The 288,358-nt window shown below is 47.7% G+C and overlaps 1 protein-coding gene across 2 annotated transcripts; it reads right to left on the minus strand.

The window, feature by feature from the left end:
- Positions 1-9,384: 9,384 nt before the first annotated feature.
- LOC144114923 (uncharacterized) lies at positions 9,385-143,496 on the minus strand. 2 transcript variants are annotated; one of them, XM_077648953.1, is made up of 4 exons: positions 100,084-100,278; positions 92,365-92,561; positions 23,188-23,466; positions 9,385-11,314 (listed from the first exon to the last, which is right to left on the minus strand). In XM_077648953.1, the coding sequence occupies exons 1-4, from the start codon at positions 100,204-100,206 to the stop codon at positions 11,113-11,115; spliced, it is 801 nt and encodes a 266-aa protein (XP_077505079.1). In that variant the 5' UTR covers positions 100,207-100,278; the 3' UTR covers positions 9,385-11,112. The 2 variants fall into 2 exon arrangements, with proteins under 2 accessions (XP_077505079.1, XP_077505080.1); XM_077648954.1 differs by lacking the exon at positions 100,084-100,278 and adding an exon at positions 143,343-143,496 and having other exon boundaries at positions 9,390-11,314.
- Between the last annotated feature and the right edge of the window lie 144,862 nt (positions 143,497-288,358).

The following is a 288,358-nucleotide window of genomic DNA, read 5'->3' on the forward strand; positions in this document are numbered from 1 at the left end:
GCTATCCCCAAAGAGGTTTACTCTAAGAGATATGTGCTCCACAAAAATTCTGTGACACTGCAATATAAATGACTGCCCTGTAAATGACATGCGAGGAATTGTCTAAAACTGTAAAATGTAATGACCTCCTGAATGACATAGTGTAAAATTATTCGGCTACCTTTCACGGATAGAAGCCCTTTACTCTCTGTTGTAAGTTTTATACTGTGTGTTATCCCTTTCTCCTACTATTTTCCTTCGCCAGAAGACGGGGGGCGGGGGGGAGTGCTCTGAACTACGAAGCGCACTGTGACCAGACGCACAGACAAGCACAGAAGTACGCGTCTCCCGCGATGTGCACAGGTATTGAAGGATTTTCATCCAGTTTTAATATTTACGCAATCACGCAGAACCAGATAAATTTTCAGCCTATTCATTAGGGCACGTTATACCTATTGATAAAAAAGATCGTTGGTGTTTTTGGATCCTGTTGCTGAGAAACAAGGGCAGTGATGTAATTTTAGGGCTAAAATGTGACGGAAGTAAGTTTCGGCGATCGCCAGCTCAACTATGGAGCGCAGGTTTGCACGGATGGCCAAAGAAGCCGCATTTTCAAGACGGCGAAAATGCCCCATTATAAGCTAATGTATTTCTGTGAAGCCTAGCAATCGGAATTGATCGAGGCAAGCCCTCCATTAAGGTATCCCTTGAAGCTGTGTTGCTGCTTTAAAATGTAAAGCGCGTCTAATTCGATTGCTGAGCATAGACCGCCGAGCAAGATTTATAGCGCCAGGATTTGCTACAATATACCTATTGCCAAACATTGCGCAAGTCAGTCATGATGTGGACGCCTATTAGAAGAGGTCTGGTGTTGTTAAGCGCGGAAATGAAACTAGTTGCAAAATTTTCATTCTTTGGACCAAAGATTAAAAAGTTCAGCATGAAGACGCTCTTAATCGTTGGTTAGGATGCTTCGATAAACGGGAAGCGTCACCAAAAGAAACGTCTTCGAATTAGACGAAAACAAACTCGAATAAATCTGAACTTGAAAAAAAAGCACTGGAATAAAAAAAAGTTACGAATTTCAAAGAGGACGATTTAAAATTCAGGATAATGCATGCCATGTACCGATACACTCAGCGCTGTACGTGATAACGCTGCAATCTCGGCTGATGCTACAATTCACGCGGAAATCGAAGGTTGTACTCGGGATGCTTCTTTTAAAAACCATAGCATGGGCTTCAATTTGTGCCTAGATTCGATTGAAATCAGAGCTTTTGGCAAACAGCCTATCTCTTCATAAAGTTAAAGCTTCCAATATCTAAAGTTTCTTCCGAAAATATGCAGAGTTTCCAAGGAAACCTCACAAATGTTTGCGGACTCTAAAGATCTGGCAGTATCTCCTCGTACAGCCGTGCAGGTGCGAGACGCTTTACAAAATCCTAGCATGTGTTTGGATAGCCAAATATTGCTGGCGAACACTTTTTCTGTGTTCAGGATTCTCACCATAGCTGTGTTTTTCAAGCCCACAGTGCGTAACCCGAGGCATTTATACAGACTCGACCTTTTCGGAAGGTGAACTGTGCCACTTTGTTTTCATTGGACTGCAGAGCTCCTAAATATGAGCGTGTTTTCCTGCTTTTCCGCCTCACTAATTCCCCGCCGCATGTGTCAAGGAACGTCGTTTGCGTTCGCGACCGTATTTTCCTACGTTTGCTCGCGCTGCGCATTTCGGACGGTCTGACGTGAACGCGAAAATCTTGTTGCATCCTTGCAAGGTTGGCGGAAGCCCAGAAGAACAACACACTGACCAGACAGTGCGTAGGAGTTTCAAGTTTACGCAGAGAAACTTTGTGACCATGTCCTGCTCCAGTGTCGCGAATGGCTTTCTTTGTTTTTTTCAAGGAACGAAGCGGAGGAGGACGCGGGTGACAGGTCGGGCTGGTTGTTTTTCTTCCATCTCCCAGAACAAATAGGTGAGCTTTCGCCATATGCCAAGGGCGAAGATGTCGCTTCCCGTTCTAAGTGTCAACGATTTTTTTTGCATAGTGAACTTAGGTGGCGAAAGCGTAAGATAAATGTTGCAAGTTTGTCACCCAAGTTTGTTTATTTGTTTTGCGTGCGCTGGATTTGCATGCTTAACAAATTGTTTAATATCCTGAATACAGGGTTAGTCGTGACAGTGTTGTTACGACATATAGAAAAACAAGGCGAGAACGTCGACTATCGTGTGCTCAGACTAACAGACCGAATGTAGGGTGACACTACCAGATAGGTAACCTCTTACTGCGACACTGTCGTTGTCTATTCATTGACTGTCGCGTGCGCATACACACGCAGGAGACCCGTCTATAGGATACCCTGCTGCTCGTGTGCGGACCGGCCGACCTTTCAGGGGCGGATGCTTCGCTGGATGGCTTCGTGAAGAAACCAGCTCGAGCAAGGCGACTGCCGCAGTACTTTCAGAGCCCGCAGGAATATAAAAAAAGAAGATAATAAAAGTGAATAGAAATAAAAAAAAATAAACGAGTGTCCCTTCCTTTGTTGTCGTTTAATTGTTGGCTTTCACATTATTTTCTATGCGCCAACAAGCTCGGCAACAGATCCCACTAAAGAAGATAATAAAAACTGACATTTATCTGGACAGGAATGCGCCGTACGCATTGGGTCGGCAAGGCAGCAAGATTTCACAACAGCTGAACAATGTTATCTGACACCCCCTGAATGGTGCTGTATTGAGTGTGTTAGGCAGCAATTCCATTGAGAACTTTCATGTGTTGCGACTCATATCGTGCCAAAGTCACTGGCAGCTAGAAGAAACAACGTTGCACTTTCGATACACTTATGACAGAGTTCATGTTTACGTCTAGCAACCGGAGCATATTTCGATAAAGAGCCAACCAACCGAAGCACCCGATCACTCCATGTCCATAATTCAGTCGTGAGGGGCACATGCGTCAAGGGGGCTTTGCACGCGACATCACACTGGCATGCTTCCACAGTCCGAGTGACTGGAGTCGCCACTTACACATCCGGAGCTCTTCCTTGCAGTTAGGGCTTCCAAAAATCCTCTCCAACCACGATGCTGCCCTACTAGCTGAGCACGGAGCAGCCTTCACAAATGAACGACTTTTTCGGTTGCAAATGGTTCTGCGTGCCACAATTGCTAATACGAAGAGACCACCGAACGCCGCCTCTGCCACCATCCCCATTAAGACATTGTACGTTTTCCTCTTCGTGGCAAGCTGGCCATCTTGGACACAACAAGACAGGAGTCGTTCACGGGAGCGAAGGTCCACGGACCACGGTCCTTACCTTTAGTTGGCCCAGAAAAAACACTGAAGAGCTATATCAGCGGCTGCAAACGGACATGCTGTTCATTGTTCCATCTTGCCGATTGCCACGAATTGTCTATACTCAAATCTACCGCATTCCCCCCCCCCCCCCCCATTCTACCTTCTTCTTATGCAGGCAGAGAAGACGTTCCCAACCAAATAGTCGTCTACCCTTCCCCTCTTTTTTTTCTCGTTCCTCCTCTGCATGCGGCAATTCTATAAAAAAATTACGTTCCTCAGCGTGCTTCTACGACGTCCATGCTGTGAAGACTCCGATTCGCCTCCTTTCTTCATTCAGTCGTCCTCTTTTCTCCCCCCGTTTTCTCTCCCACTTTAAAGCGTATGAACACCTTTATGCAGAAAAGCCGTTAATAGACTGTATTCGAAAAAAAAAGATTACCAGAATTCTTGCTCAAACACCCATTCACTCCAGAAGTGAGAGCAACAGCTTTAGCGTCCTCTCTACCACTGCACCCCTCCACCTTCACGGCAAGCGTATTCTCTCAAGCCACAGAATGGATTGCATGCACCCCGCCCCCAAATTTTCAATTTCTTTTGCGATCAGCTGAATGCTCCGTTTTCTCTGGTCGAAACATAATCACGTAGACTCAGAGCGGTGGCGTCATTCAGTTTTTATGTTGCGCTTGACACCGACAACGTCATCAACCAAGCAACGTTCACTGCACGACCGAGCGCCCCCCCCCCCCCCCCCGACTCCAATTAGCCCCCCACTACGGCAGCTAGGGCCACCCTATTCCCGCAAACTTCCTAATCTCATCTGCTCTCCCGGCTATCTGCCACGCCTAGCTACGTTTACCTTCGCTTGGAATCCACTCTGTTACTCTCGGAGACTTTAGATTACGCGTTGTCCACATTTAAAAGCAACTGCAGAGGTATTAGAATTCGGCGAGCTTATAGGGGGTCGAGTGCGTGAAACTTGTAGGTAAAGTATGCCAAGTCCTTTCGGGCTATCATTTGAAACGGTGACATAATCGCCGATTAAAATCGCCACAGCCTTCAAGCTTCTCCGCAGCCCACAGCGCCAACTGGGGAAAGGCGCATGATGATGTCATCTACGGTACCGGCACGTTTCCAACGCATAAGCGCTTGCTTTGAAAGAAGAAAACCAACGCCACTGAAGGAAAAGCCTGCCTATCGCTGTTTGGAACCATCCAACAACGCACGGTAGGATATATGTTGTTGACGGCAGCGGAAATTTGACATTTTACCGTCCGTGACGTCAAAACGAGCTTCCCCGCACTCCTTTGGTGCTGTGAGAAGAAGGCTGAAATTTAATAGTCGATTACGTCACCATTTTAAATGTTAGCGCAAAAAAAACTTCGCAAGCTTTACCGACAGCCTATATAGATTTGAATCCTTTAATATCACGGAATTCTCCAAAAGTGGTGCAGTTGCCCTTTAAGCGCCCTACCCATGCCCATTTCCTCTACTTGATTTAGCTACTATCGACATCACGTCTGTCAACGTTACCTCTATCATTGTCCGACCTTCTGCTGTACACAGCTTCAATGATAATGATGATGGTGAATTCTTATATATATATATATATATATATATATATATATATATATATATATATATATATTCTTTAAGCGGTTTATAAATCTGAGTAATATTATCCCACTGATAAGCACAACACATTAAAAAAATAATAACGTTCCCCTATGCACCTTGGTTTCGGTGACTGTTGGCTCCCTTCATAAGTTTGTCAAACGGGCCCCTCATTTACATTACCTTGTCTGCTAATAGCTTAACGAGGGTCTCGGTTCTAGCAGTCTTGATGCCACAGGTTGCTTAAGAGGGCTCTCGCACAGTTTCCGCTCGCGCCGTTAGATGACTTTCCACGTCACGCTCGCGGTATTACAGGACGTGCTACGTTCGCCGCTATGGTCGTGGGTGGCGCTGGTGAACATTCTCAAGGTTCGCGTACACCAAATAAACATAAATACTCACGAGAGCAGCAGATTCGACAGCCGTCGCCGTAGCTCAGTTGGTAAGAGCACCGGACGCGATATTCGGAAGTCGTGGGTTCGGATCCCACCGGTGGCATGGTTGTTTTTTCGTCTGCTTTATAAGTAATTTTCTTTAAGCGATTTATTAATCTAAGTAATATTATCCCACTGATAAGCACAACACATTTCTGACCATGAACTGGTGGTGTGCACCTTGCCCTTACCGAATGTCATCCGCTCTCATCGTCTATTTAAAAGTGTACACGTATTTAATAGAGCAGATGACGCAGCCATACTTACATACCTTGCTCACGAATTTCCAGACTTCTATGATCTCTGCACCAACGAACAAACCAGCATAGACGAGGCTTGGCTTCAATTCAAAGCTCATATTGGGCATTGCATTGACCGTTTTGTACCCTCAACAAAAAAGGTCATCCGTAAGCAAAATCCTTGGATCACGCGTGAAATAATACATACGAAGCGCAAAATAAAAAGGCTACGCAAATCTAACAAGTTACGAGCTGTCCCAGCCTACCAATTGCGGATCCAGGAATTAACAAAGTCACTTAAGAGTAAAATTAAATGCTCGAAAGAACGTTTCTGCAGTAGTACTTTAAACAATTTTATCAAAACAGCCCCGTGTAAGTTTTGGCATTATATAAATCAACGTCCAAACCATCATCCGCCGGTATCCCCCCAGGAAGGCAGAAAAGGCAAATTCATTCAACCGGTACTTTCAGTCAATTTTTACGCCAGACGACAACCAGCTTCCTGAATGCAGGCCCAGCACTACCGCCCACGTCAAACTGCCAGGCGTTCCTATTATATCTGAGAACGGACTGTTATCGCTTCTGCTGTGTCTAGACGAGAAGAAAAGCAACGGACCGGACGGAATCCCAAATGCTTTTCTAAGACGGTATGCGGAACCAGTCAGTAAGTTTCTTTCTCTTGTTTACTCAAAATCACTCCGGGAAGGCCGTTTACCATCAGAATGGAAAATAGCTAGAGTAGTCCCCGTGCACAAGTCAGGCAACTCATCTTCACCGACTAATTATCGCCCCATTTCACTGACCTGCACGTGCTGTAAATTACTGGAGCATATAATACTTAGATACATGACCCAGTTTGTAGAAGAACACAATCTACTTAATTCAAACCAACATGGGTTTAGATCCGGCCTATCTAGCGTTACCCAGCTAATTGAAACCCTCCATGACTTCGCATTAGGCATAAACGACCAGTCACAAATTGATGCTATTTTTTTTTAGATTTATCAAAAGCCTTTGATCGGGTGTCCCACATGAAATTGTTATTTAAACTAGAGAACTTATTCGGAGACGGCCCGGTTCTTCGCTGGATTAGTGACTATCTTGCAGATCGCTACCAGTTTGTGCAGCTTGGTGAATGCGTTTCAGACACGGTTCCTGTTCTATCCGGCGTCCCACAGGGCTCAGTACTTGCTCCGCTTTTGTTCCTACTCTACATTAACGACGTAACCAGGGATATAAATGTCAAAGTTCGCCTATTCGCAGATGATTTCGTGATCTATCAAGAGATAAAAAATTCCAATGACCAAGTAAACCTTAACAACGCCCTGAATCGTGTCGCGCAATGGTGAAATAAATGGCAGATGATTATGAATCCAGACAAAACAGTTTCCATGACAATTAGCAAGAAAAAGACACCATTAAAATTTGAATACCGCCTCAACAACGTCCCATTACGTAAAGTGCAGGAGTATCGGTACTTGGGCGTATCGATAACATCAGATCTTAACTGGTAAACGCACGTTCGAAACGTCACAAAAAAAGCTACGAACAAACTATTTTTTCTCAAACGTATGCTGCGTCATTCTGCTCCTTGCACTAAGCAACTCGCATATGTCACCCTCATTCGTCCAGTTCTTGAATACGCCAACATAGCTTGGTTTCCGTACATGAAAAACGATGTGACCATGTTAGAAAGCGTGCAGCGCAAGGCTGTTCGTTTCATATTCAACAGATACCGCCGCACCGATTCCCCAACTGAACTACTGCATCTCGCAGGCCTTCCGACGCTGACTAACCGAGCCAAGGTACACCGCTTGAAGTTCCTATTTGAACTGCTTAACAATTCCTTTAAGATTGATCCCTTAGCCTTTGTAAGTATCAACCGTTCTAGAAACACACGCCACAAACACGCTCTCACAATTAAGGAATTTTCGTGTAAAAACAACGCCTTTCTCTACTCCTTTCTTCCTCTCGCAGTGCGCGAGTGGAACAAACTGGATCCAGTAATCGCACAACAAAGCTCGCCTGAAAATTTTACCCAGCTTGTAGAAGAAGCACTATTGTGGCCAAACGCAGAGTAAAACTATTGTATGGTATCTGTGTTGATCATTGATCATTCTGCTTTCATTGTTTTGTGCTGCATTACTTTCATGAATTTTATGATCCTAATTTTACAAATTGTGTACTTACCATTGTTATTTATGTATTTTGAAACACAGTAAGTTTTCTGTGTTGCCTCTTGACTTCCTTGTACATATCCCTTGAAACGTCCTGTATTAATGTAACCAGTCGATTGTGCCGCTCTCTCTGGTATAATTCTTTGTTAATAATACTTTACAATTGTTTTTCTATACCCACCCCTGTTACAATCCCTCTGGGGATTGACAGTATATTTAAATAAAAAAATAAGCACAACATAAAAAAAAACGTTCCCCTATGCACCTTGGTTTCGGTGACTGTTGGCTCCCTTCATAAGTGTATATATATATATATATATATATATATATATATATATATATATATATATATATATATATATATATATATATATATATATATATATATATATATATATATATATATATATATATATATATATAAATATATTCGGAGGGCTCTCATTCTAGGAGCGCGCGTTTAGTTCTCACGCATGCGGTGCAACGCCTTCCTGGAGTTGCGTAGCCAGGCCAATGCCCTCAGCAGCTCTGAGGTCACTAAGGTGTTGCCGTGAATGTACCGTACTTACTCGCATAATGAATGTACTTCGTTCTGAAAAAAAATTAAGAAAATTGGAGGGGTGTGTTTATTACGCAGCCTGAAATGTACGGAAAAAAAATTGTGCTTTTCGACAGCCAAGGTAGGGGTTACGTTCATTATGCGAATAAATGGACCCCTCTTTGCTATGTATCAGGACGAACACCAGGTCAGCAATCTGAGAAGTGACACACATTGGAAGGGGGAACGAACGCGGAATGCACTCCGCGCTAAAACAGCTTTTAGTGAGGAAGCACTACTTCACAAGGTCTAACCGGCTCACCGAGTCTGTGTCAAGATTGACCCTGAAGGTGGCCGTGGCAAAGCCTAGCATAGCAACAGCCCATGCAGAAATAAAATAAATACTGCCGCGACTGGGTTTCGAACCCACGGCGTCGCGAACAGATCCGCTTAACTGGCCACTGCACGAGGGCACTACGTTATCACCGCAGCCTACCCTGCCTCGTGTTTAACTGCAGCACACACTTGCGCTGTGCACTGCACATCGTCGTCTTCATCAGCTTCCATCTGCGGCGTGAACAGATCAGATTAGTGAAACCTCGATCATAGCTGAACCAGAGTCTAATATCGTCGCCAGACGTGCCGCCGACCCAACAAAGGAAAACCATGAGCCAACCAGGCTTAACACATGCTTTCGCACCTCTACTCGGCTAAACTACGTTGAAACTTCACCGTTTAAGAATTCTACAGAATTAAATAATTCGAATCTATTAAAACTGTAGATAAAGCAAACCAAGGTTTTTTTTTTTTTTTGCGTTAGCATGCAAAATGATGGCGTAATTGCCAGTTAATGTGCACGCTTCTCCTCAGAGCGCCGAATAAGTGCGGAGAAGCTTGGTGCAGACGTCATGGGCGGTGACAGTTCAAATTTCAGCAGCCTTTGCCCGCGCCCTGCTGTATGTCATCTGATGCCGTCAAAGAACACTATACGGGAATTTCCTTCGGAGATTCTTTTGTTCATTCAAGCCAAGTGTTTCTGCGTTTAAAATGGACCACCACCGTAGATAACATCATTGTGCCGGATCCCTTTACTACGGCACGTCTTACATGTCATAGTGTTGCTTTGGCAAGCGCAAATCTATCAGCCAATCAATGGTCACTGTTCTGACATGCGCAGATTTATTTATCTGCCAATCAATGGGCGAGCGGTGACAGGATGTTATAGTTAGTCGTTCGCACTAATTACCAACTGCTGTCCTTGGGTTTCCACGAAAATGTGGCACGGTTATGGTGCCCTTGGAGCTTCATTCTCGGCAACAGTCACACAGCACGATGCATCTAATATAAACTGGAACTATAGGCTGGGCAGGCACATTCAAGTGAGGTTCGCCACTAGCTGAAGCAGAAAGGCAGAAAAGAGAACCGCGACGCAATCAGTAAGCTACCAGTTATTTTTTAAGCCTCAAGGCAGCTTGCTTCGAACCTGATTGCATCGAGCGAAGGAGTGGAAGCTTACTTCACAGCCCATTTGGGCCCAAGTTTGGGCAGTGTCGGCTAATTGTCAGAGAGAGCAATCATGTCAAGCACAGTCACATGTCCGAACAGGAGCTTGCTACTCACGTGTAAACATTTGGGATCGAAGTTTTCGTGTTCCTCCTGTAAAATAATTTTTTTTAAGAGGGCTTCCATCGCTGAACCTGGATGCAGTCGCGTATTTTTTTTTTCACACTTCCAGCACTTCAGTGAGCGGTTGCGTTTTGCTTACGTACCTTTTTGACGAACAGGGCTAAGTGTAGACGACGAACAAATATGTCCCATATGCACGCTGAATACATGCAATATATGAATATGTATGAGTACCTGTATGCACGCTGACCTATACACAAGCTCACACAGACAAAAAAATGCAATGTAAGCACATCTCTTACACACAGATCGCCATCGCTGTTGCCAGGATCCTGGTAACAGCGACATCGATCGTGGAGCTCGGCTGCTGGCTCGTCTGTTACAATGTTTATTCCGGTACAGGGATGAGAATTGAGGCACCAAACTTCCAAACAATAGCACAAAAAGGGAAGCATCAGCGGGACCCTTGACACAGCTTTTTAAATACGTAGCTCGAATCTGCCGGACGCACACAACACAAGCGCGCATCTCTTAAAACTGCTCCTTTCAACCGTTATCGATCGGTGAGCGCTATGCAGAATCCCGGCTCAGTTAGGCGGAGAAAAAAAAAAAGGTGTGGATGGAAACGCAGAAAAGTAGAACAACCGTCGGTGCAATTTTTTTACTGCGTGCCTGGTTTTCACGCACCTCTCCTGTATTTGTTGAGCGACTTGTTTCGCTACCTTTAAGAGACCGCGGGCGTGAGAAAATTACGCGCTTCAACGAAATGGTTGCTCCACTGCCACGTAGACGTCACTCAGCGTCTCCTCGTATTTTCGACAACCTCGCACGCGCCAACCTCAAACATCGAAGAGGCGTCCTGCCTCTCACCCAGGAACGCTGCGATTGGGATCCACAGCTCGCTCCTTTCACTCATCTACGCACAGCGTGCATACGCTTCGCGACAAGAAAGGTGCACGAAAGGCGAAAAAAACAAAAAAAAACATGGAAAGTTATCCGCGAGCTTGTCGCTTGGAGGCTCGTAAATTTGGCGAGACGCAGGCAGGGAACAATGCACCCGGTGGGTACGCGATGCGGCCGAGACCAGCGTCGTAGCCGCAGGGGGCTACACTGCCATGGCTGCCTCGTGGGCCGGCAGCCGTCGTGGGTGTCCTTCGCGCGCCGCGAACGCGCTGCCACTGCAGTCCATCGTGGGCGGCGAGGCGCGGCCCCTCACACCTTGCTGGGGTAGTAGTAGGTGCGCACGTAGCACACGCAGGCCGCGGGGAAGGCGAACTTGGTGGGCTTGGGCTCGACGCGGTTGTCCTCAGTGAAGAGCGCCACCAGCACCCGGTTCACGTACTTGGTGGCGCAGCGGGTCGAGTGGCCGGCCGGCAGCATGTCGTGGATCCGGTCGCAGGTGCCGCCTTCATTCCTGCGAGGCGCCAAGACCCGGTCGAACTCCAAGCAGAGGAAAGAGGCACAAACAGGTGCGGACAGAGGTGAACGGAACACGCTGCTCCGCTTTAAGCTCGTCCTGACAAGAATATCCTAAAGCTAGCAGGATTAGAAAGCTATAGCGTGGCCCGCTACATTTTGTTCGCACCTGCTGGCCATGCTGTGAAAGACGTACAAGGCAATCGCACGCGGACGGAAAATTAGAGGAGAGGGATTTCATGAAACTTGGAAGCGAGAGCACAGCGTCGCTGGCGGGAATCCTCTCACGTTCGCTGCCTTGTCTGGGCACGCCATCTAGTCCGTCATCGTGAGTGGCCAGCCCTCGTTTGGCGGCCAGTTACGCAGCGCCTTACCTTTGGAAATCTGGAGCCAGACTCAGAATTTTCAAGTGTGAGAGCACTAGTTCACTAGCAAGGCTGAAAAACCCGAGGTATGTGTGAAGCCTCAACCTTTCAACTTTGATGGAGCGCCAGCAGCGGAGGCCTTGTGCAGCTGCTCCGTCAACGCATGGAACCAGCACATCCCCCCTCGCTCAATTCCCCGCGCACGGCTGCCGATAGCGGCTGACGATAAGATCTTGCATGCGGTTGCCTGTGAGGCGGTGTTGCCTCAAGTGCTTTCGCACGTCCTACTCGGTTTAACTATACGTTAAAACCCTACCATTTTTTTTCCGTAAGAGCGCTTTGTGATTGGCTCGTAGCAAGCGACAGAGCGAGAGACACGGCAGTCCAGTCATGACAGCGAACGAGACGGTGTCAGCCAGTATGTGTCGCATTTACAAGAAATTATGCAAACCAGCCTTCAGATTCACACAATTCTCTAAAATGTGCTACATGATTGGCGGGCTCTGGCCAACAGCAGTAACGAACGTCAAAGCAGCCGGTCAAGAAAAACAACACTTTGGTTAGGGGCGTTTTGTGAACATCACCCCTCGCCCCATATTTCCATAGCAGTTCGTAAGCCTGTGAAAATAAAATCGCTCCGAAACTGACTTAGCGCGAAATCTATCCCCTCGCTCAGTTGGCCAGGCCGAAGTCCAACAACGATGATCACCTCTGTTATCGTCCAATTACCTGCAGTGGCTACCCAAAGCACGGGCGTCGAACATCTAAGCGAACTCTGATCCAGGCTCGAAGAAACGAACTCTCTGTCTCTGCAGAACGTGGTGGTGACGTGGAAGCCACAGCGCAATTTTGCGAATCAGAGCTCGGATTCTCTAAACTGCGCCCTCGAAAGCGGATTGTGAGGAAACCCTGTTATCACGCGCTGGGCCTGCTGTTCTTGCGGGCGAACAAACAGATTTGAGCATTCTGCCCCTCGTTTGACACCAGCTATGGCCTCTACAATGCTGCCAGCGTCTAAAGCTAGGATGCCAAAGTATACAGCCTGTGCCAGCATGTTAGTTTTTAATGCGATACCGTTTAGGTTGCCGTTTTGCAAAAACCACCCGGTTTATCCCTAAAGAAATTGCCAATTGGTCGAGATGGTCGCGATGTAATCAGCACCGCCAAATTTAAAAATCTGAGGACTAGAATGTTCGGGTACCTTGCATTGGATTATCATATGGGATCATACTAAACCCACAAACTCTTCCACCTTAATCCAACTATTAATACCCAATAATCCACCCTAACCCAGACGCTAATCCCCAATAATGCACCTTATACACCCACTAATTCCCACTAAATCACCTTAATTCATTTTCTGGGGCGGGCTTCCAAAATTTAAGGGGGGGGGAACCATGAAATTCTATCACATTTTCTTCTTTAAGGCTGTAGTTAAGTACGCCTGAAGTTCTTTATTCATTCTTTTTTTACACGATGAAATAACGGCTTTTAGCGCTGACAATGTTTCCTTCAGAAAAGCAAGGTTCCGGGCTAGTTGGTAATGCATTTAAAAGGAAGAAATGGCGCTGTGAAACACGAACACATGAAGATACGACACACGTCCGTCTTTCATCACGCTGTTTCTTCCTTTTAAAGTTTCCTTTTCGGCTGCAACTGTGGGTGGACCTCGAAAACAAGGCCTTTTCCGCTCGTATCGGCAAACGAATACTGGAAACGAAAAGAAAGGCTGTTTTACCCTGCCTACAGTTATAATCGCAGTCGGCACTGAAACGGCTCACCCGCTTTCAGGTACTGGAATGCTAAACTAAATAATCTAAATCGTTAAGATGGGGTTTGAAGTTCCGTATATGTGTTCAAACGCCAAATTAGCAGAAAGACAGTGGTTAAGAAACGTTCCGACATCATACAGCAGCCCGTTCAGCCGTGAAATGCGACAGCCCATTAGAAAACAGATTATTTTTCGTTTTTCACTCGAGATCGCCAGAAAAAAAAAATGAATGGAGACATATTCGCACGCCTCATTAACGCTTACAGCGTTGCTGTTTCACTTCGGGTTGTTTTTTTATCCGTGAGCAACGACGTGTGCATTGCTCAGACTCACGCGCACGTGCGAAGGGGAAAAAATGTCGCACCTGGACATTTCCGCGCTAAAAATAAAACACGACGAAGCGACCTCAAGTAAGGCCTCATTACCCGCATCGTAAAAGCCTTCTGACTCATGCGCTGCAAGCGGTGCGGAACCAGTACATATTTTCGTTATTCCGAGATGCGCACTAGAGCTACAGCAAAAGAAACCGCGACTATTAAAAGCACTCACACACCACAATATGGCTGTTGGCCTTTCAGATATTGCCTCTGGCTGCGAGCAACCCCATTACTGTTGGCTCACGCATGTCGGAAACTTGGCTCATCTGAACAAACTCGTCAGCTTAATGACGCCGCTAATGCTGCGAAAGTTACAAAGTGTGAACAGTGTGTGTATTACGCGGGCTCTGCATGACAAATGGGCTCTTCACCGCATGGAGCAGACTGCGTTCTACATGGGGTTGGGGCAAATGTGCTGTTCATCGAATGATGAAGAGCGCCTGTGATCTCAGTTGTTCGTCAGTCGAGCCTATATGTGGGTCGATGAATCGCTCCAACATGGATCGGAATCGTTCGAGTAAAAGTGATGCGTGAAAAATAATTCAAAACAAGAGGACAGACGTTCATCAGAAGCAGATACTACCCGCATGAAGGTTACTTCACAAAGAAAGAAGACACTGTCAGAGACTCGCCCACCGACCACAGGAAAACGTAGTAAGTTATTGCGTACAGACGCAAACTATGATCACAACGTTCGACAAAGTACCTCACCGGTAATTGCCTCTAGGTCAAGACCACACTCATATATGGGTACGTACTCAGGCGCTGTGACCTGGAGTTATGGATGTCCAAGCCGTCGCTATAAACGCGTCGTCGAACACGGCAACATCCGAGACATCGTCGTTATATGCAAGAGCTCTCAAAGGACCGTGCAAAGTTTCTTGATCCACGCATTCATTTCTCATTTGAATTGCACTAAAGTATTGTCAGGTAATCTGGAGGGTACCGCGGAACTGAAAATCAGACCGGTCAGCAAGCTCGACGGGATCATGGGCTCTCGTACCCTTTGGCATAAAACATGCGGCTGATTGATACGAGCACCGAGGATAAATACACGTTGAACATACTGTCAGCGTTAAATGAAACGGCAACATTAAAGGAACTGTACTTTAGTTGAAGGAGTCTGAATACTGGCGCACTTGAATTCTTTCCATGGCGTGAAAGCGTTAACAGAACTTTCCTCTTCTTTCCCCAGCAGCTTATAATTTTTGTATTCAAGTTAAAGTTACTTTGTTTGCGTTCCACCTCACGCAGATAGGACGTTAGAGGCAGAACTACGCTGAAAAAAGAAAAAAAAATTCTCTACAATCATTTACACCAACGCAAGAAAGAGGATCATTTGCGCGCGTCGGCACCGATTCATGGGCGTGGATCCTAGAGGCCAGGCTACACCGCAATTCACTTAAAGTGGCTCTGGAACTCCTCCTGAGGGGAGCAGATGAACTCGATTAGTCACTACATTCTCTGGTAATGAGCAACCGAGACAAATAATGCACTTCTACACGCAACAGAGAACCGACTATCGCGCGGGAAAGTTGGCGAGTCCTTTCCGGCGACTTTTTCAGGCTCGCGCCCTCCTCCGTCGCACGGTCCTTCGCAATTCTGTTCAGAGATGGTTGCCGGTCAGAGTCTTTCAGGCGTCAGGCAGCTACCATGGCCGCGGCCAGTCAGCAACGAGACTCCGGCGGATCAGGAAGCTCCGCCCCTCGAGGAATTCTCGCGCGCGTCGGCGGTAGGGTCGGAGGATAACAGCGATCCTTTGAAGGTGCAAAAAGCGGCGAGAGGAGAGGGAAAAGCGCAAAGACGCTGAAATTCAAATTCTTACCACAGGCAACTCAGCTTCTACAAAACGCATAAAAAAAATTCTCGCTGGAGGGTACTTGTGAAGCCGGCGTCCGTTAATATGCCAGGAATACCGCACCTTTACTGAGTGACTCTTTCAGTGCCTCTTTAGAAACGATAATCACGGAGTCTTTCTGGTGCATATAGACGTCACGAATTAGGATCTAGTGGAGGGAAAATTTTCAAACGCAATCCTCTCAGCAATAAATGCGTCATCTGCTGCTGAAAAAAACAGCAACATACTCAGAAGGAACCACTGATTTTTTTTTTACTAAGCCACAAAACTCTATCCTTGAAACCGGGTGGAGTGGGACTTTCATTATTGGCACTTGGAGCCAACCTTACGAGCACTAGTAGTCCAGCACGCCCACCAAGAACGCGGTGACGGGGCGTTTTTAACCCGTTCATTAGTGCACTCTTGGTCTTAAAATTTTTCAGCACTTGGAGGAAACCACACTCGGCGCCAGTAAATCACATTCCGATTACTCGGCGCTTTCGAACGGCGCGTGGTTGGCAGGAACTTCCGCTACCGTTCCGGCCGGACCATCAGCCGGTCCATGACGACTGCCGATGGGGCAGGCAACTGCCAGCCAACAAGCGTTCATATGAGCGAAGCGTTTCGATATTTAGGCTCCTGGTTCGTGGGCACCAGCTGTACGTGGCAGTGTAGAGTTGTACGTTACGAAGCTTTTCTCCTTCTCTAAAACGAGGATGCATCATTTTTCACTTAAACAGAAGCCACCCCGTCATATCGACCTCTGTCATTCACGCCAGTTTCAACCCCTGCCCTCAAGCCTCGCGAGCCGCGGCAGTGGGGAGAGCGCGGGAACAGTCCTTGTCTGGCGTGTCGCAGGCAAGAGACAGACACATCGGACAGCAGGCAGACAGGAGCACACAACGGACACAAAACCGAGAGAATCAAGCACAGCGCGCAATTCAGACGAAATATCAATGTTTCTGAGTCAAGTTCACGGATACTGGGACCGTATTATATAAGCTGTCCAGCCAATGGCAGCCAGTGATCAGGTCCGGTTGCCTGCTGTTGACAGAGCGCTGCGATGAACCTCACCGTCGGCTGCACATTGGATCCACTTTCAGCCAATGGTAAGGTCCGGTCGCCAACCACTCAATGGCCGGGTCGCTTGCCACAGGCGCTTGAAAGCCGCGGGTATATCTGACTGATCATTGACAGAGGACCTAACGGACGCGAAATGGACAGCGGAAAATGGGCGCAACTTATAGGATACGGCCCCTGCTCAGGGGTAAATGCTTCTACCTGAACTTCCTTCCTTGCAAAAAGAAAAAGAAAAACGCAAATGTATTTTTCAAACGTAAAAATTGAAAGGCACCCGCACCGTGCAATTGCGGTTGATTCTGCAAGACAAGAGGACTGCTGTGATCCAAGGGAGGGTTGCAGAGACGGCGTGTAAGCAGGATCCTTCATTTGCGGATTTTACTTTTTTCCGTAATTCGGGCAGTGAAAATACGGCGTCAATTTTTGAACTCAAACTCGGATACAATTCCGGTTATTCAGCTAAAAGCTAAAAAAATCCGGGTTTTCCTTTCGTGTCATTTGTTACAGCAAAATGGAGTTTACAATTGGCGCTAGTTTTTGTGCGGGACATAAAATGGTGTACTTTTTGCTCATTGTTTTTACAAGAGATGTGGAAATAGAAGGTATAGTAAATAACTGTTCATGAAGTCCGTTATTTCATCTTTATTTTTTTACCATCCCCATGTACAGTGCTTCCGTTTCCACGAATTCCTGCCAGCCTTCGTTCGTAGACAGCGAAAAAAAAAATCAACATGCCACAGAGCATTCTAAACGCACAAGGGCCTTGGAGCAGGGTGTCGTTCGTGAGGGTAGCGCATGATGGAATGATGCCAATAAGACGTCTGGTCCGTAACCGTTGTTTTGGAGTCTCACTTGTAGAAAATAATTTTCGAACTCATCTTCCGATTAAGCCACATGATGAATAACAAGCGTCAAAAGAGGCTTACAGTCATCAGTTAACGGAAAACACTCCTCCATAATGAACATAAGACATCCGCTAATTTCCGTGCAGCGCGCTCAGATTTCTGCACTGGAAAACTACTTTTCCTAGGAGGCGCATTTTCGCGTACAAGTCAGATATAGCCCGCTATTTAAGAAATCGTTTTGGGGCACATGAAAAGGAAGGGCCCTCTGTAAGCTGAGTTCTCGCCGTAGTCACCGTGTGGTTCCCTTTCATTTGGACAGAGACTGTTCAGCGCCCTGAGATTTTTCTGATAAGGATTCGACGCAAATTTGCGCTCACCTTCTGATTCTGCGCCCAGCTATGGAGGTGACCGAGTTAAGCCGAACACGAGGCTTCAGTGTGTGGACACAGCCAGTGAGGATGAGGCGGTACAAAATGAGGCGTTGGCAGGTGCGAGTGTTCCGACCGAATTCTTCGCTCAGCGAGCAGCAGAAAGCGCTGTAACGTGGTCGCTATACTAGGCCGATTGCGAAGCCATGTGGGCGCCTTGCGCGTGACGTACCAACAATCGAGGCGCCGTGGAAAAGAACGCCCGGCTTGTTTTGCAGTTCACGTTCTTCCGCGCAGCTATTGCAATGCCTGGGGCTATGAAAACAGCTACGACCAGGCGTGCAGTCAGCAGCGTCCTTGTACGCTCTGTAGTGAGAGTTTGTCTTCAGGGGCAATGAAAAGTGTCAGAGGCACTTGCACAATACGTGTTCGCGAAGGCCTTTCGCCCGTGCCAGCCGGAGCTATTAACTTCCTCAAGGGCTGTAGGCAAATACTGATCTTGCGCAAGCGGGGACAGGCTGCATCCAGGCGTGGACGGTCGCCTGGGACCTCGGTTGTGGGGCCAGCCGGCGCTATGCACGGGGAGTTCGTCGCATGTGACTTTGCAGTGCCGAATGTTTACAAACGAAAGGGGGGTAGGGTCAAGGATCGCACTGCACCGTTGGGCAGGTGTCGGTTCCGCCACGTTGCGTCACGGCATAGCGCTGAGGCTTGTAAGTACGCCATATCGACGTTGGGGTTTGAGCGCACCTGGGTGCGTATTGACGCAGATCGCGGGCCAGTTTTGAATAGCTGGAAGCTCTCGCTGGTTGCGAGATTTTCAATACAATTGTTTGCGGTAGTCATAGTCGATAAAAGACCGAATAGCAGTTAATTATGCTGGCAGTAATCAGTAAAATTTTCCTGGTCACTATCGATGCGCGTAATGTCTGCTTCATAAAAATAATCGCTGCGGCGACGGAACTCACGTTTTGGCCATAGTTCTCAAACACTAACCCACATGTACTAAAGAAATATTGCTGGGCACGGTGTATTTTAGTAATAGTGGGAATAAGTTTTCCGAAAAAAAGCGAGGGATAAGGAAATCGAAGAGTCATCAGGGCGCGCTGGAACATCAAACAACCGTTTGCCCTTCGGAAGCCGACGTTCACCTCAATCTAATTTGAGCTAGGTGACAGTTAACACAGCCTGGCGGGAACACGCCTACGGGAACAATACATTCTCCCGCTTTCGTTGTCTTGAACGTACTGAGCATCCAACTTTCTCAAAAACGTGGGCCGATAATAGATCGATCGCGCCATGTCAAACGGTACGGCTTAATTCCTACATCACAGCGCTCCAAATAGATCCATCGCTCAGTTTTATTCTGACGGCTGTCCGGCCGCAGAAACCACGGAATTCCAGTTGCAGGCGGCCCATCGATCACGCTCACTCGGCGAAGCGAACGCACCTCTGCTGCTCCTTCATCCACGCGGCCACGATGAGCGAGTTGAGCTCGAACGCAAACTGGCCCCGCGAAACTCGCCGTTCCTTCGCCACCCCGAGCTCAGCCCAGACGACAACAAATCGAAATCGACGCGGTAGCCATCGTGGACTAGGTGCGAATGACGGGCCTCGCATCCATTCTTCCACCGGGATGATGAAATATCCCGTATTTCTGTCTCCCACTGCAGCGCAGTGATAACTATAGCGGAGCCTGGGCGTGAATACCAATATCGGCTGAGCGGCGCGCCTCGTATCAACGATTGTCTCAGGGGCCTAGCAGGCTACGCGCCTGGTCTCACTCTGCTCGATCCTAAATGCTCGGTGCAATGAAGCATGAGAGATTTAGGTTATGAATGCAGAAATAAAAGGTGAGGAGACCGAACTGTATATTTAAATATCACGGTGACGCTGTTCAAGAACGTGAAAAAAAAGACGAATAAGTAAGTGCCTGAGGTCATTAGCCACTGACTGCAACTCCTTTTGCGGAATGCCCAGCGCTCACCGCATTCGGTTAATGCTTACGGAAGCGTATTCAGTTGTGTCACTGCACGAGCAAAGAGAGAATTCCTCAATTCTGACGACGCACAGCCGGCTGTTCACGCGACTAACTCGGGATGATGTTCATCCTGGTGGCGTTAGCGATGCGGGGTCGGAGGAATGGGGCGCCTCGATTTAGAGCGGCACAGCAGAGGAGATAGGCATATACGGGCCGCGACGTGACGGCGCGAAATAGTAGAAATATAGATGTTCAGTTTGAGCAGACGCGACGCCGATATGTTTTGAACAGTGGCATCCAACGAAGTGCTCTGGGCTGTTCACTTCTCAGCTGGCGGTAGCAGATACGCTTGATAGGTGTCCCAGATTGCACAAGCGGGCTCATATTTTGTTAAAAATGAAAACATAAAGGCACGTTAGCTTATATACAAGCACCATACAGGCACCAGGTTGTTAGCCGAACCATCATGTAAAGCCCTTACTCAAAGGCCATTGAGGTATCTGTAATAAATAAATAAATAAATAAATAAATAAATAAATAAATAAATAAATAAATAAATAAATAAATAAATAAATAAATAAATAAATAAATAAATAAATAAATAAATAAATAAAATGTGGCCTCTTCTGCATCCTATAACACCTGCACCTGGTAGTTGTCTCTAAAGATTCTTGACACTAAAGCTCACTCCCCAGTTGGAGCATAGCTATATCGCACGTGAACGAGTTAAGAAAGCCCACGAGTGAGCTTCCCTGTACGGCAAAGTTTTTGTACGACGGTGGTGTGGCCTTTGTATCGCCTAGGCCGAGCATATGTGTTTGCGCTGTCTCCGGGCACGCCAGCCAGGCCACAGGCTGTCAACGCTGCGCTTAGTCCGCTTAATCTCCACCGCAAGGAGGCTGGAAAACTATAGTGTCCGCCTTCTCACGCAAAGCAGATTCTTTCGGTGACGAAGCGTGAAGCTGCATGGGCCTAGAAGGCCCTAGCACTGCATTTAATCACTTCCCCGGAATCAGGCCTCACCGCTATTCTACAGAAATTTCTGCCACGCGGGGAAGCTGACTTGAAGGTTTCGCAACTGGCAACAGTGCGGCTTCGAAACTAAGACTGCACGGGGAAGAACGCGACACATGCGCGACTCGCCTACAGGTTGCCAAATAGCGGCGCGCATTCAGGAAGAATGGTCAGCGATGTCCCATTCGGAGAATTTTCTATTTTTCAGGGAATTCGAGCGCTGGAATATGGCGAAAAGGGAATTTTTTTGGAGCTTCAGGGAGTTTTAAGAACCGGGACTGTTTCACTTTTTTTTAATTGCCAGAGTTTTCAAGCTGCTGACGGGAAAAAAAAGCCGAAAAAAGAATTTTTGAGTAACTGAGAGAATTTTCGGTTACGGCATAGAAAACCAGTGAGAATAGACAGTTTTAGCGTAGCTGGACAGTCGTACGGTAAATACGGCAACGTGTTGCCGTTGCTACCGTTACCGGGCTTGCCTACAGCCACATTCGCCGCACGGTAGCAGTTTCCGTAGTTGCCGCGTTCACCGTACGGTAGGGCTAAAACTCTCTAATGATTCGCTGGCTAGAGCACCACTCGATGTCAGTGTCGCGAGTGCCCGTTTTAATGAGGAACCTATTTGAGCCAACGACTTCGTTCAATAAGTCCTTGAGTCAATAGGTACAGCACAGGTTGGCCTGCCGTACGTCGCTCTTGAAATGTATCCTCAGAAATTGCAAAACCGATTCGCGTGCAGATCAGGGACCATTTCCGATCATAGTCGGCTAGATGTCAAGAATGAAGCAGTAAATGCCCATCAAAGGTGGTCCAACGGCGTTTACCGCTTATCATGAAATCGAGGCATTTGCCGCTTCGTTCACGAGTTATCCGGCTATAGTGCTGGTCCACCAGCAAACTAGAGAATCGAACAACCGGTTATTGTGTCCATCGTGCTCGCGAGAGCCGGCTGTGCAATTTCCTACTTCTCTAGTGAACAAGCAGGGGTCGGCAATATCGTCGCACTCAGCAAGGAAGCATGGGAGTGGTGCATATGCAGAACGCTGTCACGCAGCACTTGTGAAGCTGAGTGCGCGGATGACGCCAGCATTCACGGCAGGTGTTCGCACCGAAGCCGTAAGTTTTGGAACGTTGCTTTATGCGTCGATACAGCTGTCGACGACTGCCGTACACCTCTTGCGCTCACTTGCCAGTTACGTATTCGCAACGAACATTCCTTGAAGTCGGGTTACACGCCACAATAACCTTTGTCGCCTACGCACAGAGACAGCAGACAGTTAAAGAGGAGAGTAAGGGCGAAAATTCTAGCAAGACCTGAAGAAAACTGCTGGTTTTAATTAAGGAGGAAAAATATCAGCAACACATTGTAATTTTTTAGAAAACTTCTTCCCATAAAGCAGCCTTCGTACGTAACCCGTGTATTGTCAGTAAATTTTTGACTCTCTCGCTATGAAGGCAAAGGAATTGAAGGTGACTGCCTGCCTTAAGGTGGCGAGTCGCAGAGGTCGCGCAACAGGTTTAAATCGATTTGTTACGCTCCCTCCCAGCTTTCCTAGTGCTTCGGAAACCGTAACTAAATGGCAGAAATCGGTCGCGTGCCATTTGCGACTCGCCAGGGTGCATCCGCCTTTACAGCCACTAGTATACCAGCACAAAAATGGCAGCAGAGATGTCCAGGGAACAGCTTCATGAGAGCTTCGGACTCTCCAAACCGCGTATCAACAGCCGCCCGGGAACATGCCCGTAAATGAGCGCCTGCACTGACTGCCACTCTGTCCTGTGTCGGCTCCGCCCCATTCGCTTCTACATTCGGCTTACCACTCCCGGAAGAACGGTCGTAGATCCAGCGCAAGCGCTTTGTTCACAGCTAAGCACCACGGCCACTCAGCGGTGGCTACATCTGGCTTGTTCCCACTCATGGATTGTTTACGTAAACAGGGTCACTCTGGTGTCGGCATTTTGTGGCGAGAGGCTGCAATACAGTATATTCGGCATTCTGGCAAAGGCCGTGCTTCGCAGCGACATTTAGGACAAGCGGAAAGAGGATCCTCTTTTCGTTTTTGATACGTGGGGAGGGGAAGGGAACAGCGGCGCACATTTGGTAAGGCGTAAGCAGGGACACGGTGCTCCCAGGATGCCACGCATAAGGCACCAGTGAATACGGCCCACGTTACAAAGGGGTGGCTGTGGAAGCTGTCTTCCGAGTCCTCGCCCTCGGCAGACCAGCGCAATATACCTGCATACTTCGACGCGCACGGGCTGCTTGAAGTCGCCGCCGTCGTTGACGATGAGGCGCATGTCGCCGTCCTTGTCGACGCCGAAGCGCGGGTAGCGCACCTCGACGCGCACGTCGCACACCTGCGCCTCGTCCACGTCGCTGCCGAAGGGCACGCGCACGCGCTGCTCGGACGACGGCGGCGCCAGATCGTCCAGCAGAGCTTCGTCGCGGTCCACTTCCGCGAAGTAGCTCCGGAACGGCGAGCCGCGCAGCTGCATCACACTCGTCACCAGCTCCCTGCACAGCAGCATAGCCAGCACACGCGCCGCTGTAGATAGACTCCGCTTCCCGAGGAACAGTCTTTCTCCCGATCTCTTTCTACTGCTGGAAAAGCTCCGCGTTACAATGTTTCTCACAGCCTTCCTTTTTCACGGCGCGATTTGCACAGCTGCGAAATGAAAGCAGAGAAGCCGAGACCCATATGGCCATCAGCAGCAAGAAAGACACACTACCTATACCGAAAGAGCAATCAACGTGTGGCTGTACGCAACGAAACAAGTTATTTTACTCGCTTCACCACCGCAACAGCTCTCACATTATCGTCTAATACTATACGCTTTGACGCTTGTGTGCCCCTGTTTTATAATGCCTTCCGCCCGGTACACGGCTGCATAAATGTCAAGTCTTCTTTCCGCTGTAACCGCGCCACTCGGACAGCGAACGATGAAAGTGCGGTCCTTACTGGCTGAAAATTTTCGTGCTTAGTGCAGCGCGTTATTTCACGCTACCCGAAGAAAGTTGGCAACCTCGTCTCGGCAGTATACGTATAAGTCCCAGAGGTGCGCAAATGCTCTCATTTGCTCTCACATCGTCGGCCCTCCCTCACCCTCAATAACAGTACTAGTTAAAACTCGGGTTATTTTTTGTAGTAGACAACTTCTGGCGATATTACTGGGTAATAAACATATAAGGCAAGCTATTAAGGTGCTATTGGACGAGAGGCTAGATGCTTATATTGTGTGTGTGCGTGTACGTGCGTGTGTGTTGTTTGAGCTAATTCGTGAGACAAAGCCTAAACAGTTACAAGTTTAGCCCCAAAATATCACTCTGCCCTTACCTCTTTATACGCCGCGGTGGCTGAGCGATTAGGTCACTCGGCTACTGATCCGGAGAACCTGGGTTCAAACCCGACCGCGGCGGCCGCGTTTCGATGGAGGCGAAACGCTAAGGTGCCCGTGTGCTGTGCGATGTCAGTGCAGGTTAAAGATCCGCAGGTGATCGAAATTATTCCGGAGCCCTCCACTACGGCATCTCTTTATTTCTCTTTTTTCAGCGCCCCTCCTTTAACCCTTCCCTTACGGCGCGGTTCAGGTGTCCGCCGATATATGAGACAGATACTGCGCCGTTTCCTTTCCCTAAAAACCAATTTCATTTTTTTTCCTTACTTCTGGCACGCACTTCATGCATACATGTGCCCTGCACTAACAACATTTCATTGTTATCTATATGAACTGCTAAAATGAGTTAGCGAGTTGTGTCTGTGTACAGAAACTAATGTACGCCAAGAGTATTGACAAAAGAATGCAGTAGCGTTTACCGTGACAATTACAATAAGTGATAAGCACAGAATAGACTCAGAACAAGGAAATTTTGTAGGTCGATTAATTACCATTACCCGATTACATTGCGATAGCGCTGGTTGATTGACTGCAAAACATTTTTTTCGTCAGAAAATGCAAATCGAGATGATCCATGCTAAGTGGCTATCAGTCGACGGTTGACAGCGACCAGAGCAACCCATTCAATGGCCCGGGTTTGAACGCCCAGCTCTTAGCAGACCAACACGGCCTCCCATTGCTCGATAGTAGGAACCTGTATTAGAGATTCCGGTGGTGGCTTCTCTTTACAGTACCACAATATATGTGATCGTAAGTGCCTATTTCGCCATATAGTGTACCTTCCAGGTCGCAATCACTTGGGCAGAATTTATTAAGTAAGGAATCATGAAGTATTGCGTCTAAAGTAGCCTCCAGGTGGTCTCCTGCTCGTTATCTAAGGTTTTGTCTGGAGGGGGCAAGATCCTCCTTTCTAGTTTAAAAAGATTAATAATGCACCGGGTCTTCTGAATTCCACTGCTGCTAATCTCCCGCCGTTTCGTGCGGTTTGTTGCATGCTTGTCTGATGAAGCTTCCACGCGCACGGATGGAAGATGATGAACACCCCGTTTTCAAACTAGAGCGTGATAGACTGGCAGTTTAACACGCGCGAACGCGGGTATTACGTGGCGAAGACGACGACAATAAAATCATAGCTCGAAAGCTTGGCAGTTCGTACAGGCAGGATTACAGTGAACTACAGTTCACTGTAATCCCCTACAGTTCACTGTAGGCAGGATGTTGAAATTTCGCCCAACTGATTGTTCATCTGAGGGAAGTGTATGAACCGACCGACTTTAAACCGGAGTGGCACTGCCTCTTGGTGATGTGCTCAGCCTTACCTCACGTCTATTGCTCTGATGTTCCGTTTTTCTTGCCATATCTTTCGTTGCGTTCCATAAAATCTTTGTAAATAATTTAAATAATGTAAATAGAATATATTTTCAGTGTAATAAATGCCATGCTTAAAGAACAGCTCTGGCGATGGCATAGTGGTCTGATGCAGTAGCCAGCGGAACTGATTTTTTAGCGCCGCTGCGGGTTCGGATCCCGCTACCCCAGCAATGAAGCTTTTTTATTTCTTCAGTGTCAGCTCCAGTGCGATGCCGGCTTTCCGCTACAGTAAGGCTCTCATGCTGTCGCTTAAAATAAAACATTATTCAAGCCAATTGAAAATCAAACGGATCGCTAAAATGCAGCATTTGGGCTGAATAATCGTAATCACTAACTCCCCCAGCCCGAAGTGAACGATTCCTGTTGTTGCCATTTTAGTGCCCTAGCGCTTCCACTCCGCCGAGAACCGTCCGTCCGTCCGTCCGTCCGTCCGTCCGTCCGTCTGTCTGTCTGTCTGTCTGTCTGTCTGTCTGTCTGTCTGTCTGTCTGTCTGTCTGTCTGTCTGTCTGTCTGTCTGTCTGTCTGTCTGTCTGTCTGTCTGTCTGTCTGTCTGTCTGTCTGTCTGTCTGTCTGTCTGTCTGTCTGTCTGTCTGTCTGTCCGAAGTCTGCTTCTACCACGTGGGCCACCTTGGTCACGTGATGTTGCGACGTCATCGCAAGTTGCCCACCGGATTGTGAGCAAGCTGCCCACCGTGGCAGTTCAATTAATGATAGTCGCGAGAGGTTCCTCAGGAACAACATGGGTCTCACAAGCCCCACCGATGGCAGCACCTGCCATCTCAGGGCAGTAGCGCTTAACCGCTGCACCTCTGCGCCAGGAGCAGAATCAGGACACCGAGGGATCAGTGAATGTAGAGAATGACCAATTCTACCGCAGTACAAGTCTAAAATGACGCAGTATCACGCAAACTTACATCATATGATATACAAACCATAGTAAGCCAGTTCAGGTTCGCAAAAGCATAGAAATTCAAATAATTAAACCATGCAATACCAGGGCTAATTACGATAGCGCACGATAATTTCTGGTTAATCCTAAGCTGAACCGTCCGTGACTTTTTTTTTTCTTGCGTGTCTACGCGTTACCGAAACGCTGAGTGTCAACTCCCTACCATGCCTGCAAGAAATGTGGTTCACAAAATCAGGCGCGCAATTACGTGGCCACACGTCTCACTAGGGACAGAAATAAACAAGAGATGTGTTCCTGTTACTTGGAGAGCAGAACGAATTTTTTTTAGCACATCGTACAATGCAAGGTGGATCGAGGGATGGTTCAGATCAAGGCAACTAAGCTGCTGCTTTATTTCCATGGTAAGACCTGCAGTTGTTGGCTTTGCCCACCACATTGCGGCACCGCTTTCCTGTGCCACATTTCTAGCAAAATAGAAAGAAGATACGACTGCACTGAACTATTCTCATTGTGAATGAAAAAATTCCACATCAACGCCACCAACAGGCTTTGATTTGACAGTGGAATTTCGTAGAAGCATTTTTTTTTTTGCACTGCAGCCAGTTCTTTGAAACCTCACTAAGCTGAAATCGGACTTCGTTCCGGGAAACAAGGCTTAGAACTTGGGAATTCAACAGCCTTACTAGGTATAATTTCTACATGTTATACTCTGCACTCTAATCATCTGATAGACTCGGGGCTGATAGGTACCACGGTTCCCGTCGGACCAGCGGCCACCCGCACGGCCCGGTCATTGCCCCCATGTAAGCGCACTGTACAAAGTATTTCACCTTAGACTTTACACATTTTTTAAAAACAAGCTTTTTGAGTCAGACGAGCGCTTTTTTTTTCGGCAAAGCATTGTCAGCGGTGTAGTAAATCGCTCCCCGTCTTTCGTGTTCGCCTCTTGTACCTCCAGACTGCAGAGTCGTTATTAGGCTACAGGGAATTACTTATACATTTGAGATAAAGAAGGAAAGTATACGCCGAACCAGACGAAAATCTAAACAGGGAGCAAGGGGACATACTAAAGAAATTGCAATCAAATACGTATATCAATACCCAGTCGAATTCAGCTATATGTTCCCCGATTCGTCCGATCCGCATTACGCCTTCAGCTGCAAAGTGGCTAACTTTTGTCAATGGCATGGACATGCCAGAAAAATCCAGGTATTGAGAGAGTCAGTGACCCAGCAACTGAGAACTGGGAAGCGGCGCTGTCCAGCTCACAGCCGGAAGGCCAGCTTTGGATGGCGAACCGGACAAGAACGGTGGCAGGTGGCAAAAGCCAATGGGCTGCTGAAATGAGGGCACAATCAACTAACCTCGATTTATTATGTTCATTGAATGCCTCACCCTATCTCTCTCTTGACCTTCTCGCAGCAAGGAGCGAAATTAAAAGCACACTAAAATACCCTACAAATTCCTATACCTACTGTAGTGGATGGCTTCACAAACAGCTTCCGGGCGTTGAACCTCCCATGATATGCCATGCCATATAAAAATTTTTAGAAACTAGAAACCAGCAGACGGTCTGATGCGATGAACTGCGCAAGCAGAATGCGCGTTTAGGGTAATACTTTGCCATCTGACGCCTTTACCTTTTGCCGCATCCCATTGTCTGATAGCTGCGCGAATTTCGCTTCAATTCAGCTGGCTTTTATGGCTCACTAATGATTGCATGCTTTGCCCTCGCTGCATTTACACTTCGCTTTACTTTGGCTGCCCTTCGGCTCGGCAGTGATTTCTTATGCTTTTAAAACGGTTGTATTGTACACATATCGGCTTACTTGGCGCGCCGCGTTGGATCAGCCGATGACGCGAGCTCGGCGAAGTGACCCGCTGACGCGAGCTGCCCTTCGGCGCCGCTTTCCCTCTCTCCGCACTAGCCGCTCGCTTGGGGGCGTCGCTGAGCCCGCCTCTCCGCCTCCATTGATGCAGATCTTCCCTCTCGCCTCTCGTCAGGGGGCGGTTCTCGCACTCGGCTCACTGCAGGCGCCGAAGGCTTCACTATGCGGCCACGCAGAGACACACGCCGGAAGTTTCGCCTAATGACACTCGTACTGCTTACGCAGTAAAAACAAACAAACTAAACGGTAATTACACCTCTGGTAATTCGGATGATCAGCGCTACTTGCTTTTCTGCAATTATTGCACTTCCTTTCAATGTATGTCGTGGAGTGAGTTTGCGGCAGCGTCCCGAGAGCATTCGTGCTCTCTCCGATAATTTAAGATTTAATTTCTTCTTGGCGCTCTTTCGGTTTCATCAACCTAACGATGGCTGTGACACGTTGGGAGTGTATATCACGTGGGGCACGAAACAAACTAGAAAATGACCGCTGATACGTCGTTTGTTGTCATTCCAGCTCTTGAGGCAGGCTGGCCGAAGCGTTGTAGCGAAGTAAAACGACGTTTCAGCGATTATCATTGCAGTTTTTTCGGTCGTCGGGCGACCTAACACACCCAACGCGTCACAGCAACAGTGGTCACAGCCATTGTTAAGTTGATGAAACCAAAACCGAAACAGTATCAAGAAGAAACGTGGCGAACCATGTATTCTACCGTTTAGCGCATCATTTGAAAGGATAAGACATGTAACTAAAATTAGGTATTGTTCGTACTTTAACGCTCACTTCGCTGATATTTGTGTCCATGCCCCATGACAGCCATGATAAAAAATTTTCATCATTTCGATGCAGGCGGGATGCACTCTGGAATGCCAACTTCATAGCACAGAAGTGGGCGCCTTGCTATGACATGAAATTCTGTTAAAAATGACTAGAAAGTAGAGGGCAGGCGCTTAGTTATAAGCACGGGTTTTTGATCAGTACAAAACGATAACCCAGCCACGCGAATTCCAAAAACTGACAGAAAAAAAAAATGAAAACGCTGGGATACATAGTCTGCTGATTGATTCTTGCTGTATGTGACATTGTGCTTTCGTCGCACCAAAGCGCCAAGAACCAAAGCCCTACCAAAGTGTAAACGAAAAGTGAATGGTGACGACAAAAAAAAAAGTTGGGGAAAAAGTCATCCCTGTAAGGCTGCGCCGATGCCACTGTCACTGTAGCTGAAGCTGGTCGATCGTTTATCGGCAAACAGAAAGGAGAACCGGCACAGCTAGGCCCGATGCAAACGTGTAACGGACATGAAGTGGACGAAAGCCAGAGCAAACCCAAAGGACAGTGTCGGGCTGAAGCGCGCGACTGTGTGCCTGAAACTGGCTGTTTCCTCTGCCTGTCGTGGTTTTATAATTGCAAACATTTCTGTATGAACATAGCTCCGCGTAAAGCTTCCCACTACGTACGAAACGCGCCTAACTTGAGACTGGCAGCGCGCTATAGACATAGCCTCCGGTCACATTAATTTCCTTCTTAAATTCGCTGCAGACCGTAGACGGTAGCACAACTGAAAGCTATGGGCCCGTACCGACCATTCGCAAGCAGCCACAGGGGCTTTGGTACCAGGGTGGTAATGCTGGGCCCGAGAAGTGGTCCAGGCCAGAGCGCTATTTTCTCACAATTCTTTGCAGCCAGGAGACCTTTCTTTTTTTCTAGAACGGCCACAATTTACACGCTGGCTACCGAAATTATCGCGAATAAAATGAGTATCTGTAACTGTTACACGGGATAAAGAACAATTTTTAAGGAAATTTATATGCCTAAAACAGTTAGAAATTGGACTTCTAACTGTATAAAATTCACAACCACAGCGACATCTAAGCGGACAATCTTGTAGTTTCGGTTTTTTTTTTTGTTCTCGGTGTACCGTTTATTATGGGTTACGTTCCCAGTCACTTTTGAGCGCGAACGTGCTCATTGCTGCACCTTCATTCCTAACACATCGCAACAGACGGCTCCTTCCCTTTCGTAACTATAAAACTAACCAAAGCGCATGTTCTGAGAAACAATGTCAACGCAAAAGGCACTTTAGATTAGTTATCAGGAAATGAAAGGCGCATTAATTGTCTCAGTTCTTGGCGGACACTTCAAACGCGCCCTGAGGGAAGTGAGGAAGGTTGGAGTGAAAAAAGAAAGAGTAAAAGGTGCCTTAGTGCAGGGCTCAGGAATAATTTCGAACAACCTGGGGATCCTCAACGTGCGCTGAAATCGCACTGCACACGAGCGCCACAAGAAACGGGGCCGCAGCGGGAGGGTTCGAAGCCGGGTACTAAGGTTCGCTAGCCTACAGCCCTAACTACTAAGCCACCGCGGCGGGTACTCTCTTTCCGAGACTGCCGTGACCGGCATGCCCCAAGAGAGAGAGAGATGGAGAGATAAAACATACACTGAGCAGCGTTTTTATTTGAGCATTTTTGTACATGAATTTGCTGAACAAGTAAGTGGCTGAGCGCAAAGCGGAAGTCAGTGTACAAACTCGTTCGTTGTGCGTGTCAAGTCGATTATTCCGTTCCGAGACCTCGCATCACGCAGGGTTCAAAACTAATGCCACGCTGACAACTTTTGCACGGGGAAAAAGCCAGCACGTAGCGGTTCTGATTTCTCTCGAGCGCCGACGCTCCGAAGCCTTCTACGTAATTTCTCCACAAGCGCGTGATGCACACGACTGCAGTGCGCATTTTCTTTTCAAGTGTTTATAATAAAGCGTAGATGTGCGAACGCGCCGCCAATCAGCAATAAGTCCAATGGGTGCTATACACCGCCTGAAATGTCCAATCTCAACGCTGCAGTTGTTTACACGCTGCTTACAGCTGCACAGCCAGCGCGAGAGTAGTTTTTAAAGACGGCAACGCGCAGTCACGTGACAAAACAGCTGGAAAATGGCCGCGCTCATTCGTTGCCCGCTGAATTGCATGCGCTGAATCCGCAGCTATGAGTCTATGCTTCTACTGCCCATCAGAAGCATGGAGGACGCTTTTTGGCACCATTCTGCGGCTCTTCCCGGGCAGCGCAGGGTGCCCACCGGTATTCTTCCACCAGGAGGACCATTAGCCAGCTGGTAATTGGCAAGGGCCGCCCACGAGCGAAAAGGATCGAACGAGTGCGAAACGAACGAAGGAAAGAACGGCCTTCGAAGCGTTTTAACGCTCTATAGGATAGGCGCTAACGCTCATCGTAAATATTGTGACAGTGGTTGTGGGAACTGTCACTACCAAGCTACATTACTGCTCTAATATCGTTGACATCCTATTTCTTTGTTCTTTACCAAGTTTGCAGCACATCATTGAAATAGGCTTCGTGAGCGGAGTCTATATATCAGTGGCGTTGCCAGAAGTCTTGCTCGAGCGGGGCTCATGTTGCAGGGCGGCCTCCTCCTTATGGAATTTGTTGAGGTATCAAATAAATTAATCATAATTGCATTGCCATTGCCAATGCTACTGCGTATTAGATGCTGCAAACGAAGCAAAGTTCACTGCATGTATACACAAAACATGGGAAGAATATATTTAAATATACGTATATTCTCTAATAAATTTACATACCTAAGTTAAAGATGCTGCATATAATATGCCAAACAACCCAAACAAACATGTTGTGCACTCACGTATAGTAACCTTCACGCAAAGAAAGTCAGACGATCCTTCAAGAACAAAACTATGATCGCAGAAATCATGACATATATTTGGGCCATGTGTGCGGTCGCAACAGCACCATATGGATAGAATAATACAGGAAAAATGCTGAAATCAATACAAAAATGTGTATTTTAGCTGCCTGCAAAGCGTCAACAAACATTCAGCATAGAAAATTAAAGAAGGGTATTGGCCTGGTTCGAAAAGGAAGTAAAAGCAGGTAGCTAAACAAGGAAAGAAAAGCACAAACGAAAGCCAGAGATGATGCGACAAGTTGAACCACCCAATCTCCGAAAGTGTTTGTTGGGAAACGCCGTGTAGGCCGGGCTTTCAATGAGCAAGGTCGATCAAATTGGTTATTTATGTCCTCGTAACTTTCGTATTCGCATTATAAATTTGATCATGATGCTAACTGTTACAATTAACGGCAAAAATATCTGCGGTGTTAAGGGCTAATGAAAAGTCATACGTTTTCTTAATTACGCGTTTATGGACCTGAAGGAACACAGCTTTTTTTAGCCGCCGCGGTGGCCGAGTGGCTATGGCGCTCGGCTGCTGGCCCGAAAGACGCGGGTTCGATTCCGGCCGCGGCGGTCGAATTTCGATGAAGGCGAAATTCTAGAGGCCCGTGTACTGTGCGATGTCAGTGCACGTTAAAGAACCCCAGGTGGTCGAAATTTCCGGAGCCCTTCACTACGGCGTCTCTCATAGCCTGAGTCGCTTTGGGATGTTAAACCCCCCTAAACCAAACCGGAACAGAGCTTTTACTTGCATTGGTTTTGCTGCTTCGCTATGTAAAGGACAAAGTTTATGAGAAATTTATATCCATAAAGTTTCGGAATTGAAATTCATGCGTTCCGCAGATTCCGCGGCCGCCGCGAGATGCCGCGACGAGCCTGCTCGTCATCGAAACGCCCTTGCAACTTTGTGCTCGGAAGGGGCTCCTTGCATTATGTGAATCCAGGTGCATGGGCGTTAAATGCCACGCAATCCAGCCCGAGTTCGCAACGTTCGCGCCGAAATGTCTTTTTGAGCGTGCAAAAGACATTTTAGACAAAATCCAGCATGATTTCCAGCGCCGGTGGTTGTTTTGGTCAGCGGTGCATAACAGCACGACACAATTTCGAGGGGGGCTGCAGCCCCACCCTGAAATGTGTGTGTGTGTGTGTGTGTGTGTGTGTGTGTGTGTGTGTGTGTGTGTGTGTGTGTGTGTGTGTGTGTGTGTGTGTGTGTGTGTGTGTGTGTGTGTGTGTGTGTGTGTGTGTGTGTGTGTGTGTGTGTGTGTGTGTGTGTGTGTGTGTGTGTGTGTGTGTGTGTGTGTGTGTGTGTGTGTGTGTGTGTGTGTGTGTGTGTGTGTGTGTGTGTGTGTGTGTGTGTGTGTGTGTGTGTGTGTGTGTGTGTGTGTGTGTGTGTGTGTGTGTGTGTGTGTGTGTGTGTGTGTGTGTGTGTGTGTGTGTGTGTGTGTGTGTGTGTGTGTGTGTGTGTGTGTGTGTGTGTGTGTGTGTGTGTGTGTGTGTGTGTGTGTGTGTGTGTGTGTGTGTGTGTGTGTGTGTGTGTGTGTGTGTGTGTGTGTGTGTGTGTGTGTGTGTGTGTGTGTGTGTGTGTGTGTGTGTGTGTGTGTGTGTGTGTGTGTGTGTGTGTGTGTGTGTGTGTGTGTGTGTGTGTGTGTGTGTGTGTGTGTGTGTGTGTGTGTGTGTGTGTGTGTGTGTGTGTGTGTGTGTGTGTGTGTGTGTGTGTGTGTGTGTGTGTGTGTGTGTGTGTGTGTGTGTGTGTGTGTGTGTGTGTGTGTGTGTGTGTGTGTGTGTGTGTGTGTGTGTGTGTGTGTGTGTGTGTGTGTGTGTGTGTGTGTGTGTGTGTGTGTGTGTGTGTGTGTGTGTGTGTGTGTGTGTGTGTGTGTGTGTGTGTGTGTGTGTGTGTGTGTGTGTGTGTGTGTGTGTGTGTGTGTGTGTGTGTGTGTGTGTGTGTGTGTGTGTGTGTGTGTGTGTGTGTGTGTGTGTGTGTGTGTGTGTGTGTGTGTGTGTGTGTGTGTGTGTGTGTGTGTGTGTGTGTGTGTGTGTGTGTGTGTGTGTGTGTGTGTGTGTGTGTGTGTGTGTGTGTGTGTGTGTGTGTGTGTGTGTGTGTGTGTGTGTGTGTGTGTGTGTGTAAAGGAAGGCAGTCGCCAGTACTGCCTGCAACAACAGCTGCTTACACTAAATAAAGAGCGACTTTTCTTCCGAACAACGAATACAAATTGCAACAATCCTTTTATTCGTCTCCACCATTCGTCGTCGCCACCTATGCCCACTGTGGAAGCGGCAGTCTTGCGACATCCGTCAGGACTTGGGGACTGCGAGGGAATTCATGGATGGCCGATTGAAGGTCCTCCGCCTGGCATAGAGGGGGTCGCAGGAGCGCCGAGCTTCGGGACTAGCGGCGCGGGCTGCGCACGAGCTGCGTTCCTCGTCGTGCTGGCGAGAGGCCTCGGATCGCCTCGGCGACACCGGCTCATGTCTTCTATCTGGCGCCGCGACAGCGCCTCGTAGCACGACTCTGGACCGCACACGTGCTGGCTTTCTGGCGGGGAATTAGTGCCATGCCCATCCATGCCGCAATACGCAATCAGCTTCCCGTAAATACTCGTGTTGCAGAGGTCTCAGCGCGACTGGAGAGCGGCACTCATATCGCGCCCGTCGCGTGAACTGCCCTCGTAGAGGCGCGCAATCATCCTCTGAAGCGCCGGCGCACAACTGCCCCGAGGCTGGGGCCGCAGGGTCATATCGTACACGTCCATGCTCTGCAGGCGACGACGGAAAGAGAGCAGCGCTGCTCACCATTCGGCGCAGGCAGGTCGTCGTCGTGGCCTTCAAACGATGCATCGTATTCGTCGTCGTAGGTTCTGTGCGAGATGCCTACCGCGTTGTTTTGCTCGTTCAGAACGTTGTCCGTGCACCCCTCCTTGCGCGTTACATGAATCTACACTGTCGCGGCATTCGACGGGTTCTGAACCCGTCTCGTTGTCTAAGCCAGTATACTATCAGGCCGTAATGAAACGCGTACACGGGAACGCGCGGCCTGGCGTGACGTTAATTTTGGTACAGCGCGCGCCGTTTAGAATCATCCGAAATAAGCTGCTGACGTGTGCACTGGGTTTGTGGCTCTGTCCCTTGCCGCGCTGTGAGGAGCCATCGCTCGATTTCCGCCTGGTATCTGTGATGCACAAAATTAGTCTCAGACATCACGCCCATGCCGCCGTCTCTCGCACGCCGATAGCCGAGTGCATTCCGCACTCGAAGCTTCGTCATCGCACAGCGAGATAATTCTGTCATCGAAAGGACAGAAAGGCTAGGGACAGAGCCACAAACCCAATGCCTCCCAACAAGCCGAAAAAGCAGCAGTAGGTGTTTATTCACAAACACTAGATTGGCGTTACTCTCGCCGGATACCTGATTATACTCCAATTTACACTGCTGAATTCCTCGCTATCGGTTTGGTCCTTCAAAACGTTCCCAGCAATATTGATCAAGTCATCATTCTCTCGGACTGCCGCTAAGTCTTGGCTGCACTATAAAGCTCGCAATGTACTCTCCTTTACGGATCCCTATTATACTTCGTTCCACGTCATGTCATAGAGGTGCGTTTTCAGTGGATACCAGGACACTGGCATTTCTTCAAATTCTATGGCCGATTTCCTAGCGCAATCTGCCATCAATGGCCCTGTTGCCCAGGGCGTTCCAAACCTCATACTTCTGACCAGGTCCCGGTATGAACGCTTCCAAATTCACCATTACCTGAGCCATGAGCCCATCCTTGGTACAGCGGGTTTCGGACATTTGAAATTCCCATGGAATATACGTTACTGTACATCAAGACAATGTGATGTTTCTATGACACTGCTGCGTTTTAGGATACCTCGCCTTAATCTATACTTATGCCGTTCGGGGTTCACGCCATCGAATCTATGTGCGTCATGCGGGGACGTTGAATCCATAGATCATTTCATTCTCTACTGCCGGTGGTTAGCACGGCAGAGAATTCAGTTTTTAGTAAATCCGCTCGCTCAATTAGGACTGGCGTTTACTCTTCCCGTCCTCCTCTCATTCGGTGCAACCGTCAAAGGGCATGCCATTTGGCAAGTCTGCCAACTACTCCACAAGTATATCGGTGCAACCGGAAGATTTTTGGGTTAATTTCTAGATTTTATTTTATTTTATTTATTAAATATCCTTCTCTCAAAATTATTTGCTTTCTCATCAATCGTCACATTAGTAATTCTACTCGCACAGCTTTGTTTCCTTGATTTACAACTCGATTTCCTCATGATCAATCAAATTAAGCATTTCCTTTTCACTCCCAATCATCTTAATTGATAAGCCGGCTGAGATTCACTTGGATTAGACATTTCCTGTTTGGACCTGGACCAAACCCTGGCCAATCCCCCCCCGTGGGTATGTGCCATCATCTTTTCAGGCAACAACAACAACAACAGTGCACACGACAGCAGCTTATCGCTGACGCTGCTAGACGGCACGCACTGTATTGAAATTAACCAAAGGCCACGCATTCCTGTGTTCGCGTTTCATTCCGCCCGATAGTACATCTCTAACAGCGATTTCAAAGCTGAATACTCTGACAACAGGCCAGTGTTCAAACTGAAGCAGGCAGCAGCGTTGATTTCCAGGTAAAACTCACGAGCGAAATGTGATCCCTGTAACGTCAAGATACTCCCAAGATAACACTACCTCGACCGGCTATGAACACATTTTATGCGCATGTACACCGCCAGACAAACGACGCTTTTTGGTTTTGCTGTGGATCGGCTTGGCCAGTGTCTTTGATCGCATGCCAGGAACGCGGTAGGGACCACAAACGCGGACCCGCCGCGGTGGCTCAATGGTTAAGGTGCGCGTCTACTGAGCCGGAGTAGCTGGGTTCGAACCCGACCGCAGCGGCCGCGTATATATGGAGACGAAACGCAATAGGCGCCCGTGTGCTGTGCATTGTCAGGGCGTGTTAAAGATCCCCAGGTGGTCGAAATTGTTCCGGAGACCTCCACTACGGAATCTGTTGCATCCTTTCTTCTTTCACTCCCTCCTTTATCCCTTCCCTTACGGCGCAGCTCGGGTGTCCACCGAGACAAGCGAGACAGTTACTGCGTCATTTTCTTTCCTCAAAAAACAGTTTTCATATGCATTTTTTTCCGTAAACGCGGCTTGCTCTTCAACTGCCGCGTTTGAACTCGAGCGCGGCGACTGCGTTCTTATGGAGGCAAAACGCTAAGGTACCCGTGTGCTGTGCGATGTCAGGACGCGTTATAGGTCCCCAGGTGGTTGAAATTATTCCGGAGACCTCCACTACGGCATCTGCTGCTTCCTTTCTTCTTTCACTCCCTCCTGTATTCCTTCCCTTACGGCGAAGCTCGGGTGTCCACCGACACAAGTGAGACAGTTACTTCGTCAATATCTTTCCTAAAAAAATAATTTACATTTTCATTTTTTTCCGAAACGCGGCTTGCTCTTCAACTGCCGCCTTTGAACTCGAGCGCAGCGGCTGCGTTCTTATGGAGGCAAAACGCTAAGGTACCCGTCTGCTGTGCGATGTCAGGACACGTTATAGGTCCCCAGGTGGTCGAAATTATTCCGGAGACCTCCACTACGGCATCTGTTGCTTCTTTAGTCTTTCACTCTTTCCTTTATTCCTACCCTTACGGCGCGGTTCATGTGTCCGACGATATATGAGGCATACTGCGCCATTTCCTTTCCCCCAAAACAAACTATTATAATTAATATTATTATTATAATTATCCAAAACAAATTATTTTTATTATTATTAATAAATAACAAATTAATTAGATAATTTTTCTCCGACAGGCGGCGTCAGCAATCCTATGGAACGCAGAGTTCTTAGATTATACCAGTTGCGAGACTCCGCTTCAACACCTGACCAGTCCTTGCGGCCACTTCGCCGGAGGTTGGCAGATTGAGACGCCAGCTAGGAGGGTGAAATAAAATTTTCCATCCGTCATCGTTGATTTCGTAAACGCAGAAAGGGTCGTAATTTATCTCTATGACTATTCTAATGACGTTAATTTTCTTACCGCCTCTGTTTCGCCAATTTTATTGCCCGGCGCAAGTGTGTTTTCTTAAGTATCTCAGTGCTGCTAGCTCGAAAACTCTTTTAGATGATTGCCGCTAGGCATCGCGACAATCTGCTGGAGCGCTGGTCTGGAGAGACCACCGGATCTCAACACATGAGCCCTATGGGAAGTTTCCCAACTGGAGTGATCAGTGGTCTGCTACGAAACACTTTCCTTTGTTCAACACGGGTGAACGCTGTTTCGGCAGTGGTGTCAGCACCGGTCCAAGCAAGTTGCACGGTCATACTTCAGTCATTAGGCTTGACGGTGCATCACGGAACGCAAGACGCCTGGTTCCAGAGCCTGGTCGCCTCACCGGCACACGCAGAACGCGGATGAAAAAGGCGAGTACTGACAAGTTGCTACTGTCCAGCTGGAAGCTTGAAGCCAGCTAGGCTCCACGCAGCGCTGGCCGTTGGTCACTCGGTGTCTTCAGCAAGGACTAGAAGCTGCGACCTACACTCGGCGGCCTCCACAGTTGCATCGTTGGAAAGTGACCGCGTGAGAAAACCACCCAGCCATAGCCTAGTGGTCGTAGTCATCACAGTCGAATGCTGGCGCGTGCCTAAGCTGCTCACGCATATAAGGTTGTGTTCGATTACCTTTATTATCTCGACGTTCCAGAAGTTGCACACTCAACTTGAGTATCTTTCAGCTAAGTACCACTTGCTTCGAGTTCAGAATGAACGGTGACCCCCCGATAAAATCCACGTGGTCGACATCAACGGAAGAGAATCACGACGGCTCAGAGGGAGGCTTAGGCGTAAAGCCCGCGAGCGCCGAAACAGTTCCTTGGCCTGACGAAAGTCAGAAGGCAACCACGACCACCCTGGACGGGACACGCCGAACAGACACCGCCTCGGGCAGCCTTGAAGAGGACGCAGAATCCCCGTCTGAGCTGGAGAATGCTGAGACAGCGTCTCCTAGTGAAGGGCATAAGGAGAACGCCAGCACAACTCTGAACGGGACGCACCAAACACCCGTCGCATCATCCGGCTATGAGGAGAATGAGGAAGCATGGGATGAGTCCGAGTGTGTCGAGACAGCGCATTGGTCCGATGAACCTGAGGTGGGCAACCCCACCGCTCTGGACAGGACTAGCCAAACAGACCTTGCCTCATCCGGCTATGGGGAGGAAGTGGAAGTCTCGTCTGAGCTCGACAATTTCGAGACGGCGGCTGCGTTCCAAGGGCGTAATGAGGACATCGCCACCACTCCGAATGAGATGCGCCAAGCATCCATCGCTTCATGCAGATATGAGGAAGATGACGAGTGGTATGACTCTGACGGTGTGAAGACAGCGTCTTGGTACAGAGAACTTAAGGAGAGCATTCGTAAAGCAGTGTACGGGACAGAAGACGACGCCGTGTCGTGCTTCTCTCAGAAGCATAATTTCTGGTATGAGCTCGAGAATTTCGATGAAGCACCTTTTTCTGAAGAGCCGAAGGAGAGCGTCATCACCAATCGGAATGAGGCACGCCAGGCACCCGTCGCCTCGTGCAGCTATGAGGAAGATAAGGAAACCTTGCTTCAACCCAAGAGCAACGGCGGGGACGCCGGGTACCAGGTAGACGACGCAGAGGACGAGGAGGAGGGCGACCTGGCTACGACGCAAGTGGTCGGTGAGGGGTGCGGGGCGTCGCGAGTGCGGCCTGCATCTCCCATATCGTTCCATCGTCGTTTGAAGAACACGGATCTGAACGAGATCACCCTACCACCCATGCCCGAAGCCAAATGCTCGCCTAAGCTTGAACAGAAGTTCGCCCGCTTCCACGAGCGAAAACTGCGCAAAGGGTGGGACATTAACACGTTCTTACAGTCGCACAAAGACTACCGCAACCCAAGCACTTACGCGGAGCTGGTAAAGTACTGCGGAATCGACGAGGGGGGCACTAACTACCCGCCGGAGATGGGCTCAGAGCCCGTCTGGGGGCCGGAATCGTACTACGACGCGCTCGCGCTGCGCCAGGAAGAAGAGATGGCGTGCAGGTGTCCCTGTAGTTCGAACCCAGACGTCAAATGCCGTTGTGGCGCACCCCGGAAGCACAGATCCCGAAAGCGCCGCAAGCGCAAGTCCAGCCTCCCTCCGACCCCAAGCACGCCGCCGCAAGCGCCAGCGTGGAGTACGTCCAGCTCCGAGAACTCGCTGGCCGCGGAAATGACCGACGACGCTGTGCAATGAAGGACATAGAAGGCCGCCGCTGTGCCTTGTGGTGGCTTCATGAATAGTACCGTGAAAACAAGTGCAACGCGTTATGGGGAACCCGTATAAATATCTGCCGGAATTGGCAAGTAGTATTGTTGATCAAAGTACGATGTATACCCTAGTGTCCCAGGCTTTAAACGCTGTTGACTAGGTATAGATATCTCAAATCATCGCAGTGGCTGAGATCAGGAAGTTGCGATTGTCTCTGGAAAATATTAGCTCCATAAGCGGAACTAAAGACGGACCCCAAATAAAAGCCCAATTGCGCTCCCTATGGTGCATTCCCCTTTCGCCGGTGACTTATTTAATAGTTCTGATTGAAGGGTGATGTGCTTGGCTGCCCAGTCGCCGGCTTCGCTTTCTCGCCCTTTCGCGTATAACTGAGGCCTGTGAATTATGTCGTCCTGCCGCGCAATTCAGTTTCTTCGTTTCTGTGTGCGGATTTATTGCACGCTCACTGGAAGAGTCTCTGCAGAAAAGTAAGTACAAACGGTAGCATTCGACTTAGGCGAGATTCTTGATGTACAAAATACTCAAAAGCCCTGGCCCGTTCTTTTTGTGCGCCGCTTTGCTTGAGGAGAGGCGGCTGAAATATGTCGCTTCTTGGTTTAACGCACGACCGCGTTGTATGCACGGGGCTGTTATTTAGCATTACGGCTGCAAATTTAACGTTGCTATTTAATGTTGCTGCACTCTGTGGGAAGTGAGGCGCTGCAATTTCGTCGGAGGAGGACGCCTTTTTCGGAGCTCCAGCGACTACGTCCGAAGCTAAGTGCCTTTTGGTATTTGCGGCGCTTGTACACTCTGTAGGGGCGGTACTATTCCTGTGTTCGCTTTTCATTCCGCCCGATAGTACATCTCCAACAGCGATTTCAAAGCTGAATACTCTGGCAACAGGCCAGTGTTCATACTGAAGCAGGCAGCACCGTTGATTTCCAGGTAAACCTCACGAGCGAAACGTGATCCCTGTAACGTCAAGGTACTCCCAAGATAACACTACCTCGACCGGCTATGAACACATTTTATGCGCACGTACACCGCCAGACAAACGGCGCTTTTTGATTTTGCTGTGGATCTGCTTGGCCAGTGGCTTTGAGTGCATACCAGGAACGCAGTAGGGACCACAAACGCGGACCCGCCGCGGTGGCTCAGTGGTTAAGGTGCGCGTCTACTGAGCCGGAGTACCCGGGTTCGAACCCGGCCGCGGCGGCCGCGTATATATGGAGACGAAACGGAAAAGGCGCCCGTGTACTGTGCAATGTCAGGGCACGGTAAAGATCCCCAGGTGATCGAAATTGTTCCGGAGACCTCCACTACGGAATCTGTTGCATCCTTTCTTCTTTCACTCCCTCCTTTATCCCTTCCCTTACGGCGCAGCTCGGGTGTCCACCGAGACAAGCGAGACAGTTACTGCGTCATTTTCTTTCCTCAAAAAACAGTTTTCATATGCATTTTTTTCCGTAAACGCGGCTTGCTCTTCAACTGCCGCGTTTGAACTCGAGCGCGGCGACTGCGTTCTTATGGAGGCAAAACGCTAAGGTACCCGTGTGCTGTGCGATGTCAGGACGCGTTATAGGTCCCCAGGTGGTTGAAATTATTCCGGAGACCTCCACTACGGCATCTGCTGCTTCCTTTCTTCTTTCACTCCCTCCTGTATTCCTTCCCTTACGGCGAAGCTCGGGTGTCCACCGACACAAGTGAGACAGTTACTTCGTCAATATCTTTCCTAAAAAAATAATTTACATTTTCATTTTTTTCCGAAACGCGGCTTGCTCTTCAACTGCCGCGTTTGAACTCGAGCGCAGCGGCTGCGTTCTTATGGAGGCAAAACGCTAAGGTACCCGTCTGCTGTGCGATGTCAGGACACGTTATAGGTCCCCAGGTGGTCGAAATTATTCCGGAGACCTCCACTACGGCATCTGTTGCTTCTTTAGTCTTTCACTCTTTCCTTTATTCCTACCCTTACGGCGCGGTTCATGTGTCCGACGATATATGAGACATACTGCGCCATTTCCTTTCCCCCAAAACAAACTATTATAATTAATATTATTATTATAATTATCCAAAACAAATTATTTTTATTATTATTAATAAATAACAAATTAATTAGATAATTTTTCTCCGACAGGCGGCGTCAGCAATCCTATGGAACGCAGAGTTCTTAGATTATACCAGTTGCGAGACTCCGCTTCAACACCTGACCAGTCCTTGCGGCCACTTCGCCGGAGGTTGGCAGATTGAGACGCCAGCTAGGAGGGTGAAATAAAATTTTCCATCCGTCATCGTTGATTTCGTAAACGCAGAAAGGGTCGTAATTTATCTCTATGACTATTCTAATGACGTTAATTTTCTTACCGCCTCTGTTTCGCCAATTTTATTGCCCGGCGCAAGTGTGTTTTCTTAAGTATCTCAGTGCTGCTAGCTCGAAAACTCTTTTAGATGATTGCCGCTAGGCATCGCGACAATCTGCTGGAGCGCTGGTCTGGAGAGACCACCGGATCTCAACACATGAGCCCTATGGGAAGTTTCCCAACTGGAGTGATCAGTGGTCTGCTACGAAACACTTTCCTTTGTTCAACACGGGTGAACGCTGTTTCGGCAGTGGTGTCAGCACCGGTCCAAGCAAGTTGCACGGTCATACTTCAGTCATTAGGCTTGACGGTGCATCACGGAACGCAAGACGCCTGGTTCCAGAGCCTGGTCGCCTCACCGGCACACGCAGAACGCGGATGAAAAAGGCGAGTACTGACAAGTTGCTACTGTCCAGCTGGAAGCTTGAAGCCAGCTAGGCTCCACGCAGCGCTGGCCGTTGGTCACTCGGTGTCTTGAGCAAGGACTAGAAGCTGCGACCTACACTCGGCGGCCTCCACAGTTGCATCGTTGGAAAGTGACCGCGTGAGAAAACCACCCAGCCATAGCCTAGTGGTCGTAGTCATCACAGTCGAATGCTGGCGCGTGCCTAAGCTGCTCATGCATATAAGGTTGTGTTCGATTACCTTTATTATCTCGACGTTCCAGAAGTTGCACACTCAACTTGAGTATCTTTCAGCTAAGTACCACTTGCTTCGAGTTCAGAATGAACGGTGACCCCCCGATAAAATCCACGTGGTCGACATCAACGGAAGAGAATCACGACGGCTCAGAGGGAGGCTTAGGCGTAAAGCCCGCGAGCGCCGAAACAGTTCCTTGGCCTGACGAAAGTCAGAAGGCAACCACGACCACCCTGGACGGGACACGCCGAACAGACACCGCCTCGGGCAGCCTTGAAGAGGACGCAGAATCCCCGTCTGAGCTGGAGAATGCTGAGACAGCGTCTCCTAGTGAAGGGCATAAGGAGAACGCCAGCACAACTCTGAACGGGACGCACCAAACACCCGTCGCATCATCCGGCTATGAGGAGAATGAGGAAGCATGGGATGAGTCCGAGTGTGTCGAGACAGCGCATTGGTCCGATGAACCTGAGGTGGGCAACCCCACCGCTCTGGACAGGACTAGCCAAACAGACCTTGCCTCGTCCGGCTATGGGGAGGAAGTGGAAGTCTCGTCTGAGCTCGACAATTTCGAGACGGCGGCTGCGTTCCAAGGGCGTAATGAGGACATCGCCACCACTCCGAATGAGATGCGCCAAGCATCCATCGCTTCATGCAGATATGAGGAAGATGACGAGTGGTATGACTCTGACGGTGTGAAGACAGCGTCTTGGTACAGAGAACTTAAGGAGAGCATTCGTAAAGCAGTGTACGGGACAGAAGACGACGCCGTGTCGTGCTTCTCTCAGAAGCATAATTTCTGGTATGAGCTCGAGAATTTCGATGAAGCACCTTTTTCTGAAGAGCCGAAGGAGAGCGTCATCACCAATCGGAATGAGGCACGCCAGGCACCCGTCGCCTCGTGCAGCTATGAGGAAGATAAGGAAACCTTGCTTCAACCCAAGAGCAACGGCGGGGACGCCGGGTACCAGGTAGACGACGCAGAGGACGAGGAGGAGGGCGACCTGGCTACGACGCAAGTGGTCGGTGAGGGGTGCGGGGCGTCGCGAGTGCGGCCTGCATCTCCCATATCGTTCCATCGTCGTTTGAAGAACACGGATCTGAACGAGATCACCCTACCACCCATGCCCGAAGCCAAATGCTCGCCTAAGCTTGAACAGAAGTTCGCCCGCTTCCACGAGCGAAAACTGCGCAAAGGGTGGGACATTAACACGTTCTTACAGTCGCACAAAGACTACCGCAACCCAAGCACTTACGCGGAGCTGGTAAAGTACTGCGGAATCGACGAGGGGGGCACTAACTACCCGCCGGAGATGGGCTCAGAGCCCGTCTGGGGGCCGGAATCGTACTACGACGCGCTCGCGCTGCGCCAGGAAGAAGAGATGGCGTGCAGGTGTCCCTGTAGTTCGAACCCAGACGTCAAATGCCGTTGTGGCGCACCCCGGAAGCACAGATCCCGAAAGCGCCGCAAGCGCAAGTCCAGCCTCCCTCCGACCCCAAGCACGCCGCCGCAAGCGCCAGCGTGGAGTACGTCCAGCTCCGAGAACTCGCTGGCCGCGGAAATGACCGACGACGCTGTGCAATGAAGGACATAGAAGGCCGCCGCTGTGCCTTGTGGTGGCTTCATGAATAGTACCGTGAAAACAAGTGCAACGCGTTATGGGGAACCCGTATAAATATCTGCCGGAATTGGCAAGTAGTATTGTTGATCAAAGTACGATGTATACCCTAGTGTCCCAGGCTTTAAACGCTGTTGACTAGGTATAGATATCTCAAATCATCGCAGTGGCTGAGATCAGGAAGTTGCGATTGTCTCTGGAAAATATTAGCTCCATAAGCGGAACTAAAGACGGACCCCAAATAAAAGCCCAATTGCGCTCCCTATGGTGCATTCCCCTTTCGCCGGTGACTTATTTAATAGTTCTGATTGAAGGGTGATGTGCTTGGCTGCCCAGTCACCGGCTTCGCTTTCTCGCCCTTTCGGGTATAACTGCGACCTGTGCATTATGTCGTCCTACCGCTTAATTCAGTTTCTTCGTTTCTGTGTGCGGATTTATTGCAGGCTCACTGGCAAAATCCCTGCAGAAAAGTAAGTACAAACGGTAGCATCCGACTTAGGCGAGATTCTTGATGTACAAAATACTCAAAAGCCCTGGCCCGTTCTTTTTGTGCGCCGCTTTGCTTGAGGAGAGGCGGCTGAAATATGTCGCTTCTTGGTTTAACGCACGACCGCGTTGTATGCACGGGGCTGTTATTTAGCATTACGGCTGCAAATTTAACGTTGCTATTTAATGTTGCTGCACTCTGTGGGAAGTGAGGCGCTGCAATTTCGTCGGAGGAGGACGCCTTTTTCGGAGCTCCAGCGACTACGTCCGAAGCTAAGTGCCTTTTGGTATTTGCGGCGCTTGTACACTCTGTAGGGGCGGTACTATTCCTGTGTTCGCTTTTCATTCCGCCCGATAGTAAATCTCCAACAGCGATTTCAAAGCTGAATACTCTGGCAACAGGCCAGTGTTCATACTGAAGCAGGCAGCACCGTTGATTTCCAGGTAAACCTCACGAGCGAAACGTGATCCCTGTAACGTCAAGGTACTCCCAAGATAACACTACCTCGACCGGCTATGAACACATTTTATGCGCACGTACACCGCCAGACAAACGGCGCTTTTTGATTTTGCTGTGGATCTGCTTGGCCAGTGGCTTTGAGTGCATACCAGGAACGCAGTAGGGACCACAAACGCGGACCCGCCGCGGTGGCTCAGTGGTTAAGGTGCGCGTCTACTGAGCCGGAGTACCCGGGTTCGAACCCGGCCGCGGCGGCCGCGTATATATGGAGACGAAACGGAAAAGGCGCCCGTGTACTGTGCAATGTCAGGGCACGGTAAAGATCCCCAGGTGATCGAAATTGTTCCGGAGACCTCCACTACGGCATCTCTTGTTTCCTTTCTTCTTTCACTCGCTCCTTTATCCCTTCCCTTACGGCGAAGCTCGGGTGTCCACCGAGAAATGTGAGACAGTTACTGCGTCATTTTCTTTCCTCAAAAAACAGTTTTAATATTCATTTTTTTTTTTCGTAAACGCGGCTTGCTATTCAACTGCCGCGTTCGAACCCGAGCGCGGCGGCTGTGTTCTTATGGAGGCAAAACGCTAAGGCGCCCGTGTACTGTGCGATGTTTTTTTCAATTGGTTTTTTGGGGAAAGGAAATGGCGCAGTATCTGTCTCATATATCATTAGACACCTGAACCGCACCATAAGGGAAGGGGAAATGAGGGAGTGAAAGAAAGAGGTGCCGTAGTGGAGGGCTCCGGGATAATTTCGACCACCTGGGGATCTTTAACGTGCCTGACATCGCACAGCACACAGGCGCCTTAGCGTTTTTCCTCCATAAAAACGCAGCCGCCGCGGTCGGGTTCGAACCCGGGAACTCCGGATCAGTAGTCGAGCGCCCTAACCACTGAGCCACCGCGGCGGGACCTGTGCGATGTCAGAGCACGTTAAAGATCCCCAGGTGGTCGAAATTATTACGGAGCCCTCCACTACGACACCACTTTCTTCCTTTCTTCTTTCACTCCCTCCTTTATTCCTACCATTACGGCGCGGTTCATGTGTCCGACGATATATGAGACGTACTACACAATTTCCTTTCCCCAAAAACAAATTATTATAATTAATATTATTATTGTAATTACCCCCAAACAAATTATTATTATTATTATTATTATTATTATTATTATTATTATTATTATTATTATTATTATTAAGTAACTAATTAATTAGATAACTTTTCTCTGCCAGGCGGCGTCAGTCATGCTATGGAACGCAGAGTTCTTAGATTATACCAGTTGCGAGACTTCGCTTCAACACCTGACCAGTCCTTGTGGCCACTTCGCCGGAGGTTGGCAGATTGAGACGCCAGCTAGGAGGGTGAAATAAAATTTTCCATCCATCATCGTTGATTTCGTAAACGCAGAAATGGTCATAATTTATCTCTATGACTAATATAATGACGTTAATTTTCTTACCGCATCTGTTTCGCCAATTTTATTGTCCGGTGCAAGTGTGTTTTCTTAAGTATCTCAGTGCTGCTAGCTCGAAAACTCTTTAAGATGATTGCCGCTAGGCATCGCGACAGTCTGCTGGAGGGCTGGTCCGAAGAGACCACCGGATTTCAACACATGAGCCCTATGGGAAGTTTCCCAACTGGAGTGATCAGTGGTCTGCTACGAAGCACTTTCCTTTGTTCAACACGGGTGAACGCTGTTTCGGCAGTGGTGTCGGCACCGGTCCAAGCAAGTTGCACGGTCATACTTCAGTCATTAGGCTTGCCGGTGCATCACGGAGCGCAAGACGCCTGGTTCCAGAGCCTGGTCGCCTCACCGGCACACGCAGAACGCGGATGAAAAAGGCGAGTACTGACAAGTTGCTACTGTCCAGCTGGAAGCTTGAAGCCAGCTAGGCTCCACGCAGCGCTGGCCGTTGGTCACTCGGTGTCTTCAGCAAGGACTAGAAGCTGCGACCTACACTCGGCGGCCTCCACAGTTGCATCGTTGGAAAGTGACCGCGTGAGAAAACCACCCAGCCATAGCCTAGTGGTCGTAGTCATCACAGTCGAATGCTGGCGCGTGCCTAAGCTGCTCACGCATATAAGGTTGTGTTCGATTACCTTTATTATCTCGACGTTCCAGAAGTTGCACACTCAACTTGAGTATCTTTCAGCTAAGTACCACTTGCTTCGAGTTCAGAATGAACGGTGACCCCCCGATAAAATCCACGTGGTCGACATCAACGGAAGAGAATCACGACGGCTCAGAGGGAGGCTTAGGCGTAAAGCCCGCGAGCGCCGAAACAGTTCCTTGGCCTGACGAAAGTCAGAAGGCAACCACGACCACCCTGGACGGGACACGCCGAACAGACACCGCCTCGGGCAGCCTTGAAGAGGACGCAGAATCCCCGTCTGAGCTGGAGAATGCTGAGACAGCGTCTCCTAGTGAAGGGCATAAGGAGAACGCCAGCACTACTCTGAACGGGACGCACCAAACACCCGTCGCATCATCCGGCTATGAGGAGAATGAGGAAGCATGGGATGAGTCCGAGTGTGTCGAGACAGCGCCTTTGTCCGATGAACCTGAGGTGGGCAACCCCACCGCCCTGGACAGGACTAGCCAAACAGGCCTTGTCTCGTCCGGCTATGGGGAGGAAGTGGAAGTCTCGTCTGAGCTCGACAATTTCGAGACGGCGGCTGCGTTCCAAGGGCGTAATGAGGACATCGCCACTACTCTGAATGAGATGCGCCAAGCATCTATCGCTTCGTGCAGATTTGAGCAAGATGACGAGTGGTATGACTCTGACGGTGAGAAGACAGGGTCTTGGTACAGAGAACTTAAGGAGAGCATTCGTAAAGCAGTGAATGGGACAGAAGACGACGTTGTGTCGTGCTTCTGTGAGAAGGATGAATTCTGGTATGAGCTCGAGAATTTCGAGGAAGCACCTTTTTCTGAAGAGCCTAAGGAGAGCGCCATCACCAATCGGAATGAGGCACGCCAGGCACCCGTCGCCTCGTGCAGCTATGAGGAAGATAAGGAAACCTTGCTTCAACCCAAGAGCAACGGCGGGGACGCCGGGTACCAGGTAGACGACGCAGAGGACGAGGAGGAGGGCGACCTGGCTACGACGCAAGTGGTCGGTGAGGGGTGCGGGGCGTCGCGAGTGCGGCCTGCATCTCCCATATCGTTCCATCGTCGTTTGAAGAACACGGATCTGAACGAGATCACCCTACCACCCATGCCCGAAGCCAAATGCTCGCCTAAGCTTGAACAGAAGTTCGCCCGCTTCCACGAGCGAAAACTGCGCAAAGGGTGGGACATTAACACGTTCTTACAGTCGCACAAAGACTACCGCAACCCAAGCACTTACGCGGAGCTGGTAAAGTACTGCGGAATCGACGAGGGGGGCACTAACTACCCGCCGGAGATGGGCTCAGAGCCCGTCTGGGGGCCGGAATCGTACTACGACGCGCTCGCGCTGCGCCAGGAAGAAGATATGGCGTGCAGGTGTCCCTGTAGTTCGAACCCAGACGTTAAATGCCGTTGTGGCGCACCCCGGAAGCACAGATCCCGGAAGCGCCGCAAGCGCAAGTCCAGCCTCCCTCCGACCCCAAGCACGCCGCCGCAAGCGCCAGCGTGGAGTACGTCCAGCTCCGAGAACTCGCTGACCGCGGAAATGACCGACGGCGCTGTACAATGAAGGACATAGAAGGCCGCCGCTGTGCCTTGTGGCGGCTTCATGAATTGTACCGTGAAAACAAGTGCAACGCGTTATGGGGAACACGTATAAATATCTGCCGGAATTGGCAAGTAGTATTGTTGATCAAAGTACGATGTATACCCTAGTGTCCCAGGCTTTAAACGCTGTTGACTAGGTATAGATATCTCAAATCATCGCAGTGGCTGAGATCAGGAAGTTGCGATTGTCTCTGGAAAATATTAGCTCCATAAGCGGAACTAAAGACGGACCCCAAATAAAAGCCCGATTGCGCTCCCTATGGTGCATTCCCCCTTTCGCCGGTGACTTATTTAATAGTTCTGATTGAAGGGTGATGTGCTTGGCTGCCCAGTCGCCGGCTTCGCTTTCTCGCCCTTTCGCGTATAACTGAGGCCTGTGAATTATGTCGTCCTGCCGCGCAATTCAGTTTCTTCGTTTCTGTGTGCGGATTTATTGCACGCTCACTGGAAGAGTCTCTGCAGAAAAGTAAGTACAAACGGTAGCATTCGACTTAGGCGAGATTCTTGATGTACAAACTACTCAAAAGCCTTGGCCCGTTATTTTTGTGCGCCGCTTTCCTTGAGGAGAGGCGGCTGAAATATGTCGCTTCTTGGTTTAACGCACGACCGCGTTGTATGCACGGGGCTGTTATTTATCATTACGGCTGCAAATTTAATGTTGCTGTTTAATGTTCCTGGACTTTGTGACAAGTGAGGCGCTGCAATTTCGTCGGAGGAGGACGCCTTTTTCGGAGCTCCAGCGACTACGTCCGAAGCTAAGTGCCTTTTGGTATTTGCGGCGCTTGTACACTCTGTAGGGCGGTACTATTCCTGTGTTCGCTTTTCATTCCGCCCGATAGTACATCTCCAACAGCGATTTCAAAGCTGAATACTCTGGCAACAGGCCAGTGTTCATACTGAAGCAGGCAGCAGCGTTGATTTCCAGGTAAACCTCACGAGTGAAACGTGATCCCTGTAACGTCAAGATACTCCCAAGATAACACTACCTCGACCGGCTATGAACACATTTTATGCGAACGTACACCGCCAGACAAACGAAGCTTTTTGGTTTTGCTGTGAATCGGTTTGGCCAGTGCCTGATTGCATGCCAGGAACGCGGTAGGGACCACAAACGCGGACCCGCTGCGGTGGCTCAGTGGTTAATGTGCGCGTCTACTGAGCCGGAGGACCCGGGTTCGAATCCGGCCGCGGCGGGTGCGCATATATGGAGACGAAACGCAAAAGGCTCCCGTGTACTGTGCAATGTCAGGGCGCGTTAAAGATCACCAGGTGGTGGAAATTGTTCCGGAGTAATAATAATAATAATTGGTTTTTGGGGAAAGGAAATGGCGCAGTATCTGTCTCAAATATCGTTGGACACCTGAACCACGCCGTAAGGGAAGGGATAAAGGAGGGAGTGAAAGAAAGGAAGAATAGGTGCAGTAGTGGAGGGCTCCGGAATAATTTCGACCACCTGGGTATCTTTAACGTGCACTGACATCGCACAGCACACGGGCGCCCTAGCGTTTTTCCTCCATAAAAACGCAGCCGCCGCGGTCGGGTTCGAACCCGGGAACTCCGGATCAGTAGTCGAGCGCCCTAACCACTGAGCCACCGCGGCGGGGCTTCCGGAGACGGCCACTACGGCATCTGTTGCTTCCTTCTTTCACTCCCTCCTTTATCCCTTCCCTTACGGCGAAGCGCGGGTGTTCACCGAGACAAGTGAGACAGTTACTGCGTCAGTTTCTTTCCTCAAAAAACAGTTTTCATATTCATTTTTCCATAAACGCGGCTTGCTATTCAACTGCCGCGTTCGAACCCGAGCGCGGCGGCTGTGTTCTTATGGAGACAAAACGCTAAGGCGCACGTGTGCTGTGCGACGTCAGCGCACGTTAAAGATCCCCAGGTGGTCGAAATTATTACGGAGCCCTCCACTACGACACCACTTTCTTCCTTTCTCCTTTAACTTCCTCCTCTATTTCTTCCCTTACGGCGCAGTTCAGGTGTCCAACGATATATGAGACAGATACTGCGCCATTTCCTTTCCCCCAAACCGAATTATTATTATTATTATTATTATTATTATTATTATTATTATTATTATTATTATTATTATTATTATTATTATTATTATTATTATTATTATTATTATTATTATTATTATTATTAATTTCAGTTGACTTCGTGTTTCGATAATGTTGAGTCAACTGAAATTCGAGGAAACTACAATCCCCGTGCAGCGCAATGCAAATTTGTGTTGCTAATTAACCAACGTGGTTCTGTTGAGGAATATTTTCAGAGTTTTGCATGTGCTTGATCTGCGCGAAAGTTAAAACCAAAGCTTCGCAGAGTTCACAAGGCGTCAAAGGTTTGGATAATAATAATAATAATTGGTTTTTGGTGGAAAGGAAATGGCGCAGTATCTGTCTCATATATCGTTGGACACCTGAACCGCACCGTAAGGGAAGGGATAAAGGAGGGAGTGAAAGAAGAGAGGAACAAATAGGTCCGTAGTGGAGGGTTCCGGAATAACCCTCCACTACGGACCTATTTGTTCCTCTCTTCTTTCACTCCCTCCTTTTGGATGGCGAATATGTAATTTGTGAATAGAAGCTTTAGCCGACAGCGTTCATGGATCGCTAGTGGCGAAACTGCACCATCAGCGGATGCTGCGCTCGACTGTGTCGTACTTGACAGCAAACGTCGCATCTCACAGCTTCCTGGGACAGCACCAAGGGCAACGAAACACAGTTTGGATGGATGCTCCACACGTTACTAAGCCGCTCATCACTGGTGTTATGCATTGCGGTGAATGCCATATAAAAAGCCACAAGTAATATATGAGGATATCAGCATTTTCGTGCAAATCTATGACAAAAATGCACGCAAGAGCGACTTAATCGTAGAGCGCTGCTTACTTCTACGCGGCGCGATAATTAGTGATATATGAATTTGCCACACTCCATAAAAGAAGTCGAAAAAGCAAGTTCAGCGATTTGAAAGTTCAGCGCAAAACTGCGTGAACAAACAAGAAGCAACAAGAGCGAATCAAACGTAGTCATGCCGCTAAGTTCAGGCGTCCCAATTCGTCATATTCTACGCATGTAAGCGAGCAGCTTGTTCTGTGCTCTCGAGCGGCGCCGTCCCTTTTTTACCGCGACCAACGCGCGCAAGTTATTCGAATCACGGTGCCGCTGACTCAGAAATATTTTTATTTCAGACAGCAAATTAAGCGCCCAGAACATTTAAAGTCTGACGGACAAGGGCCCGCTGCTCGTCCGAGCGTTCCGACCTGAGCCAAACTGCCCAAGTGGGTAGTGAGGGGTATATGGGACTGACAGGACTGAGTGGCCGCCGTACACTGAAAAAGGCAGTGCTCGAGATAGGTGCAAGGACAGGGCCCGTTGCAGCAAGAGGCATCGGAGCGGAGGCGATAGTAGAAGGGACGGACAGGGTTAATCGGGGGTGCGCGGTTGTTAGGTGAAGGATTGAATAGCAGGCAGGGTAGGTATAAGGTTTCGAAGAATGGGGGCAGAGGCCAGTCGTGTGTAGGAGTAGGTGACGTCCGCAGCGCCTAGGTCTCCAAATGCCGAAAGAGGGGCATCCATGTGTGCGCTACAGTGATAATCTAGGGGTGAGGAGGGGTCATGTGCTCGAGTTTGCCTGCATACTTAGCATGTGACTGTGAAGGGGGGTGAAGCAAAGATTGGAAGGAAGGGGACGTTTGGGTACATGGAGAGAGAGGCCAGTAGGGGGACATCCGCATGATTAAGGATCCAGCGGCCCCGCAGGAGGCAAGCAACCTGCCTGTCTTTGTTTAACTGAATTTAAGTGGATAGCCGAAGAAACAGATATGTCGGGCAGAAATGCTGCTGTGATTTATATAGGGGAGTTGAAGTGAGGCTCTATAAAGAGCGTTGCGAGAGAAAGAAGGTCTTTGAAGCTGTTTTGGAGTGGGAGAGAAGTACGGAATGGAGCACAGAATTTTGCTTAGAGGGAAGCCATTGAAGTTGACTCGCCAGCTGCTTCTCTGCGAGGCCGGCGCGCCGCTGTCGGACGCAGCGCACGAGGTTGGCAACCGATCGGCAGGCATGAATAGCGGTATTCGCTGCGTTTTGACGGGAGCCTTCCTGAAGTTTCTCAGAACCTACCAGGACCCAGCCCGAGGGATGGGGGTGTGGTTGATTTGGAGAGTGATGATAGGAAGCGTAAAAAAAAAGGATAAGCTCCGACTTCTCTGGGGCTTCTTGGAAGCTAGCTTGAGAAAGATAGGAGGAGATGACATCCAGACCCGCCTGGATCGTGGCCTATATTTCTCCAGGAGAGCCACGAGTCCACCAGAGGAGATATTATCAGCGTAGAAAACATGGAAAATGTGAGGGATGGCCTGAAGCTGGCATGCCAGTCTCGCCATGCATATCCAGGTTAAGGGGGGTAGGATACAGGACGGACCCTTGTGGGGTATGTGGGGACTCGCCTCACTCCATCTCCTTTGGTTTGCTTCCCGGCGATGCGTCCTCCCTAGTTATCTTACGGAAGGGCGCCTTCGTCGCAGCTCCACGAGCGCCGCGTAGAGGCGCCACGGACGTAGAGGACGTACGTAGAGGCGCCACGGACGTAGAGGCGCCACTCTAGCGCCACGGACGGCGTGATTGCTGCGCGCGCGGGGGAGACAGCTTTCTCTCTTCAGCTCAGGAATGCGTCGCGTGCAGACGTCTCGGCGCGGCGCACCGCTCTCCGCCAGTGGGGCGAGGCCTCGTGGAAACACTTTCCCGCGAGACAGACGGACGGACGGACGGACAGACAAACAGACGGACAGAAATAAATAGCTACGGTAAATAGGCAAAGTTACCGAAACAGCACTACTAACGATGAAAGAGCTGATCATCAAAAAATATCTGCGGTTTAAATACTGCTGAGTCTGGTTAGAGAGCGAAAGCTGCGGTGTATCGGGCAAGTAGACGCGGCTTGGCGTCTGTAACGTCGAGTACGTTCCGCACACTGGATAGGCAGTGCGCCCACCCTGTCACCCTGGCAGGCGGCAGTTAAATTAATGGTTGATCGCGAGAGGTCGGTCACCCAATGAACTCTGCGGCCTATTGCTGCAGTGCCGCGTGTCTGCCACAACGTTGCCAGCGCTAACGCATGCAGCCCACATCTCCCCCCCCCCCCCCCGCCACGTACCTCAAAACACGATTGAGGCGTCCACTGTCCCAGCTAGGGAGCCAGTTATGCGCCTTCCTTTCTTCAAAATCATCAGAGCTTAGAACGTTGCCAACGCAAATGAACACAATGAACGCCGACGGCCTATAGAAACAGAGGAGAGCGCTCGGTTTCGGCGGCTGCTGAGTGACGTCATAGCTCTCACATGGTTCAAGGTCGGTTCAAAGTCAAACGCGCGCCCACGGCGCACACGGCGAAGAAGCTGCGGAGGGGACGACTCCCCCCCCCCCCCCCCCATTGATGGCATAACTTGGGCTCGGAGCGCGAAACGGGACGACTCAGAGCTGAGCAGACAAGGCTCCGTACGTGCTGTGTGCAGCGACGTCCTTTTTGTCTGCTAGTGTCGTCCAATTGCAATGCAAAGGACGCCTCCTTTTGAAACGTCTTTCCCGAAAACATCGCTGGTCTCCTCATGCAGTAGACGGTGCTTCAGGTAGGCACTGTCGTGGCCGGAGAAGGAGGAGAACGCCGAGTCATGCGGGATAGAATGTCGTCCGATGTGGTGACCTCGGCTCTGTGTGCAGTTTTGTTCGACCATTGTGGCACGGCGGCGAGGAGAGCAAACGTGATTCGATGCAAGCCTCGCATGCAGCTGCATCTGGAAACGGCGGCTATAACGATCACAAAATATTAAGTGTTCATTACGGCAGCGGAAGTGCTGCTTGCTTTAGACTGGCTGTAGAATTTCATTCAGCGTAAAGAGTGAAAGGAAAAATTGATGTTAGATTTATTGTTGGCCTTTTTTTGCGAGCGCGGTAATTTTTCATTTCTTTACATGTGTGATTTTTTTGTTTTTAACCGTGCATCTAAACCCTCAACTTCAGACTAGACAGAAATACATTAGAGAGTTTTAGCATAGGTAGCAACCAACACACAGATGGAGCAGATGGAGCCGGCAGACGAAGTGCAGGCTGCGGAGGCACCACGGAGCAATCTGCATATACTCACTTACAGCCCCGGAAAGCGGTGACGGTAGACGTATATGCTATTCTAAAGGTCTGTATTGTTGGGAAGAATTTATGAATAACTGGTTGTAAATCTTAACAAATCACGCCCCATTGTTTGTGTTCCCTTAAGGGCCTTTCAAACTATAGCCCGACACGATGCCGACGCATACCCGACAACGACACCGATGATCGGCCGACCAGGTCGGCAGATCGTGTCTGTGGCAGACCAAGCTGTCACACTAGGCCGACAACGACACCAACGCGTCTGACGACCAGATGTCTTTGTAGTGACATGCTTTGACGCCCGCGACGCCGACAAAACCACTCTGCCGACCGTCTTCGCGAGATCGGTCGCCGAGCTAAAACATTCACGAGACACGAACACGATTCCGCTATAGTATTGTTTTTTTTTACGTTCACAACAAGCTCTGGGATAGATGGATGTCCAAAAAGGTATAATTTCTGAGGATCGTTGACCAATACCAAGGCGCTGGTTGAGGTGATAACTACGATACAAGCATACTGCTTGGCGCGGCTCGCCTGGCGTCTGCTAGATCCGCTGCTGAAGGCGTCGCGGAAATCGAGCATAACCTTATTTCATTATGGGACGGGTTGGAAGTAAAGGGGTGACTAGAGTAGTTCATTTATTATGACGCTGGCTAATTCCGAAGCGCCATCAGCTGCGGGATCGATGCGAAACCACCTAGGCTTAGCGACGACCAGGGCAGCCGGGAAGCAGCGCAGTTCGTCGCCCGGCGCTCCCTCAGGCGGCGTCGTTGCCGAAAGCGCGGCTCTTGCGCAGGCATGCTGTCGTTACTCGAATATAGCAGGCAGCCTTTCTGATAGCATGGCTGCTTTGTTTTTCTTGGTGCGGACGTCAAGTAAACCGAGCCTGCTCGCCGGTCGGCCAGCATGGATCCCGTCCGCCGGCGTAATAAAAGTCAGGTTAAGCTTGCTTTTGACGCATATCATAAACGCTGGGATATAGAAATGAGACACATATCATTTTTGAGGATCGTTGATACACCGAGTTGCTGGTAGGAGTAACAACGTTGATACGAGCAAAATTTATCTCCAGAATCGCCTCGCAGCTGCCGCTGGCCCGCCGTTGCGGTCCGGCTCGCCTGGTGCCCGCAGCGGTCCGGTAGCTCCGCAGCCGAAGGCGTCGCTGCAATTTACCATAATTTTAGTTTGCTGTGAGATTATGTTGCTAACAACAAAACGATATTAGGAGGGGACCTGTTTTTATAGCCTAGACTACTTGGGAAGCGGCGTCCGCTGTGCCTTCGATGCGAAACAAGCTATAGGCCTTGCGACGACCAGAGCAGCCAGGCATCAGCGCAGTTCGTCGCCTGGCGTGACCGCGGGCGGCGCCGTTGCCGGAAGCTCACTACTAGGGCAAGCATGCTTTGTCGCTGCTCGAGTATAGCAGGCGGTCTTTCTGATTATTATATGATATGGCTATTTTGTCTTTTCTGCTGCGAACTTCCAACACCACGCCAAGCATGCAGTGGTCAGTCACTGCTGCGCGATGGCAAAGCGTACACTTTGAGCTCGAGGGCTTGAGTCGAGCGGCACAGCGATGCTTGCTGCTTCGAGTGTCCCTGCTTGCAGTGGGGGCTGCAGCTCGCAAGCGGCGACGAGTTTTCGCACATGTGTCGCCTGCTTGACTTCTGTCGTGTGTGTCGCACTTCAGCAAAACCCTCTCAAGTATTGAGAGGTTTTTGACTTCAGACGCTTCAGACTACTTCAGCACTTCTGAAGCCGGCGAATTGCTCTGTTCTCCATGGCGTAATTTCGATCCGGAGGTCCCCAGTTCGAATCCGAGTGGTTGAGAATTTTTTAATTATTATTTTAGCCTTAAATAATCTCTCCAGACTTGTTTACCCGTCAGCGACTGGATTTATTTTCGAACCGTGCCTTCCTGACCCAGCAATCAGTGCCGCTGAGTACTGGCTGCACTCAATCTAGGTTCATAATCACAATTGTTAAGGAGTTTGTTTTACTATGGTGGGATTTATTTAAAGGAGTTAAAAATGAAGCATTCCGGCCCATGAACTTCGCATAGCAGGAAATGACAAAAGAAGAGTGAGAACGAGAAAGGGCCAAGTCGGTGGGAGGTCTCGCACGTTGTCTCTGTAGTGTGACATGGGAGTTGGCGGACCATCGGCCAACTGCCGTCTTGTGGGAGGCCTGCCGCCGACGCCGACACTCGGCCGACTGTTTTCGTCGGCGTAGTGTGAATAGAGCCAGACATCACGACGACATGATTTTTGGAAGACCGAATCGGCCGACTGTTGGCCTAGTGTGACAGGCCCTTTACACTGCAGTATGTCATTAGCAATTCTGAGAATTAGAGGTAAACAAGATTAGCTTTCCTTCAGTCCGTTTTTGGTGTTTTGACAAGCGTGGTTGTATCTGTCACGAGAAAGTTAGTCACGCGACTAATGCATCACCACTGTAATGCAAGTGTGATATTACCTGTGACGTTCCTTGTGTGTGCTACGAGGTTCCGCGTTCGACGGCGCGGCGTAGACGGAGACCCAGATGACAGCGGCATCATCAATTACCCAGCCATGCTCTTTGAGAGTGACGACCAGAACGAAGGGGTTTAAGCCCAACCGGACCCAACCGGACCCGCCGCCGCCGCCGCGGGGAAACGGGCTTTATCCTCCCCAATTGCCGTGGCGGTTCCAGAGGAGGCCTCCCGAGCACATCCCAGGACAAGGGACCACTTTCCCGGCCGGTGACCCGCGGGAACTGTCAGCGGGCCAGAGCGCGCCTTACCTTGAGGAGCGAGTGTCGGTTGATGGATGGAGAACGGAGGCCGGTGACCCGCGGGAACTGTCAGCGGGCCAGAGCACGCCTTACCACAGCCGACGCTATGCGCTACCTCGAAGACAACCTTCTTACCCTCGGACTCAACACGTGAGGGGGGCGAGACCATAAGTGCGGTGGTATGTTTGTGCGCCCAAGTGAAAGCCCTAGCCCCCCTCCTTCCCCTCCGGCGTGGGCGTCCTCACCCTAGGGAGTGTGGGGAGAAGAGGATATAAAAATCGACAAGCAGTACGGAAGAAAAAACGCTCAGGACGACATCGTTCGCCAAGAGGGCCTTCAGCGCCGAAGCCCGACGGCGTGCAGCTTCTGCCAGCAACCGTTCGAGATCAACTCCGGAGCCCCTCCATCGCCCCCATGAAGTCGTCGGCACGTAAGCTCGGACGCCCCAGCCTCTGATGTATAATCTTAATCATGTGTAATTATTGAATATATCTGGTTGTTTAACCTGAGCCATACGGTGTCTCTTTGCCTCTCCGTCCCGTGTGGACCTGCGCATTATGGGGGTCATCACACTGGTGTCAGAAGTGGGGTCTCAAAAGCAAATGTCCTCTGAATGCTGCGACATTCATGACTTCAAAATTGTAATCAAAAGGGAATCACGGGACTGATTGTGGGACTTTTACCCCCATTTGAGAGGCTTGAGGCACCAGAGGGCTTGAAAAAAAAAATGTCTTTATCTGAGGGAGCTCCCACTCCACAGCCGTCGCTCGGAGCAAGCATGCTGGCATTAGGAAGCGTCATTCCGACGTTTACAGGAGATAAGACGGGGGTTCCAATCTGCGATTTCTTTTCCATGCTAGAAGAGATTGGGAAAATGGGGGGATGGTCCGGTGCTCAAATGCTGGGAATGGCGAGGTGTAAGATGGCAGGAGCTGCTCATGATTTTGCATGGCGAGACGAAAAAGTAAAATCCACAAAATCATTTGCGGAATTTAAGAAGCTCGCGTTTGAGCATTTCGACACTGAACCACGTCACGTGCGGGTACAGAGGTTCCGTGACGCCGGACAGATGGTAGCGGAGGACGTGCGAACGTTTGCGTCGCGGCTTCAGCGCTTAGCGCGCGATACGTTAAGCAGAGAGGAGGAAGGAGACCAGCTAAAGAAGAAATACGCGGAGGATATACTTAAAGAGGAAATGACCGCTTTGTTCGTGGCTGGTCTGCAAGACCCTGTGCGCCGGTTCGTGCTCTCGCGCAAGCCGAGCAATTTCGACAAAGCCGTGGCGGCCGCATTGGATGAGGAACTAAATGAGGCGTTAGCGGTGCTCAACCCTGAGGTTGCTCTCTTGACAGAGCGGTTAGATCCCTTAGAACAGCTGCTATCTCAGCAGGTGGAACGCCAGGTTGAAGCGCGCGCTCAACAGCGCCCATTCGCTGGAAACCGGAGACCGCCACAAAGCTACAGGCGCGGTATGCGAGATTTTGAAGAAATCGTATGCTTCGCTTGCCAGGGTCGCGGACACATCGCCAGGTTCTGCCAAAACGTGCGCCGTGGGGAGCCACAAAGAGAAGCAGGCGAGACACGCCCTAAGCAAGCCTACAGCGGGGCTCCAGATACCGAGACAAAATCTAGTTAGTCCTCCCCAGCCTGAGGAGCGTGGGGAGGGAGCAGTGGGTGATGAGGTGGTGGTAGTTTGTGTGGCCGACGAGGCATGCCCTGTTGTGCGTTGCAAGTTAAATGGTTGTTGCATGGAATTGTTGATAGATACGGGGTCAAAGGTGACATTGCTTAAGGAGAGCAGTTTTAACACGCTTCGAAGGAAGGGGGACCGCGAGGTGTTGGAAGCGTCTGGTGGTATGGCAACCAAATTTGTAGGCATAACGGGGGATCCTCTTGGCATAAGTGGACTCTACCGGTTACACTTCTCTCTCGGCGGAATTGCATTGGAGCACCCCTGCTACGTATGCCCCGACACGGTGTCTCTGCCAAACGGAGTGTCAGGTATATTAGGGCAGGATTTTTTGAGAAAAGGGAAGGTAGTAGTCTCATTCTCTGAGGAAGAGGTTAATGCGGGCGGCTCAAAAGTTCCGTTTTTGAACAGGAGAGGGGCTGAGATTCGCATTACCGATATTGACACCCGTCAAACAATGGGATCATTGGAGAAGGTATATTCGCGGGTTGCCGTCAGGCTGGTCGATGAGGCGGTCGTCCTTCCTTGGTCGGAGCACATTTTGTACGCGTTTGTGCCTTCAGATGTAGAGAGCGGCGCCGTGGGAGTGCTTGAGCCGGTCGACTCTCTCAGCAATGGCCTGAAGGCAGCCGCGTGCCTCGTGACAGTTAATGACGCCCACAGAGTGCCCCTACGGGTGGTTAACTGTAGCCAGCAGCCACTGAGCCTTCCCAAGAACAAAACATTGGCTTTCTTCACCTCTGCGATAGAGAAACGTGAGCCCACCGATACGGTACTCGCAACTGTAGAGCATGCTAGTCCTTCGGCTGCTCCAAAGGTGTCGTTCGATCTTTCCCACGTAAAATCCAGGGAGAGGGAGGCTCTGGCTGGTTTGCTGAACGACTACTCGGAGGCATTCGCCGCGTCCAACCTGGATTTGGGCGGCTGTGGCGTTATAAAGCACAGGATAGAAACCGGCACTTCATCGCCCGTTTACCAGCGTGCGTACAGGATTCCTTACTCCCAACGTGAGGAGATGGAGCGGCAGGTGCAGGACCTGATTGATCGCGGCATTGTCGAACACTCAAAGTCACCCTGGGGAGCACCAGCACTATTGGTGGAAAAGCCAGATGGCTCGTATCGATTGGTAGTGGACTACCGCAAACTAAATGCCGTAACTCGCATCGATCCATACCCCATCCCCAATATACAGGAGACGCTTTCTCAGCTGGGCTCTGCCAGGTACTTCACGGTAGTGGACATGGCGGCGGGATTCTGGCAGATAGCAATGGATCCGGCAGATGCCGAGAAAACGGCATTCAACACGCCCTCAGGGCACTATGAATGGAAAAGAATGCCGATGGGTCTGGCCAACAGCCCTGCTGTCTGGCAGAGAACCGCTGATGTTATCCTGGCAGGTCTTCTGGGGAGGCTGTGCTTCGTGTATATGAATGACATAATCATATACAGTGACAGTTTTGAGAACCATTTGCGCGATATTGAGCAGGTTTTGGTGCGACTAAGAGGAGCGGGTCTCAAGCTGAAGCCCTCTAAGTGCCAATTCCTCAAAAACGAGGTGAAATATCTCGGGCACGTTGTTTCAGCTGACGGCGTGCGACCGGACCCTGAGAAACTAAGGTGTGTCTCGGATTTTCCATCCCCGACTAGCGTCCGCCAGGTCCGGCGTTTTCTCGGCCTGATCGGTTACTACCGAAGGCACATAGAGGAGTTCGCCAAGCTCGCTAAGCCGCTCACCGCCTTAACAGCCAAAAATGTCGCCTTTCGCTGGGACGAAAACGCGGAGGATGCTTTTGGGGCCCTGAAAAGAAAGCTAATGAGTGCACCGCTGTTGCGTCACCCGGATTTTAATTTGCCCTTCGTTATGGCCACAGATGCGTCAAAGTTCGCAGTTGGTGCCGTGCTATCTCAGGTTATCGAGGGCAAAGAGCATCCCGTTGCTTTTGCTAGCCGACAGCTGAGCCCCACAGAGCAAAAGTACGGAGCTACGAAAAGGGAGTGCCTCGCCGTTGTCTGGGCAGTAAAGCACTTCAGATGCTACCTTTACGGCCGCAAATTCAAGCTAGTCACAGACTGCCATCCTCTGAAATGGGTGATGAGTGTCAGGGACCCTAGCTCGCGACTCGCTAGATGGAATCTACACCTGCAGGAATACTGCTTTGAAGTTGAGCACAAGTCAGGAAAGACACATCTGAATGCTGATGCACTCAGCCGCACAGCTGCCGTGGCAGCTATAGATGAGTTTGTCCCCGTAGTCGACCCCGCCGAATTACGCACAAAGCAGTGCAAAGATCCTGACCTGAAGCGAATAATCGAAAGCTTAGAGGGCGCACCGTCTCGCCCCGAACAGCTAGGTTATTTCATTGCCAAAGACGGCACCCTGTGTCGGCGCACGAGGCCAACCAGGAAAGGGAGACCAGAGAAAACCGCTTGGGAGAGAGTCGTCATACCTCGGTCGTGGACAGAAAGGGTTCTTCGCGCGTTTCACGATGCGCCATGCGCCGGTCATTTTGGCGTAGCGAAGACACGCAGGCGTGTGGAGCGCTTGTACTTTTGGAGTGGCATGTGACAGGATGTTAGAGACTACTGTGCGAAGTGTCATTCCTGTCTCGAAAGAAAAACACCCAAGGGACGAAGACCAGCTCCAATTCAGCCGTTCCCTGAGGTTTCGGCTCCCTTCGAGCGGACAGGTATGGACATAATAGGCCCATTGCCCACGACCACTTCCGGAAACAAGTACATTTTAGTATTTGTCGATCACCTTTCCAAATACGCGGAAGCGGTAGCACTCCCAGATCAGAAGGCAGACACGGTTGCAAGAGCATTTGTCGAACAGATCGTGCTCCGACATGGACCCCCGAGGCAACTCTTGACAGATCGGGGAGCGAACTTCGTGTCGCAGCTAATGAGGAGAGTTTGCGAGCTGCTTAAGATCGCTAAGAAGCAGACAACACCGTACCATCCGGCTTGCAACGGCGCGGTGGAGCGACTGAACCAAACCGTGGCCGGGTTCCTGTCGCATTTTGTTTCGCGCGAAAAGCGGGACTGGGACTTGTGGCTCCCGTATGCAATGTTTGCCTACAATTCCGCAGCACACGAGAGCACGGGCGAATCGCCATTCTTTCTTCTCTATGGCCGAGACCCGGACCAGCCTAGTGAAGTGCCAGAGGGCCCCCGTCGTGTCCCATACGCTTCACTGGACGACTATAAGGTTGAGCTAGAATCGCGCTTGCAAGTGGCGAGGGACGTCGCAAAGGAGGCCTTAAAGAAAGCGGCGAAGCGCAGGAAGGAGGTGCACGATCGCAGTGCTAGAGACGCGCCGTTTGATGTGGGGGACAGCGTGTACATTGAAAACTGCCAAAGGCAGATTGGGCTAGCTCGTAAGTTCCAGACGAAGTGGAGAGGACCGTGCGAGGTTGTCGAGAAGCTTTCTCCGGTAAACTTCAGAGTCGGAGACGTGAACCGCCGCTTGATAAGGATACACGCAAATCGCCTCAAGTCGGCACCGGTTCAGTATTCACGAAATGAGGAAAGGGAAAGCGCGGATTTTGATGGGGACAGAAGTGAAGCGGAGCGCGCAGATAGTTCGCAAGAAACGCCCTCTCCTGCATTTGTTCGGCAGGCGCCAGAGGTGACGGCCGGAATGCCACCGGATTTACTTCATGCATTGCTAGAAGAAGAAGCGCGCGAAGTTGCCGCGCAGATAACGCCAGGAGAGGCTCCTGCCACGAGCCCTCGCGAGTCCCAAAGGAGACAAAGGGTCACAGACTTACTTAGTATGACTCATGAAGGCCGATATCCGCTGCGAAGTCGGAAAGCTAAGTCGGACTAATTTCGTAAACAGAGCGGAGTTGTGAACTGGTTAGAATTGTGTAATGCCGCAGCTCATAACATTGCTATGTGCTTATGTGTTAAGTTATCGGAGTTGGTAGTTAAACCTTTCTGTCATTAAGTAACACCTTCACAGGAGAGCATGCGGAGCGCATGTAGAACCTGCCCTACTTCCTTTCGTTATCTATATTTTTGTCTGTGCCGTGATCGTGCTAGAAGTGGGAGCTGCTTTGTAACTGTGGTAAATTTATTTCGTCCAGTTTGGACTAGAAAGGAGAGGCTTGGGTGCTGAGTTTCATGTTTATCTGTAAAAGAAGATCAGTGCTGCCCCTGGAGACGCCAGTTATGACAGCGGAGGCATATGGTGTTGTGCAGTGGTGTTGAGTGCAGCGAAAAGTGTTTTGTCGGACGCACTGTGCGAGGCGATTCAGAAAGACAAGGGGAGCTGCATGGACTCAAATGTTCGGAGAACATTCTTCTGGAGGGTGAGCGAGTGTGACGTTCCTTGTGTGTGCTACGAGGTTCCGCGTTCGACGGCGCGGCGTAGACGGAGACCCAGATGACAGCGGCATCATCAATTACCCAGCCATGCTCTTTGAGAGTGACGACCAGAACGAAGGGGTTTAAGCCCAACCGGACCCAACCGGACCCGCCGCCGCCGCCGCGGGGAAACGGGCTTTATCCTCCCCAATTGCCGTGGCGGTTCCAGAGGAGGCCTCCCGAGCACATCCCAGGACAAGGGACCACTTTCCCGGCCGGTGACCCGCGGGAACTGTCAGCGGGCCAGAGCGCGCCTTACCACAGCCGACGCTATGCGCTACCTCGAAGACAACCTTCTTTCCCTCGGACTCAACACGTGAGGGGGGCGAGACCATAAGTGCGGTGGTATGTTTGTGCGCCCGAGTGAAAGCCCTAGCCCCCCTCCTTCCCCTCCGGCGTGGGCGTCCTCACCCTAGGGAGTGTGGGGAGAAGAGGATATAAAAATCGACAAGCAGTACGGAAGAAAAAACGCTCAGGACGACATCGTTCGCCAAGAGGGACTTCAGCGCCGAAGCCCGACGGCGTGCAGCTTCTGCCAGCAACCGTTCGAGATCAACTCCGGAGCCCCTCCATCGCCCCCATGAAGTCGTCGGCACGTAAGCTCGGACGCCCCAGCCTCTGATGTATAATCTTAATCATGTGTAATTATTGAATATATCTGTTTGTTTAAACTGAGCCATACGGTGTCTCTTTGCCTCTCCGTCCCGTGTGGACCTGCGCATTATGGGGGTCATCACATACCTACAATTCTATTCTTATCAGCTTAAATCCGCCTGCCCTCGTACTGGAGTTGCCATATAATGCTAGTTATATCATTACAAAACAAAATCTCAGTGGTGACTAAGAATTATGAACGAAATTAACAGATTATGTTAGCTGCTGCTATATTATGTTTACTTAGACTAGCTGAGTTTCTGCCATATTGATGAAGCTGCCTTATTATATGATGTTTCGTCATTGAAGATATTTCAAGATAGGGCGTGAAGTTTTAGAAGTATGCTGGGTATAAAAACAGCATTGCAGTTCAGAAGAGGCAGTTGTTTTGCTCCTTACAAAAGTGATAAAATGCTAACTATAGCTGCATTGTTAAGTTCTTGTGCAATGTTGTGTGGTCCCTATGTTTTTTTAATGCCGAAAGAAGCTTATTTTTCATTTCAAATTATTCATTTTTTGTGCAGGTTGACATAGGTGGAGACGTACAACCTGCTAGACAAAAATGTGCTTGATGAACAGAGCATGGTGTCCAAGAGCTGGCCAGGAAAGCCTGCAAGGACCCTTTTGTATCATGAGGTTGAAGACAGCAAGCACTTCTATGCATGATGCAAAAATCAGCAAGCAGCAGATCGAGGGCCTTGTTCCTGCTTGTCTGAATGTCATAAAAAATATGTGCCATCATCATCAGCCTGACTATGCCCTCTGCAGGACAAAGGTCTCTTCCATATCTCTCCAATTAACACTATTCTGTGCCAGCTGTACCTACCCTATCCCCACAAACTTCTTAATCTCATATCCACCCACCCAACTTTCTGCCGCCCTCTGCTAAGCTTCCCTTCTCTTGCAGTCCAGTCTGTTAGCCTTAACGAACATCAGTTATCTTGCCTTCGCATTACATGCCCTGCCCAAGCCAGTTTCTTCCTTGTGATTTCGACTAGGATGCCATTAACCCGTTTGACCCTTGACCCACCTTGCCCTCTTCCTGTCTATTAATATTCTCGAACAAAGGATAGAAAACATGTCCATGGAAAGCAGAACATGGGCAGCAACGGTCAACAAACGCCTATCAGCGCTCGAACAAAAGGTGAGTGCACAAAATGCAATCATCGCTCACCATCAGAGCAGACTAGACAAACGCTCCTCCACCCAAATCAAATTCAACCCACTCGCCCCTGCTAAGCTAATACATGATGGAAACAACCCACAAGGAACTTAAAGTATGGCAGTGGAACTGTAGAGGTTACCGCTCTAAATGCAGTAGCCTGCAGCTCCACATACAATACCTCCCCGATGCGGAGATCACAGCAGTCGTCGCGATGCAGGAAATGCAAACCCCTGCCAAGCTCCTCAACTACACCCCTCACAAACCAAACACGTCCACCACCCAGCGCAATTGCCCACAGTGCCTACACTGCTACGGATCACCCAATCGAACAACAAAATACAGACTGCCACTTGATGGAGCTCCTTCCCAAAACTAAAAGAAGCCCTAGCTTATTCATCTTCAACACGTACAGCGCCACAAAAAGCAGCGGTGCCCCACTCCTCGCGATCATTAGAAAAGCGCTAAAGATAAGCGCGAAAAACCTGCTACTAATAATCCTAGGAGATTTTAACGCGAGACACATAAGCTGGGTCTTCAAGCACAACTGCAGAAAGGAATCACAACTCTGGACATTAATGCAAAACGAGGACCTATCCCTCGTTAACGATACGCTACAGCACATGCACATAGGAAACAGCGTGCAGCTAAACACTACCCCAGATCTCAAGATCACAAAAACATCGCACAACATCAGTGGACCAACACGCATACCTCCCTAGGCAGTGACCACTACATCATTCAAACAACCTTCGCACTGACGTCAATCACCCCTTCTGTAAAAATAAAACTACAAATCACAGACTGGGATAAATTCCAGAATCTCCAGAAGGAATCCCCTACTCAGATAGAGCACCTTGCAAACTGGGTGAATACGCTCACGAAGCATGTCGGAAGTGCCACATCCCAAGTTCCGAGCAATCAGGAAACGGAAATCGTGGACAGCAGACTTCCACATGTGGGAAGCACATGCCAGTATGGAAAAAAGATGGCTCAAAAAGAAACAAAACAGACCTCTGAAACTAAGGATAGCGGCCTTAGTAGGAAGATCGAAGCACATGCAGCACACCTAACCAATCAACAGTGGGGCCAGATTTGAGACCACATGTAAAGAAATCTGGGGCTGAAAGACATGTGGAAACTTCTATGTTGCATCTTGGAACCAGGAAACGCTAAAGACTCCCAACAACGTAACGTAACCTGCATTGTCCACAAATTAGATGTGGACAACAGCACCCTGATCCAAAACTTAAAGGACAGGTATCTCACAACCACAGATAGAACCTCACCCCACCCCAGTACTCAGGCCCTCTGAATCCCGAGTTCGACGAAGACATATTGATGTGGGAAGTGAAAGCAGCCATGCACAAACTGCGCACCACGTCGGCGCCGGGCGCAGATAAAATCACAAACAAAACATTACAGAACCTGGACGAAAATTCGGTACAAGCCGTAACCTAACTGTTCAACACTGGAAGGAGGGTACCCTCTCCCCGGAATGGACCCACTCTAAGGTCTCCTTTATTCCAAAACCAGGTAAACCACTTCAATTGGTGAACCTCCGTCCCACCTCGCTCACCTCATGTCTAGGAAAACTTCGAACACGTTATCCTCGGCCGTCTTCAAACCCACATGCACGAACACGACCTCTTTCCCCATACGATGCTGTGATTTAGAGCCAACCTGTCCACACAGGACGTGATGCTTCAAATCTCGGAAGAACTTCTACACCCGAGGCACAGCAAGTTCACGACAGCAGTACTACTCCTAGACCTCATGAAAGCATTTGACAACGTCCAGCACGAAGCCATACTAAACGCCCTATCTGACTTAGGCGTAGGAACTAGAACACATGCATATATAACCGCTTTTCTGAAGAACAGGACGGCAGAAATAAGGTTTGGGTTGGCAGAATCCCCCCCTCCCCCTAACAAGCAGGTGTACACCCCATGGCTGAGTTTTATTTCCACAACTCTTCAACATCACCTTCATACCCATAGCCCAAAAATTAGAGCGGATCCCACATCTATCCCACTCCTACACCGACGAAATCACCCTGTGGACGACCATGGGAAATGTCGCCGAAATGGAGGAAACCCTCAAAGCAGGAGAGGATGCGGTAGTGGAGTGCGCGGCCTGTATAGGCCTCCCATGCTCGCCGACGAAATCCGAAATCCTGCTGCTCCACTCGACCGCGGACTGTCACAAAAAGAACCCCTCTTTACAAGTTATGGTCGACGGCCTCCCAATACCGGAAGTACAGAAACTCCGCACCCTGGGAATGTTTGTCCAAAGTAACGGCCTCAATACAGACACCATCTCCAAACTCATGGTCATGACACATCAAACCATCAGGCTAATCTAAAGAATAGCAAACAAGCACTGAGGTATGCGAGGACACGACCTCAGGAGGTGAGTGCAAGCATTCGTGATTAGCAGAATGGTATACTCACTCCCCTACCTTCACCTCACAAAAAATAGAAGAGGAAAGAGTAAATATGCTTATAAGACAGGCCTACAAATCGGTCCTAATCTCCCACATGGGACCTCCACCAACAGACTCTTCTGCATGGGGGTCCATACTCTAAAAGAACTGACTGAAGCCCACCACACAGCACAGTTGGACAGACTGTCTTCCACAAACACGGGCAGACACATCCTAGCCACATTAAAGATTCAACCAACGGGTCCCCCTTGAGACAACGCCCACAGCATTCCTAAACAAATCAAGGAAAAACTAATCATCCAACCACTACCCAAGAACGTACACCCAACCGACAACCAGGAAAATGCAAAGCACGCGCCATAGGCCTGTATAAAAAATACGCGGACAATGAAAACGCAGTCTACGTAGACGCGGCAAAATATACATGCAACCAAGCCTACGCCCTAAGCGTGGTGTCTCACGACCTTAAACACAAGGCCTCAAGCTTGATAAGGGCAGCCACCTCCCTGGAAGACGAAGAGGTGACCATAGCACTGGCTATAGCATATCTTCCACTGCCACACTCATAATGAGCGACTCCAAAACCACAATCAGAAATTTTGCAAAGGGACAGATCCATTCTGCATCTTACAAAGTTCTCCAATCAAGCCCCCACGACCCCAGACCAATTCAACAAGTCTGGGGTGCCAGCCCATGCAGGCAACCTGGGAAACGAGGAGGCACACTCTATTGCTCGAGCGTACATCAACCAAGCAGGCCAAACTGTCAAGAGGGATTGCACGAGTGACAGACTAGTCACCTACAATGAAATCACGCTACCCTATAAAGAGAAAAGGCTCACATATCCGCCACCACACCACACCTTCACAAAGGAACAACAGACTATAGAGGCAACTCCAGTGTAGAATGTTTCCTTCTCCGGCCTATCTGGCACTAACACACCCGGGTCAATTCAAACCCGAATGCTCTGTTTGTGGGGCTCCGAGAGCAAACTTCGAACACATACTATTCAGATGCCCAGAACTCCAACCACCATCTCGCTGGAACCTCACAGACCTAGAAGGTTGGGAGATCGCGGTCTCTAGCTCAGAACTGGCCTCACAGAAGAAGAAGCTGGTGGAATGGGCAGAAAAGGTCTCCAGAAGTCATGGACTAATGGCCCCTACGCGGGATTAAGAATCAAGCCAACCAAACCTCCCCTAACGCCTTCCCTTTCTTGGTTTATCAATAAAATTTTTACCTGCCTACGTACCCGTCTCTTAACATTATGCTTATAACCTTTCTTTCCATAGCTTACTCCCCTGTCCTTAACTTGAACCCTTTTCGTTAGCCTGCATGTTTCTGCACCATAGGTGAGTACTGGCAAGATACAGCAGTTATATACTTTTCTCTTCAGGGATATTGGTAAACTGCTTTATGATCTGAGAGAACCTCGCAAGTGTGCTCCACCCCATTCTTATACTTCTACGTATTTCGCTGTCATGATTCGGATCTGCAGTCACCACCTGACCTAAGTAGGCGTGTACCCTTACCCCTTCCAGCAGCCCGCTACCAATTGTAAACGGTTGTTCTCTTTCGAGACTGTTGAACATTACTTTGGCTTTCTGCATATTAATCTTTAGACCTACAGTACTGCTGTGCCCGCCTAACTCAATGATCATGTTTTGCAGTTCATCTCCTGAGTGACTTAGCAAGGCAATGTTATCAGCGAATCGCGGATTACTATGGTATTCTTCATTACTCTTATCCCCATTTGTTCCCAGTCCAGGCCTCTGTATACCTCGTGTAAACAGGCAGTAAATAGCACTGACAAGATTGTGCCTTCCTGCCTGACACCCTTTCTAATTGGAATTTTATTGCTGACTTTATGGAGGACTATGGTAGCTAAGCACCCGCCATGATATCTTCCAGTATTATTACATAAGGCTCTCCTACACCTTGATTTCGCAATGCCTGCATGACTGCTGAGGCTTCCGCTGAGTCAAATGCTTTCTTGTAATCAATCAAGGCTATATATAGGGGTTGCTTATATTTCACGCACTTCTCTATAGCGTGAATAGGATCTATTGTCGAGTACCCTTTACGAAAGCCTCCATGATCATTTGGTTGATTGAAATATAAGCTTGTCCTGACTCTGTTAGCAATTACCTTAGTAAATATTATATAGGTCTGTCTGTAATTTTTCAAGTCCTTAATGTCTCCTTTCTTTTGGAATTAAGGTGATGTTATCGTTCTTCCAAGCTTCTTCGGGTACACTCGTGGTCATAAGGCATTGCGTATGCAGGGTGGCTAGTTTTAATAGCACAATACTCCTTCAACAGATCTGCTGTTACCCGATCCTCACCAGCTGCTTTGCCCCTTTTCATTGCTCCTAAAGCAGCTTTTTTTACTTCCTATTTCATTAGTGGTGGGATGTCCCAGTGTTGTGAGCTACTGCCCCTCTCTATCGTTAAAGTCCTGGTTAAATTGGCTGCTGTATAGATTTGTGTAGAACTCTACAGCTACTTTAACTATCTTATCCACATTGCTAACGACATTGCCCCTTTGGCTCTTAACAAATACATGTGGTTTTTGCCTAAGTCTAGTCTCCTCTTCACCACTTTTAGGCTACCTCTGTTCCTTAGAGCATGCTCGATTCTCTCCATATTAAACTTCCTTATGTCGGCTACCTTGCAGTTATTAACTTTGACAGCTCTGCCACTTCTAGTCTGCCTGTGGGGGTTAGACAGCTTCATACTTTGGCATTTCTTAATCAGATCTTTCGTCTCCTGAGATAGCGTGTCAGTATTCTGTCGAACCAACCTACTGCCTACTTCTACTGCGCATTCCGTAATGATAGCTGTGAGGTTATTGTTCATGGATTGTACATTAATGTTGTCGTCCTCAGTTAAAGCCGAATATCTGGTCTGAAACAATATCCTGAAAGCCTCTACTTTCCCTCTTACTGCTAATTTGTTAATGGGCTTCCGCTTCACTAGTTTCTTCTGTCCCCTCTTCAAGTGGAGGCTAATTCGAGACCTTACATCCTGTGGTCACTACAACACACCTTTCTGAGGACCTCCACATCCTTCATGATGCCTTTATCTTTTAAAAAATAAAAACACCTATGGGATGTGGCTCGCCACGGAATAAAACCTTAATCGTATTTCTGACAACTCATAGTTGCTGCCGTGCAACCATATGTTTACTAACTGTACAAGGAAAAGTAAAATTATACTTAAGATTGACTTCCGGTGACTTTCCTTGAAACTAATGTGATGTTGCTTCAAGTTATGTCTTTTTCCTTCACAACTGAGCTTCTCTCAAACAGATATTTCCTCTTAGCATAACACTTCTTTTTTTTCACTATTTCGCATGGGACAGCATCATTCTGAATGTACACTGTTGTCCGCAACTTACGACTGAAAGGCGCACACCTTTCCACCTTTCTTGTGATTGTCTCTTATTTTTGCGCTAACATTTGTACATAGAACTCTGCACCAACTAGCCCCGCAACAAGTGTTACTTTAAGACAGCTGTACCTATCGCCCCTATCACCTGTACTAATGGTGATAGAGGCGTCACTACTGGCGTCACCAACAAAAAACTAGAAAAGAAGGCTGCCCATCCTGCATCTGGCACTCGGCAGCAGCGACAGCAAGCCGACTGCCCACTGATTCTTCCATCTTTACTCTGAAGATTGGTGTAACAATCTGACTTTGTCTAACGGGGAACTATGTAACTCTTGCTGTTGCTGCTGCCGAAGTTTTTGTTCTTTGTGTGTACCAAGTGAACCCTGTAGCGATGACTAAAGGCTCGGCGACTGCTGACAGAGATGCCAGAAGCGAACTACGCGAGGTTCGTCGTCCAGAATTGAAAATTTTGAAAGATTCCATCACATTTATCAACGCAGAATTTCAGGAAATGAAAAAGAAACTAGCTGAAGAGCAAGATGAAAACAAAAATCCTCAAAAGAGAATAAAAGTTTGCGGAAAAGGGTCAAGGCTAATGAACATGCCATTGAACAGTTTCAGCAAAGAATGGTTCAAACAGAGCAGTACTCTCGCAGACCTAATGTCGAAATAAGAGGCCTGGTGCAGAAAGAAAATGAAAATGCTACTGAACTGGTAACAAAGGTAGGCAGTGCTATAGGCCAGCCTATCACTGCTGATGACATAGCAGTTTGTCATTGCATGCAAACTCATGAGGAAGGCAAAAGCAACATTGTTGTGCAATTCAAAAGCCTCAAAAAAAAAAGAGATGCCCTTCTCAAAAAGGCTCGAAGCAACTAGATAACTAATGAACAAGTTGGCTTCCTAGATAAAGAAAGTGTGTTCGTTAATGAACATCTCTTCCCTACGCTTAAATGGCTTCTTTTCTTGGCAACAAAAAGGAAACGTGAGTTCGACGGGAAGTTTGTATGGGTTAGGAATGGAAAGGTTCTTGCACGGAAAGGCGAGGGCAGCGACATGGTGTGAATACGATAAAGACGACACGATACGATAAAGACTTGATACAATAAAGACGAATACGATAAAGACTTGTCAAAGATTGACTGAGATGATGCATTGTTATTTCTTTGCTCTAATCCTCATCAAGTTATAGCGAGAGTTCTGCTCACCTTTTATATAACACTGCAGGCACCAACCCAAGCATTTACATCGGCGGTACATATCAATGCGCGTTCACTGGGATCAAAGCAAGAACAATTCAGGATGTTTCTCGATGAATTTCGGTTTAGAATGCATGTCACCATGATCATAGAAACTTGGTTTTGTGATGAGAGCCAGGTGTTAACATTAGAAGGCTATAAACACTACTACCAAAACCAAACTGAGGCTCATGGCAGTGGTGTCGCTATGCATATCAGAGGTGATGTGTACTGCAAAGTGGAGCACCATTTCAAGCATAATATTGCCAATCTAGAGGCGTTATGTTATTACAGTGGGAAGATATGTATGTTTGCAGTGGTATATTGCCTAGCTTTCTTCTGAAAACAAGAAATATTTTTTGGCTTTCATCGAAGAAATGAAGTATACGTCCTTTCATCAATACCGTTTGCTTTTATGAGGTGACTTCAATATTAACTTAGCTGGAAATGACTGACATTCTATTGAGTTCAGTAGCAAACTTCTGGCTTCAGGCTTTTATTCTGTTACCAGTACACCAACATGGGTAACTGAGATGAGCGAATCTGTCCTTGATCTTTTCATTGTCAACTCCGACACTGCCGTACATACAGCTGGCACCATATGCTATGACATAAGTGTCCACTGTCCAATCTTTATTGTGTACTCCTGATTTAGGCCACAAGGAAAAACAAGCAAGGACAAACCTCTGTTTAGATGCATGTCGAATGGTAATATAGAATCATTTTGGGCACGTCTATTAAACAATGACTGGTCTCCTATTTATAACACGAATAATGCCTCTGAAGCTTACAACAAATTCCTGGTCATGTTCTGCCGCCATTACGATTGCTTTCCAAACAAGAAAGTAAAACTATAGAAAAAGATAAGAAAGCCGTGGATAACACCCGACCATTTTAAAATAATTAAGAAGAAAAAAAGCTATTCCAAGATTTCTTGCATACGAGAGTAATGACAGCACTAACAAACTTCAAGAAGTACCGAAATAAATTGACTGCAGAGTTAAGAAAAGCAAAGATTGCTTACTATAATAACCTCCTATCTGATGATTCAAGAAATGGCCCTCAGAGAGTGGAAGGTCATCAATGAAATTCTTCAAGATCAACGCCGAGAGTGCAGCCCCCCTGAAATTTCTTTGGATAGAAAACGTATTTTAGATGTTGTTTTAGCTGAGCATTTCAATGCACATTTTGTAAACATGTAAGACTGACCTGTGACGAAACAGGCTCAGCACCGATCTACAAACAAAATGCCACAGTATCCCTGGAACCAACTGATGAAATGAAAATTTGTAGCGCATTTCTAAAACAGAAAAACACCTACTCAATTGATGTGCACGACTTTCAGATAAAGCCTGTCAAGTTCGTAACTAACATTATTGTGCCTCACTTAGTATGTATTTTAACCTCTTCCTTACAACTGGCTGTTTCCCAAGTCGCATGAAAAAAGCAAAAGTATCAGTCATCTTTAAAGGCAGGAAAGAAAATGACGCTGCTAACTACAGGCCGGTATCTATATTACCCGTGTTTTCGAAGGGCTTAGAAAAAATATTATTGGTGTGCATAGAAAAATACTTCTCCAAGCATATATATTACGTGACTATCGGCATTGCTTCTATCAAGGAAAATCTACCGAAACAGCACTATTAACGATGAAAGAGCTCATCATCAAATATTAGCTGCGGTTTAACTATTGCTGAGTCCAGTTAAAGAGCAAAAGCTGTGGCGTTTCGGGCAAGTAGACGCAGCTTGGAGTCTTTAATGCTGAGTGCGTTCTGCACACTGGATAGGCAGCGCGCCCACCCTGCCACCCTGGCAAGTGGGAGTTAAATTAATGGTTCATTAATGGTTCAAAAGTTGATCACCCAACTAACGCTGCAGCCTATTCTACCTCCCTTTAGCAGTGAATGGAAAGTCAAAGGTCATGGTGCAACACCATGGTGGACCACATATGGTAAGACCTATAGCCACACTTGACCTCTGGTTCACTTGAAGGTCAACCGGCAACGCACAGCGAAATGGGCTTTACCTAGATAGTGAAGCTTTCGCTTCAAAAATATTGAGTGCAAGACACTTACGCTCGGTATTTTTATAGATTATAGCAACGCCTTTTCTTTCTGAACCACAAAATTCACTTGAAAAAGCTTGGTGCTTATGGTGTCCGCGGCGTATCTCTGGCGTTGTTTGAATCTTACTTGAGTGATCGGAAGCAGTGTGTCAAAATTGGGAACCACACCTCATCCTTTAAGAGTATTTTATCTGGTCTGCCACAAGACAGTTTTTTGGGGCCATTTCTTTTCAGTGTATATATGTAAACGATATTTTTCAACCTAATTCTCTGATGCTTGATATTTTCTTTATGCCGGTGATACCAGTGTGTTTGTGGTTGCGATACACATGAGGTGGTTGCAAAAGTGGATACCGAGGTGACAAAGATAATCGATTGGTCCAATGCCAATGGACTCAAGATTAGCACAAATAAATCTAAAGACGTAATTTTTAAACCAAGGAATAAACAGGCTGCAATATATCATCATTTATCACTCGCTACTGCTGCTATAAAAATTGTTAACGAACATAGGATCCTAGGAGTGACATTTTCAGCTGATATGACATGGACATACTACATCGATTCACTGTGCAAATCACTATCATCAGCTGTGGGAGCACTTGCCAGGTGTCAGTATTATTTCCCTGAAAAAATACAAGTTAACATTTACCACGCATTATTCACATCACATTTAAACTACTGCTTGCTTGTTTGGGAAACAACAACGATCAGTAATATACACGCAATTTCTCTTCTACAAAAAAAAGCCCTTTGTAATATTGCTAATGTATCATACTAGTATCATACTACCATCCGACACAAGAACTGTTTTTTCAGTACAAAATAATAAAAGCAAAACATTATCTAGAATTTTGCCTAATGCATACTTTCTTTTTTTTTTTCAAATGATGCCCATCAAATGCTTTTAAATTAAGAGTTCCACAAGTTTAAGCAAAAAAATAAAGCGACGGTCGTACTCGCAGCTGTGACAAGTGGTTTGTACCACACCGGCGTACTGATTATCTTTGTCAGTCCCTATAATACCTGCTTCCATTTCATCTGAATGATTATGAAAAGAGGGAAATATATTTTGAGGCCTTCAATAAAAAGCAATTGTGACAGTATTCTGTAACCTATTAAACTACCTATGTACAATAACCATGCTCACATTGGGATTGCAGGCAGGCTGACATGTATGAATTCCGGAATGTTTTCCAGTCTTCATTGTGAATTGAAGCAAAATGCTTACTTGAAATTTTCATGTATAACTAGTTTTGTTAATTATTGTATTCTGGATTTGTTTCAAATTTTGTTTGATGAAGTGAACTTGCACTGTAATTTATTCTGTGACCACTGCTGCCCTTAATTGGCCCCCAGGCACTTTTCAAGCTGTCATAAAACAGCTTTTTCACCTAAGGGTCTTCAACCTCAACTTTAAAATAAACAAATTAAATTGAGTTGAATACCTTAGCACAATGTCACTGCATTAACTGCATAATCAAGGAGGATGAAAATGTTAGGGACAAGATTCACAAAATCCCTGTTTACAAGAAAAGAAATTGGTTTGGAACGACATGTCATATGCCATCTCATTGAATAAACCAATTTAATTCACTCTCGGGCATCCTGCATATACTGGAATTTGGTAGCTTCCACAGGAAACCTGCATTATAAAAGCAGCCCCAGCAGTAAGAATTGGAATAAAAATTGCACAAAAAGAAAAATGTTTTGCAAATGTGACCTCAAATGCATTGGGGTTCTTTTAGGTGTACTGACAGATTGAACATGCATCATAAACAGTGCAGCTTGCATCAAGGCCATGCATTTCTTTCAGTTGAACAGATTTGTTGGAATTACCTTGAGAAGCCTAAAACTTGTTAATTGCAAGCCACTATGGGTGATGATGATCGTGACTTTAAGTTATTCATTCCTCAGCTCTAATGCATGCATCTTTTTTAGCTGGCATGCCTCCCATACATTTGTTGGATTAACATGCAGAACAGAGGAGCAGGTTGCAAAATGTTTTGCCATAAATGTGCACTAGAAAGAAACTTATGCATAAGTTTGCCTTGCTCTATTTATGTCCACCTTTCCTAACAGCCTGTGATATACGTTTCAGTATGGTCACTTATAGTTGGAACTTTATTCACAGTTGGCAGAGATGCTTGCGGCCATTTCTTTGCCCTAGTCAGGCATTCATGCTATGCATGCTGCTTTGATCCAGCAAAGCTGCCTGCTTCGTGCTAGCTTTATGCCTCGAAATTTTATTGTTCATGGGTTTGAAACTCCTGTTTTTGTATAAAAATGTGTTCATAAAAATGTGGTCATGTGTTAGTACACCTAACACAGGAGCTGTGTTAGATAGAGGAACTGTGTTTAGGCAAAGGCACTTCATTAGAGCCAGTGTTCTTCTAAATGCTTTTCCAGCTCTTGTAATGTTTAGTCACTTGAATTTTGTACCAAACGGGCAATTTTCAGTATTTGCAGCACTCACATCAGCTAATTTGTGAATTGCTCTGCTTGCAGATCAACATTGCAGGTGGTGTTAACTTTGGCAAAGCGCTGCTGGAATGACTACAGTGAACATGCCACACTGGTCCTGGAAAGGTTGCAAGGGCTCTTCAAGTATATAGTGATGGTGAATTTAGGGGAAGTTTCTCTGCAAGTTAAATAGCAATGTGCAGAAAGGTCAGCCAGCCAAAAAATGCTCTTGACCCACTACGCCTCAGTGCTGTAATTGGTGTTTTTTTTCCTTCTGAAAATATATTCATCATGTAACAATATGCTTACACATCATAAAAGACGGTGTACTAGTGGCATAGGCAAAAATGAAATAAGGCAACATAGGCATTGGCTGTTTACAATATGTTTATCCATGAAACCTGCATAGGTACCTACTTTGATGTGCCAGCAATAATCTGCAGTGTGTGTTTCACCGCACTCATATCAAATGAAGCAGGTCATTGTCTTCCCATGGCACACAGAATGACAAACTGCCAATGCACTTATGTTGGCCATGTGGAAAGCCAGTGCCATCTAGTGCAGAATCTACACCAGGTGGTGAAATGCTTATTCACTTTGCCCAAAATGTCCACTACACCTATTGCCCTGGCAGCATTTTGAAAGAGGTCAGCTATGATCAGAACTATAACTATGAGGCGAGCTGGAGCAACATCATAGTTTTGCCCAGACAGACCGATTTACAGTGTTTTTTTTTATTTCATACATGCATCACCATTTCTTTCAGCTGTTATAAAACCTCGCCTGGCTTCATGTGTCGTTAAAATTAGAAGTTGTGCCCCTGTCCTGTTGTTTATCTCCTTGGTGTCTATGTCAGTTAGGGCAGACACTTAATTCAAAGATCATGAACTAAATAGCTTGTCAAAAAGTCTTATTTAATTATGTACTGGTTTTAGCGTACATTCAAAACATCACCAACACACAGTCAGCACAACACGTACACAGCTAAATGCCAACACTAACATGGTGACCAGTTTTCCACAGAATCTTAAGATATCTCAGCAGTTCTCCAACAGATAATGTATGTCACTACTTCACAGAAATTCCACAGGCATTTTTGTGAGGGAACAGTCAAGACCATTTCACTGCAGGCTCAAGAAGGGAAATCAGGCTTTTCTGTGATTCACTATAATTTATTTGTTGATTGCCAGCGTCTCTGTGCAAAAGTACATTTTCTTTATTATAAATACTTTTAAGTAATCTGTTTCATAAATTTTAATGCCCAAGAACAGCACGAAAAAAAGCACATGCATCGCGCTTTTGCACTGCTCGGCTGTGTATGATTTCAATTGCACCCAGAATGAATTGAGAACTGTGAACGTCAGCATATTGTGCGCGGGTTGAACTAAATCGATCTAAGAGATATATTGAAAGAAGCCCTTTGTCGTTGTGAGGTTAGTTTTACTAGGGTCCCTCTGTATATTTATGACAGAAGCTTGTGAATTTCATGCAATTCAACATGAAGTGTGCTGTACTGGCATTGGATGTAGTCTTGGGAAAGGTGACGCACAGTTTGCATGAGTCAGAGAAATCCGACTGTTGGTACTGAGGCTGGCTCAGGAGCAACAGTCAGATTTCTCTGACTCATGCAAACTGCTGCCATGCCCTTCATGGAAGGAAACGAAACAGTGCTCATCCCTTTCGCCAGTCGCACATTTCAACTTGAGCAAGATGCCCACACGCCTAATGCACTTGGGCACCGCTCTGCACCGTGTCGAACATGGCCGGCAGTATACTGACAGGATCTGTCACATTTATGTATTAGCACACACGGTGCTATTCATGATATCAGCGGTGTCTAAACTAGTGAGCACATGCAGCCACACTAACTTTGCTGACCATTTGGCCTTGCCCAAATCAGAACATGGTCTACTAGTTAAGTTTCCTCGGCAGTACATTTTACCATGCTGTAAAAGACAAACCATGCAGCAAATGGAAAATTCGATGTGGAGTTGCATGGCATGCACATATGCAAGGAAGTTTCAGTCGTGCAATGTAGAACTAGTAAATAGCGCGTGGCAACCAATCCCATTCATAGCCGTTAAAAGCATGACAGCAGCCTGGAGTGAAGATTATACACCTGGCGCTAATCAGTCGCAACTCCAAGTAGCTGTCGTAAACTGAAAAACTTTGAAGGGGTTATAACTCCAGCGCATAATGAGTCTAGATCAATAGATTACCCATCAAGGATGTCAAATATGTAAATTTAACCAAAAAAGACCTTTACCAGAAGGTTATTGCAAACACTGAGTACTCCTGGATACTAACCACACGCTTTTACACACTGCGAAGAATTACGATTTCGAGACCGGCAAAAAGTTCATTCCCTGCACCTCGTGAAATTCTGAGAAAAACCAACACTCAGACCTTGAAAAAAACGGATACTTTGTTGCTTAAAATATCTTGAAGTATCTTTCGATAGTAATTGCCCAGCCAAACAACTTAATCGTACGTTCAAAACTACGGTCAGTGGCGCAGTTATTGTTCAACGTGGGGATTGAGCTTCTTGAGCGACTCGAGCGCGCAGCCGCTTCTGCTGTTTTGCTCATTAGGGATGGGGTGTTTTCGAGCGGAATGCCGGCGATCGCGCTGCTTGTCTTCCCTCGAAAAGAATTAAGCTCTTCAGAGAATAGCTCTCAGTCCCCCTCCTTCCCATATTTGCAGTTTCGGCCTCGCGGCGTTTGAGGCGTTGTTACGGCGAGAGGTCGTGAGCCGGAAATGGACAGGTAGACAGCCACCGTCTCGGGTAGTAAAAGGGTGCATAGTGTGTGACTCCCGGTGCTCCGGCATTTGCCGGGGGTCCAAGAACGGCTTGATTTGGCCGATTCTCTGGCACTGCCGGACATTATCGGTGGAGACGAGCGATGAGCCATCGCATCTCCTATCCTCTGTTGTGTTGTGCGCGAGGTAACTCTTTGGGTGACCGTGGTTGACCTCAGCTCCTCCGCGAACGCGCGTGCAGTACCTGCTTTGCGCGCGCGTCTCCTCGGGCCCACTTCCAGATACTGCGGCAGGGCTATGGGTTGTACTGAGGTCTGGGGGTTAGTGCAGTGTTTTGTAATGCAGCTTACCCTGTAGGAAACACTTGTGCTCTTTAATAACTGCGCTTTCCTTCCTTCAGAGCTTGCTCTGGCCCTAACCCACGTTATATGGGTACCACTTAACACCAGTCCCTGATAACCGTTACAAACATCAAAAGTTTTGCGCCCCTGTCTGTAAAGAAAATGGTAGTACGTGCTTTTGCTCACAATGTGTTGAGATATGGCATTACTGTCTTTGGCTTATGTTCGGATCGTTGGAAATGCCTGGTCGACTGCATTATAAAAAATATTCTTAAAAATGTTGCCTATAATTCCTCAATATTAAAGGGACTATGCAATGAATTAAAAGTAGCTTGTAAACGTTTTCAATGCTTAGACATGGTGCTAAGGACCATTCATACTAAGTATGAGTCTTCAGAGCGAAAGTGCAGGCGCTGGCAGAGCTTGCTCTGGCCCTAACCCACGTTATATGGGTACCACTTAACACCAGTCACTGATAACCGTTACAAACATCGCGCTTGACATGGTGGTGAGCTGGCAATTTGTTATGAATTTTTAAAAACCGTGCTTTTCAAAATTCGCGGGCCGATTGGTGTTCTCGTAGTGACGGATTTTGCAACTAAAATCATGAAAATAGACGTCACTATCATAAAGTGTCTTGCCACTTTTGATTCAATGAAGTATCTTAAGACTGAAAGAAAACGACATGAAAATAAAAAAGGCCAGTTTATGAACTTAAGCTAGGACACCACACGCTGTCATTTGCTGGAGCGACGGCAGCCACGACGTCACGGGCACACTTCCGGTAACCGTGAAAGTTGTCTGCTCGTGCCGCCGCGCGAGCCCCTCGGCCAAGCGCAAGCCAGGTCATTGCCTTCGAGCATATGGTTTCAATTTACCTCTGCCGCCTCTTTCTGTAGGGAGTTCCGGACCCACCCGCAGTGTCTTTTTCGTCCGCAACAACAGACGACAAGCAAAAGAATCCGACGCGCGCCGCAATCCAGAAAGGCGAAGAGAGACCGCGGATACGCTGCAGATGCTCCTGCTGGGAGCGACAACCGGAAGTTGCAAACCGAACGTCAGCGGATGACGTTTTCATAGGCGGGGCCCAGTCCCGGAGGTGTTTTCTTTATTTCTTTCCTAGTGGCCCGCGTGTACGAGTTGAGGGGGAGAGGAGGAGCGTAATTTTTAATAATCTATACCTTAGTTGTTATTGATACTAGCTCAAAAATTTCTGCTGTAGTGATGAGTGACCGAATGCCTACCTCTTGTCTGCTCTATGTAACCTCAATTAATTTAATTTATTGCATAGCCCCTTTAACAGCTGCAAATATCTTACGCAAACTTCGTCTACTGAACTTTCAATCCTTGCTGACCAAAACTGTCGTTATTTTTAGAATTCCGCATTTAAACGCAAAATTACTGCCACACGGGAACTTCGGAAACATTTTCGCTACATTGTTCCCCGTTCAGCTACAAGGTATGGGGCGGACATATGCTGTGCTTATGTCCCAGCTGTTTTCAACAAGTTACCAGATAAAATGTTTTCCGCAACATCTAAAACCTTCCTGAAAGAGTTAGTAAAGAATGAATGGTGAAATTGCTGTTAACGCATAAAGAAAATTTTCACCTGGTTATATTTAGCGATTGCCAATTCTTTTTTTTAGTTTATTGGGTAGGCCTACCCATTTGCACCATGTTATCTATTTCTCGTAATTATTATTATTTTTTGCTTTGTTGATATTCTCATAAATCGAGATTAATTTCAGTAACCATGTGTTTTGTGTATCTTAATACATAGTCACACAAGCGAACTGGCCTGTTATTGCTGCATTGCGCTTGTTGGAGAAGATAAAAGTTATTATTAGTAATAATAATAATGTATTTATTTTCCTTGGGTACAACGAAAAGAGCAGCGACGAAAAAGCTGCCTTGAAGACCAGCTCGACATGGTGGCTGCCCCTGTATTTACGGCATATACCAGCACAAGACATCACCCAACTGAAGCGCTTGCACATGTGGATAAATAATGAAAGAACTGTAGTACATAAGGCAAAACAAATAACGTTAATACAAAGACATACGCAGATAGAGGAAACACTTCGCTTAAAGAGTCTCATGTAATAACTAGGAGGAATAGAAACTTTAATTGCCAATGCAGTATAGCTAAAGGACATCGTCAGTTTGTGTGAGAAAGTTGTGGTTTTTTTTTGTGGACTAGCGTTTCGTAGTGCTAGGATAATTTAAGCCTGATGCAAGAGCGCTGGTGAGAAATATGCACAAGTTTTATAGAAACAATTTACGGATCAATTTGAACAGAACAAGTGTGAAATCTTCGCCACTGTTGGAGGAGAGTTAGTTCATTAATAAAGTTAGGAAGTCTGTAGTGGAGCATCTGTTTACCATAGTTTGTACGGCCGCCAATAACATGCCACTGTTTGGTATTATGGGTACTCTATGCAGTCATGTGGTCTCAAAGCGCTGCTAATAGTATTAGTGCACTGCCCTTTTGGTTGCACCTTGCTTATGTAGTCAGAAGAGCCTGCAGTTTTACGATGTCATTTGAACAATTATTGGCTGCTTAAATAATGGTCCTGTGTACGCGAGGGAAGGAGCTTTGGAAATTAGTCTAATGGCTATCTTTTTGGAGCAGTAACAATTCGTTATGGCGTTTTCTCCTGTTGCTGTTGCCCATGCTAATCAGCAATAATGGTCCATGACAGAGTAGAAAGCGCACAAAACATCATAACAGCGAAAATAATCATTTAGCCCAATCCCAGAGCGAGCGTTAGAGTGAAGTCACACGAGAGGCAACGTGTCCCGACTGCTACGGCGCGAAATACAAATTCTTTCGTTCAACTGCCAGTTTTTCTTCCGAGGATAGCTTCCCAATTCGAGCAAACGGAGAAACAATTGCGAAAGATCTGTTCATTCGATTGCACTATAGCATGGAGTTGAGTTCGTCGTCCATTTAAGCAAGTGCAATTTCCCGCTGAAAGGTGAAATTGAGGTGCGCCCGAAACCACTGAATTTCCCTCGCGAAATGAACTTAGTTCCCTCTTGCTGTTGCTAAATCTCCAGTGGCCGCAGTCTCTCAATACGAATAGTGTTACAGAAATTACAAAATGGTAGTCAGTATAGCAAAATTAAAAAAAGAAAGCCGCGCCTTCCACGCGCCCTGGAAAGAAATGAGTCTCTGCTCCGGAAACCATGGTCACAAATTATCACCGACGCCTGGGAAAAGTGGCAGCCGGAGTGCGAAAACAACACGCGCCGACCTTAAAGGGACACTGAGGAGAACTCTATCATTTTTTTTGTTAGCAAAATGTGATAGTTCGGCATTTCATGGCTTTGTTGCCGCTTGTCCGGGCGCGAAAGATGCATTTATTTCAAAGAAATTTGGATTCGAAGATGAAAAAGTTTTTCCCGCCGCTCTGATTCAAACTCAGGGAACTCTTATGACGCCACGGCAACTCTTATGACGTCTCAGAACGGAGTGACGTAATACGTGACGTAAACGCAGATTCCGTCATTTCTGACGGCTAGCGGTGCGGTGCGCAACTTTCCTTTGCCAGCCTCAGAGATTCGTGGCTTCCATGAAGTAAGGAAAATTCCTCCCAGGTGGCGCCTCTTGTCCTAGGAAGTCATCACGCTTGTACTTGCGAGATTGGCCTGTGGCGGCGACACCTGTATTTTGGTTCTTGCTATTTTCAACATTACAAGAGCTTTGTTTTCAGTAAGGGTGGCGTTTTTGTGATCAGGAGCTGCTATTCTATCAATACAATCCAAAGGCCAAAACAGCTCCTCCTCTATTTTTACAATGCCAGCCGTATCGCCTGCTTCGCAATGGGAGCTGGCGGTACGCCTCACTTCAGTTAGTTGCCGCGCTGTGGCGCTACCAAGATGGTTGGACTGCTTGCTTCATGCTTGCCAACGGTCGCGCGGTGCTGGCGTTATCTCTCCTACTCCTATACTACAGACCTACACCCCGCGTCTGTCAGGTTCCTGCTTCGTACCCCTTCTTGCGTAGCTCTCGATTTATCCGCGGCGCAGCGCTTTTTCCAACGACAATCGGCTGGAGCAGCAGCTTTGCTCGCCGTTTGCAGAGGTGAGCTCAGGCGTTCGCTCCAAGGCGGATTTATAGTGGTGGCGAAGGCTGGGCCGAAAAGTGGTTTAGCGCGACTGCAGCACAACCAGAGGATGGGGGGGCAAAACACTCATATAAATAAATGATAAAACTACAAAATTGGAATGTAATCTGCCAATAGAAAAGAAAAAATATATTAGCACCTTGTTTTATGAAAGAGGTAAGTCATTTTATTAAAACCTGGCAAATATTGTATTTTTGCAACACTCTTGACCTGCCCCCTATTCATGAGTGTGCGGTGCATTACAGCGCGTCTTTGCAGGCCTTGTTTCGATACCCGGCTAACCCGGCCACAGTGGCGATTTCTTATCGCCAGCTGTCTGCGATGGCGTGCCTGGTAAAGCGTATAAATTTAGCTCGCCGGTCTCAAAATGCTCCTTTTGCGAAGTTTTCGTCGTCCTTGCACGTCGCTTCTTTGTCACCGTTCGGTAAGATTTGCACCCCGCTGCACCGCTGCGGCAGTTTTCTCGGTTTTGTCGTTTCCTTCGGCGTGCGGCCAGTGCGCAGTCTTTTTCCGTCTTTGCGCGCTTCGCGCTCTTCTTTTGAAGCGCTTAGCGCTTCATTTCAAGATGAGCTTGCGGCATGTGAAGAAACGATGCTCCGTGGTACACCAAGGCGGTACACTGCGACAGCGTGGATAGTACCATTGGTGTCACGCTACACCGATTCCCGCTGGACTTTCACAGGTGTGTCGTCTGCTCTAGGTATGCGCGATAGCTTCGATATGGTTTCGCCGGGCTGTTCGCTCGTGTTTCATAGCTGTAACCCGTTCGTGCGTACTTGGCTTCATGTCTTTTTCAATGTATGGTATTTGCTCCTACATTGAGCACGTTTGAGGGTGCTAAAGCTGGCTTTAACATTGCCTTGCAGATGTAAACGCACCTGCTATATTCTTTCAGCTGAAGAAATTAAATGTGAAGAAAAATCCCAGTGTGCTCTATGGTCTGTGTTGATGCGCCTACTTATGTGATGTTATGTTTGCTTCAATTGAAGCTGTCGTAGCATTGTTTTCTATACTTTTCAATTTCCTGACAACGTTCGTGGCACTTCAGGGCTTTTTCCTATCTGCACTGTGACTATTGAGATGATTAGCCAACTTAAAGAATACTGCTTGTGCTGCCTGTGACATGTATTTTTTGTTTGTGTGCCAAGGGTGTGCTTTGTGACTGTATTTGTTTGGTTGCTGCAATAAACAATGAATATGAAACTATGAAAACCATACTTGCCGTACACTCTATTGCGAACTGTGCACTTGAGCCAGTGTTTTGTGCATCATACCTTGCTGTACTCAAAAGCTCTCAAAAGTACTAGCACCAGTATTTGCACTACGAATCATGCATGCTTCGCCAGTGTCTGGAAGTGTTGCTGCCTTTCTATGCTGCCCCTCCTTTACCAGTCACTTTCATTGCGTTCCCAATTGCACATTAACAAGGCCATAACTAGCAGGAACTCGAGCACATTTGACTGGCAAAGGTTGGGGCGCGCTGAAAGGCAGCAACCTTCGAGAGATACGGGCTCGAAAACGCGGTTTCTACAGAAAGACCGCTTTATAATTCGCGCCAAAAGCATACGTATGCGTGACGTCATTCTACGTCACGTTTGCGTAGTTTGCCCCCCAAAATCCAGGGGGCGCTGGAGTGCCCATGAGCCGCCATTTTTTGGACCAATGGGCGTCTATGGAGCCTTCGCTACCAGTATACATCTACCTTGTTCGCTCCGCCTATCACTTTAGGATGCTGTTCCTTGCCAGACGAATTGAGCGTTGTAAGTTGTTACGTTTGTTCGTTTCGTGGCACCATGATTAACGAAGATTGTTTTGCGCGTATAAATGGTGTGGTCCGCGATGCTGACGAGGTGTCCTGACAGCAGCACTAAAATGGCACCAGATAATTACGGCAAGCACGGCTGCTGCTTTCAGTTTTGTGCGAAATGTGGGAAATTTTAAGCTCGTTTGTAGAAAAGAAGGGAACGTTCACGTGCATTTTTTACATATATTTACAACTATTTACAGCAATAGCATATACAATACTTTGCATGTGTCCGCAGCTATATACAACTCTGTGTTTATAGCCGTTTACATTTCTAGAATTTGTTTGTTTGCTTATACTGACACTTATTTACAGACATAAGCGATATGCATTGTAGCGAAACCGCATTTTTACGCTCCAGGAAGACAAATCATCTCGTGCGCGAGCGGAACAGTGAACGAAACAAAACACACCTAACGCCCGTCTGGACAAGCAGTTCGTACGCCCTCGTGCGTTGGATCATCCTCTCCTGCGGCCTGAAGCGACAACGACGGTAAAATAAACGCTGATGCTGCGCCGAGGAAACGCTGCTTTGTGGTTCGGCCTTTACGGTGACTGCGCCTGAAGACGTGTTCAAGGGGACCTGATTTCGATTTTGTCTGCCTCCTTTTCTTCAAGCGCTTTTTTTAGTTTTGCATCGTTTCATTAGCGCCTGGTTGTAGTCAAGACCAGGCAGAACCAGGCAGGAAGACCGGGCAGCTGCTGTGCCGTGCATTTGCGTCTGAAGTTCTTTTCACCTCTTAAAACAATCGTAGCTGCTCTCTGCCACGCACAGAGAAAATTCTTTATCTAGTTGTCGTAACGATGACAGCTTAGCCTGCAAAAAGTAGAGCTACGACTTGAAAGCTACTGCTACTATGCAGTTTCGAAAAATGCCTTCTCGGGAAGATATATCATTCCTTCTATATTTCAATCTTCCAGTTTCCTTACTCAACATGACTGAATCGCAAATCAATAGAGTAAAACGTATTACTAACTACCTTTACCCTCTGATTTCATACTTATGCCAAACAGTTTCAGTACCTCTCCCGGAATGTTTCAGCGTTGTAGCTAAAAGACAAACATGATTCGAACAAGTCGTCACAGCCTTTCGTTAAAATGCCAACGCCGCTGCACCGCGCTCTCTGTGGCTCCTTTTAAAACCAGCGCCTGCAGCGGCCCCGCGGTGAGCAGCGCCACGAACGGCGCGCTCTATTACACGTCAATACCTGACAGGCAGCCTGAATACTATGAGGGATGCACAGCGCCGCCTCACGAAGAAAGAGAGAACGTTTAAAAAAAATTGTCTTCGTCCGCTTTCCGTCGTCAGGAGCCACTAAGATGGCACTCTCCCTCACAGGCGTAGAGCATGCGCGAAGGCTAGTTGACGGGGGAGAGCAGGAAAGGAGGATAGGAGAGGGCGTTGGACGGTCGGATCGGCCGTACTCGGCAGGCATTGTAAAAAATAGAGGAGGCGCTGCCCAAAAGAAAGGATTTTCCCTAACCGAATCACATTCGTTAAGTGCTGGCATTCTTTATTTTGTTCAGTTTCAGTACCGTCTTATCGATCTTATCCGGCTGTCGTGGCCTGCGGTGCACGGGCGGCCGTGTAGCTGGCGGACGCAATGCGTGTGCAGCCCGGCGAGGCTAGAGCCGCCTGCTAAGCTACAGCACTAACAGCAGCACCCGCGCTCAGCGAGCACTCGGAAGCGTCAATGGGCAAGCGTGTCAAGCTTAGGGAGCAACCGGCTTTGTAATAAAGCAGGGGAGCTGCATGACACTGCTCCCTTCCCGCGTGCCAGCGAAGGCAAGCTCTTTTGCAGGCTTTTCTATACTGAGCGGAGTAAAGAACTTGCAGAAAAATTTGGCATGAATCGCTCGTTCCTGCTTTTGATTAGAAGGCAAGCGTACCGCTTGCTTCAATTTAAGGTAATGATGAAGTGAAAATGATAAGGCAGGTGAGAGTATGGCTCAGAGAACATGCAATCGTTAAATCACTCCGCAACCCAAGAGTACAAAAATAACGTCAAACAGCCGTTATCGTCCCATAGCGCCAAACTCCGTCTCAGTTTGAAGCGAATAGTGCAGAGTTCGCCTCGATAGCACTGCGATTGGCAGTGAGACAGAGAGGCTAGATGTTTATGGAACTTTTTACACGTGCTGCTGCAAGCGCAAAAACATATGCGGCTCTTGTTGGTTCTTTAGCGCGAAAAGGGTGCTTTCGCCGCACACTACCCTCCGCACTCGGCGGCGCAGTGCTTTTGCGCGAAGGGAAGGTTAGGTATAGAAATCGGAGTTGCGGGAGCAGTATAAGCTGCGGTGGTATAGAATTAGGCTTGGCAGAACTCTCTGAGCATCGATGAAATGGCCAAACAACGCCTAACACACACACACACACACACACACACACACACACACACACACACACACACACACACACACACACACACACACACACACACACACACACACACACACACACACACACACACACACACACACACACACACACACACACACACACACACACACACACACACGCACGCACGCACGCACGCACGCACGCGCGCGCGCGCACACACACACACACACACACGCACGCACGCACGCACGCACACGCGCAAGAGGATACAGTAAAAAGACATCCCTTCCTTTGATATAGCTTGTTCTGGGAACCCGTTGTAGTGTTTCCACAGCAACATTAATTTGCCCTGCGGTATATAGGACGGTACCTAGTAGCCGTATATTTGCTGCATTTCTATGGCACCGAGGACGGCCACATGCGTGTTGAGCGCGGACAGACGGCGCTGGGGGCATTCGCCCGCTTCCGCATGCTTTTCGTAGCGCGAAGAAAATGTCAGTGAAAGCAAGGAACGATGCACAGAATTGAAGATCCGCCGTTCTGTTGCAGAACAGACAATCGGGCTAAGTGGTAAAGGTTCACTTTGGGTGGAACAGGCTGTTCAAGAAGTGACTGAATCGAGACTTCTTGAACTGAGCGTGTGTATTAGAGAACGTATGTACGCATTGGCAGAGACGCGCCTCAGGTGAAACCCTCGCCTAGCACGAGCCCTCCTAACGATATGGAGACTCCAGCTATTTTCAGACAAGATGGACGTTGCCCTATACTATACGGGTTTTTGTTTGCGACGATACGATGATTATCCGCGGCGTGTCTTTTTACGCTGGTCCTTCAATCTTTGTAAACATCCACCTGCATACTCCCGTAAGAACCACACCCGCCGCGGTTGCTCGAAAGACACGGATTTAATCCCAGCTGCGCCGGCCTCGTTTCAGTGGAGGCGAAACGCATGAAGGCGGCCGTGTTCTGTGCGATGTCAGTGCACTTTATAAAACCACGGGTGGTCGAAATTTGTCCGGAGCCCTCCGCTATATAATGCGCCTCTTTCTCTCTTCTTTCTTTCAATCCTTCCTCTATCCCTTCGCTCATGGCGCGGTTAACGCAACCGCGGTTACGCGAAACCATGGTTCAGAGTAGACAGTTCCTTTGTCTTGCCTTCCCTCAAAACCATTTTTTTTTCGTACGGACCACGGGGTTTTCGCGCATCGCGGCTTTAGTAGTATATACTGTTCCCCCATTTCAGTCCTGAACAAATAATATCTGTACAACTTCACATTTTTTTTTTGTGCAGAAAATATATCTTGGGTGTAAAAGTCTATTGTTGCGTGTGGTTCCTGAAACCTGCCGATTCTCTTTTTTTTTTCATAACCAAGGAATATCCAGTTTCCGCGTACAGATCGAGCTATGCCGTAATTTTTTTTATTTCAGAAAAAGTGCTACAATACTTCAACCTTTCGCAACGACAGCTGCAACGACAGCGTGTTGCTACATTCTTTTTCGATAAAAGCTGGTTGGCCGCCACTATGTTCCCGCATTTGACTTCAGAGCGAAGCACGAAGAGAAGCTGTCGTGGGGTGAAGCATCGAGGCCTCGTAGCACAGGAATCGCATGCCGTATGGAAGCTGCCTGGCATCAGTGACGGAGGTCTATCGCGGGCCCCAGTTTAGCACCACGAGAGCAGGGAGGCAGAAGGATTTCCGTTGTTCCTCATGCTTGGTCACGATCTTGATAACTTACGACGCAGAGAGAATTACCAGCCCAGTGCCACCCGATAAAGAAATAAAAAAAAAGATCGCAAACGAGAAGCCTTGACGCTAGCCGCTTCACGTGTCGACTGGTGCGCAGGCGGACGGCCGCGGTGTTGAGCAACGCCTATAACCCGCGCGCACGTTCTCCCGGCGCGGAGTCACGCCAGCGCCTTCTGCGTCGGTGGCTCTCCGAGCAGTGAGAAAAGCTGGGGCGAATAAGCGCTCGGAAACTACGGACGGGCGCCCGCTTTAGCGACTTCGGGTCACGGACACAGCGACGGCGGTGCGCGGATGATGGAGAGCCGGGCGACAGAGGCCCCTCGGATGCGGCGAACAATAACGGCGCGGCCGTTTCGAGCGGTGTAACGACCTCCGCGGGGATTTAAGAGGCCCTCCTTGCGTAGCCGTGCTGGCGATAAAGAACTCTCCTGTGCGACGGCCGCGGCCGCGAAACTCATTACGCAGCGCCCTTTCCCCCACGTCACGTCGAGCCACGAGAACTCGGCGAGCGTTCGCAAACATCGCTCGGGATAATCGGTGTTTAGCCGTTTTTTTCTGTCGTTTTTTGTTGGGGCTGTGCTTAATCCTGGTTCCGTCAAACGTAATGGCAACCCGCGGAATGAACGAGCTCTTGACGGAAACGCAATGCAAGGAGCAAACAACGGGCTTCACGCTCGCTGCATTCTATGAGGAGGCGCTGGAGGCACCACAGCTGTGAGGTAGCGACGACAGTGTGGCATTTCGTTGCCGTAGTAAGAATTAGTAGCGGCTTGATTTTTGCACATTTAAGGCAGCAGTGAAGCCGTGTTACATCTCTAACAATAAAAGTATTGATGTTCAACGAAGTGCATTAATTTGCACTCAGAAAGGAAGAACGCTGTTCGAAACAAACCTTAAACGGGTCCATACGGTTTGTAAAAAAAAAAAAAAGATAATCTCACGTCTCTCGTGGCATGCAAGTTTCCGTGCTTGACGGATACACGCGTCGTGCTGCAGTAACAGACAACACCGAAGCGTGCGCCATACTGAGAAGTAGAGCTCTTACTTTGGGTAGCCAGGGAGGCTCTCGCAGAAGCTGTTGTCTTGGAGACAGGAAGTGTTCAGCTTGTGCAAGCTGGGCAGTGGCTTGCGGTGGGGCTGGTTGCGGTGGATGGAAATGTTGGCGAAGCGGGTCCTGCCCTTGGACGGAGTCACGATTGGCACGCAGAGGCACTCCCTGGAGCACGCAAACACGATCGCCACCTGGGGGAAGATGATGGCGAACGTTAGTCCAGGCCACGCAGTGAACAGCCGCTGCATACAAGAGCCAAGAGAATCCTGGCGTTCTCTTGGACGAGCTCTTTGACAGCTATTGCACTGGTATCGTCAAACTTGGTGGAGAAGTGGCAAAACTTTCTCACTGCACCTCACGGGCCTCCTCACGCACCTGCCAGTTTGCGTTCTTTTGAAAATGCGTAGCCTCCAGCAGGCAAGCAAGCTCAACAAAGCAAGAGGCTGTACGAATCTACAGACCAAATACAGCGACAGTGGGGTGCTACTTTTGTAAACCCGTACACATGCGCCGCACATTCTATTGAATGTGCGGCGCATGTGAACGCTCTCACGACAAAGCCAACTGATCATTTGAGGGAATGCGGATTCTTAGAGATTTCCTGTAGCCTAATAATATACAAGGAGCCGGCTTGAAGAAAGAAAAAATATATATTGCCTGCCGTTGTGTCGAGTATGGAATGAGGATCGTGGAAATGTTCTGGCCGAGGGGTCAACAAACAGCCTATTCCGCGTTTGTGATGCCACTTTTTTGTTTAAATCTATTTCTGAAGCATAGTGTTGACGCTGATTCTTAGCACGTGAGGTGAGTCGAACTTCCGCGTTGAAATTAGCTCGGTTCCATTTCCACAGCGCCCAAACAGTCAGCTGTCTAGTGCGCTCTTGCTGAGGCCCGATGGCTTATTACATTCCATATCACAGAGTTACTAGACGTCTCCTGTTTGCAAACAACGTGCAGAAAACGTTCTTTCTGGTCGGTCCCTTCAGTGGAGCGGGCGGTTATTTAGCTGTCTGACTACGCGCAGTACCCCTATGACGTGTAGTTCGGATGGCTGTAGAGCCACCACAGTGGCGACGATACCTCGAGTGCGTGACAGCGGTACTGAGATAAATTGAAAGTGTGCTGCACTCAGTAGCCGGCCCACCCATGGCATGTGGAACTGGAAAAATGACCAGAAGTGCTGGCTGAACATACGCGCCAGATGTAGCTCTAATGACAATCTGAAGATATTTAGTTACAAACTTAATCGAACGCATAATCACAAATAAAAATTTATGCGAAAACGCATTTAGTGAAAGGCCAAATCGAGCCCATGAGAGCAGACGCAGCAAGGGTACTAGTTGTTTATAGTCCAGCTGCATCATTGCCCATCGCCGTAACTAAAACATCTTCGCTCCTAAAAGCATAAAGGAACAAGTTATGTTTCGCTGCAAGGCCAAGTGTAATAAACTACAGCCGGAGATAACGTCTCTGCCGAAATATAAAAATAAAATAAAAATAATGCCGTAATATGTACGCTCGTCGCAGGGAGCAATTAGGCTACCGGGGAGGAACCGAAACTCGCACGAAAATCCCTGAGCAGAAAACGGCGACATCGCTGATACAGCTCAGGTGCTCCTTAATTTGGCTCCACACATCGCTTGAAACCAGAGCAGTGCAGACTATTGGGCCTGTCGGTGAACGATCATCTCAAAGAAAACTTCGCTTGAGCAGACAGGACATAGGAGAGAAAAAATATACAGACGAGCGCTCGTCTGTGCTTTTTTTTTTGGCGTCCTGTCTGTCCTGAGCAATTTTCCTCGCAATGACAGAAGCCAGAGTTGTAGGTAACGCGTAACAAGTAATTTATTGCCAGTAATAAATTTCATTTTCGTAAAAGTAAGTCGCGCATTGTTTACTTTTTCGAAGGGGTAACGTTTTCGGCAATTCATTTTTTTTTCAGTAATCGTTACTTCCTGTTCGAGGAAGAAGTTGTAACCACCGGTATGACATAGAGAACCTGAGCTTGGGGGCAAACACCACAGTGATATAGCGCGGAATACTCCTTCGCTACAGACAGACAGTGGCCCGGCAGGGAAAAGCCGCTCTCGCAGGGATGGCCAGACATGGAAGCCTGGCCGGCCTGCGCTTGACTATAGTCCCGTGTTCCGCGGTTCGCATTTTTTCACCACGGCACAACAGAATGTCACGTTTAAAGAGCTTGGGCTCTGCCCGCTCAGAGCGCGAACAACGAAGCGCGACGCATTGTTGAACTACGAGTTTCTGCGCAAGGTCTTCGTATACAACTCCGCCTTTCTGCTCCAGTGTGCACAAAGAGGGAGTCCTCTATGTCGCTGCTGATGTTTCCCTACGCAAGCTTAGAAAAACAACTAATGGTGAAAATTAACAGCGTATGAATCGCACCAGGCAACAGATCAAGGAAGCCGTGCCAGCTCATTCTAGTGACCGAGTATACCTGAATTATTCTAATAAAAATGAGAAGGAAAACGATGCAGTTGTAATCGATTACTGTTTTGTAACTGTTCATTTCGTTTTTTTTTTGGAGGGGAGCACTGTAATCAACCACTGAAATGAGTTACATTTAAGACGAAGTAATTGTAATTCTTGTAATTTATGCTGCCATTCGCAGCGAGCTTTGTGAAAATTAGGAAGGCGGTTTGCATTGTTGGAATATAAAGATTGCGAATGCCTACCCGAGTGGAAACCAGACATGCAGAAGGGAGGCTGCACGCCCTCTTTTAACATTTCTGCAGAACACGGATCTTGTTTTTAAATGGTGACAGCAGGAACGGACTATGGCCTACTGTGATTGAATGTGTGCGTAGATGGTGTCTTCCGGAGTGGACTACTTTATACTGTGAGTGAATGTGTGTATGGAGTGTGGCACTACAACGGCCTATGTTCTACTGTGACTGAATATGTGCATAGATGGTGACTTCTGGAGTGGACTGTGATGTGAACTGTGTGGATTGATTGTGTGCATAGATGGTGACTGCGGGAGAGAATGTGTGCTATTATAAGAGCCTGTGCGCTTAGCGGGGTAGATGCGGCATTTTTAATATCGAAGGGACGCTGCGGTGGAGCAATTGCCGGCAGACAAAGCAAGGCTAACCCCACCTGTAGCATTCAACACCTGAACCTCAACCTTCGTTCGGGGAGGGCAATAAAGCAAACAAGGCTCGCCAACTTGTTCCCTCAAGTGCGCTATAGATGCTAGCATGCACTATAGAAACGCGCTGCCTACCATTAAATGCACGCTGCGGATCGTGTCGGCGCCGCATGGCTGCCGCTTCGCTCTTCGCTTGGTTTTTAATCAGAGTTCTCACCCGTTTCATCCCCCGGAAATGCGAAAGAAACCGATCCCCTTCTCTACGAAGCCGCGGGACATGAGGCGCGCAGCAAGCTGTCACTACGTGAGACATATCTGTTATACGCCGCGAACGTTTTGCCTGCTGCGATACGTAATCTGCGACGAAGAAACCACCTCCGCGTCATGCTGCAGATGATGTCATGCCGGCCCCTTGGCGGTCTACTGGCAACAGTTTCCCGGCCCGTCGAACAGTTCTTATCTCGCCAACCCAGTCATGCTGGACCATGGCGCTTTCCGCCCTAGTCGCGTACACATTTTTCACCAATGAAGAGGTTTTCCTTAGAGAGGTGGGCGATTTCTTCACCAACAGGACGGCTCTCAGTTAAGGATCTATTGCTGTAGTTGAATGAGGTATCGAACGAGGGAATGTGATTTTAGCAGTACAAATAATATTGGTTTATGGTTTATGGGGGTTTAACGTCCCAAAGCGACTCAGGCTATGAGGGACGGCGTAGTGAAGGGCTCCGGAAATTTCAATCACTGGGGTTCTTTAACGTGCACTGACATCGCACAGTACGCGGGCCTCTAGAATTTCGCCTCCATCGAAATTCGACCGCCGCGGCCGGGATCGCACCCGCGTCTTTCGGGCCAGGAGCCAAGCGCCACAACCACTCAGCCACCGCGGCGGCCCACAAATAATATTAAAGTGAGGCGTGTGTTAAGAAAATCGCGAAGACTGAAACAGCTTCGTGCAGCGCGCTTATTGCTTCCATCATCAGCTGTCCCAGCACACTTCAGCAGAAAGTACGAAAGCTAAGTCACACACTACAGCATATAATGCATAAGTACAAAGCTCTTACAGTGGGGTCAAACATCAGTCATATGTGGTCATTATCTACTTTTTTTTAGCGCTTACATGCACATCAGACTCTGATAGCGCGCACACACGCGTATGAAACCAGCTTTTAGTTCGCGCCATAAGTCAGTGCCCGCCGGGCGCTAGCGCGTTTGTAAACATGTAACCGGTCCGCAGACCTTAGCGCCACGTCGCGACGTTGGCTCGGGCAATCGCCACCGGCGAAAGCCTTAAAGTAGACGTTCTCCGCGAGCGGCTAGCGGGCGCTGTAAGCCGACGGGGCGAGGCGAACAAGCGACGCGTATCTCAGATCCGCGCCAAGACGTCGGAAGGGGCGCAACTGTGCGCCGTTATGCGCCGTCATCTCCTGAACGCTCGCCGGCGAAGATTTGAACCAAAAGCAAGAGCATTGCAGCACTTGGCGCGAGAAAACAGAGGGGCACGATAGGCCTGGCCGGAAAGGGATACGTAGTCGTTCTGCGCGGATCAATCGGCGCGCCGCCGAGGCCGGACCGCGAAACGGCGCGGAATTCGGCGGTCCGCGTTTTGGTAATGATTGCCATAAAGGGGGCCGAGCTAAGTCAATAACAGCGGCCGGTCTCCTCGTTACTCGCTTTCGTGAAATCGCGAGTAATCAAGAAAGTCGAGTCCGGCGTATTCTTTCCTCCTTGGAAAGCGCGCGCAGCGTCGGAGGCAATCGCGCGCGTTGACACGCCGCTTCCCTCAGCGCGCGGCCGCGGCAGTAATCTTGCGAGACGGGGGCCTTAATGAACTTGGCAAGTGTCGTTACGGCACAAGCGAAAACAAAAAGCGCAAATAATTGCGCAGGGATTTGTAATCGAAGCAGCAGAAACACTTGCCGCCGTGTTCCACGCTATGCAAATAATGGCGCCGCGGCCGCCCATACGCTCGCGCTGACGGCGCCGACAGCCTTCTGGCTTTCATTTCGCTCGTTCATTTTGCACAGCACGGAGACGGCTTTCGTGCAGCAACTCGGCGGTTTTTCGATACGCTCTTATCGATCGGGTATGACCTTAGTTTAATAGGCACTGCTCGCTATGAAATATGCTTCTTTTTTTCCATCTGGTTTTTCTGGGCCGCAACAAGTAAAAGGGTCGTCACTTTTTGTGTGTGTTTCCTCCCCTTATATAAGGCTTTGATTTCGTCAGTACGCCGGTGTTCACGAACGCTGACACAACGCCTGCCTCTGCCTTCAAGATTACGTGGAAGTAGTTTCCGAGGAGCAGTTAATTTTAACTGCTTATAACGTTACTTCGGGGGTTACCGTGTATGCGAGCATGGGGCAATTTAAACCGCGAAAACCGTGAACGCCACTGCGCTAAGACCGCAGGCGTTCGGCAGCTTTGCAGCTACCGGTTAAAGTACGCAACCACACTGACAGCGCAGCACCCAGCTTAACCGCAACAAGCAAGATCGAGGTTACACCGACAACACCACGAAGTCAATAACGACGGCAGCCGCCAGCTCAAGTGTGGCGCCACCGTCGGCCAACGCGACTCGTTCACACACGCCTCCAGTGCTCAGCCATCCGGATAACATCGTGGTTTGGTTTGCCAGCCGTCAAAAAATCAGAGGCGGCGAAGGAGCCGCAGCGGTAAGATGATGCATGCTTAATTGGTAAGGCAAAAGCAAGAGGGGCTGTTGAAAAAAAATAAAAGGGCGGAAGAATAGGATTTGATGAAGCTACCTGCTACTCTTCAAACTTAATGAGTCGCGAGCATAACAGCGAGCATCAGGTTCTGATCGAAATATCCGCGCTGAAGTGAGTCCGGGGCTGAAAACAGTGGCATACATGATGAGGGAATGAAACAGAAATTGAATTGCTGGCGGTCGCCGAGAGCAAATAGCAGGATATCTTTGGTTTTGCTATGGCTTAATAAATTTGATAAAAAGTAATGAAGTTATGAACTGCTGAACACAGCGAAAAGCCTGTCTTGAGCTTCAAGAGAAACCACGAATGACGGAAATTGTTGTTGTGTAGGATCTCAAGAAATCGTGTAAGAAATCCTAAACGTTCGCGGAAAGACCGTTTGTCCTAACGCATTTCTACTTGCAGCTCTCGCGTACTGGCCATTGCTGTGGTGCGCACTTGTTTAAAATTGCAAAAGAAAAAGTCAAGTTCGGAATACGAGGTGATGGAGGAAGAACAGTGACAATCATTTTTAGAAGCGATTTCTAAAATTACTTCTAAATTGATGTTATCGCCTTCTAAGTGATTATTGTTCTTGCGTTATGCATTGGTTTGTGTATTGCACACAACTTTACCAGCGCTTCCTCCCTTCACGTTAGAGTTGCTGAAAATAGTCTCGATAGTATATTCACAGCCCATGTGGTCGCTTTTGGAGCACTTACGTTAAACATGGAGTACTTACGTCAAAATCGCGTCTTTTCAAATGTACGCTCGTTTTACATGGATAAAAAAAACAAGAACACGAAGTTCAGCATGAGGTGTAGGAGCAGGTGAAACCAGTGAGGTTGGTTTTTCAGCCGGAATTCCTGTCACTCAGTTAAGTACCAAGAATCGGTGCGATATCGCGATGTACGGTCCGTGAAATGACGACCTCACCAGGCACTTCTCTCTTCCTCAATCAAATCAGAAATTGTAGGCCAAGCCTTTGACCTGAAGCTTGAACCCCAGGCGCAAAGTGTTGGCGCGACGCATACTCAAGAGGCAAAATCGACGGTAAATACTAATCCCAGATCTGCTCCAGTCAGCCCTCTGAGGAGGTGTGGTCGGGCTATATGGTATGCATCAATTTTCGCTCTTGCATGAAAGCTTTGTGCCATCGGTGCATATGTCTGTCGCTGGGGTGGCCTAGCCATGCGCTGCTATCAACATTTCAACGGTAAGCACGGACCTGGCTCCCATTTTCAAGTAGAATTTTTCCGCACACCTTTGCTCCCGGACTAGCATTCACTTTCCACGTGACGAGGTATTTTTCAGTGTATTACTACGGCGCAAACTCAACACCAAATTGCAGCAAATGCGACTGTAAAGGGTCATCACTGCATCTCTTTCCTAGCAGAAATCCCAGTGGCTGCAGCAGTTCTATTCACATTACTTTTCGGATACATTGAAATCTCCTCGATAAATCTCCTTGAGAATTGTGCTATTTGTGGTTTATTTCGACCTCCTAAAAATTTGCAATCAACACTTTCCGTGCACCTCCAGCGACTAAAGAGATGATCAATTGTAAAAATTCATCAAGCTGGCAAAAATACGAATATACGACTGCTTGCTTTTGGGGGCTGTCAACAATATTTTTTGTTTAGGCTCTCAGAGGTTGACGTTAGCTGGAACACCCTTTAATGGGGTGACCTCTCAGTTTTCTTTACACTAAGTACTCACACCCATCGCTCGCAAGTTAAAATCATTTAGTTTCATGCCGTTGATAATTAATTAGTCGGTTAATTATGCCTGGTTGCAGAAGGCGTCTTTAAAATAGTGAACTCAGTGGGAAGGTAGCGTGATCCCGCTGGCTTACGACGAACGGAGCGCTGCAGTGGTATAGGGCGCCATACTGACCACATCCGCGCTTGCTGGTGCGCATGACCGATGACGGACGGGCTCTTTCGGGCCACGGTCGTGCCATGGGATGACCTTGAAGGTACCCGCAGTCTTCAAATTCAGCTGGATTCCAGGGCGCATCGACGCACACGCCGCCTGGTCGAACCACAGGGAAAAGCCACTCTCGCCTCTGCGGTCCCATCTAGAACAAAGCGGCCGCACTTATCGCTAAAATTGTGTACCAGGTGAAGGGCACTACGGCCGGCAGAAGAGTCTTTTCGTCGGATCTGAGCACTCTACGGATCACACTCATGATCACAGTATCGCCGTAGTCTTCCTCGTCGCCAGCGGCTTTGCAGCACTCGTTGTCCCCTGCTACCACGTCGCCGGCCCAAACCTCGTGCTGATCGAACACATTGTCTTTCTTCCTGCCACCACTGTGGTCCGTCCTTAGAATCTCCGTCGTCACTATTACCGCAGTCAGTAACACTGACACAGGGGCTCTTCCGAGGACATGTCCGTCTTAAGAGTTGTCGGCACGCTAATTGGCCTGAGGTGAATTGGTCGGTACGTTTCGTGGCCGCACCTACCTGCCTGTCGGTGGGCGCGATTGCTGCGCGGTCTCCCGGTTTGCGGGAGATCACATTAGCCGGCAGAGAAAGCAGGCAGTAAAGAAAGCGAGGCTATCAGCGGTGGCGCGGCACCCTCGTTGTGTAGGTGCCTTCGGTAGGTGCCAGCTCGATGAAGGCTCGTTTCCAAGTGCAGTCGGGGCCCCAAATCCAGCTTCTCCAGCGTGGGAGGGCCCAACGGGGCAGAGTTCCAGCTGCGAGCGCAGGTCGACATGCTGATGCTGTTGTCCCCACGCGGAAAATGGCACATACTCATTGTGAGAGACAGAACAAGAATCGGGCGGAATTCTGGTAATAACGGAGTTCAAGATAGCAGAGGGTTTTAAAAACCTCAGATGCAAACCGAGTTTTGTAAAACAGATTACCGTGGCCACGGCTGGAACGCTCTTCTTCCTCTGATCCTCGATGTCGACGCGGCTGCCCTAACGCGCAGCGCTTGGAGCTGAAGCGCCACTATTTCCCATAGGAATAACATATTGGAAGCGACCGTTTTCTGTAATGCAGCAGAATATAAACATATTTGCTGTTAAGCACGGAATTCGGCTGGTTCTGTGCATGGCTTCGCTATTTAATTGATCATCCAATCATAAATAAAGCATTACCAAGCTACGGCGTCCCAACGGTCGAACCGGGAATAAAATATTGAATCTCCGTTTTCCATGAGCTCATCAGCACGTTGCACGAGCTTATTAATACCCCCTGTTCTTGTTACGTGTCCAGGAATGAAATAAATGATCTGGTTTTGTGGGAAAGGCGACCACCACAGCGACGAGCATACAGTAAGCACAATAGATGCTGATCCCCGCTGTTATTTCCACAGAGCTCCAGTTCCTTCTTCGGAATCGGCTGTAGTATATTTTTAGGCGTAAGGAAGAAAAAAAAGACTGCTTTCGCTATGAAGGCACTGAGTAGCGCAACAAATTTATGTATTGTAACTAATTGCTTCTTCTTCTCCTTCTTTCAGTGTCAGGAGCTGATAAAATGGCTGGCCCGCCGGGACGCAACTGCAGCCTCGGCCAACGGGACCCTTGATTAGGGGTGCCCCTCATTGTCTCTTACAAACTCGTCAATAAAAATTTTTATTCCTCCTCCTCCGAGAGGAATAAACAAACAACTTGCGTCTGCGTCTCCGAATGTGGCAAACTGCCAGTATACCTGTAGTTTGCTAGATATCAGACGTGGAGTGTCTTCACTTACGGAACTTGGCTGGGAGGAACGTCCAGTAGAAGGGGGGGGGGGGGGTTATCATATGAAAAAACCGTGACATCAGTCACTACCGGGAGCCACAAAATGCACGTAAGGCTTTCCCAGTAAAAGGAACGCTCCCAGCAGCATAGCCAACGACGTCATGACAGACCCTGCTAACGTACTCATTTCGTTTACGCTGTACCACTTGCGACTTGAGGTGTGAATCACGGAAGTTCGTACGCACTGAAACGGTGTGCATGTTATCTTGTTGCATATAGTAGCATTTCCCTTTGCTGTATCGGATACAGTTAGCGGCTGGCAAATGTGGATGGATGCAAGCGTGAATTTGAGTGCCGTTCGAGAGACACTTTCAAGTTGTGAGCATCATTACCAGTATCCCACAAAACAAAAGTACACTATCGAAGCATGTATTCTGCCAATACTCACTTGTGAGACCGAGATTTAAGAGGCAGGCAGAAAAATCAAAAGAGACGCTGCGTAGAACGCAGTGAGGAATGGAAAATGAATTAATAGGTGTTGCGTGAATAGGCAGAGAAAGCAGCCTCTGTAAAGAAAAACAAACGCGAGTTGACGCCTTTCTAGCCAAAATAACGAGGAGGAAATTCACTTGGACACGTCGCTCACGCTGCATCGATGCATGCATGCATAATCAGTGGCCTGTCAAGGTGATGGAGATGATACCAACGTAAGGAGAACGTAACGCACGGTGGCAGAAGCACAGTAGGGGGGGGGGGGGGGGGTGAAAAAATAAGGGTTCAAAAATTCACAGAGACAGATTGGCCGCGGCTAGAAGGCAGGATCAATTTGTAAATCACTGCCCTCTCTCTTAGTGGACCCACTATAGGCTGACGATGAAGACGCTATAGGGCAGAAGAGAAAGGAGCCACAAGGAACGCCAAACAGCTGCGAACAAACTGTGACTGATTTAGAGGAGAATAAATACAGTTGCCAAACGACACAGCGTTCAGCTAAACGGGCTGGTCAATTTCAGGACCCTGAAGAGTATTTGACTGATACATATATTCGCATTCGTCCATTCAGTTTGCCGCACACCTGCTGGTGAACACTTTTCACTCAGAGTGTTGGCGCATTGTTTCTCGGCGTATTAAGATGCAAGAGGCGTGGCATATTGGAAATTGTGAACCATTCGACGCATTCATATATAAAGGATCGATAGATGGGACACGTCCCAAACGGAGAAGCCATCGTATCATTGGCTCAAAAAACTAATAAACCAACCAACAAATATGCACTTGGCGATAGAAATCACTAGGTCCCAAGGCGCCTCATTCCTGGCGCCGAGAAATGTCAGACAGTGGTACCTAAGTAGCGGACGTGTCAAGGTGCGCGGCGCGCTAATCTGTGAATGGAAAAGTAAAGTACATAACCAATTTTCTCCGTGTTTATTTGCACAGTGCGTATTATCCGAAACCAACTTTCTCAGAAGATTGAGAATATGGTGCGAACAGAGAACATGCGAAAAAAAGGCATGAATTTTCGTAGCCAGGGTCGCTCTAGTCCTTTATTTTATCTACATACATTTAACTGACATTCGTTTCATTAGCCAGATAATCACTCCCCTGCAGCAGTTAGTGGAAAAATTGGCCTCAGCTAAGCAAGTGCCGGTTGCTTCCAATATCCGCTCATCACAGGCATGACCGACAGATTTCGCGGTTACGCCTGTGGATGTAACGAACAGGTAAGTGCATATACTTTCTGTGAGGCCTCGATTTACTGCAGGAAGACAAGCTCTGCCTTCTGCACTTAGCCACTGTAACAACAGCTCGCTGAGGAAATGCAGAAACAGCGAACAATAACCTCAGCTGTCTTCAGCCCTGAATGCCTACCATGCACTGGTCCGCTCCCCAAGGGCATCGCGCTTGGCCAATACGTTGTGACAGCGCCACGCAGTTCTCACGTCCGCATTAAGATCATCATACTTCGCTTCGTCCCTTCCAGTTGTTATTCCTTCTACCGCTTCCCCCACCCACGGTGTATGTGTTTCCAACCAGAATCCTCTTCTGGTTAACCTGCCTGTTTTTTTTTTTCCTTTGCCCACTCTGAACACATTAGTTGGTTAAAGGATGGGAAGAAGTATTTGCGGCGGAATGCCTTGGTTGACGTCGTAGCGTTTCCCCTTTCCGTGTCGGTTCTCCTGCGACTAAAGTGCGGGCTTCCAGCATGGGGAGTCTTGCGAAAGGCAAGAATCGAAGCCAAAAGCGGCGCCCGAGGAGCGAAGGCTAAATGGCTGTGGCGGAATTCGGCGAGAAACTCCCGTCGCGAGTTTCGTCTCACTTAACACGTTGGAATCTTTCGCAGTGCACCTGAACCATACGCTCTCGAAGAAAAAAAAGCAGGTTGGAAGACAATGAGCCGTACTGCGAATTAACCGAGTGGTTTTATTGCTATGACAGCTGCAATTATATTGTCTGAGGTATTGTAACCTTGAGTCAATGAGTCTAACTATGACTATGCTTCTTTCGTTATACCCTTAACCCAGCGCTTGGCTAGTAGAGTCTGTAGACCTCAAGGAGTGCCTTCTTTCGTCGTTTTGTAAGTCCTCTGGCGTAAGAATACAACAGAAGATTAATGCGGAGCGTTATTAGCCTGTATTGATAACATACTACATTTCTGTTTGTGGTGGAAACGCATGTAATAAATGTTGGAAACCACGCTCAGGCATGAGGCGCTCTTCTCCATCGAACGACTTGTTAAGCTTGCGTAAATGACTAGCTTAGAGGACGAGAATATCAAAGCTTCGCTCAAGTAACGTGCATTTCACGACCGACTCGCGAATTTATAGGCTGCTATGGGCGCGGTTCTTACTGTTACATTTTTTTATTTCTTCTTGACTATTGCTTCGTTCACTATTATGATTGGCCAGAGCTCGTGCGCTAGCCCATCATGATGCCGATCATGAACCCAATAAAGAGCCCTCGGTTAGTCTCCGTTCTCGCTACGGGGCGCGGGTTTACCATTTTGTAAGCTACACGCCTAGACATCTGCTTTCGGTATTTTTTCCCCTCCGACTTTTCATTGCCGTATATGCTTGCCCATAACGACCAGGAGGCGTTTATATGCAAATGCTCTTTTTCTTCTGCCACTTACCCAACCACCAAGTGTGCGCGGTAAATATCGATCAGTGGAACATCGCCCTCAGACATTTAGACAATCTCGATGCCAGGATGTGAGAGTTGCGTCGCAGCAGGGAAGCGCGTTGCCGAGAGGATGACACAGGGGCGACGCCCGGATCGTGTGTGTGAGCGCATTTGCTTCCCTGGCAGGAGGCACGCCAGATGCAGGGACAAAAGGCCCTCTCCGGTCGCTCCAGAGGTGGAGAGGCTAAAAAGAAAAAAGGACGCCTTCTTCCCTGAGGTGCGAATCGGAGGCCTTGCGCTAGTCGGCGAGTTAATTACTGTCATGTCCTCGGGGTACGCTGGTAACTGAATCGCACAGCAGGGGGTTCGGTGCGGGGAGCGAGAAGGGGGTTTCCGAGGATCACGGCACATCGTCCACTGGCGGATTGCAAAGCCGAGCCTCTCGAAAGGAAGCGCGCTGATTGCGGCCTGTCGGGCGAAAAACGACGTCGGCGACATGCTTTTTCTTCGCCCGTAGCTCTGCGCCGTCCATGCGCCAGCGCCACGCAGCGCGCTGCGGAGGAACCGTGGGCGCTTGGCGCAATTTACGCTCGCCGCTCTTTGGGGAGGCGCGCACACATTTGGTGGGCACCCGGTGGGGGTGCTTGAACTTTCCACCTCGCGCGAGCCAGCAGTTTCGTGGGGACCGGTTTGCGGCCGCGCAATGCGGAATGATTTATGACGCCGCCGTAATGTATAGATCAGGGGAAAAAAAAGGCGGGGATTCCCCTGCAGGCCGTCGCCTTCCCAAGGATTACGTGGCTGCTGCCTGCGGCATCCTTGCCACTTCGCCCCGGGATGCCTCAGCCGGACGCTCGCCCCAGAGGCTTCCCGATCTGCGGCTGGCAGCGTGGCAGACAAGCAGCGTTACAACCGGCCTCTTGATTGCGAGACGGATGCAATGACCAGCGAATGTAGTGCGCACGGATAGAACGCGCTATCAGAGCATCGCGGGAAATTCTGATGCCAATACTCATGAAAAACATTGCTGCGGGAATGCTGCTCGACGTGTTCTTTGCTTTGTGGGTCGGAGGCTGGAGGAAACAGAGGCAGGGTTAGAAGACAAGCCTGGGTGCGCAGCTATAGCCGTCTTTACACCAGGAATCTGGGTGACGCAGCGAAGAGTACGGCTCCTTCGGTGCGCGTATTCGGCAAAGAAATAACAACAACTGGATCTGGCAAAAGAGGCGGGGTCCTTGCTTTCTAGTAGGAGCAGAACAATCGCTCCAGGACAGTGGACCCCAAAAGTGTTGCAGAATGGCGCGCACAAGGCATGCAACGGGGCCAAAGGCGCAGCTGGTTGTCAGCCCCACACCTCGTTGGCTTGCTCTATCTCTTCAAGGGTGTTTTGAAGGCCGCTTCAGCTTTTTGCTTCGCATTCGCTCCAATGCACTTTTAGTGAAAGGTCTGCAAATTGCGCGCAATCCAGTGTATACGTCTTGCACTGGACTGCCAAAAGAAAAACAGAACGCGCTACATCCGGGATATTTATATATTTCGTCGAACTTCCCGTTGATAATTTCACGGCTTTTACAGTCTGTCTCGTAGGCTGCTGTTTTTCTCCTGTTAGCTCTACATATTACCAAAAAGTGCGTGCTAACCGCGATCCCTGGAGTGAATTCCAAGATGGCGGTCAACAACGTTCTTGACATATTAGTTGCGCCCGCTTCGCCGACCGCAAGCATTGCCCGACTACCCGAGCAGAACTTTTACAAACGGTAGTGAAATAGAATAAACGACCTCACCCTTCTACTATCCACTCTCCCCTCTGTTCATAACGCACAAATATGATGGATTCCACTAGAGTCTGCAAAATTGTGCGTCGGGTCGTCGTCTTTTTTGAGTCGTGGATGCGCTTCAGGATTCCTGCAACGAGCTGCCAGCTCGTTGAAGCTGCCACGCCATTCCACTGGAAGGCATGCGCGCGGGCACATGAGACTCGTTTCTCACAGGATACAGCAATTCATGAAATGAACCGAGCATTTCTGCCACACCTGTACGTTTACATTATGGTCACGTACACAATGCAATGCAAACTGCGGGAACGTCTCGGAATGACGACATATCGTCAGATCATTCAGTTCGCGTTACATTATGGGCTGCTCTTCGGGACCGCGAGAACGTGATGTAGCACTTGGAAAATGCAACAACCAAGAACATATGAACCAACGTCTATAGTATACTGAGGGGACAGAAGTAAAAGAAAAATATAATGATAATGAATTAACTAGTATGGCGGAAGCGGGCTCAGGCTAATAAGCGAAAGCAATACGTTGTCGTCAACAAATATAACTGCCATACAAACGTAAACCAAGAAAAGAAACCACAAAGAGAACAACAATCATATGCTAAGCATAAGTACTTTCGCGCCAATTATATTCAGAGATACCATAGCGACAACACGCCTCTTTTATTACAAAACGCTAATACAAAAGGAGCTGAAATGGCTATGCAAGTTCTTGATGCCTTAAAGAGGTAGAAGTGAAGTTCGCTGAAAATATACAGTGCTTGAAGAAACAATGAAGGCCAGAGATGAAAAGACAGAAGAGAAGGTAATCTCGCCAGCGATAAGGCCACAACTACGACAGCAAAGCAGACAATTTAAGCAAGCAATGCTGGCTGATCAGAACCTCCACTGTGTGGAGGATTAATGCGTAACGCTTGTTGACGGTACTGGCCAAAGTGGGATTTGAGGTGCGTCATTTTTTCGTTTCGGGAAAAATTAAGAAGCACTGCGACATTTTTGTTGCTTGTTTTTATTCCTCTCAACGGGTCGGTGTCTGTGGTCACGCCCAGTGGACTCGGCAGACTGCCACCTTCTTTTTCTCTCTCTTCTATTTCACTGCCATTATTCCCCTCCCCATGCCCGGGACCACAAATCAGAAACCATGCCCGAATAACCACCCTGTCTTTCCTTTCTTGTTTCTCTCTAAAGTACGCACGTACCTCCGCGGAATGTTTGTCTCAATACTGGCCTCCGACTACGATCTCCACTCTACATACGCTTGACTCTTCTGTTACACTCCCAGGCGAGTTGCTAGACTTATGATGCGTGGACAGACGGTTCAAGCCCATGGTCATGTCATAAACAGCTATAGTGAAGTTGTGAGGAGAATGGATGCCAAGGCACTGTAGGCCGCGTTTATAAGCATGTTACAAAAGGGCCATAGACCCAATGCGCGTTTTTTTTAAGACGCGACATTTCAGCTTTCTAGCATGTACTATCCACCCCCCCCCCCCCTTCCCCGCCTTCACTTACTCGTAGGACCTTCGTATGCGATATCACATTTAGTCTGGCCCTCTTGACGCCATCCGCGTGTACCTCAAGTTTTCGCACGTTGGCTGTACTGATAGGAGCACCTTGAGTGCTCCGGTAGTTTTCCTCTGCGCTATTCAGTATGATGTGTAAAGTACGTCACTGACAGATCTGCCGCTTGTGATGTGAGACTGGATGCTATGCAAACCTCTATGACCAGTGGCATCCCTTCCATAGAAATTACTGCAAACATGCGCCGCCTGGGAATCGGCCACACGCCAAGAAATATCGCTGGCTGGCACTCCGTGCCAGGCCGCCAACTGCTGGGTGCAGCGAGCGAGATCGACGGCATCCGGGTGCTGCGTTATTCAGTGGAAAGTGAAGCGAGCGAGGAGGAAAGAAAGAAGAAGGCGAAAAAGGAAAGTCCCGTGCGCCTACACGAAGTACTCGGATTGGACAGCCTATTAAAGTACATAAAGGCGTTCCTATCAACCTCACCTATGTCTGAAATGAAATCTAAGGTCTGACGAAATCTCCCCTGGTCGGGTAGTAAGTAACTCACTTCAACAGAAAAAAAGGCAGACGCCGACCAAAGGTTTTTGTCAAAACAGACGTTTCGGCTTCCATACGGAAGCCTTCCGAACAAGGCTTCCGTAGGGAAGCCGAAACGTCTGTTTTGACAAAAACCTTTGGTCGGCGTCTGCTTTTTTTTTTCTGTTGAAATGAGTTACTCACCTATGTCTCACGCGTGGAGAAATGCTGGGTTATTGAACCAAACGTGTGAGGCCGAAGTAATTATAATTACTATGGTCATGGTCGACGCAGGAGATAACGAGCACGTGGCGATTTTCTTGGTTGGTCTTTCCTTACGACAAAAAAAAAAAACGCTTCTACAAGGAACACACAGAAAGTAGCCCTAATGTTATTTTTGTTTGCAAAAAATTCATCATAAGGAACACACGTGCATTAGAAACGTTTAGCATAGCGGAGACAAATTAGCGCAGACGCATACCGGAACGTCTTCGTTATGCTAGAAGTCTCTATTATATTTTATCCACGTACATCACAGCACTTTGTACACAGCTGCTCCAGTGCTTCACCACTGTTTTGGCTCCAGAAAAAAAAATATTCATGAGACTGACCCTGAATCAACAAACGCCCCTCTGCTTTCACCTGCGTGCTCCGTCCGCGCTGAATTTCGCCAGCCAACGTAGTCCGCTTTTAAACTTGCTGCGCAGCTCCACAACCAGATGAAGAGACAGACAGACGTCCCCGCAATGTTACTTCATTCACCAACGAACATCAATGGGATTTCCAGCCTCGCTTGTCATAAAACGAATCACCGCAGAGTGCTCCTCTCCCATGCACGCCTCCAAAGGAAAGACCACCTTCTATATTCTCTGGGGACGTAATCCTTCAAGTGGTGATGATGGATCGTGACGCGTTGGCCAACCTGACGGCAGGTAATAACATATCCTGAGTATAACTTTGTACGACATGATTACCCCTTTGACACGCTATGCACACAATTGTGTACAAACTGAACTTGCGCCTTTTTTTTTTGTACAGTGGACTGCTAGTGATTTCTCTGTTTGAGGTCAATTTCGCATCATTCATCTCGCAAACAACCTGGCTTTTTATGCAATATAGCGAACGCAGTAAATAATATTTCGAGTAATGGTGACCGGGGTAGCACGTCGTCCGCCATTTTTGCGCAGACATAATTTTTCCACTAGCAGTAACATCATTTTTTTTTAAGTTTAAACCGTAATGTCCGCATTCGAAGCAGAAATTATTTTCCCTATCCTTAGGGTGTTTACTTGATGCCGAGGAATTTTGTTGCTATTTTCAACAATTATGGCACTTTCTACAAAATTTTGCACAGCCCTGCAAAAATTGACAGCTAGAATTTTGCGCTGGAAAACTAAGCAGTTGTCTCTCTTAAGGCCTGAATATACTATTTATAAGAAAAAAATATCATTATTTTGATGAAAAGAAAAAATGGCGAGACAAAGAGTTAGGACTTTTAATCGTCATTTTAAGGTTAAAAAATTGTAACTTGACCTCGTATGGACCGCAGCGGTGGCCAAGTGGTTGAGCATCCGCCTCGTATGCGGGAGGTGCGGGGTTCGATCCCCAGTGCCGCCGGGTACCCACCGGTGATACAATGGGTACAAGCTTTCCCCTGGTCTGGTGCTCGGCTTATTTAGGGTGAAATGCTTGGGAAATGGGTCTCTGACCCCACCTTGAGAAAAAGAAAAAATACCTTGTGACATGGCGCTCTTTGGCCATAGCAGCCCTTGCGCCATAAAAATCCATAATCATCATCTGACCTCGTATGTTTGGCCTCGCGCATTGGCCTCATGTTTTCTGTGGAACCATACAAAAATGCGGTCGCTGTTGTCGGAAAATGTCCGGTCCTCTTTTTTTCTTGTCGAATTGTTTTTTTTTTGTGCGTTGGTAAACGTTTGGATACCGTTCGGTTTGGTGGAGGGTCGCGTGGTATAGAGAAGCGAAGCATGACACAGCAGACACATTGCTTTTTGCTGAGTTATGCGAAATAAAATTGAATTCGGCAACCATTCGGCGTGTGCTCGGGCTACAAATACAAGTGAAGGTCTACCTCTCAGTGAAAATATGTTAGAACTCCGAAGCCTGCAATGTTTCCTCCTAGAGACACTTTCACACATGCCACAGATACCGTGGTTTCCGGTACAATGTATACGCGGACTATACTTTCAAACAATTTCTCGCTTTGCGGACTATCTACAGGTACGGACTGTATAGTGTATTGTTTTCGAAATTTACCAGGATAATATGTGCTGTCCGATGTCATTCTCACTGACATGATTTTGTCTTTTTTCATGATGCACATTTCACTGTACTTCTGTCGCCATCACACAGCCGGTTAATTTTCCGTGTATTTACTGGCACTTACTGGCATCTTGATTTCGCAGAATATGGCACACGGCGGATTACAAGCCCCAGGCTTCCATTCATAACACCCGTACTGTTGGGAGGTTTTCCGTCCCGCAGACAGGAGCATATGCGCGTAGGGAAAAAAATGGCGGACGATTCAGCGTGGTTAGGCCAAATGCGAAATAGGGGCTCTAGCACTTCGGTTTTCACTTCCGCTTCGGCTCGAGGCTCGATGTAAGAGGCCAAGCAGGCGTCAGACAGAGATAGGCGACTTGGGATCCGCTTTTGAGGGTATGACGCGTTAGCTTTGCTGTGTTGACGCCCATATATGCGGATACTAGTCGTTCTACACTTTGCATTCATAAATCACTGTGAGTCCTCACACCACTCCTGGCGCAGTGGTTCAGCTTTTAAGCAATGCGCCACTGCCCTGCCATGACAGGTGCTGCCACGCCACTGGTGGGTCTTTTAGACAAAGGCTGCTGTTCAGCTTAGATGGATTGAACAAACCGACAAGGGCGATATCGGCGAGTGGCGGCTCTAGTGAAGCTAATATATGTACCAGGTGTGGACAACCTAGTAAGTTTCTTGTTCATGTACAGCATTCAGCCTTGCGGGCGGGCTTTATATACCGGGTGCGGACTACCGTCTGGAAATTACGATACTCGTAGCCGATGCGCCGGCAGTCCCCGAAGGGCTGCACCGTGCAAGCGGTGTCAGCACGAGCGCTGTTCAGTTTCGCTTCAGGCACTCGACTGCGTTGCTGCTCATCTTAAGGACGGATTTATGGGCACCTTTTGGAGTGGGTGGTTGAGAAGGGGGTTTGTATATGTGTAATGCATATTTTGAATTATTATTCGCAGGAAAAAAAATGGAGCGGGGTGGTAAGTGTGACTGTTAGGTAACCCCTCGCCTTGGTATCCTCTCCTGCCCCTTCTTACACACCTTCGGCTCTGTGCCACTCCAGCAATTGGACCTTTTTCACATTGATGAGACATCCAAGAATATTTCCTGCGAAAGAGGACCAACATGGCGCAGCTCGATCTGTATGAGGGTGTGCTATACAAAACTGCACGTGCTTCCCGTTGCTGGGTGCTGGTCGTGAGCTGGGTGCGTCATAATTACTGCGACTCGTCCCCTTAGTGCGCCCTTCATATTTTCAGGTTTCTGTGCATCTTTGTTTTCACAAACTATACGCGCCCGCTTATTGGTCGTACGTGACAGGGGTTTCAAGTCAACTTGTGCACATTTCATTGGACATGCGGTATGCCTCCGTGGGAGCCTACCCTTCAGTACCTCCTTAAGCAAAGCCAGACAGACGCACTTTTTCTGGGAGCGACAGAAAGTCAATCTCTATAATGCTTACGATGCCTTCACGAGTGACACACTTAACAACGAGGTCTACACCGATCGTCATTGCAACCTCTCTGCGAGATAAAGTCTTTGAGAAGGGGAGCAAACGCCTGGCAGCGAGAAACCTATGATAGATGGCGACGGAGCACCTCCGCCACGACAACTCGTAGAGCAGCGCAGTAGAACGGCCTTCCCAACTTGGTAAGCCGGTATTCTGTTTTTTTTTTTAATGCAAAGACGGGCTGGTTCAGTTTTGCGTGCCACGATTTTTCACCGCACGAAAGAGTGCTCACCCAAGTAGAGGCTCATGTGAGCTCGCTGCTCCTTCCGAACAAAACTTGCCCAAAGTAAGCGCCCGCTCAGTCAGTCTTATTTTGTTATGCGCTGAAAAATCGGGGCTATTTACTCCTCGTAGAAGGTGGTTTTCTTGTTTTTTTTTTGGTCCACTCTGCAGTCAGACGCGATAGGAACCGTCTCCTGCGCTGGTGGGAATCGAGCTGACCAGACCGGTGGGCGCGCACCGCAGCCGCACGTCGTGGTCACTCAGCATCGCGATGGCGTGCCTCGATAAAACCAACGCGAAAGGAACAGGCTGTCACGCGTCACGAAGGCCGCGGGGTCACTATAGCGTCGTGCCGGGGTTAACAGAAGCACCCCACGAGCTCCGAAAGGGCGATCTGCGCAAGCGAACTCGAAATCGCCCAAACACCCGTTGAGAAACGCATATATGCTATCACAAAACAAGACCAATTCTACAGTTCTAGTGCGCGCCGTCGATCCCGTGGCGCAATGTAAAAGCAAAAAAAAAGTAGTTTTGCAAATTTTGCCGCACGAACATGTTGACTGCATCCTCAAAACCAGTTTGGGCTCGGCACCCTCTACGTGCACGAATACTGGCACTTTTTTTATGCCCGCTTCTGTCTCGAAAATAATCGCATGAACCACTCGCCTAACCGCACCTTTCGTAACGACATACACAGAGCGTATGTAACACCCGGAATGGAGCAAGGTTCAATACAAGTGGTCCGCAGCCGGCCGAGCAGTACTGTATTCCCACTGCTTTTTTTTTTTTCATAGAACACAGCGGGATGGACTTGAGTCGCAGTGATATTGCCAGACGTTGCTGATGTGGCGCGCACATAACGTCTCATCAACATCTCATCACACGGCAACATTATGCGCAATAACAAAGTTAACGCGCTTCGCAGCCACTGGGGTTCTGGAGGCAGACCCGAACGGCTGCTTTGGACTGCTGTAGAAGAGTGTGCTGTATTGAAACGTGTCAGTTGGAGCGTTTAGGTACTGGTGCATTGAAGTAGGCGCACCGCTACTGCAAATGACAACTTTGCTAAAGGGGTATGCGCAGTATTACTTGCTTACGACTGCCAGGAGTCGGCCACAACTTAAATAGCTTGCTCTTCTCTATGCCGTTGCGTCCTCGAGCGGGCTATTTGACACCTCCAGTCTGTCGTCATTCTCACATTCTCCACAGGCGTCTGTGGCGGCATTTAACCAACACGTTTCACATTGGGAGGGCTCTGCGCAGCCATTGCTGATGTAAACAGGCATTCACGAACAAGCCATGACAGGGCTGACCTCGTAGCCTCATGTTACAGCTAGCCGCCGAGGTGGCTCAGTGGTTACGGCGCTCGGCTGCTGTTCCGAAAGACGCGGTTTCGATCTCGGTCGGGTTGATCGCATTTCGATAGAGGCGAAATGCCAGAGGCCCGTGTGCTGTGCGATGTCAGTGCACGTTCAAGAACCTCAGGTGGTTGAAATTATCCGGAGACCTTCACTACGGCGTCCCTCATCGCCTGAGTCGCTTTGGGACGTTAAACCCCCATAAACCAAACCAAACCAACATGTTACAGTTGATAGGAGGCTATCGCTCGACAATCTCGCAGCACCTGTCTTCGTCCCTAGAGTTTCCCATTTCTTGGTGGATGTGTAGCAAGGCTCCTTAAGAATGCACCCCGAAGCTCATTCAAGGTATAGAGCTTGGAAGACTGCCTCTCTGGACCATACTGATAATGGGTGTATTAATGGAGAGTACAATTCATAAAAAGATAACACGGCTCCTTGAGAGTCGAAATGATTAACTGCAAGGAATTTATGGTTTTCATCAAAACAGAACCGCGACAGACGTCACTGTGCTACTTTCATTACTTAATTGCCTTGTGGTCACATATGCCTGTCATTTTTTTTCTTGACATCAAAGCCGCATTGGACTCTCTCTTACACGGGACAATACTGAATGTTTTATTAGCGCCTGACCTCGGAGGGTAACTGTGCGTGCACGTAAATTATAATCTACCTGAGCTCCCAGAAGTTTTCCATGCAGGCTCCAAAGGGCTCAAAATCGCTTTATATTGTAGAGTAGAGCGCTCCACAGGTAGCTGCGTTTAACTCTTTACTGTTCAACATCGAACTGGTTCGCCTAAAAAGAAGCCTGCCTCCCGGTGTCCACATCACATTGTATGCGAACTATATCGGCATTTGGAGCGCGTCGCGTTCTTGCTCCACTAACCAGCGACGGTCGCGCACAAGTTTCTTTATTAAAATCGCTGTGTGCTTCGCTCATACACGTCTCAGCCTTTCCCCAGAAGGAACAAAAATATGCCAGTCTCGCTCGTCGCCGAGAGCAGACGTAAACATGAAATGCTTTGCAGTATCGGGTGTAGCACTAAGATGGGTTCCAGACGGTGCTAGCCGCATTCTTAAGATGTGTATCGGCCAGGTCATGACATGCCAAACCACAACACGGAGCACTTCTGTCTGACTTCGTTCAGGCGCAGAACGAGCCAGAGATGCATGCGTTCACGACTCAACGGCACAGGCCTGTAGCCAGAGCCAAACACAACCGTAACACCGGCGGCGCCGCTCAAGCAGGAGAGTGCGCACTCCCCGGACCATCCCCTTTCCGCCGTACGTCCTCGCTGCTCTTTTTTGTTTTGTATGAACCCTTCGCGTTTTATCGCTTGAGAGCGATGAGTAAATTCACCATGACGAGATGGAATCGCCATAACACACACACACACACACACACACACACACACACACACACACACACACACACACACACACACACACACACACACACACACACACACACACACACACACACACACACACACACACACACACACACACACACACACACACACACACACACACACACACACGCACACACGCACGCACGCACACGCACGCACGCACGCACGCAACCGCGCGCGCGCGCACGCACACACACACACACACACACACACACACACACACACACACACACACACACACACACACACACACACACACACACACACACACACACACACACACACACACACACACACACACACACACACACACACACACACACACACACACACACACACACACACACACACACACACACACACACACACACACACACACACACAAACACACGTGTTACAGCGCTATCGTCAGCAACGAGATCTTTGTCTTGATAGTAGAGGCTTCGAAAGGCCTCAGGGCGCTGATAACCGTTCGGGCGTAAAGTTTGTTAAGTTCGCTTCAGATTCAGCGTCATGTTCTCCGTCCGGCTCACCGCAATTGCCGGACAACGTTCATATGAGTTTGCATGAGCTAATAGAATTTCACGCTTTAGAAAATCTGCGCAAACATCCCATACGAAATGCATGAATCGGTGCCTCTACGATATACGTTAGACAATTCTCGTGGTCATCTCAAGAAGTTAAGCGCGAAAAAGAACAGATTCTCGATTACACGGCCAGATCGGCAGCAGCGGTTGCTGTTTGAGGCTCATTGATGAAGGCGCCCTGCGCTACTGTCTACCAATTACTGAGCAAATATTTGATAAGCAAGAAGAAATTTGATGCAGCGCGAAACAAATATTTACGCGTCTACCTTGCCTTTTAAAAGTGGTCGTCTTGACCATAAACCGGCGCGGAAGCCCGGTCTCTTCCTCTCGATGTGCTAGGCTCTCAAGAGATAGTGAGTATTTAACTCTGACGAATGCTGCAAATTAAATTCTTGAGTTGCATTACCGTAACCTGCAGCAATTCAAGCTTTGATGAAACTGCAAAACGACTGAACTCTTCCCGTTGCCGCAAAACCACGTCGGCTTATGTTGTAGTCTTTTCCGCCCTGGAGACACTCGGGCCTTCAGACCAGGTTGCATGTATTTGCCTAACAAAGAACATGTCATAGGTTGCGATTCTTTTAAATTACTCCGCGAAGTATTACCACAGCTTATTCAGCAGAACACAAGTGATAACTCCTATTCGCATCAGAGTTCTCTCTGTGGTGTCTTTGTACAATGTATAGAGGCCGAAGTCCCTCCTACCGGCTTGAGATGGCGACGTCTACGAAGTTATCGTGTACGGAATCAAGGAAGCAGCTTTCTATGTAGTTCGGCAGTCAGCAAGGCAATGGATAATATTCGCTTACTCTAGAGAAGCATCCCAAGATACCTCTAACATGTACCGCACTCTGCAGCCCGCGATGCCGGATGCTTGCATCAAGTCTTGACCTGCGTTTCCAGTCAAACCAGTATTCCGGAGGTATCCAGACCACTGCAGTGTTTTAAGCATCAAAAAGGTGGATGAAGCGCCCTGGCCAGGTGATCGCTAACGGAATTACAGAGAAAATATTTTTCACGAAATATGACGCACCACTGATGACAAAGAAGTACGCTCGAAAAAGAATCAAATTAACCGCAAGTGGAGTGTACAGCCTTATCAGTTACACCCATTTCACTAACCGACACATAAAAATCACAGCTTCCGTATCGACTTCCTTTTTTACTTGGAAACACAAGCACTGCATTCGTTTGAACGCTATAGCTCACTGAGCAACAACCATATGCGTTTTCGCAGACAGAACCAATCCCTACTGTGACAACTGTGGTTTTGTTGAAACAACGAAACACGTTTTATTAGAAAGTCCAGTCTACACAGTCGACAGTGCCTGCTACCAGCCCGAAATAGAGGTAGACTCAGATATCACTTGCACTATACAGCAAAAGCCCCGAAATTTGGGCCAGTTGATATTGATCCATCTTGCAAAAACGTAGCAGCACGAAAAAAACGGGGACGAAATAGACACACATACGACAGGACGAATGCTGCACTTGCAACTGATATTTATTGAGAAGACCAAAGCTTACGTACAGCGCTACTATCGCCTCGTGGCAATCAACCGCAATGATTCAAAAACGGCATTTCATTATCAAGAAGAGACAAGGAAGCGGTACTGACACACTGACCACCTGCTTTTCTGATGTGATATGCCTCAATAATCTCTTTCCATCCGATCCTTTCCACGCCCAAGAAATTTAGTTTTCCGAAATATGGGTTTACGCATACAATCCCCGCAGTTGATAGCAAGATGACCACTCTTCCCTTCTTTCACCAGATTTTAATGCTCCCTAGCTCTCTCATTAAAACAGCGTCCCGTTTGACCAATGTACACTCTATTGCAAGTGAGCGGAATGCTGTACACTACCTTAATAGTGAAACCGGTGAAACAGAATTGGTGGTTCATAGTGCAAATCGGCTATTTCTCACTAACCATCATTGGGCAAATTTTTGATAGCTTTCTTGAGGCGGAGAACAGCACGTTAACATCGTATCTGCTTGCACCTTTCTTAAGATTATGAGGAACTCTGTGAAGGTATGGAATTACTTGAGTTGCCAGCCTCTGATCTTGCTTACTCTGCCTTTTTGATGCGCTTTTTCTTTTGTAGCAGCGTCTCTACAACAGCTGACAATATATATGGAGGAAAGCCGGAAATGCGCAATCGCTCAGTTTGCATTTGAACACTTTCAAACATTTGATGCGGACATGATTTTCTAAAGCGGAATTGAGGCAATTCATGGCTATTGCTGTTTTGATTATTTTTGAGTGAGAACTACTGTAAGGGAGGAGTGCCTTTTGTGACCTAGGATTGTACATCCAGCATATATGCCCGTCCAAAAAATGAATTATCAGGTCAAGGAACTGTATACAATTTCCACTACGGAGTTCAAAGGTAAACTTTAAGCCTTTTCCAACTGTTTTGAACGATGCGAGAACATCAGCAACAGCTTCATCACTAGATAAAACATGCTGCTTGCCCATTATAACCACATAATCGTCAACATATCTAAATATGCCCAGGTTAGGTAGTAAGCTAAGCAAGCTTTTGTCAATGCAGGAAAGAAAAATGTCAGAAACAACGGGAGCAACACACGACCCAATGCATATTCCTGCTTTTTGTGTGTAAAACCGGTTTTTAAAATTAATGCCAGTTGACTGTAGATATAACTCTAAAACGGCTAAGAAACGGTCACTGTTCACACCCGCCCGATTTGGAAAAGGCATTTCTCCCGAATCCTCAATCACCGATGTAGCCGCCTTAAACAGTTCTTTGTGGGTTATGGAGTAGTACAGATCTTCTATATCAATGGAGAACCCGAAGGTGGCTGGTGAAGTCATGCTGAGCCCTTGCTTCAGTTCTTCTGCTAACTTGTGACAGCTTCTAACAAGGAAGGGGTCTTCAACCGTCAATGTCGCCAGCTGCTTCTGGAGGCACTTTCCTATAGTTGACTGCCAGCTACCCTTTTCTGATACTATAACTCTAAACGGTAAATCAGGCGTGTGCGTTTCGCAAGGGAAGAATGCTTCCAGAGTGCAAATACCCGAATTCTTGACACTACTCGCAAGTGATTCCAGGTGAAGATCCTGCAGCAACCTGAGTGCTGTAGCCCTATGTAGTCTCTTCTTAAATTTAGACTTCTTTAGGAAAAGATCCGTGCGGAGCGGCAAGACTGTTCCGTGACTACAAGTAATTGGCTGCACAGAGTACGCAGTTCTTGTGGCATCGGGTTCGCCATTCCCTTCCGGCAAGGAGGAAAAACCAGACGGCAGCTAGAGAGATCGACGTCGTGGGTGACGTGGAGCTCTCGGATTAAGCTCTCGGAATCCTTGAGAAAGGTCCAAAATTCTGCTTTGAGCCGATTGCCGGAAAGCCGGAACTACTGGCTATGGTGCGGCATATAGCCGAAAGAGCAAAAGTGCGAGACAAAGACAAAGCGATTTCTGGTGGAGCTCGATCCGTGGCAAACAACGTGAGTCAAACTTCTAAGCGCGTACCTCAACTTAAAAAGGTGGTCGGCTACCTAAAACGGCACGGCTTAATGATAGTACAGTCCGACAAAGAGGGTGGTTTTGTTGTGCCTCCCAAAGGAACGTATGAACAGAAAGCTGTTCAAGCCATCGAGAAAAATTTCAAGAAGACTAAATTTAAGAAGAGACTACAGAAGGCTAAAAGCTAGCGCTCAGGTTGCTGCAGGATCTTCACCTGGAATCACTTGCGAGTAGTGTCAAGAATTCGCATATTTGCACTCTGGAAGCATTCTTCTCATGCAAAACGCACAGGCCTGATTTCCCGCTTAGAGCTATAGTATCAGAAAAGGGTAGCTGGCAGTCAGCTATAGGAAAGTGCCTCCAGAAGCAGCTGGCGACATTGACGATTGAAGACCCCTTCCTTGTTAGAAGCTGTCACAAGTTAGCACAAGAACTGAAGCAAGGGTTCAGCATGGCTTCACCAGCCACCTTCAGGTTCACCATTGACATAGAAGATCTGTACTACTCCATAACCCACAAAGAACTGTTTAAGGCGGCTAGATCGGTAATTGAGGATTCGGGAGAAATGCCTTTTCCAAACCGGGCGGGTGTGAACAGTGACCGTTTCTTAGCCGTTTTAGAGTTATATCTACAGTCAACTGGCACTAATTTTAAAAACCGATTTTACACACAAAAAGCAGGAATATGCATTGGGTCGTGTGTTGCTCCCGTTCTTTCCGACATTTTTCTTTCCTGCATTGACAAAAGCTTGCTGAGCTTACTACCTAACCTAGACATATTTAGATATGTTGACGATTATGTGGTGATAATGGACAAGCAGCATGTTTTATCGATTGACGAAGCTGTTGCTGATGTTCTCGCATCGTTCAAAACAGTTGAAAAAGGCTTAAAGTTTGCCTTTGAACTTCGTAGTGGGAATTGTATACAGTTCCCTGACCTGAGAATTCATTTTTTTTGGATGGGCATATATGATGGATGTACAATCCTAGGTCACAAAAGGCAGTCTTCCCTTACAGTATTTCTCACTCAAAAATAATCAAAAGAGCAATAGCCATGAATCGCCTCAATTACGCTTTGGAAAAATCATGTCCGCATCAAATGTTTGCAAGTGTTCAAATACAAATTGAGCGATTGCGCATGTCCGGCTTTCCTCCATATATATTGTCAGCTGTTGCAGAGACGCTGCTACAAAAGAAAAAGCGCATCAAAAAGACAGAGTAAGCAAGATCAGAGGCTGGCAACTCAAGTAATTCCATACCTTCACAGACTTCCTCATAATCTTAAGAAAGTTGCAAGCAGATACGATGTGAACGTGCTCTTCTCCGCCTCAAGAAAGCTATCAAAAATTTGCCCAATGATGGTTAGTGATAAAAAGCCGATTCGCACTATAAACCACCAATTCTGTTTCACCTGTTTCACTATTAAGGTAGTGTACAGCATTCCGCTCACTTGCAATAGAGTGTACATTGGTCAAACGGGACGCTGTTTTAATGAGAGATCTAGGGAGCATTAAAATCTGGTGAAAGAAGGGAAGAGTGGTCATCTTGCTATCCACTGCGGGGATTGTGTGCGTAAACCCATATTTCGGAAAACTAAATTTCTTGGGCGTGGAAAGGATCGGATGGAAAGAGATTATTGAGGCATATCACATCAGAAAAGCAGGTGGTCAGTGTGTCAGCACCGCTTCCTTGTCTCTTCTTGATAATGAAATGCTGTTTTTGAATCATTGTGGTTGATTGCCACGAGGTGATAGTAGCGCGGTACTTAAGCTTTGGTCTTCTCAATAAAAATCAGTTGCAAGTGCAGCATTCGTCCTGTCGTATGTGTGTGTACTTCGTCCCCGTTTTTTTCGTGCTGCTACGTTTTTTTCAAGGTGGAGCAATATACAGCAATCTGGTTCCGTTTCTTTGCTATTCGCAGCAGCGCAAAACTCTTAGCTGCTTATTGTTTTATCTTCAAGACAAAATTGAATGGGCAAATGAAAAGAAACAATATTAGCGTTGCGCTACCGCATACCTTCAAGACAGAATGCATCAGAATGTGAAACGCTTACTTGGCATGACTGCCACATTAATATTTTTAAGCATTTCTTCATAATCATTTCCTACCACTTCTTCCATAGTAGCTTTAGCTCCTTCGCTGACCCCTTCTCTCCCCACAGTCCCATGTTGAACAGCGTTAAACGCACCGGATAGAATATCTGCACTTCGACAAAGAGCTTTCTCTCTTGCACTTCTACGAGGAATACCATCAGTAGTAAACAGCCTGAACGCGAGCGCAATTAGAAAGGGAACCTCCACGAAACACCTGAATGCGTACGATATGCAAGCTGAATGTACCATATGAAGAAATTTAGTTGTCACACGGTGCATTTTTCTGTCGAGTTCAGAATTTAACACTTCCTGGTTGCTCTCACTAGTTAACTCACGTTCTCGTGGCGACGAAATTTGGTTTACGTTTGACATACATCACTTTCTTATTGACTAGGCACTAGAATTAAATGATGCCCAAGACGAGCGTAAATGAGCGCGTGTAGTATTTACAGCAACTAACGATGTTGCAGAAAAGTGCTCGCACTTATTTCTGGAAAAACGCCACTCATCGCAGCGCTCAGTTAAAGGCCTTCCGCACAGCATACCGTCAACTTGAGCTTAAAGTTGGGAAAGTGAGTCAGGACGCCGGGGTCGGGGATATAGCGGGGGAACGGGACAAGATTCAATTTACCGTGATTGCAAACAAGCAGGTTGCAGGGAGTTCCCGCCGGAAACTACACGGCGGCGCCGACTAGTAATGCGATAACAAGCGCTGCAATCAGGCTTCAGGAACATCACAAACTTCTCGACGTGTCGCCGTCCCACCTCACCAGCAGTATCGATTGTGCCGGCCCATTGGCGCAGTGTCGGTGGGACGCTGCAACTGACTCCGCACTGGGATTCACTGCATCGGAGCCTGTGCGACTGAGGCGCGATGCAGGCAGCTTCGAGATCTAAGGATCGCAGCAGTTGGTGTTCGTGTCTTCGTTTTCGTGTCTACTATTGTCTTCGCAATGCTCTCTAACGTGAAGTATGTCAATACTCGACGAAATGCGCGCCGACAGTTGTGGGTAGTGTGGAATATTTGAGAGTTTACGGCAATGCTTCTTCCAGTGGCTTACGACATGCGGCATAATTTTTCGTTCTTTTTTTTTCCGGGAGGTTTGTAGCCCCAGCGTACCGCTGTGCAAAAACAATAATAATAAAAAGGCTGATCAATGCCTCTAGCCGAAATGCCGAGCGTTCGTGATATGGGTGGTTACATCTTAAAAGCAACAACACCGTTTACTACGGTTGCTTGTCATTCTGGCATGTCCTGTCCGATACTTGCCTGAATTTCGACAAGGTATGTATCATTCTTAGAAGTTCTCTAATGTCGTCAGGCCTGTAGTCGGGGCAGGACTTTGTTGCACCGCAAGCAGGCAGCAGCTGAGCTACGCTTCTCATCGCTGCGCATGCTACAAACTCCCTGCCTTTTAAATGCCTGTTGAACGGTGTCTCCACAAGCGCGCTTTTCGGTGATGGCCCAGAATGCGTGCGGAGTAACGCTCATTACCCACGAAGGCAAACACAAAAAAGAAGTACCCTGGGCCGGCTTGCTTCGGCGTATTATTGAGCCACGAGGATCATCTCCAAAGCACTGTAACTATGCCTCGTTCTGCGCCGCTGTTGAGAACGTGAAATTCTAACGAGTGGTAAGTAAGGGGGGGGGGGGTACGTTTAATTTGCCCTGGCACAACGTTCCGGAGCGTCTTCAGGAAGTAAAAATATTGCATGGATGAGAACTTCGGGAAACATTCGTAGCTGCCAGAAGAGATATGAATGAGATTTCTCGTAATGACCGCGCTTCACTTTCTCAAGCCTCGTTTTAACTCAGCCGTGGCTTGCCCCAAGCGTTGCGCACACGTATCGCATTTCGTTAACGCTGTAGCACAGGACAGCATTGATTACAGAGATATGAAAGAGCTTTGTTCTGAAGCGGGAGTAGTCACGCCGATGATGATGATATAGCACTGCCAGCACCAATGACGTCACGCGCTTTGCTGTAGCCAGTTCTTTAAGATGTGTTAGACGTCAAGACCGATATTCTTAACGTAAACTTATGCGATGCTATCACCTATGACCGTGGTGGACTGCTCTCCCTCAGATAACCTCGCATCTTCTGATCCAAAGTGATAAAATGATTGAATCCCAAACCTTCATACTCACTGCCTTAAAGATAATTTGAAAATACTTTTTGACGCAATTGTTGAAGTAGTCTGAGTCAAAAAAAAAAGAAGGCCAACTTCAGCCTGCAAGCAGCATTGTAAGCAGCAGGATATCAACGGTTTAACGCCCATAGAGCAGCGTAGTCTCGATGAGAAGGCGCAATATGGCCTCTATTTTTTTTTGCAATAACCACGTTAATAGAATAGCAACATGGTGCCAGTTGAATTCAGTCTTATGAGGAAAGCAACTGGACTTTTGTTCAACGACCTGCAGTGCCAAGGAAGGAAACCATCTGGATTCTTGGCTCCTGAAACGCCGTGATCCACGAGGTCTCCCGCACATTTACGGAGCAGCTAGCAGCTTCAGTCAGTATATAATGACCTTGGAGGAGCGTGCTTGTCTTAAATTCCCCGGCTTTTGGCGGCCAGCCAAGCGCTGGCTTTGTCGACGAGGGCGTTGCTCATGGCAGCGTCAGAAGCGCGAGGGCCCCGTGCACTTGTCACGACCGCGCTTTTAGGAGAGCTTGTCAAAGACTAGCCTAAAAGCGTTGTTCATAGGCGTCTCATTATATACTGCCTTATTTAAACAGCGCGGCAAAGCCTGAACAGTTTGCAACTTCAAAAAGAGAAAAAAATAAGCGTTATTAGCAAATGCGTCATGAGAGACGTTATGCCCAGGGTCCTTGTGCCGTATAGTTGGTGTTGGTTTAGTCGTAATGCTTGTTTGATACGTGCCAATAAAACTATCTGGTATAACAGTGACTACAGTCGGCCACACATGAGCGAAGGCAGGGAGAGTTATTTCTAACTTTGATGGCAATTGACTTATTCGATTTTGGGCAGTCCCACACAATATGTGAGAAGGAAGGTATCTCAGCGAAAAATTTACATGATGCGCGTTTGGCTCTGGGGAACCATACATATACTGTGCAGTCCGAGTGGTTTGAGGTTCTCGTTTGGGCTTGTCAGAATAGTGAACATTGTTCCATGCTGAGCGATATGCAAGGGGAGACGAATGTGCAGTTCGAAAAATACTTACATTGCGTCTGCCTGCCGACGTGGATTGTGGATTGGCTTTCCCGAAAAATCTAACACGGTTCATGCTTGAGTAGAGTCTCGGCTGCGTTAAAGCAGGTCTAACCGGTCTTTTGTGTAACCTATGTAAAGACAGTAGTGATTCAGTGCCTCTCGATTGGGCAGTTATGCAAACTTGGGGAAAAAAGAAGCAGTTTAAAGCTGTTTACAGCGTAATCAAAAGTATTGTAAAAAAATAGCAGATGGTTTAGCATAGCGACGCGCGGAATATCGTGCAGTAGCACTAGTTACTGTGGGCACTTAAGGCCCTTACGTGCTGTTAGAGCGAAAGCACCATTTGACCCAAAGTCCTCTACACTAGAAGCCTTAAACATGAAGGCATTTGACATAAAGGCATTTGACAAACGCTTTTACCACAAAGGCCTTTAACCTAAATGCCCGGAGGGCATTTACCTGGAAGGCCTTCACCCAGGCCTTGTGAAGGCCTGGCATGTTGCCCACAACCCAGGAGGCAGGTGGGTCACCTGCCACAAAGCAGGCTTGAGGGACGTTGCACTTCGATAGAAAGAAACGCGAAAAACCCGGCGCCAACACGCTCCGCTGCTTCAATTTCTTTTCGCCGAGCTTCTACTTCGGTGATAGCAAAAAGACCCTAGAAATGTCCATGATACATTCTAGCACGATTCTAAAGTCTTTTTCGTACCACCCAGGCAAAAAGCGCGATGAAAATAAATTCCAACAGCGGGGCGTGTTGGCGCCGGGTTGTTCGCATTTATTTCCATCGAGGTAGTACAGCCCAAAAGTATACAGCTCAAGGGGTTCGCTTCTTAGCTGTTTACTGTTTAGCGGAAATCTAGCAGTCCAAACCTTGGGAGGATTCAGGACTCGAAGCCATGTATGGTTCGAGAGATTACGGTCGCTGAGGATGCATAACTAGACATACAGTAGGACTAACAAACAAACCCCTTGGGCCGTATACTTTTGACGGGAGGTGTACGTACGTATGCACAAAATCGGAAAATGCGCCTAGTAGTGCTACCACACTAAAATTGACACGGCTGTTACCACTGTGCAACCCGAGATTCAGCGACAGCTGTTAAGGCATTTATATATTACGATACCTTGGGCAAGAGAATATGAGAGCGACCTCATATCTGTATAGTTTAGTTTTGTCTAGGTCTCCTCTCCAGTCTGCCGCTCTAGAAGCGCAGCACCGCCGACGATACTCTATGCGGGCGGCGGGTTTCGCAGCAGACGCTGCAGATGGACCGTCCTCCGCTCTCGCCATACCCTTCCTCCTCCTTCCACGTTAACCACGTTCCGGATGGTTAGCATGGTACACCTTCCTACACTGTCGCCATAACCTCCTCTCGCCGTACCCTCCTTCCACGGCAACCCTCGTTCTCCTTCTAGGGTAACTACCCTCCGGTTGGTTCCCATGACAACCACGTACCAGTTGTGCCTTCTCATGCTCTCGCAATGCCCTCATCCTTCCGGGCGTTACCTTTCTATCCATCCTCTGGTTGCGCTTTCCTACGCTCTCAATCATAAAGTCTCCTTCCACGGTAACCCCTCTAGTCCTTCCAGGGTAGCTACCCTCCGTATGTCTCCTGTGGTAACCCACCCACCGGTTTCGCATTTCTCAGCTCACGTCATACCTTCCTCCTCACTCGATAACCACCCTCCGATCTGCGTCACCTTTGGTGCGTACCCGCGTGGGAGACGTGGTGGGAAATGAAAGCCGCCTGACGGTTCTGAGAAATATTGGCCGGCACTTCATGCAATACCAGAAAGACTTACTTATCTCAAAAGTTCATGGGTCCCCCCACTCCCCCATTTTTCTTTTGCACCGCGCTTTTACGCACTGCTTAGGCCCAGTGTTGCACCGATTTTAATTAAGGTCAGAGGGTAAGTGTGCAGGCACCGGCGATGTACATCAGGGTTTTCGAAGCGCCCCTGCAGACTTGGTATGGTATGTGGGGTTTAACATCTCGAAACTGCTCACGGGCTATGATGGACGTTGTAACGGAGGGCACCGAAATTAATTTAGTAAGAATGAGGTTCTCTAGCGTGCACTGGTATCACGGAGCTCACGGGTGTGTTCTGCCTTTTTCCTCATAGAAACGTAGCCGGCGCAGCAGGGATTCGATCTCGTAACCTTGGCAACAGCCCAACTCCATAGACAGTGAGCCACACCGGCGGGTCCTGCAAACCTCACTGACAAAATCACTCCAGACACGCATTTACGCTGACGACATCGGCATTATGTGGCCGAAAGCTATTCTTTAGAGCTTCACGTCAACGGCCTCGAATGTATTCGGATTTCGTAGCCCCTTCCGGCTGCGTGACTCGGCAACAAAACAGCCCCCCCCCCCCTCCTTTTTGTACCAGGAGGGGATCCTACTGCACAGCGAAAAATCGTCGTTCATTCATTTCCAGTAACAAATGCGTAAGCCCTCGATAGAATTCACTGCACTAATGTTTACCCCTGACATTGACTGAAAGTTGGCACGTTTTGGAAAGTGGCTGGAAGGGAACCTCTCAGAAAGCTTATATACCCTATACACTAGACAAAGGGCCGTGCGCGTGTATGGGCTGTTCGCGTCAACAAGGGAGCCGACAGAAAAAAAAAAGAGAAAAAATCCGCAAAGAGTAAAGCGTTTCACTTGTGTATAAATTTCCTTGCGCGGAATACGCCCCGGGGAGCTACCAGAAGACGACAGCTGCCTAATGCTACCAGTATCATCTCCCAGCATGCACCGCTGTACTTTGTGCAATTTAAAGCGAATTCACAAGGGCAACGGGCGACCATCAAGTGACACTGGCGGGACGGCTAAGAAGAGCTTCACCTCGCCTGCTCGCGGATTTTGAATGCGTGGTGCTTCCGGACGTTGCTGCTAAAAATTTTAAGTTTACATGCATTTCGAATGCAATGGATGGAACCGAAGGTGACTTCTTTTACGCAGGTGATGAGGAGCCGGGCCTTATAGCAACTGGGCGTCACGTATGGCGTTAGATTGCATGGTACAATAAAGTGTAGCCCCCAGGATATAGCTGAAAAATGAAACTGAAAAATGCCGATTTCGTGCAAGGGCCACACAACACCAAAATCGCGAAAAAAAAATAGCGACCCTTAGTTGAGTGTAAGCGATAATTCAGATAGCAACACTGTTCGGAAAAAAACAGAACGCCTCCATCGGGCATCGCCAGAAAACGTACACCGTTACGTGCAAGTTTCTCCGAAGCTAAAATAGCAGTTTCAGGTGCGTCTTACTTGTGATGTTTTCCGTACGGCACACACGCTTCATTTGCGACGGTCAGCACACGTTCTTATTCATTTATTTATTTATTACAAATACCTCAAGGGCCTTTGGGTGAGGGCTTTACATGAGATTATGCGAAGCTCGCCTAATCTCTGCCTAAGAACTATCGTTAGTCCTGTCGACGGTACAAAAGAAATGAACCCACCATAGCAGATTTCCGGAGTTCCCGGCTTCGAACCCGACCGCGGCGGCTGCGTTTTTCTGGGGGCAAAACGCTTCTTTAACGTGCACTGACATCGCAAAATATGCGGGCCTCTAGCATTTCGCCTCCATCGAAAGCGACCGCCACGGCCGGGATCGAACCAACGTCTTTTAGGTTAGCAGCCAAGCACCATAACCGCTGAGCCACCAAGTGAAAGGTATTGAAATAACGTGCCGCAGCGAATGCGTCGTAAATATTCCGCGGTCTTTTCGAACCATTCATGCCATTAAAACATCAACTGGGGCGCATAAGAGTAATTCAGCAGGGTTTACATATGAATCTCTAGAGCCAAACACTGCAGTTCCCACGACTTCCAAGACAGAAAAAAAGCATGGAACAAAAACTGCTGCTGCTATATAGTGGTCGGTGATACTGCCAGGAAAAAAATTCAGCAAACGGACCGTTTTTTTGGCATTTTAAAACCTCTATCGTCAAAAATTAACTTAGTGTACTCTCGCATGAGCTTCAAACTTTCATCGCAAAACTAAAGCTAAAATAAATGAAAATTTCGCAGAAAAGGATCTTGCGAAGCGTTTACAAGATTAACGGCGCGAATGCGCGGCGCCAATATCTTGCGCCATATTTTCCACCTGCGCCAGCGAAAAGAAAAAAGAAAGCAAAAGCCGCGAAAGACGTATCTGTCAGCACTTTATGAGGCAGAAAAACGAGAAGGGAAAAAGCGTCGCTTTACTGGAATCAATTGGCTGCCAAGCTTAACGAACAGCTGTGCCCATTTTTAGTAACCATTTCCCTACCTCTCTACCGCTTAATTCCAAACTCTCCTCCACAACTCTGCTCCAAAAGCGACGGCGACATCCCTCAGCACGCTGCATTTGCAAGGCCAGCAACGGCGAAGCCCGGTTGTATTTTGCTGCCCTGTTGTTTTACGTAGAGTATGATATGCGTGCACATCAAACAGTCTTTTATTGACAGCCCTAACACCTGGCTGCCGGCTACCGATGCAATCGTGGTTTGCAACCATGACTGCGCGACTGATTTTGGGATTTGAAGGCATAACACTGGTGCAGCAATGGGGCCCAGTCGGTGTTGCAGTCGTCGAAAAGTTTCGACGGTTGACTTGGCCAGTGATCGAGTGTCGGCAGCAATTCTTTACTTTTGTACACTCGAGGTGCTAAAGGTAAAAGAAAAAACTACGTAGACGCGTCGCCGGGTGCCTGCATTGCGAAGCGTAGAATGCAGGGGCTGCAGTAAATAAATCGGCGATCAAACTCGCCGCACGTCGCGGGTCGTTTACGCAACTGACACGAAGTGGCGTGAACAGACTTCCTTGCTAGCCACTCGCGTTGGCGTCGCCCTGAGAGCTCACCTGCCGTCTCGCACTCGTGCAAGCCTATCTTCTGTATCCTGAAGAACCTGCAGTCGGCCCGTCATATCTTTTAGTTTCTGTGCTTTGCTTTGGGTTCGGCTGTTGCAGCTCACCACACAACAGTATGCAATCAAGTCAGCACCGTTTTCACGCTCCACGCGACCGTGTAAACTTGGCTCTGTTGCACGTGCGGTGGCTGCGTCGTCTGCTGCCTAGGACGGCAAGATGGCGGACTACCCAGAGTGCACAGCGTCGCCAGCGTTCGTGCAAGCTCCCGAAATGATCTGGAACTCATGCCCCATCAAATTTTCACATGCCTGTAATTTGATAAAGTTGGAAATACCTAGAATACTGAATTAAGTAATTTTGGCATCGACCACTGAGCCCGAAGAGGAAATCAGATAAAAAATACGAAGAATAAAACTGCTGCTAGCTTTGATGATATTAAGGCACATCCCTTGAAACACGTTGCTTCCAACTATGCACTTCCTCAACACACATTATCAACTGCATGTTAGAGACCAGTGTATTTCCGAACGAACTTACTGTTAGCAAAGGAAATGGTGAAATGGAAATAATTAAAGGACATTTTCTGTGCCTTCCAGTTCTGTCCAAATTCTTTGAGGCTGTTATGATAAGCCCAACAATGGCAAGGTTTATTGATAAGTACTCGTATAACGTTATATCTTCTGCACAATATAGATTTCGCAAGAATAACTCTACTGAGGTGGCGGTGCTGTATATAAAACATGAAATAGTCAATAATATAGAAGACAAATTGTTTACGATAGAGCTCTTCCTAGATCTGAGTAAAGCTTTCGATTCGGTTAATCATGAGGTACCCTTGGCTAAACTTACTATGGTATACGTGGAGTAGCGCCAACTTTGATGTCTAAATACCTTACAAACAGGTACCAGTATGCGATGATGATGTTGAATTATACAAGTGTTGTGAATTGGGCTTGTTGGTTACCGTCAAGGGCAGCTTTGGCCAGTGAGTGCCATGACATAAGGTATTTTTCTGTACACAATTTGAGGTCAAAGACCCATTTTCAAAGCATTTCACACCAAATAAACCGAGCACTAGGCCAAGGGAAAGTTTGTACTTGCTGTATTACCGGTGGGTACCCGGCAGCACTGGGTATCGAACCCCGCACTTGTCTGATCCACTGAAGTGGCTCAAATAAAGTTCTTACAAACCAACCAGTTTGCATGCGAGGTGGGTGCTCAAACCACTAAGCAACCACTTGGTTCAGGTACCAGTATGATATACTTAAGAACGGTGTATCACCAAGGCTGTAAGTAGTGACTGGTGTCCCACTGGGGTCTACAGTAGTGCCTCATTAATATGGACAATGCGGTTCCCAAGCAAAACTGTCCATAAAGTGAGTCATCCATAATAACGAGTCGAGAAGAATAAAACGAAAATCATTTACAGAGAAAAAAAAATACTAACGTCTGCTTCAGTACATAGCGGTGAGCAACAGACTCAAAGTATTACAAAACACTGGCAACTTGGTGAGCATTATTATCGCCGTGGTCTTCAAAAAATTGGAATGCAGTCTGAAGCACCTCGCGCGCCATGAGAGCGGTGACGGCAGGTTTTGCGTTGAACAAGCTCACCGAGACGGACTCTCTTCGCTGCTCGATGAATCGGCGTCTGATTCTCGGCTCCCTCCTTTCGGAGTGTTTCTCGCTTAGCTGTCCTTCAGTTCCTGCACATTCCTCTCCGTTCTTGCGCATTTATGCTCCGTGCGATAAAGAAGACACGCCTAATTTGGTTCTTTTGAACCACGCTTTTGAACCTCGTTCTGGTTTCCGGCCAAATCGGATGTCGTGCAGTTTCACGGGAGGCGCGCCTTACTTTAACGTGCGTTCGGACACCTCTGCTTTTTTTCAAGTCGCTGTCCATATTAACGGGACAAGAATAGATGGACTCCAAGGGGCTCTGCGCATTCTCACCCCGTCCTTGTACAGACAGCGAGTTTCCATATCAACGAGGCGCAAATATATTGAAGAAGTTTGGTCCCCACAAGAAACTGTCCATAATTCGGGTCGTCCATATTAACGGGGGTCTAATTAACGGGGCACGTCTGTATACTTCGACAAATATTTAATCTTTATATACAGGATTTATCAGATATACCTAACTTCCCTCACTTAATTATGTACGCCGATGATGCTAATGTGTGTTTTGCATCCATCATATAATTGTGGTTGCATACGAATAAACTGCGCATAAATGTAAATAACACGAGATATACTATTTTTGCCCCGTCAATAAGCATCATAAATGTAAATAACACGAGATATACTATTTTTGCCCCGTCAATAAGCATATCAACAGAACCCCAGCTATACTAATGAATATTATTAGAATAGAGCAAGTGGTTGCTCAGAAGTTTTTAGGTGTGCGGTTTCAAAGTTATTTGTAAATGAACATACGTCTGGATGAGCTATGTACAGAACTAAGTAAGGCTGTCCGGTGCCTCTTCAAACTCACTAATCTGATATATCTTTGGTTAAAGAAACGGTTAGTATGCGTAATTTTATTCAAGATTACCATAACGTAGCCTAGTCTTGAGAACCACGACTAAAACACTATATCAGATTAACTGCGTTGGAGAAAAAGATCTCGAGAATTTTTGAAAATCGCCGAAGTCGGCCTCAAGATTAACGGACGCACCCCCTCTCCTTCAAACATCAAATCCTTAAAGCTAATTAAATATACTCTTTCAGACTAACAAAATACACAAAAATAAACTATATGCGAACACCTTGTCCCCGTGTTCGCCGTGTCTGTGCACTTGTCACGTCCTTTGTCCCCTGCGCTGCTGAAAAACCATGTCACACCAACTTGCCCAAGCTTCTACAGTACCTTGTCCAAGCCACCCAATCGGTACTGCCTGCACAAGGAGACTTTAAATACACCAAGAATGCGCACTAACTACGGCATGCAACAAGTAAAATAACAGGTCTCTCTTCTGTTGAACAATTCAGGACACAGTATCGATCATTAGCTCACGCATATCTAACAGTTCACTCAGAAAGTGGTTGTTAGAAATTGATTATGGAAATGTCTGACTGTATCGATGTTTGTATGTTGTTTCTGTATGTGAATAATTCCGAAATTTTGTTGCTCACACTACCTGCTCTTCTGTGACATAATTTTTATTAAAGGTGTGTGTACGAATGCCTGTTTATTTCATGCGCGCTCTGCTATTGTAACCTTTGTGGACATATGCATCCTGTTTGCTGTGACTGCTGTATGAAGCAAGAGCACCTGTATAGCTCTCACTTTGACTCCTTTCTCCTGTGCAGAAATGATGAATAAACTTCAAACAGCCTAAAGAAAAGTTATCTATGCACTTGCTGCATTTGTATACACTTGAAGCTCCATCGCCAGCTAGATATCTGCCCTTAGCATCACTGTTTTACTTTCAAGCTGCCACTCATGCACCGGGTAATACACAGCGACTTTTCCGTTGATGCTTTCCTCACTAGTGACTTTTATAATAGTAGTAACACCAGATTTTCTGAGCGCTCTAGTTTTCTTTTTAATAAATAACTAACAAAAATATACTGTCTACTAAATTTGCAGTTATCTCATTTTTAAACTCTCTATCCCTGGAAATTAAATCATCGTATGTTTTACATACGTCCGAGCGAAGTATAAAACACTTATTTAAAGCGGAAGGCTCGGCTAGTTGGTGATCTTTAGATTCAATGCACATGGTAACTAGCGCTAAAGACAAGGACAGAAGAGAGAAGACGGACACCACGAACGCTAGACATCAACTCGTTTTATTCCAGGCAGACGCATTCAAGATATATGCAAACATGTACAACGGATCACACCCTAAAGCGCATGTGCAACGGCACCTTCTCGTTCATGAAATACAATTCTTTTGATGACAAGGATAACGTTGGGATCCTTACGCACGACTGTCGTCGCAAGTGAATGAGTAATGCTTCCAGTATTTCGCGTTCCTTCTGGTCTGAACTTGCAAAAATGACCCTAGTCTGATTATAAATCGGAGCAAATTTATCCTTGCAACGTTTGCAATGTGCCGCCAAGTGTCCCGGACCTGGTAATGCCTCGACAGCCAGCTTGTGCTCCGTTAGCCGAACATAGATACAACGGCCAGTTTGGCCGATGTAGCAATTCCCGCATGACAAGGGAATTCTGTAAACCACGTTGGTCCTGCAAACCACATACGGCGTATTTGATGTTTTGTCGGGCAATGGGGCTTTTTCTTTTTTGAGGCAGCATCAAGAGCTTTACACATATTTCCGAGTTTATCGGGTGCAGCAAGCACAACTCGGACCTTGCCTTTCTGCGCCACCTTCATTAGGCGGTGTGTCAGCTGGTGGATATAAGGCAGTGCCACGCATCTAGCCCGCTCATGAGCTTGTAGCTCATTCGTCATTGCCTGTTTCGCACAGGTTACCATTTTCAACAGGCCTTCAGCGACATATGTCACGAGTTCCCTAGGGAAGCCTGCCTTCGTCATGCGATCTGCCTGCAGGTGCACACTCTCATTCGCCTTGTGTGATCAGGATTTGTCTAGGGCAGCACGAAGGCATGCCTTGGCGATACCTCTTTTCACTAATTTAGAATGGGGCGAATTAAGATTCAAAAGTTCTTTTTTAGACCTTGGCTGGTACATATAGCAAACCCGTGCGTCACTCAGAAAGAGCCGGACATCCAGGAACTGTAGGCTGCCATCTTTAGGAAGCTCATCAGTTAATTTAAGAGCATAGGCAGAAGACTTAACAACTTCCAAGGTTCGTTCAACCAGAACATCTTTTCTATCAACCTGAGTAGTTTTTGCAACTACCAAGAAGTCGTAGACATATCTAAAGATCTTTAAAATCTTGTCGATCGTTGTCAAGGCACGCTTCAATGAGCCTGTCCAAACTGACTAAAAACAATTCACTTAGCGCGGGGGCGACCCAAGAACCGATGCACACACCGTCACGCTGAACGTACATCCCACCATCAAAATTTACAAATGTGCTAGAAAGGTAAAACTCTAGAAGCGTTAAAAAATTCCCGAAAGAAGTACCCGCATCGTTTGAAAGCCCACAGTTCCTATAGATTCAATGCTCTCTTTCACTGTCATTAAAATTTCACTTTGAGGGATAGAGTAAAACATGTTTTCTATGTCAATCGAAAAGGTAAAGTTAGCCCCAGAAGACAGCTCCTCTTTCGAGAGAAAATCAATTACATTTTGGACTTGGCCACTGTGAATGGATCGTTAACAGGAAGGAGCTTCAACCGCTTTTGTATGAACCGGGAAAGGAGACCCTGCCAAGAGCCTCCTTCGGTGACAATCGCACGCAGGGTGATTTCAGGCTTGTGTGTTTTAGCCGAAAAGAACACTGTCAAGACATTCTTGTCAGCACCTTCAATCCTTTTTTGCAGACTGGCTGTCTGTCTGTCAGTCTAGGCATTATCAGGTCCGGGACACTTGGCGGCACATTGCAAACGTTGCAAGGATAAATGTGCTCCGATTTATAATCAGACTAGGGTCATTTTTGCAAGTTCAGATAAGAAGGAACGCGAAATACTGGAGGCATTCCTCATTCACTTGGAACGACAGTCGTGCGTAAGCATCCCGACGTTATCCTTGTCATCCAAAGAATTGTATTTGATTGAACGAGAAGGTGCTTTTGCACATGCGCTTTAGGGTGTGATCCGTTGTACATGTTTGCCTATATCTTGAATGTGTCTGTCTGGAACAAAACCAGTTGATGTCTGGCGTTCGTGGTGTCCGTCTTCTCTCTTCTGTCCTGGTCTTTAGCGCTAGTTACCATGAGCATTGAATCTATTAAACACTGCTCGAAGACTAAACTTGGATATTCCTAATGAACTACGTATAGTGCTCCTACTTCACGGCTTCTCGCTGCATGCATTTCACCGCGAGTTCGAAAAATTAATTTTATGCTAATGCTACCACTGCTTGCCGTATCTTCTATCACCCTTCAAGTGCTTAACATGCTCATCAGAGCGCTTACTTTTAACCCCTCTGTCTCCGCCCTTAGCGGGGACAGCAGCCAATAAGGCAACGAGAGGTCCTCCTCTCAAATAAATGGTTAGGGAAATGAACGTAAGGTTTCCGTAAACTAATCACAGGTTGGGGGAAATAATTTCGTCTAAACAATGGTCGGGGAAAGTAAATCCAAACCTCTGCCAGGCAAACTTTTGGGAAAGGAGAGGTTGCAACGAAACCCACAAACAGCCTATGCACCACTACCATTCCCCACCGCATAGAAGTTACTACATTCCTAACCTTGACATCCGTCTCGTCTTTCGCACACGTGCATGCGAGACAAACATATGTCGAAAGAACGATCACTCAAGACGTTCGGTTCCTTCCAGAGAGAGAGAAAAAAAAGTCGCCAAGGGAATAAGCGCTTCACGGTCACTTGATCCCACGAGGTGCCTCTCCCGCATGCCCGGAACTTCGGCAACCCCTTGGGGCCGCACACACATCGACCGCCGTTCTTCAAGATGGGTTATGCCGAAGAACACAAAGACATCCGCTGCAAGAAAGGGAGACGAGGACGGGACGGCTCCCTTTGTTGGCGACGCGCCGATCACGTCGCCGCGCCCCCGGCAGGCGTCCCTCTGAGTGACTCCACAAGCGCAGCATCCCTCGCGAACACGGAACCGAATGGCTTTCCGGAAAGTTCAGCGAACTTCACAGACGGCCAGCTGAGTTTCGATGTTTTGGCAATTTGCGTCTTTGCATGCCCACGTGGTTTCGTTTTTGACGCACCTCGATTTACGAGTGCGGATCAGCAGCGGACCTCCAACTGCCCCTCTCAGTGCTCCTCGGACAAAGTTCATGACGCGGAACGCATCTGCGACAAGGAAAACACCTGTGCAGAGCTAATGTTGCACGAGCCTCCACGTTAGCCAACGCGCCGCTCGGCGTGTTCACTTCGTCAACGTACCAAGACGCTGGGCTCCATAGCCACCGCTACGAGGACTATTATTACAGAATTTAATTATGTCCATACGTACCGGTTTCTACTCATAAGTCCTGACGATGGCTCGGCGGTGACAGCTGCCGCACCAGTAGCTTGGCTTGCTGCCGAGTCCTCGACGCTCAGTCTATCCTGCCAGACCCGCCGCCTCAGCCCTCAAAAGCATCGCACGATGTGTGGGGTTGAGGTTACTAAATTGCGGGCAGCAGTTATTTGCGAGAACTTCTTTGTCGGAAGTGGAAACGGGACTCATCGTAACGTTGGGTGCAAACGTAAACGAAGGGACGAATGCTGATAGAAGCCTTCAGCGTCCGGCCGGCGATAGTTTTGCTTTCGCTCCTGCTAGGCTGCACCACTCGCCACGAGAAATCACGGAATACTCGTTGACGTCAGTTTGCGTCACTTTTTGGCTATTTAGTCATCGGAGAGTCCCGGATCTGAATGATAGCGGCGGGAAAAAGCTTTTCAATTTTTCAACGGATCCAAATCTCTTTGCAATAAATGCATCTGTCGCTGCCGGATAAGCCGCAACAAAGCCATGAAATGCCGATCTATTGGATTTTGCTAACAAAAATAAATTGACAGTTGTCCTAAGCGTCCCTTTAAAAAAGAAACTGCGGACGCGGACGCGGAAAAGAGGACGCGGACGAGACCGAGAACGGAACAGGACCGGCATCTCTGGAATGTTTGCATGACTCCTCAGGCCAGTACACAAATCCCGGAGAAAACCGAAATTCGTGAAGATGACTGCTGAGCAGGATTAACTGAGGATGACGCTAGGTTGAGTGGTCTTTAACGTTAGTTACTGTTTGGAGTATTTGGGGGCCCAGAATGATATCAATCAATCAATCAATCAATCGTCGGTCAATAATTAACTATATATTTTTCTTTTCAAGTTACCTGCCTGTACTCGGCCGTAATTTGAACTAGTACATGGTGCAAAAATTTAGATTTCCCTCTCATTGGGGCAACATGTTTAATATTATCTGTGTGGCCTTCTGATGGCCTTTTCCTTCTTTGCCTTCGTTGCACATTGAATGTGTTATACTGTCGTTCGTATTTATAGCCAACAGTTGTTAATCATTGACCGCCAGACCGATCAATCAATCAATCGATCTATCGACTGCTCGGCCTGTAGATATCGGGCTGTCCATCAATGTTTCTACCAGTTCCACTAGTGCCACATTTCTCAATACTAAGAACAACGGAATGCGCCTGGTGTATAAAACCAAAAAGTGCACACCAGAACAGCAAGCGTCGTACTTTCTGCAGTATTGAAATTTTAGCCACAGAAAGAAGGCGAGCATTCTGCGAGCGTCGTCTTCCAGCGCATATGCAGCCGCTCGCGCTCAGATTGTCTCAATGATGGGCTTGCATTCTTTAGTACAGTACTGGCACGTGACCGGTTACTGTTCTACGCTTGGTGCCGCGGTTCCACGAGTCTTTGCTTCGATGGACTGGCGACACTACAGTATACAGCTGTGCTTCAGTTATGTCAGTATAATCGAGCGCAGTTAGATTCACATCACTCCGTGATAGTGGAACTTGCGGATAGAAAATCAAGAACCACCTCGGCAATGGTCCATTTATTTGAAAATGAAAGGGAACGCTCCAGTGCTTAACACAACACGTCATGCGCTGGCGCAAATGTCCAGTATATAAAGTTGGAAAAAAATCATCGTCGCGCGGTTAAATTGAAGTAACAGTAGACACAATGGCAGTGCTGATGAGACTGCGCTAGCAGGTGATGAAGGAGTGATTTCCGTCCAAGTGAACACTGAAGAAATGACGCCGCAAAGAATCTATAGTTCTTTCAGGTTAACGGAAAAAGATTTCTGCGAAAATTTTGTGAGCATGAAACATATCTGTTCACATCCTCTGGGAGAAAAGGATTTGCAAACCGAGATAACAGCCAGAAATGGAGTAAAAACGCGCGATAATTGGAACGCGTAGCCTTTGATAAACGTTGCGTCGTACTGAAGTACCTACTTCGGAAGGTGCCCAAAGACACACCCGAAAGCTCTTATTTGCAGGCACCGTTTTAGCAGTATCCAAACAGCCATCGCATCCCGCACAAAACTACGAGCCCGCGCACTAGGAGGATAGCGTTTCAGTCGTCGACAAATCAACGGCAGGAGGCTGCGGAGGGAAATTTCTTCACCTGAGAGCCGTCATGTGCCCCGAAAACTGCGCGAAACAGAGGGCTCCAGATTTTTAGTTTCCCGAAAAGGTCCCCGAGATAGAGTGTAGAAGTCCTGTTCAGCACATTTAGCCGGCTTGTCCCTGTTGTACAGTGCACATTGGAAAATGGTGTATTTCTAAGGCCTAAAGCTCTGAAGAGCCTCTTACGCGCCGTTCAGCTTTGAGGGGTACCGTTAAACTACCAACAAGGAGGCGGTCGGATTCACCTTCGTGCTGCTTCGTCAAACCGTCTTTGCAGCGACTTCTGCCCGATGTAGGGTTGTGGGTGAACAACTGTGTGGCATTTTATTGCCATATTCAGGAACCACAACGTTGATGCTTGATGCGCATAATCACTCCTGATACCACAAGCTGCCATAATGGCGATAGTCATTTCTCTATTTCATGTAATGAGAAAGCGGGGCTATAACACCGTGGAAACGGGGAATAATTCCTGACGTTTTGTTGCACATCGGTCTTCCGGCACACGTGATATTGCCATTTCAGCAACATGTAATTTAGTCGGAATGTCACTGCAGTTTTAGTCAGTATTCCTCCTCAAAGAAAAAAAAATAGCAGAGTCTTAACGTAGTTAAACTGGGTAGACGTGTGGAAGCGTGTGTTTAGCCTGGCTGCCTCATGGGTTTGCTTTGCTGGGTCGTCGGCACGTCTGGCGACGATATTAGACTCAGGCTAATAAACTCTGATTGAGGTTAAGGTGATCTGATCTGTTCGCGTCGCAGATGGAAGTTGATGGAGATGACGATGTGCAATATGCACAGCAAGAGAGCGTGTTTCAGTTAAACACGAGGCGTGGTCGGCTGCGGCGTTAACCGTGCTCTCGTGCAGTGGCCAGCGAAGCTGGTCTGTTCGCGCTGCCGCGGGTTCGTATCCCAGTCGCGGCAGTGTGTTTTATTTATTTATTTACTTATTTATTGGGGGTCACGTTTCAGCAATGGCACGGCTTTCGGAGCTTTAGTCGTGAAGTAGAGATTTCGCTCTAAAAAACGCTTATCTAGTGTTTACCCATCGATCAACGTGTTCAGACTTGTACTGAGGATATAACGAGAGTAAGTTGCATGGGAGGCGCACTGGCAGCAAACATTATATTGCCCTAAATCAAAAAGAAATTGGTGTTGCAGCAGTCTGCTCAAAAGTCAACTTATTGGTCACAGAATTAAAAACCACTCAACCCTGATTTGGCGCATTGAAAACCTCCCTGACTGCCTTCTCCTTTTCTCATTTTGCACTGAACACAACCGTTTATTGTCACAACTCTAGAAAAAGAGCACAGCTCGCTCCTACTCCTTAGCTTTTCCTGCTTTTAACCTGCCGAGCCATCGCGAAGTTATTTATATGTTTATATGAATAAAAAAAAACTACTTCCGCGAGGCATATACAAGGAACATGACGAAAAAATAAAGACAGCAAACGTACTGTGACACGGCTATTGTGATTGCCTAGATGGATAGAACAAAAATTAGTACGGCAAAATGAGGTGGCAAGAAAAGGCAAACACTGTCTCGGAAGACGTTAAAACACGTTCATCGCTATGCGTACAAATCTTCTGCGTGCAAAATGAGCATAAGTGACGGTCAAGCGCGTTTTCATTGTCACCTGCAGCATTTTTAACGACAAGGTCCGCGGTCACTCCACTCTCCGCAGCCACTGAATACCCTCTCGGAGCTGCAGCTACTGCGATTAACACTGCACCCCTCGAGGCTCCGCAGTGGCGCCTCTGTTTCCTTTCGCTCAACAACAGTAAATGAAACGGCGGAAATCTACTGCGACCGGGTACAATGCCAATCAAGGTGCCAGGTAAAGTGGGCTGTCGTGCAGACGACGCCACGAAGGACTTTGGCTACTTCCGGTAAACGCGCACATGCGCAGTGGGCTTTGTGAAACCGGTCTATTGGAAATTACGTGTTGGATCCCTGTTTGCTATTTTCAAAAACCAGAAGCTTTTTTTTTTTTTCTGAGGATGAATGCAGTGTAAGGTGAGGGTATGAGTCGTTGCAGTGCTGTACAGCATGCATCTGCGAAGTGTTTGCAACAGTGGCGCAACTTCGGCAACACCATGAATTGCAACGATTGCAGCAACCCCGAGAGTTAGTATTGAGCGCCAAAGACGCTGCGCCATACATGAGGCACGTGCCGCTCACGGAAGTACGAGTGCCAGACAAGAGCTTCGCACGGAAGACGCTTTCTGGGAAATACCATAGAAAGCTGCGTGGGAAGTTTTCAGTCCCTTTCCCCTGCACTACAGATCCAGGAACCAACTGCCGTATTACACGGGCTTCGTATTCCTGATTTTGATTTCAAAGTCATCCGCTAATGCCGGCTTTGCCCCGGTTCATCAGACCCACGGGCTTGCGTGAATGTCTGTGACATGGTCGCGCCCTCTGTCATATGGGCACGTTCGCATCACTCTCCATTTTTTTCTTCTGTCTGCACTTGTAGCTCTTTCCCTTAGAACAGGGGAGAAACGTGCATATTATTCTCGCCGACTTCCTTGCTTTTTACCTGTTTAACCACTCGTTGTTACTATTCCTCCGGGTCGCGTTCACTACAAGGTAGCTGCCCTTGCAACGCACAATTCGAACAGCGCGCGCGCATTTTTTTTTTTGTATTAATACCGTAAACGGCTGGTCAGGGATAAATACGACGGGAAACCCTCCCGACACACCACGGGAGCGCGATCGCTACACTCGAGGCCCTCGTCAACAACGCCGCGTCACAGTCCCAATGGCAAGAGTCGTTATAAACGAAGACACTTCCACGTGCTACTGCCGAAGCAGTCCTTATCTGCTTTGGCCTTCATCGGACTCGCAGCCTTGTGAGCGCACCGCGCATGCGCCTGCTGACATCGCTTCCGATGTGCGCCGTCTTGTTATTTGTCTACTGAGTGTTCTTCCAGCAGCTGTGCCCGGTAGCGGCAAAGACGGTAAAACATTATTTGCAAACGTTGGGCGTCCCTCCTCAAATGACTTTCCCTCCAGAAAGCACTAACGCTCGGATGAACTCAACAGAGGCGCACCGCTACGCTGCCACTCGCGTGCCGCGTCCTAATATTGACGCCCTCGAGCTATGAACCAAAAACCGCTGTGCATATTTTGCTGACGTTGACCAAGCTTCAGCTCCTGCCTAACTTGAAGCACAATTAATTCTGTGCACCCTGCAACAATATTTATTGCTTTTTTAAGATCCGAGTCCTGCCGTTGTGTGATGAAAACAGCACTGAGCAGAAAAATGAAAAAAAAAGATAAACGAACAACTAAAGTCGCGTATAGAGAAGGTGTACACAATGTAACCACTCAAAACAAACCATAAAATAAACCGATCGCATGTCAAGTTTCCATTAAGCAGATGTAAGCGCGTAAACTTAAGCGTTGATGGAAACATTGTATTCGCAACACAAGGGAACCCAAAAAAGAAAGTGAGTTTTAGGCACTCAAAACCTTTACCGTAAGAATGCTCAAGACGGAAGCGAGCAAGGCAGTCTACATTTATCGCTCTTGTCCGGCGTTATTTTTTTTTATTTTCTCGCTAATCTGCTGCTAAATCATAGTTCGATTTTATACGACGGCAACGGAGGCTCCGAAAAAGTTGCCTTTTTTCTGCACAGAACATTCGTGAGAGCACGACGCATTCGATAGTGCTTTGACTCGCGTGCATGAACATGCATGTGCGCGGCGTTTGCGATTAAGCAGTCGTTTTAATTTTTAATCGACACCCCTCTTCGCTCAGACCAAGAAGTAGCTGTCGGGGAAATACAACCTAGCTGCAATACTAGTTACCGAGAAGGCGAGAAGGAGAAACCATCATTCCAAGTTTCGCGAATGCTGCGAAACTCGCGGCGGACACGAAACATTTATGGTGCACGTGCAATCACTAACTCACGATAGCGAATGGTTTCGACACGGCTGGCAAACCAGAAAGGCTTCGTGATGTCATAGAGCTCGCACGAAGAGGCATCCAAGCTTCGAGCACGCAGCAAGCATAAAGAGAAGCGCTTCCCAGCTCCGGGCGAGCCCTCGCAACGGCCTCGCAATGTCAAGTTCAACTGCCCATTACGTAGCCCGCCGAGCGCGTGCGCGCGAGTGTGCGCGTCCGTCGCAAAGCATCAAGCAAAACACACAGCCCTCCGCCAGCGCGCCAGTCTTCCTGAGCTTTTCCTCGTGTGCTGTTGTGGGGGTCGCCGGCGCTCGTTCGAGACGAGCGGCCCGGCGCATGCGACGCTGCACTGGCGGCGGCCCCGGGGTTGGGGGCGGCACGGGCCGGGGCCCTATGCCGGACCCAACGCGGGGTCGCGGGGTCATGCCGCGAGGTCGGTCACACTCACCGCCAGCGCCTGCAGGGCGACGATCCAGTTGAGCCAAGCCCGCCTGGCTATCGGCATACTGGCGACTGACGTTCCGGCGTCCGCTGAGGCGCACAAGAGGCAACAGCAAACCGGTTCCTTTTCTATCGACGCTTGTTGTCCTTCTGCCGGCCGCCGTTCACGTCACGGCTGCCGCACTCCTTTCTCTCCGGCCGGGGGCTAGCAGGAAGAAGGACCAGCGTCGACGCGGCCGCCGGCGTGAGCCGCCGCGAAGCCGCCCCCTCCGGTGAGCAGCGGCTCCGGCGGGAGTGCGCCTCGGCACGGCGGGTCGCTCGAGACGGCCTGACCCTAGTGTTCCTGTAGGGAGCATATACAGGAACACTACTTAACCCCTGCCGCACATGCAGCAGGCGGCACGGCGAGCGGCAACGAGCTCGTCCTGTGGTGTAAAAAGGACTGCGAGCGGCGCCAGGCAGTGAAGGTCCAAGCTTGTGAACGAAAAGTGGTCGGGAACGATATGCTTTTTTAGGGCAAAGGCCACGCGGATTATGTCGAGATGCGGTTCGCGGTGGTTTCAGTCGTATGTACGTGCGAGTATTTATTTCGTGGCTGTAAGATGCTCGCTTTAAGACTGCGAGGAACGTGACATGCTGTTGAGTGTTCGCTATATTTCAAAACTATAAAGGTAGAAAAAAAGACTGAAGGAAACGTGCATGCTTTAAGGGAAACGCATTGGACTTCACTGACATTATACAGCCATTTATTACGAGGACTTGCCATGTGGCATAAGGTAGGGCAGTCAAAATACTTGAGGAGGTCGTGGAGACAATTTTCGTCCGGAAACAGGCTCCGGCTCTTCGTTGTGTTGTGTTGTGCTGTGCTGGGCTTAATGGCGCATAAGCAGCTAAGGCTATCATGCGCCAAGCTCAAGGTATAGGAATTGTTTTCTGCATAATTTACAAATAACAAAAAATGGTGGTGTAGAAAGCTTACAAAGTTATTTCCTTGGTACCTAGTATTGAGAGCGAAAGCAAGATTTATAAATGGCTAATATTGAAAGCTTTAAAGGAGGTCGGGTAGCCTCAGCAGCTGTCCTTGACCGAGGCAAGGATCTGGAGGCTCCCAGCCAATGAAATAACACCTCGGCCTTCTCAGGAAAAAGAGTGGCCGAGGTGTATCAACGACAAGTGGGAAATTCACAGTTTATCAATAAAGTTAAAAACAGAAGGCATCCCAACAATAGCACTCAAGAGCAGCGCAGGGTGAAATGGAATGCATTGGTTGTAAAATTGAGTAAAATGCTTCTTAGTTTTTCGAGTTTGGAGCATGATAAAGGAAAAGGAAAAGAGACAAAGAGGCTTGCCTTGATTGGTTAGTAAGAAATTATGCGTCAGGTGTGTGTGTCCGATGGGGAGACGACATAAAATTACTTCCGTAGAACGTTCCTGGTGTGTACAGGTCTACCATTCTCTGAGGACAGGCTTTACGAAATGCAGCTTGTTGTTTATTTCATTATCCCAATTTCACGCCTGCGAGCTTGTGCAGCACATTTGTCGGCTCTTTCATTACCATCAATTCCAACATGGCTCGGCACCCAGCAGAATTTTATGATACGCCCCTGTGTTGACTTTTTCTATGTTATACATTATGTTTCCTACTAAGGGTTCGACTGCATTTCTGGAATGTAATGTCGTTAGTAGGCTAAGTGAATCTGTGCAAATTGTGCTGTTTTCCAAACTGTCATTCATTATTCCCCTTACAACTACAGAGACAGCATAACAATCCGCAGTAAAAATGAATGCACCGTTTGGCAGCCTTACTATCTTTTGCCAGTTTCCTAGCTCTACCGCACTTCCGACATAATCTGCTGTTTTTGAGCAGTCAGTGTAAAACTCGGTGTTGTTCGCAATTTTTCTTGTAGTGCCCGGTATTCATGTAATATGTGCTCGTGTGACGTTTGTTCTTTTCGGTATTGTGTTAACGTGAAGTCACACATAGTGGGAAGGCTGTACCATGATGGCAGTGGATCATACCCTGAGGCGACATCAGGAACGGTATCCAATATTCCTAAAGTTTGGCAACAATCCTCGAAGCGGAGCAGCAGAGGTCTAACTGACTGGGGTTTTTTGTTGAACAGTGTTCTGGAGGTGCAGCTTGTAACTATGGAATAACACAGGTGTTTCGGCATGGAACGGATTTTCATGACATATGTGCATGTGAGCATAGTTCTTCTGTCTGTAAGGGAGGGTTCAATGATTTCGACATAGAGACTGTTTATGGGGGATGTTCTGTATATACCAGTTGAAAGTCGTAAACCAAGGTAGTGCACTGGGTCCAGTCGTTTTAGATATGATGGCCTCGCGGACGCATATACAACACATCCATAGTCTAGAGTAGAGCGTACTACAGACCTATATATTTGTAAAAGACATGCTCTATCAGATCCCCAGCGTTTTCGTTACAGTACATTTAGTATATTCAGAGATTGGGAGGCATTCTTTTGATGATATTTATATGTGACAGGAATGTGAGTTTGTCAAATGTTAAGCCCAAAAATTTATGTTCTTGTTTAACTGGAAGTGCAATTTCATTTAGGCGGGGTCGATCTGCGAACCTCTTCTGAGTGAAAAAAGAACAGCAGCCTTTTTTTTTTTGTGTTGAGAACTTAAACCCATTTCTTTCAGCCCGAATCGCAAGTTTGTTTAATTTCAGTTGTATCTGTCGCTCACAGGTTGATAGGCTGGAGGACGTGCATGCTATCTGGAGGTCATCGACATATAGAGACAACATAATTGACTTTGGAACTATTTTAGCTACGGAATTTATTTTCACGATAATAAGTGTAGCACTTAAAATACATCCCTGCGGTACCCCGTTCTCCTGAAGGATTATTTTGGAAAGGGTGGAGCCTAAGCGTACATGAAATGAACGGTCAGAAAGAAAATATTTTAGGCAGTGCAGCATCCTTCCGCGGATACCTAGGTCCGCGAGGTCGCGGAGGATCCCAAACCTCCAGGTGGTATCATAAGCTTTCTCCATATCAAAGGATACTGCAAGGCAGTGTTGGCTATGTATGAATGCTTCTCTGAATGTTTTTTCAAGGCGGATGCGATGGTCTGTTGTTGAACAATATTTTTTAAATCCACACTGGTGGATATCAAGAAATTCACGAGATCTAAGAACAAACATCAGCCCAATGTTGACAACACTTTCAAACAATTTAGCGAGACGGCTAGTAAGGGCTATGGGTCTATAACTGCTAGGGGAGGTTGGTGGTTTTTCCGGTTTCAAGAATGGTACAATAACGGCCTTTTTCCAGGCTTGGGGTATTTTTCCTGAAATCCATATTTTCTTTAAAAATCTCAGTGGTTCTAAAGATGGCTGGGAAAGACGTGCCAGCACTTCATAATGAATTTGATCAGGGCCGGGCGCAGTCTTTTTGCCGGCAGACAGAACTCTTCTTATTTCATGAATTGTGATTAGACTGTTGTGTGCTTCGTTTGTGCACGCACTTGTAGGAAGTCTTTGTTTCTCCACGGTGTTTTTGAACTTTAAAAAAATTGTGTATAGTATGAAGAGATGGAAACACTTGAGAAATGTTCACCTAGAATATCTGCTTCTTCCTCTATACTTGTTTGTGCACCAGGGGCTGTTAGAAAGGGAATTGTGAAAGGGGAGAAGCCGCCATTCAGTTTAAGAACTTGCTCCCACATTTTTTTGGATGTAATAAAACTGTTTATCGATGATACGTAGCTTTGCCACGAAGTTTTCTCCGCATTGCGGCGGGTATGTCGGGCTTTTGAGAGCTTTTTTAAAGCTTATAAAATTTTGGCTGTTGGCGAAAAATACCCGAGGCTTTATTGTTTCTTTTTGGCTTCTCTGCAGTCTTGGCTATACGAAACCTTATGGTTTTGGCGCACCCCTTCCGAAGACTGAGGAATGGCTAGGCGTGCCGCAGCTATTATACAAGACGTAAGCATTCCATTCAGTTTCTTCTGAAAAAAATTTCTCCAGTGTAGCATTTTACTGAAATGAATCCCAGTCAGCTATGTGGAGCTTGCAACGACGTGGTGTATTTGGAATGATTGATGGTGGTGATGACAAGTTAATTACTATAGGAAGATGATCGCTTCCATAAGAATTGTCAAGATGATTCCAATTAAAATCAGTAAAAACGAAGGGTGAACTAAAGGTATGTCTATGCAACACATTTTTCCCGAGGCTGGGGAGCAATATGTGGGTTTACCTGTATTTAGCAGGCAAACGCCGTTGCAAAAAATAAAATCATCTAAAACACGACCTCTAGTGTCAGTCTTTTCGCTTCCCCCAAAACCAGAGTGGGCATTAAGATCCCCAACTACCAGATACGGCTGTCCTACATTTCAAAACAATTGAAATATATATATATATATATATATATATATATATATTTCAATTGTTTTGAAATGTAGGACAGTCACTGCAATAGCTTCATAGTTAGTTTTCAGTTTGATTTCGCTGCGGTTGCAAAACCGCCTTGAATTACAAAGAGCCTGCTGGTTTTCTCTCTGTCACAACGAAATACTTTATATTTCCTTAAAAAGTTCCTGTGTTTAGGACCTAGGTTCATTTCTTGAAGGCATAAAGCCGCAGGAGAAAAAGTGATCTTTTATTTCAGTGTAGTTATTGAAAAGTCTACGGCAGTTCCACTGTATTAGGATAACCATTTTATGCGGCTTTTTTATTTGATGGAAGAGGCGGTAGCCTAGGTTTATTGTTTAGGGGGACCCGTAATTCGGGTCCTTCCTTTGTTTGGCGGTCAAGTGAGCTGTGCCGCCCGTGCAGGACGGGCCTCGGTGGAGGCCCGCGGGGATGCCGCGCATGTACGTACTTCAGGCCTCCTCCGAGAGGAAGGGCTCTTATCGTGCTCCAAATCAAGCCTGGACTCCATGTACGCGAAAACTCACGCGAACGCGAAGGCATTGGCGGCAAGCGACGAGCGACGCCGTCGCGCGAAGCAAAATGCATGCGTCGCTTGCCGTGTCGCTCGGATCTGCACCCACAGAAAATTTCGCTCGTCGCCCGGAAGTCCCCCACGCGACTGGCCAACCAGAGCCCTCCAAAGCCGTTTCCGGTTTGTCTACGGTTTCTCACGGGTACATCTCACGAAACCCGCCCGTGGTCTTGGTCATCGCCACCGTCGATAAAATATTTGGTGTTGTAGCTGAGAGACAGACCCGCATGATTTAAATAATTAAAACAATCTACTTGTTGGGTGCGGAGGGCTAACAGCATTTGGAGCGGGCTACGCGAGCGGGGAGAGATGCGTGTCGAGCCGCGGGTACCGGCGCTCGATCCATCGTGCCGCTGCGCTCCAACTGTGCAGAAACACTCGCGGCGCGCATTCTCACTGGTAAATTATAGTTTGCTTACAATCAAACTGCGGTGACAGTTTATGGGAGTGTTTTTACTAAGCCGGAGTGCACAGGCACCGAACGAAAGCACACCTGCCCCGTGAACCCGTGATGTGACTTCGTCTCCGCAAGCACGCCTTTGGCTATCTCCACTGCCGCTACACCGCTGCCGTAGAAGAAATATTCCTTTGGCCCTGACTATGAGGCATACTCACAAAATTTTAAGAGAGAGAACAGGTTACGGGCGTGTTTCTAAGCTTGAGTGCGCAAAGCACGGAGTCCGCTGCGCACGTCGCGGGTTCGCGTCGCCAGCCGCCTTCGCTTGCATGGAGGTTGCCCACAAGCGACGGAGCGAACGCCAGCCGTCGCCGCCGCCGTCGCCTTCGCGTTCGCGTGAGTTTTCGCGTACATGGAGTCCAGGTGTCAAGGGATAGAGAGACATTTTTGGGGGGTGACAGGGCAGCATTCGCTGACCCTGTCAGGGGCGCAGATGGCCCTGCCTGAGGTTTTGCCTGGGCAGCAGCCGGAACGCGGCGTGGTGCAGCGCCCCCGCGCACCACATCGGCGAAGTTTGTTCTTGCTGTGAAATTGAATGTGTGTTTTGCATGGAAGAGTTGTCGCGCTTCCTTGAAAGTTCTATTTTGCTTTGTATTAATTGTTATAATTTATTTCTCATTTTTCCAAGAGGGGCATAATCTTGAGGAGGAGGGGTGATCACCTTCACAGTATGCGCAATGTAGTGTTGCGGCTTCACAGTTCTCAGAAACGTGCTCTTGCGAGGCGCATTTCGCACATGTTTTCCGACCACGGCAGCTATGTGAGCCATGACCGTATCACTGGCAGTTGAAACACCGTCGCGGCTTTGGGATGTAGTGTCGGACATTTATCTTGAGGTAACAAACTTCTATTGACTCGGGCAGTGTGCTTGAGCTGAATGTGAGGACAAGATGTTTTGTTGCAATTTCTTTGTTTTCCTTTCTGATTTTTATGCGGTGAATATTGATGATATTATATTCTTTTAGACCTTCAAGCATTTCTTCTTCTGTGAGTTGAAGGAAATCCATTTCGGAAATCACACCCCGGACGGTGTTCAAAGATCTATGCGCAGTTAATAAGACAGGTGCATCCCGAATGGACACAATGCTGGACAGTTTAGAATATTGGTCGTTGTCTTTCAGTTCTAGTAGGAGGTCACCGCTAGGCATTTTTTTTAGCTTGTAACCTGTGCCCAAGACAGAGGTTAGGGTTTTTGTGACTATGAATGGGGATGTTGTCCGGGCGGTCTTATCTGTTGCTTCGCTGTGAAGGACGTGAAATTTCGGGAAGTTTCCTTGTACTTCGGAAGGTAGTGGGTTGTCACATCGGTCCGCACTCTTTTCTGAGGGCGATCATTTTGTGACGGGGGAGGAGCCATGGGATAAGTGTGTTGTTCACCGTGGTGCCAGCCGCCCACCACGGAGCCCAAAAGGGGACGGGACAGGAACTTGCAAGCAAGTCCTGCCCTCGCCAGCTGTACACCTCAACTATAACCAATTATTACGCAACTCAGGGTGGCTGGCCACACAAGGTTAACCCTCGCCGCCAGGAAAAAAGGAAACACGAAGAAATGCGTAGGAGACAGGATAGTTGTGAAAAAAGGTTAGGAAAGTGAAAGATAGAGGGGAGGATAGGAAAAGGCGACTGCCGATTTTCCCCGGTCGGGTCCGGCCGGAGGTGCCGTCTACAGGAAGGTGGGGCCAAAGTGGTGTGTTGCCTCCGCCGAGTGGACTTAAGGTCCAAACGCTCGGCATCGGTTCAACCACCAGGATCCCCTTTTCCCCGGAAACGGCGATGCCCCGCACGGCTAGGCGCGTGCGCTCAGGTACGTGGTGATGCACTGTTCACCATTATACCCATGCGGGGATGTCCCTGCGGATGCTGGGGAACCCGTGGTGTCGCCACTCACCAACGCCTGCAAGCTGCAGACGCCCCCCTGCGGAGAGCTCCGGCTCTTAGTGTTGTCTTTCAGCCACAGGGTAGAGTCTTCCTCCCTGGTTGCCATTAGGCCAACTTGTGACATATCCACAGCAGGTGGCGAACATCCACGTCAGTTGCGAGCGTAGAGTATTTAGGACATGTGCTAGGGACTGTTTCTTCTTGAGGGCCAAATCGGCACGTCACCAACGTGGTAAAGGCCGCCCCAGCCCTAATCCTTCTAAGGAACATGTTCCCTAACCTCGTTAAATTCTGAGAAAGGGGGTAAGTACACGGGGGAATCAGAGCACGTGTACTTCTCCTTAAAGAGGGCGTCAAGGTGGGAAGAGCGGAGCTGAGATCAAAAGGGAGACTAGTTGGGGAGGCATTCTTGGTTGGGCCTTGGTGTGTAATGGCACATTCCAGTGGGAGAGCAGGGCCACTCAAGAGCACTCCCAAAAGTGCCCTCGTAACAGCGGGCGCTTTCCAGTGGGAGAACAAGAGCAGGAGCACTTTGATCCAATGGTAGAACAGGCGTGGTTTCGCTGTGCCGAGAGCAGTCGCGTGCAATCCGGGCTGCTCCCTCTAAAAACGCGAGAGTGAAGAAAGTCACATAACATAAAAACGTCACATCCTTGCGGTTTTGCTTGTTTTCGAACATGACGTCGAACATGGCGGCTGCACGCGTCGGCGCTCGGCGAGCTTCGCGGAATCTGAGGAGTTTGAGCCGGAAGAATCTGTGGGAGCGACGAAAGAGTGGCATCGCCTTTTCGAGGTGCTGTATGCATTCGACGATGACGACGACAACGATACCAGTGACAGCTGGAGTACGAGCTCGGATTCGGACTCTAGTTTCTCGTCCAGCTCGCGGAGAATGCTGGAGTTACGGTTCGTTTTTCGGGCTCCACAACAGGTGGGCCACCGTCCTAGACGATACAAGAGACGAGGTCCGGCAACACTTGACTGAAGGAAGGCAAAGTAAAACTTTTTACAGGAATTCACATATTTACAACAGAATAAACGGCAAGCGGGATTGCATGGAACTGGCTAAGGAAAAATATTCCGTCCTTGCCATCGCCGAAGATGCAAGGGATCTAAATCTAGCTCAGAACAATTTTTCCAAGCTTCGGGGACCGGTTTTAAAGACCTAGAAGCCTGGCCAACCCCTTGCATCACCCAATCACAACAAGATAACACACGATTGGTTTACAAACTGCATGGCACGCCTTCCAGTTTCGGAAAGGTTCAAAACACTCTCCCTAAAATACACAGCACGAAAAGAACATCAAAATTGCTATAAGAAAATTGAATTCCGGGAATGGACCCTCGAAATAATTGGTCCACCAGGTTCACATGCCACGCTCCATACTTCCACAGTATTACTCAAACTGTCTCCCTTGCAAAGTAAAAAGAAAAACATGAAAATACACCAAAACATTCCCACGGGTCGCCGGCTCCCTGGGAACCCGTGACCCTTGCGGCTCATAGCTTTATGCCAATTATCGATATGAACCGAGCCGCTACTGCCGCGAGTAGCAAACTACTCGTCTTCGTGACGGCTGTTGACAGGTGTCCCCACAAAATCTGGAAAGCGGCGCCAGCCTGTCGTTGCTGCCTCTGAACGCGCTTCAGCATCCCCCTCGTACATCTACGTTTCGTTAAGCCGGCCCGCTTCTCAGGACCTGTTGGTATGCCCCGTCCTCTGGTTTTGGCACCGCCGCGGCCCAGCCGCGGCATCGCATCTGCCAGCCGCGTCTGCGCTGACCGTGCGCTGCGCTTAATCGTTCTCAGTCAAGCGCGAGCGTCCAGACCTGTCTCGCCCGGCGGTGATGACCACTAGCCCTGTCTACATGAACCCGATAGAGTCGAGAAGAGTTTGCTTGTCGGGTAAAAAACCAGTTGCCGGGTTCATGTAGACGCTGTCGGGTCGAGTAAAATAAGCGGCAGAGCGAGTCGAGTTAACTCGCCTGCAGGGGGTAGGTTAACTCGCCTGACCCGCCTTTCCAAAAACCATGTATACGCACTCGGGTCAGGGAGTCGGGTAACAGGGAACTCTGGGAAAGATTTCGGTCATGTGATCAGTCGACCAAAATGGCAGCCGCCGTCGGTCCCCGCGCTGTTTCCACCCGAGCTTCGTGGACCGACCGGGAAGTGGAATGTTTTCTGGGGCTAATAAATGGAAAAAAAAATGAGCGAGGCGCTGGACAGCAGACGGGAGCGCAACCAAGATCTGTTCAAAGATCTGCAGGCCGAAATGGCCAATCTCGGCTACAACTGGACGGGGCAGCAGTTGCGGAACTGCTGGAAGAATTTGAAGAAGCGATTCACGGCCGTGAGTATAAACATTCCCTCACCCGAATTTCGACACCCATACGGAATGATACGACGTTGCAGCACAATTCTGTCTTGTGTGACAGGAACGGTTGGAGCAAGAGAGAAGTGGAGCTGCACCGTCGGCTTGGAAGTGGTATGACCACATGAGCGCGCTGCGCGCGAACCCGCGGGCCAAAAACAGGAACCGGAAACTTGCATGATAACTGCGAACCTCGACGCTAGGCGCCGCTGCGATACTTACGCGCTTGAACAGAGTTCATGTAGACACCAATCGGGGCGAGTCAGAGGCAAGTCACCTAGCCCGACGCTGACTCTACCCGGTCCTGTCGGGTTCATGTAGACAGGGCTACTGAAACCTAGACTTGCGAGGGGGGTGAGGGGTGTGGCGGGCGGCGCATGGCGGCCACGACAGTCAATGCTCGTGTCTTCCACGCTCAGCCGCATTGCCGCTGCAAAACGGGGACCTCGGTGGGGTTCCTGGAAAACGTCCTCCCTCTTTCCCTCTAGCTCGGTCTTTGCCTTGGCCGGTCAACACCCGCTCGCCTCGCACTGCACGCTTCATGCCGACCTACTGACGGGGATTAACAGGGAAATCGCCGCATCTCGGCGCCGGGCCTTCAACAAAAAGATGGATGGTTCGAACGAAGCCGCGGGCATCCACAGATCCCTTACAGCTGGGAAAACAAGCGTGGTCACGTGGCTTACTGCTCTTGAAGAACAATGACCATTCCAGTGGCGGCGCAAGTACTCCCTCACTCGGCGTGCTCTTTTACTGCTCCTCCCTGCTCGAGGCCTCTGCTCCCTCCCGCCCACTGGAATGCGCCATTAGAGTGCTCTCCTCTAGTGAACGCTCAGCGCACTCCTAGAGTCCAGTGTCCAGGATACGTTGCGCTGTTTTCTTATTGAGACCACGTATCTCTTGAGTGATGCTTAGTGTTTTGTAACTTCCTTGAGTTGTCTGATAGCCATTTAAGAGTTCGTGTAAATATGGGCTTCGCTTATAGACACCAAGTTATTTGTAGCCTCCATCGCATCATGGACAACTTAGAGCTCGATCGCAAGTGGGTCCGGGTGGTCACAGACATATTCCCGATGTGTGGCTAACTCAGTGTGCGCCGGGCTAGTAGTAGCTATTCTACTGCTCTTGTCTATGATCCACACATACGTATAGGCATTACATGTTCCTGCCCTTACGTCAACCACAATTCAAGGTGTTGGCTTCTTTTTACGACGTATAGTCCAGCCTTCCTGTTTGTAGTTATTTTCTGGTATGCCCACGGAGGGGGTCTGTCCTTTTTAATGTTTTTACTGTCAAGTCATTAAAAACGGCTGCGACGGGCAGAATGTACTTTCTGTCTGTCTTGTTGCTCCCGCTGTTCAACAGGTTCATTCAGTGTATTGTGTTCTGGATATTCCTAGAGAATCAGGAGGGGTGCTAGTTTTGGCAAGGCCGCGATGGTGCGCCCTGCGTTCCTATTTATCGTTTCCGGCGCCGTCCACTGTCGGCTGGTCAGTCGATGAAACTGAGCCAGATATAGTATCTGGGATTGTAGTACTGAACGTAGAAGACGTGTGGCCATCTCGGTTCGGGCTCCTCCCTAGATGATATGCGTTTTATCAAGTGTAACGTAGTCACTATTGCTTTCTCCGTCCTGTGAAGCCATTATGTTCCTTTGCCAGACATACGAAATTCAAGCTCAATGACTCCTCGCCCACTTCTTGTAATGTCTGATTTCCATTTTTGAGCGTGACTCTTAGTTAGCAATTGCTTTCTTCCGTTTTTGTTAGCCACTTGGTCGTAGCTGTACTTCTGTAGCTGCAGTTCTAACACTGCTTCGTGGCCGTACTTTTGCAAAGTATTTAAGATATCTGCAGCTGAACATTCTGTGTCTCCAAGGGTTTATGAGTAGACCATATATCGTGACACCATCTGCGTAAATCATGGACGGTACAGGTGGTATTTCACGTAATTGCCACTAGAATGGTATCAATGCTAAAGGGGCTAAAACTGAAACTTGAGGTACTCCGTTATCTGAGGTGTAGTTACCGATTTGTTCTCCACTGAGGCGGATTGAGAATGACCGGTGCTAAAGCAGGTTATGTGCAACTTTCGTAATATTGTTACGGGGTTTCTCCGAAGAACTGAGTAGCACTGAGAGGAGCTCAACGACTTGAGGTTCGAAGAAAAATCCTGTACATCCACTTCCAGCATCGTCGTCCTCAAGAACATCGATGGTCACTTCGCTTTCTTCTGGTAACAGTATTTGAGGGACTGCCCATGCCTTCCATATTCTCAGATATCTTCGCGTGTGACACGTACGTGGTCCTATGCCTTCACCACGTCCATTTTACTAAACATTTCGTCAAGTATCCAAAACGCCTGCAATGCCACAAATGTTTGAAACCGGGTCATGTGAGCGGGGTCTGCGACAACACGAGAGTGTGCTCTCGTTGTGTCGGAGCTCACAGCGCTGAGTCCTGTAATGCACAAGTGCTTAAGTGTTCCAACTGCAACGGGCCTCATGACGCCTCATCCAAGAATTGTCCGCGCATAAAAAACGAGCGTGCCGTTCTAAAGCAAATGGTTCGGGACAATTCTACACACCGTGAAGCTGCCACGACTGTTCGGAAAAGGCGTTCTCGCCGCAAGAAGAACTCCAGAAAGTATATTGCAAAAAGCAACCACATCGACGTGCCCACGGCACCTCCTTCTCAACCTCATCCCGTGCCGCCACGTACAAGTGTGTCCAGTCCGCGAAATATCGCCAAGGATAATCAGACCGCTTCATGTGCGGATGCTTGGCCAGGGCTTCCACGTTACGTCCTGCTGAGCCTCCTCAGCGCAAGCTCCCATCGCCGAGCTCACCTGTCGTTAGAGGAGGGCTCCCAGAGCAGGATCGCCAAGCCCTCGTGATCCTCAGGACAATGGTAAACGCCATTCGCCCTCTGATACAGGCCCTGAAATCGTCAATCGCCCGAAGCGTCTTACTGGTGCTGGACTCTGGTTCTAGCACTACAAGATCTTTAAAACAGAACGGCTGGCCAGCTTCCCACGTTTCGTGAGGATGTCAGGGGCGCTGTGGTCTTCCAGTGGAACGCAAGAGGCCTAAAGTCACGAATCGCAAGTTTTCGGCAATATGTTTTCAACAACCACTTCACGATATTAGTCATCTGTGAACCGAACTTATCCCAAGCAATCAGGCTTTCCGGGTACAGCCCTTCTGTGCTCCGACATGCGGGGAGCGCAGCAAAGTTCTGGTCTACATCCGCACCGACATAACGTACGTTTACTGTCCAGCTCAACCCCACAATGACAATCAGTACGTGTTTCATAGTCAAAAAAGGATCCATATATAGAGTTCACACTTATTGCGGCGTATGTCTCCCCCTCCTCTCAATTGGACTGCGAGAGGCTGAAGACAATTATGGAGGCAACCTGGGCTCTTTGGGTTATTAGCGGATTTTTCAACGCCCACCACCAACTGTGGAGAAGTCCTATAGTCAACGCCAGAGGAAGGAATCTGGCCTTATTTGCTTCAGAAAATTAACTTTACGTAATGAATGACGGCAGCCCGACATACCTGCGAGGCAGTTCATACAGCAGTTCCCGAGACCTGATGCTAGTCTCGCGGTCTCTGCGCCAGCGTGTCCAGTGGTTTTGTGATGTGGAGACCCACGGGAGGGACCACATACCCACCTACCTCAAGATTCCAGGTCTTGGGGCGTCCGGCCCAGCTAAACACGCGCATATCGATTGGACGGCATTTAAAACTCGAGTGGAAGAGGCGTGCAAAGAAGCGTTCACTTCCAGTTTGGAGGACATTATAGCAACAACAATGAATTCTGCTTGAGGCTTCCTCACGTCAACTAGAATGCGCGCCGAATTTGATATCGAATTAGACCACCTACGTGCTATTCGTCGGCGTGCAGAAAGACGTTACAGACGGACCAAATGCGTAAGGGACCTCAGAGAGGCGCGTCGTGTGCAGAGGAAAATCAAGCGACGAATGTACACGCTGGCGGAACAGCGCTGGCAGTCCTTCTGTCAATCTCTGGATCCTCGAAAGCCCATGTCCCTCATTTGGCGGACAGTGCGGGGGCTTCGAACGCTTCCACAGCAAAGACAGCCTTTCTATGCGTTGGCTCTACATCAAAACCGTCACCAGATTGAAGTTGCAACTAACTTCTGCAGGACAATCGCGGGTGCAGTGACTACCTCGGGTTCCCAGTGTGTTCCTCCTGCGTCACGGGATTCAGCGATGGATGTTGTCTTTACTCGTGAGGAACTTGATGCTGCCCTTGCATAAAGTAAGCGTTCGTCTGCACCAGGTCCAGACGCCATTACATATGCTGCGCTGTGCCACCTTGGCCACGACGCGCGTAGAGAGCTACTCAACCTTTACAACCACTCGTGGCAAGACGGAGTTGTTCCTCCCCAGTGGAAATCCAGTCGAATGATACCATTACTATAACCAGAGAAATCCCCGCTCGACCTGTCATCATACTGGCCAATAGCTTCGGCCAGTTGTGTGGGAAAAGTCATGAAAAGAATGCTTCTGGAGCGTCTTGAGTGGTACCTTGAGCACAATAACGTGTATCCTAATGCCATGGCGGGTTTCCGATCGGGTCGCTCCTCTATAGACAACGTAATTGATCTTGTGTCCACAGTACACCAACAGAAACACCAGAAGCGCATGTGCGTGGCACTTTTTCTTGATATCAAAGGTGCATACGATAACGTGGCACATGAGGCCATCCTTGATGCGCTAGAGGCTGTTGGAATCGGTGGACGGATGTATAGGTGTATCCAAAGCTATCTGACCAAAAGGACATTTTTTATTATGTGTGAACATGGCTCTACACCCGTGCATTGCACCTACCGGGGCGTGTCCCAGGGCGGAGTGCTCAGTCCTACTTTGTTTAATCTAACATTTATAAGACTCCAGGAGTACCTACCTAATACCGTCCATATCTCTATGTATGTCGATTACATCTGCATCTGGGCCTCTTCTGTGACGCGTCTCCAGGTGCGAGCAAGACATCAGAGGGCAGCAATCACAACTTCCTTCTATCTACGAGAGCGAGGTCTGAGCTTGTCAGCCGAGAAGTGCGCTATAGTGGCATTTACGCGCAAAAGTGCGGATCGTTATCAGCTAACTAGTGACGGTCATGCCATTGCCTATCGTGCACCTCATCGTTTTTAGGAATTGTTATAGATCGGAATTTACCTTGGAGCCCGCATTGCAGCATTGTAAAGAAAAAGCTAATCTCTATCACACACCTGCTCAGATTTCTTGACGGCAAATCATGGGGATTGTCGATTCTATCAATGCTGCAACTCTACAGTGCATTCTTTTTGGGATTTTTGCGATATAGTGCACCAGTGATTTCAAGCACATGCAAGACGAATTTGCGTGCCCTCCAAACTATACAAGGCCAGGCACTTCGCACATGCCTGGGTCTCCCTCGCCGCGCATCAACAGTTGCTACCATTGCAATCGCCCAGGACTACCCACTCCCGACGTATATAACCCTTGACACCCTGCGGATCCACATACGGCATCTAACAAGGATTCCCCAGCACCACCCTGTGTCAGTGGCGGATCAAAGACCACACGCAGCGCTTTCAAAGGTTATAGCAGCCCAACAGTCGTCCATCCAATCACAGTCCACCCCGGCAGCACGGCCTTCCACTGCGCTGTGGTGTCTGCGGGAGCCATGCGTGCGCCTTACAATTCCGGGCATTGCAAAAAAATTGAACTTATCGACACTGGCCATTAAACAGCTGACACTCTACATACTCCAAGCCGCACATAGTGACCACACTCATGTGTATACAGATGGTTCGGTCTCAGGTACAAGTTCAACCTACGCCGTGGTCATTCCTGCGAGACAGACCAGTATTATCCAGCAAACTTCGCATCGGACAACCTCGACCGGGTCAGAATTGGCCGCTCTTCGTGCGGCTGTGCAGTACATCGGTGCACAAACACCCCACAAATGGGCTGTGTTCTGCGACTCAAAAGCAACCCTACAGTGTCTTAATTCTGCTTTACGCCATGGCGATCACGATCAACTCGTGGCTGAATTAAGACATCTCCGACACCAGGCGCAGGAAGAGGGTCATGACATCGTCTTCGAGTGGATACCGGCACACTCTTGCATTGTCGGAAACGACGCCGCTGACGCTGCAGCTCGAGCGGCTCACGGCAGTGCAACATTGTCCAGATACCGTTGACAAGAGCCGACGCAGCAAGACAACTGCGAATGCTTGGCCGAAGAGAGCTTTTAGCTTCATGGTCTTCTACTGGCAACTCCACATGCCGTCTGCAGCGCCTAGACTCCTTACTCCGACTCAGTCCTCCGTCCGGCCTCTCCCGCTGCGATGCTACGCTGTTGGGTAGCCTGTGGCTGGGAGTGGCGTTCACAAATGCCTACTCCCACTTAATCGCTATGGCAGACTCTCCTGCGTGTGAGATCTGTGGGTGCGACGAAGCTATAGAACACCTTCTTTGTAACTGCCCTCAGTTTCAGCTTGGGCGTGCCCTCCTGACGGCAACACTCCGCCGTTTAGATCCTCGGCCCCTTACTGAAGCCAAGATTCTGGGTCCTTGGAGCAAGCCTTTATCGCAGAGGACAGCTTTGAAGGCACTTTTCAAGTTCTTGAAGGAGTCAGGACTGAGTGCAAGGTTGTGAACTATCAGTGTGTGCCCGGTATACCCTGCAAGCAATGGCCAACGGACATGTGGAGAAGTGTTAATCTCCCTTTGTTCTCTCCCCTTTCTATCTCTCCCTCCGTTCCCCTTCCCACGTGTAGGGTAGCATACCGGCCGCTGCCTAAATAACCTCCCTGCCTTTCCGTTTGTCTTTCTCTCTCTCTCTCGTCAAGTAGCGTTGCAATATTCCGTTGAAACATTTGCACTTCTACGGGATAAACCCTTGTTGTGCCTTCAGCCGCAACGTCTCTACACATGCTGATAAGTGGGGCTTTGAAGATGCGATTACACGCCCTGCACAGCGCTGCCGCAATCCTTCCACAGCTCCACCGAGTCGCGGTGCCTTAGAATTCGTGGCGGACTTGCCATGTGTTGGTTTCCCGCATAGTATTTCGTTTTTGCTTTTCTGGGACAGTATTTTGGGCCGCTTCTTCACCCGGGTTCATTTCTTTTTGTCCCTTTTTGGTTGGGGGCGCTAATAATGCCAGAGCTGATAGCTAGCAAGTAATGTCGCTTGGCCACTAGTTTTAAAAGCTGGGCCTAAAAGCATTTAAGGAAAAAGAAAGGGAGCCAGAAAAGAATCGTTACAAAATACGCCGTCTGTTTCGCTTTTAACACACCGAAGGGATGTTTTTTGAACGGAGCTCAGGGCATGCATTCCGGCTTCTTGCTCCAGTCGCGGTTACTTTTGCCAAGACAAGACATTCGTGTCAGAAACGGCGCTCAATAAAAATTTCTTTCAAAGCCGAACCGGTGTTGAAATCGGCGCTAGAAAATATTCCCGCACACGTTAACGTTGGAACCCGTAGAGGTGACTCAGCGGCTTTGGCGTTGTGCTGCTGATCCCATGTTCGCGGGATCGGATCCCGGCTACGGCTGCTGCATTTCCACGGCGGTGAAATACAACGCCCGTGTACTGTGTGAAAGTCAGGTTGTTTAAATGAACCAATTAACTCAGTACCATCTACGGCGTCCCTCAGAGCCCATGTCTCGATTCTGGACGCCAAACTCGAAAATTTGCAATTTCTTTAACGTTGGATTGCCAATAAATAGCAGTTCGTAAGGAAGCGATACGCTCAGATAGCTCGCCTCGAGGAAATTCTGTTGATCTGCGTGTTAAAAATTGCACACTGGTGCCGACAACAGAGCGTTGCGCACAGCCTGAATCCTCAAGGCACAGAGAGAAAAGTGAAAGCCGTGACTATGCCCACCGCAATTATACGACTACTCAATATGGCGATCGTTAGTTTCTCTTCCTTTTTTTTTCGGAACACAAGTTCGCCCCCGCACGCGTATAGGTTCTTGCTGTTTTTATTTTACTTTACGGTTACGCGACTCGACGAGAACGCAAACGTGGAATGAATTCCAATGAGTTCAAAGGCTGTTCACCTGTGGGTACATCGACCGGCTCGTGAACGAGAAGTCGGTTACGAAACGTGCAGCGCATTGTTTTGAATTTTTTTCCAGCCCTATGGTTCTTTTGGAAACGTCTTGGCCGTTGTGTTTATCTGTTTTCGTTGTGTTCTTTGATGTTTGATTCCAGCATCTACTTGTGTTTCGTCACTCATTAAAGCGCCTTGAATTAAACTCGGCATGCGGATCGGAGGAAGAAAATTTCGCCCCTTCGGGGCCAATATGTCTGATGAAGGAAAAGGACCGTATAAATTACTGCGTTTATTTGTTTCAAAATGGGAAAAAAAGAAAGCTGTAGTGTAGGTTAGGCACTTCAGTAGCGGCATTTTTTTTTAAAATAATTTTTCTGGTGACGTTAATATTATGTTCCAGCCGTCCGTAGCTTATAAAAGTGATCGACAACGTTTTTCTGGACAACCATAGTCAAGCCCTGATTGTATACTTCATCGTTTTTGAGCAGTGAAAAAGTATTCTGAACTTTGAACTAAGTAAAAGGCAACAGAAAATTTGCCCCGTTTAAAGTGGAACCACGCAAAAATGCTGGAATGCGACTTCATCTACTTATAAAGCGAGGTAGATTGTCGACTTGACTTAGGGGAGAAAATGACAGTATATGGCGTTCTAATTGCTACTCAGGCTTAATTTGTGCGTGAATTGAGGCGCATAACAAGATGACAGCTGATTACGTTGAAATGACCTATGGGCAGCCAGCGCCTATGCGGCAGACTTTAACTTCCACAATGCTGTGGCCTTTCTTCTCGGCCTTGGGTTATCGATTGCAAAAAATGTCGCGAAGCTGTCAAAGTTAATCTTCTTTCTGAACATTGTCTTCCGCTAACAATTGCATTGTCAATGCAAAGTCACTCGATATTACAGCCTATACGTTTTAAATAGCGGCGCTCGACACAAGATTTCTCGAAAACGAATCGAACACGGATAATTCGCTTCAAATCCCGGACTGAACACTGAAAAATGAAAAGTAGATGCACTTAATTACCACGACATTCTGAATTTAATGCGGGTGAGCATTGACCTCTGATGAAAAATGGGCCAGGAAGTCTTAGGGTTAAAGGTGCGGTTCTGATCAAAAAGAGTGATCACTGGTTGCAAATTAATAGTCATGTTTGCTAAAATAAAGCACATTGTTCTGGCCGCGAGGGCCCTAATGTAGGGCATAAAAAAATAAACTATAGGTTGGGCGCACCGTAAATGCATTAGCAACGGTATTCAACCGCCGCGATGGCTTCGGCTTTCGGCTGCTGATCCAAAGGTCACGGGATCGAACCCGACCGCGAAACCCATGTGCTGTGCGATGTTAGAACACGTTAAACAATCCCTGGTGGTCCAAATTAATCCGGAGCTCGTTAGCAGAAATGATAGCATGTACCAAAAAAAAAACGCGTACAAAATATCATATGATTTCATGTAAAAAGTAAAAGAGCAACTGTGACCAAATAGGAGGCGCTCAATTTCGGCACTGACTATTTCTCTACCTAGTGAGGGTGCTCGTTCGTATGATACTAAGCTGGTGTTGCTCCCTGAGCTTTGCTAGGCTAGGAATATTTCAGGCAATCCACATTTCACAATTATGTGGGCAAAGGTTGCCCCATTAGTTGGAAGCACCCTTTCCGCTGCGCATATGTCGCGGCCGTCATATGCAGTGGTAACCGCTGAAAATTTAGTTAAATACGGGAGTGTTAACAGCATGTACAACAGCTGTCAGCAATGTGACGGTAAAGTTCAGTGTCAACATCATTCGTCATCGATGCCGAGGAGGAGGAGGAGGAGGAGGAGGAGGAGGAGGAAAGGCAGGGAGGGACGTACTCAGCAAAGCATTCCGAAAAAGCTTTGGGGCCACACGTATACCTACTTGGTTTCTCCGCTTCGAAATCGGCTCACTGCAGTGTTTCGAAGGCAACAGTGGGAGGAGTACTTATAAAATCGAATGCACGGTCACAGGTTGTTCAGGACGGTGCGCGATGCCGCTATGTTGCTGCGTGCCTCCTGTTGCTGAACCTCGACAACCATTGTCCCCTGACAAGAAAACCAATGCTTGTGAATGCGCTTCTAGATATTTTAAAATTTTCGAATTGCATGGGCGATTGCGCTGTCGAGTTAAATAAGAATAATAAATTGTAATATTCGAAAGACGTTCTCAAAATTTCGAATCTTCGCACATCGCCAGTCTAGATGGTTCGCGGCGATCCTACAAAAAGATGATGAAAAATGTTACGGTCACAGCATGCAAGTGGGAAGGCGCAATGCTCTACGGGCAGTTCAACGTGACGCAGTAGTACCCGAATGTAGTATTCCTTGTGAAGGCGTCCAATTGTGATTTGGATTCGCAGAGGCGCGGTGTCTCTACAACAGGGCCTACCGAAATTTTTTGATGACGAAGTGCGACGTGCTGAAGTAAACAAACGCCGGGCTGTAGCCCGCGTGTCTTGAAGGGGTGCAGACACAACATTTCGAGAGCAAACAAACGATATTATTTGCTCTATGGGCTTGAGGAGATGCCTTCTGGCAAGTTTCAGATGCAGGCGTTCAGCGTAACATAATTTAATGATTTCGAATGCTGTCGAGGAGCCGCTCTGCATTTCCACCCGCGTCGAGTGACGCCAAGGTGCACTTGTTTCAATTATTGCAACGTCACTGAACCCAGTGGTTGTTCACAGGAACAACCAGTGCTTGTCGGCGATACCAACGTCATCAGGAATTTCAAGATTGGCCGGTCGACCATGACAAGGTCCACTTCAGGGCTGACGCCGACAGAGCCCGAAACTGCCGGTACAAAATCGTTTATAATTAATTATTCACGCTTAGCACTGGCGTTTTCAGCTCATTTTCATCATTACTAGGCCGTAGGAATCTTTCAAAGAAAAAAAACGGACACTGAAAAACTTAGTGTCTCTACCCCTTAAACAACCATAGCGCATGAAGGGACTTTTTTTTAAATTTCGCAATGATCTAGCCAGAACCAATTTTATTCCTGATCTACATTAATGATATAGGTGAATATATTGCCTATACTACTAGATTATTTGCTGATGACTGTGTTATATATGGACAGATTACTAACACTGACGACACCAACTCTTTGCAGAAAGACCTGGACAGAATCACCACTTGGTGTGAACAGTGGCAAATGCAAATTAACGTCTCTAAAACAAAGACTATAACATTCACCACCAATAATCAGCTTCAAAGTCACTGTTATTCCATGAATAGTATTCCCATTGAGAACGTCTCTACAGTCACATACCTAGTTAGGTGTTCATTTTTCGTCTGATCTAACATGGAATAACCATATCGATGCAATTGTCAGTAGATCATCTAAAGCACTTGGTTTCATCAGATGTCACTTGCACCGAGCTTATCCTGCCACCAAACTTTTAGCTTACACTACCCTCGTCCACTCAAGAATAGAATGCGCATCCTTAATTTGGAACCTGCATCAATTTTACTTAATTCACAAACTGGAGTCAATACAAAATAAAGCAGAGAGATTTATAACTAAGAACTATTCACGTCATTCCAGCATAACGGCAATCAAAGCATCGCTAAAGCTACCATCACTCGAAAACAGAAAAATACTAGCACTATTATCTCACTTTTACAGATTGTATCAAAGTCACTCTTCATTCGCTTTATACTATATTAGACCCGCCCACCGCATCTTTCCGGGCTTAGATCATGCTCTCAAAATCGAACCCATGTTTGCATGTACCCACCTCTTTAGTCATTCACCATTGTTTCTTGCCGTTCATCATTGGAACAAGTTACCGGGTGATTTTGTCTTGACCTTAAATCATGACGCCTTTGTGCAAAAATTAAAGTGTTTTTTACGAATAAATTCTGATTAGGAAGGCTCGATTCCTGCATATGCTCAACTTCGAATTTTCTCTACTTTTTTTTCGATTTTGCCTGTTGTTTTGGATTCGTGTTGCTTGTAGAACTATGTGTGGAGTATTGTTTATTTGTAACTGTACACCCCCCCACCCCCCCCCCCCCTCTATGTAATACCTGAAAAGGGCCTTTAGGGTATGAGAATATAAAAAATATATAGAGTCCTGTAAGCAATAGGAACCGTTTGTGTGAGCGATGTCTCACTGCGGGTACAGATGCACCGTTTCTACGTTAGGCCACTTTAAGACTGCAATTGTGAGAAACGTATAGCAACCGGACGACCATTTATCCAACGAGCTCAATTTTGCGAAGTTCGGTAGCCCATAATGATGCTGACCTCACTTGTCGAAGAAGTTGCGGTAGGTATAACTACAGCGTTTGCCTAATAGGCAAGCAGTTACTATGCATAATACGAGTGACCGGTGAACCGGTTGGGTGTGGACATTTTGCTCTATATCGTTGTTACACTACAATTAACTGATTGGGTGCTTATCCCAGGTAAGGATGCTCCCATTTCAGTCACGAGTAATCAAACACGAGGTGCAAATGCTGCAAATATCCGGCGAGCCGACAAGCATTTGGGAAGGAAGGTACTCACTCAGCGAATGAAGAAACTATGTCGTTACCACCTAAAATAGCACCTGAATTTCGTGGTGAAATGACAGGTGCTAAAGCAATGAAAAGGGCAAAAGCCCCTAAAAAGACAGCACGCCAGGTAAGGAGACCAAGCCCACAGCCTGCGCAGTTCTAACGCAGTTTGTCTATACAGAAGTGGTACGTGTCTCCGGTGTCACCGGTTGGAAAAGCCTGAATTCTGGGCAAAAATGGGGTACGACCGCGCCGCGATGCGGAATTTGCCTCAGAAATAGGCCTAAAAGACGAATGAGCAGCTGCATCGTACATGCTAATGGTGAAACGAATTGCGCCGATATGTGTCGGAATTCATGGCGGGAATATTTGCAGGAAGTTCAGGACATACAAAGAATAATGCGAGGTTCCGAAAACCGCGTGTAACGCACCAACTAGGCAAGTCTGAAACCTCAGGGCGAAACCCCCAGCGTTCGCGCTTATGTTCCATGTCTTACGCTGTGGCTAACCACTACTCCTTCCTCTTTTTTTCCTCGCTCCCTTGTCCTCCCCATCGTCAGGCACGGTGACCCTCTATCCTCGCTTAGGAGGGAGCAGCAGGGGAGCGCGTCGAGCATCCCTCCCCCTCATTCAATGTTGTACTTTACTGCGCTTAGGCGTCCCTTCTTTTGCTCCCCGACAACACTCTGGGCACGTCACTATCGCATTCCGCGCATGTCTGACGCAAACGGTCATTTTGCCCACCTAAAGCACGTTGCAGTCGATGGGAACAGAGAAAGTTGCCTAGCAGAGACAGTGGCAAAAGCAGTGCTTTTCTCTATTCGTCGTTCTTGCCGTACATTCTTGGAATACGCGCGTCGCACACACTCTCCGAAAAACCGCGGAATGTCCTCGCTTTGAGCGGAGTCGGTCATCAGGCCGTTCGTTGAGTCGACACAGCCATCGGCATCTCGTCCTTCGGCATGCGGTTGAGTAAGCCGCGGCTTCAACAGCGCCGCCGGCGGAATGCTCGGTCCTGGAAGGCGTGAATAAGTCGCGCGCTCCATCACCGAGTTCCCAGCTGCGGCGCTAGCCGGAAGAGCAAGCCTTGCACTGTAGCCCGGTGTGGCCCGTCATTCCCTCTCCTGGCAAGTGGATAGTGGTACATACGCAACACGTACTTTGAAGTGCAGTCACAAAGCTCACCATTTTATAAACACCGCAGAAACACGAGGCGCTTTCGCATTCCGCCAGTCTTCGTTCACCTAATTTTCGAACCTCCGTTTCACGCGGCACTTGTGAACTCCGCGCTGCAGGTCACGGTGGGCATTACCTGTACAAAGGAAACGGCATTGCCTCCGAACCAGCAATGTGTTTTCGGTTATGCTCGTGCGGTGTCGGATTTCGTGCTTTCCTCGTGTCTGCAGCGCTACATGCGCTTGAGGTGCGGGAAAGATTCTTTTGCCTATTAGTATTGTAAGCGAATAGCTGCTACTGCTTTAATTTCGCCTATGGCTGAAGAGAACTGCTCCAGGTGTAGTACATTGAACGCTTCCGGTGCCTTCCTGACCGTCTCAGCAGCTCAGGGTAACGGCCGCTGAAACCAGTTCACGCGAGAACATGGAATTAAGGAGCCGCCTGTCTCTTTTAAAACCATTCGCTGCTCGTTAGTATAACTCGTACCCGGGGGAAATAACCCATTCCGGTTTGTTTCTCCTAGAAACCTGGCGCGCTAAGTGCATAGCTGTCTTGAGACGTACGTGCGTGGCATGATACGCAGAAGTTTCATTCGTCGTGCGACACTCGCACGCAACTGCTACAAGAGTTCGGCTGGCGCATTTTCTGTTCTTCGCTATCCAGTCAAACGCAGACGATCAACAGACTGCGTCTGAAGTTGTAGTCCTTGATGCTGTTTTGATTGCCCGTTATGCTTATTAACGTCTTTGACGTCACCTTCGTACCATCCTCTAGTCCATCGCTGTGCAACCAGAATGTGTAAACAACGCACAGAATCGGTTCCGTGTATACAGGAGCGATGACCGAGAGCCTGAATCGATAGCAACGTGAATCAGTAAGCGCATATCAGTTGGCCAGCATAGCCGGCGTTCAGATGAAGGTGTTTTACTGCAAAGTCCGAATCGAGCGCTTGCTTTGCCACCTCTGGAATGCAAGCGTAACACGAGCATGGAAATACTAATTGTCTCTAGTCGTTCTTGAAGGGTTCCTGAAGCTATCAGTTTAATTAAGGCCGCGAATTGGTGAAGGTTCAAGTTTGGCAAGAAAGCCATGCGCTGGGTTTGTCGCCTTTTTCCTTTGACACCCATTTTCGACGCTACTTTTTTTTCCAAACACTGAGGATTATTAATTTATTTTTATTTTTTATATGTACCATACTCGTCAGCTCAGAACGCGAACAGGAAAATGTCTCCGCTGAAACAAGAACAGAAAAATATTCGCTGCTGCATAAGAAATGCACGAAGGGCCTATATCGGCACTCCGGAGCGGGACGGCGACGGGAACTCGGCGTGCGCGGAGTTGAGCAGCACCTTGCGGTTGGTCGCGAAGTTTCTTTCAGGCACTTGTGGACCTTACAGAGAGTAACACCAACTACTCTGTTGTTGCCTGCAACACCACTTTTCGGAATTCACCGACGACCAAGTTTTGCCGCTTTCCGATGCGATATTGGGACCACCAGAAAAGGCAAAAACTAAGCATGGACTCAGCGCTTTCGTCCTCAAAAGTAAGCTCTCGTTATAATATTTCTGCGTAATTATTTTCGCTAAGCATGCGTTCGGTTTGGTTTATAGGGGTTTAACGTCCCAAAGCGACTCAGGCTATGAGGGACGCCGTAGTGAAGGGCTCTGAAAATTTCGACCACCTGGGGTTCTTTAACGTGCCCTGACATCGCACAGTACACGGGCCTCTAGAAGTTCGCCTCCATCGAAATTCGACCGCCTCGGCCGGAATCGAACCCGTATCTTTCGGGACAGCAGCCGAGCGCCGTAAGCACTTCGCCACCGCAGCGGGGAAAACATGCGTTCGTTGTTGTCTTAAGATAACTGCAAAATACAGCTTCCTTTGTTACACGTGCGATTTTATGCGAAAAATTTGCCGTGGCTCGTTTGTCATTGGCCTCTGGCAGGCGGCGTACTTCATTCCCATACTTAGTTATAAGTTCCCTCACGTTGAGACCATGGCCGGATTCAAAATGCTCAACCACTCTAGTCATGTTTTTGCCTAGAAATAAATTTGTCACGCCATAAACCCTCTATAACCCCGCTGCCATAAGCATCGGCGCGCAGGTGCCAGATGTCATATACGCGTTGAATCGAGTGCTGCGGCGGGGAGCCATCACATCCGGGAAGCGACACTGGCCACTTGTGGCGCTGAACGCCGCGCCGACGGTGGAGATGCCCGGAGGCCGCACGGTGCCTATAAACCCTTCCACGCAGCGCTGTTCGCGCCATCGAACTAAAAACCAACTGCACAAATAGTCACTCCGCCTCAAGTAAAACCTTCTTCTTTTGCTGATACCATTTTAACTGTCTTGTTCGCGTTTCATTCGACGCTGAGTAGCCTTGAAAGTCTTTTCGAAAACGCTACATAAGAGGGCACTATGCAAAGTATTGCGATAATGGATGTCAAAGTACACTAAATTGCGATAGCCGCATTTACTAACATTATGAACGCCAATTTTTAAAAAGAGCTGGCCCTGATTTGGGAGGTGGGTTGACTGCTCGGGTGAAATTTGCACTGCCTAATATTTAATGATTAACGAAGGGGATGCATTCATTTATTATGCAAGTACATTCGTTGAGAGAGCAAATATGGTATGCCCTTCAGTCTGGCCCTTGCGGCGATGGCCGAACTGCTGTTAAATGCATTCTGAAATTTCGTGCGATCCGACTGGGCAGTAATTCAGGGATCAAAGTAATCCGGAGAAGAACTGTACACTCCGTAAATTGGCAATTCATAAGAACGCTCACGTCGTATACGTTGAAGGATGGCCTTTCGCAAACGGAGAGCACTGGCGTTATGCTAATGAGCAGTAGCACGCAAAGAAAAAAGAATGTCTTCTCTCACGTTACACATTCATCCAGGGATGACATTGCAATGCAAATTTTTTTAGTAATATTTCGCGGGAAGAAGTTACACGGGAATTCAGCCTAAGCGTTTTCCTTTTCTTTTCGCCATTTGTTTATCGTTTTTTTTTGTAAAGTCACTCCTTCGAAAGAAACGCGAAAGTGCGAATGAGACCTTTGGAAGGCCACAATGGCAAATTTTAATTTCGCGGTGTAAGCGCAACTATTATGCAGGAAGTGCAACAACTAGCAGAAAATTTTATTCAAACTTAAGTGCGCGAGTACATGCCTTGGGTGAACGGTACTTGTTCATTGCGTTTGCTGCGATGCACAACTTTCTGCTTCTCGCTCAGAGACGCCCTGGGATACAGAGTCAGCGAATTCATTGGATGACGTATAATTTTTTAATAGAAGCAGCTGATAGAAATAGAAGTGTGCAGCATGCCCTATACTCCTTCCGAAGCAGGTCTGGACGACGGAATTCATCTCCCCATACTGACTGGACGGAGTGAAATACCTGCTGGAGGGAGTAAAGCCGCTCGTCTACTCTAGCCAAGCGCAAAACGAACATTTGTTTTCATTTTTTTTCGAACAAAAAGGCCTACGTTAAGACTACCTCGTCGGAAGCACCTCGGTCAGGTCATTTTCGCGGCGATCTACAACTTTCCAATTCACACCTGAGCGTTCAAAGGCATATTTAAAAGGGTAATTAATTAACGTCGAGTAATTACTAAAGTCGGTGGTACGAAAAATAATAAGCGGTGCTTTACTTAACACCTAACAACGTTTACTAGATTTCATTTCGGAAGAACGCTTCGTTCCTAAATCTTCATCCATTTTAGCTGGGAGAACTTGTATGCTATATACAGTGTGTCCCAGCTACCTTTATCCAGGGTTTTAAAATATGCCGCGGCACTCTAAGACGACGCGACCAAATGCCTGCTGCTGGCTATTGTATGGAGCAACTCACACAATTTTTGTATTGTGCTTAATTGCGTAGTTATTTAAGATTAATTAACCTCGCAAGCAACGAAGATAGGCGAAAAAGTCCAATGAGAAAGTTGTACAATGGTCCGTAAAACGTCCAACTCAACAGTTTCTAACATTCCATCTATTACGTATCGGCTTTTTTAGTTCACTGCAGATGCCCGCGAACTACAGAAAACAATCACGTGACATGCCCGCTCGCGCGCCGCGATAGCAGTGCTCTCAAAGGTTCCGTGTAGGAACTATAACAGATCATTTAGCCCGGTGTGCTGCCGCTTAAAAAGGTGACGGGACTGCGACGCAGGCGCTGGCTGTGCGATTCAGGCAAGCGATATGCTTCCCTTGTGGCGTTTGATAGCGACAAGCAGGCACAGTCCTTATCGCTCGCGCTCGCGTAAATCGCACAGCCAGCATCTGTGGACTTTTTCGCCAACCTTCGTTGCTTGCAAAGTTGCTTAATTAATCTCGACTAATTATGCAATTAAGCACACAACAAAAAAAAAACTGTGAGTTGCTCCATGCGACAGCCAGCAACATGCATTTGGTCGCGTCGTCTTAGAGTGCCGGGGCATATTTTTAAACCCTGGCTAAAGTTAGCTGGGACACCCTGTGCGTGTGTATACATATGTCTTTATATTCAACCTTTGTCTGTAAAGTTTCGAGACTGATTTATTTTCTTCTCTAGAAATGCTTCCCCAAAGCAAATGTTGGTGCGTAGTGTAGCGCCATCTTTTCGGGCTAACCTGAGCTATTTATGTCAATTGCTCTGGCAGCCGCAAGATTGCACTTCATGTAGAAAAATAACTTGTCACTAGTCGTCTGCGTGCGCATTCTACAGTGAGTGAATGCGGAGAGATAGACGTCCACCTCGAACAACTTGTAAACATAAAATTCTGTGTGAAACTTGGCAAGACAGCCACACAGACGTATGAGCTCCTTCGTGACGCTTACGGCAAGGAGACATCGCGGGCGCCAGTTTTCAAGTGGCACAAGAGGTTCGTTTCGTGGAGAACGTCGGTGGAAGGCAGGGGCGCCCATCAACCTCACGGAATGAAAACAACGTGGGTCGGACCAGGGAAATCGTACAGCAAGACCGCACCAATACAGTCCGCATGCTATCAGATGCTCTCGACCATTAGTAAGACAACATGCCACCAAATTTTGCGTGAGAATTGGGGAAACGAAAGATGAATGCCAGACTTGTCCGCACTCCCTCAAACAGGACCAGAAGGATACGCGGGCATCAGTGAGCGCTGATTTGCTCTCCGAGGCAGAGAAGGATGCTGCATTCGTCGACAGCATCATTGCTGAAGACGAAACATGGTGTTTTCAATACGATCCTCAAACAAAGAGGCAGAGCGCCGAATGGCGGTCTACAAGCTCTCCGGCGCCGAGAAAGTTGCGGCGACAGAAGGCCAAAACAAAGAAGACGCGGTTAGTTTTTTCGATGCGAGAGGTGTCATACACCACGAGTTCGGCCCACGAGGACAGACGGCGAATTAGGAGTTTTATATCCGCGTGCTCCAACACATGCGTGATGCACTGCGACGCCGTCGCCCTGACTTATGAGCATCTGGACAATGGAGCCTTCTCCACGATAACGCAAGGCCGCACACTGCTCTCAGCGTGACAAAATTTCTCGCCAAGCACCGCATTACTGTACTTTCCCATCCGCCATACTCGCCTGACCTCTCCCCATGCGATTTTTGCCTGTTTCCTCGTGGGAAGAGAGCCCTAAAAGGTCGCTAGATGGGGAGCGTGGAAGCCATTCAAGACGCCACTACAAAGGAGCTGACAGCCCTGCCAAAAGAAGCGTTTTCCAACTGTTTCCAAGACCTGAAAAAGCGTTGGAAGCTGTGTATAGACTGCAAGGGATGCTGCAGAAATGTTTTCAATGTTAAACACATAACTTTACGGAAAAAGTATACACATACACACACACACACACACACGCACGTACACAGATACGTACGTACATACATACATACATACATACATACATACATACATACATACATACATACATACATACATACATACATACATACATACATACATACATACATACATACATACATACATACATACATACATACATACATACATACATACATACATACATACATACATACATACATACATACATACATACATACATACATACATACATACATACATACATACGCACATACATACATACATACATACGTACATACATACATACGTACATACATACGTACATACATACATATAAACTTCAGAAGGAAGCCAACAGTCACCGAAACCGAGGTGCACAGGGGAATGTTTTTTTCTTAATTTAGTTTTTAATGTGTAGTGCTAATCAGTGGGATAATAATACTTCGATTAATCTATCGCTTAAAGAAAATTACTTATAAAGCAGCAGAAAAAACAACCATGCTGTCGGTGGGATCCGAACCCACGACCTCCGAATATCGCGTCCGGTGCTCTTACCAACTGAGCTACAACGACGGCTTTCCAATTTGCTGCTCTCGTGGGTATTTATGTTTATTGGGTGTAAGCGAACCTTGAGAGTGTTCACCAGCACCACCCTCGTCCATAGCGGCGGACGTAGCACGTCCTTTATTACCTCGAGTGGGATGCGGAACGTCATCTAACGGCGAGGGCGGAAACTGTGCGAGAGCCCTCTTATACTACCTATGGCATCAATACTGCCAGAACCGAGGCCCTCGTTAAGCAATTAGCAGACAAGGTAAAGGAAAATGAGGGACTCGTTTTTTGACAAACTTAAGAAGGGAGCCAACAGTCACCGAAACCAAGGTGCACAGGGGAATGTTCTTTTTAATTTAGTTTTTAATGTGTAGTGCTAATCAGTGGGATAATAATACTTTGGTTAATCTATCGCTTAAAGAAAATTACTTATAAAGCAGCAGAAAAAACAACCATGCTGTCGGTGGGATCCGAACCCACGACCTCCGAATATCGCGTCCGGTGCTCTTACCAACTGAGCTACAACGACGGCTTTCCAATTTGCTGCTCTCGTGGGTATTTATGTTTATTGGGTGTAAGCGAACCTTGAGAGTGTTCACCAGCACCACCCTCGTCCATAGCGGCGGACGTAGCACGTCCTTTATTACCTCGAGTGGGATGCGGAACGTCATCTAACGGCGAGGGCGGAAACTGTGCGAGAGCCCTCTTATACTACCTATGGCATCAATACTGCCAGAACCGAGGCCCTCGTTAAGCAATTAGCAGACAAGGTAAAGGAAAATGAGGGACTCGTTTTTTGACAAACTTAAGAAGGGAGCCAACAGTCACCGAAACCAAGGTGCACAGGGGAATGTTCTTTTTAATTTAGTTTTTAATGTGTAGTGCTAATCAGTGGGATAATAATACTTTGGTTAATCTATCGCTTAAAGAAAATTACTTATAAAGCAGCAGAAAAAACAACCATGCCGCCGGTGGGATCCGAACCCACCACCTCCTAATATCGCGTCCGGTGCTCTTACCAACTGAGCTACGGCGACGGCTGTCCAATCTGCTGCTCTCGTGGGTATTTATGTTTATTGGGTATAAGCGCACCTTGAGAGTGTTCACCAGCGCCACCCTCGTCCATAGCGACGGACGGAGCACGTCCTGTATTACCGCGAGTGTGACGTGAAAAGTCATATATATATATATATATATATATATATATATATATATATATATATATATATATATATATATATATATATATATATATATATATATATATATATATATATATATATATATATATATATATATGGTGAATGCAAACTTTAAAGAAAGCACATCTGACGTCTACTGTACCAAGTGATCGTAGGGCTTCCAACTCGCCCGTCGGGTTGCTCTTACATAGCGCTTGTGGTTGTCGCCGGCTCCATTAAATTCAACGCTTGGATGGCCCTCAAGAACGGAGTCTATATTTGGAGCATTGAGTCCGAAAAAGTATCGAGGGGATAATTCGCTCAGAGGAAAACAACTTTAAAAAAAAGTTCTTCTCATCAAAACTTTGGGAGTAATCGTTGCTTGAATGCTAATGGCGTGTTCCTTCTCACGTTGCTTGTGCTTGTATACATCCACAAGCAAAAGGGCGCCAACCAAAATTTCGCAGATCCAAATACCTTTTCGCGATCTCATCTGAAAGCAGGAGTCGCACCGACAGGGAGTGCGCATGAGCGCGGCCACACGCGTGGCGCAGATCTGCTTTTCCGACCGATATTATCTCTTACTGTTCAAGCTCTGCTGGGCGGTATTCTTTTTGGCCAACGGGGGAAGAGGGCACAGGTTGTTTTAGGTTACGATATACTACACCGACGCCGCTTACCGCAAAGAACGTCTCTCACAATGCTGTCGTCGCAAAATGGCTTGACCTTTAAAGATGTTGCTTCGAATCTCGCGTGTCCGGGTGCCTACCATAGCCTACAGCTGACCCCCTTTAAACGAGCCCAGATTGGCGGGGAGAAGCTATTATCAGCAGCGTTTCGGTGAAAGCAGGGGCGCTGTAGGGGAACCGAAAGTAGTTACGTTGCACGGCGAAAAATGTTGCCGCGTGTTCGGAGGACGGAGACCGGTGGAGCTATCTTGATCTCGGTGGCCGAGTTTCTGAGTGCAGAGGTGCAGTGGGGGAGCTTATTGAGGGGAGGAATATATTGCGAGATAAGAGACAGGTCTGATGCGGGGATTTCCCGCCGCGCTTGCCCTTTTCGCCTATATACGATGCAATCTGTCCTTAACCCGTTTAACTTGTGCTTTTATTTCACTGCCCCAAGGGTCCCAAAGTGGGCATTACAAAGGGGCGGATAAAAAAAGCAATGAAACTCTGCTACAAATAATAATTATAACATGGTTCCTGAGCACATAAATGTAAGCAGCACAGATTAAAACCGACAGAGAAATCAGTGTATAAAAGTGACTTTACAGCAGCACACAGCTGTAAACATAAAATGAGTAATGTATTGAAAAAGTGTCTTGGGCGATGGTCTCTCTGCTAGAAAATGTTTAGAACATGATACTTTTTCAGCTACATTTTGAAAATAAACGTAGCTCTAACTGCACTAGATAATTCGTGTTTCTTTCTATCGTGCTATGTCGATATTGTAGGTGTCTTTTTAATTAGAATATTTAGAATTTACGTGTACGTGCTTTGAACAGAAAATTCGTCGTGATATACTTAAGTTCTGAGACCCAGTTTTCCGTCATTGTGGTCTAGCGTGTGCGGGCTAATCACGCGGTCAGTCCAGACCGAACTGTTTGTTAATGCAGGCGGCTGTAGAGTTCATATGGTAGTGTTTTGCAGCCAAATCTAGCCCTAAACTGCGCGGAAGTTTTCCTTCGTGCTTTGAGTCGGTGGGCTTGGTTTTGTTAATGGGGGTTTAACGTCCCAAAGCGACTAAGGGTATTATGGACGCCGCAGTGAAGGTCTCCGAAAATTTCGACCATCTGGGGTTCTTTAATGTGCACTGACATCGCACAGTACATGGGCCTCTAGAATTTCGCCTCCATCGAAATTCGACCGCCGCGGCAGGGATCGAACACGCGTCTTTTGGGTTCAGCAGCCGAGCGTCATAACCACTCAGCCACCGCGGCGGCCTTTGAGTCGCTGGTCTCGATGTATCCCTAACTGAACCGAATTTCTTGTTATTTCAGAGAGAGAAAACAACATGGGCAGATTGTGAGCTTATCTGCAGGAAGCTTATGCAGATTCCCCGTCAAAAGTCTTTAGGCCACAGCGTTCACGTACTTCTGGTGGAATGATGTTCCTTTAATTCCCCCTGTAGCGAAGCATTCTAGGAACACGTCAAGCATCAAGCTTCTCTACCGCGGGAAGAATCCTTCTCCTAGCATTTCAAGGCCCTGTGGTATACAATGATGCCGTCATGGCTCCATAATGCGGGCCGAAAGAAAAGCCTTTGGCCTAAAGACTTTTGACTAAAATTGTACTTGATCAAACACACTTTGCGTGAGCACGGCTCCGCATGGCTGCGAGCATGCATAGCAACATTGCGACCAAGCCGGTGGCAAACTTGTGCAAAGGGCCAGATGGCACGTGCCCCGTCGAGGTCTCTCTTCTCGTGCGCCACTCTGCAGTGATTCATGACCGCGTTGGATGCAATGGCACTCCACACGTGAGTGGCCACGCAAAGTCTCGCTAAGTGTTATCTCGTTCCCGTTATCTTACCGATGCCGCTAATCGGCAGCTGCTATCTGCAGCCGTGCGGGTTTGGGGGGGGGGGGGGGGGATGGAAAGTTTCCTCCAGACAGACAATACCTAATGCCATAGTAGTATTCCAGATCACGTGGCGGCACACTCGGCGTCCCCGGGGCGAGTTTATACCTCCATTTCCCCACTTAGTAAGGCCCGAATCACACCTTACACATCCATACATCACACATCAACACGCGTCAAACCGTTGAAGTGCAATGAACCAGCTCAGAAATGAAATTAATCTGGTTGAATTACCTGATCACTAATTTGCATAGTCATAATTAACTATGCACGCATCAGTACGTGTCCTTAGGATATCACACCAAGTCAAAAACAACAACGCATTCACCAGGTCCACCTCTGCCCCGCTTGAACCGACGAGCGGTTGTGGCGTATGGGTGCGTGCCCATTTCGCAGTTCACGGGTCGTGAGCTGGAGCCCCACTTAATCTTCCCCATTTTATTGATCCCCGAAACTGCATTATTTTGCATACATAAACGACCTCGAGACGTTTGCGGCCAATCCGAGCAATCTAGCGCCATTTCGTCATTTACCGTGCTGGTTGTACACACGATGACGGAGCAGCATATATAATAAGCGGGAAGCAAGAGTGTGATCGCACTTGGGTGTTTAAATTTTCCGCGCGAGGTCCTGCGGTTGTGATGCCACGAATCTGTCGATTAGGCCTTTCCCCGCCGCGCCGCCTGTCAACGCCACATCCGTTTTGCTGCGACACGGCGCCTTTAACGCTATAGCGCGTAAAAACATGCGGACCCTGACGTAGTCGCACGCTATGAGACAGCGGAATCTCGAAGGAGGCTCAAGCTTTCCCGCGCCATCGACTGAAAGTGCTGACCGTCGAGGCAACAGGCACGTCGCATTTGGACACGATTTATCGCTGCGCCGATTGTACCGGAAGCTAGGCGGGCTGTTGCTTCAAATTTTTGTCGTCCCTTCTGTGGCACTTACCGCGTTTGAGGGCAGGCAAAGGGAGTCCGCACATCCCGTGACCGATGCCTCCAGCAGCAGTGGTGCCTTGTCATCGAACTGACAGGGTATTCCGAGACGATTCAACTGACCCAGCTGAACTTTTCCAGTAACCAAGCTGAGTTTTCTAATTTAGAGGACAAGGTAAGGGCGGATGCGCTCCTGCAGAACACCACGTGACCAGGTAAGGAAAATGGGAAGAATGACGTTGTGACATGCACTACCAGTATGTACAGCTTTGCGGCTGCCACATGATGCAAATGGACACCACCAAGTCATGTCGTGAAAAGGCGCGAATGCTGTCAGTCCCCGCTCAAAGCGCTATGCGGTGCATCCCTTACCTGTGCTGTAGGCGGACAGCCCTCGGAGAGTCAAGTGCCGGATTGTGGTAGAACCTTGACCACCGGCCGAAGGACTGGGTCACTCGCTGCTCGTGGACATCCGGAGTCCGGATGCGGGAGCCGACGCTATAATGTGTCGTCAGGAGCAAAAATCCCGAGATCATGGGAGCGGTTCACGAGATGCCTGCAGCACTTTCTGATGATCCGGATGAAGACCCACCAATGGGCACACGCATTATTTCTTACCTGCTGGCCCAGCACTTCCCTCGCTTCGTCCAGCCGAGAGCAACATACGAGGCTATACTCGCGAACAGCCTTTTGTGGCTATGCTGCTGAAGCTACGGGCGCGCGCCGCCAGCTGAAACGCCTACCTTTGCCCCTCGTGATAGAGGGATAAGAGTGCGCTTGTGAAAGCCTTGCGCCTCGCCCTCGTAGCTTAGACTGCATAGCCACGAAAATCTGTCCGCGAGTATAGTTCGCAGGCGACCGAAATCGGTTCTACCAAAGTTGAGGCTATAAAGAAGAAAGGAAATACAAGGTGACGTCGGAAGACTCGGAGATCTCTTATATTGAATGTTTTTCGAATAAACGGCAGTTGAAGACTAGCGTCTGTTGTCTGTAGTTTTGTTCTTTGTCTCGTGTGTTCACTAAGCGCTAGCAAAAATGATTTCAAACACTTCCCAACTAGCCCAAATTTCTGCGTTAAGAAGACTAGTGAGCCGACGATTAACCGCTGCAAGCATAATCACAGAGCTGTTCGTATGCGTTGTCCGCTTGTGGTCGGAGGGCGCCTTGGCCATAATGTTGTTGCCTGTGCAATCTGGCCAGCGCACAGACGCCGGTCATACAAGAAGCAGCTAAAGCGCTATCAGTTTTGTGCATCGGTGCTGTTACGTCTCGCCTACGACGCGCGGTATAGCCGGCGCGGATGCAACGGATGCCGCGGCTTCGTTCATCGCTGCCGCAACGCCTCCCGCCAAGCGCGTCCAGGCAGGTTTCAGTGCCACGTGTCGTCGTGCGTGCGTGTGTGTGTGTGTGTGCATGTTTTGCCCACGCTTGTCAAAGCGCGGCAGCCGGGGAGAGGAGCTCCCCAACTGGGAGGCGAGGAGGTCTGACCGGCGCCGGCCTGGCGGACGCGCCCGTCACGTCTGGACATGTTCAAGCGTCGCCGTATCGGACGCCTCTTCCCAAGCCGTTCCTTCTTGCCCTCGACTCCGAGGGTATAAAAGACAGCTGCGCCGGACGCCAAGAAGAGACTTCGATTCCTTCCTTCGAGTAACGTGGTCGCCCCGACCGGCTGCTCTTGTGAGATGCCAGAATAAACAAGTTGTTCTGTTGCCAGTCGACTCATCCTTTGCCGGGACCTTCGGATGTTTCCAGCTTTGCCCCAGGCCGCCAGGCCAACGCTACCCTTGGGGCTTGCAACCCATTTGCAACAGTGCCCGCTGAAAGGGATGCAGTGCCATCTTTATGTAACCGGCGCCCGCGCCCCACATTAAAAGAAAATCGGCAGCTTTGCAGCGGAACCCGCGTGACGTGCGGTCGACTCATGCCGCGAATGAAAGGCTCGAAGCGAATGCATGCATTTCTTAACTGTTACTGAGCATTTTCATTTCTTGGAAAGTACGGGATAAAAAGCAGTCGCACTGAGACGGAGATATGGGCGGATGAAAGCCGCGGACAATGTGCGCATTTGAAATGGAGCGCGCGGGTCAAAGTTGTGAGCTCAGGATAAAGATACTTGTAATTGGTTTGGTTTGGTTTATGGGGGTTTAACGTCCCAAAGCTACTCAGGTTATGAGGGACGCCGTAGTGAAGGGCTCCGGAAATTTCTACCACCTGGGGTTCTTTAACGTGCACTGACATCGCACAGTACACGGGCCTCTAGAATTTTGCCTCCATCGAAATTCGACCGCCGGGTCCGGGAGCAAACCCGCGACTTTCGGGTCAGCAGCCGAGCGCCATAACCACTGAGCCACGGCGGCGGCCGCTACTTGTAATTACCCCCTCATTCCAAACGCCGTGCGCCTTGCAGGTTTACATAAAGCGAACGTTTAATTAAAATTGTTCCGAATTCAACATTTCGATCGATTAATCCTCTCCAAGGTGTCTGCTAGGCGTGCTAGTCCACTCCGGTGCTTGAGGCAATGAATGGTCCAGGCTATTTGTAGGCACCAGCTATATTAAAGTTCCTTTTCAGCACGAAATACAAGAGGAGGTTGTACAGTCGTCAGCACGTCTCTAGAGCGCTCGAAAGGCTAGCTTTTGGCTGCATGCGCGACGCCTAGCGATAACGCCTGGTTTGAGATATCTTGCATCTGAGCATGCGTCGCCACACTGATCACACTGCCTTTTGCTTTATCGCCGCGCCCGTCGGCAACAACAATCTCAAACGATTGCCGGTGAACGATGATGGCCGTGGAACGAGAACCCAAATAAAACGGCTCAGTGGAACCTGCATCAAAAAAAAAAAATTCGAGACGTGCTTTCTTGGCTTTGGCTCCTCGGCCTGCAGCGCCTTCACCGGCGATCGTTTGCAATCGCGGCTGCGGGCCACCGCCGCGCCAAAGCAGAAGGCAGTGTGATCAGTCTGGCGGCGCATGCTCAGATGCGAGATATCTCAAACAAGGCGTTATCGGTAGACGTCGCGCATGCAGCCAAAAGCTAGCCTTTCGAGCGCTCTAGAGAGACGTGCTGACGACTGTACGATCTGCCTTTGCAGGCGTATGGCGGAGCTCTGGTGGGTTCTAAATCTGAATTTTCGTTTGTAGCAGATAAGTCCGTGTACACTGCATGTTAACACGCGCAATTTCAGAGACCAGACAGGCCACAAATCTGGGTCTGCGATGTATACGCGAAAATGCCAAAGACAAGCCGGCAGCCCTCGTTGTGTTCAGGGATGGCTCAGAGACGTACGTACACTTCGTTCCTGCGCCTGTAGAAGGCCCTCTTTTAAGTGTCAACACCCGTTGAAAAAGTGGCTTTATCAAGAAAAGACGAAAAAATTACCATGTGGCCATCCTGTGTACTGCAGATTTCAATGCAACCTGCTCGATTAATACCGCCCCCAGGAAATGTTAATGACAAATGAGGCCATAGCGTACAGCTACGTACTGCTGAAGTTCGCAGAATCTTTCGGAGCCTGTCGCTGACCGAACACGCAACGCAGAAGGGATTTGCGCTGGACGGCGCTCGAACGCTTGTGTGGCACCATCGCGGTTCACCCGTCGCTTGCGTCTGGCGTCTTTGGCTTGTCGGGCACGCATTTCCTGATCCTGGCGCAGTTGTCCCATCCTCTACACGCATCGCGTGCTTGCGCGCCAGGATCCTCTCGCCGTTGACGCTTATGCTCCGCTCCGCGGGCGTCCAGCTCCGGATCTTCACGAAGTCGTCACCTGCGCTCGCCTCCTCCGAAATGTTTGCGAGGTTCTATAGAGTACTGCTTCGGGCGATCCATCTTCTCTATCACGGCAGCGAGCTACTGAGTGACGACGCACTCACGAGTCTCGTGATACTGACGTCATAAAAGCGCGAGGCTTCGGACGACGCGAAACCGACACATGTTCCACTAACAGCTAGCGCTGTAAAGTGTGTGTTCACATGCAGCCAGACGATTTTGCCATATTTACTCGTCTCCGCGTTGATGTGACTGTTGTATACTATGTGTTCTAGTTCTTGTTTCGGTCTAGTGGATTGCCTTGTGACTCGCGTTTGTAAATGTGTGTCTGTCAATTGGCTAGAAGTGTCACGTACGCGGTTGAAGTGTTTTTATACCGGCGTCCTCGTCTAATAAAGTGTCTTTGGTCTTCCGTCCACCATTCGAGCCGGAGCCTTGTCTCCGTTGTCTTCTACAGGGGCCCTTCGCCCCTCACCACACTGACGATGAGGGTTAGTTAGGCCCGCGTCCGCTTGTCCGTTGTCATGGCTGCACAGAAATGGGTCCCAGTTTCATGGTAAGTCGCATGAACCAGGTCGTTGCAAAGTAAAGGTAACTCGGTCCGTTCCTTTTTAGCGTCAGTTTGAGTACAGTTATACACTTCAAGCGGCGCCGGCAACTTCTCCTGCAGATGTAAGTCTTCACATCTTTTCCATTCGTCGGAAACGAGCGTCGGAACGAGCAAGTACCGAATAAGACGCCTTCTTTTGAAGTAGCGGCCCCAGCTGCATGCATTCTTCAGTGCGATCTGACTGCGCTGAAGTCTTTTTCGAATTTCTCAAGTGATCTGGCCGGCATTGTTGGAACTTGGTAGGAGCCGGGGTGCGGAGGTGCCACTCGAAATCCACGAGCATCGTTCAATAGAGCCAGCTGGCAACATAAAGTTAATAAAGGACTGAGAGGAAATAAGAAGCTCAACACCCAGCTAGCATTATTTCAAAGGGGAACCCAGAAAATAACGTCAAGTGGTTTCATGAAAAATTCTGCACAAGCCACCCCGTTTTGCTGTCAAGGCGCTGAAGCTGGCGTCGCACCGTGAAACTCCTCCTCCGAAGGGGAGGGAGCACATGGACGCTTGACCGGCAACTGTCAGACGCGACTGTTGCCTTGTTTTCATTAAAAAAAGGCCGGAGCGTTAATAAACAGAAAAGGAAGACACCAGCAACAGAAGGCTCGAAGTGAGAAAACGCTCCAGTTCGGTTTCACGGAACTAGGTCCACCTTACGACATCAGAGCCTGGCAAGAGCATGGAACAGTAAACGCCCAGTTATAAGCAATTCACCTTCAGTTGACTGATGAGCCTGTTTAACCAGTGCAGTGGATATAATTGCAAGAGCAACCAAAAATACCTAACTTGCGCCGTTGCCTGGTCTTCCCATTGGTGTTGAGCTCCAGACCCTTATAGTAACGTAATTTTTTTTTAATTTCTCGGTGTCGCTAAAACACGTTTATCATCAGTGAGCAGGAATGCCAAGGCGCTGTGTCTAGGGAAGTTGCTCATTTTGAGTATCCTGTAAGGTTTCTGGCGACAGCCGGTGGTCTGATTCAGCTGCGTATTCGGCCAGGACACCTGCAACCGGGGTCACTGCACGGCGATAGGCATTTTGGTTCCCGCGGCCGGTCCTCGCGAGGTTTATTGGATTCGAGACGGAGGATTCCACTGCCGTTTGTAAACCTTGTTCGCGGAAGATCGTGCGGCCCGGAGGCAGTTAGCGACCGCCGAACCGAGCAGGGGTGACTCACCCCTTCAACTATGCCTGCTCGCCGGTGCCTCGCCCATTCGGACTTCCCGGAAGACGTGTTCGGCTGGAGCGTGAGAACTGTCGTTCGGAAGCGAAGACAACGCTCTCTCTGGTGGGGGCGATTGTCCATAGGCACCCTCTCTCCGGCGAGGCATGTGACGGGGCCGTGTCCCTATATGAAGTGGTGTGTGTGTGTGTGTGTGTGTGTGTGTGTGTGTGTGTGTGTGTGTGTGTGTGTGTGTGTGTGTGTGTGTGTGTGTGTGTGTGTGTGTGTGTGTGTGTGTGTGTGTACGACAGCGCAAGTTAGGCCACGCCCAACCTGGCGAAGACAGCCTCGAGCCTGGGGAATCCTAGGGACCGGACCCTTTTTAAACCGGACGACGAATCCGTGAGAGAGAATCCTCGATCATCCTCAGATCTTCTCAGATCCTCCGACCTTCCCCCATCACCCTCCAATGGGTTCCAAAATCTTGTAAATAATGTAAAATAAACCCCCTGTACAGTTTCATTCACAACCAAGTCCGACAACGTCATTCGGAGAAGGGACCTGCGGCGCTGAAAGAGTCAGCTCACTCAAGGACCCCTCGTCCCCAACAATCCTAAACGAGTTTCTGCTCCCTCTAGGCGATTGCTGGCAGTGTTGTTTATTTACCGCATAACTAGAAAGAAGCTTTGCTCTTCCTTTCTTGGGTTGATAAAACCGAAAAACATGACTCCTTACTGTCAAGATCAAGTCCAGAATTCAAGGCGAAGATCTCAGAGCAGCACGTTGAGTGAGAACACAACGCAAAATGAAGCCACAGTTTGCTAGAACAGCGGATTCTTGCGCGACTACGACAAACAAACTAACAAACCTCAGGTGAGTGCAGGCGTTGCCCAAGGAAGGAGGCCTGTTTCGTAACTTTACGGTCCAAATTCTTGACGTCATTACAGAGCAGACGGATGACGCAAACAGCCGCATTCTGAGTGCTGGGCCACAAAGGCGAGTTCCCACGGCTTAATCTGTTATTAGACATGCAGCGTCGGTTGTTTCGCAGGCGCCTGGAAAGTTATGGTTGTTGCGCTCGCCAGCGCGCTTTCCTTTTGCATTTTAATTGCGCTTCCGACGGCCCCCTTTCGCACGGCCTCTTCTACGCGTCACAAGATGGCGTCATTCGTCCGGGGGAGTTGATAAGGGTCCTCAGCGCTGAAACAAAAAGGGCGCGCGCGTGAAGTAGAATGCGGGTAAGAATGGCAGTACTGTATGTTTTTGCACGCTTTGGGCTCCTTGCCTCGTAGTCTAGCGCATCGGAGGAGAAACAGAAGCGGCGGCACTTCGCACTGCCTTGCCTAAAACGCTCTACCCTTTGTTTTTTTCTTTCTTTCAAATCATGAAAATGGAGTCTAGCAGGCTTCAGGGCTTGAATCCACCAGCGAAAAATTACGGAGGGCACTTAAGGCTACTTACGTCTTTTGAATACGAAAGCATTGTTTTTTATTCAAATTTTAATTTTGTTTTTATTTTGAATTTGTTTTTAAATGTTTTTCCCCTCCTTTCTAATGACGCACCTACTCATTCCTACTTACAGTCATACCTCCTAAGGCATAGCGGTTTTATGGCCTATGAGTTGCGTGCTCGCCTCGCAATATGAAAGGCCTGGGTTTAATTCCCCGCACCTTCGGAAGAAATGTTATTTTTCTTTGATGCTACGGTGACGTCATCTGGGATTTCGGGACAACTTCTGTAGTCAACGACGACAACGTCAGGTTTGGTTGAGGATGAGCCATATAAAGCTTGCGCATTAAAAACAGAAGTAACAGAATCTTGGCATGCTTTATTCTCATCCTACCGATGCGTAATCAAGGCTGACCTATGCAGGTACTGTGTACACGTACAACAATAGCCGTACATTACTTTCCACAGTGGACCGTGCCTATTATTTCCATGCAGTTATTCTCTGCCTCGCTGAAACGGCACGCTTCTGGGGACGCTAAAGCTTGCTCCAGATAACTTGGGCCGAATTTGCAAAGCTTGCACCAGAAAATCAAAGTACTGATTGGCAAGCGTTGTAGCTATCATGCCGTTTCTCATCGTGGTAGTCGGACGCACGGGCGCCAACCATTCACTAAACACTCTCTAACGTGTCTGCCACTTTCATAAAGTTTAAGGTCGTGAATTTTTACAGACCCTTTTCATACCAGTATTAGTAGCGGTCCCCACGGGGGCGTTGCCATGTTTGTTTCATCCTCCCTCTCATACAATAGGTGGGATAATTTAAGGAATAACGTGAATAAGTGTGAGTCCTTGTGGCTGGAAATTGAAAATTTTTTGCCTCAGTACAACAAAAAGAAAATAATCGTGGGCACTGTCTATCGCTCCCCTTCCTGTTCAACTGTTGACTTTTGCGACTCTTTCTCTGCTACGCTTGATAAAATATCTATCGAAAACAAGAACGCGCTAATATTGGGTGACTTCAATATTAATTTACTTGATGGTACATGCCCAGGTTATGAAGAGTTCATTAACTGCTTTAGTGGATTTGGCTTTGAGTCTCTTGTAAACATACCGACCCGATGCGTACCGCATAATCCATATACTTTGTTGGACACTATTCTATCTAATGTTGAGCTTTCGCCGAATGTGGGAGTCGCAGAGGTCAACATCACTGACCACTATCCGGTGTTTTTTTACTTTAGCTCCCATCATGACTACAAAACTAATTATGTTCAGACGAAACTAGATATGCAGGCTTACAATGATGAAATAACACGGGCAGATTTCTCAGCAATTTTTTCAAGCTCAGACGCTGAACAGGCCATTGATATGTTCTCAAGTCTCATAACAGCTGCAGTTACATCCTGTACAAGACATATAACGACCAAAAGGTATCGCGCACCTCGCTGTCCCTGGGTTTCCCCACATATACTAGAATCATTGAGGAAAAAAGAGAACTTATATAGAAAAACAAAACGACAACCATTTAATACGCGTCTTTTACATCGCTACAAGATTCTATCTGAACAAATAAACCAGTCTCTTAAAAATGCAAAAAAAAAGTTTTTTGAAACCAAGCTTATCGAAAGCAGTAGTAATGCGAAAAGAAAGTGGGAACTGATTAATCAATTCATAAACACGAGACCTAGTCAACAATCTATTAAGACTATCGAGAAAGATGATTCAGCTCTGCGCGACCCCTTACCAATAGCCAATGCGTTTTGTGAATATTTTTCCTCGTCTGAAACAGTTCAAAGCGTTGAAGTTCCTGTTCTATCACGTCAGCCACAGTCCTTCTTTCTAAGAGCATGCACGCCTCAGGAAGTCTTAGGGGTAATAAGCAACCTAAATAACACAGGTGCTGGATTAGACAATATACATTCTTCCCATATTAAAAGTGTCAAGCACCTAATTTGCGAGCCTCTCTGTCACGTTATCAATGTCATTTTTGAAACAGGAGTTTTCCCTACTCAATTAAAACGGGCTAAGATAGTTCCAATATTTAAGAAAGGCGACCGATCACAAATGCAGAATTACCGCCCTATTTCTATACTTCCCTTCTTAAGCAAGGTTGTAGAAAAGCTACTAGAAATACAAATACATTCCTATTACGCCAAATTTAATATCTTGTCTCCTTTTCAATTCGGTTTTAGACGTGGTCATTCAACGGAAAGTGCCCTATTATATTTTTCTGACTGGATCAAAACACAACTTGACAGCGGTATGATAGCCGGCGCTGTCTTCATAGACTATACCAAAGCCTTCAATGATATTAATCACTGCATTCTTTTTTCTAAACTCGAAAGCTATGGTATTACAGGCCCGGCGTTGACCCTGATCAAAAGTTATTTATCCGACAGGTACCAGAGCGTGTGCATTGAAGGTATATTGTCATCTCCTAGACTAATTAATAAAGGAGTGCCCCAAGGTTCAATTCTAGGTCCCCTCCTTTTTCTAACCTATATTAATGACCTTCAGACTTACTTAAATACAACCCAATGTCTCTTGTACGCTGACGACACAACCATCATGGCAACTGGTAACACGTCTTCTGAATTAACCACAAATCTTGACTCGTTGCTGCATTCTTTAGAGAACTGGAGTCACGCTAACTGTATTAGAATTAATCCGTCTAAAACCAGTTTTGTGGTATTTCACGCCCCTCAAAGAAAAATTACTTCAAATTTATCAATAACTATCAACAATGTTTCAATACCGCAAACACATTCTGCTACATTTCTAGGTGTGATAGTTGACTCGAACCTAAAGTTTAATCATCATGTTGCCTCCGTTGTTAATAAAATTCGTTTCGGAATAAGGGCTCTCATCAGAACAAGGCCGTTCTTTAGCTTAGATACGTTGCTTTCAATCTATTACGCATTCATACACTCCCATATTAATTACTGTATCACTTCATGGGGTAGCACATACAGAATTCATCTTTCTATACTCATTTCTATGGAAAAACAAGCACTTAGAATCATCACTTTCTCTTCCTTTACCCAGCCGTCTGCACCTTTGTTCCATTCACTACATGTCCTGCCCCTTGAACATCTTCACAAATTTCAGGTCCTGGTTTTTCTTTTCAAAGTCATCAATAAGTACATATGTGTTAATTTTGTCGCTGAAAATATAATTACAAATAATAACGTCACGCGTTTTGCTTTGTCGAACAATTTATTGTTGCCAAAAGTACGGACTAATTATGGAAAGCAAACTACATCGTTCTTTACCATCTCCACTTGGAATAATTTGCCCCCTTCACTGAAAACCCCAATGTCATTGTACAAATTCAAAAAAATGTTAAAACACCACTTGTTTGAATCCTTAGATGTTTAATAACGTTTTTGTGTTTGCAATCACTATGTAACATTCATTTGCTGTACACTTCTTTCCTTTTTGTCGCTTTATTTGCCTTCCTTTTTTTTTCCCTCGAATTGTTGTGCATGCGCCGGTTTATGTATTCTGTTCATGTAGCCATAGGAGGCCCTATTTGCAGTCTCGACTTTTGGGCCTCCTGATGTATATACCCCATAAACCATGTACTGTAAATACGAAATAAACTTGATTTGATTTGATGCCCTATAGCATTGTTCTCATGCATCAGTCGTAAGTACAAAGTTCGGCATATTCAGTGTCGCACAAATACTTTCATAACGCGGTCATGCAACGTACATAAAATGACTGGAAGCGCCTTTCTCCGGATATAGCCTCAATAACCAACACAACTTTTTTCGCCAGTCACTATCTGCGTTTTTGCTTTGTGAACCTATTCAGGTGTTTTCTTTTTCGGTGTGAGACGTGTTTATTTTGCACTGGATGCCACTGCAAATGTCTCCACTTTCGTACTCCTACATTTTTGTGCTTATTCTCGCTTATGTTTTATTTAGAATCCGTCCACTCCAGAATGGTTTGGCGACTGAGCGAGTAACAGATAAAAACAAACTAACAATCAATCAAACAAAGCAAGAAACAAATAGATAAGCTGTCTGTACGCGAGAACAGCTTTCAGAATTTCGTTCTACAATAGGTCTAGCTCTATAGCGTCTACGACACTCACTTTCAGAAAGTCAGAGTAGAAAACCGGCTACCTCGAGTCTTGCTTACTTTAGTTTCAGGAGCAGATAAAAATGTCGGTCTATAAAAAGGACAGAAAGGATGTCAAAAGGATAGAAAAAAAGCCGAGGGTGGCACAGAATCAGGTTTAGGGATGAGTTAGGGAAAGTTACTTGGAACACGGCGGTGGTAGCGGCTGACGCAAGACGAGGCGTATCGGACATCAGTTTCAGTCTGCCAGGATTTCTTCGCGGCCTCCGCTCCCACCTGTTTGCAAGTAACTTTCGAACTCCTTGGACAGTCGGGCTTCCAGGACGTATGTTTTTCTTCCTGAAATAGCGCTCGTAGTACATTCCGGTCCGAAAATGATTATGGCTTCTTGCAGCGCTGTCTCGTCTTCGGTTCAGATCGCTTAAATCAGGTCGTCGTATGGCTTCTTCGTACTGATGTTCGGTCTTTTCCTGAGACAGCTTAAGAAACTCACTCATGGCAAGAACCCCCCTTCCCCCCCCCCCTCCACCCACACACACACCCTAACTCCCTCTTCGTTCTCCGCTCCCTCGATCTTAAGTGTCTTACTCCACGGAAAAACAGCTGGCGCTCGAAATATGTAGATATGAAAAAATACAGTAAACTGTTCAGTTTACATAATATTCATAAAGATAACAATACGCATTCACGCCGTATATTGCTTTTCGTCGGGTACTAGGCGTGCCAGTTAGTAGAGAGCAGGCATTTGTGCAGTCTACTTACGAAGTCAAACGACATGTTTTTTTTTTTGCCTTTCGACGTAAAAATTGTCCTCCCTGTGTGATAGGCTCAGCCTAATCAGTCTTCCTTTCGTCTTTTTTTTAAGCGCTCTAGAAACTGATTGCAGGTTTTCATTATGATTTGCGTTACGTACAAGTTAAATATATTTATAGCAGCTACTTTCGCACGGAGTTCTTTGCTAGCGTACGCAACTGGGGCATGTAGTATACTGTACTTTTCCTGCTACAAAACTGATCCCATGGCCGTGTCTGGCACGCCTGTAAGTGAAGCCCCCCCGCCCACGAATTGCTTGTTTACAATATTCCCTAGCAGGACGGGTGGTTTCACCAATCTTTCAGTCAAGGTTTATGTTGCTTTGACCAGCTTAGAGTATGCCATCATTTCGTTGCGAGCTCAACCAGTCAGAAACCTCTGTGTGCGTAACCTTGAATAAATTCCCTCCAGGATTCGGTTAAACCCAAAACGACCACACCGATTTCTTAGTAACCACTGCCTTCGATGCTACCTGTAGTTTTTTTTTTCAAGAATATTTTCTTTCGTTGCTGTTCATCCCATTCTTCATTTACGAACGAAAAAAGATATATCCAAAGCCAATTCCTCCCCTTGTGGCCTTTAGAGTCAAGTTTTCCGCTGGGAGTCTCCCAAGAGCATTCGAGAGCATTCAAGTGCACATTCAACGTGCGAGGAACAAACAGATTGTCACCTGTATATGATTTGACAATTCGAAGACTGTACGCCATCATTTCTGTGAACGTGGATAAACTGATGCGATTTCTTTTTCCGCAACCTAACTTTCCTCAATAGGCATCCTCCGTTACCTTTTTGGGAGTTGGAACTTGGGACGAAAAGGCTCTTATTGTTGACTTTGGCGAAGCCATGAATTCTCCGAAGGATGACATAATCTCTAATGAGAGCGTTACTGAGCCGTCTGAAGTCGATGCACTGTTGAGTTGAGCCGTTAAGTAACTTGACGACAACGAAGAATGAGTTGAAATTTAAGTGATTCTTCTTGTTACCTGTCGACTAATTAATGCCTAACTTGCGACAAAGGGTACGACTTATATGAGCTCTCAGGGGTCAGTCCACGATCTGTGGTCAAGAACCTTTACTCTCCAGAGGAACCAACTCCAGACGGTTTTCGACTTGTATAGTCTCCTGTTTACCTAGGGCCGGATTAATCACCACGTCTTTCGGTCCCCGTCTCTTTCTTGCGTTGTAGATGAACACTCCTGCTGCTCCTCTTTCTTCACTGACAAGGCAGACGGCTTATGACTCTCCGATGCTGGAAAATAAATTATTTATCTACGTCGTTTTCTGGTACGTTGCCACAGCATCGCGAGAACGAATTTTGCACTTGGCAGCAAGGCCCTAGCTTCAGCTCTCGATGCGCTGATCCCCGCCCGCAAAAGTGCTCCAGCGGCCAACACTTTGCGACGCTGGCGTCAGTCCAAGCCATGCTCTCGAGCGTTTGTGTTAAGCGTGCTGACGGTGGTATACTTCTATCTGGTGGTTTCTGGTGGCATTTTGCAGTTTGTGACTAGCTCTCACATAACCACGTAGGCGCGTTTATTTTTCAGGTCGGTCTCTAATTGTTCGCTAAATCAAAGTTCATCTATACAGTTAGCAGTTCTCTGCCGACTCTACCTTACTGTCTTTCAAATGACGAGAAAGCTGTGGAACGTTTCGGTACGCAAACAGCAGGACGAAAAGGCACCAATCCCGACAGAGAACATTTTCTTCTTATCATGGGCTTCATTTTCCGGTTCAAATTTTCATGAAGTCAGTGGGCTTTGAATACTATAGGTATATACTTTTGAAACGCCCCTTTATTTGCGTTATCAGCTCCCTACAGATGTGGAACGCTGACGTTGGGGCTCAAGCTCCGACGAGGAAGGGACGCTCAGGGGTCTACTTGTAGGATGAACAATGAACGTTTCTATTGGCTAACATTGGCTAAGTTCATGAGAGCGCCGACACGCTCATAACGTCTGCAGGAAAAAGATGGAAACAGTCCACACATCGCACGCGGGTCCACCCGCGTGCCTTATATACTGTCGGCCATATATGCTCTTAAGTGCCTAGGAGTCCCTACGGAGCAGCCCTGGGACGTGCACAACACGTGACGGAAATTTCCATCGCCTGTCCTGGTGGCTAGCTCTAGTCGAGGAGCGTTTGAGGTGGCACCTTAAGGCGGAACCGCATGGCGCGATTCAGGCGCGATTGACGCGCGGATACTGGGACGCGCGCGTCGTTTTGACGCGTGCCCAGCACGAAATCGCGCCGCCGCGTGCTGCTGCTCGGAGTAGAAAAAAACGCCTCGCGCGGAGCGTCCGGGGCGCGTCCGCCAATCAGATTTCAAGGAAGTCACGTGGTATTTGGTCACGTGGCATTTTTGGTTTTTGGTTTTGTCACTAGATGGCCTTACTCTCTGCGCATCTCGACGGAACCTCTTCGGCGCATTTTTTTTTTCGCTCTGCAGAACCGGCGCGCACGTGAAAAACACGTGCTACTGTTTCGTGCGCGCATCGTGTTCATCGAAAATGGAGAAAGCAGTCTTCAACGAGGCCCTTATCACGGAAGTGGAGAGGCGTCGCGTCCTGTGGGATATACGCGACCGCCTCTTCTGCTCTGTAGTAAGCGCCCGACTCTCCATTTTCTATGTCGAGTTGTAAACAAGCAGCGGCCTCTTGGCATGCAGAAAGTACATAGTCGCAGTTTCGCACACACTCTTCCTGCTTGAAATTAAGCTTGATAAATATACTTCGAAAAAAATGTCGTTGTGTAATTACACTAAGATTATTTCTATTGCAGTGTTGTGTAAGTTTAAGGGCATATTACATATGCGGTAGCAGGGACAATTCATGTCGTTGGGAGTTACGTTGTCTGGCAACCCGGAAAACGCGCCGCGAAGGCGCCGCTCCCCTTTTTTCGTGCGGGTGCTCGCGCGTTGACGGCAACGCGGGCGTCCACCGCGCGTCGCGTTTTTCGCTCGCGGAAAACGCGCCATGCGGTTCCGCCTTTATAGGCGACCAATACCGCGACGCTACCGGGCGTTCGCTTCGTATTTGGAGAATGGCTCGACCAGCGAGTGGTGACTCATACTGCAGGTCGGGTCATAACACTACCTTAATAAAAATCACTTCGCAACCAACTTATCCGTTATCACTCGTCATTCATAAAGTTCACGCTGCATTTTGCCATGTAAATTAGTTGTTTGACTCTTTTTTACCAATAACGGTGAAAGAATGGGACCACCTGCCCCCTCCCCCATCCATTGTTGCATAAAGATTCTAGAGTCCTCGAAACAACGGTGACAACTTTTTTTATTATACTGCCCATCGGAAACGATACCTGACGTCGGCGTTGACCAGCAGCAGATTTCCCAAAAATCCCAGAGGACGTCACCGTGGTATGAAGAAAAAAAACTTATTCCGAAAGTGCCGGGAATTTAACCCATCACTTTCAGTTTGCGAGGCGAGCATGCAACCCATAGGCCACAAAACCCCCATTTTTTTAAACATAGTATTTATTAAACTGAAAATATGCTATGTTTACATGAACTGTTTGCAAAGGTATTAGGAAAGATATCTGAAAAAGACAGAGTAACAGAGCAATAGACGGGAGGTAATACTATGCACTTCACCATGAGAGAATACAATTCCGGTTCAACGTCAGTTTGTTCATACACTTTCCTCAGTTGAACAATAATTTGTCAGAAATGAGATTTCTTCGAAACAACTGATTCACAGTGCCGGTCCATCATTTTAGTTTTTTGTAAACTGTGCAGTCCAATAAGAAAAGGAAAAAAAAATATCAAGAGTTTCATCAACATATTGCATTGCGGTGAGGTTTCTCGTTTTTTCAAGGTCCATTGCAAGACACCCCAGAACAGAATTGCTTCCTTACAATCAATGAAGCAATGTTCAATTGTTCCGGGAATATCACACAGGCGGCAGTTCACATATGACACGAAAATTCCTTTTTTTTAAAGCCAAATCTTCACGGGCGATGTTTCCGTATGTAACTTGTAGAAGAAAGTCTTAGTGCAAGGTGAAAGTAAAATTTTTTGTACCCGCGTAAGGACATGTCCTGGAAATCCAAAGTACATCGAGCAGTAAATAGGAGGAGAAAAAATCATAGAAATCAAGTCTTTGTAAATTAAGCGTTTTCGCGGCACTGAAAATAAGAACTCTGTTAATTTAAAAACGGACTGCCAGAAAACGCACAGCAAAATATACCTCATGCATAAAGCTCCATAAACAAGGACTGTCAGCGAAGTTAGAGGACACAATCAATGTGGGCAAAGCATTAACTAAATTTGTCTGCAAAAACGCTCGAAGTATTGGGTGGGAAGATTCACGAAAAAACATAAAGCGGGCAACAATCTGCCGCACACAGAGATGGACTAAACCTATAGCCCACCCTCGCTGACAATTCAGAAACCGCGTTGCTTGTTGGCGAACGAAGATGAACCTAGCATATGCGTTACCTTACGACTGTATGGTACTGAGTAAGCATCATTATCAGCCTGACTACACTTACTGCAGTCCAAATGCCTTTCCCATATCTCTTCATTTAAGATAAGATAAACTTTATTTTCCATCAAAAAAAAGATGGAGGGAGACGGGGCTAAAAGCTGCAACCGCAGCTTGACTGGTCCCCGCCCCCCTATATGAAAACGACAGGTGGCACTTGACAAACATTTAACAACAAAAAGCATGTCAGAAGAACAGTCGTTTTGACACGACTAAATGAAGAAATGCCTATTGTAACAATACATGGCAACAAAACATGAAAAAAAAAATAATAATAAAAAATAATAAAAAACCTCAGGAAGGTACATTGAACATGGTTAATTGAACATGGAATTTGAACATGGTTACCGAAAAAGTGATACATCAGATTTCACGACTAACAACAGAACATCTCTATGAATTATACAATATTAATAGCGGTTACATACAGTTTGCGTTTTATTGAAGAAAAATATTCTTAAGCTGCGTAGAATTCAGCGCTAAAATGTCTACATCTTCAGACAAATAGGAGTTTAAGACCGAAGGAATGCGGTGTTTTAGGGTTTGTGCAGCGTAATTTGTTCTGCAGGAGCCAACTTTCCAGTATTCTGGATTTCTTGTCAAGTGACCTGACGAACTTTTAACGGCTAGTTGTGCTAATTTTGTTAGGATTGTGCTATTTTGCCTCCTTTCTCGAATTAATGCGAGACATAGGTTGTACTTGTACATCTCTTTAATGTGTAATAGGCCCAGCTTGTGGAATAATGGCTGTACATTAGAATCATGGGCAGAGTGTGTAATGACTCTAACTGCCTTACTCTGTAGTCTGCTAAGTTTCTGGATACCGGTCATTGTGGTCGTTCCCCACACGAGTATGCAGTAATTTAAGTAAGACAGAAAAAGAGAGTTGTATAGAAGCATCATGACATTTTTCGGTAGAAAATATTTGTTTCTGTGGAGAATCCCAACTACACTCGCGATTTTTGAGGCTATATATTCTGTGTGCTTGTTCCAGGACATCGTTTCTGTAAAAATAACCCCTAGTGTTTTAAATTCGTCGACAACATCTATCTCCGAACCATTCAACTTAAGTCTTAACTCAGACGGAACTAGTCTTGATTTCGCGCGGAAAACGATCGCTTTTGATTTCAGGCTATTAATTATTAGTCCATTGTGTTTTGCCCAATGACTTACTTTAGCTAACACGGAATTTGCAGTGCTAAACAATTCTGTACATTTATCGGAAGCACAAAAAATGCTAGTGTCATCGGCATAGATGACGAACTTAGTCTGCATATCCACGTTCACAATGTCATTTAAGTATATATTAAATAAAAATGGCCCCAAGATACTTCCTTGCGGGACTCCTGATTTAGTACAAGTCACGCTTGAAGAATAACCATTTAGCTCAACATATTGTACGCGATTTGAGAGGTATGATTTAATTAGCTCAAATGGTAGCCCGCGAACACCGTAATTTTTTAATTTTTCGAGGAGGAGATTTCGGTTGAGGTAGTCAAATGCCTTGGTAAAATCCAGAAATATGCCTACTACATACCTTTTACTATCTATATTGGTTAAAATGTATTCTTTCTGGTCAAGCAAGGCAAGTTGGGTAGATCGAAATTTCCGAAAGCCGTACTGGGAATCAGTTATGCTATTCATTTTTTCAAAAAACGTTTCAAAGCGTATTAGAATAAGTTTTTCTAACCCTTTAGAAAACACGGGAAGAATAGAAACTGGGCGATAGTTATTAAGATTGTTATGATCACCTTTCTTGTGTATAGCTCGTACTTTTGCTATTTGCATGTCATTAGGAAAGACTCCAGAGCTTATGCACAAATTAAAAATGTATGACAGGATAGGTGATATAACATCGAGGACATACTTTACGGGCTTGATTTTCACGTCATGGACATCACAACTGGTTGAATTTTTTAGTTGCATCATTGTTAAGTACACTTCATTGGGGGTAACAGGATTCAGGAAAATACTACTAGGATATTCTTTATTGAGGGACTTTGCATGATCATGATTAGGTAATGCTGGTACAGGTAAATTGGCAAAGTGGTCGTTGAATGCATCCGCTAAGGCATGGCCAGATACCGTCGCGCCATTTATCTTTAGCTCGCTAACCGAGCCCGAAATTGATGAACGGCCAAGAACATCATTGAGTTTTCGCCAAGTAGACTTGCAGTCATGCTTGATTGCATTAAAATAGTTTTCAAAATAGGCACTTTTAGCTTTCTTTATTTCTTTATTAAGACAATTTCTATATTGTTTAAATTCTTTCAGCTTAGCCATATCTCGGGTCTGTATAAACCTATAGAACAAGTCATTCTTCACTCTAATTTTACACCATAGGTGATCGTTTATCCAAGGTTTCCTGATCTTCCTAGACACTCTAATAGTTCGGAAAGGAAAATGTTTTCTGTAAAGCTCATTGAACCTATCTGTGAATAAGCAGAAGGAAACATTAGGATCATCTGATTCTAGAACGTGTGACCAGTCCTCCTTATTTAGTTCATCCCGAAATTGGTCTAATTGCGCTGGTAAAATTTGCTGGTAGGTAACTACGCGATTTACTTTTTTTCCCTTTTCTAGAGGCTTCACACATATAAAAATAGGAAGATGATCACTGAGATCGCATACAAGGACACCTGATTTAGTTTTATTGGCTGTGTAATTAGTTAAGAATAAGTCAAGCAGTGTTGATGTGCTGGATGTAATTCGTGTTGCAAGGTAAATGGTGTTTCTTATATTTTGTGCTTCAAGCAACAGCTTAAATTCTTTGATACGACCTGAATTTGTTTCAAGCATGTTTAGGTTGAAATCTCCCCCGCAAACAAGGCCAAGTTCGCAGTCATTAACGTAAGAGAAAAGGGACTCAAGAAAATCGAAGAAAACTGGCAAGTTTCCTTCGGGGGGTCTATATACCACAACAAGAACCATCTTGTTGCAACGTAAAGACAATACCTCAAAATCTGTTGTTGATTCCGTGAAAGCTGTCAGCAATTCGTATTTTATGTCCTTCCTTATCAGCATGGAAACACCGCCTCCTCTGCCGTAACTTCGGTTGAGATTACATGCCTGATATTCCGCCGTACAAAGTGCCTCATCTTCGTGCCGATACCATGTTTCTGTCAACATGAGTATATTAAACTGGGTCTTAATTTGACTAAGAAGAACCTCAAGTGGCGTGCTTTTATTTCGAGCAGATTGCATGTTAGCATGAAATATTTTAAAGGACGAGTGAAAGTCTTTGCCTACAGAAGTGTCAAAGTTATTCAGAGAAACATATTGTGTATCCATGGCAGAATCTGAGGGAAACAAAATAAAAGCACTAACGTGGAACTATCGAGGGCCACTTCTTGCAACTTTGTTCAGTTCGTTCAAAGCCTGGATGCGCCATGCACGCTCTCAGTCTCTGCGCCGTAGAAAAATCCTAGCATTTCTGTGCCACACATACTGGAAGTCGTGCTCTTTGGCCCATTTCTTCGCTTCAAAAAGTAGTTCCCGTGAGTGCTTTGTCAAGTTCTCTTGTATGTAAACCTGCGATGAGTGGGTGCTTAAGGCACGCCTCTTCTCAAACCATTCTTCTCGTGTGTCTTGTCTGGCGAAGCGGAGTATAATGCCAGGAACCCTACCGGGCTTTGCCGGAAGGCGGTGAATGGCTACAACTTCATGCTTGGCTAACTCTGGAACATCAATTGTCTCAGCGAGAGCGTTGATTTTGTCAAGCAGATTTTCCTGTTCACTCTCTGCGACTCCGTGAATCTCTAGGTTTTGCTTACGGTTCCTCCATTCAAGGTCATTTAGCTGTTCTTGCATAGTTTGCACTCCCACTGTGTCCTGCTGTTCAAGTTTTTCAACCCTAGCCTTAATTTCCTTGATTTCTGTTTCATGACGTGCTGAGTCCACGAGAATCTGGTCGTACTTGTCAGACATTAATTGCACAGCTTGTTCGATGTTTTCGACGGTGCTCTTCAGGCTCAGAAGGGTTGCAAGTTTTTCCTGTATGTCCACAAGAGCTAGACTAATGTGGGACATTTCGTTAGTCTCATCTGCAGCCTCTGAGGAACTAGCTTTCTTCGATGCACCTCGTGATCGCCCTACTCGGCACGTCTGGCATCGCCATGCCTTTTTTGTCGTTTCCCTCATGCTGTTAAACTGAGCTTCGGCGATACCAGTGCATTTCCCCAAGTGATAGACATAATTGCACTCATTACACTTCAGGTAGGATTCATCCTTGTCTATTTCTGTTGAACATGTCAAACATATCAAATCATCACCCATGTTCACAGCACAAGTTTCTGGCAGCAACAGAGAACACACAAAGTGAACCGCGCAATCGGTACAAGAAAAAGAAGACTGACCTGTAAAAAGTCACAAAATTGCCTTAGCCGGAGTTGTCAGCGTGTCCCCTGTCGCTGCCAAAATGCCCGCAGATGCGTGCCGTGTCTTCTTTATAGTCCGCGTTGCAGGTGGGCGTGGCTCCCGGCAGGCTTCACCACGGCTATGATAAGGTCATTCCGCTTCGTAATCGATGTTCCTCTGATATGGCTTCGCCGACCGCAGCAGGCCACACAGTGCTACGCGCAGGTCAAGCGCTGCCGATGCCAACTGTAAAAAGTCACAAAATTGCCTTAGCCGGAGTTGTCAGCGTGTCCCCTGTCGCTGCCAAAATGCCCGCAGATGCGTGCCGTGTCTTCTTTATAGTCCGCGTTGCAGGTGGGCGTGGCTCCCGGCAGGCTTCACCACGGCTATGATAAGGTCATTCCGCTTCGTAATCGATGGTCCTCTGATATGGCTTCGCCGACTGCAGCAGGCCACACAGTGCTACGCGCAGGTCAAGCGCTGCCGATGCCAACTGTAAAAAGTCACAAAATTGCCTTAGCCGGAGTTGTCAGCGTGTCCCCTGTCGCTGCCAAAATGCCCGCAGATGCGTGCCGTGTCTTCTTTATAGTCCGCGTTGCAGGTGGGCGTGGCTCCCGGCAGGCTTCACCACGGCTATGATAAGGTCATTCCGCTTCGTAATCGATGGTCCTCTGATATGGCTTCGCCGACTGCAGCAGGCCACACAGTGCTACGCGCAGGTCAAGCGCTGCCGATGCCAACTGTAAAAAGTCACAAAATTGCCTTAGCCGGAGTTGTCAGCGTGTCCCCTGTCGCTGCCAAAATGCCCGCAGATGCGTGCCGTGTCTTCTTTATAGTCCGCGTTGCAGGTGGGCGTGGCTCCCGGCAGGCTTCACCACGGCTATGATAAGGTCATTCCGCTTCGTAATCGATGGTCCTCTGATATGGCTTCGCCGACCGCAGCAGGCCACACAGTGCTACGCGCAGGTCAAGCGCTGCCGATGCCAACTGTAAAAAGTCACAAAATTGCCTTAGCCGGAGTTGTCAGCGTGTCCCCTGTCGCTGCCAAAATGCCCGCAGATGCGTGCCGTGTCTTCTTTATAGTCCGCGTTGCAGGTGGGCGTGGCTCCCGGCAGGCTTCACCACGGCTATGATAAGGTCATTCCGCTTCGTAATCGATGTTCCTCTGATATGGCTTCGCCGACCGCAGCAGGCCACACAGTGCTACGCGCAGGTCAAGCGCTGCCGATGCCAACTGTAAAAAGTCACAAAATTGCCTTAGCCGGAGTTGTCAGCGTGTCCCCTGTCGCTGCCAAACCTTGACCTATGCCAGCTGCTGCCACAGTAACCCCGCAAACTTCTTAATTTCATCCGCCCACCTAGCTTTCAGGCCGCCCCTTGCTACGCTAGCCCACTTCTTCCTCTTGATTTCGACTATGATGTAATCAATCCGCGTTTGTTCACTCACCCGCTCTGCCCGCTTCCGGTCTCTTAACGTTACACCTATCATTTTTCTTTCCATAGCTCGCTGCGTTGTCCTGAACTTAAGCTGAACCCTTTTCTTTAGCTTCCACATTTATGCCCCTAGGTGAGTATCGGTAAGATACAGCTGTTGTGTACTTTGCTCTTGAGGGATATTGGTAATTCAATAAAACTTCTTTTTGGACTAGTTGGTTCATTTTGAACCTAAGAAAAGGAGCAGCGCCAGAGCATGCAACCAGTGCTTGTGTCTTCTTTCGTCTGTGGTTGCATGCTTTGGCGCTGCACCTTTTCTGAGGATATTGATAAACTGCCATTCATAATCTGAGAGAACCTGCCATACGCGCCCCACCCCATTCTTATTCTTCTATTTATTTTCCTCTTATGATCTGGATCAGCGGTCACTGCCTGCCCCAAGTAGACGTATTCCCCTACAACTTCCAGCACATCGCTACCAATTGTGCACTGCTGTTTCCTTGTTAGACTGTTGAACATTACTTTGGTATTCTGCATGAAATTTCTAGACCCACCGCTCTGCCCTGCCTGTTGAACTCATTGATCATGCTTTGCAGTTCTTCTCCTCAGTGGCTTAGCAAAGCGATGTCATCAGCGAATCGCAGATTATTTAGGTATTCTTCATTAATTATTATCCCCAACTGTTCTCAATCCAGGCCTCGGAATACCTCCTGTAAACAGGCGGTGAATAGCATTGGCGAGATCGAGGCCCTGCCTGACATTCTTCCTTATTGGAATTTTATTGCTGACTTTATGGAGGACTGTGGTAGCTGTGCAGTCATTAAAGATATTTTCCAGTGTTTTCAAATAATACTCTTCTGCACCCTTATTCCGAAATGCCGGCACGAACGCCATAATAGGGGGTGGTTTTATTCGGCGAATTTCTCTATCACCTGAATGATAGTGTGAATATGGTCTATTGCCGAGTATCCTTTACGAAAGCCTGCCTGATCATTTGGTTGATTGAAGTTTAAGGTTGTCTTGAGGCTACTTGCGATTAACTTACTAAATACCTTGTAAGCAACGGAGAGTAAACTGATCGGTCTGTAATTTTTCCAGTCCTTAAAGTCTCCTTTCTTACGAATTAAGATAATGTGAGCGTTCTTCCAAGATTATGGTACACTCGAGGTCATAAGGCATTGCGTATAGAGGGCGGCTAGTTTTAAGAGCGTTAGCGCTTACTCATCAAATTTCGAGATTTCGTGAGGTCTCCTACTACCCTGAGATCAAAGCGCCATCTGTGGCTGCAACCAGAAAACAGCGCGTCTAGCATTGCGACTTGTAGCGCCATCATAGCATCGTAGCAACAACCACCTGCCGCGTACCAATGATGACGCCACGGTTCATTATGGTGGATAGAGGGGGAACTATGTGAGTATGACGTTAGGGAACGAAATGGCGGCATAGTTTCGGTTTCTCGAATCCAAGATGGCGCTCATTATAATTGGGTGTGCCCTCTCATGTCTTTCCCCTCCTCACCAAAAAATATCCTAAAACGGGTTGGAAAACTGTCTCATTACGAGACTGCTATACATGTATACATTCGTTCCGGTATATATACGGCGACAACAACGCGCACTCATTGGGGACAGTTGTATACCGAATTTGGTAGGCAAATAAAACCTATGGGTTGTGTTATAGAAATAAAATCACAATTAAATATTAGATAAACATTGTATACATACAATTACTAATTAAAGCGCTACCATATCACACTTTGACCCCCCCCAACGAAGCCAATTACGTTTGGGACGTATCTTGAGAGGGTGCAACTCGACAATGGGTGGACATGCATCGTAATTTCTGTGATAGATGACGCTAGGCCACGATCGTTCCGCTAGGCGGCGTGCGTGCACGCGTAGCCGAGCATGATGGTAATCCACCCCGTTTCAAAGAGTATTACATTCCGTTTCTCGAGACGAGCGGCGCGTTCTTCTTCGCTGTCTTCATCTAGTAAACCTCACACCTAACGCTCGTTACTTCAACGTCTTCCAGACGGTGGCGGCCTTTTTTCTAGCACACTCTTCCCTCCGTCCTTCAAGAGATCTGGTGTTACCTGATACTCACCAGCTGGTTTCCCACTTTTCGTTTCTCCTAAGACTTTCTTTACTTCCTCTTTCGTTACTGGCGGGATGTCCAATAGCTATACACTACTGCCGCTCTCATTAACGTTCTGATTACGTTGGCTACTAGATTTGTGTAGAACTCTTCAGCTACAATAACTATTTTATCCATATTGCTAATGATATTGCCCTATTTGTCTATTAACGCATACATCTGGTTTTTACCTATGCTTAGTTTCCTCTTCATCGCTTTTAGGCTATCTCCGTTCTTCAGAGCATGCTCGACTCTCCACATTGAATTTCTCTATGTCGGCTACCTTGCGCTTATTTACTGAGTGTGATAGCTCTGCCAGTTTTTATTCTCCCTTTGAGGTTAGACGCTTTCATGCTTTGGAATTTCTGAATCAGATCTTTTGTCTCCTAATACCCCTGTCACACGGGCATTTCACAGGCCCTCGAACCGACAGCCTATCGACTCAAAGGCGATCGAGCGCTGCTACACGGGCAGTTTCATTGGCCATCGAGTCAATAGTCTATCGAGTCAACGGCGCAGCGCGGAACTCCATCGAGATTTCGAGGGCCTTCGAGCGCTGCCCAAGATTGCTAGCGTTGTTTCGAGCGGCGTCAAGCGCACTTTCATACAGGATATATTCACGGTACAAAAGCATGAACAAACATTATTCGCCTAAACTTTAATGCAAGCAGTCTGTACAATAATTATAAAATTGTATCAGAATAATTTTAAAGGCATTAATTTTGCGTTGCGGTCCTTGCGCTGCTTGCGTACTTAGCGTTGACAACATGGCGGCGCCCTGACCGCCTTCGTCACAGCGATAACAGCTCCGTCGTTAATCCCTCAAAGCAATATCGTGTTCTAAATTGTTGTATTCGCCTTCGATTAGCGCATTCTTACCCTCGCATAGTTTCAAGAGACAAATAGCTTTTGTTTTTCAGATATCAAGGCGATTTCCCAGGTGTTAAGCCTGACGAAGCAGCGCTCCGACGCAGTTGGACTGGCTTGGTTTTGGCTCGTCTTGTATTAGAGTGGCTAAAGCAGTGTCTGCATTTGTCCGTCGCGTACGTGCAATTATAAGGGTTCTAAACAACATGCGCGTTTGTGTGTATTTAAGCTTTTAGTATACATTTATCAAACAGTTTTGTTATTTTTGCAAAATCCAAAGTAGCGATTGTGGCGCCACACAAGTTTGACGTAAGACACGAGAACCATTTCAATGGCCATTGAAATTTGCCGTGTAGCAGTGACACAACTCCTTCGAGTTCGATGGCGATTGCCAATTTCGAAGGCCCTTGACACGCTGGCCTTTGAAACTGGCCGTGTGACAGGCGTATAAGATAGTTTTCCGGTATCCTGTCGAACATCCTACCGCGTACTTCTACGGCGTACTCCGTAATGATAGCTGTTAGATTATCGTTCATTGTTTGAACATTAAGATCGTCTATGGCCAGGATTCTGGTTCATGCGCCGCTAGTTCACAAAGCCGTCACCACGCGCCGCGTGAAGTTGAGCTCCTCCTCCTTCTCTTACATTCTCCCTCCTTGGTTTGGGAGAGAGACGCCGATAAGCATCGCGCATTGTCCACTTTGTGCGTCCTCCCCTCACGCCTATTGTTCCTGGGAGCATATACAGGAACACTACTCACGCCCAGCTTCTCGGGCGTCCCCCTATACGTTTCCGTTTCTTTTTTTTTCTTTTCTCACCCAGCGTGGTCAAGGGGGACAGACTGTGTACCTGGCTCCCCTACTCAACTCCTTCGCTGGGGTGCAAGAAAAGGAAAGATGTCGGGTCGCGGCTCGCGGCGTACACGTGCCGTCTTAGTCCGACGTTGAGCGGTGATCTGTCAGAAACTACTGCAAGTATGCACACCCCCCAAGAAATGGTCGGCTTCTCGCCTTTTTTCTACGGCTACATAAAAGCTGCTGTGGGTGACAAAGACGAGTCTTACTTTACCGTTAATCACTCGTGCGCTTTCACTGCACGACCCCTCCGAACCAGAGAACGAACCGATGAAAGGTGACGATGACGACGATATAGGCAACTCCTACCAGCAAGCATTTATCATAGCGTGGGATGCCACGATTATAGCTCAGTGGTATGAAGCGTACGGAAACAAAGAATTCCAATTTCTGGCGGCGCCGGTTGCAATCCCACTTTGCGCTTTTGGTTGCTAAGTTTCTTTTTTTGTGTGTGTACCATCGAACGAATTTCGGAAGGTTTCGCTTCAGTCTGCTGAATGTGTGAGCTAGAAGAATTTCAGCGCTAAAATTGTATTCGGAAGCTCATTAAGGTCATTGCTTAAAAAATAACAAAGTATCGGGACCCTGAAGGAGCTTTAAAAATTGGGACGTTTTTTCCACAAAATTTTCGAGGCAGAAAGCGCTGCGGCACGATGACGATACATGGAGATACATGGAGGAAAAAAGCGGCATGCGGTGTCGCTCAATGCTCAAGCTAAATGTCATCAACGAGGGGAAAACACTGCTAAGCGAGAAGGCCTGACAAAGCAGCGACGCTGACCCTTCTGTTGAAGTGGCAGAAGTGTATTTCGGTTCCGCTGCATTAACTGTAAGGTGCGGGCATAGTTATTTAAAAGAATTAGCGTGTTCTACTGAACGAAGCCGTCCTAACTTGGGTTGCCCGCTCAGCTGCAAACACCACCAGGGGCGCCGTCTTCCTCCGAAACCGACACCCTGAGGAAACACGACCATTTCTATCCGACAATAGGTCATGGCCTCATAAAAAAAGAGACACTTTACGCTTGATGAATCATATATCTTCAAGAAAGACGCGTTTCCGTGCCGTATGACAAGGGGTGTTGGGGGTGATGATGTATATGCACGGCGACGCACTTCCTAGTTTTGTTAGCCAGGAAGCCGGTCTGTTACACACCTGACGTGAGAATGAGTCAACCCTTATACACACATGTGACCCGACCAATCCCTTCCTTTAATTTTGCGAAAACACCACATTTGCTAGCATAAATCCTCAGCTAAGAAGATAACAAGCCTGCATCCTTGTTCGCACATTGCTCAGCGCGGTTCCGAGCGCACATGTGCTTTCCGGAAGACCTTCCCCTGGTGTAAACAACGTGACGTCAAGGGATTGCAACTCAATGGGTAAAATTGCTTTCCCCACGGAGCCGGTTCGGAAATACTCCTCCGCCACCTCGGTTCTCCCGTTTAAAGGCGCCCCGTTATGCGTTGCAGCCTTTCTTCCGCTATGCGTAATTCACAGAGCAAGAATTCCAGTAATCTCGCGGGTACGTTGCTCACACGTCACAAACAGCGTTATTATGGTTGGAGCAAGGCCGGGAGGGGGGGGGGGGGGGGGCGCTGCGAACCATCCACGGGAGTGAGGGAGCTTTTGTTCAGTCAGCACAAACGCTTCCTGCCTCCACGAAAAGTCAGCTCGGGGGCGCAATCAGCGCAGGGGAACAAAGCGATGGGGTCTCACCTAACGGCCCCGATAGCGTGACTTTAAACTTTGTTAACACTTTTCTCAGTATAGTTCCGTGCACATGTTTGTGCCCCCCAGCCAACCTTCGTTATTTTCTAGGAATGGAAAAAGGAATGGAAAATTGCCGATGCAGACACCTTTGCTGCGACTTCGACGCTATTTCCCGGAAGATGTTTAGGTTCGCCGAATAATTTTCTTTGTGAGTTCAGCAGAACGAACCAAGAGAACCAATTAAGACTAAGGTCCAAGTTTTAAATCTGTGGCTTCAATCCCAACCGAACTCTTCCTGAATTACCACCGGTCCTCGAACAGTTCTGGAACACATGCTAGATTTTTATCTTCCCGCCCCATAGCTTCGCCATCGTAGAGGCATGCGACTAGACAACGCACATGCAGCTCCAACTTCCTTTATTAGAGGACTGCCGTATAGACCTCAGGCATTTCCATCAAACATATAGGAGACTGGGACGATTAAAAGAAAAAAAAACAGCTCAGAAGGTGCGAATCGTCATAAACACAGCATCTCGGTTAAAATTATGCACACATGAGAATACCCCTAAACGCCACAGTCAAGTGCACTTAACAGGTGAAAATAAATCATCAACAAGACAAAAAGAAATTGCTGTCAAGAATAAACGACGCAACCGAGGCATGCTCCTAGCAAACGCCCAGGAGAATGCCCGGCGCGTTAAGAAAAGAAAAGCGCGGTGATAAACTAAAAGCCTCAAGGCAGAGCTGTGCCATAAAACTAGGAGAAACTCGCAATAACTCTGACAAAACAGAAAACAAATACCACGCCCATGTAATGTATAAAATAGAACCGAAGCGGAAAACTTGACAAGAATAAAACTTTATGGTATGTCTTTCTGGTCAGTGCTTACGGTTTAGTATGCGCTTACATTCCTACTAAATCTAAAAGAAACGAAAACCGGTTTCTTTTACTGGTATCCTTCCCAGTACCCACCAGTGATCGAAACGGTAGCTTTGAACTATTTCAATATTTTTGAATGGCTTGCTTGCTGCTGGTAACTGGAGATGTAGTACTTCACAAAGGGCCTACCACCCGCGCCGAGTATTCAGACTTACAGATGAAATAATTTCATCTGCAACTATTAATTTTAGTCTGCTCTTGATCAAATGGAAGTCACGTCAAGGTAAAGTAGTCTGCCTTGCCTCTCTGAGTCAAAACAACCCTGCAAGAAATTGAAATACACTGTAAGTGTAATAATTTGTTTTCTCTTTTTATGCTGGACACATACAGGTTGTCAGGGCTGAGATGATACCGCGTCGTAATAACTACGCTCATTAGTAGCTAAATTATAGAACTTGAAAATAAAAAAAAATGTTATTGCGACGTCGGCAGTTCGTTTTGATAACATCAGATGTGACAATTCATCCGCGAATCGCTCAGCTCCAAAGGAAACTAATTAACTTCGCTTGCATCACCATAGCTGCCTCGTTTTCAGCCTCGTTAGAACTATATTTTATGAACAAGGAATGCAGCATATATAACTCTATCGCCCATAAGGAGCAGGGAATTATGGTAAGTTGTGAGCATAGCGCGAGGGGCGACGACCGCTCAAACCGTCCGCTTCTTATCTTCCTTTTCACCACCGCTAGCAGCGTACTCTAAAAAGGTAGCACCGACTCATTACGCTATAGATACGCTCTCACTTCAAGTCGTAGCCATGCCCGGTGAGCGGATTTCTACAAATGCTTACTCAGAGTTGTCCTTTGGGCTGTCTAAAATTATTCCATCGGCATGTATAAGTGCGAAAGCACTAATCCGGAGGTTGAGAGCCAAGAAAGATCGTATCTTGCCGATGTATGCCCACTCAGTTCCGAGCACAGAAAAAAGGGGCAGGAAATGTAATCACAAATATCCAGGAATGGGAGTCAAACCCGCGGGGATACGAACAAAGGCCGCTGCGCGAGACTAGTTTGATATCGATCGCTGCATTTTTTTTCAACATGGTACTTACTGCACGAGGTTATGTATTTATAGAAAGGGGCTATATACAGATTATTTACTAAGCACTCATCTAGTGGCTGCACAGCCCTAGCTTGACAAAAGATAGACACCGCCTCAACAGCTGAAACCAGTCCGGTAGAAAGTCTGTTCTGTCATAAACGTCCTAAGTTGTAGCCTGTGATGCTACAACTGAGGCTATCGCCGCAACCGAACACGACTCCTATTAAACTGCACCGCGCTCTTGCACTGTGCATTGCAAAGCGTCGTCTTCGCCTACTTCTATCCGCTCCGTCCCGCGGCACTGCCCGCTTATCGTCGTCTTCTGCGCCACAAATCCGTGCTTTCGCAATGATTGGGATGCAAACAATCTGCAGATTACTCTTGAAAGCAGTAGCCTGGACATCGCCAGGCGTTTCGAATTATCGCTTAGCATAAAGTAGTTTCTAAACATTTTCTATGCTTTGCCGGCTTTTGAAACGATTATCATGACAATATTAATGAAATCATTTGGCGGCTTTCTTCATATCCCGTGTATTTGTTCGATGAATTTCGCTAATTCGACTCTAAATGCAGTGCTGAGCCAGCTTTTTTTTATCCTTTCTCTATCGAGCACGAGTGTTTCTAGGCCTGCGTTCTACATTCACATTCTCACAGCTAATCAACAAGAATTCACACCTGCCTCAGACAGAGACAGTAGTTTAACTTTATCTGAACCTAAGCTTATACATGGCACTTCGTGCTAGCAAGGTATACATGACCGCTTGTTATTTAACCTAGACTAAAGGCGTTTGCTTTAGGCCCTTTAAAAGAATCGCTCGACGCTGTACAAAATGTCTTGTCTCGATCGACCTCACATGTCACGTGATGTGTAAGGTCGCATGCGACGTGCCGCCACACGGGCGGTGTGCCATGCCTGCGCGCAGTCACGTCTGACTGAATTGGGAGACAACCCATCGATGTTGTGATTCCCAGAAATAGCTCTTGCTATGCAATGAGTACCGTTTCAAATAAATTTTACCTCTAAATCTGGGGTTTTGGAAACATGTAGTTTCATCCTTCTGTGGCTATTACAACAGGTAACACATTCCGCAGATGTCAGTGGATCGATAAGAGGCCAGAGTGAGTGAATGCCGGAGGGGATAGATATTGGAGTTGGGAGGTGAGGTAGAAAGAAATAGAGCATAGTAGTTGCGTGGTTTGTTTCTTCACTTTTGTCACAGGCGCGGGGGTGGTCGATTATAGTTAGCGGTCATGAGGGAACGTCGAAGGAATAGTTCTGCATGCGTTGTAACCTCAAGTTTGTTCTTTCTGTTTTCAGAGGCGTATTTTTGCTGTTTGTCGTGCTGTTCAGATAGCAGCATTTGACGTCACACAGCAAGTAAGAAATTATTGCACCATTTTACAATGCTTTCTCAAGATTAAGTACATAATAGCAGCTCAGCATTCCCTGAGCTTTATCATGTATGTAGGCATTATTTGAACGTGACTGGTTCAATTTTTCAACTGAACAGAGTAATTTTATCCAACGAGTTGCTTTCATAGCATTACCATACAAACTACAGTTTATTGCTGCCATTACTCAAATCACCCCGGAGCCACCACGGTAACTCAGTTATTATGGTGCTTGGCAGCTGACACGAAAAACGCGGCTTCGATCCCGGCCGTGTTGGTCACATTTCAATAGACGCGAAATTCTTGAGGCCCGCGTACTGTGCCATGTCAGTGCACGTGAAAGAATCACAGATGTTCGAAAATATCCGGAGCTCTCCACTACGACGTCCCTCATAGGCCGAGTCGCTCTGGGACGTTAAACCCCGTAAAACCAAACGAGTAAATCCCCCCATCACAATGACGAGTGAAATAAAGTTATGGTCAGATACATATTTCCGTTCGTGGTTCTGTTGCGCGAAAACTTTTTCTTTAAAACCGTTGAAATTTTGTTCAGTGAAGAGGGCTTAGTCGGGCTGGTTGGTGAATGTTGATGCAAACGACTGGACTGCGCCAACGGTACGGAAGAGAACACAGAAACCAGCGCATGTGTATGTGTTCTTCTCTTCTGTCCCGTCTGTTACCGCATTTCAGATAGTTACCAGCAACATGTATTTTTTGTTTGCCCATATTCAAAATATTTCGAAAATATTCTGTTCGCAAGCAAAAATTTGATACTCACAAACCCTAAGGTTCTCGCTCTGAAAGAACAAAAGTCACTCGGTTTTTTCTGCAAGCCTCCTCTCTTAGTTTACCCAACAGCCATTTTTTCTTGAAAGCGAATTCAGTACTTGTCTAGCCTCTCAAGCGCCAATACAGGCCGTGAAGGCCGGCCAAGACCATGTGGATCGAGTACTGAGCAGAACAGAACGGCGTCAGAGGCATGTTTGGCAGTCTATGTTCTTGATGCTGGCTGGCTCCCCCTATCGAGCCGATGGAGGACGAGGAAAAAACTTTATCGTACTCTGGTGCTTCTTTCTGCGAACGGAAAGAATTTAGAACCGTGAAAAAAAGAGGTTGGGGGGCGCTGAAAGGACAACTTAAACCGCGAAGAAAAGTTCTGGGAACCTGGAAGAGCTTCAAGCCAAGAAGAAAAGTCACCGAGAGCACCGCTGGACTCTGATGGTTGTAAACCGGAACCCGCTTCCAACTCGTGCGCGAGCGCCGGTGAGCTGGCGCCCATGTCTTGCACGGACAGTTATCGTCGCCTCGCCGAGGTTCGGCGGCGTCTCCTGCAGCGCGCATGCGTAGACCGGGTCTGTCGTATGCTAAGAGCGCCGACTTCAAGCGCGTGCGACCAACAAGGGCCCTAGGAGCACACTTGCAGAATATTGAGCGTCCTCTACAGTTTGCCAACCGAAAACCCTCGTTTACGGAAGGCAATCTCGCATTCTTGTTCGAAAAATCAGGGCGGAGATGTCTCTATACCTGTATGAGAGAGAAGTTGTTGAAAGGATGTGAGGAGAGGGTCGAGACAGGTACTCGTCAAAGCAACACATCACTGTAACCCTTCGACTTCTTTTTACACTCTCTCTCGAAAGCTGGTGGTGATCGTCGGGGTATCATGTTCCCGCAGATTAGGGGGCAGCCCCCTCACCTTTTCGAAAAAGAATACAATGGAGGACGACTGACACATCTCTCCTCACGCTAACCCCTTCAGTCAGCAGAGCATGAAGTGAAAACGCGCGGTGCGTTCCAATTCTCTAGACGTCCGACAAGACGTCTAGTGAGACGTCTAGGAAGCCGTCTACATGTCCATATATGAACTTGTCTACCGCTCACGCCGCCTCGCGGCATAAAAATGTAGCTAAAGCTTATGAGCAGTTATACTATAATTTTTCTCAAACTGAGCAATAACGGTAATTAAAAACGCGTTTTCAACAGTTTGAACATTTTTGTGCAATAACATTTCCCGTAAATCGGACTGTTTGCTGGGCCTATCGGTCAGTCTTCTTGTAGTAGACGGGGCCGCTTTTCGAAGACGACGCTAAAGACACGTGCCATTATTGTTTGATTATTGATGCTAAGCTGTACATGCTTCTCGAACGTGCTCGTCCAGACGGTCCTGTAAACATAAAGAATACGAAAGACTGTGAACACAAAATTAATGATCGCGATAGGTGATACGGCTAATATACACGTACTGCAACAGGAAAACACATGCGTGTCATTAAACCCACTGTCTGCCGTACGTGGTACTTGGCGACGGCGCGAAACCCAAAGATATCAGCGAGCTTTAATCCTGCCATGACTAAAATCATTTCGCAACATGACGGTGTGTTTGTTCTGAGACTGTAGAGATAAAAAAGAATGCACGGGAAAGAGTTCATGCAGCTAATACAGCAACAGAAAAACAGATTTGTTAACCGTTACGCCAACCCTCTTAACGCCCGTCGAGGAACCCAAAGACAGCGACGAATATTAATCCCTAAAATCAAGGTACTAATTAAGATCCGGCATCGTCACATTATAAACAGACCACGTAAACAGACCTACAGCGTCCGATGCTATAGCAAAGCTCTCATCCGCATGATTGTCTCCTGCGTGATTCACTGCTAGGAATCGCACGTCCACGAAGATTAATTAGCCACTAGTTAATCTTCCATTTAACTTAACGGAATGGCTCACATTTTTTCTTCCCTATACTCCGGGCACAGTCCGACGCCCGCAAAGAGTACGACTCGCTCATCCGCGTACATCAGCTCCGCCATCTTTAGGCAGAAAGCTAGCCAACATCGATGTTGACTTCGGCGAAGCTGTCATCTTATACCCCTGCTACACGGGCGTTTCGAATGCCTTCGAACCGAATGTCATTCGGCTCGATTGCCGAACTTCCGCTGCTACGCGATGTTTTTCAACGACATTCGGTTCAGATGACATTCGAGTCGACGGAGCTCCGCGGAGACATTCCAGAATTTGGAATATCTTCGAAACGCGAACACAGCCCGAACCGACCAATAAGCGTCGCCGCCGTCATCGCTTCGCCCCGCCCACAGCCGCGCGACTGCTTTCGGCTCTGTGGCTGCTCATCTCGATACCCGCTGCTCGCTTTTTCTTGCTGTTTGTTTAGCAAATTGCCCCTCTTCTGTCTAAGTAAGTGCTTGCAGATAATAGTACACCAATGAACAATTGCCGCGTGAGCATGAAATTTCCCCAAGAGTGCGCCGACGAGGAGGGTTGGTTGCACTCATTATGTTGTTTACATCGCTGCGTACGAACAGCTAGCGCTCGTTTGCATGACATAAAACGCATTCTGCGCTTTAGTTCTTTTAAATAATATCTTTTCATTTGTACCGGTTGTGCCCGTGCTTGTTAACGCAGTGCGACAATCTGTGGGAATCGCTCGCCTGATAAACACTTGACAGCCGGGCTGCTGACATCGCGTACGACCGGCGCTTGTGGCTAGTTGTCCCGACTTCTTCCAGCGTGACCAGTACTTTATTTCAACGTACTTTATCCAGAAGTATTATTGGGAACCATTCGTGCTATTTGAAACGCATAACTTGTTATCCACAAAATAGCAACGGCGACGGCTGCTGTTGGCCGTAAAGCAGTGCTCGGCGGTCTGGGTAACACCGGCGCTTCCCGTTCATTGCATGCGCGCCCTGCGATTTGAGCAATAGTTGATTTCAGATCACTGTTGTCAAAACTACACTCGTTGATCATTTGCACTTGTGAATTCGCTGTTAACAACCGCCGAATTCACAGACGTAACCCTGCCGACTCGCTAGGCCTAGTCGTCGCGGAAGGGAAGGGAGTTGCCGTCGATAAAAATTAATTTGGCAAGCGCTTATCGCTGGTGAGTGTTCAAGTGTGCACATGTGAAATATACCCGCTCGTTTCGCTTATTTTCAATACGGATGAGGTAGAAGTGCGAATATATTCACACCGTCTGCTCATCAGCGTGTTTTCGCTCAGCCGCCGGCCTGCCGGGGACATGAAGACTGACCACCCGCCGATCGGATTCGTCAGTGTCGTTGGCCTAGAAAACTTGTCCCACTACAAACATATGCTGCTGTTGACCGTGACAGTGTCGTTGTCGCACCAGTGTGACCGCAGTGACCACCCCCATTGTCATCGTCGTTGTAAACTGAAAACGAGCTGAGCAAATTTCAAATGCGTTCGGAAAGTGTCGTGTAGCACCGCAGGAGTCCGAGGAGTACTAATGTCATTCCAAGTGTCGAATGCCATTCGACTCAGATGTCATTTGAACGTGCCCGTGCAGCACAGGTATTAGACGGCTTCGTGACAAATGAAACGCGTCCCAAGATGGCGGCTGTCTGACTAGACGTCTAAGTAGCCGTCTACTCGGAGGCATTGGAACGCACCCGCGGTTTGCGAACGAGGGTTGTTGGTTGGAAGAAACCTTCCTGCAAGTTGTCCATTCACTTCTGAAACAATGAATGCTGCACGTCGGGAGTAGGCAAACGCCACCAAGCGACCCATTGGGAAAGCGGGTATCTTCGAAGGAGCCACCCTGTCGATAGTCCTTTGTGTTTCGTTGCCTTAGGGTGCAGTGACTCCATGAAGGTAAGATCATGTGAACCAGCTGTCTTTGAAAAAGCGTTGTCCTCATTCTCAGTGCACGCGCTCACGTTTCCCCGCTGAGAGGCATAAGAGCACAGTGACATCACCAGTAAAAGAATAGTGACGCCATGCGTACTCAAAGCATTATGAGAATAGAAGGCAATAAAGAATAACATATCTGGCGTTCTGCACGGGTAACCGAGTCTCGTGGTTTTTGTGTTCTACTTTGCGGTGTTTTTTTCTTTTTGATATAATGAAGTTGGAGACTCGATGCACCGTGCTCGACGCTTTTCGTCGCAAGATGATCTCTCGAGAAGTGGTCAGTGCTTCATTCGACTATTTTTGGCCACACAAGGCAAAAACACGTAGTTTTGAAGCTTTCACCAATTACGTGGCCGCAGAAAGGACTCGCCTGTTCACAATGGTTGGTTTTATTTTGTATTGTACACAGGCCATAACAACAGTGCACTCGCGTTGCATGGCAAGGAACGAAGTAAAGGCTCGAAACAAAAGCCTTTCAGTGCACCGTCTTTTCAGTAAGTGAGCAGATGAGAACCACGGCCACTCGATGATACGGTTTCATCGAGCAGCCGCATTGGTACCAACCGCCACCTCCACAAGCTGGTGCTATCGGGGTCGCATTTTTTTTATTGCGGCACTGAGGCTTTAATTTTGGATTTCGAAGTGGTCTGTCTGTATGTCTGAAATTTACTTGACCTGAAAAAAAAAAATATTCGAGAATGTTTTACGGCCGCGAGTGAGTTTCGAACCCGGGGCGGCGAGAACACATCAGTTTTGCTGGTTACTGCAGTAGACAACTGCAACACCGCGCAGCCGAAAATTCTGCGTCCCGAAATACCAGTCGTTGTTGTTGTTGTTGCCTTCGTGACAAGGCACATGTTGTTGTTTTTGTTAGCCTATCAAAAGATAGGCTAACAACACTACTCTCTTGCGCTGTGTTTTGGATATCGTCGTCTTTATCAACTGCATCTGTGCGCAACGAAACCGAACACCGAAGGAGCACTGAAAACCGAAGTGCTAGCGCTCCTAGTTGCATTAGGCGTAACCACGCTAAATCATCCTAAATTTGTTTTTGTGCCACTGTTTACCTGTGCCATGCACTGTGCTTTTAACAAAGTTGATGGAAGCTGGCATTAAATAATGTAACGGAACTTCTGCAGAAGCTCTGATGTTATATTTGGAAGATTTTTGTCCGCGTGTGGAGAGACCTTTTGCCAGGACTGCCACATTAGCAGTTCTAAGTTTTTTTTAATGGCAGCCTGGAGACAAGAGTGCGTCCATGACGTTTCCGGGCCGTTTTCGCAGAGGCGCGCGCTTCACCGTAGGGACGAGAAACATAGCGCATTCAAGAAGCAATCACGGTCTGCGCTCCACGATTCGCGCAAAATTAAAAGGAGAGAAAAAAGAAACACAGGCAAAAGGCACAGCAGAAAACCCCTCCCCACTGTCCTTTTCTTCCTCCTCCTTACCACCCTGCAACCGGCTGCACGCGTAGCTCTTAGAAAATAACTTCTCCCTACCTATGCACCTTCTCACATCATCCTTGGCTCTTCACGTAACCGCCCCTACCCTTTCTTCATCCGTTTGATGCTGCGAACAGTGCGTCTTGTTCTCGTAGCCTTTGTGAGAGGAACACTGCCAAAAATTGCGTCCAAAAGGTAGGGTGAAATTCAAGCAAGTTTTGGTTAAGACGATTCACAATTCTTGCTTGTTTGTTTTAAAATCAGCGACAGCAGCAATGGCAGATCGCTTTAAGCATGCTGCTCGAGGGCGGTGTGTGATTCGTTCCCCAGTGCCGCCGTGTACCCCCTGGTTTCCAATGGGCACAAGTTTCTCGAAGCGTGGCGCTTGGTTGCTTTGAGTTGAAGTGCTTGGAAAATGGTCTTTCACCTAACCTTCTTTTGATGAAAACACCTCATCCCATTTCGCTTGGACGAGGTTGTCATATCACTATTAAAACTCATCATCAGCAAAATAAAAAAAAATTAAGAAATGGATACCCAAGATTCTTCACTCGATGTATCATCCAAAACCGTCGAGGATGCAACCAAAACAACTAACTCTATGCTAAAAACATGCCGAGGGCACAAACGCGTATGCAGTTCGTACGTAAAAGGTGTCAGCGAAACCTTGGCCAGTATTCTCAGAAAGGAAGGGATGCAAAGTGCACGCAAGCCGGCCACCATTATCGGACACCTCCTCTACCCCTTCAAATACAGTCATCCTAAAGAAAAGGTCTAAGGCGTGGTATGCAAAATACCCAGCTTCGAGTGCTTGGTGTCGTAGGCTGTGAAACCAATCATGGGAAATTTAAATGTCGCGGGAGGATGTTAATCGTTTCCTGGAAACGGTTCTCTCTTCTTACACCCGCGGTTTATGTGCTTAAAAAGCCCGTGCAACTCCCCAGGAGCCACACCTCGAAACAGTAGAAGCTGCCAATCGCTTCAGTGGCAGCAACAGGAACAAGTGACGAAAAAACAAAGAGCTAATAATGTTGCCGGCCCGGCGATTGCTATGTAATCTCTCAAGCACCGGAACTGCAACCGGCGGAATTAAATGCAAGGAGAGAGGATTGCGAGAAGTGCGTAGCAGAGCGACCGAAAAAAAATAAATAAAAAGGCGGGGTAGGTTTGTACACTATATGCAAAAAAAAAATTATTTTCGTGCCTCTCGTGCGAGGGTGCCTATAGGTACTGTTGCACGTATTCGCAACACGGTAAATTCACTGCATGTTCAGGGCCGCGCGCACGTAGCCTCCTTTCGCTAATGAATCGCGTGTGCGGCACATTGGACAAGCGGGCTGGGTGGAGCACCCAGCCGCCGCACTGGAGAAACCCAGTAAGCTTTGAAACGCCGTGTCATCCGACAATAACTTCTGTTTATTTCTCAGCAAATTTAAATCATAATGAATAACATTTAACTAGGGTTTGACTCTTGGTTCCTGCTCTGGGTAGCGGCATAGTTACTTGCTTGCCTAACAGATGGCACACTCTTCAGAATAGTTCCCAGCATGAAATTCTATGAAGTCTTCGTTAGCGGTTCATAGTTTACGTACACGTCGACATAATTGCCGAAAATAGCATCGATTACAGCAATGGTAAAGCCCTTATTGACGGTGAACGATCGAATCATGAGAAGCTCTTTATCAACCTAGAAAAAAATGTTGTGAACTACCACAATGCTAATTGTTAAATTGGACAAATCACCTACTGCCCGCAATGAGTCAGTGAAACAAGCATAAAACGCCGCATCAGGTTTGCCACCTGTGCAGAACTTACAACATTCATTTCAACGCATCCGTGCTGCATTTTCACCACATCGACAAACTTTCGAAGAGCTTGCCTGTTATTGAAGCTTATAACATGAGTGTTGAAATGCAGGGATTAATACAGGATTTAATATTTTAAATGCACAGTGCAAGAACTATATAGAAATATCCGGTGAGTGAGCTCTAAGTATTAGCGTCCGGGAAGTACGCATTTCATTTCTTGAACGGAAGTACTGGAAGTTTCACTGCTTTGTACTGTTAAAGCGCACGCAATTCCACTATCATCTATGTCCGTGTGGTCACTGTTCGCGCTTAATACAAAGTGCACCTGTCAAGAAAAAGAGCCTCCTTATAATTTCCTCTATATACTTCATAGAACCGCGCGCTCTCTTGTAACATTTTATATAGCAGCCCATGGTCATAGCCTCACTACGATGGGGGTACTTTTGATAAAGTGCGCGTTCGTACGGCACGGCTCAACCTCCCAAAGCAATCTACCAAAAGAGTGGCAGTGTAGCAGGTACGTGCGCCTTGCCAACACACAGAGAGAGGGCCCCACACGTTTCTTGCCGATGCTGAGGATGCATGATCAATAGAAAAACTGCGCAGAGAACCTTTTGCTCCATTCAAATGTAAAATACTTTATATTTCTTTAAAGGCAGGACAGTACGCTACCGAAGCTCCGAGCGCTTGTCGATATATTGTAAATTATTGCTGTGGTGAGCGATAAAGTGAAGTCAAGTGCGGTATTTTTCAGGATTCGCCTTAGGCTCCATGCTATCATAGCTCATTGTGCATGGTAAACGCAATATGTAAGCTACATTGATAAAACTCTGCCAAAAAAAACTTTAAAAAGCATTTAACATCTACGCGAGAAAGCTAATCTCTAACTTTTATGCGCGACGAGGTATTAATTTTTATTTTTCATCGCCATTGAGTTACGCGTCGCCGCGCCGCCGTCTATCGCGAGATGCCGCGACCGGTTTTTCGAGGCGCATGGGCGAGAATCCTGGGGACAAGTTCTGCATATATGGGCTGTAACCCACGAACGCTATAGCGTCATAGCGCTATCGCGTCATAAACTATATGCTATGACGGACACCTAAACTATGACGCTATCGCGTCATAGTTCGCGTCATAGTTTAGGTGGCCGCATTTTTTTTATAGTTTTACCCTCTTGAAACTCAAAAAGTTAGAGATCCAATATTATGACTGTATGGACAAGTGCCGCATCTGTCCCACAGAGGCGGCACTTGAGCATTTTTTCAAAGACCAAGTGATTTTTCACAGCCAGTAAACGGAGGCCAAAATGGTGTGTTCCTTCCGCAGAGGGACCTGAATTGTTCAAGCATGCGGCATCGGCTCGAGGTTCTGCGGTAGAGAAACGAAGCGATGCCTCCTCTTTCAGGCCGCTCACATGGATAGGACGCTTCTTAAGAGTTCGAGGACATGGAGGTGGCCACGACGATCCGTATCAGCACCGTGAAAATCCCGAGATGGCTGCTGGCCATGGAGAAGCTCTACCAGGACCAGCCGTACCACAGTGCCATTCATGAGGCGGATGTTCTGCACAAATCCGTCTACTTCTTGAAAAAAAGAATTCATTGGCGCTCGGCTGGTGACCGGTAAGACGCGGGTTCGATCCTGGCCGCAACGGTAGAATTTCGATGGAGGCGAAATTCTAGAGGCCCGCATACTGTGCGATGTCAGTGCTCGTTAAAGAACCCCAGGTGGTCGAAATTTCCGGAGCCCTTCACTACGGCGTTCCTCATAGCCTGAGCCGCTTACGGGCGTTAAACCTCACAAACCAAACCATCACTGCACAAAAGCCGATATACTTTACTTGCTACAACATAGTGCCACAACTCTTCATGTAAACTGAGTGGTTTGCTTGTTTCTTTGAAAGGAACTGTCTTATGCTGTAGTGCGGGATAAACTCCACATGGAGTTCACACTTCACACCGAACTGACGCCGTAAAAAGCCTCGGCGAAACACGTCGGTAGCGTTCTGATCGCAAGCGGTAGTTGCACTACCGTGTAGAAGACTGCGAATTTGTGTAGATAGCAAGTTGATCCTGGACTATTCTTCCAGTATCAGCTATGCGTTCGACTAATTTGCACTGCGGCTGACCGGTAGAGCCCAAAATTTGAAGGGTGTCATTTCACTCCGGTGACAGCTGCAAATGAAGCAACTTGGAATGCGAAATTAGTCGAGCATGCATCTTTGCCCCGATGCTCATTGTACTACTAAGTAGTCCGCTTTTAGCATACGTGGGCACTTGCATAGACATTTACAATATTGCTTGCCGCTCTCTTGCCAGGACATCCTCGTCATACAAGAAATTTTAGTGAAGACGGCTGACATCTCTAACAACGCAGATTGCCAGGAACTCTCCTTCAAGTGTGGGCGCACCGAACCTAGCTGCACTGAGGTACGTTTTTTTGATCGTTTCACCCCCCCCCCCAATTCCCCTATCATTCTCTTCCTCACTAGAGAAAGAACTTCTGAAGAGCGTTGCGTTGTTCGGCCTAAAATAAGGTCACCAGAAAGCCAAGAATTGGCAAAATGACAAGAGGCTTTCACCTAACAGCTGTGGATATGCTGACCTTTGTGCGATACCGCCGAGGTCAGTGGGCGCGAAACTGAATGATTACGGCGCAATAATCTTTGAATTTGTCCCCGAGTAAATGATTAGAAAGTGGCAGATACTGACGGAAGCTAGAAATTAGATTAGCTTTTACTGTGTTGTGGAACCAAATGGGCCAACTACCAGTATCTAAACAAGACTGATGTATGCCGGTGTTACAGCTCTTCTGGCAGACAACCGGAATGGCCTTCAGAACTTAGCGGTTAACTCCGCCCTTAAGTCACAGTTCCTAGCACTCAGATAAACCGCAAAGAAATTGGGATTTACAGCCGACTACATTACACAATTTGTAGTTATCTACCGTTAAAGCGTAAAAATTATATTTGTATATGGATAAATGATGTCAGAGACTACGTGCTAGACCAGACGGAGAAAATAATAAAGAAAGCGAAATGAAGCATCGGGCACTCGGGGGGTATAACGGGTATGAGCTTATTCAGGGAATATTAGAAGGACGTAATATTAACGGGTTTGAGGTTTGCAACCGCCGTTTTGTGCTTCGTATCTGACACAGATTATGTGCTTGATGTAATGCAAAGGGCCGTTGGCAGGCTTGCATTGAGCGCACATGGGAACACAACTAATGAAGCAGTTCCATGGTGATGTGGGGTGGCTAACTTTCGAAGTGGGTGAGGCAAAAAGGAATGATCAATACAAAGAAAGTTTGAGCTAAATGGACCATAAGCGATAGGTGGCGGAAGTTAAATGCTGCAACGTCAATACGACATGTCAATACGTCAATACATGCGCTCTCAGCAAAGGAACCTATGAACATGACGTCAATATAGCGCTGAGAGTCAGTTATGTCGCTTGTTATTTTAACGCGATTGCGTTAAGCCTGTTTAAGATGCAAGCGAAAACGGTAGCGTATCCTGCGCCCGCGGTGCAAAAATTTGTTTTCAGCCGTTGCAGTGGCTCGAGCGGCGAGGTGCCAACAATTTGAAGCATTTCAAACATTTTTGGACAAATTTTCAATATTGCAATATTGTAAAATATTGTTATGGAAATATTGAAGGTAATGGTCCACTCTTTCGATGTGCAGCAAAATCTTTCTTTTAGAATAGTTCCGTCACTTGCATCGAGTAGCTAAGACTGCCATAGAAAACCAAAGAACACTTTTGACGGTAGCAAAAACGTTAATAGCAAAACAATGCAAGTCTGCCAACCGGAGATATGCGGATATAATTATTCTCATAGTGAAATATTATATGAAAAAATTGCTTTCATAAACTGGTTCCTGTTCAAAAATGCTTTTCTCCGGAATTGTTTGGTGTGATTTGCGCTGCGACGCGCCGCTCAACCACTGAGTTCGCTCAGTCGCTTGTGTGGGAACCAGTCTCTACAGGGGCCCCATTCAGCGGAGAACCGGGCGTCGCCGGGGGTGGCGACGCGAGCGAAAAATCCCCATGGAAATCCGCAGGGGTGACATTGTGACGTCATCACAACCTGCCCACAGCATTTTGGGTAAACTGCCCATCGTGGCAGGCGCCATTTAACATTTGGTCGCGAGAGGTCGCTCGGGAAGAGCAACCTGGGTCGCACAAGACCCACCGGTGACAGCTAAACTGCCATTGCAGGGAAGTGGCGCATCGCTTAATCACTTCACCATGCGCCAGGAGTGATATGGGGACTCCCAGCGATCTGTGTATGCAAAGCAGAGAATGATCAATCCCGCTATACGGACATCACCCCATTAACACTATTGCGTCATACCCTTAATGCAGAAGTGAAGTATTCCCGTATTCCCTCTAGTTTTTTTCATTACATCTTTGCTCTTCACTGCACATTGAGGGGACCAGTTGAAGCAACTTAAAAAAAAACGGGGGGGGGGGGTCTTCTATACCGCTGTTGTGTTAAGTGTTCAAGTGTACAGAGGAGAAAGTAGTTGCGTAAGCTATTGGTCGTTCCTTCACAACCCTGTTGTAATTAAGTCATCAGGGCTACAGAAGAGAAAACCAGTTGTCTAAACATTTCCATTCCCTTGTGCAGGGTTTCTGAACCTGGCTCCTCTTATGAATCAGGTAGGAGCAAAGTACGGTACCTGGGAAATGAAGCTCATTGAGGTGGATGAAGGACAATGACATCTGCGTTTGCCCTGTGGCAGGTTTCCTCACAGCCGAAGGGACGTACGGCTCGGATCGCCCCCTTGCACCGACGCGACGAGTTCTGCCTGTGCTTGTGTGCGTTTGTGGACGTATATATGGGCGCGATGGCGGCCCAACAGCGCAGACCCCTTATGCCGCTGATCCCAGGCAGCACAGGTAATCAGCCCAGTATTGTCAATGGATGGTTTCACTCGTGTCCTTTGTAGGACCAACATTTTCCAATACATTTCCAATATTGATCCGATTAGCGCTGCTGGTGGAGCTGCGCACTCTGGTGATGTGCTGTGCTGCCTGGCACCGGACTGCTATCAATGGATGATACCATCCATCACTATCGATCATTCAAATTGGAAAGCACACTTGGACCCAGAGGTTTTTCTTTCGCCTGAGAGAGCAAGCGAGGAAAACGCGATCCGGTCTCTCTTCACGCTTGTCCTGGTTTAAAAACTTTCAGAAGCAGCCTAATAAAGTTGTCACAAGAAAATATGGAACATTAGAGTGGTAGTGACAGGTGCACACTGACAGGTACCGCAAAATAAAAGCAGGGTATGCGGACACTGCGGTCTTCAAATTCAGAGCGAAACGTTAGACAAGAACGAAGGAACACGATGTAAGCGCTGAGTTACAGATTGAGAAACTTAGATGTTTGACCCTGCTTAAAAACTTCAAATCATTTATCAAGAGCAAGACTAAAAAATGGCAAGATTTTAACATAGTCAAGCCGAGCAGGCGTGCGAAAACATGTGTTTCGCCTTGGCTCATGGTTTTCCTTTGCTGGTTCGTCGGCACGTCTGGCGACGATATTAGACTCAGGTTCAGCTCTGATCGAGGTTAAGCTGATCTGATCCGTTCGCGCCGCCGATAGAAGTTGATGAAGACGACGATGTAATGCACAGCGCAAGTGTGTTTCAACTTAACACGAGGCGTGATCGACTGCCGCGATAGTATATCTTGTACATAGGTAGAGTGTGCAGTTCTTCTGGTGCAAAAACATTCCTTAAACTGCACACGTCCACGCTGACTGTGAAGGCATGGCTTTATGCTAATGAGATGCTAGCGCCATGGACGGTGAATTGCCGCCTGTGCAATACACCAGAAACAATTTACCATTGTTTTATTCTGTGAACTGATGCTATGTTCTTCTGGGACATAATACAATGAACAATTAAGAAGGACACTGACTTCACACCACAGTGTATCCATTTATTGCCTGTGGAGAAAAACTGTGCTGTGCCATATGATCTCTATGTTGCTGGGACTTTGTCTCTGGAAAAGCCATATGATAGATGGGTTTGCGGAGTGTCTTTTAAGCGCACACTCCTAAGAAGAACAGGTGCCGGGCCAGGGTACGCTTGTAGCTATACTTTTCCGGTGGTGGACAGCCGCCGCAGTGGCCGAGTGGTTACGACGCTCGGCTGCTGGCCCGAAAGACGCGGGTTCGATCCCGGACGCAGCGGTCGAATTTCGATGGAGGCGAAATTCTCGAGGCCCGTGTACTGTGCGATGTCAGTGCACGTTAAAGAACAACAGGTGGTCGTTATTTCCGGAGCCCTTCTCTACGGCGTCCCTCATAGCCCGAGTCGCTTTGGGACGTTAAACCCTCATAAACCATTTTCCGGTGGTGGGTTTCGAATCAGTCACCTCCCGCAGCCAATGCGGATGCCCAAGCCGCTAGGCCACCCGTCCCCTCCCTCCCTTTTCCCTCTCCCTCCTTTCCTCACCTTTTTGCCCGTTGCCTTCCACCTTTTTCCTCTGGGACTTTCCCTGCTAGACTTTGAGGCAGGTGGCACAGTGGACGCCCATGACTACGGTGCGGAATTGAGGAACGAGCTATTAAGAGTTGAAGCTCTAAAAAGGAATTAGCGATCGAACTACTGCTATATTTATAAGGGAATAGTTGTTTGGCCCTGTGCCATTGTTCTGACAAACAAAACAATCTATTTCACCCGCTACGACGGCGACCATGTCTAGCACCAAACATACAAGGCACACGAATCCAGCCACAGAAATGCCACACGCCAGAAGAGATCACACAACGCCAGCAGGCTGAGGATACATGTACACAAAAGAATTTCCGCAAACTTCATACTCCTAACCTAGGACCCTTCAGTTGGAGCCACTAAGGCTTACTAGGTATGCACAATTATTTTGATTCATTTACAGATCTGTGATGATAACGAGGTATAAAACGAGCGAACCACATTGGCATTACTTTTTCTTGCTCAAACCATATTAGTCCAATCTGCCATCTTTATCGCGGATATTTTACAAATGTATATGGACCTGATTTTTGCACGCATACGCCTGTGTGGCGTGCGTGCATCACGCGTGTATTTACGTACATCTGAAAAAATGTTTATTCAATTTGTAAACCCTATCGAGATTAACAAATTGCGCTTCGACCTGTGGCTATGCTCAAGACTTCCGCGCAATTGCATCGTGTTTGGTGGCTAACTATGGCCCGCGCGTCTGCGGCCAACTATTTAACAAGTTTACTCAGCACCACTTCTGGATGCTGAGAGCGAGAAAAAAAACCAGAAACATCGTTGGCTTGACGGCTACCACACATATGAAATGCACGTGAAATTAACAGCAGCGTATATTGACGCTAATCTTTGCTCTGTTTGTTAGTTCTCGCTCAAAGCCGCCAGCCTACATGTTTTACCACTGTTTGCGACGCGAGATGCGGCCAGGCTTACCTCCATTTGTCGCACCCACATGCAACTGCTTCTACATTTGTCCAAATTGATGCAGTTGCCTTTGGTGCCTATCTCAAGGCTCCTTGCCAGCTTAAAATTGAGCGCGTTCAAAAACTGCATTATTTTCGTCGACCGCTGAGCAAGCTTGTTACGCCGTCGCCGAGTCATTCAGTTGTTTGTGGGCGCGGGTGTGCCGAATAAACGGTTTCTTTTAGAAGCCTTTTGCACTGTCTTTTTGACTGCTGTCACCACTACGTGATACCATGTTGAACAGCCAGCCTACGCCGGCGTATTAACCGCGACAGAACACGCTTACATTTCGAGGGCTGCCGATTTCCACGTTCAGGACACGCGCATACGCAGCACGCGCGGGTTTTGCGATGATGATGAACAATGAACAATATCGCAGCACGAATGAACGAGTGTATAAACTGTCGTGTCTTGGGAGGGTAACGACACTGTAGCCGAGATGTAACAAGAACTCGGGTATATTGTCAGCAGGCCGTCAGACCGCGCGTCCCTCTGGTCGACGACTGCCTGTGCAGACCAGCACACCGTACATTCATATCGAGATACAGACAGGCGAGGGGGCGGTGCCCAAACACCGGCACGTGGTCATGAGCACGTCGTTTGCTTATCGTGATACAAACACTACATTCCGTCTTCCCTCGATGATGCATGCTCTCATTACACATGGTTGACATTTATAACGAACGGTTAGCTTTTATACAGAAATAACAGAAATAAGTTAACTGTTCAAACTCTAGTTCCAAATGATGGTTGGCACAATCACGGCCCTGGTGTGTACCGATCCGGGGGACGTCTTTCTCTTCTCGGGTACCGATGTGTTGAGGCTTCGTGGCCCCTGGCGCCAGGAGAAAACACCGAGTCGTGATCGAAGTCTTCCGAACCGAGGGCTTCCGTCGATAGTCCGCCTCCTGCGGTAAACGCCCCTGGATCTTCCTCAGCTGTGCCCGCTGCTTGTTTCTGCGGTTGCACGGCACTCTGTTCGTCAGTATCCGTCCGTGATGGTTGCCACGGCTGCCAGAAGTCCTCACCATGGGCGTCGCAACCGTGGTCGGCAGACGTTGCCTCCGGTTCTGCTTGCTTTGCGCGTATGTGGTCTTGATGCCTCTTCCATTCCATGACACCACGTGGTGTTGTCACTTGTAACACATAAGACACTGGCCCCGAACGTGATGTCACCGTTGCCTCCAACCATCTTGGACCTTCTCTAGAGTTTCTCACAAACACTGTTACCAACGACAAAGCTTCTCTGAAGTTCTCTGCGACTGCGCGTTTGTCGAAACTGATTTGGCTCGACCACTGAACGAGCACTAGGCTTAAGTAAATCGAGTCGAGTACCGAGAGGTCGGCCTATCAAAAGCGGGTGGTTGCGTGTGGTGTATTCCGGTACGCTAGAAGAAAACTGGCTAGTCGCTCTTAAATGGGCCGGGCTCTGTTGTCCTTTCGCAGGACTTCTTTCACTGTTCGGACGAATCTTTCAGCACAACCGTTACTTGACGATGATATGGCGCGGACCGTACATGTTTCATTCCGTTCATCTTGAGGAATAGCTGAAATTATTCGCTGCAAAATGTAGCCCGTTGTCTGACACGATAACCTCGGGCAATCCAAAACGACTGAAGAGGTCATGCAGCTTACCGATGGTAGCTTCTGCCGAGGTCGAGGGCATCACGAACACCTCCGGCCACTTTGAATTGGCGTCTATCGCCACCAAACAATTGCGTTGAAGAAACGGGCCAGCAAAATTCAAGTGGAGTTGGGCCCATGGCCTCGTAGTCCAAGCCCACGGATGAAGGGGAGCTTGGGTAGGCAGTGCTCGTTGCTGTTGGCAGGCCGCACATGTTTTCACGGTGTTCTCCATGTCGGCGTCAATTCCTCGTCACCAGACGTAGCTCCGGGCGACATCCTTCATCCGCACCACTCCAGGATGCCCCTCGTGCAGCTCGTCCAGAATTGTCTTCTGAAAGTACAGGGGAACCACAATGCGTTTTTTTAAACATCCTTGGTTCACCGAGAACTCCAGTCTTTTTGAAACGAATGGTGTCATCTCTTCATCAGCAATCAGCTCGGGATATTGTCCCGTTACGGAGTGAAGAACCCGCCGTAAGGTGTGTTCACGTGATGTTTCTCGCATATTTTCCGAGCTTCTTATTGGAAAAGACTCCCACAGAAGTCCGTAGCAGGCGGTTACTTCGTCGTCATCTTCCTTCTCGCCATTCCCACGCAGCGGTATGGGGAACCTGCGCTGCCAAGGTGGCACTGAAATTGTTCCATTCGGTGACTCAAAACTGCTTTTGTCAGCCGCTTGGGCCGCTGCAAACGCGAGAATACATTCTGCGCGATTAGATACGCGCGTTTGGCTGACAGCGTTCATTGCCTAGCTTCTCTCGGCGTGGCCCAGATAGCTGACGCACGGCACGTGCGCCTTCGACAGAGCGTGGAGACTCACGCCAATAAGCACCTGAAGGTGGCGCGAAAAAGTACTAAGAGTACTACCCAAAACTGCTTGCTCTTCTCGCTACGCAGTGTGTTATGGCGCTGCAATCAACGCCGCAAACTTCAGCGCAAGTTCCCCATAGACGCGACAGACAGTCTGCCTCTACGTTGCTTTCCCCTGAACGATAGACGATATCGTAACGGTAGGCCGACAGCGTAATTACCCACCTCTGCAAACGAGCAGCGGCAATGCTTGGTATTCCTGCTTTGGGACCGAGTATCGTCAGTAAAGGCTTGTGATAAGTTACCAAGCTGAATTGTCGGCCGTAAATACAGTAATGGAACTTCTTAATTCCGAAGACTAAGGCTAGCGCTTCTCGCTCTAACTGGCTGTAGCTCCGTTAAATCGGCGATAATGTGCGTAATGCAAACACGATCGGCCGCCTGGAACCATCTTGTTCCGCTTTATATAAGGCGGCACCTAGCCCATAAGATGCGGCATCACACACTACCTGAAGCTGGGCTTCCGAATCGTAATATGCCAGCACCGGCGCTTTTATTAGCAACATCTTTATTTTTTAAACGCTGTCGCACTGTTCACTCCAGACCCATGGCGCATTCTTGCACAGCAACTGATTCAGTGGGAAGATGACTGTTGATAACTCTGTCAAAAATTTTCCGTAGCGTGTTTCCATGGCCGCAAACGTTCTCAGCTGTTTGTTATCGGCTGGGACGGGGGCTTCTAATACGGCCTTTACCGTCTCTGGTGATGCTGCAATTCCTTGTTTACTGACCACATGACCCAGAAACTGCAATTCTGGTTTCAAAAATTCGGATTAAGGCAGAGAAGTGCGACCTCCCCTTTCGTGAAACCGGTTTAGTAACGCATTCAGGTTCATTAGGTGCTTCTTTTCGTTCCGGCCTGTGACGAGAATATCATCTAGGTAGCATATTACAACTTTCAATCCCTTTAACATGTCCATTATCTTTTGAAAAATCGCAGGGGCACATGCCACCCCGAAAGCTAAGCGATTTACAGCATACAGTCCTTCGTGCGTGTTGAGGGTGTAGTATTCGCGCTACACCTTATCCATTGCCAGTTGCTGATACGCTCTACTCAGGTCAATCTTCGAGAACACCTGCCCTCCTGAAAGTGTGGCCAAGATTTCTTCGATCTTGGGTGAGGGATGGTTGTGAACGTTTAAGAAAGGGTTTCAAGACGCCTTATAATCCCCGCAAATGCGTATGCTGACATCTTTTGTACCACTGGCACAGTTGGTGAGGCGAAAGAACTGTTCGAAATGGGCTCGATCACGCACAGACTAACTAGTTTTTCTAGTTCTTTTTCCACCGTTTCTTTCAGTGCAAACGGAATGCTTGTAGCTTTACAAAACTTTGGGTGTTGTTCTGGCTTCAGGGAAAGTTGAGCTTGCTTACCTTTAATTTCGCCGAGTTCATCGTTGAACAACTGAGGGTGTCTGTTTAATACCCCTGTCACACGGTACGTTGAATATCATTCGCAGCGAATGACATTACATTTGAATGGCGTTTTTTTTTTGCTGCTACACGGGCACAGTCAATGGGATTTCCAGCTAACGACATTCGCCCAGTGAATGAGTTTCCCGAACTCATGCATGCGCGACCTGTGCAATCTCGACGACAGCGACTTGGTGAAAAATTACAAAACTGATTAGTGAAAACATAATATAAACAATAAATACTTTTACTGTTAGCACTTACAATATATTTGAAACCTTTTTTTGACATACAGGAGGATGTCTGAAGAAATTTGTACAACTATATTCTTCTTCCCAGTCACCGACGGTCCCTGTTGGCCATGTTTGTTTACAACTCGTTCTCGGTTTTGACAGTGCTGACGAAGCGTGGTTGGCATGACTGCATTTTCGCGCGCTTTACATCTGCCATGGAAGACAGCTGCACAGCTTCGTCAGCGCAAAATCGTAAGCAGAAGGCGCATTGGACCGATGAGGAAACGCGCGTACTCCTCAAAGTCTGGGAAGATCATATCGGCGATCTGCGCCGGGCGAAGCGCAACCTGCAGGTGTCTGTCGCCATGGCCGAATGTCTGAGCGCGCAAGGTGTGGAAAAATCAAAGAAATAAAATCGAAGACCGAAAACCTCGGAAACAGGTACCGGTAAGTGAAAACTTGCGTCCTACATTACAAGTGCTCAGCTGCTGAAAGACCTGAAAGACGCGGGTTCGATCCTGGTCGCGGCGGTCGCATTTCAATGGAGGCGAAATGGCAGGGCCCGTGTTGCCCTTGTGCTATGCGATGTCAGTGCGCGTTAAAGAGCCCTAGGTTGTCGAAATTCCGGAGCCCTCTACCACGGAGTTTCTCATAGCCTTAGTCGCTTTGGAACATTAAACCCTATAAACCAAACCATCTACATTACAAGGCACCGTCACCGTGTGCGTGCCGTTTTCAGCGGTCGGGACAATGTATGGTACCACGCGCACACGCTTTAAAAGAGGTACTGAAGAACAATCGGCCTGTGCCTCGCCGTTCACACGGCGCTTATTGTAAGTAATCTGTGATGTAATCTCTCCGTATATTCCTTTTGTCACACCAGCACATGCGCCGCTACTTTGTAGTGATACATTTACTACAGCTGGGTATGAAACGGATCGTTGATGCATTTGTTTTTAATTTTTTATTACAATACTTCCGTTAATTTGACTGCTCTCGAAGTACTAGTTCCTTTCCCAGAGTTTTTATATTTGCTTTGTGCGTCCGAAGACCACCCTTTTTTTATGACTCTGGCAAATTAATTTTGTTCAAAACTACTGAAGTGTCGAAATATGTGAAAAGCTGCATTTGACTGGTTCTTGTGAAAGTAGCATGGATGCAATACATTGCTGGGCAAATATCACTACCAGACAGCATACCAAGAACGGGTAAATGCTTTTGTAGTACCAGTGATGTTGTAGAGTCCCTTCAATAATATAAATGACATTGCAGAAATTGCATACCTTTCTTGCAGGAAACTTAGCCGCAAGACAACTGGTCAAGGTGCCATTACATGGCGCTATTACAAAGAAATTGCCCGCTTTCTTAGTCGCCTGCCCGTCAACGACAGCAGCCTGATGGATGAAACAGTGGATGATGAAAACGTCTCTGTTGAAATGGTAGGTACACGTCTGTAGAATAATGCAGGGCTTCTGCAAACCCAGTAAGATATATTTCTCAGGAATATGACACATTGATCTATAGTGTTCGTCTGGTGGCCTGGCACATGATAAACATGGCTTGTTTATTGATTCATCCACCTCAGCACCCCTTGTGTCTGGGTAAAACTGTGCACATGAATTCAAATTGGACATGGTAAGTGCATAAGAGAAATGTCACAGCGACATAATGCTAGGGTAGGATAGAATATTCGATATAGAAATGCGCACACTATGCGTGCTGAGGCGAAGGAATGCATGTAACACGTAGCTGTGTTTCGCTTCCTTAGTAACATCCAGGAGAGTCATTGCAAGCCGCCTTTTCACACATATATTTTATTTTTTCTCTTTTTCAGCTAATAGACAGCATGCAGCAGGAGCCACAGTCTCCAGCTGATGACGAGTCATCGGTGACTCAGGCTGCAGTCTCCAAGTCGCCTTCACCACCACCATATGAATATTCACGATGCCAACCATCAGCCCTGCCCTCACCCTCTTCACCTTTACCAGCAGCACCCAGCGCAGACCACAGATTACAAACAGCACCACCAAACAGCGAAGCCACCGAACACCACCACCAAACCGCGAAGCCGAGCAGGCATGCCACACAAAAGAGTCTCTTACAAGACCTTGTGAACACAAATCGCGAGTTGTGCGCCGACCTCAGAAGAAGCCGGAGAGAAGAAATGGAGTTGAGAATCGAGATGGAAATTCTCCGGGAATCAACAGCCACCGAGAAACGGTTGACGGATGCACTCCTCAAATACCTGGAGAAATAAAGTATGGTCATATGTTTAGGGGAATCCCCCAAAGTGGAGTAGAATTATAATAAGGGAGTAGTTACTCATTGGCATCCACCCAATGCCGTATGGCTGCGCTTGGGTTGATGCCAATGAGTAATTACTCCCTTATTAGAAATAAAGGATGTTCTTGAGCTGCTCATGGGTCACTAAATTTACTGGGCCCGCTTCCAGAAATACTCTGCAAGTGCAACCCTCACGTCATGGCCGGCTCCAGTACATGCATCACTGTTGTGTGACGGCTGCTGGTACAGTGTATTGAATGTGTGCATGTCTTGTACCCACTGCTCGTCCACGTTGTCTCGAAAGGCTGAGCAGATGTTGTGCAAAGTACAGGACGCTTTAATTGCCTGCTTTGCATTTGACGGTTTACACTCCATTCTCTTCATGATGAACCTGAAGCGTGCCTTCACTCGCCCAAATGCATTTTCCACAATTCTTCTCGACCTGGATAGGTTATAGTTGAAGAGAGCTTGTTTAGAACCGCATGGGGCATTTGAAAATGGCTTCAGCAAATGCGATGCGAGTGGAAATGCTTGGTCACTCAGAATTGGTGCAACAGGTGTCCCTTCAATGACGGAGACTGGAGAATTGAAGCGGTCACTGTCCACAATTTTCTTCAGCTTGGACCGCCCATGCACATGGGCGTCATGGCATCTGCCTGGGCTTCCCACGTTCAAGTAGAGGAACCGGTACTGGTGATCGACAATCGCCAGCAGTATGATGCTGTGCCTGCATGTAACAAGTGTTTATCAGCATGGTGCAGAAACTGTCTGAAGTGAATTAAAAAGTTTTGATCAGTTTGTCAACATCAAGTTTAGAAATACTGAGAACAGGAGTGTATATACAGAAATATTTGGATTTACAGCGGTTTCCTTCTAGGCAATGTATTTTACCACCTGAAAAACACTAATGAACGGTGCTTCTCCGGTCGGCGCGTTATTTTGTGAGCAGAATGCCTACCTGAAGCAACTAGTATTTCAGTTTGGGTTGGTACGTTTATCGAAAATTACTTTGAAGGAGAAAAAAGGCACAAATGCTAGCTTTTATCAAGCAAAACAAACAAAAATGAAGATGTGTGTTTTGTTTATCATGTGCAGAAAAAAATCCTCATCTGTCAGTGAAAAAGCTGATATAGCATTCTGCATTGACATTTTTTTAAATGGAAACCTTAATGTCATGGTACCTTATAAACAAGCATTTCTTGGTTAATGCCATTTTCAGTCATTTACTGTTTTGTCCCTGCACTGCTATTAAAAAATTCAGAGGTAATATAAAAGAACGTACCAGTCCTTACAGTTGTAATAGTCTGCTGCATCTTTCTTGGGGCGGTGATATGGCGAAGTGGCACCCGTCTAGCGCGCCGATGGCCTGCGGAAAACCAGTGACAGCGTAGCACTCCCGCATGTGCTCGGCCATCTGCCGTGGCATGTGCAGCCACGTGCTTTCAAGGTTGTTGACGACTGCTTGACAGAATTCTCTGAACACAGTATTCACAGTGGACCGGCCAATGCCAAAAAGATGTGCAATTGTCCTGTCCTCAGCGCTGGAACACAGGCGGTACAATCCCATGGCAACGCGTTTCTCCACAGTAATGGGCTTGCGTATGTTCGTGACGTGGCGCTGCAAGACTGACTGCAGCGATTCCACCACGTACCTGAACGTGGCAGAGCTCACGCGGAATGCCTGCTTAAAATGATGGTCACCGAGGTTAGGCAGAGTGCCCTCAAACCAATTTTCATTCCTTGGGAACGCCCATCTTTCTCGCATAATTCCTGATGAATTAGAAGCCCAAACAGCGGCCGACGTAAAACTATTGGCCAGCAGACGCTGTTCCAAATCCCTCGGAGTCTTCGCGGATTCATCAATAGCATGCCTCACTCGCTTCAGCCGGTTCTGACGTTTCATTTTCAGCAGCTGGAGAACAATTAATTCTCGCTTGAACTCCTCATAATTCGTCACGGTCACGCCAACACTTCCACAGCTCGCCATATTGCTGATTACGGGAGGCATCACAAGCGGCTTTCAGCCTGTCTTGCTTTGGATAGTTAAGCGGTTCTGTCATGGACTATTGCTGACCTTTAGCATTCCAATATATTTTTAATATCCTTTCAATCTTTAGCATTCTATTACTAAAAATAAACAGAACATGCGTAAGTGAAAAGCATAATTTGTAACGTTTTGTTATCATCTTAGTTTGCCCATGAACATCGCCATCAATTGCAAATATCAGTGAAATGACATTTCCTATGGCCGTGTAAACAGGAAACGTCAGATCGCAATGACATTCAGTTTGCCTTTTATTTCCTGCGAATGACATTACACGCGCTGTGTGACAGGGGTATAAGACTTGTTCCAAGGCCCGGCGGTCTTGCGCATCCACGTGATTAACGCTACTCCAAGAGAGCCTGAGCTGATACAACCAGTCTCATCCTTTGAGAGCAGGACCCTCCTGGCAGAGAATGTGCAGAGGTAGCTGGAGAGACTGATGCTGATGCTTTACGTTTACTGTTACCACCCCTTTCGGGCGCACGCACTCCCCTGTGCGAGTGCGAAGCAACACCGATGCCGGGCGCAACTTCATCTGTGGGAAGCATGAGCGAAACAAACGATATGGCATCACCGACACTGCTGCTCCAGTGTCCAACTCCATGTCAAGCGGCACTCCCTGAATACACATCGTAAAGCGTATGTGCTCTTGACCCGGTTTCTCGAGCGTTGTTTGCAACAGTGGCTCGATGTCTTCCTCGGTCTCGAACACGCCGAAGTTTTACCTCTGGGAGTTTCTTGAAGCAAGTCGCTGTTCGGAACCGGCAAGCCCGGTTGCGATGACGCAAGCCACATCGCGTGCACGGTGAACCATCCTGTGCAAGGGACTCTTGGTAGTCCTGGGTTGCACTGCTAGGTCGGCACTCTGAATACCGGGCAGAGGAAGGTGAGCCACAGTCCATTATTAGTTATAAGGACATTACGAAATATTACAAGACGGAGAGGCGACGTTACCCCGATCCTCACAAATCGCTTACCAGAGAACAGCAAGCGATCTACAGACAGATACAGGCAGGATCCTTCCCGCACCCTTACCTTCAAAACAAGATGTACCCGGAAAGGTACGAGAAGGAATGTGATTTGTGCAAGGCGCAGTTAGGCACGCTCCAACATGTCATTGGAGTATGCAACTTCAACAAGGAAATCCCCCCACCTCTTACCTGCCCCACTACCCCACCCCATCCCTCACCCTCCCTTACCGAGCGATGGGAGACCTTGCTAACCAGCCCCGCCGTGGAAGACCAGCTCGTCCTGATCTCCAGGGGCCAGGCGGCTAGGGAAGCATATGGGTCCCGTGAAGAGGGAACCACTCCCATCGACGGCGTCTAAGCAGACGTCGAGCTCGAATCAATAAAGTTGTTTCTCTTTCTCTCTCTCTCGACACTCTGACGTTCTTGGAAGCCGCCTCTACTGATAAGGCTATCTCAACCGCCCTTTTTGAAAGTCAGAGATGCATCCTCACCAAAAAGTCTTCTGGATGCCAGCGCTGGCCAAACCACATTCAAATCTGTCTCTCAGAGTTTCTTCTATGGTCGCTCCAAAGTTGCATGCTTCTGCAGATCGCTTGAGGCCTGCCATGAACTGCGCGATGCTCTTTTTGTTGTTGCGTTTTTCGGTGAAACTTTGGTCTTTTCGCGATAACTGATGGCTTGGGCGAAAGATGCTCTCGTAATGCTTTCTGCAGTTCAAACAAACATTGACTAGCTGGCGTATTCGGGGCGGTCGAACCCTTCAATAACTTGTACGTCTTCGGACTCACGATACTCAGGAAGCCACCTACTTAGTTCGCGTCCGGAATCGTATTCATTCGCAGAAATGCATTAATTCTTTCTTCGTACGTTTCCCAATCCGACTGTGATTCATCGAAAGATTCCACTTGCCAAATCGTGACCATCCTGGATGTTTCCGAGTCACTCCGTCGTGGTCCTTCTTGTACGCTTGGCTCAATATCCTTCTTAGCGGTCCCCGTGGGAAAGGTCATCGGTCTGCTTCAGTATCCCATCCTCGTCGCCAAAAGGTTGTCGTGTCGTGGGAGGGGAACGACACTCTAGCCGAGGTGTAATAAGAACTCGGGTTTATTGTCAGCCGGCCGCCAGACCGCGTGTCGACGACTGCTCGTGCAAACCAGCACACCATGCACTTATATCGGGATACGGACAGGCGAGGGGGTGGTGCCCAAACACCGGCCATGAGTTCGCCGTTTGCTTATCGTGATACAAACACTACATAAACGATGCCGGCCTGCACGACGACTGCAGTTTGTGGGCGACTGTAATGTGTGGGAGTGGGGGTGGCAGGCTATTTTCCCGTGATTATTTGTGTTCACTTCGGAAACGCCCCTCAACTATTTCGCGAGTACTCCTCCAAGTGAAATCGCCCGCCCGGTGTCCCGTTCCAACCGCCATCCATTCTTCAAGCTAGTATACCAATATACAGCCGGCGTTCGCGCGGCGCGAGAATTCCGTGAGGAGAATTCTCAGCTCAAGGCGAGATGCGGTAAGCCGATGTTTCTGCCCAGTACACTATTTCATTCTTATGCAGTGCTCGAAAGGCAAAAGCAGCTGCTTTCCCGCCGCTTCGAGATAAAGTACGCTCGCACCTTCAACCTGGTTGACGGCTGCCTCGTTGACAACCAACTAAACGCTAGTGGAACTGCGTTTTCACTATAAAATTACGGTATCTGGGCTTCATTCATCTTTGGGCCATCATTACCACCGGTATATGCTGTATGTTATTTCCTAAGCGCGCGTCTAGTGAAGTGAGGCTTATGCCTCATAGTAACTGCTCTTGTCCTGACCGTTACAACGCTTTCTGATTTTACGGGTTTCAAAGTGCGGTCCGGACAGGCACGGTATTTCTTCAGCGTGTATGCCATCAAAAAGCCTGAATTCTATTTTGTTTCCGAAGACCTGCGTGTGCTGGTTATGCCGTCGTAAACAGCGAGACAGCGCGCGGCGTCGTCAGTACGGATCTCGCGCTTGGGCTCCTATCCGAAAAGCGCATCCGCCACCGAGGGCCCATTGGTCGCATCGTACGCAAAACCTTTTCGGTCGTAACCCACGACGTCGTCCGACCAGACCACGGAAATCAAAAAGTGACGGTAGTGAATTTGCTCTAGTTAGCTTGAATTTTCAGTTGTCGGTAGAGATGACTCTAAGCCACCTTCACGCAGGCTCAGTGAGCCCCTGCGGGTGAGAAATGACTTGTTAGAGCGAGTGGCAAGGTGAGGTAGGAGGTACGCAATTACGGATTATTTCCCGCCCCCCTGGACCGTCTTTCTGCGGGAAAACTTTGCCGTTTCTCCCTTCCAGGTTTTATGCACCTTTATCACCTAGAAATGGTGTGGTGCGGAAAAATTCGCAGCACAAATGAAACAGACACAAAAGCTGGAAAAAACACAACACTACGGTGATGCACTTCCAACTTAGTTACATCAGATCCCAGGGATATCCGAATCAGAACCAAATATCCTAACATCTTTTATTTTTATCCGGTGGATGTCCCGCTCGGGTGAACTTACGGACATTTACTTAAATCACGTCCCATCACGCTTGCATAGCTCGCGACAAACATAGGAAAGTAGGCCTTTCAGTTTTTGCTGATAAAAAAATCTCCAACGGTGTGCGTTCATTTTGAAAATGAAAATTGTTTTTTAGGGAAAGAAAATGGCGCAGTATCTGTCTCACATCTCGTCGGATGCCGGAACAGCGCCGTATGGGAAGAGATAAAGGAGGGACTGAGAGAAGAAAGGAAGAAAGGGGTGCCGTAGTGGAGGGCTCCGGAATAATTTCGACCCCCTGGGGATCGTCAACGCGCACCCACAGCGCACGGGCGCCTTTGCGTTTCGCCTCCATCGAAACGCTGCCGCCGCGCTCGGGTTCGAACCTGGATACTGCGACATTTTCATTTCCTGTTTGTATCATCACAATTCATTATTGAATGATATCTTGCCTAACTCGCAAGAGCCACCGGCTACAAAAGGAGGGGGTCTTAGATTTGGAGCCTATAAACGCGAAGAAACTCTGTCTGTGGATGTATACTCAATATGTTTGTGCTGCGTGACTTCCAGTTTGTAGTGTTTCTATACCCTGATCTTTGTTTCGCATATGCTTGTTTGCCGAGACAGCGGGTAATGTTATGCAGGTTTTACCCCTAAAACTGTCAGCAGTGAGCCAATAAACTAACGCATTGTATAAGCTGTAGTCTTCTTGACATCTACGTCGCAGAAAATGTAAATTGCACTGCGAATATTTTTCACGTGGGCAGAGCAAGTTTTTTTTTCTCTTGGGCCTGTAAAAATCCACAGGGAGATCCTAGGGATTATTTGGCCAACATCTCCTTGGCAATGAAATTTCTCTGGGACTTTCTACGGACCTCCCTTGGATACAGAAAGCACGGCCAAAACGTATGAGGGTTGTCCGCGGGAGTTTTCCGCACTTCTTATGGATATACGCGTGTCTTCTCAATATTTTGCAGGGACATCGCTTGGATATCGATGCTGTGACTGGGAACTGATTTTATTTGAAAGTATTTGACGTTTAAATACGTTCTTGTGGTGTAGAACCTAATCGCAGTTCTCCAAAAAAGCCATTTCATTTTCAAACAACGATAGTGAAGGCGTGCTGACGCAGTTGTTACCAGCCTTCTTGATCAAAAAGCTGCAATGATTTCGCGATCAAGCTTGTCCTAAGCGTAGCCCAGAAACTGCACCTTATTGTACTGGGTGTTCATTTCCAGCAATGAACAGCAAGATGGCCACTAATACCATCCTTTACTGGATTCATGTGTTGTAGAGCGCTTTCCTTCCAACATCAACCTATTTGGCCAATCTACGCTTTTTTACAAGGGAAATGCTGCAAACGATCTTTGCGACGGATTTTTGTGAACTTCATGACGTGCTTATGGCGCTACCCATTCTTCCTGCTTGTTATCATGGGGCAAATTTGTGACTGCTTGCATGGCGCACAAAAAACGTTAACGTTGTATCGAAATTGATCGAGGATTACTTGGTGATTCTAGACAACGCTCTTATTACATCCTTAAAGACGCAGTTCCCGACATTATCACGTCTTTTAAGGCCACTGCAGGAGGCTTGCATTTTATATACGAATTTCCTTACGTATTATAGACCTGAGAATTTTCCATTCATAACCACATCTGTTGTATGTACAACCCTAGGTTACAAAATAACCTTCTGTCTTATAACAGAGCTTATTCCAAAAAAAGAAAAAAACACGTGGGGTTGCTATGAACTCCATCGAAGCCGCCTTGAAAAAAAAACACAAAAACTTTCCCACATAAGCCGAGTGATAGTGTGAATAAGCAGGCAGAGCGGCTACGCATGTCTGGTTTCCCTATATATTGACAGTATTTCAGCAATATTAAGCACGTCACGAAGTTCACAAAAATCTGTCACAAGTCTTTTACAGCATTCATTTTATACCCCTGTCACACGGGCATTCTAAAGGTGTTTGAACATAGACACCTTCTCAAAAGTAGTTGCATTCGCGGACACACGACAGAGTTTAACCGTCTTTCCAGAAGCGGTCGTTTCCGAAACCGGAGATCGCCGATTTCTTTTTACGGCTGGAAAGGCGTAGCCTCCAAAGCAGTGGACGCTAGTAATTATCATGTAATAAAAAGAAACGAAGCAATCGTACGTTTTTGTGTCGCGTTTACACATTACAAAAAAGTTTTATGATGCGCAGAAGCCACAGTAGGCGCAATAATGCCCTTTTACCACAGCACTCTCGTAAGAAGACGGTCCTTTCCATGGCGATGGCGATACGGCCGTACGCCGCACCCTCTGCAAGGTCGCTAGACAAACTTGCAAACTTCGCTGCTTATGTGAAGTCTCTCGAAGCTATCTCAATAAATCTTTTTAATTTAACGTTTCTGAATACAGTGCAGGTGCATTTACTAAAGCACGTGTAATTTTGAGATGCACCGGTTTATTCTGACTGGTTTTGTTTCAAAATCTAGCACCACGCTTTCGATAGCTTGTTCGGAAGGAAACGCTAAAAAGAGATCACCAGCGCCTGTATGCCGATTGCGCAGCTTCTTTCATTAAGAAGTCTTTCAATTCGGCACAGGACCGCTTAGGTACAGTTTTTTCGTGCTCGTGTGACAGAGGTATAACTTGTAAAAACAGTGCAGATCGGTTTCTCACGGCGATATTTGAATGCATGAACACTTATAACACTTCAATCTAGTAAATAATGGTATTATTGGCCATCTTGCCGTCAACGCTCAGAAATTAAAATGTCAACACATCTACAGCTTGAGGGCGAAATAATTGAAGCTTTCTTTGTTTAAAACGTTGGTAACAACTGCTTCAGCACGCCTTCACCGCTGTTGCTGAAAAATAAAATGTTTTTTTTTTGCGCAACTGCTATTACATTCTATGTCATGAGAACTCGATCTATTTAATCGTCCAAGCCCGACATCACAACCATCAATCTCGTTCAGCCATCATTTGTGATATCTTGTTGCGATGTGGCACCAGTGTGCCCCTCCGTGCACACAGCTTCTTTCCGGTGCAGTGCACGGTCTCTGCCCAGGTGCAATTCGTTTTTAGCGCGCCTTGCTTTTGGAGTTACACGTGCTTTAAACGCACAGCAGTGATGCCTACCTCCTGTCCTAAGCATATGATTGTTTCTCGGCGAGCGAATAGGGACGAGACTGAAATAAGATGCTTTGTATTGAGTGTACTTCATGAATGCATCAATGCCGGTGATCACTTGCGTAGACGTACACGGTGGTGACCGCATTAGAAAGTACTCTGTGCTGTTAAGCGACGACACACATAGGGAAGCCGCTGCGGTGGCTCAGTGGTTATGGCGCTCGGCTGCTGACCCCGACTGCGGCCGAAAAGCTTCAAAGAATTTAACTGTTGCGAGGACGGACAACGAAAAAAAAAGCACAGCGAACCACCGCCAGAAGACCCCGTCCCCGCAACTTTAATATATCCTGGGTAGTAAAAAGATTGAACAGATTTCTTTCCGAGGCGGGGCCATGACATAGACATGCAACTACTCCACGCCTCCCGCTAACACCGGAGGAGGAGGGGGAAATTCGCTTGTGGAGTCGGATTCAACTTGACAACGCAGCTGCTTTTCCCAGTTAAAGGACCGCCAGCCAATAGCGTCGGCTTATTTTCATGACCCTGCTAGCGTCACAATGCAGGGAGCGGCGCCAAAATGGAGAGAGGGGTCTATCCCCGGCAATGGAGGGAAAGGTCTATCCCCTTTTAAACTACCACTCCCTGCTTTGTCAAGCTAGCAGGGTCACGAGAATCGGCCGACGCCATCAGCTGGAAGGGGGTCCTCTGACATGGAAAAGGCGCATGCGACTAGACGAGGCGTGGGAATGGAGGGAGAGGAGCATGGCGAAGCAGCCTGATTTCGATGGCTGTAACTCGAAAAGTTTGTGGCCGCACTTTCGGGGGACGATACCTAAGGGGTGGAAAATATATATGACCATCGGCTGGTCAGTAGCCCTTTCAAGCATCCCCGTGAAGCAAGCGGGGGAGAACCGCGGCATTGTTCTGCCTCCCCGCTATTGACTAAGCTTCGAGTGGCTCGCCGAAGTCACTGTGTGCCTTTTGTTCGTCGTGCAACTTTCTTCCTGAGGAAAAGGCGCCGCGAGGGTCACCAACGCCTGTTGCAAAGTTTGTTCGCGGCTGAGGCTGGCAGCTCAGCAGTGCCGTCTCTCGCCCTGTAGACGAAGGAGCATTTTGCGGTTTATGGTTCATGGGGTGTTTAACGTTCCGCAGCGACTCACGCTGTGAGGGACGTTGTAGTGAAGGGCTCCGGAAATTTCGACCAACTGGGGTTGTTTAACGTGCACTGACATCGCGCAGTAGACGGGCGAATAGCATTTGCCTTCATCGAAATTCGACCTGCGCAGCCGGGGAGCATTTTGCTGTGAAATCAAGCGTCTGTTTGGAAAACAAAGTGAACGATATCTTGCCGCACCAGTACCGATCTGAGAGCTGGCATCTGTACATCGGCCACTATGGAGATTCGCCGTGAGATCGAGCTACAGGTGGCGGCACCGTCGCTCCACTAGTGTATCGGCAGCCGGCGGCGCCCGCTGAAACGTACGCGCGGCGGTTCGCTTCCAAGTTCACGGAGGGTTTTCTGCCGAAGGAAACGTGCCCTCTGCAATGGATGAGTTATATTTGTGTTAAAATGTTTGACTGCGCACAGAAAAGCGCAAAATCGGCGACCGCTGCGTAAAAGAAGCGCGGATTGTAGAAAAAACACGGGACTGTCATGCAACCACATAACCTCGGTTTTGTGATTTTGTCGTATTTGGCATGCGTTTGCCTTGTACCCCGCTCCCTGGGCCGATATGTTTAGTGCGTCACGCTTCACTAACGGCAGCTTTGTTTTTTCTTCGCCTTTTGATCAATGTGCATTTTACTTCCTGTGCCACAGAAGTTATATAGTTGTATGGCTGTCATGCAAATTTAGTATGACTGACTGCCAGTGGGGTAATTTGCCTCATGAAGTGTCACTGTGGCGATACACGGTGCTGCAATTAGATAACCGCCATACGGAATTCATTTTTTACAGCAACGTACAATGCATGCACTTTAATTCCTCCCCTATTTGTTCTAAGGCGCCGGCGCTGTGCCGGTCTTCCACGACAGGCGCTTTACTGGGCAGAGGCACGAACTTCAGGACGATGCATTAGTTGCTGTGCCAGCATTTTCTCAGCCCACGCAGAGGCGCAGGTACTTTCCGCCCTGACCTGCTTAAAAAAAAGGCACGGGCTAGTTCAATAGCTTTCCTGAGTCGATGATTAAGTGTTTTGAATGGAGCGTTGGCGGCGTACCACCCGTTATGTGTGCCCACAGATGTTAAGCGCACATATCTGGTCAGAATAGACGACACCGGCACCTCTGCAAACTGTTCCCCGAAAGTAAATCAGGTAGGCATTGCAAAAGAACTTTCGCCGCACAGGAAAGCTGACTGTTCATGCGTGTACCGTGCGAGGAATGTTTTAGCCGAGGGGAGTGAGCTCGCCGAACTTTAATGTGACGCTATAATTTTTGCTGCCAATTAGTGAACCGTTTGACGCTGCGAGAATGACTCTGAACGCGAGTGTCAAGCGTTTAAAATGATAGTCTGGCCGTGTGACAAGAGCATTACAGTCATTGAAATTTAAAAGCTTCAGCAATTTTTTTATATCCTGATGAGCAAGCTACGAATTAGTCGCTATGAAGACACTGCAGATCCCTGCGGGTAAATCCGGTTAGGCGTGTGAAAGGAATTGTGGGGAAATGAAGATTATTTTAGTACTATAATTAAATGCAGTACCCGTATTATCAAAATGTAAATTGGGGGATTTTTGGAAAAGAGATGCTTGAAATAAAACCTTCCGCATATTCATTCGTTGTGTCGAACACAATCGATTGTCTTCGTATTCGTGTCACTATTAAATGAAATAAATGTAGTTAAGCGCATGATATTCAATGCTGTTATATTATGCTTCATAGAATGACTTACTACATATGATGCTCGTATTCTTTTCTCAGTTTTTACTTGCCAGGAGCAATGAGCTTAGGCGGGATTACACGCGCACTTAGCAGATTACCAACGTTTCTTGGCTGACATTGGCGTACCTTTATCTAGTTTGACCAGGTAATGTTTGCTGTTTCATTTAGGTGCTGGGCATGATGTGAATCCTCAACGTCTCGCACTTTCCTAAGGCAACATTTCCTCACTGATGCGACGTAGCGCATACGCAATATGCTTAAAAATGAACAGTAATAAAGAATATGTAAACGCCTTACGAAGCCGAATAACATAGCGCAAAAAAACTCAACTAGGTCATGCAGAGGCCCTGGGGGGCATAAAATGACCTGTTCAAACTGCGGACGACAACGTACAATCGCTGGGCGGCTGCTCCCAGGTGCATGGACGCCAGCGACCACGTTCATCGTGGTTTGACACGCTGTGGTGCAACACGAAAGATGTCAAGATCAAGCATTACCTACTCAATATAAACAAAATTCTTCATAGCAGCGTAAGAGGCAGACATGTACATGGGAATGCTCTGAAACAGCGAAACAAGCAACAGTCACAAGGAAGGCTGGTTAGCAGGCGACACGAGCGGGCCATGAGCGGGAGTCCACACTACGGAGGGTTCGCTGCTGCGCCGCGAGGTGGCGACTCTGCTCGATCTCACGGCCAATAGGTGATAGATTTGCTTGTTACTCGGGATATTTATTATACATTGCAATATTGCGCTGTAATCGATGTCCATCTGCCTCAAGCGCAAAAATGTTGCGCCTTCTCAGGCGTTCAATGGCGCAGTGTTGAACCTGTTCTGAATATTGAGCGCAGACGATGAGGACTGCATATATTCATTCAGACCATGTTAGGAGAGCCAGAAATCAGACCAAAGCCATTCCGACCTCATAAGGAAAGTTGTGCCTGTACGTTTTCGGGCGTTGGTTTTAATCATTTACGGACGAATTTGCCTTCCACGTTTTTGTGATATGGAGTTTAACTCGACTCATTTCACCATCATACTTCTTTATTATGTGCTGCATTTCATGGCCTTAATTTATAATGTTGTGATGGGCATGATATCTAATTGTTATAAATCGAGCCATATTTTCTACAAGTGTCTCGTATGAGTGATGTCCTTTTATATGAGAACAGCCTGCCATGCAAGAAATAGAGGCTCCATATATTGAAAGCATGCTTTTTATGACTCCAAATAGGGTCATATATGAGAGCATCTGGCTATCTCAGAGAGATAAAGAGAGAGAGAGAGAGAATCTATTGAATGAAAAAAAGAAAATTTAGCCAGAGTTTAAAACTCGCTGGCATGCTACTCTGCATGGGGATGGGAATTTCGAAGATTGAAGTGGAAGGAGAGGGGTTGCGGAAAAGGTAAAATAAAACAAATGGAAAGGGGAGAAGATAAAATGCGGCCATTAAATGCGTACTAAGGTGCATCGGCGAGTAATACCGTTGCATATGAAATGAAGTGCATATGTCAACAAATGGTCTCACAAAGTTCACTGCATGAGGAATGTATGAGGATAACATGCAAGGTAAAATTAGAGCTTCTCAAGATGTCCAATGTCCTTTAGATATTGAAACGAAAAGTTCATTGCATGTCTTTGTTGCCTAGGGTACACAAGGGACCTAAAGCACTGTCCATTGTTAGAGGCACTGGGGAGAAGTTCTCCATGCAATGTTCATGGTACGCACGATCGTTAGCATGCGCAGGGCACTCAAGCATGGTATGGTCCATAGTTTCCATGGAGCCGCATTTCTCACAAAGTGGACTCTTAATTTTACTGAAACTGTACCGCAGGCCGTTTGTAAATGCAGCGTTCAGGCGAAGTCGGTGGCAAAGCATTTCCAGATGGCAAAAAATTCTGGGTGGCAGTCTAGATCTGAGATGTTAGTCGACTGAGTGCAGCCATTTAACCAGTTCAGCGAGTTTTAGCATCTGGCCTCGTGGTAGAGCACCTGCCTCGGCTTCGGGAGGTGGTGAGTCCGACTCCCGCTGCCGGCCGGGTACACACCAGTTTCCTCAAAATGGGTACAAGCTATGACCCGGCCTGGTGCTCGGCTTACTAGGGTTACATGGCTTGGCAAAGGAGCCTGCGCCTTCAAATCCCGTCCTTGTGGGCTTCGCCCTAGTGGTCTGGGCGTCCGCTTCGGCTGCGGGAGGTGGATGGTTCGAAACCCACCGCCGGACACCCACCTGTAAAAATGGGTACAAGCCACCTTCGGCCCGGCGCACGGCTTCTTCAGGGGTGTGTGCTTGGAGAGGCTCCGCAAAGCCCGCTGCGCCCCATCGGAGGCAACACTCAGCCTGCAAACAGGTTGAAACAAGTGATTATACACTTGAATTCACTCCCACGTCCGGCTGTGCGTTTTCGCCTAGTGGTCTGGGCGTCTGCTTCGGCTGCGGGAGGTGGTTGGTTCGAAACCCACCGCCGGACACCCACCGGTGAAAATGGGTACAAGCCACCCCCGGCCCGGCGCCCGGCTTCTTCAGGGGTGTGTGCTTGGAGGAGGCTCCGCAGACCCCGCTGCGCCTCTTCGGGGGCAAACTCAGCTTCGAACAACTCAACCTGCAAAGGTGGCTCCTGTTTCACTCCCAAGTGAAGAGTTCGACTCAAGGCCCGTACGCTATAACCAGCGTCAAATTCAACACTAAGGTCCTTCGTCAGAAGCGTTTCAGAGTATCACTGCGGTCATGGGCTAGTCCGGCTTTTCGGCTGTCCGACTTTGTGAGATGGATATTGTGTTGCATAAGTTCTCCGTCTCATCAGCCGGGCTCGGTTGGCGTGAGCCTGTAAAGCAAGCCGAAGGCTGGCTGAGGTTGTGTTCTCAGTAACATGGGTGTTCTCTACCCGAGGCGACCCTATTGAAAATAGGGCTAATCTGTGCTCCCTAAAGGGGGTACGGCGTCTCGGGGCCGACGGTTATCGGGAGGCGGTGAACCGCGGCCCCAACCAAAACATTGTCAGTTTCGCTGATGATGGGTTGGAGTGACTGGGCTGTCTGGGCTCGCCTGCCGAACCGGAGGGTTTGGCTACCTGGTCGCAGTTTTAGTCTGCGACCGGGGCTGTGGAGTGCTAGGTTTGCTCCCAGGCCGAGTAACCATGGGAAGGGTAGCGTCCTCCTGTAACCCAGCGGGTGGCGGGCTTCGGCGATGAAGGCCCTAGGCGTAACGCTGGGAGTGGTTACATGCTCCTGTAATCCAGTGAACGGGGGGCGACTGTCATTGGTGAGCCTGGGAAGGGCTGTGGCGACGCTCTCCCTATAAACTGAAGTGAGTGAGTTCATACTTCATGGCAGCTTAGGGATAGACTGCTCTGGCTAAGTCTCAAGCCGAGACGCTACAGGGAAATCCCCGCTGACTAAAGTCATCAGGGGTAGGGGCGTCCCTGTGTAACACGAGCCCTACCATCACTCGGGAGCGCTGCTTGGGTCTGCCCTCGGTCCCCCTCCGGGTAACCAGGGCCATCTCTGGGAAACGCTGAGGCCTACGGCCGTCTCAGTAGGCTAAGAGATCGAGGGCGAAGCGAAAGCAGAACTGGCGCTTGCGTCCTTTGAGAGTCTGTGAGTAGTACCGCTGTGAGACCATAGGGGCGTGGGATGAAGCCCACACTCGCGCTTCCCGGTACGTAGGCGGTAGGTCCTGACTTAGTGCACCAGGGCCGGCGTCAAATCCAACACGCTCAATAAAACTGTAGAATCGGGCTCTCGCTTGAAGCGCGGCACGAAGATTACCCGAAGTCAAGGGCGCTTCGGTGTCTGGCAAGGGTGCGTAGCACAGAAGCGCACCACGGGGAGTAGCGACCCCGCCTATCCGATGCTCCTGGGTTGGACCCAGACACGACCAACGGGGTGGCAGTAGTGGAACAGTCCGCCACGCTCGCTGGGAGGGCTTTCGGGCCCAAGGATGACCAAACATAAATTGGTACAAGAGCACTCTCTGGTGTGGGGGTCCACCAGTTGTCGAGCTTGCTCCAGCTTGTGGGACTCGCTTCTTGGGAAGTGGTCTGGCCCCGGCCTACTCCGTGTATGGCTGGGGGGAAACTGTGGCAGACCGAAACCTTCTTGACCACAGCTTCTCTGACGGGTCAGCGATAAGCTCCGCCGTGAACAAAGCTAAATCCGCCTGGTGCGGTAGAAGCCCATTTGTGGCCCTTTTCTTCTCACGAAGACGCACAGCCGGACGTGGGAGTGAATTCAAGTGTACTCTTCACTTGTTTCCACCTGTTTGCAGGCTGAGTTTTGCCTCCGATAGGGCACAGCGGGGTTTGCGGAGCCTCGCCAAGCCCACACCCCTGAAGAAGCGGAGCACCGGGCCGGGGGTGGCTTGTACCCATTTTTACCGGTGGGTGTCCGGCGGGTGGGTTTCGAACCAACCACCTCCCGCACCCGAAGTGGACGCCCAGACCACTAGGCCACGACTGCGGTGGGATGCATCAGCTTTCGTGAAAATAGTCCGAATGTATGTATCTGTGATGTTGGTGGCCGTTACGGGCCGCTTCATCTGCTTTTTCATTGGCCAGAATGCCACAGTGTGCTGGTATCTACTATAATGTTATGCAGTGGCCTAAAACAATATCTAAATTATGTCGATACCCGATGTCGGGTGAAATGGGCTGATGATTGGTGTTCTTCAGCAGGTTAGATTGGATCTGCAGAGATGCTTTGGAGTATGTAAAGATAACCCATCGTCCGGGGCTCAGTGCAGGATATAGGAAACAGCTTCTTTAATGCTGTGAAGCTCAGCTGTCGTAAAGGAACTCTTCCGCTGCACCCGGTGAGAAATGACATGGCTTGCTGAGGGCACATAAAGGCCACACGAAGAGGTTTCTTGAGAAGTTAAACCGTCGGTGAAGACGTGTGTGCTGCTGGGTATATTCATCGGCTAAGTAGGCTAGAGTAGCTTACAGTAGGGCTGCCTGTGGCATACGGCTCTTTACATCCACATTCGGAACAAACTGATTCACCTTTAGAGGTGAGAGTGTCCTGGGGGGAAAGACAGAGGTAGTAGTTTCTGTGGCTGATTAATAGTGGGGAGGGGCAGGAGCTGCACAGCTTGGCCGAAGCCAGGGTTGCAGTGAGTTAGGTGAACACGGTGTAGGAACTGTCTCTTCCCTTGGATGACAAGCCGGAAGTGGGTACGCATAGTTTCCTGGGCGGCATTCACATCTAGTAGGAGACAACCTGCTTCCGCTACTGTTCCTGGTGCAGATCTCGAACCATTTGGGAGCCCAAGGCATATCCGCAGGCAGCTCTTCCGCGTGGCCTTGAGAATTTTCTTGCTTGTTGGAGATAGTCTTTGAAGCCCCGGTAGATAGTAGCGTAAGGTTCCTTCAACGTAGGCTTTCTAAAGCAGAACCGTTGAACGGCAGACGCTACCCCACCGTGTCCCCGCCTTGAACCTGAAACTAGCGATGCTGCACTGATCATCTCACGAAGTTTTTTTTTATCTGAGGTGACCACGAGAGATTACTGTCTATCACATCTAGGAATTGATCGCTGTGATCGTACATAAGGTAGTGGCCGTCCACCTGGGAGGAGCGGATATCGAGTCATCGTTTTTCTTGTAAAAACCATGGCAACGTTCTTTCCTGACGAGAGACGAAGACTTCGGGGAACCAGTTACGCCGAGATGTGCAGTAACGCTCTCTGAAGACGTTGCTGGTGTAAGGTAGGCTGTAAGGAAGACGACGGCGGCCGCGCTCACTTGTGCGGCTTGGTGGTTGGCATCCGAAGGCATCGCGGTAGGGGGTAACGTTCGGCTGCGGAGTTCCAGGGCGAGAGGATATTAGCTGGCACCTCCACCAAATGTAAGGTGGGGTTTATTCGGAGAAGCTTCTTAACGAGAGCAGGGCCAACAGCAGTCCTAGGTCAGCTAGTCCAGCCAGGAGTGTGCACCAAGCGATGAACATGCGGCTCGCGCGTATACCCGTCGTTTTCCTTACAATGGGTAATATAGCGCGAACGTGACGCTTTCTAGATGCAGATGTTGTGTGCAAAACTTGTTACGCGTACTCCTCGTGGAAGGTTTCTTGTTATGTGTATAAGTGTAGTATTGAGCTGAGCACCGCTCCCTGAGGTACCCCCCCCCCCCCCCTCCCCGCCACTGCGTGGAAGAGTGTTGAACCATTTGCAGTGCTGATAAAAATTTTCCTTTTTTTAAATAGTGTCGAATATATTTGTACAGCTTTCCTCCGAGGCCAAGACTGGTGAAGGCTGCGAAAATTGCATGCTGAAAAGCAGTCAAAAGCGGCCCTGATGTCAAGGAAAACAGCTGTCACGATGTACCCAGTATTGAGCTGCTCTTCAAGTGATGAGACGAGGGCTATGGCATTATCAGTCGCAGACGGAACCCGTTCATTCCTTAAGGACACTCGTTGAGGCTTTCGAGGAACCAAGTGATGCTTTTGCAGATCATTCCCTCCATATAGCTTGCCTACACAGCTCACTAGGCCGATAGGCTGGAAGGACGCGTAGGTTGTTGGCCGCTTACAAGGTTTCAAAACAAGCACAATTTTCGCCAGCTTCCACTCTGTACGGGCCTCACCAGTCATCCAGGAAGAATTGTAATATTCCGGGAGTCGAAGACGAGAGTTCTGAGGTAGCCTTGCGATGGCGTCAAAGGTCACTTCATCGTTAGCAGGAGACTTGCGTCTGTTTGATTCTGTGATAGCTGCGGATAGCTCTTCATTTCTTTAAGGCAGCTCCAACGATGGAACTGCCGCCTGTGGATTGGCTGGTTGACCATCTGCGGAGAGTGTCAAAAGTCCTGACCCCGCTGACAGTAGTCTGCAGTATTCTTTTGATACTTCTTTTAGGGATTTTCGTTTATGCAGAGACTGCCGCAAGAGGTGAAATTGTAGGAGTGAAGTACGCCTACTTCTAATGATCCGCCAAATTTTGGCTACTGGTTGTCACATATCCAGCATAGAACAAGTCACGCCATCTTTGCAGACTGAGTTTATCCAGATAGCGCAGAATGTGACGTTGTGCCCGTCGGCAGACACGAAGGTCTTCAATGTTTTTTGTGTGCAAAGCTTTCCTTTCAGCTCGCCTGCGAATAGTGCACAGCCTTTCAAACGCCTCATCCTTTGATGATTGACTATAATTTTTAACTGAAATTCGTGTGCTTACTCTCGAGGAATGAGCCATTGTCGATACTAATTCCTTAGTCCGGGTTGTGGCAGTAATTCCTCTGGTTGCACCGTCCTTGTATGCAACCCGTTCTGTATATTTCATAACAAATTTTTTTGGCTTCGTCTACGCGTGGATGGCTGATATGTGGACTGGTCATTTCGATGTGTTTTCAAATCGGTGCACCACGCCAAGTTATGGTAACTGAATTTGTTAGAAAGGTACCGTCGATGCTGCTGGCAGTCGTCAGGCCTCAGAGGGAAGTTATGCTGCCGTCATTTAGCGGATGAATATTTAGCGGCTCTGGCGCACGTATGTGAGCTGCCCCGAATTTCAGTGCGAGCATTGAAGTTTCCACAAATAATAGGAAGAGAGGGCGTCCTTGCTAGTTTTCAAGCCTCGGAGCGTCTATTGCGCCTTGACTATTGCCTCGGAGGCAATAGTCAAACTCGAAACGAGGTGCTTTCGCACGTCATACTGGGCTGAACGATGTTAATACTCTGTCAATATTTTTCGGTCGTTTTGCTGAGTAAGGCATAATGGAAGCGTGCATTTCACTGTGAAGCTATCGTGTCGACGGAAACCGGTAAAAAATTCTTGAACGTTTTATGAAAAGCGTTGGTTAGTTGTTAGTCACTTTTGTTCCCGCGAAGTTGTGCTGTCAGCAGTAAAGCGTGAACATGTCAGTCTGAAAGTAAACAGAAACGCAATGAAGAAAACATGTTTTATTTTGGTAATAAACTGTGTTTAACACTCAACAACATGAAGTAGAAATAAAAGCGTTTTCAGTTTTTCACTTAAATTTGCTGTAGGGCAACTTCTCTTGCCATGAGGGTGCGCTGGCAGTGGTATAGCATGAACATGGCGGCCTGCAAGAAAACAGCTTATTCCATGGCTAGTTCCAAAGACCGCGTAGTCAGCCCCTTTGCCATGGGAGAAATCTGAAACAACGGATTATCGTTTGCGCTCTCTCTCCTTGAGGCCGACTTTGTATGGTCGAACGTATGCTTTGAGCACAGACGTCAACAAGTTCTAGCCTTATATTTGGCTAAAAAGCAAGGATTTCAGCTTCTCTAGTTCGTTTTCCGGCAGGTTCCTTATGAGTATGTAGAATGATATTCGGCATATAATACTTGGATGGCAAGTTTCAAAGAGTAAAGGATTCTGCAGAGCAAATATAGCTACTGAAACTTCCAGCCCAGCTGCTTTAAGTTTGCACAAACCTACATTAGCAAGAATTCATGGTTCTACCCAGGAAAACGCGTCATGCACGACACCGTTAATGTAGTGGTCTCTCTCGAAAATTTCACTTAGACTTGGCGCTGTACAAAATGTCTTGTCTTGATCAACCTCACATGTCACGCGATGTGTAAGGTCGCATGCGACGTGCCTTCACACAGGTGATGTGCCATGTATGTGCGCAGTCACGCCTGACCGAATTCTGCGACACTATTACCAGAATTGCCTCTATCTATGCAACGAGTACCTTTGTAAAGTTTACCTTTAAATCTGAGGTTTTGGAAACACGTAGTTACCCGCCATAGTGGCTCAGTGGTTAGAGCGCTCGGCTACTGATCCGGAGTTCCTGGCTTCGAACCCGACCGCAGCGGCTGCGTTTCGGTGGAGGCGAAACGCTTAGGCGCCGTGTGCTGTGCAATGTCAGTGCACGTTAAAGATCCCCAGGTGGTCGAAATTATTCCGGAGCCCTCCACCCCTTTCTTCCTTTCTTCTTTCACTCCCTCTATCTCTTCCCTTATGGCGCGGTTCAGTTGTCTGCCGATATGAGACACATACTGCGCGATTTCCTTCCCCCTAAAGCAATTTTCATTTTCAAACATGCAGTTTCATTCCTCTGCGGCCATTGTGACAACAGGCAGCAAATTGCGCAGCTGTCAGTGGATAGATAAGAGGCCAGAGGGAGTGAGTGCCGGAATTGATAGATCTTGCAGTTGGGAGGCGCGGGGGTGGCCGATTATAGATGAGGGTGTTGAGGGAGCGTCGAAGGAATGGTTCTGTACGTGTTGTAACCGCAAGTTTGTTCTCTTTGTTTTCAGAGGCATATTTTTGCGTTTTGCCGTGCTGTTCAGGTAGCAACATTTGACGTCATTCCGCCAGTACGAAATTATTTCACCCCCTTACATTGCTTTCTCAAGATCCAGTACATAATAGCAGCTCAGAATTCGTGAGCTTTGTCATGTAGGCATTATTTGAACCTACGGGCTAAATTTTTGAACTGAACAGAGTAATTTTATCCAACGAGTTGTTTTCGTAGCATTGGCATACAAACTAAAGTTTATTGCTTCCCTTGCTCAAATCACCCCGCAGCCGCCTCGGTAGCTCAGGGGTTGTGGTGCTTGGCAGCTGACCCGAAAAACGCGGCTTTGATCCCGGCCGCATTGGTCGCATTTCGGTAGACGCGAAATTCCAGAGGCCCGTGTACTGTGTCATGTCAGTGAAAGTATCCTTGCAGATGCTCGAAAATATCTGGAGCTCTCCACTACGACGTCCCTCAAGGCCTGAGTCACCGTGGGACGTTAAGCCTCGTAGAACCAAACGAGTGAAACCCTCTCCCCCCACACACTAACGAGTGAAATAAAGTTATGGTCAAATACATATTTCCTTTCGTGGTTCTGTCGTGCGAAGAACTTTTTTAAGACTTGATATTTTGTTCAATGAAGAGGGCGAAGTCGGGCTGGTTGGTGAATGTTGATGCAAACGACTGGAAAGCGCCAACGGTACGGAAAAGAACAGACATCAGCGCATGTATATGTGTTCACTTCTGTCCCGTCTGTTAGCGCATTTCAGTCATTACCAGTAACATGTACTTTTTGTTTGCCTATATATTCAAAATAGTGCGAAAATATTCAGCTCGCAAGCAAAAATTTGATACTCACAAACCCTAAGGTTCTCGCTCTGAAAGGACAAAAGTCACTCGCTTTTTTCTGCAAGCCTCCTCTCTTAGTTTGCCCAACAGCCATTTTTTTTAAGTGAATTCAGTCCTTGCCTAGCCTCTCAGGCGCCAATACACACCGTGCAGGCCGGCCAATACTATGTGGATCAAGTACTGAGCGGAACAGAACGGCGTCAGTGGCATGTTTGGCAGTCCATGTTCTTTGTGCGTGCTGGCGCCCCCTCTCGAGTCGATAGAGGAGGAGGAAAAAATTGGCTGTGGTCTAGCTCTGGTTAAACCTGGAGTGACGCGAGAGCTGCATCTGGCCGAGTGGCTACATCTCAGTCAGCTACATCTCAGTCGAGTTGCAAAGTCGTCGTTGTTGTTGTTAGCCTATCAAAAGATGGCACATACCCACACTGGGGGATCGGCCAAGAATCGGGTGGCTATTCACCTGTACTCATGTAATAAAAAAGAGAATTAGGCACGCGGGAACGCAACACTGGAGGATTGTTTCTCATAACAGAAAAGGAAGAACAGTTGATTTCAAAATTAGTAACAATAATAATAATAAAGAGAGGGATTAAAACAGAATTAATAAGTCAAAATAAAATAATTGATAGAAAAGAAGTTTTCGTAACACTTAGCATGGCAGTCGGTGAGATTCTAGCCGGAAATTTAGAACAGCAGTACAAACAGATCTCTGGCTGAACCCATAAGTGGCGGCACCAAATGATATCAAAAGCAGGCTGCTTAAACTAAGGCCAAGGGACCGCAAAGGCTCCTCCAGCACCGTTATTTTCAAAGAGGTGTATCGGCGACAATAGAGCCAAAAATGCTCAATATATTCAGGCTCATGGCGAAATGCACAAAGGGGAGAGAGCGCCAAACCCGAAAGTCGGTCTTTCACCGCTCTGTTTCGCTGCGCGTTCCTTCTTCATGTTCGTCCCTGGACGTGCATTCACTTTCCCACTCTCCCCCTCACCACTCCCCCGTTCAACCAACACCCTCTACACGGCGCATGCGCACAGCTGTTGCAGCTCAGTTTCGCCGCCGGCAGCAGCAGCTGCTCCTCACCACGTGACCAACCGCGCGACCACGGCGCCTCCACGGAGCTCAAGGGGTGCCACGCTGGCGTAGTGTAGCTCTCGCTACATATTGTACTCTGTTGCTTCCTTCTGCGGACGGAAACAATTTCGAGCCCTGAAGGAAAAGAGGTTGGGGGAGGCGGGCGATGAAAGGACAACTTAAGCTACGACGAAAAGTCACCGAGATTGCCGCTGTACTCCGATTATCGTAAACCATAAACCGGACCCCGCTTCCAACACGTGTGCGAGCGCCCGTGAACTGACGCCGATGTCTAGCACGGACAGATAACGGCGCCCCACCGAGGTTTGGCGACGTCTCCAGCAGTGCGCATGCGTAGACAGGTTCTGTCGTATGCTAAAGCGCCGACATTGGGCGCGTGTGCCCAAAAAGAGCCTTGGAGCACACTTGCAGAATATCGAGCGTTCTCTACAGTTTGAACACCGAAAACCCTCGTTTACAGACGGTAATCTCGCGTTCTTTTTCGAAAAAAATGGAGGGGGAGATGTCTATTTATCTGTATGAGAGAAAAGTCGTTGAAAGGATGTGAGGAGCGGGTCGAGACAGGTACTCGTCAAGGGAATCATTGTAACCTTTCGACAACTTGTTTTTACACTCTATCTCAAAAGCTCGTGGTGACCGTCGGGGCTTCATGTTCCCGCAGAATAGGAGGCAGCCCCCTTCACCTTTTCGAAAAAGAATACAGAGGACTCCTACGACTGACTCATCTCTCCTCACGCTAACCCCTTCAGTCAGCAGAGCATAAAGTGAAAACGAGGTTTGCGAACGAGGGTTGTTGGTTGAAAGAAACCTTCCTGCAAGTTGTCCATTCACTTCTGAGACAATGAATGCTGCACGTCGGGAGTAGGCAAGCACCGCCAAGCGACCCATTGGGAAAGCGGGTATCTTCGAAGGAGCCACCCTGTCGATAGTTCGTTGTGTTTGGTTGCCTTCGGCACGGCCGGTCCCGAGGGGAGCGCGCACTTTTCTTCTTACGTCCTTCGCAATGGGGTCTGTTTCCGCCTCCCGCCGCACCTCGGTGGGGTCGCCACTGCCCCACCGCTCCGACGCTGCGACCGCCTTTCACTCCGAAGGAAAACGCGCGCTCGCTCCCAGCTCGGCCCGCGTCAGTGGTAACCGTCAAGCTTTTATATTTTGCCCCTTATGCTTTACTCAAAGACCGCGTAGTCAGCCTCTTTGCCATGGGAGAAATCTTTAACAACGGATTAAAGTTTGCGCGCTCTCTCCTTGAGCCCGATTTTGTATGGTCGAACGTATGCTTCGAGCACAGACGTCAACAAGTTTTACCCATATATTTGGCTAAAAAGCAAAGCTTTCAGCTTCTATAGTTCGTCTTTTGGCAGGTTCTTGATGAGTGTGTAGAATGATATGCGGCATGTAATACTTAGATGGCAAGTTTCAAAGAGTAAAGGATTCTGCAGAGCAAATATATCCACTGAAACTTCCAGCGCAGCTGCTTTAAGTTTGTACAACAGCGGCATTAGCAAGAATTCATTGTGCTACCCAAGAAAACGCGTCATGTCATTCGCGAAAGGAACAGTTATAGACTGAACCCAGCCCTGGCTGCAGGAGCAGAACACGTTGCACGCACGCGACGTCGAAGGTCTCATCTTGAAAAGGCATTTTGAAGTTTGGCGGCGCCTCATGACCTCCCGTCCTACCCCACGACAACGGGAAAATTAAGTCAGTTATTTACAGTAACTGCAAGCACGAACTAGCTGCCAGAAAAGCAAAAATAGTAACTGCGCTCTGTCTTAATAAAATCGGCCTTTACGAGCGAGCAGATTTATCTGAGAGGCGATGACTACCAGCTTTGCTCCATTCTCCTGCATATCTGTAGCCTCGTCATCGCTTTCGATAAACCTCCCGTGAGCATGAACTTTCCTCACGTCATTCATTAAACAAAGTCGCACCACAAAAAGAAGTTTTCCGCAACTTAACGGAGCTCCACTAAACCTCACAGAAGTGCGCGTTATACCAGTTGGCTTAGCTTACAATGTAAGGAACTAAAAATGAACATTTGCAATGCTTACATGTCAGTAAAAGTCCCTGAATTTAAAAGAATAGAGGTCATTGGGATTAAAGTGAATAATCTAATCTCTTTTACAATGATATTTAAACCAAGTATTTTATCAAGTTTCAGGACACGCCGCAGGTTGTATATACGTGGACAACAAAATGTGGCGCTCTTTATGGTAGCTGAAGTCACTCTATTCGACACACATACTTTCTAAAATTGCAATACTCAGTACGCATCAACATCTGTGGCAGCATACGCAGCTTGTACTGGTTGCTTGTGTTACGTTCTATTAACGTTAGTCAGGCCAGTATGAAGGCAACGAAGCTTGCGTCAAACTCTAAAATTGTTTATTGGGCAAACTCGCGTCCTCAAACCGAAAGCATGCTGTTCGGCGGCGCAGCGATAAAACAAGTGCTTGGCCAACTAAGGTCAGAATGACGGCCACTATTGGCCTTGCAAAATTTAAAGGTGACCAGGAACTTGATACATTAGACGCCTAATGCGCTTGCGACAATTTTGAACATGAAGACAGACTTGCACGCCGCTAGTCATTCCAGAGAAATCTGGTGGCCTCCTGTTTGACAACAAAAGCGGAAAGGCCGCGGGCCATTGGCTTCGAACCGAGAACAATTCATTGCAATGCTTCTCGACACTTGCTCGCACATTAGTAATTAGCATTGTTGAGATATCGATACAGGCATCTCGTTTAGGGAAGCTGCGATGTAGATGAGGGTGAAAATATGCTCATTTAGGACGTAATTAAGTACTATATACACCTCCCAGCAATCTTGCAATTTATTTGACAGTTCAACGACTCAAGTATCTCTCAAGCCACCAGCTACGGCAGCTATCGGGTTTACGGCTCAAGCGTCGTACAGAATTTTTTCTGCGATATGGTACATTTTTATGGGACGAGCACAAAACTTTCATTCTCTGAGTTTTCATTACCTCCCCCTTAACATTAACTTGTCATTTAATCACGGATCATGATATATACGAGAGGAAATGATCAGAGTATTTCCTTCTGGATTTAAAACCACAAATTCTCGACACAGTTCTGAGGAATGGGGAAGTGATTCCTCATTTTAGATGTTTTCATCGAGCAAAGTTTGTGACGAAGTATCTGTGCACATGTGGACTGTGTTGCAGATACGCAGCTTAAGCATCTGCATTTTGTTTTCTTTGATTTCGGTGCTGCGCTCACCATGAACCAGCGGGCTACAGCGCGAAACCAGGCAAAATCCACTCGCCGCCTCAGGTGCAGTTGAGGAGCGAGTGGTTAGTGTTCTTGTATATGCTCCCGCAACACTACGAGCGGTGGGGTCGTTGCGCCTCTAGTGGCGGCGGGCGGCGTAACTCCCGGATAAAAACTCGCATTGCTTCCGCGGCGAATGCCAAGGCCCTATGGAAGAGCGCGCGCACCCCCCTCGAGACTGACCGTGCCTTAAGGTGCAGCGAGTCAGCGACGCAAGGCAGATAAGATCATGAGAACAAGCTGTCTTTGAAAAAGTATTGTCCGCATTATCAGTGCAAGCGCTCACGTTTCCCCACTGAGAGGTATATATGAGCACAGTGACATCCCGAGTAAAAGAATAGTGACGTCATGCGTACTCAAAGCAATATGAAAATAGAAGGCAATAAAGAATAAGATATCGGACAACCTGCAGTGGTAACCGTGTCTCGTGAGTTGGGTGTTCTACTTTGCTGTGTTTTTTTTTTTTGATATAGTGGAGTTGGATACTCGATGCACCGTGCTCGACGCTTTTCTTCGCCAGTTGATCTCTGGAGAAATGGAGTTTGCTCCATTCGACTCGTTTTTTGCTACACAAGGCAAAAAAACGTGTTATTTTAAGCTTTCACCAATTACGTGACCACAGAAAGGTCTCGCCCCTTCACAATGGTTGGTTTTGTTGGAAAGTTTTGCAAAAAACTTTATTGTACTCTGGTGCTTCTTTCTGCGAACGGAAAGAATTTCGAACCGTGATGAAAAGAGGTTGGCGGGCACTGAAAGGACAACTTAAACCGCGAAGAAGAGTTCTGGAAACCTGGAAGAGCTTCAAGCCATGAGGAAAAGCCACCGAGATCGCCGCTGTACACCGATTGTCGTAAACCGGTCCCCGCTTCCAATACGTGCACGAGTGCCGGTGAGCTGGCGCCCATGTCTAGCACGGACAGATATCGGCGCCTCGCCGAGGTTCGGCGTTGTCTCCTGCAGCGCGCATGCGTACACCGGTTCGGTCGTATGCTAAAGGGCGCTGTACGTTCGTTTTTTTCTTCCGCATGCGCACGCGTCCTTGCGACTATGCGCACGGGCGCGCGAGGGCACGTTGCGGATGAGGTGCTGTACGATCAAGTTTGCTGCATGCGACCGAGCGGACGACTCCGGCGTTCTGATTGGCGCACTCGTCAGTGCCGCCCGTGCGGCAGCACAGGCATCTGCCGTAGCAAAACACGAAGATATCTCGCCGTATGAATATACACACATTGATATTGTGGATCACCCGAGACATGTTTAGCTGTTAGATTTTTCGTAGCATGTAAAACCCCTATCGGCTGTTATAGCCGTGGATCTCGGCGCGGCCAATTCTGACGTCCGCGAACGAAGTCGCAACAAACTTTGCAACACCGCAGGCGAGGTTCTAAAGCAGCGTCGTGGGAAACGATTAACGTTTGCGCTATTTCCACTTCAGAAAGTGAAAAAAGGCATCACACCACGATCGTGACACATCCCGTTCGACCGCTAGCCGGCTAGACTCCGCTGAAGACCACCCATGCATATATGCACCGTTCTAACTACGATCTAAGATTTTTGCCTCCTAATATTTGAAGAGTGCCCCTATTGAAAGTTACGCTATATCCTAGCATGCATTAACGATTTCAGAACAACGACGCGATTCGTATCGCGATTTCTCGGAGCCAAGAATACGGGACTAGAACAAGCTATAGGTTAGCAGTACAGTCATATTCAAGCGTTTGTAATTATAACAGGGAAATTCACATAGCTGAGATCAGGCACAGGTTAAATCATCAGTTTTTCATACTAGCACACTGCAGTCTTTTTACATATATTTTAATAGCCTTTATTTTGTAGCTTTTTCATTAATCCATGCACATTATAGTTATCATCTATAAACGTTGGTTGTTACAGTCAAGTAAACAGGCCTTCTTGCTGTCTCCCCACTTAACTGTTATTGCAGAAGACAGTTATCTATTCGTCGATATCAGAAGTGTCCGTCTGAATTGTTCATGTATTAAAACATGTATTAAAAATTCCATATTTTAGCTCACTGCTGTCGAATAGGAACCCAAATACACGAGAAAGTTATGACATTCCCAGTAATTTGGAATGCGTAAAATCAGTTGTAACTGCCGCAGTTTTGCATTTCACAGAATAGTGACCGTGCAACAGTACTGCTTTCTCTCTGTGATGTTATTCAATCTGTTAAAAAAGCCATAATTTAAATAGCACAGTGTGGTGACAATTAATGGGGCCAAGCCATCTATCATGCGCTGAAATGCAAAGCTTTGGTTTTTGCACAGTGACAGCGGGCGACCAGTTCCATTTTAGCAGTCATTCCTTAGCTCATAAGGGATGAGAATTGCACAAGCTAGAATGCAGCAGTGCAAACAAGCCTGGAGAGTTGTGCTCGGAGCCAGTCAATGGTGACACATGCAGAAACAAGCTGACATTTTGTATGTACAACTTCGAAAAATTCTGAAAGTGCCATATTAATGAAAACAAAGTGGTCGCTAAGTACTTAGTAAAAGGCCATACATGCCTTTTACCTTTAGTGTAAACATAACATGATGTGGGAGTTGGTAAACTGGCTTTCATCTGGACGGCTCCTGGTTGAGGTTGGGATAGAATACTTCATATATTTAGGGAAACAGTATGCACTGGCCATGCATAGTGGTTATCTCAAGCAGAATTTGTAGAAATATATTTACAAGGTGAAAGCTGTGTTGCAAAATACAATGAAATAAAAAATAGGCGTATAAGTGTGTGTACGGCATACATGCATATATCCTCTCACATAGCTTTACAGTCATGTATAAGACTTTTTTCTGAGCAGAAAAAAATGAGGGATCGTAACAGTGATTCTGGTTCCCAAAACAGCAGATAAAAGTGAGCACTGTGCGCACCACTTGTCATGTATAAAATTTTGGAACATGCTAGCTGTTGTTATTAGCAACATATTCTGGAAAGTAAAGCTTATTTCATTGCCAGTTTGGTTTTCAAGCTGGCAAAGTTCCAATTAGGCATACCTTATTTTATGTTAGGCATACCTTAGAGTAATCATGACACCTTTCGGAAACATCTACTCAAGCACTTCATTGATAACGCTTAGCACGTCATTTATGTAGTCACGATTCATATAACTTTGTTTTCAGCTGCTGAGAGAGCCTCTTTGTTCTGTTGATGCGCAGCTTTCCTCATGTATGCCTGATATACTCTTTTGCTTTTGTATAACTTTTTGTGCATTTCCCCTATTTTTGTTACATGACGCGGTGTTTGTTTTTTACTTTTATCTTTTTGTGAATAGCGAAATCGTATCCGAACTCACCTGTTTTCTGTGTTTTGCTGTACATTACTATGTTTTTTTTTATTTCTAACCTATTTTGCTCAAACTTCTGTATTTGACCCTCCTTACACAATGCCTCTCCGGAGGCCTGTAAGGTATCTGTAAATAAATAAATAAATAAATAAATAAATAAATAAATAAAAAAATAAAAAAATAAAAAAATAAAAAAATAAATAAATAAATAAATAAATAAATAAATAAATAAATAAATAAATAAATAAATAAATAATTGACTTAGTCATAAAGCTAACTGCTTGAAGATCTTTGCCTAGGCTATGGCTACTTTTCGGCTTTATACAGGGAGTGCATGAGAATTTAAACAGTCCTAGAAGGGCTGCAAGTATTGGGCAAACAAATTTCTTGTTTTGTGGCCGCCTTTTTTCAAAATAATGCACCAAAAATTGTAATCCTCCTCAGGGCCTTATATGAAAACTCTTGTTACTAATGTAAGGAAAACAGCAACTCTATAAATAAATTAATAATGAGTACAGGGTTGCGGCTTTCCATGCGTTTCACTGCCGTTAATATAAGACAATCACATTCATAGACAAAATTCACAGCAGCTGTTATCTGATCCCATTCATGCATGAATGGAGCCATGAATTTCACATACAGTTCTGTCATCATGATGACAGAACTGTATGCGAAATTTAGTTTTATTATAGAAGAGAAGGAGGCACCCTTTCATAAACACTGTAAATGCTGGCCCCATAACATACCTGGCTGGCCATTTCAGATGAGAATAAGGATAAAATGACACACGCACATAACAGTCACATGCGAAAACACACGCACCTAGCATTTTAACCACTCTCTGTGTTGCTTCGCTTGAAACAGGGTAGAATAAAATCACAAAGGAAATATTGACACATATCAGCTCGTAATAGAGACAGGTATGGTTGACAGTAAAAACTAGTAATGCAGTCCTATTAACATTGCCAAATAGGCCATTCCTGAGCGCAGAGACGGTTGTTCTGGATTGTTGGAATGTTGATATTGATAGTGGGATGGCAGACCATATAGCAATCAATGAAGACTAGTTAAATGAAACAGTGAAAGGAAGCAATGCTGCAGTGTGGGCTAGTTGGTTACACATTTGATGGGAATAACGCGCTACACACGGACAAAAACCGACGACTGAAATGACGGACATAGGGCAAGCGCGAACTAACAACAAAAATTCATTCTGGTACGAGGGCACATAAATACATTTCATGCACATGCTCAAAACAATCAATTCATTGCCACCGGCTGTGTCGCACGCTCCTTCGTTTCGTGATTAGTTGTAACCCCTCACTTGATAATAACAACGAGGGTGTGCTTGAGCACTCGTCTTCACCGGCCTCCCATATCTCGAAGGCTTCTTTTATTTTCTTTCTTGACCCTTCCACGAGCTAAATTTGTAGTCCGTTCAAAGTAAGGTGAACATTTGTGGTTTGCACAATGGGGTGCTTGTCCTGTGTCCATCGTTTCAGTTGCCGGTTTTTGTCCGTGTGTAGCGCGTTATTCGCGTCAAGTGAAAGGAAGGTCATTAATGAATGTAAGAAAAAGGGAAGGGCCAATTACGATACCTTTCGGGTTGCTTGATATTCCAAAAAAAGAAAGGCAGGATGAGCAAGAGTTAGCATGGGCCAACTGCTCTAACTGGCTACGATCACTTAAATCCCGCTCAGAACAGTACGATGCAAGACATTATTTTATAAAGGATTTTATGGCATGCTTTCTCAAAGAGACTAAGGAGCAAGTGTATGTCACGAAGAACGAAAAGTTGGCTATCACAGGAATGCTTTTAAAAAAAGCGTACCGATTTGGAAGGAACAATTTAATGGGCCACAGCAATTTAGCAGTGTGAGAGTACTTAGTGTTTTTCACGATTAGGAACCAATGCCAGTCATAGAAATTGTGCAATGATTTGGTGCTTGTGATATTATCAGAACTAAAAAAATTACCACATTCTGCTGTATGTAGCCATGCCTCGTTAATATCCACCCTGTAATATGATGGCTTGAATTATGGACAGTTTTTTTGGGGATGAAACGTTATCAGAGCATGCATGCCTTAACATGGAAGCTTGCTGTTTGGACAAATGACAGGGTTTAAATGCACAAAGCCAATTGGGACCCGCATATTTTTGTCGTGTAATATGGACTGCAATGTGAACGTCTGCACTGTGGTAACCAGCTACTATAACATAGCGCAAGGACTCTTAGAAGTGTTTAGCGGCAAATACAGACTGAATCATATGGCTGTTGCACCGTGGAATTGCCCTTATACCACTTGCAGCATAGCGTGCAGTTTTTGCTAAACATTAAGCTGCCAGGCACGCCGACTCTCTCCACTCGCACTTTCTGACTGACAAAGCACTTCTCTTTCTGGTGTCAAAATCATTGGCACTGAAAGGCTCGGCGACTCATTTCCTGGCGTACTTTGTTCACTGCACAAATTAATTAATTAAGCCACTTGCTGCCTGTATAACCTTTTTTCTTATAATCTAAGAGATGTTTACTTGCAACACTAATTTAATGTTTTATTAAACACAGCACACGGCAAGAAGAAAAAAACCACTTGAGTTAAAGCATGTGGGGCACGAGCAGAATTTGGCACAGCTGCAAAGCAGGGAATCTGCAAATACAATCCAAGCAGTAAGGAAATGGGTTGAAATTAAATGTTATCTCAACCTCGACAGGTCATGCTGCACCGGCACTGCAGGACTTTCAGAAACAGCACAACGTCAGTCAGCATTGCAGGGCCAACCACAGTGCAATAGCGCCTAGAACATTTAAAAAAATAAGAATAAACCTTATTAACGTGGTTTTGGCACTATACATAAATATGGTCCTGGCACGGCCATACGACAAATGTGAACAGATGTGTGTCCACAGAAACCTACAGCTGAGCATTGTGGAAGGTGCAAACAAGCATCTGCATTGAAGCAAATAAATTTAGAAATGCAACAAATGCAAAGAAGACGAAGGAAATCTAGGAAGCATTCTACATCTCTACATCTCCAGCAGGCAAACAATGTTCATTGCAGGCAGTCGCCGGAAAATGAGCGCAGCAGATGCACGCTCTTTGATGACACATGTTTCTAAAGGCTTCGAGAATGTCTTACACAAGCTGGTGCTGCTTACCTAGGAAGCGCTAGTTGACAACTGTTCGACACCAATAAAGCCGAGTTGTTGAGCACCTCGGCGACAGGAGTGTAATGAAAGCAACAATGAATATGGGATCTGGTGCTTATTCAAAGAGTGCAGTTTCTATCCCGATTGTCATGGCTCACGGAGCACTTCGAGATCGCGGCATTTTACCAATAGCATGGCAACTACGATAATGAACTTAATATTGGAAGCATTCGTCAAAAATCAACCTTCACTCCACGCTGCCAAGCAAAAGATAAATTGTAATCACAGCAGTTTACTGAAAATGCTTTCCATTTTTAATCACGATTCGCTTTAAAGAAAACTATATGTACAGTTCTGATCCGGAACCCAAGTGTTCATAATAATAAGGCACAATTGTATATGGGTTGACTGCTTTCAGAAGCGTAAGCGTCTGCTGTAGTCTTTTTTTCTTTTTTGACATAAGATAAAATGAAATGCTCATGAACAAGAGCTGCACTAGTGGGCCCATATTAGAGACTTCTGCATTGGGAAACACCGGTGAATGAGTTGCGACAATGGTTTTTGTTTGTACATAAGTGTTCCTGATCAGGTGATATGTTACAAGTTACAACCCAAACTTAACACTACTGCTTTGGCTCAGACCATGATCACATGCAAGGGAAGCTGGATTCATTCAATTTGTTACGGAAATATTTAATGCAGATATGGGCCCGCGCAGCCGGCAGGAAATAAAAAAAAAAGACGCTCCAGATGTGAGAGCTGCCATGCACACCATGTTTTCACACAGATTTCACAGTGCCTCCGGCATACCATCGTAATCCGGCCACTCATAGTCGCAAATTGCACTCTATGGAGCACAACGCCGCAGAATGCTGGCAGCGCTTCTGTAGTCCCAGCAGAAAACAGCTCAACAGCCGTGCAGCCGAGGTCGTTTCGCATACGCAAAACACAAGGTTCAGAATGGTCACGTCGCACTCACGGCAGTTCCCAAACTCAGTACGCACGCGTGCACCCGAACCAGGATCTGCTGTAACCTGTACAGTTCTAACTTCATTTCAGCACTCCGAAAACAAGGCTTGCGTAGTAAGCTTTTCAAACGTAATCATGCATACTTGCAGGCGATATCATTGACTGACGCAAAAGCACTCCTTCCGATTGCAATCACTTTCACTACACTGACACTTATCACTGCGCTGTGAAGCTTCCTGTATGCACAGGAAGTTCACCCTGGGGAGCTGCTTCTCGCTGCTGTTCGTGAATATCGTCGAGCTAATAAATAATACTTGAAACTATCACAAACGGTTCCAAATAAACACATCGCGACTCCGGCACTGTTACGTCTAGAGTAGCCGCTCGGGCAGCTCATTGTATACGACGACAAAACAACTTGGGGGAAACTGCCGCTTGCCGCTGTTGCACACAGTGAAGCTCGAAGTCGCTGTCAACACCCGTAATAGTCACATGCGGCCAATATTGTGTATTTCTCGGCACAGCTACCATCTAAAACGCCTGGTTTCTCACTCCGCTCCGCGGGCGGCCATCTTGCTGAGGAGGCGCGGCCTGGAACCGCTGCGCTGGCACGTCACGGATCAGCAGCCAGTAGCGTGATGCGACCATCCGCTCGTGCGGAAAGAAGTTGAAGTTGAACCAACTTGTGCGCACAGGCGGATGCGTTCCTGCGCTCCATTGTTCGGCCCTTGCGCAGCCCTTGCGCACTGTCGCAACGACGCGTGCGCATGCAAAAAAAAAAAAAAGATCGTACAGCGCCCTTAAGAGCGCTGACTTTGGGCGCGTGCGACCAAAAAGGGCCCTTGGAGCACACTTGCGGAATATCGAGCGTCCTCTACAGTTTGCCAACCGAAAACCGTCGTTTATGGACGGCAATCTCGCATTCTTGTTCGAAAAATCAGGGTGGAGATGTCCCTTTATCTGTATGAGAGAGAAGTGGTTGAAAGGATGTGAGGAGCGGGTCGAGACAGGTACTCGTCAAAGGAATACATCATTGTAACCTTTCGGCTTCTTTTTACACTCTATCTCGAAAGATGGTGGTGATCGTCGGGGCATTATGTTCCATGAGATTAGGGGGCAGCCCCCCTCACCTTTTCGAAAAAGAATACAGTGGAGGACGACTGACCCAACTCTCCTCACGCTAACCCCTTCAGTCAGCAGAGCATGAAGTGAAAACGCACGGTGCGTTCCAATTCTCTAGACGTTCGACAAGACGTCTAGTGAGACGTCTAGAAAGCCTTCTACATGTCCATATATATTGGAACTTGTCTACTGCTCACTCCGCCTCGCGGCATAAAAATGTAACTAAAGTTTATGAACCGTTATACTAAAATTTTTCTCAAACTGAGCAATAACGATAATTAAAAGCGTGTTTTCAACAGTTTTCACATTTTTTGTGCAATAACATTGCGCGTAAATCAGACTGGTGGCTGCGCCTATTGGTCAGTCTTCTTGTAGCAGACGGGGCCGCTTTTCGAAGACGATGCTAAAGAGATGTGTCATTATTGTTTTATTATTGATGCTAAACTGTACAAGCTCCTCGAACGTGCTCGTCCAGACGGTCCTGTAAACATAAGAAAGAATGCGAAAGACTGTAAAAACAAAATTAATATGCGCAAAAGGTGATACGTCTAATATACACGTACCGCAACAGGAAAACACATGCGTGCCATTAAACTCACTGTGTACCGTACGTGGTACTTGGCGACGGCGAGAAACCCAAAGATATCAGCGAGCTTTAATCCTGCCATGACTAAAATCAATTCGCAACATGCCGGTGTGTTTGTTCTGAGACTGTAGAGACAAAAAAGAATGTATGCGGAAGAGTTGATGCACCTAATACAGCAACAGAAAAACACATTGGTTAACCGTTACGCCAGCCGTCTTAACGCCCTTCGAGGAACCCAAAGACAGCGACGTGTATTAATCCCTAAAATCAAGGTGCTAATTAAGATCCGGCATCGTCAAAATATAAACAGACCACGTAAACAGACCCACAGCGTCCGCTGCTGTAGCAAAGCTCTCATCCGCATGATTGTCTCCTGCGTGATTCACTGCTAGGAATCGCACGTCCACGAAGATTAATTAGCCACTAGGTAATTTTCCAATTAACTTAACAGAATGACTCACGTTTTTCCTTTCCTATACTCCGGGCACAGACCGACGCCCGCAAAGAGCACGACTCGCTCATCCGCGTACATCAGCCCCGCCATCTTTAGGCAGCAAGCTAGCCAACATCGATGTTGACTTCGGCGAAGCAGTCATCTTAGACGGCTTCGTGACAAATGAAACGCGTTCCAAGATGGTGGCTGTCCGGCTAGATGTCTAAGTAGCCGTCTACTCGGAGGTATTGGAACGCGCCCGCGGTTTGCGAACGAGGGTTGTTGGTTGGAAGAAACATTCCTGCAAGTCAGAAATTCTGCAAGTTGTCGATTCACTTCTGAGACAATGAATGCTTCACGTCGGGAGTAGGCAAGCGCCGCCAAGCGACCCAATGGGAAAGCCAGTGTCTTCGAAGGAGCCACCCTGTCGATAGTTTTTTGTGTTTGGTTGCCTTAGGGTGCAGTGACGCGAGGCAGATAAAATCATGTGAACAAGTTATCTAACCGTTCATCTCATGTCCGCCTGGGTACAATCCTTCCGAGGAATATCATTCAGGAAAACGGTGTACCTCAGGGGTGTATTTTAGGCACAATTCTCTTTATTGTGAAAATGAACTCTCTTACGAAAATAATCCCAAGGTTCATTATATGCTCAGTCTATGTGGACGACCTTCAAAACGCTTGTACATCCTCCGATGTATCAACGTGTGAAAGACAAATGCAAATAACAATAAATAAACTGGCAACATGGGAGGACAGAAATGGTTTCCGGTTTTCCCCACAGAAATCGGTGGCAATTCTGTTCTCTCTCAGACGAGGCATACATACAGATCCCACCCTACACCTGAACGAAATAGAGTTACCAGTGAAAAATGAGCATAAAGTTCTTGGTATAACATTTGACAGAAAGCTCACTTTTCTACCTCACATAAATGCGTTGAAAAAGAAAGCTACTCGATCCCTAATCATACTCAAAGTGCTTTCGAGAAAACACTGGGGAGCCGATAGGACATGACTATTACAAATTTACCTCCCTGTAGTACGCTCCACCCTGGATTACGGATGTATAGTGTATGGGTCAGCGAGGTCATCGTACCTTAAACGGCTAGATCCAGTACATAATTGCGTCTTTCCACTGGTGGATACAGGACGTCGCCCAAAAACAGTCTGTATGTAGAAACGAACGAACCATCACTTACAGACAAAAGAACGACGCTCACGTGTTCCTACATTCTAAAAATTGATTCACTACCTAAACACATCTGTCACCAAATTGTCACAAAGTGCCCATCCAGAATACTGTTTAACAACAAACCGCAAAGTACCAGGCCACTACTCTTGCGTTTTGAAGAGATGTGCCAAAATCTCGGCGCTCTGGACACATTGCCTGGCATTGCTGGAAGACGAAATCAAATGCCGCCATGGTACAATTTCCCGGAAATGTGTGATCTCACTCTTACACATTTCGGCAAAAAACAAACTCCACCACAGAAAATAATACAAGAATTTTTTGCACTCCAGGAAAAATACTATACTTGTACTGCTTTTTATACAGATGGCGCAAAAACAGATTTTTACGTTGGGAGTGCAGTCGTACAAGGGAATCGCAATCATATAGTGAGGCTACCACAGTGTGCATCTATCTTCACTGCCGAATGTTACGCCGTGTCTGTAGCCATTGAACAAATAGTAAAAGAGAACCTCACAAACAGTATTATTTACACAGACTCCCTAAGATTACTTACAGCTCTCCACTCCAGAAATGCAGCAATTCCTATACTTGGTGATATCATACACAACATAGTAATAGCCACAGATAAAGGACAAAACCTAAATCTCTGCTGGGTACCGAGTCATATCGGAATTAGAGGCAACGAGAGAGCAGACTTCTGCGCTGCTCAAGCACATGACAAGCAAATCAAGAAAGTAAATATTCCATTAAAAGATTGCATTAACTTAATACATCGTAGCATATGACCGAAATGGCAGTCCGCGTGGGATATTGAAGTAAAAAACAAGCTACACAATATAAAACCAGTTATCAGTGAATGGAAGTCCTGCACCCACCAGGAACGTTTTAGGGAAGTGATTATCTGCCGTCTTCGTATAGGACACACGCACCTCACACACAATTTCCTGCTCAGAGAACAAGATCAACCTGTTTGCGAAAAATGCGGACATGAAGTTACGATTAACCACATTTTAATTTCTTGTGCGAAACTGGAAAAACTAAGGAAAAAGTACTTTACCTTGTTTTATAACGAATACATTCCTTTCATCCCGCACTGCTTTTAGGAGATGATGCACTTGTTGATATAGCATGTGCTTTTAGATTTCTTAACGAAACGGGATTTCTCAAGACACTCTAAATTTTTTACCCACTGGTTTGTTTGAATTTTAGTACACCTCAGCCACTTACTCATGCCTGAGAAGAAGGCTGAGGCTTTTATTTTGATTGGTTGAGAGCGTCAATATCCTTGCGCAGTCAAGGAAAGCTACTGAGGTTACCCAGTCCTCTTTAAATGTTTACTAGTAAGCATTTCTAAAATGTGTGTATGTGTTCACTTGGTAGTATTAACATTTGAGGGCCTCTGCATGCACCAGGGATGATTCTCACATTTCTATAATATTCAACAAAAGACTTTTCCTATACCTTGTTCTTGGCGCATGATGGCCTCAGTTGCCTATGTGCCATAAAACCCAACACACACACACACACACACACACACACACACACACACACACACACACACACACACACACACACACACACACACACACACACACACACACACACACACACACACACACACACACACACACACACACACACACACACACACACACACACACACACACACACACACACACACACACACACACACACACACACACACACACACACACACACACACACACACACACACACACACACACACACACACACACACACACACACACACACACACACACACACACACACACACACACACACACACACACACACACACACACACACACACACACACACACACACACACACACACACACACACACACACACACACACACACACACACACACACACACACACACACACACACACACACACACACACACACACACACACACACACACACACACACACACACACACACACACACACACACACACACACACACACACACACACACACACACACACACACACACACACACACACACACACACACACACACACACACACACACACACACACACACACACACACACACACACACACACACACACACACACACACACACACACACACACACACACACACACACACACACACACACACACACACACACACACACACACACACACACACACACACACACACACACACACACACACACACACACACACACACACACACACACACACACACACACACACACACACACACACACACACACACACACACACACACACACACACACACACACACACACACACACACACACACACACACACACACACACACACACACACACACACACACACACACACACACACACACACACACACACACACACACACACACACACACACACACACACACACACACACACACACACACACACACACACACACACACACACACACACACACACACACACACACACACACACACACACACACACACACACACACACACACACACACACACACACACACACACACACACACACACACACACACACACACACACACACACACACACACACACACACACACACACACACACACACACACACACACACACACACACACACACACACACACACACACACACACACACACACACACACACACACACACACACACACACACACACACACACACACACACACACACACACACACACACACACACACACACACACACACACACAGAGACAGACAGACAGACAGACAGACAGACAGACAGACAGACAGACAGACACAGACAGACACAGACAGACAGACACAGACAGACAGACACAGACAGACAGACACAGACACGCACGCACGCACGCACATTTGAACAAGCTGTATTAGAAAAAACGTCCTCATTCTCAGTTCACGCGCTCACGTTTCCCCGCTGAAAGGTATACGAGCACAGTGACATCACCAGTAAAAGAATGTAGTGTCGCCATTCGTACTCAAAGCATTATGAAAATAAATGGCAATAAAGAATAAGATATCTGGCGTTCTGCAGTGGTAACCGTGTCTCGCGATTTTTGTGTTCTAGTTTGAGGTATGTTTTTTTGGTTTTTGATATAGTAGCGTTGGAGACTTGATGCACCGTGCTCGACGCTTTTCGTCGCAAGATGATCTCTGGAGAAGTGGTCAGTGCTTCATTCGACTATTTTTGTCCACACAAAACAAAAACACGTGGTTTTGAAGCTTTCACCAATTACGTGGCCGCAGAAAGGACTCGCCTGTTCACAATGGTTGGTTTTATTTTGTACTGTACACAGACCATAACAACACAGTGCAGTGACGTTGCATGAAAAGGAGTGAAGTAAAGGCTCGAAGGAAAAGCCTTTCAGTGCACCGTCTTTTTCAGTAAATGGGCAGATGAAAACCACGGCCACTCGATGATACGGTTTTATCGAGCAGCCGCATTTGTACCAACCGCCGCCTCCACAAGCTGGTAGAACAACAGCATGCTTTCGGGATCGCGTTTTTTATTGTGGCACTGAGGCTTCAATTTTGGATTTCGACATGGTCTGTCTGTATGTCTGAAATTTACTTGACCTGAAATAAAATAATCGAAAATGTTTCACGGCCGCGAGTGAGTGTCGAACCCGGGGCGGCGGGAACACATCAGTTTTGCTGGTTACTGCAGTAGACAATTGCAACACCGCCGCAGCCGAACATTCTGCGTCCCAAAATACCAGTCGTTGTTGTTGTTACCTTCGTGACATGGCAGATGTTGTTGTTGTTGTTAGCCTATCAAAATATAGGCTAAAAACACCAGTCTCTTGCGCGGTGTTTTGGATATCGTCGTCTTCATCAACTACATTCGTGCACAACGGATCCGAACACCGAAGCAGCACTAAAAACCGAAGTGCGAGCGCTGCTAGTTGCATTTGGCGTAACTATGCTAAATCGTCCGAAATTTTTTTTTGTACCACTGTTTACCTGTGCCATGGGCTGTGCTTTTAACAAAGCTGGTGGGATTCCTTAAGCTGGTGGAAGGCATTAAAGAATGTAAGTGATCTTCTGCAGAAGCTCTGATGTCATTTTTTTGGAGATTTTTGTCCGCGTGTGGCGAGACCCTTTGCCAGGACTGCCACATTAGCAGTTATAAGTTGTTTTTTTAATGGCAGCCTGGAGAAAAGAGTGCGTCCATGACCTTTCCGGGCCGTTTTCGCAGAGGCGCCGACTTCATCGTGCTTCACCGTAGGGACCAGAAACAGCGCATTCAAGAAGCAATCACGGTTTGCGCTCCACGATTCGGGGAAAAGTAAAAAGAGGAAAAAAAGAAACGCAGGCAAAAGTCACGTCAGGAAACCCCTCCCCACTGTCCTTTTCTTCCTCCCCCTTACCACCCTGCAACCGTCTGCCTGTGTAGCTCTTGGAAAATAACTTCTCCCTACCTATGCGACTGCTCACATCATCCTTGGCCCTTCACGTTACCGCCCCTACCCATTCTTGATCCGTTTGATGCTGCGAGCAGTGCATCTTGTTCTCGTAGCCTTTTTGGGAGGAGCACTGCCAAAAATTGTGTCCGAAGAGTAGGGTGAAATTCAAGCAAGTTTTGGTTAAGACGATTCCCAATTCTTGCTTATTTGTTTTAAAATCAGCGACAACAGCAATGACATATCGCTTTAAGCATGCTGCTCGAGGACGGTGTGTGATTCGTTCCCCTGTGCCGCCGTGTACCCCCTGGTTTCCAATGGGCACAAGTTTTCTCGAAGCCTGGCGCTTGGTTCCTTTGAGTTGAAGTACTTGGAAAATGGTCTTTCACCTAATCTTGTGTTACTTGTGTTGAAGAAAACCCTTCATCCCATTGCTCCTGGTGCGAGGTTGCCATAGCGGTATTAAAACTCATCATCAGCAAAAGAAAACATTTCTATGAAATGGATACCCAAGATTTTTCACTCGTTGTGTCATCCAAAACCGAAAATGCAACGAAAACAGCTCCACGCTTATGCTAAGGACACGCCGGGGGCAAAACGCGTACGCAGTTCGTACGTAAAAGGTTTCAGCGAAACCTTGGCCAGTATTCTCAGAAGGGAAGAGATGCAAACTGCACACAAGCCGGCCACCATTATCGGTCGCCTTCTCTTCCTCTTCAAAGACAGTCATCCTAAAGCAAAGACCTAAGACATGGTATGCAAAATACCCTGCTTCGAGTGCTTTGTGTCGTAGGCTGTGGAAACCAATCATGGCACGTTAAAAAGTCGCGGGAGAATGTTAATCGTTCCCTGGAAATGGCCACCTCTTCTTACACCCGAAGTAGTAGTTTGCCAATCGCTTCAGAGGCAACAACAACTGACGAAAATACTAAAAGGACGCTAAAATGTTGGTGGCCCGGCGATGGCTATCTAATCTCTCAAGCGCCGTAAGTGCAACAGGTGGAATTAAAGGCAAAGAGAAAGGATAGCGAGAAGTACGTAGGAGAGCGACAGAAAAAAAAAATAGACACGGGAGCAGATTTGCAGACAATATGCAAGAAAAAAAATTAATATGTTCGTGCCACTCGTGCCAGAGTGCCTATAGGTACTGCATATTCAGGGCCGCACGCACGTAGCGTCCTGTCGCTAATGGATAGCGCGAGCGCCACATTGCACAGGCGGGCTGAGTGGAGCGCCGAGCCGCCGCGCTGGAGAAACCCAGTAAGCTTTGAAACGTCATGTTATCCATTTTTGAGCAAATTTAAATCATAATCAAGAACATTTAACTAAGGTTTCACACTTGATTGCTGGATACTGGCATAATTACTTGAATGCCGTACAGATGCACACTCTTCAGAATATTTCCCAGCATGCCATTCTATGAAGTCTTCGTTAGCGGTTCATAGTTTACGTACACCGTTGACATAATTGCCGAAACTAGAATCGATTACAGCAATGGTAAAGCCCTTATCGACGGCGAACGATCGAATCTTGAGAGGCACTTTACCAAATGTACCTGTCAAGCAAAAATCTCCTTGTAATTCCTTTTATATAAAAGGCGCGCGCTTTCTTGTAGCATATGCAGCGGCCCATGGTGATAGCCTCACTCCGATAAGGGCACTTTTGATAAAGTGCGCATTCGTAGGGCACGGCTCAACCTCCCAAGGAAACCTACCAAAGCAGGGACACTGTAGCAGGGACGTGCGCCTTGCCAACACACCGAAAGAGGGCGCCACACGTCTCGTGCCGGTGCTGATGATGCATGATGAATAGAAAAATAGCGCAGGAAAACTTTTGCTCCATTCAAATAAAAAATACTTTTATTTCTTTAAAAGTAGGACACTATTCTACCTGCAGCTCCGAGAGCTTGTCGATATATTTTAAATTAGGGTTGTGGTGAGCGATAAAGTGAAGTCAAGTAGGGTATTTTTCAGAACCTCTCCCTAGGCTCCGTGTTGTCATAGCTCATTGCGCATGGTAAACGCAGTATTTAAGCTGCATAGATGAAACTCTACCAAAAAAACTTTAAGAAGTATTTAACGTCTAGGCGAGAGAGCTAATATCTAACTTTTATGGGCGAGGATGTGTTAATTTTTATTTTTCATCGCCTTTGAGTTACGTGCCGCCGCGCCGCCGGCTGTCGCGAGATGGCGCGACCGGTTTTTCGGGGCGCATGGGCGAGAATCCTGGGGACGTTCCTCAGTTACAGTTACTTATCTTTTCTGCAGCAATAACCTGAATTCCCCTGCTTTCCCTCTTACCCCTAACTCATTAATGGGCTTCTGCTTCACTATTTCTTTCAATTCCCATTTCAATTCTCAGCTAATTCGGGACCTTATCCTCCTGTGGTCGTTACAGCGCACCTTTCCGAGGACCTCCACATCCCCTGCACGATGCCAGGGGGAGTGGATATATTAAGTCTATTTTATTTTTAGTCTCACAATTGGGACTCTTTCACGTCCACTTCCTGTCTTCTCGTTTGCGGAAGAAGGTATTTACGATCCGTAAATTATTCCTCTCTGCGAACTCTACTAATAACTCGGCGCTTGCTATTCCTAGAGCCTATGCCATAGTCGCCTACTGCCTTGTTTCCAGCCTGCTTCTTACCTACCCTATGAGATTGTATCTAACGCCCGCTAGTTCCTCTAACAGCAATGCTTGACTACAGCCTCACTGGATAAAGGTATAGCGTTAAACGTTGTCAGGCTCAGTTTCCAATGGCGGGCTGTCCGGAGCCAGAGATTTTTAGCACCCTCAGCTGAGTCACAGGTCTGACCGCCGCCTTGGCCAGTTGCACCGCAGCCGGTGGGAAACGAGGGTCGAGGGTTAATGTGTTGTCCAGCAATTTTCCCCTCATCTACGGGCATCTAATTAAAGCTGACTGACAGCAGCGTCATGGCTCCTTGTCACTGCGATCTTTCACGCTCTGTCCTCGTCTTTGGCTTAGAGGTATCTTCCGTGATCACGCAATCCTGTCTGTGACATACCAGCGGTCTTCTCCAGAGTGGGAAAGCTACATTCTCCCGTCAGGTGGCCTCTTTTACGGCGAGTTAAGCAAATTGTTTAGTCTTATTCCGGCTCTTCAAAGCATCAAATTGCAGGCTTGGAAAAAACTTGGGGTTGGGGTGCCTTAAATGTGCCTCTGCATACAGGTGAACTCTGGAAGCTTTAGAAACATCTTCCTTCACATTTCCCAGTCTAGTCTTACATTATGGCTCCATGGGGCGGTCTGTATATTCTGTGAATTATTTCATCTTCAACTTCTGTTTCAAAAAGTTAACGCTGCAGTTCGGGTAATGCAACGTGAAACTCAGCGCCAGCTGGTGTCAAACTGGTGTGTGATGAGGTCGGAAGTCGGGAGCGCCTCTTGCAGCATAGAGCGTCAGCTGATGATAATGCTGAGAGGTATAGCTGCGGAACCACAGACGATCACACACACAGTGGCTGTCACCTATCAGGTTGTCTTGGAATCGCTTGCAAAACGCTTACGTGGCTTCTCTGGCTTTCGCCTACTGCCTCTGATGCCTCCTTGCTTCGGCTTCTGTGACATGCACTGTGCGGTCGTGACGCTGGTTCTGCTCGCTCGCCGCGTCAACGTTGTCGCTTCTCGGTTTCCACTGCACGTACCATCAGCGTGAAGTGAAACGGGAACAGAATAACTCAAACGCGAATAAAGGAACACAAAAATACTAGATGATGCTGAAGGAATACAGACTGGGTTCATTAACACTTCCAGGCCACGGTATACACACAATCGAGGTGAAAATAAAGCATACTAATACCCATTCTTCTTCAGCTAAAATCTTCTCGTTTTGCTCTTTCCACTTTCATTGTTTTGTGCGCAGTTGGACGGTGACTGTGTATAGTCGTGTCTCGTTAACACGACCCCCGTTAAATTGGACTACTCGAATTATCGATAATGTTTCTGGAGACCAAACTTTTTCAATGTATTTACGCATCGTTAGCATGAAAACTCGTTGTCCGGACAACTGAATGGGGAAAGATGCAGTGGACATTAGGGCCCATGTATATTTGTCACGTTAATATGGAAAGTAATGCGACAAAATATCTACTGCCCCAACCATGTGTTTCAATTGCTGCATTTTGTGCACAGGGCACCAGAAGAATGCAGTAAAAAGTGATAATGGCTGAGTGATTTCCCTTTTCTTTCGTGGTTTCATGCTTTACAGTGCGAAGTTGTCCAATCGACGTCCCTCAATATTTTCCATATTGCATGAATGACTGATGAAAACTCCCTCTGCAGCTTGTGCCGCACTGAAGCTGCCTTCAGCGGCTGTCAGCCGACCGAGTGCTGACTTGTAGTAGCGATTAGTGAGATGTGAACAGTCGTGGTAGTAGTTAGGGGATTTAGCCATATTAACGAGGCACGACTGTATTGGAATCCTATCGTGGCACTCTCGCTTGCGCCTTTGCCGGCACCGCGCCCTGATTCTTCGTGGGCCTGGCGCTTCCGTTCGTGATCACGTGCCCGTCTCAAGGGTTACGCATCAGGGTTTGTTATCTACGCTATCTCCATCTCTCCACCCCTCCCCTCCTGGCCACTTGCTCCCTCTCTCTCGTCGGCCTGCCTTCTCTCTCCTCTCCACCCCTCTTCTCTCCACATCACCCTTCTCGGGCTCTCTGCAGATGCTCTACGCGAACGCGATTTTGGGAGTTGAGGACAATGACAGTTATTGCTATAAATTACGGGCAGCCTTGAGCGAGAGCCTTCTTCTTAAACACTGCAGCTGCCCTTCGGTCAACAACCAGCCATTTTAAGCCATCGATCGAAATAACTGGACAGTCCCGCTGTCCCTACTTCCGGGTAGGGAAACGAGGGACTCGTTATGACATACAAATTAAGGAAGACAACTTTCAGCGAAACCAAAGAAAGCACAGGGGAATGTTTTTATCTTTTTTTTAATTTGTATAAGAAAAATTTGTAGTAAAATAAAAATCCGACCAGTGACATGGGGCTGTTTTTCTTCTGTTTTTGTTCAATTATCTTTAAGCTTTGAAGTAACCATGTCCAATATTTCCGAGCAAAAATTTTGAGAATTGAAAAACTGTAAGACATTGTTTTGGAAATATTGAAAGTAATGGTCCATTCTTCTGATATATAGCAAAATCTTTCTTTTGAAGTGTTTCCATCGATCGCCTCAAACAGTTAAGGCTGCCATAAAAACCAAATAGGGAAAGCTTTTGACGATAGCAAAAACGTTAACAGAGAAAAAAAAGGACCACTACCGTCGGATGATCTGCAGATATATTGATTGTTATACTGAAATCTTCCATTATATGAGAAAAATGCATTCATAAAAGGTTTCCCGCTCAAAAATGCTTTTGTCTTGAATGTTGGCTATGCACTATTAATTTCCCATTGATTAATCCCACACATTAAAAACAGATAGAGACATTCCCCTATGCTCTCCTTGGTTTCGGTGACTGTTGGCTTCCATCACTCCCTGTTTCCGGGTCATTGATGTTTGCCGCCTCGAAACATCTCACGGAACCCTGCGCTCAAGAAGAACCTCTCTTGGAGTGTTTTCTTCATCTTGTGGTAGTCTGTTGGCTCCAGTATGGCCCTCTGCCGAGAACCGCAGGACAGTCAGTGCCTCGCCCACCAAACGGAGGCTTAACGCTCTTCCCCACTTTCTCCTATTCCACAATCTGCTTATAGATGTTCTTTCGAAACCGACGCAAATGTGCATCCAAATCGTCTCTTTTATCATCAAAAAGGGCTATTAGCTTTCTTGGACAGACCACTGTTCGGTGTGGCGCCCCACTGCCCGACGGTAATCGTGTCTTTATCGGCAGGGCCTTAAAGCTGGCGATAGAAAGGCATGACCTCTGCTCAAGCAATTCTTTCTCTTGCGTAATTTTATTTCTTTCTGCGTTCGCCATCCGCTTGTTTCTCCAACGCTCGTATAGTCATATTTTGGAGTAAGGTAGAAAGCTCCAAGTGGCCAAAGTAATTCCGCAGCCCTCAACCTCTCCGTGAGTCATAATTCTTCTTCTCCTCAAGTAATATGGCACATACCCACGTGGGGGGGATTGGCCAAGGTATAGGGTAGAATGCCAATGAAGCATTTGCGCGGGGAAGGAAACGTCAGAAGACTGAATCAAGTTAAAAAAAAATTGGGAAAAATAAAATGAATTCAAGAGGTATGATCCACAGTTTTTCTTTTTTTTTTTGGCGCGAAACAATCAATATATGGTTCAACCTTCTCTTCTTCACAGGCCCTATTGCTGCCCTGATGCGCCTGCTCGCTGGCCAACTCATTTTTCTCTCGCTATCTTTTTTTGCCTCCTGGTAGATAGCCACATTATCCTCTTTCGTGGACTCAAGCTTTCCAGCACTCAAAAAAAAGAAAAGCTTTCGTAGGCTGATCTCTCTCGACGGCAGCATTTATTCGGAAACTGTTTATTTTGATTACCGATATCGGACAACCTGAAGGCTTTTGAGCTTGCCCTCCACCTCGTGCGCATGCGAGCATCTGGTGTTCTGGGTCCAGAACTTATGGGCCACGTAAGGCGGGTTCCTTGGGAAAAAAAAAAGTGCTTCATTCCTACTATGCGAAACCACCACTCACTAAATAAGGAATACACACTGAGCAGTTGCATCTGTACGCTTCAGGCTGATTACACTCCAGGGTTTTTGGCCGCCCTCTGGCGGTAGCGACGGCCCTGTTTTCTCTCCACCAAAAGAGTTCAGCATGATAAAAATAAGATCAACAAATAAGAACTACAGCAGTCCCCGTCCGTGCCCAATCATTAGTTTTTGTTTTCACTTGGGACACGCAGCACAAGCGCATCCAAATAAGGCATAGACGCAGTCGCTCCAAACAGCTTACGAGTACCTCAACAGGCGTTGTCGGAGTAACTTCGCTTCTCTGGACGCCGCCCAATCAATATGCGCACTTGCCAACTAGGAGAGGCACAGGCTGGCCGAGCTTTCAGGCGATGCATCTGGTTGCTCTCATTATGCTGCGGTGTCGCCCCCCGCTTCTACCGACAACATTCGCCCTTCAAAGCGCGTTGCCGAAGGCAATAGGCTGCCAATGCCTCGGTGATAGACCTCCCGTAGTGAGAACGCCAGAATCACTTCTGGCTTTCATTGATGACTCATTGATAAACGTGAATGCGCTTCTTGTTTTATTCGAGGACTTGTCACAACGCATATATTGCGCTCGAAGGCTTGTGACATTGTAGCGTAGGTAATATCACGAGTTGTCAGTTTGCAACAGGCGAACATTCTAGACCGCATTGCGGAGCCTCCAGCATGACTTCTCTGGTGGTACAGAACTGTCCGCTCGTCGTTTCTTCTCCAGAGACGCTTGCACGCAAGAGTGCTCACAACCAAGAGTTAGATCTTGTGACGTCGGCTCCTATAAAAAAGGGGTTGTTCCCGGTATGGCGTTGCCTACTATTTTATTGGCCTTGATTCCACGTTGCACCACATGCATCGGGACAGAACGAGAAGATGCTTAGCGAAGCAAGAAGCAGGGAGCTTGTTGCGATTGAAGAACTTTTGGCTACACTGAACACGGATGAGGGACGACAGTGCAAAATTGTAACGAACAGCATGCTCTCGCGCGCTTTGATCTATTCGTATCTAAGCGAACGTGGAAAGCAAGCACATCCACGATGCTCAGCGTGGCACGTGGTGGTTACTGTTGCGCTCCAAATGAAAAGCACGCACTCTTCGTATCGCGTACAGCTGCGCCCTTTCTATACGGCCAATGCGAGTCTCCGCCAGAAATCGGCACGGCGGCCTCGCCACCCACGCCAGATATTTCGGCTTGGGATTCACGCGTGCTGCGTCTCTACGTGAGCCGAGAACTTTCATTGTGCTCGGCCTGAGAGCCCCTAGCCGCGCATTCGTCGGAACAAGGCAGGCCCGCCGCCGTGCGTACGCAATAAGCCTCCGTACTGAACCCGATGCGGCCGGAGACGATGGCGACAGCCCGTCTCGCTCCTTCCACAGGGCAGCGAGCACGGATCACTCGGCTCATACACTTCGCAGAGAACGCTGATCTTTGGAAAAGTGTTGCAACCAAACGACCGCCAACCAAATCATCGCGAGTTTTTGAGCGCTTTGTAAATAGCAGCGCCGATTGCGACGGCGCTGGTGGCGCCCCTATTGTAGGGTGCGCCGAGTACCCGTATTTTGCTAACAGATAATACGAGCAACCGCCTCTGCGAATCCCTTCTTCGAAAAAAAAAGACGCTGCAGCTTAGCGCTCTGCGCGAGTAATTTAGTCAGGGCAGAAGTATACAAGCTGAAGGAATATTGCGCGATTCTGAAGTTAATTCTCGCCGCAGCTGTAGTAAACTTTCTCGCCGCCTTAAAACGCACGCCTCAACATCTTGCTGAAAAATCGGTCGTGCATGAATGAAACGACACCGTGGCGGCAAAACTCAGGGTTGCATGGCGACAACATAAAAAAAAATTCAGTGCTCGTTGACTGTTAGGGCGTGGCGCTAGCGGTTGCAAAGCTAGGTTTCATATCAAATTAACCGTAGAAAGAAGATCCGCCCGAACCGAATGTCATGTGTACCCTGATTTCAAATTTTACATCAGCTAGGAATATTTCTTCCAGAATGCTTACTTTCAACTTAATTACATTCGGTCTCTCTTTTTTTGTGTTGTGGCCTTTATCCTACAATGCATGTTTGCCTTTATCGGAACGACGCTTTATCTGGCCGGCAAGCATGTGAACAACACCATCAAGAATTCATAGTCTCACGCAGGCGTTGTTTTACCGGTAGCGGAGTATTTTATCTTGCTGACAGCATTAAAGAAGAAATCCAATTGCCTCGGCGCACTTATTAGCGGTTGGGATATTTTGGGCGCGGTCCTTGAGGACGATTGAAATCGGGATGAGGTGGGGCCTATAGCTTACTACTGCCTGAGAAGGTTCGGACTCGACCTAGAAAATAAAAGTTATCGCTCTCTTTCTACTTCAATCACTTCAAGACAACCTTAGTGGGGTCTCCACTTGCTCACTGGAGGCTATTCGATTCGTCTATTTCGATATCTTATTCAGTCCCGCTAGTTTCCCTTCTTTGTTAAACGACAAGGTGGACGGGATGGTGAAATATGCTGAGAAATGTCGACGTTTATTGTTTTTTTTTTACTGGCAAAATTGAGAATGGTTTGTTAGCATCCCCGCCATACGCTACGCCTCATTACCGTCGTCGTCATAGTCATTATCATCCGCTTAAATACGTCCACTGCAGGACGAATACTTCTCCCAGTGATGTCCAATCTGCCTTGTCCTACTCCCGTTCAGGCCACTCTACCCCCGCCGATTTTCTCGTCTCATCCGCCAACTCTACTCGCCTACCACTCCCTGCAATGTTTTCATTCAACTGGAATCCACAATTCCAATTACCGTAAATGACCATCTCTTACCTTGCCTTCCTATTACATGCCCGGCCCAAGTCCATATCTTTTTCTTGGTGTCAGCTTGGATATGACTAGCTCGAGCTTACCCACCCTGTTTTCTTGCTGTCTGTTGACGTTACCCCTATCATTTTCCTTTCCATGGCTCGTTCCAACCACACAGCAATGGTGGCCACTCTGGTTGATGCTGCCTATGAAGCTCACCAGCGCCACCACTCCAGAACTGCGCCGTGAGGGAAGCCGGGGAGATTACGATTGCTTTCGCCATCGCCGAAGGCAACAGACGTCACAGATTTCTAACAGTAATTTCCGACTCCCAAACGGCCCGGAGTAATTACACCAACGGCAGACTTCACAAGAAAACACTGGCTATAGTGAGTCAAATCAAACCTCCGGAGGAGGGCCATGCCATTACATGGGCTCCAGCGCACGCCGGCCTGACTGGAAACGAAGTATAGCCGCCATCATACCTCACGGCAGGGACGTATTCAAGGGTAGGGGGGGGGGGGGCGAGGGGGCCCGCTTTTCCTTTTCCGAAATCACGCTCAACCCCCTCCCCCCTCTCCAGCAGTATTCTTGTTAGGCATGTGCCCCTCCCCCCCCTCCCTTTGGGCTTCGGCCTGTACTGCTGCCTCGGGCCCCTCCCGAAAAAAAATTATGGTTACGTGCCTGCCTCACGGATAAACCAACCGAGCCGAGCAGCTAACGGCGAACGGAAATCCACTGTGTTCTTACAGGCGTGTGGTGCAATCTTGAAGCATCTCCGATGAGCCCACCAACGCTGCTCTGCACCTCGCTCAAAACTTAGCTGGGATCAGTCGGTCCATTGGAGACAATTACAAACCAACATGTTTCCAAACATCTTTATTTTACGCAAAATTCATCCCACCCAGTACCGGGACACGTGGCCTTGGTGCGGGGATCGACCAACCAGTTTTCCCATAACATGGGACTGCCAGTACCTAACGGCAGTCTCTCACATATCAAACGCCACAGCGGAGCAGTGGGAATCAGCGTTGTCTAGCCATCACCCAGAAGACCGACGTAGACTGATCAACCGGCCCTGAATGCATCGTCCCATCAACCACAGGGGCCATAGACTAGGGTCTCTACCCACCATGCTCTCTACGACCTCTATTGAACAGTAAAAGTTCCATTTATTCATGGCTCGGTGCGCTGTCCTCAGTTTAACTCAAGCCTTTCCGTTAGCCTCCAAGTTCCTGCCCCACAGGTAACTAAGCACTGGCAGGAGACGACTCTTTTGTACTTTCGTCTTGAGGGGTATTCGTAAGTTGAGGCTCATAACCTGACCAGCACTTGCTACGTGGCCTACTTGGTCTTGGCCCACTGCGCTGTACCTGGGATTCTTTTTTTTTTCTGGCCCAATTTTTCGCTTAAATAAAAACGCTGCTGCCGCTTTTGTTATGAAGTAGTTGCATTAGACTACATTTTGTGCAATGAAATAATGTAGCGGGAATAGCATATTTAGAGGTATTTACAGGAAGAAAGATAACGGCAGCCGCGATAGCATAGACAGCAGCGAGCAGCGCCGAGCGGACCGAGAGACCGTCATCTTCATCCGTTTGCCCGCTGCAGTAAGAGTCACCATATTGTGAGATACTTCAAGATAATGACATATGAATGATTTCACCCTGTAACGTTTTTGTCTAGATGCTCCTTCATTGGATTTTCTCTGTCTGAAAGGAATGCAAACTAAACACACACTTTTTTTGTCGCAGTAAGCTTCCTTCGCTGTACGGGCTATAATTTTAAGCAGCAACCAGTGCCGGCCGCCTTTAAAGGGACACTGAGGAGAACACTATCATTTTTTTTTTTGCTAGCAAAATCTGAGAGTTCGGCATTTCATGGCTTTGCTGCCGATTCTCCGGGCGTGAAAGATGCATTTATTTCAAAGAAATTTGGATTCGAAGTTGAGAAAGTTTTTCCCGTCGCTCTGATTCAAACTCGAGAACTCTTATGACGACACGGAGAACTCTTATGACGTCACAGAACGGAGTGACGTGATACGTGACGTAAACGCAGACTCCGTGATTTCTGACGGCTAGCGGTGCGGTGCGCAACCTTTCTTTGCCAGCCTCAGAGATTCGTGGCTTCCATGAAGTAAGGAAAATTCCTCCAAGGTGGCGCCTCTTGTCCTAGGAAGTCATCACGCTTGTACTTGCGAGATTGGCCTGTGGCGGCGACACCTGTATTTTGGTTCTTGCTATTTTCTAGATTACAAGAGCTTTGTTTTCAGTAAGAGTGGCGTTTTTGTGATCAGGAGCTGCTATTCTATCGATACAAGGCAACTTCAATTTCTCCTCAGTGTCCCTTTAAGATCCGGATGCTACACCGATAGACGTGGCTGTTTGAGCGCGTCAATATGCAGCGCTTCATGAACTTCGATAATGCTTTGCAGTCGGCCACGAGCGTAGCGAATTATGCGGAAAACTCATGCGTGGGAGGCGGGGGGATCGGGCGGTGGTATTGTAATTTCGGAATAAAAACGATCGTGACTGCACAGATCGATAACGTCCCCCAGCTTAGCATTAGAAAGCCCACGATTGCGCCTAAATTCGGACAGACTTACCGCAACACTCACTTAAGTTTCATTTCCTGTCACCGTTCATTCAAAGTTTAGTCGCAGAGGACATAAAGCGGACAGCCGCGCTATTGGTTCTTCGCCCCGGCACGCTATATACCTTGTGAGTCCGGACGCACTGCTCGCTCGGTACCACGACGGTGGGCAACGACACTCTGTTTCAGCGCACTCATGCAGTGCTGTGAAAGTTGCAGCCGGCGTTGGCTAATCAACACCTCGAGTCGCAGAGCTGTTCGTACGAAAGAAAGCGGTTTCATGATTGGTCGGTGCCCTGTGCAGCTGGCCAATCAAGGTAGTCGGCGATGCGATAGGCGAGATGCCAGCTTAGCTTGAGTTATTTTAACTGTTTTTTTTTCGTCTTACGATTAACTGACTGCAGCTTTTGTTGCCCCAACGCTGCCCATGGTTTAGCGTGACAAAATGTACGGGGCACGTACGAGGCGTGCCCACTCCATTGACAGCCGTGTGCCGCACCGCACGCAGCCGCGGAGCTGGCTGCGTTTCTAAAGTTGACCGCGGTCGATATGATGCTGCGCACGTTAGGCTTGCGGCTATGCCACAGCATATGCTGACCGCAAGCGCACTATTCAAAGAGACCAGCGCGGGACGTCTCCGGTTCAGTTCACTACTGCACTGCTGATCGAGGCCGCGTGCGCGTCAGTTAAACGCTCGGACTTGAGGCAACTGTCATTCCAGTTTCACGGGTGTGGGATTCTCGCTATGTGTGAGGGGTTAGAGCAGCTCGAACGGCACAACGAAAACATAGATGTGCGAAAAGCGCAGTAGGGGTTACGTGGGAGCCCGTGAGCCCTGTGCAGCTGTAGGCGACCGGGCTGCCTTTCGCCCCTCAGGAAACCGAGAAGCCGCTCGAGGAAACGTTTGTGTTCACTAGAGAAGCCGCTGAGTTCCCAGCGCCATCGGGATTCGAACCCTCCCTCGAGCGAGGCAGATGTTCTTCCACCAGGCCCCCTGTCCAAAACACCGAGCATACCTGAGAAATGTATGCAGCTTTCCTTCGTAGCTGTAAGGCTGCGCTCAGGTGTATGCTGATTGCAGTTACCGTGTCTTTCGGATGTGATTCACCTGGGAGGGAGGATTGCAATTTAGGCGAGTTGGTTACATGTCAGCATTATTAATGGGAATGGCGCAACGTAGGCGAAACGCTTAGAGGAAACAGACACCACAGGTGCTGACTTGCATCCGAAAATTTATTAATAAAAGGGAGATCGAAGCGAAACATCGCTCCCTGCATACATTCAGGCTTCTCGAAATGGTCCTAAAATAGTTCCCTGCTTTAAGTTCCCGGTTTCAGGACTCGTGTGTGGCTTATGGGTACCAAGATGAGTCCCTTCGCGAAATTGTGGAAGCATTTCGCAATGCGGAATTGGAGGACAATAGCATTAGTCAATAATCGCGATGCATGAAAAAGTGCCTATCTCTGTCGGTATGTTACACGCGTGTGGTGTTGGTCCCTCACAAGTGCCTCGTGTGCCTTGCGCTGTTCACATAAGCTGTGCTTTCACCTGCGAGCTTCGCGATGTCACCTGTCGTGGGGTGCGAGTGGCAAGGCCTGCTACTGTTGCTTCGTGAGTCCAGGTGTGACGCTCGTCACTTTTTTACCTTTATGCTTTCTTCATTGTATCCGAAGAGTCTAAGCACAGGGAAGTGAGTTACAGCAATCGGATATGATTTAAAAAAACTGACAGGACGTGTACGACTGTGCAACGCGGTGTTCAGCGACAGCTGTTTAGGCGTTTAGTTTTGGGGACATATACCTGGCGCACTGGTGTAGTAGTCAAGAGATGCACCCCTGCACTGGCAGGCAGCTGATCCAAACAGAGCCACCCATAGACTTATGCGACCCAGGTTGAACGTGACATAAGGTCACGTGACATTAGGGTCACATGACGACATCATGTCATGTGACTGTGACATTAACGCACGCACCGGTTACGCCCACGGCGTCGAGAAAGCCAGAGATGGGCGCCTAACAACTATTGCTGTAAAAGTACACAGAGCGTAGAAAACTCAACTTGTTCCTGAATATGCAGCGCTAAGCGATTTTGCACCGCCGAACTGTTATCTTCAATGGCTGGAATATCGGTGGGAAGGTTTGCCTGCTCCAGGAATGAAAAAGGATAGCAAGATGAAAGAAAGCTTTTGTACGAGGTATGCGATGCCATCTTTGTGGCTGTTATATACGCGATGGGTAACTTTTTCTTGTGGTGGAGTGAAATTTTCGCACAGTGTGACGCGGAAATGCACACTTTGGAACAAATGTTTTTGTGCATTTTTTTATTAGATTTTTATTAGATTCTGAAAAGTTAGTTTTCATGGCTGCGATGCTTACAGTGCCCTTACAATTGAAATGGTGTAAAATAAATGGAATTATTTTGCAAAAGTTCAAGTGATGCCAGATTTTCATGCACAATTAAGGTCCCACAGAGGTGCCGCTTATTTCAACTGCAGTCTTACTATTGTTTTATGAAGCAGAAATTGTGCCGAATGTGGCGCAGAGGTACATTTGCGACGTAAATACGTCAGCATACGGTTAGCGATTGCTAATAGCGCAATCAGTACGAGCCACCCATGCATGGACGCCTGAGATGCGAAAGTGCTTTTCGCAGATGACGTGTTCTTTAATCGCTGGAGAAATCCGCCTATGTTTGCTCGCAATACGGTCGCCAGTTCTTCCCGGCACACTTCGCACTGGCGCGCATATGAAAGAAGTTGCTTCCTTACTCTATTTCCTTCCTTATTTCCTTCTTTCTTTATTGCTAGGGAGGGGGGAGGGAGGGCTGAGGTCCTTAGGTGCACTTTAAAATATGTGAGAAACCTGATGTGAATCCAATGTGAAGTGCATTGTCGTTCTTCATATCTGAAGAACGGACCTACTAGCCCCTACAAAAACACTACAAATTATGCAGTGTTTACCTCTTCGGAGAAAATATAGACTCATAACGATCAACCACAACTCCCTTTACGGAACGTGTTTTGCTCACAAAGTCGCCTTGCCAGTACGGCGTGGAGCGATTCCAACGAAGTCCGGAGACAAAAACAAAAACTCTCCAGCCTTCGGTCCTCCTCGGAGCAGAGAAATGACGACGATAGTTGCATTGCAGCCTTCTCTCTCTCTCTCCGTATCTTCTCCCAGACCACACGAATCACGTGATTACAGACGGCACACCCTATAGATAGCACCCATTCCCCCGCCTACACCTGAAAAGCAGTCTTACTGGCCGCTAGGTCAGCGCGGAGTTTGTTCCCACTGCTCGTTTAGGGGGTGCTGGCAGGACACTTGTTTTCATTTCTTTTTGTCTTTCCTAACCTAGCCAATGCTCATTTAGGGAGCCGTTTATCGTAAGTGAAGGATGTCGTGTACACTGTCGATGAGTGCCCATCACGTGACTCGCAATTCTGTTTCCCTTGTTGTTTACTCCAGGAAGTTCGGGAGTGCTGTTTATGCCGCACTGCGCAATGACAGGTCACCACCAACGAGAGTAAGGTCACTTAACAGTGCTGGATCAAAGCCCAAACGTATTGGCAAAGTGACAAGAGAAGGCGCCTGGTATCGATATAACTGGCTGACGTAGACGACGACGCCATTTACTCCAGAGGAAGACCCGGCTATCACTCGGAAAGAAAGAAAGAAAGAAAGAAAGAAAGAAAGAAAGAAAGAAAGAAAGAAGAACTCGCACAGTTTCTGCCCTGCGGAGGCTCTAAGGAGAAATAGCGGTAGCTGTATGCAGCCCTCCGCCACCCTTGCATAAGTGCTCAGACATACGAAGCTATCGTTAACAATTTAACAGTGTTCCGACGTTGAAGCGCCTGCAAATCCGACGCCGGCAACGCCTAATGCCTCCTGCGTCGTGCACGAATGCCAATTAGCCGCGCTTCTCAGAGATCGCTGCGGCCGCGAAGCCGGGACGTCCTGTTTACGAGCGCTGGTCGGTACGAACCGAGCACGCTCCCCGCGTGTGCGCTCTGCGGAGTGAGCCGACGCTCCCGCTCCGAGCGGGGCCCCCGCTCGTGATCGCGCTCGACGCGTTGCCCTTTGCGCTGCTGTCGCCACTCGGCAAGGGGGAGGGATGAGCACTGACTGTGCGCCGAGAGTAATTCCCTTCGTTACAAGTTGCCGGAGTATTCCTTCCGATCGGGCGATAACGAAGCGCCCGCGGAGCAAGACGACCACGAGTGTTCCGTGGAAGCGGATTGTTTGCGCCCTGCCCTACGCGCACTGCTCTCACGAGCAGCCGGTCTTGCTCAGGGCCACTCATGCAGGCTGTAGGCACTGGCGACCAATTCGCGTCATGGAAAGACACGGTTTTTCTTCTCTTTTTTTGTTCTTTTAATGCTTTCCCTCAGTTGCTCC

Source organism: Amblyomma americanum, chromosome 1 (genome assembly GCF_052857255.1).
Source record: "Amblyomma americanum isolate KBUSLIRL-KWMA chromosome 1, ASM5285725v1, whole genome shotgun sequence".
NCBI classification, from domain to species: domain Eukaryota; kingdom Metazoa; phylum Arthropoda; class Arachnida; order Ixodida; family Ixodidae; genus Amblyomma; species Amblyomma americanum.

Bases quoted from the DNA above. Each gene is read 5' to 3' on its own strand.
- LOC144114923 (XM_077648953.1), bottom strand. From the start codon at position 100,206: ATGCGCCCTGGAATCCAGCTGAATTTGAAGACTGCGGGTACCTTCAAG. The intron at 92,562-100,083 runs GTCAGTATGGCG...ATCTTCCCCCAG, and splicing joins CACCAGCAAGCGCGGATGTG to GTGGCGATCGTGTTTGCGTG. The intron at 11,315-23,187 runs GTATATTGCGCT...GGCGCCTCGCAG, and splicing joins GTGCGCGTCGAAGTATGCAG to GAATGAAGGCGGCACCTGCG.